The sequence below is a fragment of the Aquarana catesbeiana genome, linkage group LG08, assembly GCF_042186555.1.
Source record: "Aquarana catesbeiana isolate 2022-GZ linkage group LG08, ASM4218655v1, whole genome shotgun sequence".
In the NCBI taxonomy this organism is placed as follows: Eukaryota; Metazoa; Chordata; class Amphibia; order Anura; family Ranidae; genus Aquarana; species Aquarana catesbeiana.
This window is the reverse complement of record NC_133331.1, coordinates 233,231,076-233,514,773: the sequence shown is the minus strand read 5'-3', so window position 1 is coordinate 233,514,773 and position 283,698 is coordinate 233,231,076. Positions and strand designations below refer to the sequence as shown.

Sequence of the window (283,698 nt, the reverse complement as noted above, 5' to 3'; positions counted from 1 at the left end):
GACCAAAAATTTGACGACCGTATTGTCAAATCTGTGGTACAAACCGATATGACGGCCAATGGTAGTTAATTTCCCATTTTCCGAGTCATAAAGATGGTTGCTGATTCTTTGTCTAAATTCTCAGATCGTTTTCCTACATAAAATGCTTTTCATCTACAGATCATTAAGTAGATCACCCCTTTAGTGGCACAATAAGCAAATGTGCGGGGGACCAGAAGCTCCCCGTTGGGTAGGACAAAGTGTCTGCTCTCATGGACCCAAGGGCACCGGGGGCAATCCCTGCATTGGAAGGTGCCGTTTGGTCCAGTTCTGAGGTTTTTTGGAAATACAATGACTGGAGGTCAATTTATCCCGCAAGGATCGGGCCCTGCGGAAAACCACTTCTGGGGTGGATCGTACATATTTGGCCAGCGTATAATGCTCAGCCAAAAGGTGCCAATTTTTGGTTAAAATGTTACGAAGCAGGTTATGATGTGAGGAATAAGTCGTAATAAACCTCACAGTGTCCTTGGGAGGGGAAGGTTCCTTATGTTTGAAGAGAAGGGAAGACCGAGAACGTGACGCTGCTTTGTTATAAGCTTTACGAAGATTGGTGGGGGAATAACCACACAACAATAGACGTTCGCGCAGTGCCCTAGCTTGAAGTCTAAAGTCGGTGTCTCGTGTACAATTTCTGCGTAAGCGCAGGTACTGGGCATATGGAATGCTCCGTACCAAAGCGCTCGGGTGCGCACTGGTAGCAAACAGGAGCGTATTGCCAGCAGTCGGCTTTCTGTAAAGGTCAGTGCCCAAAGTCCCGTCTGGTTGTTTCATAATATTTAAGTCTAGAAAGGAGATCTGCTCTGGGTCAATCTTAAAGGCAAACTTTAGATTTAGATCATTGGTGTCTAGTTCACGGAGAAATTGTAATAGTTTGTCCCTTGAACCTGTCCAGACCAATAGTAGGTCATCAATGAAAAGATACCACAAAAGGATATCGTCTAGAAATTCAGAGTATTTACCGTTAGCATGGATATATCTCTCCCAGCCACCCAGATATAAGTTTGCATAGGCTGGGGCGCATGACGTCCCCATTGCAACTCCCTGTAGTTGCAAAAATAATTGGTTGTTGAAAGTAAAATAATTTTTTGTTAGTATGAAATACAATAATGCAAGTATGAAGTGATTGAGGGGCCATGTAGTTGTATCTTGTTCGAACAAGAAGGAACCAGCCGTCCGTACGCCCTGTTCGTGGGGGATACTCGAGTAGAGAGCCTCGATATCAACAGCCACGAGCAGGGCGTCCTGAGGGATCTGGATTCCCTCGAGGCGTTGTAGTAAATCGGTAGTGTCTTTGATGTAGGATGGAAGACTATGGTCGTGGGGCATCAAGAATGCATCAACAAATTTACTGACATTATTAGTTAAGGAGCCTATCCCCGAAACAATAGGTCTTCCCGGAGGGGTTTGCAAATTTTTGTGTGTCTTGGGTAGGGAATAAAAGGTCGGGGTACGGGGAAATTTGGGGACCAGGAACTCCAAGGTGTCTTGGTCAATGAGGCCCGAAAAATAGGCCTCAGTGCAAAGAGCCTGGAGTTCCTGTGCAAAGGATGACACATGGGATTGGGTGATGGGTGTGTACCAATTTCTATTATTAAGGATGGCAAGGCACATTGATTGATATTGGTAGTGTGTCATAAGGACAATATTCCCGCCCTTGTCCGATTGTTTAATAACCACGTCTGGGCGTCTCTGTAGGGACTGGAGAGCTCGGATTTGGTTAGGATTAAGGTTAGAATGAAAGTCAGACATGAAAGTCATTTTTGTTTTTTGAGATCGCTAATAGTCGCTCGAAGAAAGGCCCAGATCTCGGGACACATATTTAGGTCAGGGAACCTTTGAGAACGTAAACGAAAGGATTTAGTAGGTAGCATTTGCTTACGGGTAGTCAGGCTAGAAGCATTAGTTTGAGAAGTAGCAGACGGGGGGAGCGCCCCCCTCTGAGATTCACTTGGAGAGATATCATCAGGGGACCCGTCATTTTGAGACAGGACAGGGTCCCCGGTGTCACCTTCGTCAAACAGGAGCATGAAACTCCTCCATAGAGAAGCCTCTGGTGCGCTCCGTGAGCTCACGCTCCAGACCGAGGTTAACACGATCCTTATCGTACATGAATCTAAAATTTAAGTTATGTGCAAACAAGTATAGATCCTTGATTGTCTCCGTAACTTTTAGCACATCCAGAGGACAAAAGCCAAGTCCTAATTGTAACAATGAAATTTCTTTGTCATTAAGTGTATATAGAGTGAGGTTAATTACGTTAAGGTTGGTGTGGTGTGAGGAAGGGGATTCTGTTGGGGTTGTGGAGGTTTCAAAATATAGATGTCTAGGTTGCTCTGTTGTTTCTTCAGGTCTAAAAAAATCACATCCTCATTGATTTTGGTGTATTTGTTGGTCATAGTGGTTGAATTTAGAATTTTAGGGATCGTGCCGTGTAATGTAGAGTGACCAACTGCCCCTTCTAAAGGGGTAGTGGTATCATTAGGGGTTTGTGTTGAAGGTGTCCGTGTAGATCTAGGGCCTTTGGGGCCTTTCTTGTCTTTTTTAGGGTTCGTTGGGGGAGTATTGCCTCCAAAACGAAGTCTCTTGCGTGAAGAATTAAGTGCAGATGGGGCATTGGGTTGAATAGTGCTTAAGGAGGACAAGGTGGAAGATAAGGAAGAGTCTGATTCAATGTCTGTAGTGGAGTTCCTGTTACTGTTGGTGCGAGGTGGACCCCGTCTACCCTGGTTCCTACTGGGCCAGCGGTAGGCTAGGCCCTCAGCAAAGGCTAATTTATCTTTCCCAAATTTTATTTTGTTTCTTGACTATAATATCTCTATTTATGCTTTCCAATCGTTCTTTGAGTTCTTTCCATTTGTCCTTAAATACCACATTGTCGTTTAGATGAGAGTACTCAACATTGAGTCGCTCAATGTCACTATCGAGAACGGTCATATCACGAACATACTGAGTGACAAGAATTCCTATCAAATCAAGACTGCTCCTTGTTAATATATCTTCCCATGCTTTCTTAAAGTCAGCTGAAGGGTCTTTTAAGGTGGGGAATATCTGGCCCCTTAACCCGAGGGGGCAGATATTCTCACTAACGTAAAGTTTAAAGTATTCAATGTGCCAATGTAAGTGTGACGTTTCGACATTCGGGCAAAGAAAGCCTGGATGTCATCATCAATTTTGTGTTCATTCAAGCAGGCGGTCTTAAGATTTGACATAAATCCTACCCAATCCGTGCCTAGGACGTCCATGTTGTATTTGGCTGTAACCTAAGACCCCTAGATTATGTTGGGGTGACAAGGGATACAGAAACTAATAAGTGAATAACTGAATCATAAAGGAAAAATAAAGGCACAAGCAAGGACGAAGTATCGAATGGTGTTGCTGTCCACCAAGGGATACTTAAACAAAAACAAAAGTGGGTGTATTATCCACCCTATGTATACTAGAAAAATATATCGCGGCCTAAGTTACAAAATAGTTAATAGTAGATAAAGGTACCATCATCCCAAAACGTCATGATTAAAGAAAGTGAGAGTGTGAAGACGCAGTTGCAGTTGCTGCTACTGACGACTCCTGTCTTGACCCCCCTAATAAATAGAAAAAGTGGGACTATTCCGGTACCCAAATATTGGTGTATCGTAATTGATGTAAGGATAAGTTAAAAAAACCTTATAAAAATATATAAATTTTAATCAAAACAACAGAATAAAATTACATTTACAATTACAATTGCAATTATAGACAACATCACTCCATATCATCATAAAAGGGAAATACCACACAAACAAAATAGGTGGATTCCGCAAGATTTGGATGAGAAGTGTATGTGGAGCTTTAAATCTCGACCGGTTTCACGGTTAAACACCACTTCCTCAGGAGAAGTAATCTAGAACATGATGTAACATAGTTTTAGCATATACAGGCAAATACAAAAAATACAGAAAATCATTGCAGCAACATTGTTTACCAAGAATAATCAAATACATCATACACGTATAATAAAAATAAGGACAAGCTCACCCAGTCAGGTGGTTTCCGTAAGTATGCAGAACCCAATAAAAATCCCCCCGCGGCGGACACAGATGCTGTAAGCATCTCAGTGCCAGTGGGATCCTAAAGGGGTGTGCCATAGCCGTAAGATTATAAAGAGCCTTCAGTGGTTGTATAGAGGATAAATCTAAAAAATTTGTGAATTTGGGTTTCCCTTTTCTTCTTCCTTCCCCTCCCCCCCCCCCAATTTTTAAATTGGGATGGCTCTATGTTGTATATATCCTAGTATCCAATATTGACCTGTGACCTCCCCTGGTGCTGTTGGGACATTACTGTCCTGGGTGACATTGTAATTGTTATCATCATATGTAAAATATAATCCATGTTGCTTTATTTTTGTAAATGTTTGTTCTTGCATATGTTTAATCAATTGCTGTACAAGGACAACCTCTCCTTCCCCTTTCCTTTCCCTTCTTTCCTCCCCCTTCGTCCCCCACACCCTTCCCCATCCCCTCCCTCCCTCCCCTTCCCCTCCCTGTTTCTTCCCCCCCCTCTCCCCTCCCCCCCTTCCTCAGGTGTTGTTTAGTGGTTTGCTGGATTCATGCTTTTCCCCTGCGGCGGACGCATGTTTGCCCTGGCAGCCCTCTTTTGGCTGCTTGTGTCTCCTGGTCTGGGAACGCGATTCCCTTCGACCGGAGCGCGCGCATGCGCAGTAGCACAACAAGGTGCACCTGCGCTGTGCGGGCAAACTGACCCAGTGACGTCAGAGGCCGCTCACTTTGGCGTGCCCTGACTTCCGGGTTGGGGAGCTCAAATGGCGGCCACTCCGGCCGCTATTCGAGCCTGACAGCCTCCTGACACAGAGCTGTGTTTTGCTTCGTTCCCTAACAGGTCAGTTTACCACTCCTCTTATTTGACTGCTATACTCTTGTCCACTGTGTACTGTCTTTCTCCATACATCCAAATCTTGCTTCTTTCATGTTACTATTATGCTTACCCAGTACACTGGTTTGGTTTCAATGTCAGACTAAACTGATATTGCCCTGTGTCTTTGCCCCTGTAGATTTAGCTGGGCTGTATTATTATCATCTTTACTGCCTGTTATTGCACTTTTCACTCCTTACATATATCCTAGCAGGCTTGTTAGCTATGGGATCTATGTGTGCAACACTCTTTGCCCTACATTCCAATTACTAGCCTTTACTCATATATCTTTATATATATATATATATATATATATATATATATATATATATATATATATATATATATATATACTAGTAGTTCATTTAGACGTTTACAATTTTATCCCTAGTTGGATTGGCTTTAATGTGATGCGCCCACTAGCCTGCTAATTTGGGTGTCTGAAGCAGTACCTTTGATGGCTTTATATGATCACCTCTACCTACAATTTCTATAAGTGGAACTTTTGCAACCTATCTAGCTCATGCGTCCTACAGTAATCAAGTTGGTGAGTGCTAGCGCCTGTTACCAGTGTGTAGCCCTGTCTTTAACTATCATTTTGAGCCCTTAGTATCCCCTCCTTCCTTTGGTGGTGGTCTGGTTAGTCTATCTCTTGTCCTTCCCTCGTCCCCTTCCCCTCCCCCCCTTATCCCCCCCCGCCCTTTATCCTCCCCCCCCCTCCCCCCCTCTTCCTTCCCTCCTTTCCCTCCTCCCCTTTCCCCTCTCCCCCCTTTTTCCTCCCTGCTCCCCCTTTCCCCTCCCCCCTTTTCTCCCCCCCTCTTTCCCCCCCCTTCCCCCCTCCCCTCACCCTTTCCTCCTCCTCCTTTCCCTACCCCTCTCTTTCCCCCCTCCTCCTCTTTTTCCTACCCCTCTCCTCCCCCCTTTCCCCCCTCCCCCCTCATTTCCTTGGATCTTAGATTTATCCTCTATACAACCACTGAAGGCTCTTTATAATCTTACGGCTATGGCACACCCCTTTAGGATCCCACTGGCACTGAGATGCTTACAGTTTGGTTAATTATACTCTTATCCATCAGAGGCTGTCTGTCATCCCCTGTGTCCGCCGCAGGGGGATTTTTATTGGGTTCTGCATACTTACGGAAACCGCCTGACTGGGTGAGCTTGTCCTTATTTTTATTATATGTGTATGATGTATTTGATTATTCTTGGTAAACAATGTTGCTGCAATGATTTTCTGTATTTTTTGTATTTGCCTGTATATGCTAAAACTATGTTACATCATGTTCTAGATTACTTCTCCTGAGGAAGCGGTGTTTAACCGCGAAACCGGTCGAGATTTAAAGCTCCACATACACTTCTCATCCAAATCTTGCGGAATCCACCTATTTTGTTTGTGTGGTATTTCCCTTTTATGATGATATGGAATGATGTTGTCTATAATTGCAATTGTAATTGTAAATGTAATTTTATTCTGTTGTTTTGATTAAAATTTATATATTTTTATAAGGTTTTTAACTTATCCTTACATCAATTACGATACACCAATATTTGCGTACCGGAATAGTCCCACTTTTTCTATTTATTAGGGGGGTCAAGACAGGAGTCGTCAGTAGCAGCAACTGCGACTGCGTCTTCACACTCTCACTTTCTTTAATCATGACGTTTTGGGATGATGGTACCTTTATCTACTATTAACTATTTTGTAACTTAGGCCGCGATATATTTTTTTATGGTTTACTTCTAGTTCTGGGCATGATGTCATGTGGCCCCACTCTGACACGTTTCATCACGTGATTAATAACTTTCTCAAAGGAAAACTTTTTTTTGTTTTTTTTCTACAGAGTGGGTGCACTCTAATACAGGACACGTGTTTCTTGCCAGATACTTGCTAGATCAGCAGGTAAAAACAGAGGGAAAAAACTTTAAAAAATAAAACTTTTGCAGCCATCACATATAATGTGTAAAAATACAAGTTATTGTCTAAAAGACAGTTACTTAACCTCCCTGGCGGTATTCCCGAGTCTGGCTCGGGGTGGAATTTCAGAACTAAAAGCGGTAACCCCGAGCTCAGGATCTCATCGCAGGATCCAGGAAGAGCTTACTTACCTTGTCCCCTGGATCCTGCGATGTCTCCCTGCAGTGTGAGCGGCTCATCCTCCGCTCAATTCATCACAGAGTGAAACACACACTATACATACAGTACACTGTAATCTTACAGATTACATTACTGTATGAAATTATTTCACCTCCCTTTTGTCCCTAGTGGTTTCTCCAGTGCCCTGCATGCAGTTTTATATTGTAAAAACTGTTCTTTCTGCCTGGAAACTGGAGATTGTCCATAGCAACCAAAACCGTCCCTTTACATCAAAAGTGGTTTTAGTCAGCTAGAAAACAGCGATAATAAATTAGAATCACTCGCAGAATTGAGCAATACTGATTTGTGGGGAGATCTGTCATCAAACACTGAAAAGTAATGACAGCAACAATTCTGCAACTGAGCAAATTTCAGTGTTTTTGATTTGATTACATTATTGAATAATTTTTATTATTATTATTATTTTATAATTATTTGGTATAATTATTTATAGTTATTTTATTATATTATCATTTATGATTTCGTGTTTAAAACTTTATCATACCCAGGATGTCTACTAGACTCTTGTTTGGATAGATTTAAGTGAGTTGTTCCTAAGAATTACAGGCCTACAATATAAAACGCCAAATTTCCATGCAAAATAATTGTACCGCTTTCAGCATCAAAAATATGAAATAATCATACCCCCAAGGAGGTTAATAACAATCATTGTATGTTAGTTTCTTACATAGTTACATAGTAGGTGAGGTTGAAAAAAGACACAAGTCCATCAAGTCCAACCTATGTGTGTGATTATGTGTCAGTATTACATTACATATCCCTGTATATTGCGGTCATTCAGGTGATTATCTAATAGTTTCTTGAAGCTATCAATGCTCCCCGCTGAGACCACCGCCTGTGGAAGGGAATTCCACATCCTTGCCGCTCTTACAGTAAAGAACCCTCTACGTAGTTTAAGGTTAAACCTCTTTTCCTCTAATTGCAATGAGTGGCCACGAGTCTTATTAAACTCTCTTCTGCGAAAAAGTTTTATCCCTATTGTGGGGTCACCAGTACAGTATTTGTAAATTGAAATCATATCCCCTCTCAAGCGTCTCTTCTCCAGAGAGAATAAGTTCAGTGCTCTCAACCTTTCCTCATAACTAAGATCCTCCAGACCCTTTATTAGCTTTGTTGCCCTTCTTTGTACTCGCTCCATTTCCAGTACGTCCCTCCTGAGGACTGGTGCCCAGAACTGGACGGCATACTCCAGGTGCGGGCGGACCAGAGTCTTGTAGAGCGGGAGAATTATCGTTTTATCTCTGCAGTTGATCCCCCTTTTAATGCATGCCAATATTCTGTTTGCTTTATTAGCAGCAGCTTGGCATTGCATGCCGTTGCTGAGCCTATCATCCACTAGGACCCCCAAGTCCTTTTCCATCCTAGATTCCCCCAGAGGTTCTCCCCCCAGTGTATAGATTGCATTCATATTTTTGCCACCCAAATGCATTATTTTACATTTTTCTACATTGAACCTCATTTGCCATGTAGTCGCCCACCCCATTAATTTGTTCAGGTCTTTTTGCAAGATTTCCACATCCTGCGGAGAAGTTATTGCCCTGCTTAGCTTAGTATCGTCTGCAAATACAGAGATGGAACTGTTTATCCCATCCTCCAGGTCATTTATGAACAAATTAAATAGGATTGGTCCCAGCACAGAACCCTGGGGGACCCCACTACCCACCCCTGACCATTCTGAGTACTCCCCATTTATCACCACCCTCTGAACACGCCCTTGTAGCCAGTTTTCAATCCATGTACTCACCCTATGGTCCATGCCAACGCACCTTATTTTGTACAGTAAACGTTTATGGGGAACTGTGTCAAATGCTTTTGCAAAATCCAGATACACCACGTCTACGGGCCTTCCTTTATCTAGATGGCAACTCACCTCCTCATAGAAGGTTAATAGATTGGTTTGGCAAGAACGATTCTTCATGAATCCATGCTGATTACTGCTAATGATATCATTCTTATTACTAAAATCTTGTATATAGTCCCTTATCATCCCCTCCAAGAGTTTACATACTATTGATGTTAGGCTAACTGGTCTGTAATTCCCAGGGATGTTTTTTGGGCCCTTTTTAAATATTGGTGCTACATTGGCTTTTCTCCAATCAGCTGGCACCATTCCAGTCAATAGACTGTCTGTAAAAATTAGGAACAACGGTCTGGCAATCACCTGACTGAGTTCCCTAAGTACCCTCGGATGCAAGCCATCTGGTCCCGGTGATTTATTAATGTTAAGTTTCTCAAGTCTAATTTTAATTCCGTCCTCTGTTAACCATGTAGGTGCTTCCTGTGTTGTGTCATGAGGATAAACACTGCAGTTTTGGTTACTGAAGCCCCCCGATTCACTCGTGAATACTGAGGAGAAGAATAAATTCAATACCTCTGCCATCTCCCCATCCTTTGTAACCAGATGTCCTTCCTCATTCTTTATGGGGCCAATATGGTCTGTCCTCCCTTTTTTACTGTTTACATACTTAAAGAATTTCTTGGGATTTTTTTTGCTCTCCTCCGCTATGTGTCTTTCATGTTCTATCTTAGCCATCCTAATTGCACCCTTACATTTCTTATTGCATTCTTTATAAATTCTGAATGCTGTGGATGATCCCTCAACCTTGTATTTTTTGAAGGCCTTCTCCTTTGCTTTTATATGCATTTTTACATTGGAGTTAAGCCATCCAGGATGTTTGTTCGCTCTTTTAAATTTATTACCCAATGGGATACATTGTCTAATGCCCTTATTTAATATGCTCTTAAAGCAAACCCATCTCTCCTCTGTATTCTTTGTTCCTAATATTTTATCCCAATTTATGCCTTTTAGCAAGGTTTGTAGTTTAGGGAAGTTGGCTCTTTTGAAATTCAGTGTCTTTGTGTTCCCTTCATGTCTCCTATTTGTGTGATTTATACTGAAACTAATTGACCTGTGATCGCTGTTACCTAAATTGCCCCGTATTTCCACATCTGTTATCAGGTCTGTATTGTTGGTAATCAGTAGATCTAGTAATGTTTTATTTCTAGTTGGTGCGTCTACCATCTGACCCATAAAATTGTCCTGCAAGACATTAAGGAACTGGCGAGCCTTAAATGAATGCGGTTCCCTCCGCCCAGTCTATGTCTGGATAATTAAAATCCCCCATTATGATAACACTTCCCATCCTTGCTGCTAATCCAATTTGTGATAGGAGATCCGTCTCCACTTCCTCCCTCAGGTTAGGGGGCCTATAGCATACTCCCAGTATTATTTTCCCCTTAGCTTCATCCCTTTGGAGCTCTACCCATAAAGATTCCACCTCCTCCCTAGCCCCCTCAGTGATGTCATCTCTCACATTCACTTGTACATTATTCTTGATATATAGGCATACCCCTCCCCCTTTTTTACCCTCTCTATCCTTGCGGTATAGGGTATACCCTTGAATGTTTGCCAGCCAATCATGAGAGCTGTTGAACCAGGTCTCTGAAATTCCCACAAAATCCAAATCCTCCTTGTACAACAGTATCTCTAGTTCACCCATCTTGTCCGCCAGGCTCCTGGCATTGGTGAACATGCCACATAGTTTAGACCGGTCGCATATTGTCCTCGTATTGGGTGTTTCAAGATTGCAACTTGGACTTGCTACTATACTCACCTTGTGTTTTTGCGCTTTGGTTAACCTACCACTAATGCCCCCAATACTACCCTCTGGAATATCTTCTGCGCTGGCTATCACTGTCTCTGGACCCTCCCCCCCATCGCCTAGTTTAAAAACCCCTCTAACTTTTTGGCCATCTTCATTCCCAGCAGATCTGCACCCTCCTCATTTAGGTGCAGTCCGTCCCTTCTATAGTACCGGTTACCGACTGAGAAGTCGGCCCAGTCCTCCAGGAACCCAAACCCCTCCTTACTACACTAGCTCTTCAGCCACTTGTTTACTTCCCTAATCTCCCTCTGCCTCTCTGGTGTGGCTCGATGTACCGGTAGTATTCCTGAGAACACTACCTTGGAGGTCCTTTTCCTCAATTTAGCTCCTAAGTCCCTAAAATCGTTCTTTAGGACACTCCATCTGCCTCTGACTTTGTCATTGGTGCCAACGTGCACCATGACAGCCGGGTCTTCCCCAGCCCCTGCCAGTAATCTGTCCACAAGATCCGTGATGTGCCGAACCCGAGCGCCCGGTAGACAACATACTGTTCGGCGCTTCAGGTCTTGGTTACAGATTGCCCTCTCTGTCCTTCTAAGAATTGAGTCCCCTACCACCAGAATCTGTCTTTCCTTTCCCTTTGCTGCCCCCCCACTCTCACTGGAGGAGTTCTTCCCCTGGCAGCTAGGAGAGTCCCTCAACTCCAGCAGTGCTGGTCCCTGACTGGTTACACCAATGTCACTCAATGGAGCGTACTTATTGGGATGCTCCAGTCCTGGATCGGCCTCCCTGGCACTTCCCCCTCTACCCCTCCTGACTGTCACCCATCTACTCTTTGCTAGTGCCTGCACCTCTTTGTCTCCACCCGCCTCTGTGCTGGCCCCTGCCGGCACCTGCCGTGTACGTTCCTGGCTCACCTTTAGTATGGAGGGACTTCTCAGTGCTGACAGTTGCTTCCCCAGATTCAGAACCTGGGCTTCCAGGGAAACAATGTGCTTACATTTTGCACAGCAGTATTCGCCCTCGATCGGATGATCAAGGAACGCATACATGCGGCAAGATGTACAAAGAGTCGCCTCTCCACACCCGCCGGGCATCGTACCTATTAAATTTAGTGAGGATTTGGGGATTTTACCCTGTCCAAATTACCTAACAACTAGCTTCCTGGCACTAATACTCAAGACAATACACAGGTACACAATACACAAGTACTAACGATCCACACACACACTACTCAGACAACACTCAGATACTCACACTACACAGGTACTATGACCCCTGTTATAACCTCCTGTTTTAAACTCTTGTTTATAACTCCCACTTAAAAAAGCTCCACTTACACCAAGCTCCACAGCTTCAAACTGAGCACGCTCAACTGAGTCCTACAACAAGTTAAATAGTCACCTGGGAGCAATTAACCACACCCTTAATTGATAGACTGATGAAACAAAAAAAAAAAAAAAAAAAAAGAAAAGCTATTTAAAAAGTGACAGCAAAAGGCAAGATAAAAACTAAAAGGAAAAGTCCCCAAAATGCAACCCAGCAAACACCAACAGACAGCAGCAATACACACACCAACAGACAGCAGCAATACACACACCAACAGACAGCAGCAATACACACACCAACAGACAGCAGCAATACACACACCAGCAGACAGCAGCAATACACACACCAACAGACAGCAAGACTTGTATACTCTAACTCTTGTTTATAACTCCCACTTAAAAAAGCTCCACTTACACCAAGCTCCACAGCTTCAAACTGATAAATTTAATTATTTATTTATTTTTTATTTATTTTTTTACTTCACATTATGTAAAACTTTATGATTGAATATTTTCTTAAGTGGTAATTGTCAGCATGACCAACCAGAAGTTAAATGTAGACCTTTTTTAGGGAATGAAATTTGTAATAAGATAACATTCCTGGTCACAAGAGGATTATTCAATATGAAAGATATGTATGTTTGTATGTGCAAATTTAAACATGAACATGAAAATTTAAACACGTTAGTTTATACATCTATACATAAAGATATCATATTTCCTTGCATGTGTGCAGTGCCTGCAACAATAAGTTCATTTGGTGTCTTTGAAATGCTAGGCAAAAGCTGTTTCATGTGCTAACAGGAATTTGCCTGCTCAAACTTAGTTTATTTACATAGCTAATACAACTTGGAAAGATATTTCCTGACTGGGGAAGGTTTTTCAGCACCATATTCGTTCTCTTTGTGAAAACAGAGTATCCCAACACAGATGTGTAGGCCATAACACAAACCATTGTTTTTTAATATGACATTTATTGAGTTGAATCTTTATTAGTTGCAGTAATCAGACAATAAAGATGCAAACTATATCTGGCAGCACTTGATCTTAATTTAGTATCTTAATTTCCAGTTCTGGTTTAGTACATTCAATTTTGTAAAGTGTTTGTACCAGTATGCATAATTTTTATATGATCCTGTTACTGTCATAGAGTTAGTATTTACTAAAGAAAAATCGTTTTTCTTCTACCTTACCTTAATTTTGGATCTGACTTACTAATGTGTAAAGGAAAAGAGGTTAAAACATTTGAAAGTGTAGTAAACTAGGCCTCATTTACTAAAGCGTGAAGTGAGGTGACATGAACACTTTATCTAAGGTTGCGTTATTTCATCTCACATCCAATTTCATCTCACGTCCCACTTTGCTGAGTTGGATCCTATATGTTGCTGTCATACTTGTGTGGATTTTCTCTGATAGCTTGTTTTTACAGAAAATAATCCTAGTTGGTTAAGCCTCTTGTGAGAGACATATACATTTGTGTGAAAAAGTATTTGCCCCTTCCTGATTTTTCAATTTTTTTGCATATTTGTCACACTTAAATGATTTAGATCATTAAACTAATTTTCATTTCTTTACCGTACATCACGGGACACAGATCACCATAGTAATAACTATATGGGTTATAGGCCACCTTTAGGTGAATGGACACTGGTATAACCAAAAAGAAAACAGGAAGTCCCCCTCCCTATATAACCCCTCCCATACAGGTAGTACCTCAGTTTTTTTGCCAATGTCTAAGGTTTTGGTCACGGAGGATGGAGTGCTAAGAGAACTCCACTAAGTAATCCCTGACGGGATCAAAGGGCTGTGCAAACGGATCCATCTAAAGTGCTTGAAAGCCAAATGGATGGTACCCGGGCCTCGTGCAAGAAGAAACAAGGTTTTTGCCTGTAATGCTTCTGTTTTGAGAGCTGGACCCTGGGACCCGGCACCTTGGTCATGTTAATACAGCCAGAGAGTTTTCTGGCAGGGTGCTGTACAGGACCAGGGGAGTGGACCCATGAAAGGGGACCCAGTCCTTGAAGGTCTGGCATGACACGGCCCGCCATGATGGGTGAAAGCTGTATTTGTCTGTGATAAGTTCCAGCAGTCCTGCGGCGGGATCAGGTAAGTCAGAAAGACAGGGAATGTATATATATAAATGATTCACTTGGTGTGAGTATGCGATGCCTTGCCTGTGTTTTGCCACTAGAGGGTGTAAAAGCTACTTACCTGGCTTCCAGCATTCCATGCTTCCCCTGTGATGTGCTCAAGTGTCAGCAAAGGCTTCCTGTGACAGCATTGCTATTTCTCCTGCTCTGCCATCCACCATCAGAGAGGTCAGGTTCCCCCCTGCTGAAGACCCCCTGCCTCCCCCTTGATCCGCCCTCACTACAGGGCCGGCTATCTCCGCGCGGGAAAGGGATCCTTTTGAAAAATAAAAATAAAAGGGGTGGAGCCTAAGTCCATGGGGGTGTGGCTTAAATACCGCCAGCGTGCACGTGGAGCGGCGAACACACAAGACACGGCACAGGCGCAAGGCTCACTGCTTAAAAGCTTTACACTCTGGGAGTGTCTAGTTGGCTGACGGAGAGACACAGAGTGCACAAGGGCATGCAAGCTGTATGGGTGTCTGGATACAGGCATTTCCAAGGGGTACGTTTACTCAGCATTGAGACTGAGCATTTATAGCAACATATTATGTAAATTGCTATACTAAAGCTCAGCAGTAGATGCATTTTGTTTAGTACCTCTGCTTTTTTTGTGCTTAAGACTATGCCTGCCCGTAGGAGAGGTAATTCATCAGGGGGAGTGCAAAGTCACTGCGGTCAGAGCCGGAGGCTCCTAGTCACACACCCACAGTTCCATCCTCCCCTGAAGGACCTGGAGCATCTGGCAATTCTGAGCCATCTTGTCTCACAGGCATGGTGGCTATCCCAACATGTCAGCTTCTGCATTAGTCACTAAGGACGATTTAGCTGTAGCTCTGGCTGGTTTAGAGGGAAAAATAGCCGATTTGTTTGCATCATCCTCCCAGGAGGTGAGAAAACGCAGCAGGTCCCCTTCTCCTACCCTTGACCTTCCCATTTTGGAATAACAATGGGCAGATGATAGTGGGGTACCTTTGAGGGAAGGAGGTTCAGGTGACTCCTCTTCTGAGGATTCAGCATCTGAAGAACCTTTCTCAACTTTGCAATCTCAGAAATTGCTAATTCAATCCCTTTCGGACTTGGCCCGCTCTGGATATGTTTCCTCCTGGAGAGGTGGATGAGGTTTCCTTCTCCTCTCTGGGTTCGCTAAAACCCCCACAGGGTTCTCAAGCTTTCCCTATGCGCCGTTACTGGAGCAACTGATTTATGCACCCGGATAAGCAGTTTTCTCCCCCTAAGAGATTTTAATTTCTTTACCCTATGGAGAAAAAGTTCTCAAAGAGATGGGATTTGCCAGCAGTGGATGCTGCTATCTCCTCTTTGAACAGGAGTTTAACTTGTCCAGTGGACAATGTACAAGTATTTAGAGATCCAGCTGAAAAAAAGTTGAAATCTCTACTAAAAGCCTCATTTGCTGTAGCCGGTACAGCCTGCAGTAGCAGCAATAGGCATCTGTCAATCCCTTCGGGATGAACTCAAGCAGGTTATTAAAAAAGTTCCTGCTCAAGCTGATGAGGCCCAAAGTTTAGTAGAGCTACCTAGGGCCCTATACTTTGCAGTGGACGCTATCAAGGATTTCATCCATCAGGCGTCTCGCCTTGCGCTTATGTTGATACATATGCTCAGGACTCTGTGGCTTAAAAATTGGTCAGCCGAGTTACCATGCAAGAAGCTCTTGGCTGGGTTTCCCTTTCATGGAGAAAGGTTGTTTGGGGAAGATTTGGATAAGTGTATCCAAAAGATTTCTGGGGGTAAGAGTACCCTTCTGCCGGTTAAGAAAAAGAATAGACGGCCTCCTTTCAAGACTTCCCCTCCTATGCCTGGGGCAACAGCCTCCAGGCAGTATCGATGGCCTCTACCGTCAGGGGCAAAGGGTAAGCCTCATAACCAGACACAGAGCTACAAAAAGCCCTGCGGTCAGAAGTCCACAAAACAGAGTCCCAAGGCTTCCTTGTGAAGGGGTGCCCCCCGCTCGATCGAGTGGGGGGAAGACTGTGGTGGTTTTCAGAAACTTGGCAAAAGGAAATCCAAGACAAGTGGGTCCTCTCTGTAGTAGCCCTAGGGTACAAACTAGAGTACCAAGAGTTTCCAGCATCGCGTTTTCAAAAATCAAACGTTCCCAAGGACCCAGTAAAGAAAAAGTCCTTATTTCTGGCACTGGACTGATTACTGTGTCAGGGAGTGATAATAGAAGTTCCCTCAGAAGAGAGGGACATGGGATTTTATTCAAATCTCTTTATGGTACCAAAACCAAATGGAGATGTCAGACCCATATTAGATCTCAAGAATCTGAATCACTTCCTAAACATCCGCTCCTTTCGAATGGAGTCGATTCGGTCAGTTGTTTCCACCCTACGGCGAGGAGAGGTTCTAGCATCCATAGATATCAAGGATGCGTATCTACATGTGCCAATATTTCCCGCTCACCAAAAGTTTCTGCAGTTTGTGGTAGAACAGCGCCACTTACTAGCATACCTAGACTACATGCTACTGGTAGATCAGTCAGTAGCAGGGTTAAATCAAGAGGTGTGCAGAACAGTCAGTTATCTGGGACACCTGGGTTGGATTCTCAATCTAGAGAAATCATCCTTACAGCCGGTAAGAAGGCTGCAGTATTTGGGCCTGGTCATAGACACAACCCAGGAAAGGGTGTTCTTACCTCAGGCCCCAGGCAAAGGTCAACGCTCTAAGAGAGCTGGTCCAGGCTGTCAAGGCAAAGAAGGGTCCTTCCATTCACCTTTGCATGACATTACTAGGGAAGATGGTAGCGTCCTTTGAAGTGATTCCCTATGCCCAGTTTCATTCAAGACTGTTGCAACACAGCATTCTGTCTGCTTGGAACAAACGGATCCAAGCCTTGGATTATCCAATGAATCTGGCTCCAAAGGTACGCCAGAGTCTCAACTGGTGGTTGATAACCAGGAATTTACAGAAGGGGGAATCCTTCATTCCAGTTTCCTGGAAAGTAGTAACAATGGATGCCAGCCCACTGTTCAAGGGAAGTAGTCAGAGTCTGAGAAGACCTTGCCCATCAATATCCTAGAGATTTGGGCAGTACGTCTGGCTTTAATAGCCTGGACGTCCAGGTTGCGGAATGCTCCTGTCAGGATACATTCTGACAATGCCACAGCAGTGGCCTAGATCAATCACCAAGGGGGCACCAGAAGCCACGATGCCCAAAGTGGACCATATTCTGTCTTGGGTAGAGAAACATGTTCCTTGCCTATCTGCAGTTTACATTCCAGGAGTGAAAAATTGGCAGGCAGATTTTCTGAGCTGTCAACAGTTGTTGCCGGGAGAATGGTCTCTACATCGCAATGTCTTTTTGGTCATATGCTAAAGATGGGGTACGCCGGACGTAGATCTATTGGCGTCCAGGTTCAACAAGAAGTTGGACAACTTTTTGGCAAGAACAAGGGATCCACTTGCACTCGGAGTGAATGCATTAGTGATTCCGTGGAATCAGTTTTCACTGATTTATGCATTTCCTCCAGTTCAGCTGTTACCACGGCTGCTTCACAGGATCAGGGAAGAAGGGAAGCTGGTAATCCTAGTGGCCCCGGCATGGCCCAGAAGACCCTGGTATGCATGGATCATGAGAATGGCAGTAGGGGAGTCTTTGACTCTTCCAACTCGTCCAGCTATTGAAGCCCACATTCTAAAAAATTGGGGGCTTTCAGGTTCGGTAGTAACCACCCTGATTAATGCCAGAAAGCCGGCCTCCAGGACCATTTATTACAGGTTCTGGAAGGCCTACGTCACTTGGTGTGAAACCAGGGAAGAAGGGAAGCTGGTAATCCTAGTGGCCCCGGCATGGCCCAGAAGACCCTGGTATGCAGGAATCATGAGAATGGCAGTAGGGGAGTCTTTGACTCTTCCAACTCATCCGGCTATTGAAACCCACATTCTAAAAAATCGGGGGTTTTCAGGTTCGGTAGTAACCACCCTGATTAATGCCAGAAAGCCGGCCTCCAGGACCATTTATTATAGGGTCTGGAAGGCCTATGTCACTTGGTGTGAAACCAAGGGTTGGCATCATCGTAAGTATGTCATAGGAAGAATTCTGACCTTTCTACATTTAGGAGTAGAAATGAAGCTGGCCTTGAGTACAATCAAGGGTCAGATTTCAGCCTTGGCAGTGTTTTTCCAAAGGCCGCTTGCTTCAGACTCTTTAGTCTGGGCATTTATACAAGGGGTAACTCAGATAACTCCGCCAATTAGAATACCCTTGTGCCCATGGGATTTGAATCTGGTTTTGTCGGTGTTGCAAAGACAACCCTTTGAACCTATACGCAATATTCCTTTGATCCTTTTGACAAGGAAATTGGTATTCCTAGTTGCGATAACCTCTGCAAAAAGAGTATCAGAATTGGCTGCTTTCTCCTGTAAAGAGCCATATTTAATCATTCAAAAGGATAAGGTTGTGCTGCGTCTGCACCCAACCTTTTTGCCAAAGGTAGTGTCTGGTTTTCATCTGAATCACGATGTTTCCTTACCTTCCTTTTTCCCAGAACCTCATTCTGCAGAAGAAAAATGAGGACATTCTCTCGATGTAGTGAGAGCAATTAAAGCCTGAAAGCGATTGCTCAGATATGGAAAACTGATGTTTTGTTTGTGTTGCCGGAAGGCCCTAGAAAGGGTCAGGCAGCATTGAAATCTACTGTTGCTAAGTGGATTCATCAGGTGATTAGTCAGGTTTATGGCCTGAAAAGAAGGGTTCCTCCCTTTAAGATTAAAGCCTACTCTACCAGGGCAGTCTGTGCTTCATGGGCAGTACATCACCAAGCCTCTGTGGCTCAGATTTGCAAGGCCGCTACTTGGTCGTCAGTACATACATTCACAAGATTTTATCAAATGGATGTAAGATGGCAGGAGGACACCTCCTTCAAGCCCAGTGTGCTGCAAGCAGCAGTAGAGGTCCTCATGCCTGGTGGCGGCTATTTTCTTTGTGTCTCCCTCCCCTCAGGTGGCATTGCTTTGGGACATCCCATACAGTTATTACTATGGTGCTCTGTGTCTCATGATGTACGATAAAGATTATAGGAATTTTATAACAGCTTACCTGTAAAATCCTTTTCTTGGAGTACATCACGGGACACAGAGGTCCCTCCCCTCTTATTGGGATATGTATATATTGCTTTGCTACAAAAACTGAGGTACTCCCTGTATGGGAGGGGTTATATAGGGAGGGGGACTTCCTGTTTCCTTTTTGGTTATACCAGTGTCCATTCACCTAAAGGTGGCCTATAACCCACAGTTATTACTATGGTGATCTGTGTCCCGTGATGTACTCCAAGAAAAGGATTTTACAGGTAAGCTGTTATAAAAATCCTATTATTACACATAGATAACCCAAGTAAATACAAAATGCAGTTTTTACATGATAATTTAATTTATTAAGGGAAAAAAGCTGCCCAAACCTGCCTGGCCAAATGTAAAAAAAAGTAATTGCCCCCCCTTGCTAAATCATGAATGAACTGTGATTAATCAAATTTTTTGGAAAGCTGAGTTAAATTTCACTTGCCATACCCAGGCCTGATTACTGCCAGACCTGTAGAATCAAGAAATCACTTAAATAGAAGCTGTCTGACAAAGTGGAACATGCTAAAAGATCTAAAAAAGCAACACCTAATGCCGCAATCTAAAGAAATTCAAGAACAGATAACAAACAAATTAGTTGACAGGTATCAGTCTGGAAAGGGTTACAAAGCCATTTTTAAGGCTTTGGAACTCCAGCTAACTACAGTGAGAGCCATTATCCACAAATGGAGAAAACTTGGAACAGTGGTGAACCTTCCCAGGAGTGGCCGGCCAACCAAAATTACTCCAAGAGCACAACAACGACTCATCCAGGAGGTCATAAAAGAACCCAAAACAACATTTAAAAAACTGCAGGTCTCACTTGCCTCAGGTAAAGTCAGTGTTCATGATGTAACAATAAGAAAGAGTCTGGGCAAAAATGGCGTCCATGGTAGAGTTCCAAGGCCAAAGCCACTGCTGACCAAAAAGAACACGTAGGCTTCTCTCACATTTGCCAAAAAAATCTTGATTATCCCCAAGACTTTTGGACAAATATTCTGTGGACTGATGACAAAAGTTAAACTTTTTTGGAAGGTGTGCATTCTGTTACATCTGATGTAAAACTAACACAGCATTTTATAAAAAACATCTTACCAACAGTCACACATGGTGGTGGTAGTGTGATGGTCTGGGGCTGATTTCAGGACCTGGGCAACTTCATTGATGGAACCATGAATTCTGAGCTCTACCAGAAAATCCTGAAGGAGAATGTCCGACCATCAGTTCCAGACATGAAGCTCAAGCACACTTAGGTTATGCAGCAGGACAGTGATCTGAAAACACACGAGCAAGGCCACCTCTGAATGGCTCGAAAAAAACAAAATTAAGGTTTTGGAGTGGCTTAGTCAAAGTCAGGACTTAAATCCAATTGAGATTCTGAGGCATGACCTTAAACAGACCGTTCATGCTGGAAAACCCTGCAATGTGGCTGAATGAAAACAATTCTGCAACGAAGAGTTGGCCAAAATTTCTCCACAGCAATGTGAAAGACTCATTACCAGTTATTGCAAATGCTTGATTGTGTCATGGTTATGCAGTAATCTTTCTCTGTCAGCTTACCTTCTCCTCATGTGTTCAGACTAAGAGGCCAGCCACTCACACCTGGCTGGTTTTATAACCTCTCTTCTAAGCCTGGCCCACCCCAGGCCCTATCAGGGAACCCTATTGTAACGAGCCCCTTGATCGCTCGGTTCCACTCTCCCGACACTCCTCTGCAGCTATTGAATCAGATTGCAGATCGCAACGCCTGATGGTTCGGTCATACAATGCTCCGGGATTAGAACTTCAGCTATGTGCCGTTCTAACCCAGTTGTGATAGCTCAGAACAAACACCAGGCAGGCTGCATGTAAGTTCAAACAGGAATCTCTTTTATTGCAATATACAGGCTCTTTTATACACTAAAAGAGGAGGTGCAGACCTCCTGCTCATATTACTCTAACAATACAGCTGGAACCTAATTAACCTAATTAACACGAGCTAATTAACGAATCCCTTTAGACAGCCTAGATGACTCAGACATGGCCTTTAGGCCAGACTGGCCGTCTTGTAGTTCAGAAAATCCAATCAACATTATAACAATAGCAGAGTTAATTAAACACAAACAACAATGGGGATCTAATGACTCTTAGATCCCATACTAGAGACTTATTTACAATACACATTTTAGCAGACAACAGAGAGGTAGCTGGAATTGATGACATTAGCATTTAACAGTAGGAGTCCCAACGGTATGAATCAGTCACTATTCCAATATGGCAAATCCAGGGTCCCCAGAGTCTGTGTGTCCTGGGGGACCAGGACCCAAATCCACAGTAATAACGTCTCAAGGGTCCCCAGGCATACAGCTCACAAAGAGCACCATTCCCCCAAATGCCAGGGCCCACGATCGATTGGCAAGAGGCTAGCATACAGTCCCCTTCAAAAGTCTCTCTTCCGGCTAGGTCTGTCACACCTATATTAACCTGTGCACTGCAAGCCAGCAGTGCTGATCAACCATTGTGTGTTAGTTTTCGTGTGTACTTGCTGTGTTTCCTATGTCTGATTCCAGTTACCGACTTTGGCCTGTTCTCAACTATTCCTGTCTGCTCGTAACCCTGACCTTTGGCGTGTCCCCGACCATCCCTTTTTGCCTGTGACCCTGAACCTTGGCGTGAACTCTGTTGTCCTTGTCTGCTTGTGGCCCAAACTTTGGCTTATCCCTTACTTTCCTTGTTGTTCCAGCCTGTTGCCTCCTTCCTCTTCTCCTGTAGTCTACCGTGAGCGTGAGCTGTGAGACCCTGGAGGTCGTGACCTGGAGCCAGACTACAGCGCAGTCCATCCTCACCACTAGAGGCTCTGGTGAACACCTGCTTGCTCTTAGACTCCGTGCCCTGGGGAATCTATGCTCTAGCTCCCAGTGGGATCTGTGTTAGTGATCCAGTAGACCTGCTTCCTGAACCTCCCAGGGTTCAATCTGCAGCAGTCAGTCCTAGGGTCCACTACCTAGCGGTGCACTTCCGACTCCTACAGAGTGCATCTGTCACCTAGCCTCAAGGTGACCTGACAGTTTGCAGTTATTGCCGCCAAGGGTGGCACATCCAGTTGTTGGGTTTAAGGGGCAATTACTTTTTCACATAAGGCCAGGCAGGTTTGGACAGCTTATTTCCCTTAATAAATTAAATTATCATTTAAAACTGCATTTTGTAGTTACTCAGGTTATCTTTGTGTAATATTAACATTTATTTGATGATCTGAATCATTTAAGTGTAACAAATATGCAAAAAAAATATAAAAAAAATCAGGAAGGGGCAAATACTTTTTCACAGCACTGTATGTATGTAGCACTGTTTTTTTGGTTCCTTTAAGCAGCGGGAGCTGCATAGCCCAGTTATTTTTTCAGCTGTGCTGCAGGTTAATCCCCTTTTTTGTTGGTGATTGGCAGGCCTGTTTGAGGGAGCAGAGAAGAAGGGAGCAAAGTCATTGGCAACAGCAGTCTCTTTTAAAGGGGACACTAGTTCTTGTGATCCTGGTGACACACTGGGATTCCCTCATTTTGGAGGGTTTTCCTCACACTACCTGTTTTGGCTATAGGAGAGGAGGTGAAGAAAAATCTCTCCAACGGCAAAAAAAAAAACTGATGGGGGTTATAACGCACCATAACTTTATCCAGACAAAAGAAACCAGTTTTGCCTTTAGTTAAATGTTATTCAATCTAAATTTATTAAAGATATTAATATAAACATGATAAAGAATAGAAACAAAATCCTGAGCAAACCAATAACAAATGTTACAATGTCACATATGTGAGCTGGGCAAGCCTAACCCATATCATAAGAAGTAGATTCCAGTCTATTCCCAGCACATTACAAATAATTATCACCAGAAGTCCTATGGACCCTGCCTAATTCTATTTCCATAATAGCAGGTTTCCCCAAATAGGTATTAATAATAACAGTCACTTTGGCTTTCAGATTTCTATTTGAGACCAATTCAGGGATAGCCCTAATGTTCACTTTATTACCCAGCTATAATTTTCCAGTGTCGGTTACTGAGTGGTAAAGCTCTGCTCCAAAAAAGACTGTAACTCTGCAAGTATGTCTATGTGGCATGCCATAGATGAGTTAGCTTGTTCCAACCCATTGACTCTTGATCTAGTATGGTTAAGATCTGAACTTTTTGAAGAATAATACATTAAGTTTACGTTTATCAACTGTTTAGTGCCTGGTTTTCAAGATGACCCTAGCATTGGGTATCAGGATTAATTTGCTGTGTTTTATTGTGCTTGCTTGTATTCTCTCAACCTGGTATGTCAGAGGGGCTGAGACTCTTGAGGAGGTCAAGCCTAAGAACAGAGGACCCATCTTAATTAGCGGCTTCTTTGGGGGTGATGCATTTTCAGTTTGTGGTGCTCAGATACAGTTTAGTTCCAATTTAAAATGCATGTGCAAAAAGTTAGTAACCCTTGTAGCAGAGAGAAAGCAATGCACTAGTGGTACCAGGGCTTTTTTTCTCAGACAATAGGTGCAGGAACTCCCCCTTTCCAAGTCAAACCTTTTCTCCACCCCTACCCACTTTCCAGTACCGTCCCTTTTAGACAATACAGAACCAAGTATCATTTTGTGGTGCTAAGTAATTTGTATGGAATTTGGTAATGATATCAAGAAAAGCAGTAAAATAGATCCCCTGCATCCAGCAACAATAGATCCCCCTAACAATGGACCAACCACAACAAAATGTCCCCGCCAGCAACAATAGACTTTCGGCAGCATCAACAGATCTCCGCACAGCCAGCATTAATAGTCTGTCTGGCTGCCATCCACAATAGACCCTTCCCCCAACAGTAGATCTCTTTCAACTGACCCCCAGCAACATAAGACCCCCCCCAGCAACAATAGGTCCCCCACCAGCAACAATAGACATCCTCAGCAACAATAGACCCCCCCTTGCAAAAATAGATCCCCAGCAGTGAGCATTAATACCCTGCAGCACACCCCAGTACCCCTTGCCATTACATACAGTCAGTCCAAGAGGTGCCGGAACTGCATTCCCCTGCATTCCCGCTGAAAAAAGCCCTAAGTGGTACTAATGTGCAACAAATATTGGTGCAGATCTGATACTGGACATGGAGCACAAAATAGCCTACAATATGCTACAAGGCAAGAGGCCAACAGATGTACAGGCTCCTGTATTGATTATTCTGATGTCCCTGTACACTGAGTTTCTCTCCATGTGCTTTAAAAGCTGCAACAAGCCAAATAGAGCCCACCTCATTCTCTGACTGGAAGATGTCAGGCATAATTTAGATTTTTCCACCGCAGCCTGACTGTCCCTGGCCTGCCCCTTTCATTAAGTCGATTTTAGCCCTTTCAGTCAGACTGGAGACTCAACATCACATGCCGGAGTTATCTAGGGCATCTGCATGCAAATGCAGCCTGCCTAGAAATGCCCACTCCTCCAAGCTGGCATCCTCCCATCAAGGCATTTCGATATTTGCATAGCTCCTCTCAAGAGCCAATCCACTGCTTGCATAAATGCTGAGGACTTTTGGGAGGATTACTGTGATGTTTTTAGGAAACTAGGCAAAGCACCCTGAAGGCCCTACGGGCCCAAAGAGGTACTTCTTGCATTAGATAAAGATGCACAAAGGCCTCACCTACATGGTACATGGTAGGTGAGGTTGAAAAAAGACAGGTCCATCAAGTCCAAGGGGGTGTATCAGGTAATGGAATTATCCTCATAGATTAGAGATCCTCTACTAGACTGTGCAACTAGTAGAGGATCTCTAATATATGAGGATAATTCCATTACCAGATACACCCCTTGGGAATAAACCTACGACTTATTGTATACTGTAAGGTTTGACTCCCCATTTTTATTGATATTGTTTTTCTGTATGTTTTTTATATGTAATAAATGAGAATTTTTACTGAAGTTGATCGTTTGTTTATCAGTACCGGGATAGTCAACAGACTCCTCCTCCTGGTTTGAGTGTGTCAGAGGACAGCCTCAGCAACTGTCTGCACCCTCTTTCCTTCCCCTATTTTCTATTTCCTATGTGGCTGGTTCATATCTATATGCTACAGTGTATTGTGTTTTTAAAGGGAAACTAAAAACGCCCATTCACACAGATGCATGTGTGTTACCACTAACTAAGATATCAGTATTGCCCCTGACAATTCCGTCATCTGCTTTTCTCTTCAGAAGAATGTCACCTTTGTTCAGGTATCATCCAGGGTCTGCATCGACATCTCTGACTGAGATGCTGGATCAGAGATTACACAATCATGTAAACTCTGGTGTCAATGCAGTTTTGGCTGTGCTCACAAATGTTTGCCGTAGAACACCCTGCTGCAGTCTCTCAATATTGCAACTCCAGAGTTACACTGGTGCACTCTGGAAAAGATACTGAGGAAATGTTTCCTCTTACTTCAGTACCACTGTAGACTAATTAAATTAACTCAGCCTAGGAAAAGTAACTTCCTTAAAGCTCTAAGCCTGCTTAGCCTAGGTTCACATTAATACATACCTGTAGGGTTCAATATTGAGTTGGCCTTTGCAGCTATAACAGCTTCAACTCTTCTTAGAAGGCTGTCCACAAGGTTTAGGAGTGTGTCTATGGGAATGTTTCACCATGCTTCCAGAATCACATTTGTGAGGTCAGGCACTGATGTTGGACAAGAAGGCCTGGCTCGCAGTCTCTGCTCTAATTCATCCCAAAGGTGTTCTGGTTGAGGTCAAGAGCAATGTCCATAAAGACATGGATGAGCAAGTGTGGGGTGCAGGAACTTGACTGGCCTGCACAGAGCCCTGACCTCAACCTGATAGAACACTTTGGGATGAATTAGAGCAGAGTCTCTCCTCTCCTCTTCCAACATCAGTGCCTGACCTCACAAATGTGCCTCTGGAAGAATAGTCAAACATTCCCATAGACACACTCCTAAACCTTGTGGACAGCCTTCCTAGAAGAGTTAGAGGTGTTATAGCTGCAAATGGTGGGCCAACTCAATATTGAACCCTACGGACGAAGATGGGGATGCCATTAAAGTTCATGTGCATATAAAGGCAGGTGTCGCAATACTTTTGACAATATAGTGTATAAATATATATACACATATAGATACACAGTGGGGGTCATTTACTATAGCGCCAAAAATTATCCTGCAGTGCCAAAAAATAGCACTCAAAAAAGGCCAGAAAGACTTCAACTCTCAGAAACTGAGCGCTAATGAAAAAGGAAAGCAGGGCTATTGCCGGCAATAATGCCTGTCAGATCACATATGCTGGAATAGTGGAAGTCAATGGGGCTTGAACCTGCAAAATCCAGAGTTCTCACTGAAGGCTTATATGCAAGTTTTTTATTATTTTATTTATTTATTTCAGGTACTTATATAGCGCCGTCAATTTACGCAGCACTTTACATATACATTGTACATTCACATCAGTCCCTACCCTCAAGGGGCTTACAATCTAAGGTCCCTAACTCACATTCATACATACTAGGGACAATTTAGACAGGATCCAATTAACCTACCAGCATGTCTTTGGAGTGTGGGAGGAAACCGGAGTACCCGGAGGAAACCCACGCAGGCACAGGGAGAACATGCAAACTCCAAGCAGGTAGTGTCGTGGTTGGGATTCGAACCAATGACCCTTCTTACTGCTAGGCGAGAGTGCTACCACTGCACCACTGTGCCGCCCATAAAAAGTGTTTGGAGACCCGGGTCCTGCCCCAGGGGACATATATCAATGCAAAAAAAGTTTTAAAAACTGACATTTTTTCGGCAGCAGTGATTTTAATAATGCTAAAAGTGAAATATTCCTTTAAATTTCGTACCTGGGGGGTGTCTATAGTATGCCTGTAAAGTGGCGCATGTTTCCCATTTAGAACAGTCTGACAGCAAAATTACATTTCTAAAAGGAAAAAAAAGTCATTTAAAAATGCTAGCGCTAGTAATGAATTGTCGGTCCCGACAATACACATAAAAGTTAATTGATAAAAACGCCCTGGGATCCCCCACAGTGCATTATCAGGCCCTTTGGGTCTGGTATGAATATTAAGGGGAACCCTGTGCCAAAATTTTTAAAAAATGGTGTGAGGGTCCCCCTAAAAATCCATGTGGGGGTCCCCCTAAAAATCCACATGCGCCACTTTACAGGCATACTATAGACACCACCCGGGTCTGGTATGGATTTTTAGGGGGACCCCTACACCATTTTTTTTTATTTTGCCGCGGGGGTTACCAGTGACATGTACAGGTGACCCCGCCCCCCTCTGATGCCACGGAAACCACCGTAGCATTAGAGGGGGGCGGGGTCACCTGTACATGTCACTGGGTAAACCCGCGGTGTTTCCCTGTTGCGTCAGAGGGGGCAGGGTCACCCGTGCATGTCACGGGTGGCCCCGCCCTCAGCTATTTAAGAACTGTCACGGCAGGTCTAGCGTCATTCAGCGGGCTCCTCCTATAGAGGCAGATCGAGTCGTGGTGGCATCTTTCTCCGTATCCTGGGATGAGGAAAGATTACATCGCTGGAATTTTTTTTTTCTTTTTTAATAAAGGACTTGTCCCATGTTGTGTCTGTGTTTTTTACAATTTTTGACACTTTTTTTGTGAAATGGTAGGAGTACAATGTACCCGTTACCATTTCACACAGGGGGGGCTGGGATCAGGGGGTCCCCTTGCCCGCAGACCCCCACAACCACCGGGCAAGGGTTGTGGGGATGAGGCCCTTGTCCCCATCAACATGGGGACATCCTCCCAACGTTGAGGGCATGTGGCCTGGTACGGTTCAGGAGGAGGGGCCGCTCTCCCCCCCCCCTTTTTTCCTGCAGCCTGCCAGGTTGCGTGCTGGCATAAGGGTCTGGTATGCATTTTGAGGGGGACCCCCGCGTCATTTTTTTATTTATTTTGGCGCGGGGTTCCCCTTAATATCCATACTAGACCTGAAGGGCCTGGTATGGAATTTGGGGGGACCCCCACGCATTTTTTTTTTTCATTTTAGTTCAGGATTTCCCTTAATATTCATACCAGACCTAAAGGGCCTGGTAATGGACTGTGGGGGAATCCCAGGCCATTTTTATCAATTAACTTTTATGTGTATTGTTGGGACCGACAATTCATTATTAGCCTGCACTAGCGCTAGCACTTTTAAATGACTTTTTTCTTCCTTTAGAAATGTCATTTTGCTCTTGGACTGTTCTAAACACGGGAAACATGCGCCACTTTACAAGTATACTATAGACACCCCCCAGGTACGAAATTTAAAGGAATATTACACTTTTATTATTTCACTAATTAATAAAATCACTACTCTCGAAAAAACTGTTGTTTTTAAAACTTTTTTTGCATGGATACATGTCCCCTGGGGCAGGACCCGGGTCCCCCGGGGCAGGACCTGGGTCCCCAAACACTTTTTATGACAATAACTTGCATATTAACTTTTAAAATTAGCACTTTTGATTATTCCTGTTCATGTCCAATAGTCTTTAATGGAGTTTGCGTGTTCAAACAAATTTTTTGCCTGTTCGCATGCCCTGCTGCGAACTGAACAGGGGGGTGTTCGGCCCATCCCTAGTTATCATTAAGAATCATGGGGTACAACTTATCAAGCAACTCGGAGGTCCAAAGTCGCCCAACTGTGAAACAAGCCATATATATTTTAATAGAAAGGAGCTCTAATTTATACTTGCATTCACAACAGCAGAACAAATGCAGGAAGTGATGTGTGCACATGGGCCAGAAGCAAATGTGTGGGGATGCCAAACAAATCAATGAACCCCACCCACACCAAATCTAACTACCACATCCACCCCCACATTGATTAAGGACAAGTACATATCATACCCTTATCCGGAAAATGAGCAGCACCTCCTCTTTGCTAAAGAGCGACCTCGTCATGTCTAGGGATGAGCCGAACACCCCCCGGTTCGGTTCGCACCAGAACCCGCGAACGGACCGAAAGTTCGCACGAACGTTAGAACCCCATTGACGTCTATGGGACTCGAACGTTCGAAATCAAAAGTGCTCATTTTAAAGGCTAATTTGCATGGTATTGTCCTAAAAAGGGTTTGGGGACCCGGGTCCTACCCCAGGGGACATGTATCAATGCAAAAAAAACTTTTAAAAACGGCCGTTTTTTCGGGAGCAGTGATTTTAATGATGCTTAAAGTAAAAAAAAAAAAAAGTGAAATATTCCTTTAAATATCGTACCTGGGGGGTGTCTATAGTATGCCTGTAAAGTGACGCGTGTTTCCCATGTTTAGAACAGTCCCTGCACCAAATGTCATTTTTAAAGGAAAAAATCTCATTTAAAACTGCTTGCGGGTTTAATGTCATGTCGGGTCATGGCAATATGGATGAAAATCAGTGAGACAAACGGCATGGGTACCCCCCAGTCCATTACCAGGCCCTTTGGGTCTTGTATGGATATTAAGGGGAACCCCGCACCCAAATTAAAATAAGGAAAGGTGTGGGGCCACCAGGCCCTATATACTCTGAACAGCAGTATACAGGCGGTGCAAACAAGACAGGGACTGTAGGTTTGTTGTTAAGTAGAATCTGTTTGTAATTTTGAACATTTTTAACGTGTTTAGCTCCAGCCAAAAAATCTTTTCTAAGCTTTTTGGAAAACATAGGAAAGGGTTATCACCCCTGTGACATTTGTTTTGCTGTCTTTCCTCCTCTTCAGAAGATTTCACCTCACTTTTTTGTCCCAATGAAAAATGTTTTTTGAAAATTTGGGTTTTTTTGTGGAACAAGGATTGGAAAGCATCAGTGGAAAGGAGAAATTGTTTTCCCATATTAACTCTTACAGGAGAGAATTTCCCTTCCTAGGGGTAGATTTCATCTCACTTCCTGTTGTCTCCTTCCGTTTGCAAGTAGGAGTCGTTTGTAAGTTAGATGTTTGAAAGTAGGGTCCTGCCCTATATACTCAGCAGAAATTTGGGCCTTAGGTGTTGCTGTGGCCACAACACTGTAAGCCCTCACAGGGCCCTGCTGTGAAATATTAGATCAAGAATTGTAATTACATGCCCCTGTTGAACAGGAGCTGAAAAATTAGGCCTTAGGCACTGGTGCTGGTGCCACAACACTGCAACCCCTCACAGACACTCTAGTTGGAACGCAGGAACGAGCCCTGCTGCAAATTATTGCTTCAAAAATTGTAATTACACGCCCCTGTTAGACAGGGGCAGAAAAATTGGGCCTTAGGCACTGGTGCTGGTGCCACAACACTGCAACCCCTCACAGACACTCTAGTTGGAACGCAGGAACGAGCCCTGCTGCAAAGTATTGCATCAAAAATTGTAATTACACGCCCCTGTTAGACAGGGGCAGAAAAATTGGGCCTTAGGCACTGGTGCTGGTGCCACAACACTGCAACCCCTCACAGACACTCTAGTTGGAACGCAGGAACGAGCCCTGCTGCAAAGTATTGCATCAAAAATTGTAATTACATGCCCCTGTTAGACAGGGGCAGAAAAATTGGGCCCTAGGCACTGGTGCTGGTGCCACAACACTGCAACCCCTCACAGACACTCTAGTTGGAATGCAGGAACGAGCCCTGCTGCAAAGTATTACATCAAAAATTGTAATTACACGCCCCTGTTAAACAGGGGCTGAAAAATTGTGCCTTAGGCACTGGTGGTGGCGCCCAGAACCAAAAATGTTCTTACAAGCTATCAGCGTGATGATTGAGGAGGAAGAGGATAATTACTCAGGGATAGTCACTCAGCATCAGCATAGGCAGTCTTTGAAGGGATCTGAGATTTCAAAAAAAATTATTCGGTTACATCAGCATCAGGTGCTTGGTAGCTGGTGGTGATCCAAGACTCATTCATTTTTATGAAGGTCAGCCGATCGACCGAGTCGGTGGACAGACGCACCCTGTGATCGGTTACCACGCCTCCAGCAGCACTGAATGTGCGTTCCGAAAGAACGCTGGATGCAGGACAGGCCAGTAGCTCAATTGCATACTGTGCAAGCTCTGGCCAGTGATCCATCCTCAAGACCCAGTAACCCAGAGGATTTTCGGTGGGAAAGGTGTCCAAGTCTGATCTTGCCCCTAGGTATTCCTGCACCATGTAAAACAGACGCTGGCGATGGTTGCTGGAACCGATCATACCTTGGGGCTGCGGACCAAAAAATTGTCTGAACGCATCGGTCAGACGGCCACCTTCTCCACCGCTCCTTCTTTGACTGACCGAAGCCTCAGCAACACGTTGTCCAGAAACAGGAGTTTGTAACCTCCCAGTCTCTGGGAACGCGTTGCACAGACCTTTCTGCAAGGCCTCCCGAAGATGTTTCATCCTCTGCTCCCTCTGCGATGGCAAGATAAGGTCCGCAACCTTACCCTTGTAACGTGGATCAAGGAGGGTTGCCAGCCAGTATTGGTCCTTCTCCTTGATACCACGAATACGAGGATCCTTACGCAGGCTTTGCAGGATCAGGGAGGCCATGCAGCGTAGGTTTGCTGAGGCATTCGGTCCGGAGTCCTCTGGGTCACTAAGAACGACATGGTCCGCAGCCACCTCCTCCCAGCCACGTACAAGTCCATGTGTTTCTTGGGACTGATCCCTTAAAGACTGCTGCTGATGCTGAGTGCCAGGCTCCACCTCCATACTGACACAATCTTCCTCCTCCTCCTCTTCCTCCTCGTCCTCTTCCTGTGTGATCGGCGGGCACGCAGGAACACTGTCTGGATAAAGGGGGCCTTGAGAGCTAAGGAAGTCCTCCTCTTCCTGCCTCTGTTCTGCCTCAAGTGCCCTGTCCATTATTCCACGCAGCGTGTGCTCCAACAGGTGGACAAGGGGGACAGTGTCACTGATGCATGCACTGTCACTGCTCACCATCCTCGTGGCCTCCTCGAATGGTGACAGGACAGTGCATGCATCCCTGATCATGGCCCACTGGCGTGGGGAAAAAAAACCAAGCTCCCCTGACCCTGTCCTGGTGCCATAGTCGCACAGGTACTCATTGATGGCCCTCTGCTGCGTGTGCAGCCGCTGCAGCATGGCCAACGTTGAGTTCCACCTGGTGGGCATGTCACAGATTAGGCGGTTCTTGGGCAGGTTAAACTCCTTTTGGAGGTCCGTCAGCCGAGCACTGGCATTATATGACCGGCGGAAATGCACACAGACTTTCCTGGCCTGCCTCAGGACATCCTGTAAGCCCGGGTACCTGCCCAAGAACCGCTGCACCACCAAGTTAAGGACGTGAGCCAAACAGGGCACATGGGTCATTTGTCCCTGTCGGAGGGCAGAGAGGAGGTTGGTGCCATTGTCGCAAACCACCATTCCTGCCTTAAGTTGGCGTGGCGTCAACCACCTCTGAACCTGCCCCTGCAGAGCTGACAGAACCTCTGCCCCAGTGTGGCTCCTGTCCCCCAAGCACACCAGCTCAAGCACCGCATGGCATCTTTTGGCCTGCGTACTTGCGTAGCCCCTTGAACGCCTACGGAGCACCGCTGGTTCCGAGGAAGAGGCCATGGAGGAAGAAGAAGAGGAGGGGGTGGAGGAGAGAGGTGTGTCACAATCAGCATTTTGGAGGCGTGGTGGCGGAACAACCTCCAACACTACTGCACCTTGTCCTGCATCCTTCCCAGCTGCCAGCAGAGTCACCCAATGCGCCGTGAAACTTAGGTAACGTCCCTGTCCATGCCTGCTGGACCATGAGTCAGCGGTAATATGCACCTTACCGCTGACCGCCCTGTCCAGCGAGGCATGGACATTGCCTTCCACATGCCGGTAGAGAGCCGGAATCGCCTTCCGTGAGAAAAAGTGGCGTTTGGGTACCTGCCACTGAGGAACCGCACATTCCACAAACTCACGGAAGGGGGCAGAGTCTACCAACTGAAAAGGCAGCAGTTGAAGTGCTAGCAATTTTGCCAAGCTAGCATTCAACCGCTGGGCATGTGGATGGCTGGGAGCAAACTTCTTTCGGCGGTGCAGCAGCTGGGGCAGGGAAATTTGCCTGGTACAATCTGACGTCGGTGTACCAAAAGCAGATTGCCCACAAGTACTTGGCTGTGACACACCTAATTCTACACCTTCATTTCTCTCACTGCAGGTCTCAGAGAGGACTGAAGGTCTAGTGGGGTTGGAAATCTCAGCTGATGAGGAGCAAGGAGAGATCCTCTTTGTTCTTTGGTGTGGGTCTTTTAGATACGCTTGCCAACGAACTGCATGGCAGGTCAACATATGTCTGGTCAAGCATGTGGTACCCAAGCGGGAGATATTTTGGCCACGCGTGATACGCTTGAGACATATGTTGCAAATAGCAGCGGTGCGATCTGATGCACTCGTCTCAAAAAAGGCCCACACCAAAGAACTTTTTGAATAACGCGCAGAGACTGCAGCGCCCTGCACATGTGGAGCTTTGGGGTGTGATGCAGTCAATGTGCTGCCCTTAGGCTGGCCCCTGGAGGGCATCCTGCCTCGTTGGTGATGTGCTGCCGCCTCCTCCTCCTCCTCCTCCTCCTCCTCTCTCCTATCAGGCACCCACGTTGAGTCAGTGACCTCATCATCCCCTCCCTCCTCATCACTGGAGCAAACCTGGCAGTATGCTGCAGCAGGGGGAGCATGACTGCCAGATTGCTGTCCTTCTTGGGCACCCCCTCTGTCCGCGCTCATGTTACTGCCTTCATCGAGCTCAGTATCGTCATCAGAGCCTTCCAAACGCTGGGCATCCTCCTGGAGCATGTACCCAACACTGTGGTCAAACAGTTCGAGGGAATCCTCATGAGGACATGGTGGAGCTAGGGAAGGAGTCACTGATGACATTGAGCTGAGGGAAGAGGCCGCTGCTTTGCCAGACAAAGCACCCTGGGCATGGGTGAGAGAGGATGAGGAGGATGAGGACGGCTTGGTCATCCACTCGACCAAGTCTTCCGCATGTTGCGGCTCAACATGGCCAGCTGCCGAAAAAAAGGCCAAGCGTGTCCCATGGCCACGTGCTGATGAGGATGCACCGTCTCCACGACCAGCACTAGACACAGAGCCTGCTTGCCCTCTCTTATTGGCTTGTGACTGTCTGCCTCTCCTTCTTGGCCTTCCAGACATACTAATGGCCTGTAGCTGCACTAAGCTGGGATAGAACACCTGTAATTTTCTTCAAGTAGCTTTATATACTGTAACCAGACAAGCCTGCCTGTCAGTAGGAAGATAACAGGAACGGATCTAGCTGAACACTGTGAGCAGGACACACTGTACTAAATGTAAATAGTCTAGCTGCCTGACCGTGGTACTAATAGGATCAAATAGAACACCTGTAATTTTCTTCAGGTAGCTTTATATACTGTAACCAGACAAGCCTGCCGGTCAGTAGGAATTTAACAGGAACGGATCTAGCTGAACACTGTGAGCAGGACGCACTGCACTAAATGTAAATAGCAGGAACGGATCTAGCTGAACACTGTGAGCAGGACGCACTGCACTAAATGTAAATAGTCTAGAAGATAACAGGAACGGATCTAGCTGAACACTGTGAGCAGGACGCACTGCACTAAATGTAAATAGTCTAGAAGATAACAGGAACGGATCTAGCTGAACACTGTGAGCAGGACGCACTGCACTAAATGTAAATAGCAGGAACGGATCTAGCTGAACACTGTGAGCAGGACGCACTGCACTAAATGTAAATAGTCTAGAAGATAACAGGAACGGATCTAGCTGAACACTGTGAGCAGGACGCACTGCACTAAATGTAAATAGCAGGAACGGCTCTAGCTGAACACTGTGCGCAGGACGCACTGCACTAAATGTAAATAGCAGGAACGGATCTAGCTGAACACTGTGAGCAGGACGTACTGCACTAAATGTAAATAGCAGGAACGGATCTAGCTGAACACTGTGAGCAGGACGCACTGCACTAAATGTAAATAGCAGGAACGGATCTAGCTGAACACTGTGAGCAGGACGCACTGCACTAAATGTAAATAGCAGGAACGGATCTAGCTGAACACTGTGAGCAGGACGCACTGCACTAAATGTAAATTGCAGGAACGGATCTAGCTGAACACTGTGAGCAGGACGCACTGCACTAAATGTAAATAGTCTAGAAGATAACAGGAACGGATCTAGCTGAACACTGTGAGCAGGACGCACTGCACTAAATGTAAATAGCAGGAACGGATCTAGCTGAACACTGTGAGCAGGACGCACTGCACTAAATGTAAATAGCAGGAACGGATCTAGCTGAACACTGTGAGCAGGACGCACTGCACTAAATGTAAATAGCAGGAACGGATCTAGCTGAACACTGTGAGCAGGACGCACTGCACTAAATGTAAATTGCAGGAACGGATCTAGCTGAACACTGTGAGCAGGACGCACTGCACTAAATGTAAATAGTCTAGAAGATAACAGGAACGGATCTAGCTGAACACTGTGAGCAGGACGCACTGCACTAAATGTAAATAGCAGGAACGGATCTAGCTGAACACTGTGAGCAGGACGCACTGCATTAAATGTAAATAGTCTAGATAGAAGATAACAGGAACGGATCTAGCTAAACTGAATACAGTGTATATATATATATGCAACACCTGGGATGCATATATATACACAATACACTGTAAGTGCAGCTAACTGACTGACTGTTCTGCCTAATCTATCTAACTCAAATCAAATGACACTGTCTCTCTCTCTCTCTATCTCTCAGCACACCGGAACACACACTACACAGGGCCGCCGTGCAGGCGGCCTTATATAGTGTGGGGTGTGTACTAAATCCCCTGAGCCATAATTGGCCAAAGCCACCCTGGCTTTGGCCAATTACAGCTCTCTCTACTGACGGCGCTGTGATTGGCCAAGCATGCGGGTCATAGTGCATGCTTGGCCAATCATCAGCCAGCAATGCACTGCGATGCCGCAGTGAATTATGGGCCGTGACGCGCCACACGAATTTAGCGCGAACGGCCCATAACGTTCGCAATTCGGCGAACGATCGAACAGCCGATGTTCGAGTCGAACATGGGTTCGACTCGAACACGAAGCTCATCCCTAGTCATGTCCACCTAGATGGAGATCCTGACCAGCACAGGAACTTCCGGGTGATTACAATGACTTATTTCTGGGTCAGAAGGTGAAACCACACTCTTTTGATTGCTGCTGCGAATATTTGATCGCAACCACGATTAGAATTTTATTATTTTTGTTTATTTGCAGATATGCAAATTTGTATTTCTACTCATGATATTTCAAGGCGTTCGATGAGAAAACGTGTCCCTGGGATAGCAGCAGGTGAATGACAAAAACAAAAGGCCCGGTTTGAGCCCTGGTTCACACTGACAGAGGGAGGAAATCATTCAGCTGAACTCACACAATTTCATTCCCGCATGTCAGTCCCGAATGCAGGGGGAATTTCAGAGACATCTGTGCAGGTTTCTGCACTGATATCAATACAAATTGCACCCCAAAGTTGCACCAATTAAAACGGTGCAACTGCCACCGATTTGACATGTCAAATCGCACCAATGTGAACTAAAGCTGACACATACAATACTGCCTATCCACAAGCTGAATTCATTACCTGCAGTTCTCCACAGCTGTTATATATAAAGATTCCACCTTTATCATTTACTTGCAGGTGTGCAGAAGCCTAGGTTTACATTGTAGCGAATTGTCATGCGACGTGAAAGATCAAATCACATGACTATTGGCAGCAATGGTACTGTTCCAATTGATGCAACACCAATTTTGTGGCACCGCACCAATTCGTTAAAGTAGTTCCTGCACTACTTTTGCCAATTTCAGGTGCAACTTCAATAGACATCTGTGCATGAAGCCACACTGCTGTCTATCAAGTAGCACCTGAAATCGCGCTGACCTTGCTACGTTGAAATTGTGCTACTTCAAGTGAATTCAAAGTAGCATCAATGTGAACCAGGGCGAAGAGATTCGTTTTTTTGGTGCACAAATACATATAGAAATAAGATAAGAGATATTGCACTTTCCCAAAACCACCACCATCAAAAAAACTAAAGAGAAAGAAAAAAAAGGAAGAAAAAAAAAACACCACAACAAAGCTCAATAATGTACTTTTATTTTACCAGCAGAAAAAAAAAATGTACATCCATTTATTAGCTTAAAAAATTATACAGGATATATGGTGCTACATTTAGCAATTGGATTTTAAGGGCCCTGCTCATAGGAGCTCATAGGAGCTTACAATCTAAAATTTGACAAAACATTAGAGTGGACACAGCTTTACTTTCAGGCAACACATCACATGTTTATCTGCAAGATTATAGAAACATACTTAACAGTCATTATTCTTACAAAGCACTCCAACATAATATTAAAAAAGACTTATTCAAAACACCCACCACCAGCCCACAATCCACACATACATACATTGGTGACCATGTTCTGCTGGACGCTGCATTTCGGTGTACACGATTAAGCAACGAGATCAAAAAGAGTAGGTCAGCAGATGCTTCCAAATGATGTTTGCATGGTCAGACAGGAACAATACACACACAACATTTACAGCATGGCCACATAAACCCACTTTTGATTGAAAAAATGCACAAGAATTTCAGCATATATCCCTAGTTGGGCAATTGTCAATAGGCACAATATCATTCCTTCTGCCCCCACAAATCACAGGAAAAAACGTGACCTTCTCAGGCCAAACAACCCCCCCCTACTGCAGGCCTTTATATAAGAGAGGTTGTATTGTTAGCACATTGACACACGCCCAATAAAAGTACACACCCACCAGTATCTTTTAATCTGTCTCTTCGTGTATGTCTAAAGTGATTGCACCTGATGAGCAGGAACACATAATACTATTCGCAACTGTGTTAGCCCTTGGCTATGTGCATCAAATCTCCAACTACAGGCCAAATATCGAAGTCCATTTGCATCCACATAAACAAAGCAACAGTTTTCTAAGCATATGTACCTGTGCAGTGTAAACCCTAAAATTTTAAATGTCCAAGTCCCTGGGCATGATTAGTGCTAACAAACATTAACATCAGTCCCTGGCTTCAATGAGCTTCCAATCTTAAGTCCAAAAGTAACTTTCTTACATTAGAACCTATTTCGACAGGAGACAAATAAAATGCCAGCATGTCCTTTGGATTGTGGTGAGAAACCAACACAGGGAGAACATATAAACTTCAACACAAGCATTAGCATGTTGGGGAATTGAACCAGCACTGCTAGACAGAACTGCTACCCACTTAGCCACCAGGCAGCCTCACACATGTTCTCTGCATCTCTGTGGAGTGAACCAGCCCTAAGTCCATAGCCATGCTCAGTGTCACAAGCAATATACAATATATTGGCCTAAGTATTAGGACGCCTGCCTTTATACACACATGAACTCTAATGGCATCCTAGTATTAGTCCGTAGGGTTCAATATTGAGTTGGCCCACCCTTTGCAGCTATAATAGCTTCAACTCTTCTGGGAAGACTGTCCACAAGGTTTAGGAGTGTGTCTATGAGAATGTTTGACCATTCTTTCAAGTGCATTTGTGAGGTCAGGCACTGATGTTGGACGAGAAGGCCTGACCTACAGTCTCTGCTCTAATTCATCCCCAAGGTGTTCTGTTGTGTTGAGGTCAGGACTCTGTCCAGGCCAGTCAAGTTCCTCCACCCCAAAATCACTCATCCATGTCTTTATGGTCCTTGCTTTGTGCACTGGTCCAAATGATTTGGTGGAGGGGGGATTATGATGTGGGGTTGTTTTTCAGGGGTTGGGCTTGGCCTCTTAGTTCCAGTGAAGGGAACTTCTAAGGCGTCAGCATACCAAGACATTTTGGACAATTTCATGCTCCCAACTTTGTGGGAACAGTTTGGGAAAAACCCCTTCCTGTTCCAACATGACTGCACACCAATGCACAAAGCAAGGTCCATAAAGACATGGATGAGCAAGTTTGGGGTGGAGAAACTTGACTGGCCTGCACAGAGTCCTGACCTCAACCCGATAGAACAACCTTTGGCTGAATTAGAGCAGAGACTGCGAACCAGGCCTTCTCATCCAACATCAGTGCCTGACCTCACAAATGCACTTCTGGAAGAATGATCAAACATTCCCATAGACACACTAAACCTTGTGGACAGCCTTCCCAGAAGCTGTTCTAGCTGCAAAGGGTGGGCCAAATCAAATTTTAACCCTACGGACTAAGACTGGGCTGCCATTAAAGTTCATGTGTGTGTAAAGGCAGGCGTCCCAATACTTTTGGCTAAATAGTTTATCTGGAAAAAATTTGCAATGGTGGTGGAACCCTCCTACACATAAATACTACATTTAGACATAGTTATAGGACCCGGAAGATGAAACAACTTCTCTACGTGAAGCAGCATGTTTGGGATTTGAACCCAGACGCTCAGGGATACTAAGCAGAAGTTCTAACCTCTAAGCCACAGAGCTGCTACATGTGAGAACCTCCTACACATAACTACACATAAATACACATAAAAACACATAAATACTGCATTTCCTTGGACATACAGGTGATGGAATTACATTACTCAAGAGTTATTCTTCTTGATTTATTCTGTGATATTTGGTGTTTTTTTGTGGGTGAGAGTAGAATATTACCCTCAAATTTTTGGGAATTACATTTTGATTTCTGATGTTGGTACACATATCACATTTTTTGGGCTCAAATTATGAATATTTGGAAATGATAAAAAGCACAAAAAATTGTGATTCATTTTAAATTTGCATCAGCAATGGTATTGTTTGTGGATTGTAAAGACACCTGTGTGAGTTTGGGTAAAGATTGTTGTGATTGTTTTTAAACTAGGCGATGGGCGGGAGGGTCCAGAGACAGTGATAGCCAGCGCGGAAGATATTCCAGAGGGTAGTATTGGGGGCATTAGTGGCAGGTTAACCAAAGCACAAAAACACAAGGTGAGTATAGTAGCAAGTCCTAGTTGCAATCTTGAAACACCCAATACGAGGACAATATGCGACCGGTCTAAACTATGTGGCATGTTCACCAATGCCAGCAGCATGGCGGACAAGATGGGTGAACTAGAGATACTGTTGTACAAGGAGGATTTGGATTTTGTGGGAATTTCAGAGACCTGGTTCAACAGCTCTCATGATTGGCTGGCAAACATTCAAGGGTATACCCTACACCGCAAGGATAGAGAGGGTAAAAAAGGGGGAGGAGTATGCCTATATATCAAGAATAATGTACAAGCGAATGTGAGAGATGACATCACTGAGGGAGCTAGAGAGGAGGTGGAATCCTTATGGGTAGAGCTCCAAAGGGATGAAGCTAAGGGGAAAATAATACTGGGAGTATGCTATAGGCCCCCTAACCTGAGGGAGGAAGGGGAGACGGATCTCCTATCACAAATTGGATTAGCAGCAAGGATGGGAAGTGTTATCATAATGGGGGATTTTAATTATCCAGACATAGACTGGGCGGAGGGAACCGCGCATTCATTTAAGGCTCGCCAGTTCCTTAATGTCTTGCAGGACAATTTTATGGGTCAAATGGTAGACGCACCAACTAGAAATAAAACATTACTGGATCTACTCATTACCAACAATACAGACCTGATCACAGATGTGGAAATACGGGGCAATTTAGGTAACAGAGATCACAGGTCAATTAGTTTCAGTATAAATCACACAAATAGGAAACATGAAGGGAACACAAAGACATTGAATTTCAAAAGAGCCAACTTCCCTAAACTACAAACCTTGCTAAAAGGCATAAATTGGGATAAAATATTAGGAACAAAGAATACGGAGGAGAGATGGGTTTGCTTTAAGAGCATATTAAATAAGGGCATTAGCCAATGTATCCCATTGGGTAATAAATTTAAGAGAGCGAACAAAAATCCTGGATGGCTTAACTCCAATGTAAAAAGGCATATAAAAGCAAAGGAGAAGGCCTTCAAAAAATACAAGGTTGAGGGATCATCCTCAGCATTCAGACTTTATAAAGAATGCAATAAGAAATGTAAGGGTGCAATTAGGACGGCTAAGATAGAACATGAAAGACACAGTCTCAGTCTTCACGAGTGAATCGGGGGGCTTCAGTAACCAAAACTGCAGTGTTTATCCTCATGACACAACACAGGAAACACCTCCATGGTTAACAGAGGATGGAATTAAAATTAGACTTGAGTAACTTAACATTAATAAATCACCGGGACCAGATGGCTTGCATTCGAGAGTACTTAGGGAACTCAGTCAGGTGATTGCCAGACCGTTGTTCCTAATTTTTACAGGCAGTCTATTAACTGGAATGGTACCAGCTGATTGGAGAAAAGCCAATGTAGCACCAATATTTAAAAAGGGCCCAAAAAACATCCCTGGGAATTACAGACCAGTTAGCCTAACATCAATAGTATGTAAACTCTTGGAGGGGATGATAAGGGATTATATACAAGATTTTAGTAATAAGAACAATATCATTAGCAGTAATCAGCATGGATTCATGAAGAATCGTTCTTGCCAAACCAATCTATTAACCTTCTATGAGGAGGTGAGTTGCCATCTAGATAAAGGAAGGCCCGTAGATGTGATGTATCTGGATTTTGCAAAAGCATTTGACACAGTTCCCCATAAACGTTTACTGTACAAAATAAGGTCCGTTGGCATGGACCATAGGGTGAGTACATGGATTGAAAACTGGCTACAAGGGCATGTTCAGAGGGTGGTGATAAATAGGGAGTACTCAGAATGGTCAGGGGTGGGTAGTGGGGTTCCCCAGGGTTCTGTGCTGGGACCAATCCTATTTAATTTGTTTATAAATGACCTGGAGGATGGGATAAACAGTTCAATCTCTGTATTTGCAGACGATACTAAGCTAAGCAGGGCAATAACTTCTCTGCAGGATGTGGAAACCTTGAAAAAAGACCTGAACAAATTAATGGGGTGGGCGACTACATGGCAAATGAGGTTCAATGTAGAAAAATGTAAAATAATGCATTTGGGTGGCAAAAATATGAATGCAATCTATACACTGGGGGGAGAACCTCTGGGGGAATCTAGGATGGAAAAGGACCTGGGGGTCCTTGTAGATGATAGGCTCAGCAATGGCATGCAATGTCAAGCTGCTGCTAATAAAGCAAACAGAATATTGGCATGCATTAAAAGGGGGATCAACTCCAGAGATAAAATGATATTTCTCCCACTCTACAAGACTCTGGTCCGGCCGCACCTGGAGTATGCTGTCCAGTTCTGGGCACCAGTCCTCAGGAGGGATGTACTGGAAATGGAGCGAGTACAAAGAAGGGCAACAAAGCTAATAAAGGGTCTGGAGGATCTTAGTTAGGAGGAAAGGTTGCGAGCGCTGAACTTATTCTCTCTGGAGAAGAGACGCTTGAGAGGGGATATGATTTCAATTTACAAATACTTTACTTTTGACCCCACAATAGGGATAAAACTTTTTCGCAGAAGAGAGTTTAATAAGATTCGTGGCCACTCATTACAATTAGAAGAAAAGAGGTTTAACCTTAAACTACATAGAGGGTTTTTTACTGTAAGAGTGGCAAGGATGTGGAATTCCCTTCCACAGGCGGTGGTCTTAGCGGGGATAATCACCTGAATGACCGCAACATACAGGGATATGTAATGTAATACTGACACATAATCACACACATAGGTTGGACTTGATGGACTTGTGTCTTTTTTCAACCTCACCTACTATGTAACTATGTAACTATGTGAGATGTAGTGTAACAAGTGAAAGTGACAGAGAAAAATATATTTTACCAAAACATCAAATTATTCCACATTCTAGTATTCTTTAACACAAAATATTTTAAGTAGAAGCAACAATGTTGCAAAGGAACATTTATTTCAGAGAAAGATACATTTCATCTCAACATTAAAAGGTTTTTTTTGTGAAAGTTACAATTGTTCCATTAGAATCAATGGCTAAAACTTGCATTGGACTATAATAGAGCAGATTTTCACTTCCAAAAAATGCTCTTTAATCAGCTCTCATTTTGGTATTTACTATAGCGCCGGGTAAAAAAGACACTGGAGCTAAAATGAGAGCTATTTTCAGGTCTGAGCATGCTCAGTTGTGTTGGCACCTAGTTGTCCAAAACGGGGAATTTTTCACTTCTCAGACTTTTAAGGATATTTCAGTGTAGAAATAACTTTTTCACACAGTTTAAAAGCAGATTATCTTTAAATAATATGCCGCATATTTCAGTACCATTTAGGCAATTATACCATGCTGTAAACATTATTTCCATGTGCAATTCTCCAGGCTTTAGCAGAGTAAGGGTTTGGGCGCTATTTGGTTTCAGGAAACTATAGTAAATTCGATTTTGGGAGTATTTTCTCACCAGCGCTATAGTGAATACTGTTTAAGCACTAATTAGTGCAATTAGCGCTAAATTGCTGTGAATTAGCGCTAATTTGCGGCAATTAGCGCTAATTAGCGCTGCGGCACTATAGTAAATGACCGCCAGTATGTGTATATATATATATATATATATATATATATATTGTGACATTTTAGTCTTTTAAAGATATTGAAGGGTCCCTTATAGGATTCTGCACTCCCTAAATGCTGCAATCAATCTCTTCTTGAAAACAGGAATGCTTGGTTTGCAGATATTGCAATACATGCTTTTCTCACACAATATATACATTACCACAACACTTTTTTAACTTACTTTAAGCCTTTTTCAGACAAAAATGACCATAAGATCGTAGGTTACAAAACACTATTTTATTGGCATAATGTTAATACACATGTATAACTGTGCAGAAAAAAATATAAAAATATATATTTGTAGTAAATGGTAAATAATTTTAAGACAGGCTACAAAAAAAAAGAAAATATGCAGAACAGACATGCATAAATGGGAGCTGCCTTCATGTTACCCGGGATTTAGTTCACATTATGTGGGAAATCTAATGCATGAAAGAATTCAGCAACAAAGCAGGCAAAATGATTTTTTGCCTGTGATTTCTTTGCAGCAATGTAAGCAGGAACATAAAGAGCAATGCCTGATTGCAATTACACATGTCTATGCTTACATGCTTGTGTACAAGTATAGACTACGCAATGTGCGACAGGATGGGTTTACTTTTATGATGGGAAATGTAACACATTCAGAGAGAATAACCATGTGAAGATCAGCTGGAGTCAGTCAGCAGGTTATTTAAAGGAACACTCCAGCCAACATCTAAGAACACATTTGAAATGCATACATTCATACATACATACATACCGTACATAAGAGCTATTTTGCCATCACAAGAAAAAACAAAAAAGGACTGAGAGCTATACAGCCTGATTAGACAGCCAGCCTGGTGACCTTACTTATCCCAGCCTGTGATTGGACAGTGAAGGAACAGAAACTGAATAAAATAAAATTCAAGCTTTATCCTAACTACTCTTAAAACTATCCCCTTAGGGGAGGGTTAGGGTTAGTCGGAATTCCACTTTAATATTTTGAACTTGTTACATCTAGTGTAAATGGGTGGGTATGCAAACACACTTGAATACGTCTGAAATAAACAGCCAAGGAAATTGTCGCTGGCCCAGTAAAATTAAAGGTTGCAGTCCAGTAATTCTATAAAAGTTCTAAGTGTCTTTTTACAATATTGGACTTAGGTGCAATTATATTTTGGCCATTAGAAAAGTGATTCAAATCTCTGATATACTTAATTTAAGAACAAAATGTTGATGAATTTCCACCAGGAGAATGAACAAAATGAATAGGCAATTACTGATATTTACACTGTGGAAGCAAGGTCTAAAATTTTCCTTGTGGAAAACAAATAAGACAAATATTTTTATAATTGTCTACAGAATGGTCAAGTGTCAGATTGTTCAAATTATGGGAAATATAACTTCACGCACACGCACATGAGAGCAACGACTAAGTAACATATATTAGGTATCCCTGCACATGCTGGAATAAGAGGTATAATTTTGGGGCCATCCTTATGATTAACTTTACAGTAAATTGATGCACTCATTTGACTCTTATCGGTAATGTAATTTGTTGCTGTTGAAGTTTGACATATCTGGGTTTTTTTTGTCAGGTACTTATATAGTGGGAATGTTTTTCTGCTTACATTATTTTCTACCTGAATACCATTTACTGGGTTCTTGTTTCAACAGTAAAGAGGGTGAAAATATAGCAGTGGATCAATTAAATTTCTTTCAGAAATCATATCCTAAATTATGTTCAGTATAGTTTTTGGCAAATGGTACATAGTGTGGCGTTGTTAAATAGTACCTGGATCTTTTATGAATTGATCTGATGCTATCTGTCAGAGAATGAGATGCTGTGTTTAATTTTGCAGCCAGCAATAACTGTTAAGGGAATTCTAAGGCCAAAGTAAATATTTCTGTGAAAGTATATTTTTATTCTACACAGCACATTTCCCTCTCATAATGAGAACCTTTACTACTTGATTTTCAAATTATGGGAAAAAAAGCTTTAGATTTGGCTTTGAAAACCCCTGACCTGCTATTGATTTGTATAAGAATGATCATTGTGTAATATGTGCTGAATTCTGCCAAGAAGCACTCAGAGGGGTTTGAAAAGGAAAGGCTTGCCGTATACTGTATGTAATCCGGGTTATAAGGACCACTAACATGTGCTAACAGTGTAACTGTTTAAAACAAATAATTGACAAAAAACAAGATTCTGCCCACATTGTTTCCTCACATTCATGGATATTAAATGAAGCTATTTAAGGGTGCTTTTGTATACAGCTCTGCATCCAGCAAGAATGATTTGGTGACCACGCATGTCTAGATTTCAAATGTATGCAGGAAAAGCAGGCAAAAAGGTATACATCCTGCAGTGTTAGTTGTAATAGGCACTGTGGGCACCTTTTATTTTTAAGAGATAAAATGTTTAGAGAAGTGGTAGCTTCACTTGGAATTTGTATTTATTGAGCCATTGATCTTATTCAGTTTCTGGGAAAAGGGAAGGGGGTGCTTGGGGAAGGGACTAGAGCACATAATGAGTGTCCCTTTTGGACATCTATTTATATGGAGCTTAAGATGTCCTTACATCAAACTATAATGTATTGGTAAGTATGCTGTGGTGGTAAAAACTAAAATAAAATGTACATTGCTTTAGGTATATTAGATCATTTTGGATATGGATATCCACAAAACACCACCTGGTCATCCAACATCTGGACAGTAAGTGAAGGGATCTAATGGAGGCTAATAAGGCTCTAATGGAGCTCTGGCTAAAATTAAAAAATATTAGAGGTTATAAACTTTTCCCATTCTATCCAAAACAACAAAAAAATGTTTTAAATATCCAGGATGATTCTTCTCACTGGATTGGGTGAGAATGCTGTCTCAGGTAGTACTTTCTAAGCTCAGAATGAAACACGATCCTCACCTTGGCTTACCAATTACCTTCTGCAGTCAAGGTACTGAGATAAGGTATTGACATATCAAAATATGCATTATTTTAGTCTTTCCTCAGTGTCTACAGTGGAAGGAATTCTGAGAGGTAAGGGTAATAATGAGGCGGGAAATTTGTAGCACTAACTGGTAGAACTTTCATAAGCTGCCTTGTGCACCCCATAAGAAGAACCATTTTTAAAACTGCACATGTCTGGTGTAAAGCGGAAACTACAAAATCACAGTGTTCACTTGTGCATTGGTAACAGCTTGTAAAGTCATTGTTAGGCTCTCCTTCCTTCATTGCAAGAGAGGCCAAAAATAATACAACTGTACCTCAGTAGAGAAGGGTTAGAATTTCAGGACAAAATTTAGCATTTACCATATTTTAACCTCGTCTATCCCAAAAACTATATATTTTTTTTTAATCTGGCAAAAATAGTTTTACTAATCACAGTATTGATTCATTGGAATACAATTCCAATAAATTACCTTGTTGCACAGGTTATTGAAAACTTATATTAAAACTCCTGATTGTAAAACGCTATATAATGTGTATCTTTCTGGCAAATTTAGTGTTGTAAGGAATATAAATAGGTCAATAAGTTTCCTCTCATTTCAAATTGTTCAGAGTAGCTTGCAGTCTGCCTAGGGCTAGCTCCAAAGAAACACCTGGAAAGGCAGGAAATATTTTTAGATATGCTGTGTGAATGGGAACACATAACTAACGTATCATGGATTTTTCTCAAATTTGACTGCAAATGGAGAAATTCCCTATAAACTGCCTTAACTTTTTCTTCCCAATTAACTTCAATGCATTTTTCCTATATACACAATTTGGCTGAAAAATTTGTCAATGTTATAGAAATCTGGGCGACGTAAAATCAGTTAAGTTTGCTCATGTCTACCACTGCCTTGATCAAGCTGTACTGAATAGATTGCAGTGAAATCTAGAATAAAACTAGCTGAACAGATTTGACAGGCAAAACAGTTCATATGTATGTATTTTCATATGTGTCTTGTACAGTTTGCCTACACTTACATTTTAAGTTTAAATAGTTTAAAATAATGCCACTGCTAATGTTATGTGCATCCTAGTTGCACAAATCTTTTATAGATTTTTTTATTTTACTTTTAATACTTAAGCATTTGATTAGTATGTGTCACTATTATTGTACACATGTGAAAAGGAGGACAGTCAGGCATGTGTTTTGCATTGTGAATTTTTAATGGGGAGAACAATATAAGAAGGATAAATAATATATAATTTAAACATCATACAGGGTTGTGGCTTTATTTCCAACCAAAACTGCATCCACAGTTGTGGGTAGAAGCTGACTTTTAAAATGTCTTCTTCCCTCTCCTCACATCCATGGCACAGGTTGATTCACACTCCTATTTAGAAGCCAGCAAGGGGTATGGTGAGAACACAGTGAGCCATGTTCAAAGCCCGTGTGTTCGGACTTTAAACTTGTGTCGTTAAAAAACGTGGCGTGCTTTCACGTGCATTCAGCTTGCATTTGGGAAAGGATTAAAATGCTTCTGAGATCAATAATGCATTCTAAAATCACTTGAGTTGATGTGTATTGAAATTTGTTTTTTTTTAACACATTGCAGTAATTTGTACTTTTTAACATATTGCCTTGATATACAGGTTCACACCAGGAGCCAAAATACATTATTTTCCTTCCATAACATACATTGTGGTGTGTTGTAATGCATTGCAGCATGATGCAGTGAACTTAAATGCAACATGTTCCATTTCTATCCAGCTCCCAGAAACAATTGAGTACTGTCCGTGATATTTTTTTTATTTGCACTAACATACAATTTTTCAGGACAAGCTTTCGGGGCACTTATTCCCAAAATGCACCTTAAGCATGATGGAAGATATCCAGCTCACACAAATCCAACATAACTGAGCATAATGGTAACAATGAATTTTGGCTTGTTTCTTGCATTGGGCCTATGTTGAGCAACACAGCTCAATACATATGATGTGTAAAGATTTCTACTTTAGAGTCCCTTAGAACTTTCAATAATCTAGCAGCTGATCAAACAGAATACAGTTTTAGGTGAACATGCCTTTAACCTGGAATTATTTTTGGAAGAAACACATCATTTGTGAAATGTCCTTATTTCTAAGATAAAAAAAGCCAGATTTAACTTAGGTCTGTGTTTGACATTACTGACATAATAAAATGAGCAGAAAAAAACTACTGAAAAATTGTTCTGTAGAACAATTGTGAAGTAAACCAGTATACAGTAATTGCAGTAGTTGAATGAACATATTGAAACCCTGTGCAGTCTTATCTGTAAGGAATAACAGGAATACCCAGGAAAATACATCCTGAACAATCTATTTTTTCTCTGCAGTGCACTCAGGGGTCTCCACATTGGTGTGTGGTGATCTGTTTTGGATAGATTGAGTTAGTTTATGCCTGCATGTCTGTGTGTAGCTTAGTAATGATTGTGATTTTGCAAAGCCAAATGTAGGTACTGTGCATTTGGCGTTAGAGACAGGGTGCGAAAATGCATACGTGACTTTCTAAAGACCAGATTTAGACCTTTGTGTGTTACTATACTCATGATAACGTGATATTATGCAATAATGTGTTTTGAGATAAGGCAAAGCATTTATTTTGATTGGAATGTCAATGCACTTGCCCTTTATTTTTCTAGCACACCACAATGCACAGATGCTTTGCACATGTGCATTATGGTGTGCCAAATGCAGGTCTGCTATGGTGACTAGGGGTGTCATTTAAAAGTTTTTTTCACGTTTTGTGCGTTACCATATGTTGCAGTAATACAGAATAAAATCAGGGTTTTACCAAATGTTGCAACAACACAAAGGGGTTGATTAACTAAAACTGGAGAGTGCAAATCAGCTTCTAAATTCGGCTTGTTCAGTTAAGCTTTGACAAAAAAACCTGGAAGCTGATTGGTTTCTATGTAGAGCTGCACTAGATTTTGCACTCTCCAGTGTAAATCAACCACAAAGGTGTCAGTTTGGACTTAACGTTAAATACTATTATTGCAAAGAATATTGTATTGTGGCCACTGTGATGGGTTAATACATGTAAAAAAAGCAATCACTATATAAACAGACTTTTTTTAAATGTTGCATTCCTCTTTTTAGTTTACTATAATAATATGGCTACCTTTTAATATCAATGTTTACATTTTGTTGGCAGTGTATAGTTTGTCCGGACAGCTGTCACACTCAACGTTTGCTGGACAGCTTGGTTCTGCAAGTAAATAAATTCATGTGAAAAATTAAGTATATCACTATTGATGACTTTTTTAGTATACATGAACACAAGCAAACATTAGATCTGTATTTAGTGTCTATAGATAAAGGTGAAAAACTTGAATAAGATCACAAGAAAAATGTTTTACTCAACAAAAATATCAATAAATGTAATAGTGTACTGTGGAAAAAATATATACACCCTTGGCTTCGGAAGCTGGTTTTGCCCTCTTTAGCAGAAATACTTTTGTGTAAGCATTTGTATAACTGCCTCTGAGATCAACATTTTTGATCACTTCTTCATAAAAATTCCTTTATCTGCAAGATGTTTGTGGGTTTCTTTGCATGATCTGGTTTAATTTATTTGAATTGGTGGTAAATGTAGGGCTGTAATTATTTTCTACATATGACAAATCTGAATTTTTGTTAATTTAGATCATGAAAATTAATACACGTGTCAATTTTATGCGGAACTTGTTTAAGTATATCATCTTTATCTGCAGGTACTATTTGAGTCAAGATTCAATGCTTGCCTATTCAAATATGTTCATTGTTTCATATGACTGTATGAAGAAATTATTATAAATGAAATAATGTAAAATGTAATAAAGAAATTTATAGATACATAATAATATCATTAATTCAATAAAGTTATGCGACTACAAACTTTTTTTTCTAAAAGTGGCTTACTGCAACATTTGACATTTTATTAGTTAACAATATCCTGTAAAAATCACTAATCCAGATGTAATAAATCTTTTTCATGAAGTAATCTTTTGCCATGTAATAATAAATAAGAAGAAATTTATCATTTGCATACATATCACTATTAGGAATTGCTTTAAAGGTAAATGTCATTAATAAATGAGTGCATAGAGTCACAGCAATTCACAGATTAATGCAACATGTTACTGCCAACTGTGTCAGAGTCAAGAATAATGTTGTCTAGAACAATCAATTTCACATGGTTTCATAATTTTCATCAGTGCCCAGACATAAAGCAGTGTGAAGTGTGGGACTCTTTGAAGACTTAAAGACTAAAACTGGCCATAGACACTAAAGAGCGCTAAAAATACAGGCACAACTGTCAGATATTTAGTGCCATTTAGTGTATTTCTAAACATGAATGGTTGCTTAATGCCACCTTTTATGTATATGCCTATGAGGATGAACATGGGGAGAGCACTGCAGTTACCTTGGTCATCAAATTATCTGGGGAAAACAAAAGCGTTCAGACAAGATTCTCTAAGATTAGATTTTTTGGCCATATTTGAAGACCATTTCCTAATATCTGTAGAGAACATTTGTCAGCTAATGTTTATCTAAAATTATCTAAACCTGTTTCTGGATTATCTGAGTGTACTCTAAAACATTTAACAAAATAACTTTAAGTATATGAGCATGTTGTGTGCAAATTTAACTTTCCCTTTATATTGACAACAGTAAAACAATGTTTATTTCAATACCAGTGTGTGACTTTATAATTATTTTTGACATTTTGATTCTGTATGTGATAGTAGTCTGTGGCTGCTTAAAGGAGTTGTAAAGGCAGAAGGTTTTTTATCTTAATGCATTCTATGCATTAAGATATAAAAAACCTTTAGTGTTTAGCAGCCTCCCCAGCACCTCCCTAATTACCTACCTGAGCCCCTTCTCTCTCCAGCGATGTACACGATCCCCTCAGCCATCCAGGACACTGCTCGCGATTGGCTGAGACAGAGCAATGACGCCATTGGCTTCTGCGGCTGTCAATCAAAGTCAGTCAGCCAATCGGGGGAGAGAGGGGGTGGGGCAAGGTCAGGGCTCTGTGTCTGGATGCACGGAGTTCTGACTCGGCTTGGGTGCCCACTGTGGCAAGCTGCTGGCTGAGGGGCACTCAAAGGAGGGAGGGGCTAGGAGCAGAGGGACCTGAGAAGAGGAGGATCGGGGTTGCAATGTGCTCTTTTTTTTTTTTTTTTAAACGAGCCTTTACAATTACTTTAAGGTGATTGTAGTGAATTTGCAACAACACAGTTGGGTATTGTCCATTTTACTTTTTATTTGCAGGGAGATCTGGCCCCTTCTTCTAAGTTCAAGCAGTACTGATACACAAAGGGTAGACTACCCTGCAAGCTTGCTTTGAAAATGTAAAAAAGTTTCACAGACAGTACTCAACTAGTTTGTGATTGCTATGACATTGTGGTATTATAATTAAAACCGGCCATAATCCTGAAAAGTAAAATAATAGCTTAAAAATAACACAGTTTAGAAGTGTAATATTGTCCTCAGCAGTGAACAAAGGTAATCTTTCTACCGCATACCTTAATTTCAGTGGGTAGAAGCAGGGGATACATGATAAAAACCAAGTCAAATTGCATTTGTCACTTGTAAGTATTCATTGGTATTGATGTGATACCTGCCAAAGTCTGCCTCCTACAATAAACCTCTATAGAAGGCATAAGTGCATTGGTGAAAAACACCCCACTGCAGCTGTCCATTTTGCCATCAGTGCCATAACTATAACAAGCATAATGTTTCTTTTTCTACACAGAAACACATTATGGTTTGGAATACATTTTGCATTCAGAATACTGTGGATGAGTCGCTAGTAGTGATCACCACCAGAAAGCCAGTTTCATTATGCATTCTTTTTTCCAACATCTGAACTGAAAAGTTAGTGTTTCCGTTTCCTGTTGATAAAGAGAGATATTTGATCAGAAACATATTGTCTTACACTCATCTATAACCTAAATCCTTAAACATGTGCCAAACTTACTATTTTTAAACCACAGATTTAAATTTGTGAAGGAAAACTGTCAGGTACTGATGAGTCACTGGGTTTATCTAAACCTAGAATCAGGCCTATCAGATCATTTATTTGCTGTTGACTAATTGGCTGGTAATGGAAACCAACTTGCTCATGGAACTGGTAAAGGGTTTTTTACATGTCTTACCAACATAGGTGTGCATAACCTATTACATTAGGGTGTGCACCTAAAGGTTAAACACGCACACGTGTGTGTGTGTGTGTGTGTGTGTGTGTGTGTGTGTGTGTGTGTGTGTGTGTGTGTGTATATATATATATATATATATATATATATATATATATATATATATATATATATATATATTGTATATACACACACTCTTATACATGTAAACAAACATTTTATGTTTTATGTATGTATTAAAACATGGAGTACAGCAGTGGACGGTGTCAGTAGGGCAGAGGTTGGTGTCAGTGAGGAGTAGATGGTGTCAGTTGGGCAGAGATTGGTGGCAGTAGATAGTGTCAGTGTTTTTATTTTTTATTTATTTATTATTATTATTATTATTTTTACCATTTTATTTATTTGGGGGTGGGGCTTTGATGAAATATCAGGGGTCCAAGGAGACCCATGACATCTCACTTTTGAGACAGAGAAAGAGACTAAGAACAGAGTTACCCCAGTCACTTTCTCTGCAACCTCTGCAGAGTGCTCTGTGCTGAGTGCCTTCCTGGTCATTCACAACGGAAGCATAGTAAACCCAGTTTACTATGCTTCTGTTATGAATGAACAGAGTGTGTTGATTCAGAAAAGGAATGGGCTGGTAAATGACATCTTGAAACTCCCCATTCTGAAATGATCCACCCCAGCAGCAAGTGGGAGAGAAGGAGAGGGATCCCAGACAGCAGGGTGAATCTGCACCGCACAAGGTGATTACGGTATGCCAAGGCACACCTGGCACACCCCATGCGCATGCCTGTGCCTACCAATAAACTTTCACAGTGCAGAGTCCCCCTCCAATCCATGCTGTTTTCTTCACTATGAGCAACTTTGACAACGAGTTAATGGGCCAGTATGTAATTCCATTTTATAGTGATGGAGATGTGCTCAGCCAAACTAGTATTGAACATACAATGTTATAGACACTTTCTAATACAGTTATAACCATTCAGGCACCATAACTGCTTTTTTTTAGTTTCAGAAATGATCTTTGTTGCCTTTTTTTACAAGGTTAACATGTTCTGTCATATGACCATTCATTTTATCTTCCTGATAGTGAGGGGTGGAGTTACAGGACACAATGTGCCTGTATTCCATAGTCTGCTCAACCTGAGGCAAGATGCAGGCTGTGCTTGAGCAAGGAGCATGTTCATGAGGCAGACTGTGATTGGGAGGGAGTGTGTGCCAGAGAAAGGATGTGATTGGCTGGGGTGTGTGGTGGCTGAACAAACTACCCAATACAGGCATGCTGTGTGTCTGCACAGTGTCCTGTACATCTGAATGGCCAGAGGATGAAAGTTGACCACACTAACACAGATTAACTTCTTCTTTTAAAATATGCAAGTTGTATGTGAACATACTCTTAGATAAAAAAAAATTAGGGTAAAGCTCACTTTATTCCATAAGGGCGTATATATTATATTATATATTATAATGTACACATATACTGTAGTACGTGATCAGCTATTGGCCTTTTCACTTACAAACCATATACTGTATATCAACAAACACTATTGTGGCAGCACCAGAAAACAGCAGTATGCTAATTGCAAATCCAAAAAGTGCGCTCCTAGGAGAAGTGCAGAGTCACTCAAGATCCTCAAAAATAATCCTGTTTCACGGATTTTGTTGTATACTGCCACTCATGTCACTGCGGTCTCCTCTACTATCTGTACAGTTTGGGTATGTTTTGGTGAACACAAGAGACTCAATGAGGAAGGCAGCACTGATCATGGTGTTCCCTGTCATTTCTAATACATGATTGCTCCACCAGTGGCCTTACGGTTTGGGTTTTGGAACAAATTCCCCCCTGTGAATCTGCAGCAAAGAGGTTTCATATCTTCTGCCACAAAGAAACTTTTTGATTTATCATCCTAAAACTCTGTCACCAGGAGGTCTTTATGAAGAACTTAAGGTGTGTACTATTTTGTAGTGAGCACCTGGTTCCCTTGTTTGTTCTTATACATTTTTCAATTTTGGTAAATAATTCCAGCTGCTGTTATGCATTTTTTTCTTTTTTCCTGTTTACATAAGTGCATATATTTTCTAGACATATTGATTTTTATCCTGCACTGTTTTTATTATATATTTGTCTTATATACAGGGTACATCAGTATTCCTAATATACAGTATACCCATTTTTAAGTCTATATCAATATATTTTCTAGTAATATTAATGGTAATATAATTTGCATTGCATATATCTTTTTATCCAAGTCTTTTATTTTGATGTAATATTTTATCCATGTATATTCAAGTCTTTCATCTGGTGTAATACTTGATCCTTGTATTTACAGTGTAGCAATTTTGTTTTATGCGTTTTGTATTTTTATCTCTCACTCCCTGTCTCCAATAGTGACATAAAATTTCCTGATATTGGCAGTTTGCAAAGCCGGGGGTTAACGGCTCAGCTATGTCTTCTGTGATTTTCTCACACTTTCCTTCCTCTCCCAACCTTCTGGCTCTATGCAGCAGCTCGGCTTTCTCCTTCCTTCCCCTCCCATATTCCTCCCCTTCCTTGCCTTTTAGCTTTATAAGTCCATCACTTCCCTTCACTGTCCATGCATTTGAAAAAGAGGGTGAAGTCCCTGGAAGTGTGCCATGCACACCCCCTCTCCCGATGTCCACCAGGCATTTTGACAGCTGTCATCCTCATGTGCGGCTGAGAACACCGCCACTACTATCCATGCCTTGAGCTGTAAATATTAGTACCCAGTTATATTATGTAGGTCAAGGAAAGAGTCCAGGCTACTGAGCTTGCCAGAACCACCTCTGGAGCGCATCTATTCCACATTTTCACAGCTCTCATTGTGAAGAAACCTTTCCATATTTGAAGATTAAACCTTTTTTCCTCTAGATGTAAAGAGTGCCCCCTTGTCCTCTGTGATGACCTTAAAGTGAATAACTCAACACAAGTTATATGGACCACTTATGTATTTATACATGTTGATCATATGCCCCCTAATATTCTCTTCTCAAGAGAGAATAAATTCAGTTCCTCTAATCTTTCCTCATAGCTGAGCTCCTCCATGCCTCTTATCAGTGTGGTTGCCCTTCTCTGCACTTTCTCCAGTTTTCCGTTATCCTTTTTGAGAACTGGTGCCCAAAACTGAACTGCATATTACATATGAGGTCTTACTAATAATTTGTACAGGGGCAAAATTATATCTCTTTCTCTCTGGAGTCCATACCTCTCCTAATACAAAAAAGGACTTTGCTTGCTTTGGAAACCACAGCTTGGCATTGCATGCTATTATTAAGCTTATGATCTACCAAAACCCCCAGATCATTCTCCACTATGGATTCCCCCAGTTGTACTCCCCCCTAGCAGGTATGATGCATGCATATTCTTAGCCCCAAGTGCATAACTTTACATTTATCAACATTAAACCTCATTTGCTACACAGTTGCCCAATTAAACAGTGCATTGAGGTCGGCTTGTAAAACAGTGAACAGCTAATTTTCACACCTACATATAGAAAGCAATCCATAGTTCATAATTCCTGCCAGAAAGGGGGTTTATATTTTAGGTAAAATGGTAAAAGTTTTGTTGCATCTATTGGATAATAAGAACATAATATGTAGGTATGGTTGCATCTGCCATATGATTTAAAATTGAGAATTGGACTTGGACTCTAAAGTAAGTGCCCATCTCTGGGTTAAAAACATTGAATAAAGAAGGGCAGGAGGTGCAGCTGCCCCTGTGTGTGCGTCAGAGGCCACCAGGACCGCAAATGGTTTGTGAAAAAAAACCCTAGTTACTCCCACCCAAAACAGACGTTAGCTGTCAATAAAAATGTAAGCAGCGCTGGCAAGTTTTACAGTTCCCTTTTAAGAAAGGGGCATGTGCAGCTAAAGGAGTAACAGGAATGCTTAATCCCACAGTTTATTGACAGCCCCAGCCCAGCACCTTTCTTGGTCACATAGCTAAAATGATGCAAGGGAAATATCTCTGTCTATGGCCCCAGCCCAGCCCCTTTCTCAGCAGAAAAAACCTGAAAAGGCAGCAAGTCCTGGCAAGTTTGACTGTATTCCTCATGCTCTGCATGTGCAGGGATGCTGTGGTATATTGGACAGTCATGTGCTGTATCCGGCAAAGTAAACAAGTACCACTGTCTGCTGTGCAGTAATACAGTATCTCACAAAAGTGAGTACACCCCTCACATTTTTGTAAATATTGTATTATATCTTTTCGTGTGACGACACTGAAGAAATGACACTTTACTACAATGTAAAGTAGATGGTGTACAGCTTGTATAACAGTGTAAATTTGCTGCCCCCTCAAAATAACTCAAACACACAGCCATTAATGTCTAAACTGCTGGCAACAAAAGTGAGTACACCCCTAAGTGAAAATGTCCAAATTAGGCCCAAAGTGTCAATAGTTTTTGTGGCCACCATTATTTTTCTTAACGCTCTTGGGCATGGAGTTCACCAGAGCTTCACAGGTTGCCACTGGAGTCCTCTTCCACTAATCCATGACGACATCACGGAGCGGGTGGATGTTAGAGACCTTGCTCTCTTCCACCTTCCGTTTGAGGATGCCTCACAGATGCTCAATAGGGTTTAGGTCTGGAGACATGCTTGGCCAGTCCATCACCTTTATCCTCATCTTCTTTAGCAAGGCAGTGGTTGTCTTAGAGGTGTGTTTAGGGTTGTTATCCTGTTGGAATACTGCCCTGCAGCGCAGTCTCCAAAGGGAGGGGATCATGCTCTGCTTCAGTATGTCACAGTACATGTTGGCATTCATGGTTCCCTCAATGAACTGTAGCTCCCCAGTCCCGACAGCACTCATGCAGCCCTAGACCATGACACTCTCACCACCATGCTTGACTGTAGGCAAGACACACTTGTCTTTGTACTTCTCACCTGGTTGCCACCACACACGCTTGACACCATCTGAACCAAATAAGTTTATCTTGGTCTCATCGGACCACAGGGCATGGTTTCAGTAATTCATGTCCTTATTCTGCTTGTCTTCAGCAAACTTTTTGCGGGCTTTCTTGTGCATCATTATTAGAAGAGGCTTCCTTCTGAGATGACAGCCATGCAGACAAAATTGATACAGTGTGCGGCATATGGTCTGAGCACTGACAGGCTGACCTTCCACCTCTGCAGCAATGCTGGCAGCATTCATATGTCTATTTTCCAAAGACAACCTCTGGATATGACGCTGAGCATGTGCACTCAACTTCTTTGGTCGACGATGGCGAGGCCTGTTCAGAGAGGAACCTGTCTTGTTAAACCATTGTGTGGTCTCGGCTACCATACTGCAGCTCAGTTTCAGGGTCCTGGCAATCTTCTTATAGCCTAAGCCATCTTTATGTAGAGTAACAATTCTTTTTTTCAGATGCTCAGAGAGTTTTGTGCCATGAGGTGCTATGTTGAACTTCCAGTGACCAGTATGAGGGAGAGCAATAACACCAAATTTAACACATCTGCTCCCCATTCACACCTGAGACCTTGTAACACTAACTAGTCACATAACACCGGGGAGGTAAAATGGCTAATTGGGCCCAATTTGGATATTTTCACTTAGGGGTATATTCACTTTTACTGCCAGTGGTTTAGACATTAATGGCTGTGTGTTGAGTTAATTTGAGGGGACAACAAATTTACACTGTTATACAAGCTGTACACTTACTACTTTACATTGTAGCAAAGTGTCATTTCTTCAGTGTTGTCACATGAAAAGATATAATAAAATATTTACAAAAATGTGAGGGGTGCACTCACTTTTGTGAGATACTGTATGTGCTCCAGAGACTAAAGATGACATTTAATTCTTCTTGAGGCACCCCTCATGGTGGAGGAAATAAAGATTGCTATTGCAGACTTTGCTAGGTCCAAATCCCCGGGGTCTGATGGTTTGCCCATTGAATTTTATGCACACTTTTCTGAGATACTTACACCCAAACTGCTGACTCTGTATAACAATATGTTCGAAACCTCAACACTATCTGCATCCATGAGAGAGGCCACGATAGTACTTATACCCAAACCAGGGAAAGATTTAGGATACCCTGAGTCGTACCGCCCCATATCTTTACTCCAAGTAGATGTCAAAATATTAGCCAAAGTACTCTCCAAACGTCTAAATCAAGTAATACTATCCCTTATACATGTGGATCAGTCATGGTTTATGCCTGGCCGTAACACTTCCTTTAATTTAAGGAAGTTATTTATTAATCTCCAGGCCAAGTATGATAATGTGGGCACAAGAGTGATAGTAACATTAGATACAGCCAAGGCATTTGATTCGGTTGAATAGAGATATCTATGGAGATGCATGGAGGGATACGGATTTGGGCCCAAATTTATCAGATGGGTGCAACTGTTATATCAGCAACCAACTGCCCGAGTGGTGGCCAATGGATGCCCCTCTCGGGAATTTGGCCTAAGCAGAGGTACGAGGCAGGGATGCTCGCTCTCGCCTTTGCTCTATGCTCTGGCATTGGAACCCCTCGCCGTGTCCTTCCGTACTAACCAGGAGATAATAGGTTTGACATTTCGGATCCCTTACCGAGAAAATTAGCCTCTATGCAGATGACACTCTCCTCTACCTAGCAGACCCTGGCCTATCTCTACACACAGCTCTTAACGTAATTGAGCAATTTGGGAAATTCTCAGGCTTGAGGATTAATTGGGGAAAGTCACAGATATTACCAATTGATAGTTTTCCACCTACAGAATCACAGTCTAATTTACCCCTTCAACGGGTAGATATAATAAAATACCTTGGCCTTAAAATATCCAAGAATCCAGTAGACTATATTTCCTTGAATATCGAACCATTATTCTCCCTAATTAAATCTAAGATCCAGGTCTGGTCCCGCCTCCCTTTGGGAATATGGGGTCGGGTCAATTTAATGAAGATGGTACTACTGCATAAGGTACTGTATGTCTTATGGCATACTCCAGTATATCTACCCCTCAAGTATTTTAAACTGTTAGAAACACTACTTAAACCATTTATATGGGGAAAATCTAGACACAAACTTTCATGGCAAACACTTAAAAATTCAACGGACATGGGTGGAACAGCACTACCTGATTTTAACCATTATTATATTGCGTCACAGCTATCCCAACTATTTCACATTGACAAAACTGACAAGGAACGCTTTCTTATTCTGCTGAGCCCCCGTTGGGTTCAGTATACTGGGGATCCAATAAACGGGATAGCAGTGGGTGTAGGGAACACAGTCAAAAGATTATAGACATTCTTTGCTATATCATTATAGATGCATATGGGAATTGGCTTCTTCTAAATTAGAGACACCACCATTTAATGACTATACACCACTTTGGCATAATAACAAGCTGCAGGAACTTAACGGAATCCAGAACTCAGATTTATGGGCAGCCAAGGGCATATACTATTTACACCATCTGTTCACAAACGGAACTTTTAAAACGTTTGAGGCACTTAAGATGGAGTTCCAGATTCCGAATCAAATGTTTTTTGTTATCGCCAGATCCGTCATGCGATCCAAACGCAGTTTTCACAGGGTCTTCCACAGCCCACCCCTAACTCCATTATAGCCATAGTCAAGGATACAGACTCAAAAAAACTCATTTCCTGTTTTTACAACATGTTATCCGCCCCTACCTCTGCAAAATTAGCTTACACGTTGAAACCAAGATGGGAGAGGGAGGTTGGGGGGATGGAGGATGAAGAGTGGGAGGAGGCCTTGGAAACATGCAAGTTGGTTTCACACAAACTTTCAGACAGACTGTCCCAGATCTTTATACTTCATCGTGCATACCTCACTCCTGTTAGGGTAGCTAGATATAAAAGAAGTCAATCCACCACATGTCCAATGTGTGGAACTGAAACAGGCACATTCTTTCACCTTATATGGTCTTGTCATAAGATACAAGACTACTGGAAGCAAATAGTTACCTTCTTGCATGATAGCATGGGGTCCCCTTTGACCCTTGACCCAAAGCAATGCCTATGGGGATTTTTCCAGATGTACTAGATAAATTCACACTAATATTCCTACATGAAACTGTATTCTCTGCTAGGAAAATTATTGCCAGACAATGGATGAGATCCGAACCCCCTCAATTGGTGGACTGGAAAAGAGACATTAACACAACCCTTCCATATAAAAAATTCCTTTATATTAACAGAGCTTGTCCAAATAAATATAACAGAATATGGGATAGATGGTTACAAGAGTCTACGATATGCACATAAATGGTGTTTATCCTGATACTTACTAGGTATGGGTGTGTTAGTGTACGGATTATATCAGAACCTAAAGAACTAACTATATGATTGAAATATATGTGTATTATGTTCTTTGTGTACGGAATGTCTTCTGCATGATGCTAAACATGTGTACCAATGCTTTCCATGTATTATGTACAATCCTGCAAATAAAAAGTCTGTTATAACGTAAAAAAAAAGATGACATTTAATTAAATAAATAGAGTGATTCCTGGCATTGCAGAATGTAAATGACACAAATTACAGAACTTCATGATCGCTGTCCTGTGTGATGCATTGGTTATAACGCTTTGGCAGTGCTATACTCCTAATGAACTAACATATGCCACCCATACTGCTATTTGAAATAATATTTTGTAATCATGTAATAGCTCAACCTATGTATGCGCCCTGGTTATTTTGGAAAGCAGCTACAGATATGACTCTTACCAGTCAGATGGTGCTGGACATTTGGCTGAGTACTTAATAATAATTTTTTTTTTTTTTTTTTTTACATCCTGTCAGCAGTTAGTATCCCTGATCACCACCACACCAGTCATATGATGATGCTATAGTGTACTGGTGACAGTATATATGTAACCACTTCAATACCTGCTTAATAGTAATATGACGTCCGCAGATGGGATCTCCCATCCTGGGTGGGTGTCATATGACGTCCTTGACTTCCCGGCGGTATAGGGGGCTCGCATGAGCCGCCGCGTCACTGAGGAGCTGATGCGCTTGTGACAAAGCAGAAACGTGGATCTGTGTGTGTAAACACACAGACCCATGTCCTGTCAGGGGAGGGGAGACAGATCGTGTGTTCCTAGTATATAGGAACACCGATTGGTCTCCTCCCCCAGTCAGCCCCATCTCCAACAGTTAGAATCATTCCCTAGGTAACACATCTAACCCCTGGATCGCCCCCTAGTGTTAACTCCTTCCCTGCCAGTGACATTTATACAGTAACCAGTGCATATTTATAGCACTGATCACTGTATAGATGTCAATGGTCCCAAAATAGTGTCAAAAGTATCCGATCTGTCTGCCGCCATGTCATGATCACAGATCACCGCCATTGCTAGTAAAAAAAAAAAATAATAATAAAAACTCCATAAATCAATAACCTATTTTGTAGGCACTATAACTTTTGCGCAAACCAATCAATATACGCTTATTGCGTTTTTTTTTACCAAAAATATATGGAAGAATACATATCGGCCTAAACTGAGGAAAAAATGCGTTTTGTTTTTTTTTAACAATTGGGATATTTATTATAGCAAAAAGTAAAAAATATTGTGTTTTTTTCAAAATTGTCTCTCTTTTTTGTTTATAGCGCAAAAAATAAAAACTGCTGAGGTGATTAAATACCACCAAAAGAAAGCTCTATTTGTGGGAAAAAAAATTGGGTACAGAGTTGCATGACCACGCAATTGTCATTCAAAATGTTACAGTGCTGAAAGCTGAAAATTGGCCTGGGCAGAAAGGGGATGAAAATACCCTGTATTGAAGTGGTTAAAAAAAAACATAAAAAAACAAACAAATGTTTCTTCATTTTCCCCAAAATTTTGACAAAAAATTACAGCTTCAAAAAACTCGCCATGCCTCTTATTAAATGCCTCAGACTGTCTGATTTTCAAAAGGAGTCATTTGTGGAGTATTTGTGCTGCTCTGGAATTTTGGGGCCTTAAGAAATGAGGTCATCAATACATCAGGCCTGATCAATATATATATATATATATATATATATATATATATATATATATATATACACCATCGCTTGTTGTAGACAAATCAGGCCTGATCAATATATATATATATATATATATATATATATATATATATATATATATATATATACACCATCGCTTGTTGTAGACAAACCAATTAATATACCAAACCAATTAATACACACTTATTGGGATTTTTTACCAAAGACATGTAGCAGAATACATTTTGGCCTAAATGTATGAAGAAATTTGATTTTGAATATATTTTATAACAGAAAATAGAAAATATCATTTTTTTTTCAACATTTTCTGTCTTTTTTCATTTTTATAATAATAAATAAAAAACCCTGTGGTAATCACTTACCACCAAAAGAAAGCTATATTTGCGTGAAAAAATTATCTAAATTTATTTGCGTACAGTGTTGCATGACTAGGCAAATGACAGTTAAAGTAGCTCAGTGTTACAAAAATGCTCTGGTCATGAAAGGGGTAAAACCTCTCCTCCCTCTTTTTCCTTTCTTTTCTCTTCTAACCTCTATAGGTGTACCCAGTCAGACAACCCTAGATATTTTTGGGATACAGTACTAACTACATAACATATACAGTGGGTAAAATAAGTAATGAACATGTCACCATTTTTCTAGATAAATATATTTCTAAAGGTGCTATTGACATGAAATTTTTAACACATGTTGATAACAACCAATGCAATTCATACATACAAAGAAACCAAAACAAATAAGTTCAGAAATTAAGTTATGTGTAATAAAATGGAATGATACATGGAAAAAGATCTGAACACGTGAAGAAAGGGAGGTGCAAAAAGGCATGGAAAGGGAAGACAGAAGCTAAAATATATTGGTAATTAGAAACCAATCTACTTGTCAGTGCAAATTAATATCAGCTAGTTCAGTCTCAACTGATGGGCTATAAAAAAGGTGTCTAATTACCAAGGTGTCACACAAGAAACATCTCATGATGGGTAAAAGCAAAGAGCTCTCTCAAGACCTTCACAACCTTATTGTTGCAAAACATATTGATGGTATTGGTTACAGAGATTTCTAAACTTCTGAAAGCTCCAGTGAGCACTTTTGGAGCCATAATCCAGAAGTGGAAAGAACATAATTTCTGACAGAGGAGTGAAAAGAATTATCAGAAGAGTTTTCCAAGAGCAAAGGGCCACTTGTGGAGAGCTTCAGAAAGACCTAGAATTAGCAGGTACAATTGTTTCAAAGAAAACAGTAAGTACTGTACTCAACCATCATGGCCTGTATGCACACTCACCAAGCAAGACTTCATTGCTGAAGAAAAAGTATGTTTAAAGTTTGCTGCACAACATTTAGACAAGCCTGTGTAATACTGGGAGAATATAGTCTGGTCAGATGAGATGAAAATTGAACTCTTTTGGATGCCATAATACACATAATGTTTGGAGGTCAAGTGGCACCGTGCATCACCCCAAAAACACCATACTAACAGTGAAGTTTGGAGGTGGGAAATCAAGGTGTGGGGCTGTTTTTCAGCATACGGTTCTGGCAAACTTCATGTCATTGAAGGAAGGATGAATGGAAAATGTACATTCATTATAAAAATCTGCTGGCATCTACCAGGATGATGAAGCTGAAATGAGGGTGGACAACTCAGCAAGACAATGATCCCAAACACAAAGCCAAAGAAACTCAATTGGTTTCAAAGAAATAAAATAAAGCTGCTAGAATGGCCCAGCCAATCATCTGACTTGAATCCAATAGAAAATCTATGGAAAGAACTTAAAGTGATATTAAAGTCTCCTTTTTTTTAAATGTAAAAATAACAAACATGTTATACTTACCTGCTCTGTGCAGTGGTTTTGCACAAAGCAGCCCAGATCCTCCTCTTCCCGGGTCCCTCTTCAGTGCTCCTGGCCCCTCCTTCCTGTTAAATGTCCCCACAGAAAGCAGCTTGCTATGGAGCACTGAGCTGAGCCACAGCTTCCTACGTCCATTCAGACATGGAGCCATAGCCTGACCCCGCCCTCTTTCTCTTATCATTGGCTGACTGACTTTGATTGACAGCGCGGGAGCCAATGGCGCAGCGCTTCTGTCTCAGCCAATGAGGAGGGGAGCCCCGCACAGCCAGGACACCATTGCAACATTGCTGGATCTAGATGGGCTCAGGTAAGTATTAGGGGGGCTGAGGGGCGCTGCTGTACAAAGAAGGCTTTTTATCTTAATGCGTGGAATGCATTAAGACAAAAAACCTTCTGCCTTTACAAACCATTTAAGATCAGAGTTCATAGAAGAGGACCACGGAACCTTCAAGATTTGAAGACTGTTTGTGTAGAAGAATGGCCAAAACCACATGCATGCGACTAGTTTCTCCAGACAGGAGGCATCTTGAAACTGTCATTCCCAACAAATGATTTTGTATCAAGTATTAAATACATTTCAGTAAGCATGTTTAATACTTTTCCCCTGTGTCATTCCATTTTATTACACATAACCTAAATTGTTAACTTATTTGTTTTGATTTCTTTGTATGTATGGATTGCATTGGCTGGTGCTGATGTGTGGTGAAATTTTCATGTCAATAGCACCTTTAGAAATACATTTACCTAGAAAAATGGTGATGTGTTCAATACTTATTTTACCCACTGTATATACATTCTATACCATGATCCATCTATCCTATGACATGCACATAGCTAACACGCTGCATTAATGAGCCTTACAAAAATCCCTAAGATTTAAATCATTCAAAATACTTGTCTCTCACACTCAGCTCATAATGGCATCTCTACACTGTTGTTATTAATGAGTATGCTATGTACAAAATAGCTACCAACATTCTAGCTAATGTTTACTTGTGCACAGTCATTTGTGCGCTATGCAATTGATATGTAAAAATTATGAAGGCATATTTGATAGTAAAGAATTAAGAGTTATTAAAAACCAAGGGATACATTTAAAACATTACATATTATATTGTAAAAAAAAAAATTGTATAGCTAGACACAGCTTATAGAAACAATTCTATTTTTACAATCACTAATGCCCCATACACACGATCCGAAAATCGTACGAAAAATGCCGCATTCGAATTGATCGTACGATAATCGGATCGTTAGTACAGAGCTTTTGAGAGCCGATCAGGACGGTTCATCTGATATTATTCTATCGGAAATGCACGGAAAATTTTTTCATACGATGCCAGATCGTACGACTTTCGTTTAATCGGTACTGCTATCGTTCGAAAATGCAATACAAATGCATTAAAACACATGACATCACATCCGAATTTTTATTCTGTCGTACAGGAATTTTCGGGACTTTAGTAAACTAATCAGATTCGACGTGAGATTAGCATGCAAACAAAAACGGACGATCATTCGTCCGATAATCAGATCGTGTGTATGGGGCTTATGTCATATATGAAACATTTCTTCATGTTTATAGAGGATACATTTTATCTGCATGTCGATTTATACAGATGCTACAGACATATGCATTCTGCTGATAGGTACTGTATGTCTGTTGACACTACGTGTGATTCTCTGATTTAAAATATAAGTGAACCAGTCGGTAGGGTTGATTCACTTAAGCAGTAGAGACTTCATTTCATAGAGTGAATATTCTTTGAGCTTAGTAAACAACATGAAGCTGTGTTTACTTCAGTCATTCAAATAAACAGCTTGTGTTTTAATTTCCTTTGCATACATAGGTTACTCAAAGTAAACCCAGCTTCACCTAATTTTCTAAGTCCGGTGAACTTAAATTTTGCTACGTGGACAGTCTCTACTCTGTGCAGCAGCTACAACCTTCTCTGTGCAGCAGCCCCCCTTAATACTTACTTGAGCCCCATCGCGATCCAGCAATGTGCAAGAGAACCTCGGCTCTCTGGGGGCTCTCCCTTCTCATTGGCTGATACAGCAGTGAGAGCCAATGGCTCCTGCTGCTGTCAATCACGGGCAGTGAGACAATTAGGAGAGAGAGGGGGTGGGGTCGAGCTGCGGCTTTGTGTGTAAATGAACATGCAGAGCCGTGGCTTGGGAGCGAGCCTGCTTGGGTGCCGCCATTGCAAGTTGCTTGCTCTGGGTGCAGGAGGGAGGAGCCAGAAGCACCGGCGAGGGACAATTTGGGCCAGTTTTCCTTTGATAATAATAGAAAAATCAGGAGATATCCATAACCATTTACTACCAAATGAAAGCCCAATTTGGCCTGAAAAAGAACAAGGTACGGTATTTTTTGCTCCATAAGACTCACTTTTTTCTCCCCAAAAAATGGGGGGAAATGCCTGTGCGTCTTATGGAGCGAATACAGACCAGAACCACGTGACATCACCATGTTAGAATACTGGGCAGCCGTCTCACACAAGCGCCCGGCAATCTCCCGGCTGAGCCTGTCACCTGTCACAGACAGAAGACAGAGCAGGCCGAATGGAGTGCGGCCACAGCGCCAGCTTGGGCTGCTCTGATGACGTCCTCACCAGGCACGGTTAGGCTGCATTGTATGGTACAGATCAGGCTGCAAAGTATGACTCAGGTTAGGCTGCATTGTATGACACAGGTCAGGCTGCATTGTATGACACAGGTCAGGCTGCATTTTATGGCACAGGTCAGGCTGCATTTAATTTGAACTGGTCAGGCTGCATTTAATTGGCAAGGGTCAGGCTGCATTTAATTGGCACTGGTCAGGTTGCATTTAATTGGCACTGGCAAGGCTGCATTTCATGGGCAGTGGTAAATATAGTAGACCATTTGGTTCAGAATATTTTTTTTTTCTTGTTTTCCTCCTCTAAAACCTAAGTGCGTCTTATGGTCAGGTGCGTCTTATGGAGCGAAAAATATGGTATAATCCACCTGGATGTACAAAGAAGTTGTGATGATATGTACGGTTTTACTAACACATGTCAAAGTTGCAAAATTGTGCTTAGGTATTAATATTTGCTTTACCCTTAGCCGTGAAGGTTATTAAAACTATGTGCCAAACTTACTGCACTATGATGGTTCCCTCTGTATTTTAAACCCTTGTATGGAGCATGTGCATCCAGGACTGGATGAATGATGATTCTTAAGGAGACCATAACAGGAGTGGCTGCTGAACAGCAAGGTCCTTACTGGTTCCTGTGTGGGATTTCCCCTTCTGCATATGTACCCACGACTGAATGGATGATCATTCCCAAGGAGATCATAACATGAGTAGCTGCTGAGCACCAAGGAGCTTACTGATCCCTGTGTGGAATCTCTCCCTCTGGTAAGGAGCCTCTTAAATCTTTCTGGTGGAAGGTCTTGTGACATGCTGTCATCCTCAGTGGCATATCTCTTTCTCTCTGTTTCTCCAGATGCAGAGCACTTTTGAGGATTATTTTCTCTTTGGATTTGTGTTACTTTGGACTTTTATGTCACTGGGACATTTTTTTTGTGGCTAATTATGCACAGGAGTCAATATGAATGATGTACACATACAGTCATGAACAAATGCTGCGCCTCTTTTACAATATAAGGGATTAGATGTAATAACCAAAATTAAAACCAAATAAAGGTGCAATGTCCCTTTAACTTACAAACTTCAGTTATAAAAACAATCACAATTTCAACTTCATATAAACATATGACCATTTCATGCCACACTTACAGTGCCTTGCAAAAGTATTCACCCCCTTGGCATTTTTCGTGTTTTGTTGCCTCACAACCTGGAATTAACATTGGATTGTTTGAGGATTTGCAGCATTTAATTTACAGAACATGCCCACAACTTTGAAGATTTTCTTTTTATTATTGTGAAGCAAACAACAAATAGGATAAAATAACAGAAACTGTCAATGTGCATAACTATTCACCCCCCTAAAGTCAATACTTTGTAGAGCCAACTTTTGCGGCTATCACAGCTCCAAGTCGCTTTGGATAAGTCTCTATGAGCTTGCGACATCTTACCACTGGGATGTTTGCCCATTCCTCCTTGAAAAACTGCTCCAGCTCCTTCAAGTTGGATGGTTTGTGCTTGTGAACAGCAATCTTTAAGTCTGACCACAGATTTTCTATTGGATTGAGGTCTGGGCTTTGACTAGGCCATTCCAACACATTTACATGTTTCCACTTAAACCACTCAAGTGTTGCTTTAGCAGTGTGTTTGGGGTCATTGTCCTGCTTGTAGGTGAACCTCTGTCCTAGCCTCAAATCACAAACAGAGTGGTACAGATTTTGCTCAACAATATCCCTGTATTTAGCACCAACTCTGACCAATTTCCCAGTCCCGACTGCTGAAAAACATCCCCACAGCATGATGCTGTCACCATGTTTCACTGTTCTTTGGGTGATGTGTTGGGTTTGTGCCAGACATAGCGTTTTCTTTGATGGCCAAAAAGTTAAATTTTAGTCTCATCAGACCAGAGCACCTTCCTCCATACATTTTGGGAGTCTCCCACATGCCTTTTCGCAAACTCCGAATGTGCCATTTTGTTTTTTGCTGAAAGTAATGGCTTTCTTCTGGCCACTCTACCACAAAGCCCAACTCTATGGAGCGTACGGCTTATTGTCGTCCTATGTACAGATATTCATTGGAATCTTAGCATCCGCTTTTTCTTTGTTCTTTTATCGATTGTCATGTCCTTTTTAACTTTTTGATAAATAAAATATGTAATTATTATCCATACCTTGTTGATACATTGTTTTGAGACTCCTGCCCTTCAAAGTCCCACCAAGAGGAAATTTCCCATTGTGTATCTATATACAGGGATGTGGGCAAGGTGTCTCTTTCCATTAAGTCCCAGTCACTAACCCATGGTTATGTACAGATACTTCAGTTTTTGCTGTGGAACTCTGCAACTCTTTTGGTGTGTGGCCGTCTCTTGGCAGGTTTGCTGTTGTGCCATGTTCTTTCCATTTGGTTATGATAGATTTGATGGTGCTCCTAGGGATCATCAAAGATTTGGATATTTTTTTATAACCTAACCCTGACTTGTACTTTTCAACAACATTGTCCCTTACTTGTTTGGAGAGTTCCTTGGTCTTCGTGGCAGTGTTTGGTTAGTGGTGCCTCTTGCTTAGGTATTGCAGCCTCTGGGGCCTTTCAAAAAGGTGTGCATATGTAATGACAGATCATGTGACACTTAGATTGCACACAGGTGGACATCATTTCACTAATTATGTGACTTCTGAAGGTAATTGGTTGCACCAGAGCTTTTTATGGGCTTCCTAACAAAGGGGGTGAATACATACGCACATGCCAATAGTCAGTTTTTTATTTCTGAAAAATAGTTTTATGTATATATTTTTCTAATTTTACTTCACCAACTTAGACTATTGTGTTCTGATCCATCACATATATATCAGATTAAAAAACATTGAACTAAAGGCTGTAATGTAACAAAATAGGTAAAAAGCCAAGGGGGGTGAATACCTTTGCAAGGCAATGTATATTAAATGATTATAATACTTAATAGGTATGAATACATACAGGCATGGCCAAAAATATATATTTCTGTCGGATAATGCACCACTTCGCTCAGAAAATTGTTGCAATTACAAATGTTTAGGCATTCTTATGTTTACTTCTTTTGTTTGTATTGGTATGGCACTATGACACGAAAAAGTGAAGAAACAAAAATTAAAATCTGACACATTCCATGCAAAACTCCAAAAATGGATTGGCTAAAATTATTGGCACCTTCTCAAAATTGTAAGAAATTTTGCATTCCAAGTTTGTGATGCTCCTGTAATTTGTAATTAAACTCACCTGTATCAATTAACAGGTGCTGACAATATAGAAATCATACCGGCAACCAGTTAAAATGGTGAAAAATTTTTCTTGCATTCCAAGTTTGTGATGCTCCTGTAATTTGTAATTAAACTCACCTGTATCAATTAACAGGTGCTGACAATATAGAAATCATACCGGCAACCAGTTAAAATGGTGAAAAATTTTCTGTTGTGTGTTACTGTGTGTCACACAGGGGATTGAGAAGAGAAACAGCAGCAAAGAATTGTCTTAGGATTTGAGAACAAAAATTGTTGAAAAGCATGGACAATCTTAAAGTACAACTAAAGGCACCATACACATTTTAGTAAATCCTCATATAAATACCTGAAAGTTATACATAGTAATAAACAAAATAACTGAAATGATTATTTTCCTACCATATAGCTGTGATTGGGGTCTCTAATCCCCTCCGCCAGTCCTCCTTTGCTGTATAATGCTAGTGATGGTAGGAGAAGTTCAGCAGAGCTAGCATGTCATTTCCTTCCACTGTGCTAGAATCTGCATCTCCCACATGGAACTACAATTCCCATGAGTCCTTGTGCCTTCTATCATGCTCAGTCTAACACACGCCCATCTGCCAATCAATAGCTGGGTTTGTGCTATGTAAAACAGTACAAGTCATCACAAGGTATGTGCTGCTGTAAAAATGCTGTTTTTAAAGTTTTTAACTGCAGGTTAGTTTGCAGACAGATTTTTCTATTCTTTTCTATTCTAATCTGTGTGCTTATCTGCCTGTTCTCATCTTGACAGAAGAAAGGCCAAGCAGAAGGGACAAGCCTGCATAGACACAGATCAGTGGGCGGGTATAGGGGAGGCAAAGGCGGGACCTAGGTGGTGTGGGTGGGGCTTCACGGGCCAATCATGAGGGGGAGTGGGCGGAGTCATGTCGGGACATCTGTGAAGATTGCAATGCCTGAGCTTTCTATGAAGTGTAGGAGCACCTCCCCCAGTGATGTCAGGATGGCACGCTGTAGTCTTTTCAGTGAGGCAGCACGCAAAAGGGGACAACATAGACTGCTGACACAAAAACATAAAAAAGCCAGTTTGGAGTTTGCCAAAACTTACCTGAGGAAGTCAAAATCCTTTCGGGAGAATGTGCTGTGGACAAATGAAATAAAATGACAGCTTTTTGGTAAAGCTCATCAGTCTACTGTTTTCAGAAAAAGAAATGTGGCCTTTAGAGAAAAGAATACAGTCCCTTCAGTCAAACATTGTGGATATTCACTGATGTTTTGAGGTTGCTTTGCTGCATCAGGCACTGGATGTCTTCACTGTGTGCATGGTATTATAAAATCTGAATATTGCCAAAGAATTCTAGGATGCAGTGTAGGGCCCAATGTTAGAAAGTTGGGTCTCCTAACTTGGAGATTTTCTAACTTGATGGTTTTCTGGAAGTTAAAGTAAGTTGGGTACTAGTTATTCAACAAAAATTATTTTTATAGGAAAGATAGCAATAGTTTCCTTGTTTTACATTGCAGGTTCTTCGTTCTGAGGCCTTTTGGGGGGGGGGGCAGTATCCCAGTTGGAGGTTTCTCTTCCCATTCAGATTCCACTGAATGAAGGACACTCTGGGGGGGGTGGGGCTTGGAGGGGGAATTTATCATATCCTCACAGTAACCTTTAACTCCCTAAAGAAGGGTCCTCCCCCTAAATTGAGCTGGGCCAGAGCAGACGTAGTGCTCCTTCCTCTGCCTCTAAACTTTGAATGTTGGTTCATGTAGTGGTAGATGCTAGTCTGCCACACAGGTGGATGTTTTTGTTGAAACGTGTTAGAGTGGGAACAGGCATAACTGTTCCCATGGGTGTGTGGCACAGGGGTACTGGCCCCTCTCCTACACGGTTTTGGTCATTCTTGGCTGAGTGCATCTGGTGGAAGGTAGGTCTCTGCTCAGTGACACTTTTACTATCCTCTCTGATCCATGGCCCCAATCGAAGGAAACTCTGCACCTATCGCTTCTAACAAGGTACAGGGTCTAAATTCTCTATTAAAATGCCGTACATTTTTCCAACACTCACATTCCCAACAGATAGAGGTGCTCCTCTTACAAGAAACTCCCTTCCCTAAACATTATAACTCTAAATTTAGTCACCCTAAATTTCTCCAATTCTACTTAGTCAATGCGGAGGACTAGACTAAAGGGGTGGAGATATTCTTCTCTAAAAAGACCACCTTCTCACCAAAGCAGGAAATCAAGGGCCCCAATGGCAGATACATACTCCTATCAGGGTCTTTGGTTGGGATCCTGTTTACATTTGTCTCATTATGCCCCAAATCACGGCCAAGCACTTTTTTTCTCTTCCACGATTGCCTCCCTTTGCCCTAATTTAGTGAGCATGGTTATAATGGGGGGGGCTCAATGTTGCACTGGGTGAGGTGCAAGATAAATCAGGGCAAGATCTAAGCAAAGTTTGAAGATTACTAAACTTTTACACTCCCATTGGTTGGTGGATATTTGGAGGGAATTTAAGCCCCTCCAAAATCCCTTACCAAACTTTCGTGAGAATAGACCACATCTTTAATGTGGCCACCACCATTCCCTTTGTTACTAAGTTGTTCATCAGGGACTCCCCATTGTCTGACCATTCGATGGTTGTATGACCCTAAAGCCATGTTTAGTTGGCATTTAAATCAATGTCTATTAAGTGACCCTGTCCAATGCACCATGCTGAATAAATAAATTGGGGAATACTTTCAAGTTAATGACAATGGGGAGGTCTCATCTGAAACTCTCTGGGCTGCTCATAAAGCAGTAATTAGGGGAAAGATTATTCAAATATCCCCAAACTTAAATGTGAACGACGAGCTGACATAGAGAAGTTGGAATGAGAATTCCACAAACTTTCTAAAAATCATAACCTAACCCCACTCCTAGGTCACGATCCCTATTGGAATCGAGTCAGAATTTCCCTAAATTTAGCCCTGACCACTAAAGCGAAAAAACCTATGGTGGTCAAGTGCTCGTTTTTACCTTCAAAAAGACAATATAGGTCCCAAATTGGTTGCGAAGTTGACACGCCGTCCCCGATTTTTCTCCTTTTCTAAATTACACAATTCCACGGGAACACTTACGCAGAACCCGCAAGGAATCGTGGCAGTGTTTCATGATTTCAGAAGTCTTGGAGGTTATTAAGAATCTCAAGAAGGGTTCGGCTCCGGGCCCTGATGGGTTTGCGCCCTGTTATCACCAAACCTTCACTTCCACTCTCGCCCCGCAATTTGATGCATTTTTTCAACTCCCTTGGGGGGGGGGGTGCACTCTGGATAGTGCCGCAAATCAGGCATATATTTCTGTAATCCCCAAACCGGAAAAGACCACACATATGTAAGCAATTACAGGCCAATCTCTTTGATGTTTCAATGATTTCAATGATCTAAAAATGTTAACCAAAATCATGGCCAATAGACTGTCAGCATTCAAAAACATAGAACAGTGGATGTTATATTCCAGGAAGGGTTTTTAATCTCGGTAGATATACAAAAGCCTTTGATATGGTAGATTGGTCTTGTCTGTTTGAAGTTTTGGACAGATGGGGGTTTGGACCCCATTTTTTTAAGATCCTACAAGCTTTGTACTCTAACCCGAGTGCCCAGGTTAAACTGTAAGGCCACTATTCGGATCTCCTACCTATATACAAAGGTACCAGACAGGGATACCCCCTATCCCCTATAATTTTTGCTATTGTAATTGAAACTCTGGCCATAACAATCAGAAATCCCCCTGTTATACATGGGGTAAAATGTGGTCCCTGCATTCATAAATGTGCCTTTGCAGATGATCTGCTCCTATTTGTCACATAGTTATATAGTTATATAGTAGGTGAGGTTGAAAAAAGACAGAAGTCCATCAAGTCCACCCTATGTGTGATTATGTGTCAGTATTACATTGTATATCCCTGTATGTTGCGGTCATTCAGGTGCTTATCTAATAGTTTCTTGAAGCTATCGATGCTCTCCTCCCATCCGCATCTCCTCTCATCTCTACTCTGAATAGCTTTAAACATTTGCAGGATTTTGGGAGGGTTTCAGGTCTATAAGTTAACATGGCCAAATCTAGTGCATTAAATATCAATACCCCGGCCCCTTGGTCAAACGGCTTAAAAAACACTTTTCATTCACTTGGAGTACCACCTCTATCTCCAACTTGGGTGTCAACCTGGCAGCCTGCATTGATCAACTTTATAATGTTAACTGTCCCCCCCTGTATAAAAGATTGGGTGCGGACTTATCTAACTGAGCACGTGGGGGCCTCTCCTGGCTGGGAAGGTTTAATCATGTCAAAATGACCCTCCTACATCAGATTCTATACCTGTTTCGTTCCCTTCTGACTCCAATCCAGAAACCCCACCATAAGTTCCAATCTTAGATAATATGATTTATCTGGGGCAATAAAGGATTCCATGTCCTAGAAGCATCTTATTCAGAAGACGTAATCAAGGGGGACTGAAGTTACCCATCCTCTGGAGGTATTTCCAAGCAGCTCAACTAGCACAGTTTTCAGTCATTTACTCACAGGGAAGTACAGGCATACCCCACTTTTAAGTACACAATGGGGTTTATTTACTAAAGCTAGAAAGTGCAAAATCAGGCTCACTTCTGTATAGAAACCAATGAGCTTCTAACCCCAGCTTGTTCAATTAAGCTTTGGTAATAAAACCTGGAATCTCATTGGTTTCTATGCAGAAGTGAGCCTGATTTTGCACATTCTAGCTTTAGTAAATAAACCCCATTGCGTACTTAAAAGTGGGGTATGCCTGTATACCACACTGGGTAGACATTGAGACAAGCTGTACCTATTCATACCATAGATTACTTGGTTTGGCTCCCCTCTAAAAATAGGCCCCCGGTTCTAGCCCCCACACTCTCATTCGATGCACATCTCTTTCATAATCTCCGATTTCCCCCTGGCCAGGATATACAGGTGTTTCAATGGTGGATGAATAAGGGTCTGTTCAGGATCTGTCATTTCCTATCCTCTATGGGACCCTTGACAGCAAGCCATTGCATCAGTAAACTTGACATGCTTCCATCTGAGATATTCAGACTACACCAAATCCAACATTTTATTCTCTCTCTCTCTTTGGAAATCAAAACCAGACCCACCAAGAACCACTGTATATGAACAGTGGTGCTTAGGGATCATGGATAAGAGGGGAGGAATATATTTGATCTATGCCTCACTGGCAGAAAACTCTAAGAAACCCTGTTATGCACTGAGCTGGGAATGTGGAGGTCAAATGGGAGGCTGACACTTGGTTCACACCCTTCCAGAAACCCTTTAAGGGGATTGTAAATGTGTGTCTCACTGAGGTAAGTGTCAAATTATTCACACGTTGGTACCATGTGCCCACCCATCTGGCTAAGATTTTTCTGGGCTTGTCCCCTTTATGTTTCAGAGGGTGTGGTCTCATGGGCTCCTTTTTCCACACTTGGTGGGAAAGGGAATACCCCCGCATTTGGGGCTTCTGGAACAGGATCTTTCAGGGTAACGGGTCTTGCTCTGACAAAAACACCCAAGAACGCCTTACTGAATAGTAAGCCGGATGGATGCTCCAAACCGCCTCCAGAAACTCATTCACTTTATTTTGCTGGGTGCTAAGATTACTGTAGCCAGATCGTAAACCGGTCAAGTCAAGTAAGGAGGCGCTCTAAACGCCGTTCCAGCTGTACTCGCTTGTTTTTAAAGTTTTATATGTAAGAGACCACCCTGAAGCCCCCTAATAAAATATCATTTTATCACCTAACGTACTACACTATTGGAGGCTTTCTTTTTCTCCCTCTCTCCCCCACCGGGCTGTTGTGCCTTGGTGGCACATTCTATACCAGGTTAGTGTGCTGTATTAAGAGTGGAGAGGAATGTATTAAAGCCGGGATGAGCGGATGAGAATGTTTTGGAGAATACAGTGATGCGATATACAGATCCAGAAACAGATACTCTATCATGATGCCTATTCTAATTATTATTAAGGTGAGAGTTCTGAGAGCCTAAAGTTATTTGAAAATTTCCCATGAGGACCTGTATGAACTTTGGCCAATCTGTTTATTTATTCCCACACTGAGTCACCTTATCATCCTGCATGGCCAGGACAGAGCCAGTCATCTGTTTACTTCATGAACTTGTACCCTTATTGCACTTATATTGAGCACTTGATTTTTTGATTATTTATATATCATTGATCTATGTGATTATTCACTTATTTATTTCATTTATTTGATAGTTATGATTCATGTAATCTTATTTGTTATTTTACACTATGTGTGATTAGATTTAAATGCGCAAGATCACTTTTTTCTAATATAAATATTAACAATATCAATAATCTGTGCATACCGTGATAAATTAAACATCAATGTCCAATAATGTTTAAAATAATAACATGCACAATGGAAAAATAATTATTGACGTGCACAATGAAACATGCAAAAAACAAAAAAAAAACAAAAACAAAATAATGTCCAAAAAACAAAGTGAAAATCTCCTCTGTTGACACACGAAGAGATGCAGAGTATTTCTCTACTTCACACAGCCTCTAAGTGAAAAAGTGCTCCCGCCACCACATACAGTAGTCGCTCACCTCCTTGCAAGACCCTGAGGGGGTCAAACACATCTTGCACAATGTGCAACAATCCTTCCAACCCAAAGGGAACTCCACTGCTCCTTGCTGGTTTTAAGTTAGACCTTCATGAACCCAGAGAATGGTATATGACTGATAGAGATACCTCCCACTGTGTTAATTCCAACTCAGATCCAAAGAAAGATCCACAGTGACCAACGATGGTTTCAATAATACATGAAAAGAAAAAAGTGCCTCCAATAGTGTAATATTCCTCATTCCTCCAGATGAAGCCACGTGTAGAGGCTGTGTGGAGTAGAGAAATACTCTGCATCTCTTCGTGTGTCAACAGAGGAGATTTTCACTTTGTTTTTTGAACTTTATTTTTTTTTTGCATGTTTCATTGTACACATCATTATTTATTATTCCATTGTGCACGTTATTATTTTCAACATTATTGGACATTTATGTTCAATTTATCACGGTACGCACAGGATTATTGATATTGTCAGTATTTACATTTATTAATCAGTTGATGCAGCGCTGTCACATTTTTCATTTTAATATTATCATGCACTATAATGCTGTCTGGTGCCTAATTCTCATTCTCCCATGCATTTCTCCTTTTCTCCTCTGTTTCATTCTTCCATTTTCTGCTTTGATTTCTCTTTATTGGTTATAATGCTCTATGATACTCTTTGATCTGGACATATTTGAGCATTGCAAGTATACTCCACTTATGTGACTGTTTAGCTGGAACCTGCATTCTTTACCAAGATACAGTAAATTCAACTTGCTAATAGTAATTTTCACTTGTTAAAGGAACTAGTTTCTTTACCTGATAAACGCATGTTCATCTATATTGATTGTTCCTTAGAAGACTTTGGTGTATGTTTTCATTATATTGTCTGCTTTTGTGATATTTTCTGAATACTTTAATAAAAAACATTGAAGGAAAGTTGGGTCTCCTTCAAATGTCATGGGTCTTACAGCAGGGCAATGACCCAAAGCACATGTCAAAAAGCACCCCGAAATGGTTTAAGACACTGCACTGGAGAGTATTGAACTGGCCAGCAGTGAGTCCAGATCTAAATCCCATAGAGCATCTGTGGAGAGATGTCAAAACAGCAGTTGGGAAAAGGAGCCCTTCCAATCTGAGAGACCTGGGGCAGTTGACGAAAGAAGAGTGGTTCAAAATTCCAGTGTCCAGAGGTGTAAGAAACTCATGGATAGTTACAGGAAGCCATTGATTTCAGTTATTATTTCCAAGGGATGTGCAACCAAATAGGGTGGCCAATAGCATGACTACACATGCAACCCCAGATTGTAACCCCATGATACTTTATTGTTGTTGTTTATTATTTTTCAGCAACCCTTTGACAGGCATAATTCTTACCATCGCTCCCAAAAACTGATTTAAAAGAGAAGTATGGCTAAAGTTTTTTGGCCATACTTCTCCTCTGGGTCAAAGGAATACACTTATTTCTGCACTCCTGTGACCCAGATTCAGCTGACAATGGGCTAAAGCCCGCTATCGGCTGATGTCATAGAGCCGCTCAAGTCTTTGGATGTATCCCGACAGTAATGTCAGGATCCACCCAGATGCTGGACTTGTAGCTGGCTGAGCCTCTCAGTGTGCCGCTGAGAGCCTGAGCCAGCCGCTCCCATGGAAGCAGGAATGAAGACTTGTCCTGCGAGAAGAGATTTGGCGTGAGAGGTTGGGGGGAGATGAAGACTTGTACTGTTAGGAGAGAATTTTTTTGAGGGAATAAAGACTTCTACTGGAAGGAGAGATTTTTAGGGAGGTGGAGACTTGTTCAGGGTGAAGAGATTTTGTGGGGGTGAATACTTGCGTTGGGGGGACTTGTCCAGGGCAAAGTCATTTCAGCAGAGAAGGGATTTGTACTGGGAGGTATTTCTGCAATTTATTTATTGGGGAGAGTTTTGTCTTGCAGAGGAAATTTGTGTTTGGGGACAAGTGTACAGATTCATACTGGATTTAGTTTAGGGTGGAGGTAGGATTTTTGCTGAGAGGGTAATACCCTCCTAAAGTAGGAAAGAGTATTGCTTGTGGGGGGGGGGGATTTTGCACATCCCTGACTCCTGAACTCTGTGTTACATGTCCTTGACCACTCCACTGGGAGTGTTATATACTTCTGACCTCTGCAATCTTTACATTACAAACCCTGGCACTTTGTGCAATATATACTCCTTGCCCTGCACTCTGCAGATTACACAGTTCTGACCCTTGCACTTTTTGCATTGTATACCCCGACTCATGCACTTTGTGCAATATGGACCACTGACCCTACCTATTATTGCTGTACACATTCTTGGCTTTGCACTTGTGTATTACAAACTCCTAATCCTGCATTATATACTCTTACTCTCTGCACTCTGTGTGTAACACAACCCTGACCCTCCTCTTACACACTCCTGAGAAGGAGGGCACAAGCATATGGGCACAACAACATGGGCATGCGGTTGCCCTCCCTTTCATAATTTAAATAAATAAAAAAAAATATATATATATATATATATATATATATATATATATATATATATTCACATCATTTATAGGGTAATACCACTTTAAATATGCAAAAATTGAAATAGGTTTAAAACGTGATTCAGGAGACTGGGATATACGTGATGCAATTAGAAAATTCTAGAAGCGGGGCTTATTATAAATAGGACCCCACTCTGAAGTAACCGCCAGTGGGTCTGTCACAGCTGAAGGAGCCCCTAGTGAGGCAAGTGCTGGAGCGGGCAGGTAGCAGTGGGGGAGAAGAATGGCTACAGCGGTGCCTTCAATTGGCTGAAGAAGAAGAGACACGACGGGGACAGAGAGCGGAAGAAATAGCAGAAGGAAATGAAAGTTCTCCCGTTCATCACCTGAGGAGAGGGAGATCGCCACTCAAGAGCTTTAAACAGTGCAGTTAGAGCCGCAGGGGTCAGCCAACCCGGCCGCCCCCACCTCTGGGTATTACAGAGCTGCAGCAGACATTACTGGTAGATGCGGCTGCAGAGGCTGGTCACATACGAACAAGCCAGAGGAAGAAGAAGAAGTGGAGGGTCCTATCACCATCGCCACCCAGAAGAGGCAGAGGTAGATCCACTCAAATCATTCATAGTGGGGAACATGAGGAGATTCCAGTCACAGGAGTGATTGCTGGACAACAGGCTAGTCACAGCTCCAGGCAAGTAAACAGTGAAAGCAGCCTGTCAGAACATAGGCAGCCAATACCCTCGTTGACCAGCGGAGGAAACAGCGAGTAGCATTTAGCTGTTCCTATTTACAACAGTGCACCAACACCACTTAAAGTTCACGGAGAGTTATACAGCATACTAAATAATAATAATGAATCCATTGCAAACTTATCTAATAAAATGGCTGCAAATGTGAATGAGAGTCCTAATTATGCAGCAATATGGTCTAGTAATACAAGTAATATGAATACAGTGGAAGAAGCAATAATTATGTGGCAAACTCTAATTGTTTAAATTCTGTAGTAGAAATCCCTGTTTCCTCTAGCATTTCTCGGTCTGTTCCATCAGTTCCTGAAACATGTATGAAAGAAGTACTACTGTGTGAGATCTCGCCACTGGGATATCATCTTTCCAATTAAACAAAAGAAAAAATCTGGAAGGGTGAGTTTGTAGACATATTGTCACTATTGCCATTTTCCAAACATTTTATAGCAAAATCTGAAAGAAAGCTTGAAGAAAAAAGTAAAGATGATAGGCATAGACTAGAAGCAAGATCTTTTCATAACTGGCTTCTGTCATTCACAATTTATGCAAACGTTCTGGGTGAAAAGCACCCAGAATTCTGTTGCAGACTTTTTCATCACCTAGAACATGTATTGGAGGCATACAAGAATTTTGGAGGATTAGGATGGTATAATTACGACGAATCATTCAGACAAAAACTGTCTATTTATCCATCTTTAAAGTGGGGTATGAAAGACGTGGGGGCTGTGGCTTAGTTTAATATTGCCACAAAAATGAACTTTTTTCAAGCCAGCACCAACGTCTTTTATCTCTCCATACAAAAAAGGTTTCTGCTATGCAACTAATGAGACATAATGCAGATGGGGTAATGCCTGTAAATATAGGCATGAATGTTCACAATGTTCAGGTACACACCCATTAGCTAAGTGTTTCAAAAGGGGTAATTTTCAAGGACAGAGAGAACATACTGCAAAAAGCACGCACACCAGTGAGATTAGCAAGAATGCTTCAATGGTTGTAAATTTATCCAGACCAGGAGACAACCAAAATTTAAATTAATGGATTTTTACATGGTTTCCCATTGCCCATATTCAGTGGTAGTGGTTGTAATATGGTTGAAAATTTAAAGTCGGGTAATCTATTGCCTCTTATCGTGAAATAAAAATTAAATAAAGAGGTCTCGGAAGGCCATATAGAGGGTCCTTTTAAAAATCCTCCATTTATCAACTTTAGGATCTTGCCGGTATTATCCCAAAAAAGGAACACAACTCGTACAGGCTTATACACCTCCTGTCATACCCAAAAGGGGCATCTTTAAATGATGAGATGGAAGAAAGTTTGTCTTCAGTTTCATATTACACATTTGAAGAAGCAGTTTTTAAAATCAGAAAAATCAGTAAGGCAGCTTTGTTAGCCAAGATGGATATAAAGACGGCTTTACCAATTACCAATCGTTCCAGAAGCATATAATTCGTTAGGTGTTCATTTTGAAAATAACTTTTATTATGATATGTGCCTACCTATAGGCTGCTCAATATCTTGTGCCTATTTCGAAAAATTTGCTACGTTTTTTTGGAATGGGTAGTAACATTTGAGTCTGGATATGAAGGAATCCTATCCTATGTTATCTCATGCTTCAGCTTTTTTTTGGTAAGATTGCTGAATACTTTGGTTTTCCTTGGCAGCTGAAAAAACAGTGCTTCCCACATCTTCAATTAATTTTTTAGGTATTAGTATTGACACAGTTAATTTAGAATTTAGATTACCTTTTTACAAAACAGATTAATTAAAATTCATAATATCTGGGTTTTTTTAAAAAGAAAGTTTTATTAAAAGAACTACAGTCATTATTAGGTTTATTAGCCTTTGCATCTCGCATAATGCCAGTGGGCAGGGCCTTTTCATGTCTACTTTATCTGGCCATCTCAGACATCACATCCCCGTTTGTGTTAGGCCAGCTTCTCAGCTAAAAGAAGATTTAGTAGTGTGGTTAAAGTTTTTTGACAGCTATAATGGTCGCTCTTTTTTCCAAGACAATTTCATATTTTCTGCAGATTTTGAGTTTTTTACAAATGCGACGGGGTCTTGTGGCTTCTCAGCAGTATGGAAGACGCATTGGTGCTTCGGTAAGTGGCCTTCTAGATGGGTAAAATTAAATGCTACTAAGAACATTCTTTTAGAGTTATTTCCATTAGTAGTGGCTCTTGAAATTTGGAGTAAGCAATTTGCCAATAAAAGGATTCTAATACAAACTGATAATAAAGGTATATTGTACACAGTGAATTGCTTATCGTCAAAATCGTTATTAGTGATTACATTACTTAGACATTTGGTATGTTGACATCATAACATATGGTTAAAAGCTAAACATCTGCCGGGAAAGGAGAATCAAATAAAGGATACTCTAGCTCGATTTCAGATTTCAAGATTCCGTCAGTTACTACCCAACGCTGACTTGGAGGGGATAACATGCCAGGAGTACCTTTGGGATTTAATCTAGAAATCATTACAGACTATATAAAAAAGTCAGTCGCAAATAGCACATGGGCAGAATATACTGCTGCATGGAACAAATGGGTTAATTTTGCTAGATTTTAATTTCCGTTTTGATTCTCCTTCAGAACAGGTAATATTAGCATTCTTATGTTCCTTAATGCATAAAGAGGTGTCTTACCGTCTTATTGCTAACACTCTGGAAGGAGTATAATTTTTTCTAAAAATGCAAGGTCTGCCTAGTTGTACATCTTTTTTCTCTATACAACAAGCTCTGAAAGGTTACAGGAAGAGCCATTATACCACTGATAATAGGAGACCTATTTCAATTTAGTTATTGAAAAAGATTTGTATGATTACTTCAGAAGTTTGTTTCTCAAAATTTGAATTTAAGTTATTTAAGGTGTGTTTGTATTAGCCTTTTTTGGAGCATTAGGAACCTCAGAACTGCTTCCAAATAATAAATTAGCTCATGCTGGTCTTTTGCTACAGCATGTGGAAGTCTTGGATGCAGGGATTAAATTGTTTATCCCATTGCCTAAGACATACAGTAAAACCTTGGTTTTCAAGCATAATTCGTTCCAGAAACATGCTTGTAATCCAAAGCACTTGTATATCAAAGCATTATTTTACAGGGTGTAAAAGAGAAGAGAGGCACCTCTAAGTGTAGCAATAAGTCGCTAAATGTTGTACCTTCATTAAATGTAACCATATTGCCACACTTAGAGGCTCCTCTCTTCTTTTTTATACTCAGTTGTGACATGACGCTATTCTTATATCAAGACATTGCTTGTATATCAAGGCAAAATTTATTAAAACATTTTGCTTGTCTTGCAAAACGCTCTCAAACCAAGTTACTCTAAAACCAAGGTTTTACTGTATAGGATCGGTAGATGTAAGTGGATTAGTCTACATACATGTGGTGAAAAATGATATGCCCATTAGTCCTGGTAAAGAATTACATTCAATTTAGGCCTCAGGCGGGTGATCAATTTCTTCTTCATGCATATAGTTCTCTTATGACCAGGTACCAGTTTAATTTTGCTTTGAAAGGTTGCATGAAGGGGTTAGGATTAATACACTTGAGAGTTATGTCCAATTCTTTTCATATCGGGGCAGCTACCGAGGCTGCAAGAATGGGACTTGACGACTCCATTATACAAAGGTTGGGCAGATGGGAATCTCAATGTTTTAAAATTTATGTGAGACCTGACCTTTCTTTTTAAATTCCAGGTGATAGAAGAAATTTTTGGATCCTAGGACACTCATTTATTTACTGGGCGTTTAAAAGATCCCTACTACGTTGCTACACTTCCATTCTGTCCTTGGATTATGCTAATTTTCAAGTATTCTGGAAAGGCATCCGGGGTCTCCTCTGAACTAATTTGTCTTTTTATATTTGCAGGTTGTTTGAAGTTTGGCCAACTCCTGATATTGTAATCATCCACTTTGGGGGGAATCATGTGGGTAAATTCAGTACCCTGGATCTCATGTATAAAATGAAGCAGGATTTACACAGTTTCAATATGTCATCCCCAAATACTAGAGTCATTTTTTCAGAAAATTTTCCTTGACTTTTGTCGTTAAATAATCCTAACCTTAAAAATTTGAAAAAAAATAGACGTAGAATAAAACAATGGAAAAATGTATGCCTAATATAGGTGGATTTTCATACAGACACCTAGATCTTGAAGGAGGCTTTACTGGCTTATACAGATCAGATGGAGTGCACTTATTTGAGGTAGGGCTGGATATCTTTAATTTAGGATTACAGACTAGTATTGAGTTGGCCGCGGTTTTTGGGTGGGGCCGGACTTGAAGATGCAAGTCCGGTGGTTGGGGACTGGTATTTATGATTTGTGAGATTTGTGCTCGAGTCGTTTTATGGCTGAGCAAAGTTATATTTTGCAGATGAATAAAGTTTAAGGAAATCTATAAATAAAAAATATATTTATATGAAGTTGTTATTCATTGAAAAATGTATTTAAAACCAATAAATGTGCCGCGGCCATAATTTTGCCACTCAATGGTGTCTGTGTTATTTATTTGGTAAATTTAAGCTAGATTACAAAGGGAGAAAGTGCAATCTGCAATCCCATGAGAAGGAGGGCATAAGCATATGGGCATGACAACATGGGCATGCGGTTGCCCTCCCTTTCATAATTTTTAAAAAATATATATACATGTATATGTTCACATAATTTATATGGTAATACCACTTTAACCACCTGGCGCCCGCACTATAGCCGAAAGACAGCTACAGCGCGGCGCTCAATTGCCGGGAGGGCGTGGACGTCCTCCTGTTTACATCCCCCCTGTGCACCGCTGCGGGCCCGCATCAGGGGAAATCTGTGTTGGCCATGTCCCTTGGACAAGGCCAATCACAGATCATGCTAAATGGCCAAACACAGCGGCCATTTAGCACTCGATCGGAGTGTCCAATGGGAGATGGTCTCATATGTAAACATATGAGTTCATCTCTCATTGCCGACTCTCCCTCTCACACAGAGACCGCAGAGATCTACAGCTGCAGCGTGAACTGTGCGTGTGAACACAAACACACACATGCCCACAGTGCCATCTGTCCCCAGTGCCACCTGTCCCCAGTGCCACCTATCAGTGCCATCTGTCCCCAGTGCCACCTGTCAGTGCCATCTGTCCCCAGTGCCACCTATCAGTGCCATCTGTCCCCAGTGCCGCCTGTCAGTGCCACCTGTCCCCAGTGCCACCTGTCAGTGTCACGTGTCACCTGTTATTAGTGTCATGTGTCATCAGTGCCACGTATCAGTGCCATCTGTCATCAGTGCCACCTGTCAGTGTCACGTGCCCTCTGTTATCAGTGTCACTTGTCATCAGTGCCACGTATCAGTGCCATCTGTCATCAGTGTCACGTGTGATCAGTGCCATCTGTCATCAGTGCCACATCAGTGTCACATGTCATCAGTGCCACATATTAGTGTCATCTGTCATCAGTGCCACGTATTAGTGTCATCTGTCATCAGTACCATGTATTAGTGCCATCTGTCATCAGTGCCACATCAGTGTCACGTGTCATCAGTGCCACATATTGGTGCCATCTGTCATCAGTGTCACGTGTCATCAGTGGCACATATTAGTGCCATCTGTCATCAGTGCCACATCAGTGTCACGTGTCATCAGTGCCAAGTATTAGTGCCATCTGTCATCAGTGCCACGTATTAGTGCCATCTGTCATCAGTGCCACGTATTAGTGTCATCTGTCATCAGTGCCACGTATTAGTGCCATCTGTCATCAGTGCCACATCAGTGTCACGTGTCATCAGTGCCACATATTGGTGCCATCTGTCATCAGTTTCACGTGTCATCAGTGCCTCGTATTAGTGTCATGTGCCATCAGTGCCACGTATCAGTGCCACATCAGTGTCACATGTCATTGTCCTGGTGCTCCAGGGCCTTCAAAAGTGTAATAGGTAGTCAACAAGTTAGATGTGTAATTTATGCTACTAGAACAGATGATGGCGCTCCCTGCATGTTTGGCCTCTCCATGTGGCTAGGCTGTGAAAAAGTCCCACACATGTGGTATCGTAATACTCAGGAGGAGTAGCAGAATGTATTTTGGGGTGTCGTTTGTGGTATACACATGTCAAGTGAGAGAAATAACCTATTACAATGACAATTTTGTGGGGAAAAAAAATCTTAATTTTGCAAAGAATTGTGGGAAAAAAATGACAACATCAAAAACCTCACCATGCATCTTACTAAACACCTTGGAATGTCTACTTTCAAAAAAGGGGTCATTTGGGGGTATTTGTACTTTCCTGGCTTGTTAGGGTTGCAAGAAATGAGATAGGCCACCAGTACATCAGGTGTGATCAATTTTTTATGATTTGCACCACAGCTTGTAAACTCTCTAACTTTCACAAAGACCAAATAATATCCACTAATTTTGGTTATTTTTACCAAAGATATGCAACAGTATAAATTGTGGCCAAAATTTCTGAAGAAAAATGTATAATTTGCAAAATTTTATCACAGAAACAAAGAAAAATGCGTTTTTTTTCAAAATTTCCGGTCTTTTTTCATTTATAGCGCAAAAAATAAAAAACTCAGAGGTGATCAAATACCACCAAAAGATAGTTCTATTTGTATGAAAAAAAGGACAAAAAATTAATTTGGGTACAGTATTACATAACTGAGTAATTCTCATTCAAAGTGTGAGAGCACTGAAAGCTGAAAATTGGTCTGGTCAGGAGGAGGTTTTAAAGAGGAAGCTGTAGAGACAGCGGTGCCTGCTTTTTGCAAATATCTCCTAAAACATGTTAGGTTTAGGGGATATTTCTTGTACCTACAGGTAAGCCTTAATTTAGGCTTACCTGTAGGTCAAAGTGATCTGTAAGGGTTTACAACCACTTTAAATGCCCAGTAGGCAAGTGGCTAAATATGCAAAAATTGAAATAGGTTTAAAACGGGATTCAGGAGATTGGGATATGCATCACGTGACCTCTGGGAAATTCCCAGAAGGTCACGTGATGCAATTGGAAAATTCTAGAGGCGGGGCTTATTATAAATAGGACCCCGCTCTGAGGTAACCGCCAGTGGGTCTGTCACAGCTGAAGGAGCTCCCCATTGCACGCACACATTCTGCATATGCGCAATTGGATTATAAACTGACCTGTATGTCCATTTTTCCTTGCAAGGACTATTACAGCAATTTTTATATATTTGCCTTGGAGTTTTTGTACTGCAACTCCTATCTTTTAACCACTTGCCGACCGCCTAACGCAGATATACTGCGGCAGAATGGCACGGGCAGGCAAAATCACATACCTGGTACGTGATCTGCCTCCCGCGGGCGGGGGGGCGCATCGCGCCCCCCCCGGTGCCCGAGGTGGTCAGCTTCGTTAGGGAAGTGATCCGGGCTTAGGGGGAGACCCCTTATTCGTGGCCACCCCCTCGCGATCGCTCCCAATGAATGAGAATCTTCCTCTGCTGCTATATAGTAAACAGCGGCAGAGGAAGTGATGTCATCGCTCCTTGGCTCGGTATTTCCCGTACCGGCGCCGAGGAGAGAAGACATCCGAGTAAGTGCACAACACAACACATCACAGTAAAACACACCAGGCATACTTTACACCCCCATCACCCCCGATCACCCCCTGATCACCCCCTAATCACCCCCCCTGTCACAGTGACACCAAGCAGATTTTTTTTCTGATTACTGCATTGGTGTCAGTTTGTGACAGGAATGCCCCGTACACGCAGTCGGATTTTCCGTTGGAAAATGTCCGATCGGAGCGTGTTGTCGGAAATTCCGACCGTGTGTGGGCTCCATCGGACATTTTCCATTGGATTTTCCGACACACAAAGTTGGAGAGCAGGAGATAAAATTTTCCGACAACAAAATCCGTTGTTGGAAATTCCGATCGTGTGTACACAAATCCGACGGACAAAGTGCCACGCATGCTCAGAATAAATAAAGAGATGAAAGCTATTGGCCACTGCCCTGTTTATAGTCCCGACGTACGTGTTTTACGTCACCGCGTTCAGAACGATCGGATTTTCCGACAACTTTGTGTGACCGTGTGTATGCAAGACAAGTTTGAGCCAACATCCGTCGGAAAAAATCCTAGGATTTTGTTGTCGGAATGTCCGACCAAAGTCCGACCGTGTGTACGGGGCATTAGTGTGGTAGGGCAGTTAGTGTTAGCCCCCTTTAGGTCTAATAAAGTTTTAACCCTGTGATCACCCCCCGTCACCAGTGTCACTAAGCGATCGTTTTTCTGATCGCTGTATTACAAACCCTGGCAAAAATTATGGAATCACCAGTCCCTGAGGATGTTCCTTCAGTTGTTTATTGTTGTAGAAAAAAAGCAGATCACAGACATGGCCAAAAACTAAAGGCATTTCAGATTGCAACTTTCTGTCTTTAAGAAACACTAAATCGTGAAAAATAATTGTGGTGGTCAGTAACAGTTAGATTTATAGAACAAGCACAGGGAATAAATTATGGAATCACTCAATTCTGAGGAAAAAATTATGGAATCACCCTGTAAATTTTCATTACAAACACTAACACCTGCATCAGATTAAATCTGCTTGTTAGTATGTAGGTAAAGAGGGTAAATCATCACGCAGTGTTGCACAAGATGTTGGTTGTTCACAGTCGGCTGTGTCTAAAACATGAACCAAATACAAACAACACGGGAAGGTGGTTAAAGGCAAGAATACTGGTAGACCAAGGAAGACATCAAAGCGTCAAGACAGAAAACTTAAAGCAATATGCCTTGAAAACAGAAAATGTACAACAAAACAAATGAGGAACAAATGGGAGGAAACTAGAGTCAACATCTGTGACCGAACTGCAAGAAACCGCCTAAAGGAAATGGGATTTACATACAGAAAAGCTAAAAGAAAGCCATCTCTAACAGCTAAACACAAAAAAACAAGGTTACAATGGGCTAAGGAAAGGTAATCGTGGACTGTGGATGATTGGATGAAAGTCATATTCAGTGATGAATCTCAAATCTGCATTGGGCAAGGTGATGATGCTGGAACTTTTGTTTGGTGTCATTCCAATGAGATTTATGCAGACGACTGTCTGAAGAAAACACGCAAATTTCCACAGTCAATTATGATATGGGGCTGCATGTCAGGTAAAGGCACTGGGGAGATGGCTGTCATGAAATCTTCAATAAATGCACAGGTTTACAAGGATGTTTGGGGATGATGAAATCATTTATCAAGATGATAATGCATCTTGCCATAGAGCAAAAACTGTGAAAAAATTCCTTGAAGAAAGACACATAAGGTCAATGTCATGGCCTGCAAACAGTCCGGATCTCAATCCAATTGAAAATCTGTGGTGGAAGTTAAAGAAAATGGTCCATGACAAGGCTCCAACTTGCAAAGATGATTTGGCAACAGCAATAAGAGAAGGCTGGAGCCAGATTGATAAAGAGTACTGTTTATCACTCATTAAGTCAATGCCTCAGAGACTGCAAGCAGTTATAAAAGCCAGGGGTGGTGCAACAAAGTACTAGTGATGTGTTGGAGTGTTATTTTGTTTGTTTGTTTTTCATGATTCCATCATTTTTTCCTCAGAATTGAGTGATTCCATAATTTATTCCCTGTGCTTGTTCTATAAATCTAACTGTTACTGGCCACCACAATTATTTTTCTTGATTTCTTTTAGTGTTTCTTAAAGCCAGAAAGTTGCCATTTGAAATGCCTTTAGTTTTTGACTATGTCTGTCATCTGCTGTTTTTTTACAACAATAAACAACTGAAGGAACATCCTCAGGGACTGGTGATTCCATCATTTTTGCCAGGGGTTGTAGTGTCACTGGTGACGCTAGTTAGAGAGGTAAATATATAGGTTCGCCGTCAGTTTTTTATAGCGTCAGGGACCCCCATATACTACCTAATAAAGGTTTTAACCCCTTGATTGCCCCCTAGTTAACCCTTTCACCAGTGATCACCGTATAACTGTTATGGGTGACACTGGTTAGTTAGTTTATTTTTTATAGTGTCAGGGCAACCGCCGTTTATTACCGAATAAAGGTTTAGCCCCCTGATTGCCAGGCGGTGATTTAACTTAGGTTTTAGGGTCAGATAGGGTCTGCGTCGCCCCAGGCAGCGTCAGGTTAGCGCCAGTACTGCTAACACCCATGCACGCAGCATACACCTCCCTTAGTGGTATAGTATCTGAACGGATCAATATCTAATCCGATCAGATCTATACTAGCGTCCCCAGCAGTTTAGGGTTCCCAAAAACGCAGTGTTAGCGGGATCAGCCCAGATATCTGCTAGCACCTGCGCTTTGCCCCTCTGCCCAGCCCAGCCCAGCCCAGCCCACCCAAGTGCAGTATTGATCAATCACTGTCACTTACAAAACACTAAACGCATAACTGCAGCGTTCGCAGAGTCAGGCCTGATACCTGCAAGCGCTAACAGTTTTTTTGGTAGCGTTTTGGTGAACTGGCAAGCACCAGCCCCAGGCAGCATCAGGTTAGTGCCAGTAGCGCCAACACCCACGCATGCACCGTACACCTCCCTTAGTGGTATAGTATCTGAACGGATCAATATCTGATCCGATCAGATCTATACTAGCGTCCCCAGCAGTTTAGGGTTCCCAAAAACGCAGTGTTTGCGGGATCAGCCCAGATACCTGCTAGCACCTGCGTTTTGCCCCTCCGCCCGGCCCAGCCCAGCCCAGCCCACCCAAGTGCAGTGTCAATCGATCACTGTCACTTACAAAACACTAAACGCATAACTGCAGCGTTCGCAGAGTCAGGCCTGATCCCTGCGATCACTAACAGTTTTTTTGGTAGCGTTTTGGTGAACTGGCAAGCACCAGCAGCATAGTACACCCCGGTCGTAGTCAAACCAGCACTGCAGTAACACTTGGTGACATGACGAGTCCCATAAGTGCAGTTCAAGCTGGTGAGGTGGCAAGCACAAGTAGTGTCCCGCTGCCACCAAGAAGAAGACAAACACAGGCCCGTTGTGCCCATAATGCCCTTCCTGCTGCATTCGCCAATCCTAATTGGGAACTCACCACTTTTGCAGCACCCGTACTTCCCTCATTCACATCCCCAACCAAATGCAGTCGGCTGCATGAGAGGCATTTTCTTTATGTCCTCCCGAGTACCCCTACCCAACGAACCCCCCCAAAAAGATGCCGTGTCTGCAGCAAGTGTGGATATAGGCGTGACACCTGCTATTATTGTCCCTCCTGTCCTGACAATCCTGGTCTTTGCATTGGTGAATGTTTTTAATGCTACCATACACTAGTTGAGTATTAGCTTAGGGTACAGCATTGCACAGACTAGGCACACTTTCACAGTCTCCCAAGATGCCATCGCATTTTGAGAGACCCGAACCTCGAACCGTTTACAGTTATAAAAGTTACAGTTACAAAAAAAAGTGTAAAAAAAAAAAATATATATAAAATAAAAAAAAAAAATAGTTATCGTTTTATTGTTCTCTCTCTCTCTATTCTCTCTCTATTGTTCTTCTCTTTTTTACTGTACTCTATTCTGCAATGTTTTATTGTTATTATGTTGTATCATGTTTGCTTTTCAGGTATGCAATTTTTTATACTTTACTGTTTACTGTGTTTTATTGTTAACCATTTTTTTGTTTTCAGGTACGCCATTCAGCTGCAGCGTGGATTTATTTATCTTGACAGCAACAGTGTTTGCTCCCACGATATATAAAGCCATGACTCCAGTGGAGGTGATATATGCTGAAGAATGGGGGCAGCAGGGGCGGAGGAGCGATTTGCTCCTAACTTTTGGCGCCGAAGCCCCCATGCTTCGGCATATATAAATGGTGCATGTATGCAGGGCCGTCTTTAGCGCAGGGCAAATGGGGCACTTGCCCTGGGCCCAATCTTTGTTGAGGGGCCCACGCTAGCCGTGAATTGGGGCCCCGATGACAGCTTTGCAGAGCGCACAGAGGACACGGGAGGATGTATTCTGCACTAGCCAGCTGAGAGGGGGCGGGGCCGGGGAGCTCCACTGACGCTCTGACCCCACCTACGTGCAGCCTGTGTACTCGGAAAAGAGCTTCTGTAGTGAGAGCCAGTGATCGGAGTGGGAGCGTCAGTGGAGCTCCCGGCCCCGCCCCCTCTATACTGGCTGGTGAATACAGAGGTCTGGGGGCGGGGAAGGGAGCTCCAATGACACTCCCACTCCGATCACTGGCTCTCACTACAGACGCTCTATTCCGAGTACACAGGCTGCACGTGGGCGGGGTCAGAGCGTCAGTGGAGCTCCTGGCCCCGCCCCTCTCAGCTGGCTAGCGCGGGAATACATCCTCCCGTGTCCTCTGTGCGCTCTGTGCAAAGCTGTCATCGGGGCCCCAAATCACAGGTGATGCGGGCCCCCCAACAAAGCATCAGTGGAGCTCCCGGCTGTTGTAGTGAGAGCAGAGAGTGGAAGCCCCGCCCACACACCTGAATGTATGTAGTGAGTTTGGCTGGCCAGGTATGTCCTTACACCCATAAAATGCCTGACTGCTGAAACCCTGAGCTGTGTTATTTAACTGTAAAGCTGTGCATTGCTGAAAGTTCTCTGACCATCTCCTGTATAATGTCTGTAGTCTCTGATTGTCTCCTGCAGTATGTCCGCAGTCTCTGATTGTCTCCTGCAGTATGTCCGCAGTCTCTGATTGTCTCCTGCAGTATGTCCGCAGTCTCTGATTGTCTCCTGCAGTATGTCCGCAGTCTCTGGTAATCTCCTGCAGTATGTCCGCAGCCTCTAATTGTCTCCTGCAGTATGTCCGCAGTCTCTGGTAATCTCCTGCAGTATGTCCGCAGTCTCTAATTGTCTCCTGCAGTATGTCCGCAGTCTCTGATTGTCTCCTGCAGTATGTCCGCAGCTTCTAATTGTCTCCTGCAGTATGTCCGCAGTCTCTGGTAATCTCCTGCAGTGTGTTCGCAGTCTCTGATTGTCTCCTGCAGTATGTCCGCAGTCTCTGATTGTCTCCTGCAGTATGTCCGCAGTCTCTGGTATTCTCCTGCAGTATGTCCGCAGTCTCCGATTGTCTCCTGCAGTATGTCCGCAGTCTCTGGTAATCTCCTGCAGTATGTCCGCAGTCTCTAATTGTCTCCTGCAGTATGTCCGCAGTCTGTAATTGTCTCCTGCAGTATGTCCGCAGTCTCTGATTGTCTCCTGCAGTATGTCCGCAGCTTCTAATTGTCTCCTGCAGTATGTCCGCAGTCTCTGGTAATCTCCTGCAGTGTGTTCGCAGTCTCTGATTGTCTCCTGCAGTATGTCCGCAGTCTCTGATTGTCTCCTGCAGTATGTCCGCAGTCTCTGGTATTCTCCTGCAGTATGTCCGCAGTCTCCGATTGTCTCCTGCAGTATGTCCGCAGTCTCTGGTAATCTCCTGCAGTATGTCCGCAGTCTATGATTGTCTCCTGCAGTATGTCCGCAGTCTCTGATTGTCTCCTGCAGTATGTCCGCATTCTCTGAACCTCTCCTTTAGTATGTCTGCACTCTCTGACACTCTCCTGTAGTATGTGTATTAATGTGCCCCTTTACTTGCTCAATTATTTGGGATTGCTTCACTGCTCAGTGAGAGGTAATGATGTGCATTAACCTCTAGCAACCAATCAGCGAACAGTAGTGATCTGCTTTAATCTCTAGCAACCAATCAGTAATTGGTAATGATGTGCTGTAACCCCTAGCAACCAATTAGTGAGCGCTAATAATGTACATTAACCTCTAGCAACCAATCGGCAAGCAGAAATTATGTGTTGTAACTTGTAAACTCTAGAAACCAGCCAGTGAGCAGTAAGGATAGGCTGTAACCTCTGGCAAACAATTTCAATCGCTGCGTGATCTGCTGCAGTAAACTGATTTTGAGTCTACCTGCTATTTTTTGTAGGTCTCAGAATGGAGGGGGGCCCCAAGAAAATGTATGCCCAGGGCCCAATCAAAATTAAAGACGGCCCTGCACGTATGCCCATCATTAGAAGTGGGTGGATGAAGGGAGATATTCTAATGGTGGGCATACCCACCAATCAATCTCTTTTTTTCGTTCAGCCCACAGGCTGCATGAAAAAAAAAAGATTACAATATATGCCCAACAAGGACCAGCAACACACTGGTATGTTGTTGGACTTTGAGTGGTTATACCAGAATGATGCCTGCAGGTTTAGGTATCATCTTGGTATCATTCTTTTCAGCCAGCGGTCGGCTTTCATGTAAAAGCAATCCTAGTGGCTAATTAGCCTCTAGGCTGCTTTTACAAGCAGTGGGAGAGAATGTCCCCCCCTCCCACTGTCTTCCATGTATTTCTCTAGCTCTCCTGTCCCAACAGGGAACCTGAGAATGCAGCCGGTGATTCAGCCAGCCGATCATAGAGCTGATCAGAGACCAGAATGGCTCCAATCATCTCTATAGCATTTCATGACTTAGATTTCGCCGGATGTAAACAGCACCATTGGGAAATTGGGAAAGCATGACCGCGCAATTAGCAGTTAAAGCGACGCAGTGCCAAATTGTAAAAAGTGCTCTGGTCAGGAAGGGGGTAAATCCTTCCCGGGCTGAAGTGATTAATGAGGTGACGGGAAACACGGTGATGAGCACCCAATCTACGTTTTATGCTGCACTGTGAAGTCACATATTGGATTTCAACAATCTATGAACAAATTTTTTTCATCCATATCGTTATGCACTTTTGTGCGTTTTTATGCGACTTTGGTTTCCTTCTGCATTGTGGCATGGGACTGCACTAAATTAAATATTTTTGTTGTATATAACACAATCCATCACATTTGCACTGTATAGTACTTTATTTGAATTTATGCTACTTAAGATTATGGTCACACTACACATTTACTATTGTGTTATATTTTCTTCACATATGTTCTCATGCACAGTCTTTTTGTGGCCAAACTTAGTGTTGCACTTTACAATTTGCATATTGTTTGCACTGTTGTGCGTTTTTTATGCGACTTTGTTTTCATCATGCATTTATCGCATGGCATCATACTAAAACTAAATATTTTCTTCACATATGTTCTCATGCATAGAGTCTTTTTTTGCCAAACTTAGTGTTGCACTTTACAATTTGCATATTGTTTGCACTTTTGTGCATTTTTTATGCAACTTTGTTTTCATCTTGCATTTGTCGCATGAGATTGCACTAAAACTAAATATTTTGGTTGTGTATAATCTAATTCATCATATGTGCACTGTATAGTTGCACTTTATTTGAATTTATGCTATTTAATCTTTATGGTCATATTGCACTTTAATATTATAGTGATATATTTACTTTTATATATGCTTTTTTGCACAGGATCATCTTGTGTTTATACCTAGCACTGCATTTTATTTTTGCACTTTTATTTTGTGCCCTGTATCTGGGTTATAGTGTTTAGTAGGGATGAGCTTTCTGATCGGGTCGAACATGTGTTCGACTCAAACATTGGCTGTTCGCCCGTTGATCGAAAACCGAACATTATGGGCCGTTCGCGCCAAATTTGAGCGGTGCATAACGGCCCATAATGCACTGCGAGAGCGCAGTGCATTGCTGTATGATGATTGGCCAAAGTATGCACCATGACATGCATGCTTTGCCCAATCCCTGCGCCCTCAGCTAAGAGAGTCATAGTAGGCCAAAGGTAGGGTGCCTTTTGCCAATTATGGCTCAGGAGGACTAAGTCTACGCCCCACACTATATAAGGCTGCCTGCATGTCGGCCCCGTGTAGTGTGTTGTTGGCATGGGCAGAGAGATAGTGTCATTTAGATTGAGCAGGCAGGCAGGTTATTCAGTTAGTTGCAGGGTATTTAATATATATATATATATATATACAGACAGTCTTGTATATATATATATATATATATATATCCACTGTATCCAGTTTAGCTATATCTGACTGCAGGCCGTTCCTGGTGTACTTTTTCTAATATACTTCAGGCGCTACACAGACACAGTACTGTGCACCCATAGTGCAGCTGCTACTACTTTTCTGGTGGTGTACACACTACACCCATAGTTGTTATTACACTTCTGTTGGTGCACACAGTACCGTGCACCCATAGTGCAGTTGCTACTACTTTTCTGGTGTAGTACACAATACAGTACACCCAAAGTTGTTTTTACACTTCTGTTGGTGCACTGTACTGTGCACCCCTAGTGCAGTTGCTACTACTTTTCTGGTGGTGTACACAGTGCACAATACATACATTGCACCCATAGTTGCTATTAGACTTCTGGTGGTGTACACAATACCGTTCACCCCTAGTGCAGTTGCTACTACTTTTCTGGTGGTGTACACAATACAGTACACCCATAGTTGTTATTACACTTCTTTTAGTGTACACTGTACCGTGCACCCCTAGTGCAGTTGCTACTACTTTTCTGGTGGTGTACACAGTACATAATACATACAGTACACCCATAGTTTTTATTACACTTCTGTTGTTGTACACAGTACTGTGAACCCCTAGTGCAGTTGCTACTACTTTTCTGGTGGTGTACACAATACATACAGTGCACCCATAGTTGTTATTACACTTCTGTTGGTGTACACACTAACATGCACACCTAGTGCAGTCGCTACTACTTTCCTGGTGGTGTACACAATACATACAGTGCACCCATAGTTGTTATTACACTTCTGTTAGTGTACACAGTACTGTGCATCGCTAGTGCAGATGCTACTACTTTTCTGGTGGTGTACACAGTACACAATACATACAGTACACCCATAGTTGTTATTACACTTCTGTTGGTGTACACAGTACCGTGCACACCTAGTGCAGTTGCTACTACTTTCCTGGTGGTGTACACAGTACATACAGTGCACCCATAGTTGTTATTACACTATTGTTGGTGTACACGGTACCGTGCACCCCTAGTGCAGTTGCTACTACTTTCCTGGTGGTGTACACAATACATACAGTGCGCCCATAGTTGTTATTACACTTCTGTTGGTGTACACAGTACCATGCACCCGTAGTGCAGTTTGCTAGTGCTACTACTTTTCTGGTGGTGTACACAGTACACAATACATACAGTACACCCATAGTTGTTATTAAACTTCTGTTGGTGTACACATTACCGTGCACCCCTAGTGCAGTTGCTACTACTTTCCTGGTGGTGTGCACAATACATACAGTGCACCCATAGTTGTTATTACAGTTCTGTTGGTGTACACAGTACCGTGCACCCCTAGTGCAGTTGCTACTACTTTTCTGGTGGTGTAAACAGTACACAATACAGTGTAGTGTGGTTTTGCTAAACAAAATTTACAGCATGTCCGGAAGGCCACCAAGGAGAGGCAGATGCTCACAGGCCACTAAAAGAGGGCAAGCAGGCTCTGTGTCTACAGTCGACAGTGCTACACCGTGCACACCTAGTGCAGTTGCTACTACTTTCCTGGTGGTGTACACAGTACATACAGTGCACCCATAGTTGTTATTATACTATTGTTGGTGTACACAGTACCGTGCACCCCTAGTGCAGTTGTTACTACTTTCCTGGTGGTGTACACAATACATACAGTGCGCCCATAGTTGTTATTACACTTCTGTTGGTGTACACAGTACCATGCACCCGTAGTGCAGTTTGCTAGTGCTACTACTTTTCTGGTGGTGTACACAGTACACAATACATACAGTACACCTATAGTTGTTATTACACTTCTGTTGGTGTACACAGTACAGTGCACTCCTAGTGCACCTGCTACTACTTTTCTGGTAGTGTACACAATACACAATACATACAGTACACCCATAGTTGTTATTATACTTCTGTTGGTGTACACAGTACCGTGCACCCCTAATGCAGTTGCTACTACTTTCCTGGTGGTGTACACAATAGATACAGTACACCCATAGTTGTTATTACACTTCTATTGGTGTACACAGTATCGTGTACCCCTAGTGCAATTGTTATTACTTTTCTGGTGGTGTACACAGTACACAATACATACAGTACACCCATAGTTGTTATTACACTTCTGTTGGTGTACACAGTACTGTGCACCCATAGTGCAGTTGCTAGTGCTACTACTTTTCTGGTGGTATACACAGTACACAATACATACAGTGCACCCATAGTTGTTGTAACGACACCCCGAGCATGAAAGGGGTTAAAGTTGTTTAGGACATTCTATACCCGAACACAAAGGCAGCTACTGAACACTTCAATCACCGAACAAGAAACCCATACGAATAATTCTCCCCAAGTACGAGACGAGGCTCTGTCTTGAGGGTCAAACAGGAATGACTCTTTATTAGAACCAAAATTACAAGCCTTTATATACAGGTAAAGAGGAGTTTTCTACCTCCTGCTCATATTACTTTAACAATACACTTGTAACCAGAAACCTAATTAACATGAGCTAATTTACTAAATCATTTACCCAGACTAGGTGACTCAGAGACATGACCTTTAGGACAGACTTGCTGTCTTTTAGTTCAGAAGACACAATCAACATTATCATAAGTATAACACAGGACCCCTTCACACAATAGCAGAAGCTAATTACAATTAACAATACAAACAGTGATCTCCTCCCCTCCTCAGCTTAGTAGGCAACAAACTATAGTATGAGTAGACTGTCCGGCTCCTACCCAGTTCTAGAGGCCAATGTGATCAGCTCGCTCAACTAACATGTTGAGTTCAGATTCAAACAAATCAAGAATAGTCTTTACATTTATCCTGGAAGATATTGTGGATAAATATTACTGTCCCATTTTAAGTAATCCAACATATATTTTCTCACTCACCCTGTGCCAGGATGGCACAGAGTGACTTAGACATAAGAGGTGCATGGGGAGCTGAAATATGGGTTTCCCATACTTTCCAAGGGATTCTGGGTTCCACGGACCCTCCCGTCACATCTCTCCCCTTTCGGCAGGAGACAAACACAGGAGGAGACTCCAGATGGGTTGACTCCGAAGTTAGTCCATAGTTCCAGTCCTCTAATGCTGGTATCCACACAGTACCCCAAACAAATTGTTCCAAACAGAGTATTACTCACCCAGCCAACCTCTGCCTCTCTCAGAGAACATATCCGCCGCTGGGGAGAGGCCTGGACTGGCCCTTTTCCCTTTTTTCCTTTCAGCCGCTGTAGAGAAGACAGGGTGACTGGGCTCACTCCGTCATGGTGTTAGGGAACTGGGCCCTCTTTCCAGCATCCCTGGGGTATACAGGTGGGGACTGAAGCCCCATCCACCTTTACAGGAAATTAGTCCTCTGTTATTTGAGGGCAGAGGCCAGCAGCACTCTGCCCTGTTGCCAGCTCTTCTGCTGGAAACCCCACACCATCTGCTCCGGCTAACTGTTGGGGAGGAAGGCCCTGGCTCCCTGGAACTCTACAGTTGTTGCCATTGCTGGGCAGAGTTTGGTAGCACTCTGCCCTGTTGCCAGCACTTCTGCTGCAGACTCCACATCATCTGCTTCAGCTAACCGTTGGGGCAGGAGGCTGAATTCCTCCCCTCCCAAACTGTGCAGCGGCCATTGGGGAGGTGAGCTGGCTGCTTCCTTTTTAATTCCCTCATCTGGCTCCTGGGAAGTGATTGCCACCTTCTCACCATGAGCCTCCTGGACTGCCAAAGGTGTGGGGCAGAGGTCTTGGACCCTCTGTCCAGTGACCAGCGCCTCAGCTGGGGACGTTCCTTGCAACTCCACAGATACTGCTGTTGGTGCTGGGCAGAGCACACTGAAATTTGGCCCGGATACCAGCTCTTCTGCTGGAGGCTCATTAGGTTGTTCTTCCTCAGCAGAAAAGTCTATCAAATCCCCTGTCTCTGCAACTGGTGTCTGTGGATAAAGGTTCACCATCTCCTGTCCGTGGAACACAGAAGATGCTATCAGTGCTGGGCAGAGGTTAGAAGAACTCTGCCCTGTTGTTGCACTTCAGCTTTGGGATAGCAATCTCCAGATTTTCCACTGCTGATTCTTCAGCCAGGATTTCAGAGTTGTCAACTAGTATTTCCTGATAGTCCCAGGCAAAGGGAGCCCCACCCTCCTGCTGAGCAGGGTCTAGCAGCTGTCTGTAGGCGATCTCCGGCTCCCATTCCTGAACGGCCAGAAACTCGAAATCTTCCTGTGCCCAGTGCCCTTCCGAGACATTCAGTCTTCGCTCTCTGTGCTCCATTATCTCCTCCAAACGCCACTCCCGGTCACTCCCAAAGTCAGGGTCCCTGGACAGCCTCCAATACAACAGTCCCAGGCCATCATAGTCAAAGCCCTCCGTGGGGCTGCCATCCGCTGACCACGGGCACTCTTGGGCTACATACCATCAGAGGGCTCTGTAGCTCTCAACCAACTGCATCTCTGCCTGGATCAGCCTGCTTAACTCAGCTGTCCACTCCTGCTTCGGTTGTTCCCCCAATAACAGCATTCGTACTTCATACTGCGACCAGTACCTTACATGGATGGAGGGGAGAACCTTTCCCTGGTGTTGCTGCTCGAGAGCTAGTGCTTTCTTCCAGAGTTTGCAGCGGATAGAATTAGACCATCCCAGCAGGACCTGCTCTGATACTGGCCCTCTATAATGTATCTGCATCTCTCGTAACCTCCTTCTGAATTCCTCTTCCATGGCAGCTAGTATCTGTACCTCTCCTCTCCTTTCAGTTGGTGCTGCTGTGACTTCTGCTACTGCAGCACCTCTTTGCTGTAGCCAATTTGCCTCCACAGACGCTATAACTAGGTCTATGATCTCTGCTGTAGGGTTAGGTCCATAATGCACCTGTCTTATGTTAACAGCCCGATCAAAACTTGCCTCTTCGGGTGTCCTCTCTGTTACGCTGGGCCTTTCAGTTTTGTTGGGTCTTTCGGCTCTATCCATTTCGACTAGTTCATTGATAATGTTCCTCTTCTTACGGTTGTTGGCCGGTCGGCCCCGGTTCTCCAGTAAGTCCTTGAGGGAAAGAGCGCTTTAGCCATTCATACTGTGCCTGTGTCCTCTTGTAGCTGTCCTTCTGGGCTGTGGGAATCATCCCACTGCTGCCACCAGTTGTATTAAACTTCTGTTGGTGTACACAGTACCGTGCACCCCTAGTGCAGTTGCTACTACTTTCCTGGTGGTGTACACAATACATACAGTGCACCCATAGTTGTTATTACACTTCTGTTGGTGTACACAGTACCGCGCACACCTAGTGCACTTGCTACTACTTTTCTGGTGGTGTAAACAGTACACAATACAGTGTAGTGTGGTTTTGCTAAACAAAATTTACAGCATGTCCGGAAGGCCACCAAGGAGAGGTAGATGCTCACAGGCCACTAAAAGAGGGCAAGCAGGCTCTGTGTCTACAGTCGACAGTGCTAGTCGTGGACACGGTGCATCCTCAGCATGTGGCCGTGGGGCACGCTTGTCCTTTTTTTCTGCAGCTGGCCATGTTATTGAGACACAACATGCAGCAGAGTTGGTGGAATGGATAACAAAGCCCTCCTCATCCTCCTTATCCTCTATCACCCAGGCTCAGAGTAGTTTGCCTGCCAATGCAGCTTCCAAAGCGGCCTATTCCATTGGCTCTATGTCAACAGTCACTCCTTCCCTAGCCCCACCATCATGCATGGAGGAGTCCCCCGAACTATTCAACCACAGTGTTGGGTACATTCTGCAGGAGTATGCGCAGTGATTTGAAGGGTCCAATGATGGTACCCAGGTTGAGGAAGGGAGTAACGTGAGCCTAGAGAGAGGGGGTACCAAAGAAGGTCAAGTAACTGGCAGTCATGTTCCTCGAGCTGCAGCATACTGCCAAGTTTGCTCCAGTGACAAGGAGGGAGGGGATGATGAGGTCACTGACTCTACTTGGGTGCCTGAAAGAAGAGAGGAGGAGGCACATCTCCAACAAGGCAGGATGCCCTCCAGGGGGCAGCTTAAGGGCAGCCAACCTATTGCATCACACCGCAGAGCTAAGCAGGTGCAGGGTACTGCAGACTCCCCACATATTTTGAAAAGTTCTTTGGTGTGGTCCTTTTTTGTTGTACGTAGCTGGGAGGAGGTGGTTGATGATCATGTGATCTTTAGTGACCCAGAGGACTCATGATTGAATGTCTCTGCAAACTTACACTGCATGGCCTCCCTGATCCTGCAAAGCCTGTGAAAGGACCCTAGGATTTGTGGTATCAAGGAGAGGGATCATTACTGCCTGGCAACCCTTCTTGATCCATATTACAAAGGTAAGGTTGCAGAACTTATCCAGTCTTCGCAGAGGGAGCAGAGGATGAAACATCTTCGGGAGGCCTTGCAGAAAGGTTTGTGCAAAGCGTTTCCAGAGCCTGGGAGGTCACAATTTCCTGTTGCTGGACGACGTGTTACTGAGTCTTCGTTCAGTCATAGAAAGAGCGGTGGAGAAGGTGGCCGGCTGACCGATGCGTTCAGACAATTCTTTAGTCCTCAGCGCCCATGTCTGATCGGTTCCAGCAACCATCACCAGCGTCTGAATTACATGGTATAGGAATATCTAACGGCAAGATCAGACTTGGAGACCTTTCCACCAGAACATCCACTGGGACCACTGGCCAGAGCTTGCTCAATATGCAATTGAGCTACTGGCCTGTCCTGCATCCAGCGTTACTTCTGAACGCACATTCAGTGCTGCTGGATGCTTTGTGACTGATCACAGAGTGCGCCTGTCCATAGACTCTGTTGATGGGCTCACATTAATAAAAAATGAATCAGGCTTGGATCACCAGCTACCAAGCACCTGATGCTGATGTAACCGATTGTTTTTTCTATGGATGTGTGATCCCTTGAAGACTGCATATGCTGAATGACTATCCTATTATTCTGAGTGACTATCCTATTCCTCCTCCATCTTCATGATGATAGCTTCTAGGAATATTTTTGGTTCAGGGCACCACCACCACTGCCTTAGGCCCAACTTTTCTGCCCCTGTTTAACAGGGGCGTGTAATTATAATTTTTTATCTAATATTTCACAGCAGGGCCTGTTCCTGCGCTCAACAAAGTATCTGTGAGGCTTTACAGTGTTGTGCCACCACCACCACCACTGCCTAAGGCCTAATTTTTATGCCCCTGTTTAACAGAGGTGCGTAATTACAATTTTTGATCTAATATTTCACAGCAAGGCCTGTTCCTGCGCTCAACAAAAGTATCTGTGAGGCTTTACAGTGTTGTGCCACCACCGCCTAAGGCCCAATTTTTATGCCTCTGTTTAACAGGGGCACGTAATTACAATTTTTAATCTAATATTTCACAGCAGGGCCTGTTCCTGCACTCAACAAAAGTATCTGTGAGGCTTTACAGTGTTGTGCCATCACCACCACCACCGCCTAAGGCCCAATTTTTATGCCCCTGTTTAACAGGGTTGGGTAATTACAATTTTTGATCTAATATTTCACAGCAGGGCCTGTTCCTGCACTCAACAAAAGTATCTGTGAGGCTTTACAGTGTTGTGTGATCACCACCACCACCACCGCCTAAGGCCCAACTTTTATGCCCCTGTTAAACAGGGGCGCGTAATTACAATTCTTGATCTAATATTTCACAGCAGGGCCTGTTCCAGCGCCCACCAAGAGTAACTGTGAGGGCTTACAGTGTTCTGGTACCACCAACACCTAAGGCCCAATTTTCTGCAGAGTATATAGGGCAGGCCATATAGTATATACAGGCAGACCCCCTACTTTCAAACATCCGACTTACAAACGACTCCTACTTACAAACGGAGGGAGACAACAGGAAGTGAGGGGAAATCTACCCCTAGGAAGGGAAATTCTTTCCTGTAAGAGTTATTATGGGAAAAAGGTGTCTCCACCAATGCTTTATCACCAATCCTTGTTTCCCTAATAACCCGAAATTTTCTAAATCCAGTTGTCATTGGGACAGAAAGTGAGGTGAAATCTTCTGAACAGGGGCACAGACAACAAAACAAATGTTATAGGGGTGATGATAACCCTTACCTATGTTATCCAAAAAGCTTAAAAATTGATTTTTTGGCTGGAGTTACACTTACAAAATGTACCTGTTCCAAATTACAAACAGATTCAACTTAAGAACAAACCTACAGTCCCTATCTTGTTTGTAACCCGGGGACCGCCTGTATACTGTTGCTGTTCAGAGTATATAGGGCCTAGGGGCCCCATGCCTTTTTTTCTTTTAAATTTGTGTGCGAGTTTCCCCTTAATATCCATACGAGACCCAAAGGGCCTGATAATGGGCTGGGGGGTGGGGGCAACATTACATTACAGCCGCAAGCAGTTTTAAATGACTTTTATTCCTTTAGAAATGTCATTTTGTGCAGGGACTGTTCTAAACATGGGAAAAATGTGCTACTTTACAGGCATACTATAGTCACCCCCCAGGCACGATATTTAAAGGAATATATTTAACTTTTATTGTTTCACTTTAAGCATTATTAAAATCACTGCTCCCGAAAAACTTTTTTTTGCATTGATACATGTCCCCTGGGGCAGGACCGGGGTCCCCAAACACTTTTTATAACTTGCATATTAGCTTTTAAAATTAGCACTTTAGATTTTTCACATTCGACTCCCATAGACTTTAACGGTGTTCGCACAAATTTTTTGTCTGTTCGCATGTTCTGCCTGCGAACCGAACCAGGGGGTGTTCGGCTCACCCCTAGTGCTTAGCTGCAGGTCATTAATTGACACATTTTTCACATTCATCTATGACTTAGCGCAGATATATAATTTTTATTTCTATGTCACAATACGTGTTGGCATTCTTGGTTCTCTCAAGGAACTGTAGCTCTCCAGTGCTGGCAGCACTCATGCAGCCCCAGACCATGATACTCCCACCACCATGCTTAACTGTAGGCAAGACACACTTGTCTGTTAAACTGCTGTATGGTCTTGGCAACTGTGCTGCAGCTCAGTTTCAGGGTCTTGGCAATCTTCTTATAGCCTAGGCCATCTTTATGTAGAGCAACAATTCTTTTTTTCTTTGCCATGAGGTGCCATGTTGAATTTCCAGTGACCAGTATGATAGAGTAAGAGAGATAACACCAAATTTAACACACCTGCTCCCCATTCCCACCTGAGACCTTGTAACACTAATGATTCACATGACATTGGGGAAGGAAAATTACTAATTGGGCCCAATTTGGACATTTTCACTTAGGGGTGTACTCACTTTAGTTGCCAGCGGTTTAGACATTAATGGCTGTGTGTTGAGTTATTTTGAGGGGACATCAAATTTACACTATTAGGCTCCTTTCACACGGGGCTGTCCATTTTCACTACTCGGCTTACTCAGCGGGGATTGCTCAGTTGATCCCCGCTGAGCCGGCAGATGACAAGTCCGTCTCTGACAGGTCCGTGCAGGGATGGACCTGTCAGAAAGTCCGCTCTCCCCTATGGGGGGATCGGATGATTATGGACCGTCTGTCTGTTTTCATCCGATCCGATCCACCAGACGGATGGAAAATAGGACATCCTTCCATCTGGATTTTGTGGAGCGGATCGGATCAGGGTGGATCGGATGTCAGCAGACATGTCACCACTGACATCTGATGCTCCATAGAGCTGTATGGAGCGACCGTTCAGATCCACCTGAAAAAACTGACAGGCAGATCTGAATGGTCTACATGTGTGAAAGGGGCCTTATACAAGCTGTACACACACTACTTTACATTGTAGCAAAGTGTCATTTCTTCAGTGTTGTCACATGAAAAGATATAATAAAATATTTACAAAAATGTTGAGGAGTGTACTAACTTTTGAAAGATACTGTATATATACATTTTACAGTACTGTGCAAATGTTTTAGGCAAGTGTGTTGAAATGCTTTCAAAATATATATTGTACTTTGTTCTTTTTATCAATTTACAAAATGCAAAGTGAGCAGACAGAAGAAACATCTAAATCAAATCAATATTTGGTGTGATTACATTTTGGCTTCAAATCAGCATACATTCTCACACATTTGCACACTATGTATTCTTGCACAAAGTAGGATTAGAGTCAAATGTATGATAATAACCAGTTATACCAAGCAAGTGCTGGTGACCATCAATTTCATATGAAATACAGTCATTAACTGAAACCAAAAAAAGCTGTGTAGAAGGCTTAAAACTGAGTGTGGAACAGCCAACTATGCTACTATGGGGAAGTTGTAGAAGACAGTTTCATGTCACATGTCATACACCATGGCAAGACTGAGCACAGTAACAAGACACTGCATCAGCAATGTCTCTTGAGGACCAGAGACGCAGTGGTTGGCCAAGGAAACCTAATGTAGCAGATGAAACACACATCAAGCCTACTTCCCTTTGATATCTGAAGATATCCAGCAGGACCATCAGCACATAACTGGTGGAAACCAGTGGGACCCAGGTACACCTATCTACTGTCTGGAGAAGGCTGGTCAGAAGTAGTCTTCATGGAAGAACTGTGGCCAAAAAGCCTTAGCTTCAATCTGGGAAAAGTGCTAAGCGACTCAACTATGCACAAAAACGTAGGAACTGGACTGCAGATAAATGGCAGCAGGTGCTCTGGACTAATAAGTCAAAATTGTAAGTATTTTATATGTTAAATATTTGTCATTAGCAGGAGGTAGTTTGTTTGCCAAAGGGCTGGAGAGCGATACAATAATGTGAGCTTGCAGGCAACAGTAAAACATGGTGGAGGTTCCTTGCAAGTTTGGAGCTGCATTTCTGCAAATGGAGTTGGTGATTTGGTCAGGATCAATACTTTTATCAATGCTGAGAAATACAGGCAGATGTCATGCCATCAGAAAGGCGTGTAATTGGCCCCAAATTTATTCTGCAGCAGGACAATAACCTCAAACCTACAGTCGATGTGATTATGAACTATCTTCAGCATAAAGAACAAGGAGTCCTGGAAGTCATGGTTTGGCTCTCACAGAGCCCTGGTCTAAACATCATCGAGTCTGTATGGAGACATGAAGAGATAGAAGGATTTGAGGCAGCCTACATCCACAGAAGATCTGTGGTTAGTTCCCCAAGATGTTTGGAGCAACCTACCTGCCGAAGTATTGATGCTGTTTTGAAGACAAAAGGTGGTCACATCAAATATTGATTTGATTTGTATTTGTCTTCTGTTCATTTACTTATTTTTCCTCATTTTGTTACTTGGCAAAGGTCTACAGGTGGAGAACAGAAGCTGAAGCCATCTTTTATCATCTCCATATCCATCTCATTCACATTTATGCAACAGGGAGTTGGTGTCTGTGTGTACAGTAGATGGTCATCAGTTTGTTAAAGTCTACTGGAGCCTGAGAAGCTGATTTTGTCTGTCTTGGACAAGTTTATTCACATGCTTATCTGACTAACACAGATTTGGGGGGTATATGAGCGTTACCTTTTTCATTGTTTTGGACTACATATCCAAATTAATTTGATTACTGTGATGGTGAAGTAAGTAAGCACTAGTTTTGAGCAAACTGGGCAAAGTTTGGTTTTCTGGACGTTCATCGAACAATTGAAAACATTTGTGAACCCTGAATATAGCGGCAAACCTCACTGAAGTCCATATGGTCATTACCATATTTGGTCAATATTTTAAGCAGCATGCATAACAACCAATAACTGTGTGCCAGCATCCTAGCAACCGGACGTCATCAGTTCCTGGGGAGGAGGTGGCCAGCATGAGAAGCATCCTTGGTCGCCAAGATGCAGGCGTGTGCCAACTTCCTAGCAACCAAGAAGCAGGGAGTAATTCTTTTAGTTGTGGTATTGCAGTAGCTGGAGGTTTGGCAGTCAGGCATATTGACCATTTAGTACTTCCGTTTGACAACCTGTGAACATGCAATGTTCGGCTGAAACTCTACTTGGCTAAAAACTTGAATTTTATCCCTAGTAAGTCCCACCTGAGTGGGCGGGTTCTAGTTTATTTAAGGGGACTATTGTTGAGCACAGAGGCAGAACGGTGATCTGCCTATGTAAACAAGTCCACCACAATATCATAGTCCTATTATAAGTCCCTGATCGCCGCCATTACTAGTAAAAAATAAATAAATGAAAATATTCCATAGTTTGTAGACACTATAACTTTTACACAAATCAATCAATATACAGTTATTGGGATTTTTTTTCTCCCACAAATATGTAGCAGAATACATATTGACCTAAACTGAAGAAGAAATTTGATTTTTTACATTTTTTATTGGATATGTTTTATAGCAGAGAGTAAAAAATATAGGTTTTTTTTCAAAACTGTCAATCTTTTTTAGTTTATAGCGCAAAAAATAAAAACCGCAGAGGTGATCGAATACTACCAAAAGAAAGCTCTATTTATGGGAAAAAAGGGAAATACATTTTATTTGGGTACAACATCGCACGACCATGCATTTGTTAGTTAAAGTAACGCAGTGCCATATCACAAAAAATGGCCTGGTGATGAAGGGTAAATCTCCTGGAGCTGAAGTGGTTAATAAATTAAACTGCAGTAACTACTGATAAGATTGTCCTCATTTTGTGACTGTTTTCAACTCTAGGAAACATGGATTAATGCATGTCACTGCTCTTGGGACTGCCTTATGATGTAAGCTTAGGAAGGATAGGAAGGATATTATGACGAAGCCATGATTTTAAAAACCCTAGAAAACACAGCTTTAACAAATGATATTTTATGCATAGTCACAGATGCTTGGCAATCTATCAGATGTTAACCGAATCATGAGGAAAATAGAACTTGCTATAGTTCTATTTCCATTGTCCATTTTGGGACTTTAATTTTTTTCCTCCATTTATTTAGTGCTAGTCTGCTTTCCTTGAAGAGGGGAATAGTCACAGCTGAGAAGTTCTATTCTCCAGCTTTCATTAACACCTTAGTACCCAGAATGCAATGAGTGCTCTACAACTCTGTAGACAAGCCACCCTTAGGCTCGATTCACACCTATGCATGTTGCTTTTGAGCGTTTTTGGAGGTTTTTTTTTCATGCTTGGCACGTTTTTGAGCAGCGTTTTTGTAGCGTTTTTGCGGCGTTTTTGCGGCGTTTTTGCCGCGATTTGCGTTTTGCGTTTTTTTTTTTTTTTTTTCTTTTTTTTTACAGTCTTAAAAAAAAATTACAAAAAAAAAAAAAAACGGCAAAAACGCACCAAAAACGCACCAAAAACGCTGCAAAAACGCTGCAAAAACGGTGCACTTGCGTTTTTGATGCTTGTCCATTGAAATCCATTACATGCAAAACGCTGCTTTTTGCATGAAAAAAAGTCCCCGACCCTTTCCAAAAACGCAGAGATACAAAAAAGCATTGATGTGAACATGTTCCATAGGAACCCATGTTAAAAAATTCCCATGCATTTCTGCAAAATGCAAAATGCATCAAAAAACGCACTAGTGTGAATGGAGCCTTACAGCTCAGCATGTGGCAAACAGATGTCATTTTATGTTGTTAAAAATTTTAGTTTTGCTCATAAGCAAGTAAATGTGAGTATAAAAGCAGGCAGTGACTAAACAATACTATTAAAAATATATATTTATTAATGGATTTAACTTGAGAACTTTTATGGCATATATGTCTCTTAGTCTGTTTTCAAAAGAAAACATTTGATTTATAATGCACATACTGTATTTTTCAAGTATTCAGTTAACTATAAAGTATGTACAACATTAATTTTAAATTAAAACTCTATAATGGTGTTCAGATAATATGCAGTGTAAAAATACAAATAAAAATTGGTTGCAAAGGGTAGTGTGGCTTGCTGTTGTTGCCACAGGCTGCTCCTTCTTCAAACCCTCCCATAATCACTTCTATAATGCCGCGTACACACGGTCGGACTTTTCGTCTACAAAAGTCCGACAGCCTGTCCGACAGACTTCCGACGTACCTTCGGCGGACTTGCGGCAGACTTTCTTACGAACGGACTTGCCTACACACGACCACACAAAAGTCCGACGGATTCGTACGTGATGACGTACACCGGACTAAAATAAGGAAGTTCATAGCCAGTAGCCAATAGCTGCCCTAGCATGGGTTTTTGTCCGTCGGACTAGCACACAGACGAGCGGATTTCGGGGTCCGTCGTACTTACGACGTAAAGATTTGAAGCATGTTTCAAATCTAAAGTCCGTCGGATTTGAGGCTAAAAAAGTCCGTTGAAAGTCCGGAGAAGCCCACACACGATCGGATTACCAGCCAGCTTTAGTCTGTCAGCGTCCGTTGGACTTTTGTAGACGAAAAGTCCGACCGTGTGTACGCGGCATAAGGCTCCATGCACAGGAGTTTTGTGTTTTGCCTGTAGAAGCAGCTCAATGTTATCCTATGTGGCCATGCACATTAGAATGATTACAGGCATATTTTGAGCTCAACTTTTAGCCTGGTTTCACACATGTGCGGTGCGAATTGAAGCTCAGGTTTCACTGGGGAGATAAAAATCTCCTGTTCAAAGGAATCACTGCGTTTTAGCTCAGGATCAGTGAGCAGGGAGAGGGGGGGGAGAGGGGGGGGTGTATTGAAGAGAAGGAGAAAATCCATGTTCAGAACGCAATGCATCTGTGAAGCAGATGCGTTCCCATAGAAGATAAGGGGCTCGTAATTCGCACCGCAATGCCTAGAAAACGCACACGTTTTTTGTGCAATGCGCAGTGCGAATGCAACTCACATATGTGAACCAGATGCATTCATATGAATGTATTTTAAAATGTCCTGTGAATTAGATGCGGTGTAAGCCGCATCTAATTCGCATAGGTGTGAACCCGGGCTTAGAGGCAGGAAAAAAAAAACTTCTGGTTTGCGTTTCTGATTGGAGCTTTCTGGTAGGAAAAATCACAAAACTCTCCTAAACTATATACAAAAAATGTTCTGCCAAAGGAACTGCCTTTTTTTTAAACCCAGTGTGCATGGAGTATTAATAAGCAAAAGAAAACTGCAACCAGACTCTACTTCTGCATTCAAGTTTCTTCTTCAGCTCTCAGCCATCCCACTTTTCCACAGTTTGCAACTCTAAGGTGATGTAAACTTAAGAATCTAGACTCAAGGCTCCTCCCCCTTCCCGCCCAAGACTCCCACTCCAGGGACCTCCTCAGAGTCCTACTCATTGACAATACTTGCATGAGTTAATGAAAGGGGCAACTTGATTCTACAATCAACCATTCTCTTAAGAAGAGTTATGCCGCGTACACACGAGCGGAAAGTGTCAGTCAGAAAAAGTGGGAGCTTTTCATCGTATATTCCGACCGTGTGTATGCCCCATCTGACTTTTTCCGTTGAAAATTCAGACGCACTTAGATAGAGAAAATGTTCTATATTTTTCCGACTAAACTAATTACTATCGGAAAAAACGCTTGTCTGTATGCTGTTCCAACGCACCAAAAACGACGCATGCTCTGAAGCAAGTACGAGACGGCGTACATGTTGTCTCGTCGTATGTGTTGTACGTCACCGCGTTCTTGAGGAACGCAAGGTCTCCAACATCCACCAGCTCTGTGATGTCATCATGGAGGAGTGGAAGAGGACTCTAGTGGCAACCTGTGAAGCTCTGGTGAACTCCATACCCAAGAAGGTTAAGACAGTGCTGGAAAATAATGGTGGCCATACAAAATATTGACACTTTGGGCCCAATTTGGACATTTTCACTTAGGGGTGTACTCACTTTTGTTGCCAGTGGTTCAGACATTAATGGCTGTGTGTTGAGTTATTTTGAGGGGACATCAAATTTACACTGTTAGGCCCCTTTCAAACGGGGCTGTCTGTTTTCACTACTCCACTTGCTCAGCGGGGATCGCTCAGTTGATCCCGCTGAGCCGGTGGATGACAAAGTCCGCTCTTCCCTATGGGGGGATCGGATGATTAGGGACCGCCTGTCCGTTTTCATCCGATCCAATCCACCAGACGGATGGAAAATAGGACATCCATCCTTTTTTGCGGATTTTGCGGAGCGGATCGGATTGGGGTGGATCGGATGTCAGCGGACATGTCACCACTGACATCTGACGCTCCATAGAGCTGTATGGAGCAACTGTTCAGATCCGCCTGAAAAAACTGACAGGCGGATCTGAATCTTCCGCATGTGTGAAAGGGGCCTTATACAAGCTATACATTTACTACTTTACATTGTAGCAAAGTGCCATTTCTTTAGTGTTGTCACATGAAAAGATATAATAAAATATTTACAAAAATGTGAGAGGTGTACTTACTTTTGTGAGATACTGAATAATCATATGCATAGTCCATCAGGATTCATAAAACCAAAGTCTTTTTTGAAAAAAGTGACAGGTGCTCTTCAATCATGTTTTTCCTTTATCTATGAACTCTGGAGCTTCTAGCGTCTTTGGGTCACTTCCGGTTTGAAGCAGTGGAACGCAAATCGTCCTAAGACTTCCTGATTTTAAATGCTTGTAGTTTACAGAGAAGATGTGAGTATGTTTATAACCGTGTACATCCAATACAACTTTTTGAAAGCGGTATCATGCTATAGGAGCATATTTTCTCTGCATGTGGATGACACGGAGGGGCTGAACTTTCAAAGGAGCAAAGAGAGGAGAGGTATCTAAAGACGTTGATCTGGGATCTGTTACACAGTGGCATATACTGTGAATGTGGAATACCATTTCAAAGGGGTGAATTTTTCTGGTGCAACACATATAGGGGAACACCATAAGAAGCACCAGCACAAATTCACAGATAAAGGAGAACACGATTGAAGAGCACCTGCCATTTTTTTCAAAAAAGACTTTGGTTTTATCATCTCTAAAGGATTGTGCATATGATTATATATCTTTATTTTTTCACCAGAGCACTAGTCACTTTATATAAGATTGCACATTCAATTGTCACCATATGATATATGAATTTACAAAAATGTTTACATTATTAATTGCTAGACCACTAGCCGGATTTAAAGCACCAGTCACTTTATATACAGTGCCTTGAAAAAGTATTCATACCCCTTGAAATTTTCTACATTTTGTCATGTTACAATCAGAAACGTAAATGTATTTTATTGGGATTTTATGTGATAGACCAACACAAAGTGGCACATAATTGTGAAGTAGAAGGAAAATGATAAATGGTTTTCAAAACTTTTTACAAATAAATATGCGAAACGTGTGTATTTGTATTCAGCCCCCCTGAGTCAATACTTTGTAGGACCACCTTTCGCTGCAATTACAGCTGGAAGTCTTTTTAGTGATGTCTCTACCAGCTTTGCACATCTAGAGAGTGATATTTTTGCCCATTCTTCTTTGAAAAATAGCTCAAGCTCTGTCAGAATGGAACAGTCTGTGAACAGCAATTTTCAAGTCTTGCCACAGATTCTCAATTGGATTTAGGTCTGGACTTTGACTGGGTCATTCTAAGACATGAAACACAATTGAAACCATTCTATTGTAGCTCTGGCTGTATGTTTAGAGTCGTTGTCCTGCTGAAAGGTGAACCTCCGCCCCAGTCTCAAGTCTTTTACAGACTCTAACAGGTTTTCTTCTTAAATTGCCCTGTATTTGCCTCCATCCATCTTCCCATCAACTCTGACCAGCTTCCCTGTCCCTGCTGAAAAAAAGCATACCTAAAACATGATGCTGCCGCCACCATGTTTCTCATTGGGCATGGTGTGTCCAGGGTGATGTGCAGTGTTAGTTTTACACCACACATAGCATTTGCTTTTAGCCCAAAAAGTTCAATTTTGGTCCCATCTAACCAGAGCATCTTCTTCCACATGTTTTCTGTGTCCCCTACATAGCTTTTTTAAACTGGACTTCTTATGGCTTCTTTCAACAATGGCTTTCTTCTTGCCACTCTACCATAAAGGCCAGATTTGTGGAGTGCACGACTAATGCCGCGTACACACGAGCAGACTTTCTCGTCGGACTGTACTCCGAAGGACTTTTCGACGGAGTTCCGACAGAGTTCCAATGAAACGGATTTGCCTACACACGATCACACCAAAGTCCAATCGTTTCAAATGTGATGACATACGACTAGAAAAGGAAGTTAAATAGCCAGTAGCCAATAGCAGCCCTTGTGGCGTTTTTGGTCTGTGTCGGACTAGCATAAAGACGAACGGTTTGTTTGATAGGAATTGAGTCCGTCGGAAAAATTTGAAACTTGTTCTATTTCTAAGGTCCATCATATTTTTCGATAGAAAAAGTCTGATGAAGCCCACACACGATAGAATTGTCTGACGGATTTGTTCCGTTGGACCTTTGATGCCGAAAAGTCCAGTCGTGTATACGCAGCATAATAGTTGTCCTGTGGACAGATTCTCCCACCTGAGCTGTAGATCTCTGCAGCTGCTCCAGAGTTACCATGGGCCTCTTGGCTCCTTCTCTGATTAATGCTCTCCTTGCGCGGCCTGTCAGTTTAGGTGGACAGCCCTGTCTCGGTAGGTTTTCAGTGCCATACTCTTTCCACGTTTATGTGATGGATTGAACAGTGCTCCGTGAGATGTTCAAAGCTTGGGATTTTTTTTACAATTTTATCTCTGACCTGTCTGGTGTGTTCCTTCATGATGCTGTTTGTTCACTAAGGTTCTCTAACAAACCTATGAGGGTTTCACAGAACAGCTGCATTTATACTGAGATTGAATTACACTCTGGACTCTATTTACTAATTAGATCACTTCTGAAGGCAATTGGTTCCACTAGATTTTAGTTAGGGGTATCAGAGTAAAGGGGGCTGAATACAAATGCATGCCACACTTTTCACATATTTATTTATGAAACATTTTGAAAATCATTTATCAGTTTCCTTCCACTTCACAATTATTTGCCACTTTGTTTTGGTCTATCACATAAAATCCCCAAAAAATACATTTATGTTTTTGGTTGTAACATGACAAAATGTGGAAAATTTGAAGGAGTATTTCAAGGCACTATATTTACCAAGGAAGGTTTATCCATTTATTCTATCAAGTTCATAACACTTGGGTTTAAGTCACTGGTTAGAGTGTGATATTGGAGCATTCAGATTCCTGTTTAAAGGATTTATTTCACTCTTAAGAACAGCGCCACACCTACTGCCTAACTCATTATCTCCCGATAGACCAGTGGTATCAGGTGTATCTGAGCCACTGTGGTGTTTGGCATTACAGGAATTCTTGATGCATTAGAATGTCATTGGGAAAGTTTGGCAGAGCTGCAATAAACTGCGACTGCATCACCCAGAACACGCCTGATCTTTAAGTCTAAGCAGGATCAAGCCTGGTTAGTACTTAGTTGGTTGCTGTTAGCTTTTTCCCTCTAGTGGAAGGGAGGAATCTGAGTGTTTTGAGAGTATCCCAGGCCAGAGGATCTTAGGACAGTCTCTGAGGTAGTTTACTCCGTCTGGGGGTTCGCTCAACTTGGAAGGTTGCCGCCACCCGCCACCGATCATCGGCCTTTTGCATTGTATTTGCTCTTGGAGCAGAAGTTATGGGCTCATTATTGTAAACACCCAACCGGTAGCGGCCCCAAAACCAAAAAGGCACTAGACAAATGTCTAAACCTCCTTCTGTTCAGATGGGGTCAGCCCAGTGATGACCACGCTGCAATTTTGGGTGTCCATAGTCATCGATAACGCATATTCCTCCTGTATTGAATTGTATTGTAATTGTACTGTCTGCCCTCATGTTGTAAAGCGCTGCGTAAACTGTCGGCACTATATAAATCCTGTATAATAATAATAATTTAATAATGTCTTTATTTAAGATTTTTTTAAATAAAAATATCTATATATCTCTATATTTTTTTTGCCCTTTGGGATGACTACAGCCCCCCCCCCCCCCCCCCGAGGGTTCACAAAGCTCCTAGCCCCGGTGCTGGACTTGCTGAAGACACAAGGGATATCAATCTCAGCAACCTCAATAATCTTTGCTCAGAGAGCAGTTGGTTCCAGATTTAAAGAGAAATATAAGAAGCAAGGGCTATCCTGTGATACGTTTCTGCATTTCTGCAATTATATCTTTTTGAAGCAGGTTCCCTACATGCAGTTCTACTCCAGGTCCTTTGTGGAGAAACATTCTCTCTATCTGGAACATGAAGGTCCAAGCATTGGATTGCTGTAAGGCTCTGTCCCTGGGATATTGCAGGGCTTGAATTGGTGGTTGATTCGGATGTGGAGAAGGGAAAATGTTTCCTTTCAGTGATATGGAAGATAATAATCTCTGATGCCAGTCTCTCCAGTTGATGTGGAGGTTTGAAGGTAGCTACAGTTCAGAGGACTTGGTTTCCACAGGAGAGAATACTGCCCATCAATCTCTTGAAACTTTGGGCAGTACACCTTGCTCTGGATTTTTGGATGAACCAGTTGCACAGGTTTATGGTCAGTGTTCAGTCTGATAATGCCAATGGCATATATCAACCACCAGCGTGGCACTCAAGAAGGTGAACCACATTCTGTCTAGGGCAAAACAGCATTTGCTGTTTCTGACGGCAGTACATATTCCAGGTATATAGGACTAGAAGGGTTTTTTTTTTTCCAGGTGTCAGCGACTAATACCGGGACAGTGGTCCCTGCATCCCAAAATGTTCTCTGCAACCGGACAGTGTTGTGGAACTCTGTAGATTAATCTACTGGATTCCAGGTTCTATAACAAATTGGACAGGTTGGGTCCGGGACAAGAGTCCCACTAACAGTAGGGGTAGATGCACTGGTAACACCTTAGGGACCAGTTCTCCCTAGTCTACACCTTCCCCCTGATTTAATTACTGCCGCTTCTTTTGCAAGGAATCTGGGAGGTGGTAATACTGACATAGTATATCTTGCAGGGATGCTTCTTGGACACTCCCAGTCCACCCAGACCTGTTAGACCTGTTAACAGACCTGTTCTACGCTGTTGAGCGCCAGGAAGCCAGCTTCAGGGAACTTCCATTACAGGACTTGGAAATCTTATATGCCTAGTCTGAATCCAGGAAGTGGCACCAGTGGAAATATGTGAGTGGGAGATGTTTTTCCTTTCTCCACTTGGGAGGGGAAATGAGATTGGCCTTGAGTTTCATTAAATTAGTCTTTGTCCAATTTTTTCCAGAGACTGTTGTTTCTCACTTTTATACTTCATACTTGCAGTGGGTAACGCAGACAGTCCTGCTTGTCAGGTCACCCTTGTATCCTTGGGACTTGAGCTTGGTCTAGACTGTCCTTGCAGAGGCCACCTTTTGAATCGATTCAAGAAACTCCGTTAGTCCTTTGACTCAGAAGGTGGCTTTGTTGGTTGCTATCACTTCGGCAAGAAGAGTATCAGAGCTGGCTGCTCTTTCAGGTGAGGAGACATTCTTGGTCTTGCATCATAAGGTGATGTTGCGTCCTCATTCATCTTTCTTGCCTAGAGTAGTTTCTAGTTTTCACTTGAATCAGGACAGTGTCATGCCTTTCTTTTTTTCCTAATCCACAGCCGGCAGGAGAAAGATCACTACATACTCTGGAGGTAGTTCAGGCGGTCAGGATTTACTTGAGTTGTTAGTGCAGGTCAAGAATCCTGGTTGTGCTGCTAGAAGAGCTCAGGAAGGGCAAGTGGCATCCAGGTCAACTATTTATCATTGGATCCATCAGGCAATCATTAAAGCCTATGGTTTGAAAGGGCAAAGTACCACCCTTTCTGGGAAGAGCTCTCTCTACCAGGTGTGTGGGCGCATCTTGGGCTCCAGGCATCAGGCAGCAGTGGCTCAGGTTTGCTACATGGTCTTTGGTTCAAACATTCACAAGGTTTTATCAGGTGAATGTCAGAGCCATGGAGGATACTGCCTTTGGCCACAGTATTTTACAAGCGGCAGAATAGGTCCTTCTTGGGTGACAGTTTCTGTAATTGTGTCTCCCTTCCCTCAAATGTCCCAAATAGTTATAACCGGCTCTGTGTCCTGGGATGTACTTTTCCTCGCAGGTGGTTGGGTATACTTTACAAAGTGAATTTTCACCACATACACTAAGCTAAGGGAAAATTACCTTGCAAAGTGTACAACCTATTTTGCCTTTAATAAATTAACCCCAAGGTACTTTGTTCCATGTTTATAGGAGGTATGACAAAGTCTAATCAATCCAGGAAAAAGTCTTCAGAGTTTACCACAGACTGCAAACTTCAGTTGGTTCTTCAGAATTTACCAGGCCCCTCTGCTAAATCTAAAAAGCTTACTGTATCTTTAGATAAGCTGTCCATACACAGTTAGATTTGTGTTCAAATGTTCATAGAAAAATCATTCACTAGAACATTCTTACTTGCCATCATTGAGTCAACTAATTCAGTTTAAAAGCCCTTAAAATTTCATCCAGAGCTGGTATTGGTATCCCAGACATATTAAACAGGTTTCATTACAGTATGTATGATTTTTCCTGAACAAAAAAAAACGCATTCACAGGTAGAAATTTTTTCATCCTGCGCCTTTGAATGTTCTCATCACTATCGTATAAAATGAAAGGCAATTTGACCCCATTAACCAACAAAAAATTAAACAAACAACCTGAAATTGAACATTGTTAGACTGTTTACTACTACTACCATCTGCTGTAATACTCACAGTGATTCACCACATCAATTGAACAATTATTTCCTTATAGTGAAGCGCTGCATGACATTTACATATTTATATATATAAAAAAAAAAAACTTTAAAAAAAAACTTATTAATCCACTTTTATATACTCAAAAGAATGATTGATATCCCAGTGAAACCAGTCCATATGTGTATAACATCTATTATTGACAAAAATAGTTAATTTATCACAGTGTATAAAACAATCCACAGCTGTTCTTATCTGTCCTAACTGAAATTAATACTTGTGTATCCTTCACCAGTCAAATTGCCTGCTCACCTCACAGATGAGTAAAAAAACTCATATAATGGTCACTCCTTTCCTCTCCTCCACGATCTCTCTCCTCCATGCCACAACAGCTGATCCACCAACGCTCTCCAAGCAGTGTGCTCACGCTGACAGCTTCACAGAGATTAAATCAAGGCAGTTTCTCCTTTCCTCACCGCTTGCAGCTCACCTCAGCTTCTCTCTCAAATCGATCATTAACATGTAATCACCGCTTACAGCTCAGCTCCCCTTCTCTCTTAAATCGATCGTTGACATGTAATAACAAACATAAACTCCATAGTTCTCTCTGCTTCTTACTTTATTAAAAACAACCCTAAAATTAGGCACACTTACAAGATCCAAGGATAAAAACAGCATAAGAATATACGTCTACTCATTCATCACTGCCATGGACTCACAGTGACTTATACGCTTGCTTGATAGTCATTTTGAGTACTTCATGACGATGAAGATATTCCCTGAAATTCATAAAGACTGGCACAGACAGATTTTGCAAAAGTGTCTTACATGTGTTCTAAAAGCGGCGCAGTGTGTGCCAAATGTATGTACCTGTCTAGGAATTGTACTTAAATTTAACGCATACTGAGCCACTTTTAGAATGCATGCAAGACACTTTCGCTAAATCTGTTCCTGTACGCCAAAAGAAAGTTGGTCTTAATTAGCTCCAATTTTGTAAGATACAAACTGTCAGTGTTTAATTCTGAATTTGGTGCAGGTGTTAGGCCACAATGTAGAAGTGGAGCTAATTGGAACTACCCTAATTTTATGCACAAGTCACTATCAGAACCCAAACTGTTCTGGATATTTTTAGAATTATGAAAAACACATAAGCAATTACTGCCAGAAAAATGGTGTAGCAATATTATTGAGTTCCCCCAGTTGTGAGTTCAGTCATATCCATTTCCCTGCAGTTTTATGGGTCAGCTCTCTGGGCATCATATCTGATATGCTTGAGGGTTGTTTCTATAGAATTTTCTTGGTGAGTTTTTTTATGAGGTCACCAAGTCTTTCCTCAAATCTCCCTTTTTTCATTGTCTTGGGACTGGCATGCAGGATGTGAGAACATATGTGCATAGCCAATTTGTACACACATACTAAAGCCATACAGGATCTATTATACCTATCCAGCATGTCTTTGGAGTGTGGGAGGAAAGCAGAGTACTCAAAGGAAACCTACGCAAGCACAGGGAAAATATGCAAACTCCATGCAAGTATAAAAATGACAAAATACTGTTTTTTGTGTGCATTGGGTCTTACAAGCTTCACTGTTTAGGGTATGCAGGAGGAATGGGGCAGGCATAGCTGACATTTTTCAGACAGGACCAGTGGCAACCTATTTTCTGGCAAATTAGCAATTTACCTTTCGAAGTTCACTTAGGACTGTCTGCTCATATACTATATATATATAAGAACTATATATACGAACGGTGGCCCTGAACAGATAGGAACTCAGATCTCTATGCAGTTCCCAGTTAATCAGGATGCTAGATATTGTTTTATTGTATTTAAGAGACATTATCTGAGAGATCTGAAATTACATTTGCAATGGGTTAATCTTTTTGGTGAATGACCAGGCTGAATGGGGTAGTAATACCACTAAATGTGATAGCTTCACACTCAGACTGGTTTTTAGGGAGGACCAGCATTCCCAAGTAATCCCTGCCTAGCCTAGGGACTCCGGCTGACAGGTGAATGTGAACAAAGGGGTGGGGGTGGCAGCTGGCACATAAAAAAAACAGCGTGCCCACCCCCCACCCCCCCCCCAAATCCCAATCAGACCCACACCTAGGCATTCAGCTTGCCTGGCCAGAAAACGGAGAAATAAGCATGTGTCCTCCTTCCCTTTGAACTGTACCAGGCCACATGACCTCATCATGGAGGGGACCCTCTGGCAAAGCACCTTGTCCCCATTTTGATGAGAACAAGGGTGTCTTCTCCATACCCTGGCCTAGTGGTTTTGGAAATCTGTCTTTAGGTGGCTTATCAGAATATGGAAGCCCTGTTTAAAAATATAAGGGTCTCAGATACTCCTCTCTTACATTAATCAGTAAGGGGTACATAATCCCACTCATTCACAAAAAAAAAAAATATATAATATAAACACACTGGTACACTTTGACAAGTCCTTTATCAAAACAAAAGAAAATGACCCATGATGAAAATCTGTTGTGAAAAATATCATCCAGTGATGCAGATCATCATCAATCATAATTAATTATGCCCACTGAAAGAAAAAATACACCAGTCCACTGAAACATACAATCCCAGGGACTGCCCACTGTGAATGACAGCTCCGCGCCTCACTGCTGAATGTAAACAAAGAGGTGGACTCACCCAGGTTATGGCCATGTCCATATTTGGTCAATGACCTTACCTGGACTAGGATACCCTTCCCTTTGTTTACATTTAGCTGGCAGTTAGAGAGGTGTCATTTGCTGTGAGCAGTTGTCGGGAGAAGATTGTGTCTTTTTTTTTTGGCAGGCATCATTCATCATAAATGACGTGGCTCTAAATTGCCATCATGGCATTTAAAATAAAGGACTTGTCAAAGTGTTTCAATGTGTTAATTTGCTTTGCTTTTTTGCATGAGAAGAAGTAATGTGTACCCCTTACTCATTCACATAGGGGGAGCCAGATATCTTGGGGAATCCTTATTTTAAAAGGGGCTTCCAGATTCAAATAAATCCCTGACAAAATACCCCTACAACCCCCAAGCCAGGGTGATGGTCAAAGAGGACCTTGTCCTCATCAACATGGGGACAGAGTGCTTTGGCAGGGGGCTCCCACCTGGCAAGGTACCCTCCTCATGTTGAGGGCATGTAGCCTGGTATATTCCAAAATATAACTAAAAAAATAAATTTGGTGTGTGTGTGTGTTCGTGTTCTACATAAAAGTCAGTCTGCCATAGCAAATTTCCCTTATAACTACTAACTAGTGTCTGTTCCAGATTGCGCAATGTTCGGGATTTTACAAACATTGTTAAAGAAGTGTCTTTGTTGTCGGTATGTGACGTACAGAAACCAAGAAATGTTTGGCCTAGGGACAATTACAACCAGGCTGTCATTTTATAGTAAGCACATATTTCTGTGGGCTAAAGGAAGTTTTAAATGATGCTTTAGTGATTAGTGATCCTGGTGAAAGGTGGGTGTTCCTAAATTGCATGGTTTATTGTGACATACCTATTCATTGATGTTTTCCAGCATCAGCATCCTTTGGAGCTCTTGTCATATGGTCGTGTGACAATGAAAAGGACAACAAACAGGGAGACTTTGAGTATGCTTACAGAGAATGTAAAGCTCCCAGTCTAGGGCATGGAGACCTGTCCTCAGCATTGGGAAATTTACTTTCTTAAAGTTATGTGTTTATATCTTTCCAGTATGTGCTTGTTGCTTGCAGCTAACATTAAAGGAAAATCATGTTATGGTCTACTCTACCCAGATGTTCTTTTTTATGAACATTAGTAATAAACTCTGCACGGTTTCAGATTACCAGGTTCGGCAGAGCATCATTTCTAGTTGGGACTTCTATCAACCGTACCATAAAATTGGTAATAGATTCCAGAAGGGTTTAGAATATTGCTAGAAATTCAAAGCATAAAGTGCTAAAGTTTATTAAAAAGAGAGATATATTTAATATAAAGGAGGCAGCAGGATTGCTTTCACTGTTATAGATTAAGTCTTAAAGCACGTATTTATTACTATTTATTATTGTTTGAGATTTAGGTAAAGTGATTGTAAAGTCTAATTTTTTTTTATATTAAAATAACAAACATGTTATACTAACCTGCCCTGTGCAATGGTTTTGCACAGGGCAGCCCAGATCCTTCTCTTCTCGAGTCCCTGGCTGGAGTTCCTAGCACTCCCTCCTGTTGAATGCCCCCACAGCAAGCAGCTTGCTATGGGGGCACCCAAACCAAGCTGCAGCTCCCTGTGTCCATTCAGACATAGAGCCCTGCCTCCTCTCTCTCCTCATTGGCTAATTGAGTTTGATGGACAGCAGCAGGAGCCAATGGCCCTGCTGCTGTATCTCAGCCAATCAGGAGGGAGAGTCCCGGACGGCTAATGCCCTCGTGGACATCGCTGGATAGAGATGAGGCTCAGGTAAGTATTAGGGGGGCTGCTGCACACAGAAGGCTTTTTATCTTAATGCATCAAATGCATTACGATAGAAAACCTTCTGCCTTTACAACCACTTTAATTTTTTACAGGGCTGTGTTATTAGAGGTGTATTACGTACCATAAAATTGTCTTGTAATAGGTTTATAAATGCCCTTTAAAGTGGTTGTAAAGTCAGAAGGTTTTTTTATCTGTGAGGTGTCTGTTGGGTGCTTTTGGGTGTAATACCACTTATACCCAGTAGGATATAATACCTAGCCTACAAAGCTCAATAGTAGTAGGTAGCCCATCCAGGCAATCCTGGAATGATCCTGAAAAAATATTGTGAATCCCTGAACAGGGTGGATGAAAATATGAACTGCAGTGTGAAACTGTAATCATTTTATTATTTTTGGGAAATACAGTGTATATGTGAAAATTATTAGCTTATTGCAAATGTTATCAATGCATGTTTAATGCTTAAAAAAGCAAGTTTCTGTAAATAGTTAGTACCTAGATATATTTGATCATTACATATGCATGCTCTGCTTCCTGGTTTCTGATGCTTCTCATTCTATTCTATTAGAGCAAGTTACAAGTCAGGTCTAACGGAGTTAAAGCAAAGCACTCTTATTATGGCTGAGACTCTACCTCAGCAATGGCTGATCTTAATTATTATAGTGAAATACAGATGGCTACTAGAGGAATAAAATCTATACAATGAAATAATACAATAATATGAGTATGGTACAGCAAGCATGTCGACTTGTTAGCTACATCAAAATTACTGTTGGTATACAGCACAGTATAACAAACACGTGTGGTGCAGTGGGAAATATATGGTTTTTATTATTGTCTGTAACCCAGTTCGGGGGTTTCCCCTTACTCACTCCCCCGATAATGTTCTAGTACTCCAGAAGCTCTATCATATACAGAGTTTCACTATGTAAAGTGAAGCAAAATATACACATCAATAAAAGCCAGAACTTCTAACTAATATTATTTTACTCAATTAATAAATGTGTTTTTAATGCCATTTTTGTCTGATTTCATCTCACTGCCTACATATCAACAACTTCAGGCCAGAAAGTGATGGCAAACCTGCCCAATAAACACAGAAACAACAATAAAAATCTGAATGAACTACAGAGGTCCTAACCCTTACCTGCATTGTCTAAAAGAAAATAAAACAGCAGTTTGTGCTGGATTTGACTTTTAAAATATAAATAAACTCAAAACCAACTGCGTAATATATATTGCAATTTATCAGGTCTAAGCTTTGGTGGCTACATTCTTTTGCATTTTTAAGGCTAAGAACATTTGATCCTGACCCTAAGAACATGTTGATCCTGACAGAAATCAATCATCAGAAACCACCTACAAGGTACTCTCACGCTGGTATTTGGTTCCTGCTACAATAGCTAAATTTGCGCCCGATTACTCAGGCCTCTGCTTTTGAGGCTGTTCAGAACAAGAACATACATACATGTGGTGGAATTGTTCTATTATTAAAAAAATCTGGAAAAAGGTTTTTTTACTCGCTTCAGAAATGTTTGAAATAACAATAATACCAGATCCAGAAATTGCACTTTTAAATATAAAGCCTGATTACATGACTCGTAAACAATTCAAGCTATTCGTACAACTTACGACGGCTGCGAAACAGACAATAACTAAAGCATGGAAAACTCTCTTACTAAACATAGCAGAAACCAGGCACAGAATGAATCGGTCATTGTTGCATGCAAAAATGGAAGCCCTAGATAAAGAAAATCTGAAAGGATATGAAGGTCTATGGAAACCATGGATCACACATTGTTTACATATAAACTTTGACCACCAGGTACTCCAGTCATGGTAACTAACATTTTTATATGCAACAATAATAAAGCTATAAGAATAGATTATGCCCCGGAAACACCCCATGCCCTCTGTCCCCCACCTTTCCTTACCCTTATTATTATTATTATTATTCAGGATTTATATAGCGCCAACAGTTTACGCAGCGCTTTACAATATAAAAGGGAGACAATACAGTTATAATATAATACAATACAATACAATAGGATTAAGAGGGCCCTGCTCAGAAGAGCTTACAATCTAATAGATTATTTTCTTTCTTTCTTTTTTCTTCTCTTCCTTATTTCTCTCTTATTATCATTTCATAAGGTACCTAACAGCAACAGGTGATATTGAGTATATTTAAAATATTACACTCAGTAGTTTTATACATATACTTTATTCAAATGTTTAACACACATAAGAACCCAGATACAAATAGACCTAATTTTCTTTCATTAACTGATAATGATCCTCTAAATATTAATGTAAGCTAATATTGAAACAGTCTGAAAACTCTATCAGTTTGATAAAATGGGAACTTATCTAACATTAAGTTTACCATCTGTGTATTATATTAATACAATGGCGTAACCTGCTTCTTTAATTGACATGTAACCACTAATATACCTTTAATTGATACATTATACTTGTTACCATATGTTGATCTTTCAATTAAAACCTTTGAATGAGTGAAATCAATCATCATATCAGACCCCATGTAGTGGACATCAACAAAGGCAGTCATGTCTGAAGTCCAACCTGGGTGGCAACCATGGCTTCATCCATAGATACTCTGGAGGAATGAGCGTAGCTATCCAGAGACAGGAAGTGTGTTATTTTTAGGATACCAAGATAAAAATAAAGAGAAAAAAGCCTAAAATGCAACCACAAAATCTAAGGACTAGTAAGCTGCAATATATACTGTCTATATTATATTTGTTCTTGAGTTTGGATATACTTTAAATTCTCACAAAAGAGTGAGAAGTGCAAAAAAAATCAAGTAGAGGGCAATTCAATTATTCTTTTAAACTTTGATCCACTGCTGTCAAAATGTTTTTACTGCATTATTAAAAACAAAGGAAGAAAATACCATATGCCCACTAGAGTGTAAACACTGCACCACAGATTAATAGTGCATATGTGGATGCAGTATCTCTAATAGTGCAGACTCGCCAATTAGGTGCGGTCTCTGTGACTCAAAATCTAAATGCAAAGAAAAAGAAATCAGGGAAATGAAATCCCTGAAAAAAGGAAGTCACAGGTGGACCAAGCAGCTTAAATAAGAAAAATCTTTATTGCACAATCATATGCATTATTACCACACATCTGTGAATGTTCTTATATCAGATAATAGTCTGACAAATCAGTACACTTGCTGGTATTTGTATTTCTGATGATTTTCCACTGAACTGCAGACATTGGCAGATATATTTGCATGTGTATCATTTGTGCAATGCAGTCTTCATCATCTTCTGGTTAGTGGCCATTGAACTGCTATAAGATGTTCCTGTTGGCAAATATTTTTAAAAAGAAGTTTGATCAGTTCTTCATTTCTGTCTTTATTTTGGCCAAACCTTTGTTCCTGGTAACAGGCTTGATGAATTCTTCTTGGCTTTCTTTTCCCACAGGGTTAGGAATTTTTGGATACAATGTACTTACTGAGTCAGCGCAGGCACTAAAATTGCAATGTCATCAAAGCTAATGATGATACCATATTTAGGAATTACGCTTTGGAAGATCACTTTATTCTGTTTCTTTATATTTAGCTTAATGGTAAATAAATTTGGACCAACATTTCAACATTTCATAAATATTTAACATTATCAAACACCAAGCAAGCATGTTTCACCGTTCAGCAATCTTTTCACTCTTTATACATAAAGGCAGATAGAGGCTACTAGTTGTCTTACTATCTTTGTCTTTATACCTTTCTGGCCAGTCTCATTTACTGAAGTCGGGGCACTTAAATGCCTTTTCACACAAGCATTCTTATCAGGTCCGCCTGTCAGTTTTTCAGTTGGACCTGATCAGAAGCTCTATGCAGCCCTGTGGATGTAAGTGGACTTGTGTCCATTTACACCTGCCTACCTCCAAATCCCTCTAGGTCTGGAAAAAAATCCAGAAGAGCACTGCATTCTTTTCCATTTTTCTGGACCTAAACCTGACGGATTGAGGGTAGCCTGATATAAACAGTCCATTTACATCCAGCCACCCATAGAGCTTTTGTGGGCCCGCTCATATCCACCAGGCACAAACATAAAGGGAATGGATGTTAAAAAAACTGCCATCCATTTCAGAGCTGATTCAGCAGGGGATCTGCTCATGGAAGTATCTGAAATTGATTTGGCATATGTTTCTTTTAACACCTTGTACAATGGTACTTAGAAAGAGAGAGGGAGGAACAACACTAGGAGTCAATCAGGAGAGCTACATTGTCTTGACAATGGACATCCTGACAGGAGTTAAAGCGTGAGTCCCACAATTTTTTTTTTTTTTTAAGTCAGCAGCTACAAATACTGCAGCTGCTGACTTTTAAAATTAGGACACTTACCTGTCCCAGGGTCCAGCGATGTCGGCACCCGAGGCCGAACCGTCCCTTGGTCCTCGGATGCTGCCGCCGCCATCTTCGGTAAGGGAATCAGGAAATTAAGCCTTGCGGCTTCACTTCCCGGTTCCCTACTGCGCATGCGCAAGTAGCGCTGCGCAATCCGAATGGCCCGTGCTGTCTCTGGGACCCGTGTGTGTCCCAGCAGACAGCGCGGGGGCACGGAAAGTGGCGTAGACTCCCGTGGGAGTCTATGCCCGGAGGTGGGTGCAAATACCTGTCTTAGACAGATATCTGCACCCCCCTCCCCCCGAAAGGTGCCAAATGTGACAACGGAGGGGGGGAGGGCTCCGAAAAGCGGAGGTTCAATTTTTGTGTGAACCTCCGCTTTAAGAGCGGTATGAACAGTGAATTGAACTGCTACTAATCATTCACTGTCCTTTAGCAGGCTAGGGTCAGGTAAGTGATATAGCTTTAATGGGTAACTGCAGCAGAGAAAAGTTAGGTCACCAACCTGGCTATACAGCCTAACCATCCATATTCCCATCGCACGCGTTCCTGGAGAAGGCTCTAGGGTACTGGGTGCTGCAACAATCACCAACTGGAGACCGAATCTTACATGACACAGGGAAGATATTTGCCAGCACACCACAGATCTTTAAGTTGTCCAAACCACTTTATGTAGTATGTGATCACATGCCTGACAAAGGGGATCTGAGTGACTTCGAAACATTGCATTCCCTGTCTTTGATGTGATTATACTTCAATAAAGCCATTAGGACAACCTAAAGTGGTAGTAAGTTCTCAGTTTATACTTTTTCCAACAGGTAAGCTTATAATAAAGCTTACCTCTAGGTTAATATCTCCTATATGTTAACCATTTAGGAGATATTCTAGTAAGCAACTCTGAGGGAATGGCATACCCATGCATTCCTTCAGAGCTCTGTGCCACAGCTGTGACTCTTGCATGCGTAAGGCTTGGCCATTCAAGTGGCCACAGCCCACAAACCCGGAAGGAAGATGGGGTGAACATGGAAGCCTCTGAAGCAGTGACATTTTGCCGCTGGAGGGCTTTGTTTCAAGGTAAGTCTTTCATAATGTGCTAGTGTGCAATGCATACTAGCACATTATGCCTTTACCTTGCAGAGAAGTTTTTTTTTCTTTGCACTACATTTACTACGCTCTAAAGATCCCTGGTATGCTGACAAATATCTACACTGTGACTGTACAGTCTGGCAGGGCTGAGTAAATCTCAGGATTTGATAGACAGCAATAAAGATTTGTCAGATAAAATGGCTTTAATATACTGTATATATTGAAACTGTGTATTTAGCTGTTTGCTTTTCAACTTTAATGTTGGCTTTAGAGAGGCTAATGTCTCCAGTAATCTTACAAGCAATGCTTAAATTTGTTGTGCCCTTTGCTTTCGTCTGGCAGTGTATTGCTAGCCTTAGTCAGATAATTCCTATATCTATATACTGTAGGCTCATGATAATACTTTTTTCTATTCGCATGTAGTATTGAAAGTGAAATTATTATTATTATTATTTTTACTTTCCAGGATTTATATAGTGTCAACAGTTTGTGCAGTACTTTTCAAAATCTATCACTACCAGGAAAAACTGAGAATTCCAAAAAGGGGGCATCTCTCTTCTAGGGTTGTACAAAGTTAGCATTGTTATTTTATGTTTACTAAGCTCATCTTGGTCTGTGTGTGCAGCCTGCCTGGCAGCCCACCCAAGCTCCATCCTCTTCTAGCTCCATTTGAAGAAAAAAGAGTGGAAGCTATAAATTATCATTATGTGCCATGTTGCCCATTATTTTTAGCAGTGAGGGCCAATGAAACTTTAAAATAAGTCACATAGCTAAAGATAATTACTGTCATGGTAAAAAACACAGGCATTATAGTTTACTGAAAGTGGTTTGTTCTTGTGAGTTAAAATAGCGCCTCACGAGGAAAAAAGGATTTTAACAGTTAAAATGTACTGTATGTAAAGGCAAACTTTGTTCTGGATAGAATAGGGAAGTGCTAGATCCTTTGTCAAGTTTTTATTGCTGGTTGTGTCCTTCCTAAAAGATTCGTCCTTTTATTTGTCCTGCTGTCCATTGTATCCAGAACAGGAGGTGGGGTCCTGATTATCTGTGCAGATCTCCCCTGTGAGGAAATGCCGCTGATCGGCTCTCCTCACCTCACATGCTGTCAGTGTGACGAAAGGAATGCTGATAACTGGCTTTTCCTTGTTTACATGATTGGTTGATTTACGTGATTGGACACAGCTGATCACATGGGTTGTTTACCTTGCCTTTGGCTCTTTACCAAGATTGGTGATAATCACTTATGTTCCGTGATTATCAGTGTAGCCCCAAAAGTGCCCAGCAGTGATGCCCATCAGTGCCCAGCAGTGATGCCTGTCAGTGCCCAGCAGTGATGCCAGTCAGTGCTGCCTTTCAGTGACCATCAGTGCCTGCTTATCAGTGCCACCGATCTGTGCCCATTAGCACCACTTATCAGTACCACCAATCAGTGCCCATCAGTGCCACCTATCCATGCCACCTATCAGCGCCCATAAGTGCCGGTCTATCAGTGCCCATCAGTGCCACCTATAAGTGCCCATCAATGCCGCCTATCAGTGCTCACCAGTGCTGCATATCAGTGTCGCCTATCAGTGCTGCATATCAGTGCCTCCTAATCAATTGTCTTCAGTGCCATCTCATCAGTGCCACCTCATCAGTGCCCATCAGTGTAGCCTCATCAGCGCAAATCAGTGAAGGAGAAAAAAACTTTTTTACATTTTCTGCCAGAAGCAAAGAACTTTTTTTTCTTTTCAAAATGTTCAGTCTTTTTTTTTTTTTTTTAGTAAAAAACAAAAAACTCAGTGGTGATTAAATACCACCAAAATAAAGCTCTATCTGTCTCAAAAAAATGATAAAAATGTTGTTTGGGTAGCGTTTGCATACCTGTGCAATTGTCATGCAACAGCACTGAAAGCTGAAAATTGGCCTGAGCAGGAAGTGAGTAAAAGTGTTCAGTAGGCAAATAGTTAATGACTGACATGTCACCTTGACTCATATGTGCGAACAGTGTTTATGGTTCATTTGTTGACAGCAGCAGCTTCTACAGCTGCTCTATTCATACAGCAACTCTTGGCTATAATTTTGACAGTTAGGAATTGCCAGCAAGAGGAAAGGGTGACAGTGGGGCAGAAGGACATGCATGACATACTACAGACACTGTGTACATGGAGCTTTAGTCAGAAAATTACATCCTGCTAGATCACTTCAGGCTGGCTCCGTTTGCAGGTATAGCTATGTAAAACATTAAAAATAAGCACCTATACTTTTTAAAATCCAGTAATACACTGTCTCGCCCTACACTGCACATGCTTAGTTGCTCTCTATTTTTCAGCACAGTGACAAAAATTAGAGCCACTTGAGGCTGATCTGCTGACAGCATAAACATTTACAACTGTTCAGGGGCTCTGGGCTTCAGCAAAATGACAGCCTCTTGCAAGAAGAAACAAAATTAGTGTGTGCTGTAAAGTACCTCCAGCATTATTTCAATGCTGGAGGCAATTTAAAGCACATACTCATTTTGGTAACATAATTATTAATGTGGAATGTACGGTATGTTCCTTGCTAAAGAACATTATATTCTATCAAGTTGTAGTGTGTTCCACTTTAATTACATTTTTTAGGTGTAGGTAGCATATCCATTATCCATATATGGTTAAGATGGGAATTATATTTACCTTGACAAGATTTCCCTTTATTTCCTGTTGCATCTTCAGGACAGGAAGTGAAAGGAAATCTCCCCAGTGGGACTGAAAAAAAAGATTAACCCTATCCCTCTCTATCCAAAACCAAAAATAAATGTTTTGCCCTTATGTACACTTTAAACAATTACTTCATCCAAAAACAAAAAATGGAACATCTGAATGATATTGAAGTTGTGAATCAAACATTTGCAGGAAAACATTATCATAACATAAAGTAAAAGGTTAAAATAACTGCTCTGTCTTAGTAAGTCAAACCTAATATGCCATGAAACATAAGCATTGCACAGTTCACTAGAGTAGCAAATTACATCAGCCAGCATACGCATTATACTATATCATGCTATTACAGCAAATTATGTAAGTTGTATCAACCAGAAACAGACCAGAACCATGCATTATATCACACAGGGAATTATATCGAACTGCAAATAGCATATTATATAATTCATCAAAGCCATATCATGCTGTAAAAGCAGTTTATATTAAAGCGGTATTAAACCCAACATAAAAAATCTAATATACACTATATTACCAAAAGTATTGGGATGCACATGAACTTTAATGGCATTCCAGTCTTATTCCACAAGGTTTAGGAATGTGTCTATGGGAATGTTTGACCAGTCTTCCAGAAGCGTATTTGTTTGGTCAGGCACTGATGTGGAAGAGAAGGCCTGGCTCGCAGTCTCCGCTCTAATTCATCCAAATGTGTTCTATCGGGTTGAGGTTAGGACTCTGTGCAGGCCAGTCAAGTTCCTCCACCCAAAACTTGCTCATCCATGTCTTTATGGACCTTGTTTTGTGAACTTGTGCGCAGTCATGTTGGAACAGGAAAGGGCAATCTCCAAACTGTTCCCACAAAGTTGGGAGCATGAAATTATTCAAAATGTCTTGATATGCCGATGCCTTAAGAGTTCCCTTCACTGGAACTAAGGGGACAAACCCAACCCTTGGAAAAAAACAACCCCACACCATAATCACCCTCCACCAAATGATTTGGACCAGTGCACAAAGCAAGGTCCATAAAGACCTTGCGGGTTTGAGCAATTTTGGGGTGGAGGAACTTGACTGGCCTGCACAGATTCCTGACCTCAACCCGATAGAACACCTTTGGGATGAATTAGAGCAGAGACTGCAAGCCAGGCCTTCTCGTCAACATCAGTGCCTGACCTCCCAAATGCACTTCTGGAAAAATGGTCAAACATTATAAAAGACACATTCCTAAACCTAGTGGACAGCCTTCCCAGAAGAGTTGAAGCTGTTATAGCTGCAAAGGGTGGGCCAACTCAATATTGAACCCTACGGACTAAGACTGGGATGCCATTAAAGTTCATGTGTGTGTAAAGGCAGGCATCCCAATACTTTTGGTAATATAGTGTATTTCAGCTTATGTGGTGGCTGCATTAGTTTTATTTTTTAGGCTTTTTCCTTTGGTTATTTCATTTATTATTTCATTTCATTTGGTGATCTGGCCAGTAACACACCTCCAACATTAAAGTGACCCCACTCTGGATGAAGGAGCACAAGCAACACACTCTGACAGCAGCATCGTCAGTCTTGGGGGAGGTGAGTGTTAGAGGTACTAGCAGATTAAGATACACTAACAAATGGAAGCAGAACTCCACCTCACATTGCAGTTACACACACAGTTTCAGCCAACAATTTTGTTTCTTTTGGGATAAAGATTTTACATAAGTAAATAAAATCTGACCATTGTAAGAAACTTTCAGTGGTAAGTGGTTTGCCTCAGCCCTCTAACTGTTAAAAGAAAATCAAACAAAAAAAAAACAAGAAAACAAATGCAGCCATTATATCTAAGAATTGGTAAACTGAACTATAATAAATGTTTGCTTTTGGGTTTAATATTGCATTAACTATCAACATCAAATGTTGTTACACAGCAGTACAAGGCAGCTCATCTTGAGCCTCCTCAAGAACAAACCCTCATTCTGCCACCCCCAGCATCCCTTTATGTGAAGACCGCTCATATTCAGACACCACTATCCTATTCATATTCAGTTACCACTGGCCCCCTCCCAATGTAAAGCACCTTAATATTAAAGGATCACTAAAGATACTTTTTTTTTTTTTTTTTTTTTAACAAACATGTTATACTTACCTCCACTGTGCAGCTCTTTTTGCACAGAGTGGCCCCAAATCTGGTCTTCTGGGGTCCCTCGGCAGCTGTCTCGGCTCCCCCCCGCAAGGACTCAACACTTTCACGCGAGCTCCCTCGCATGGTGTTGAGTGCTTGCGGGTGCGCTCCTGTGATACAGCCGGCGGCCATAGCTGCTCACTGTATCACTCGGCCCCGCCTCCCGGCGCGCGAGTCATTGGATGTGATTGACAGCAGCGCGAGCCAATGGCTGCGCTGCTTTCAATCCATCCACTCTAGCCAATCAACGGCCAGGCTGAGCAACAAAGAGGGGACTTTCGAGGGGTCAGGTAAGTAAAACTGGGGGGCTGGGGGGGCGGTATTGTCAGATGTTTTTTCACCTTAACCACTCAAGGACCAGCCTCGTTTTGGATTTTAGGTGTTTACATGTTTAAAACAGGTTTTTCTGCTAGAAAATTACTTAGAACCCCCAAACATTATATATGGTTTTTCTTCTAACACCCTAGAGAATACAATGGCGGTCATTGCAATACTTTTTTTCGCACCGTATTTGCGCAGCGGTCTTATAAGCGCACTTTTTTGGAAAAAATTCACTTTTTTGAATAAAAAAATAAAACAACAGTAAAGTTATCCCAATTTTTTTTAATATTGTGAAATATACGCCAAGTAAATTGATACCCAACATGTCATGCTTGAAAATTGCGCCCGCTCGTGGAATGGCGTCAAACTTTTACCCTCAAAAATCTCCATAGGCGACGTTTAAAAAATTCTACAGGTTGCATATTTTGTGCTACAGAGGAGGTCTAGGGCTAGAATTATTGCTCTCGCTCTACCGGTCGCTGTGATACCTCACATGTGTGGTTTGACCACCGTTTTCATATGCGGGCGCTACTCGCGTATGCGTTCGCTTCTGCGCGCGAGCTCGTCGGGACAGGGGGGGGTTTAAAAAATTTTTTTTTTATTTTTATTATTTATTTTAAAATATTTTATTTATTTTTACACTGTTTAAAAAAAAAAAAAAAATTGTGTCACTTTTATTCCTATTACAAGGAATGTAAACATCCCTTGTAATAGAAAAAAGCATGGCAGGACCTCTTAAATATGAGATCTGGGGTCAAAAAGACCTCAGATCTCATAAACGATCTACTAACAGCCAAAACCAATCAACACTATTCTGTACTCCTCCTCCTGGACCTCTCTGCTGCCTTTGATACGGTTGACCACCCCCTCCTCCTCAAAAAACTACACACCTTTGGTCTCCGTGACTGTACACTTCGCTGGTTCTCTTCCTACTTATCCAACCGCACCTTTAGCGTTTCTTATAACTCCACTTCCTCCTCTCCTCTTCCTTTCTCTGTTGGGGTCCCTCAGGGTTCTGTTCTTGGACCTCTACTATTTTCTATCTACACTGCCTCCCTGGGTCAACTGATAGCCTCCCATGGCTTCCAATACCACCTCTACGCTGATGACACCCAAATCTATTTCTCTACCCCTCAGCTCACTCCCTCTGTCTCCTCACGTATCAGTAATTTACTCTCAGATATATCAGTCTGGATGTCTCACCACTTCCTTAAACTCAATCTAGCCAAAACCGAACTTCTAATTTCCCCCCCCCCTATGCCTCTTCCCCTGATCTCTCTGTAAAAATCAATGGCACAACTATAAGCCCATCCCCACATGCCAAGGTTCTAGGTGTAGTCCTAGACTCTGAACTCTCCTTCAAGCAACACATCCAATCACTGTCCAAATCCTGCCGCCTCAACCTCCGCAACATCTCCAAAATACGCCCCTTTCTAACCAATGACACAACAAAGCTCTTAATTCACTCGCTGGTCATCTCTCGCCTTGACTACTGCAACTCCCTTCTCATTGGCTTACCTCTACATAGTCTATCACCTCTTCAATCCATTATGAATGCCGCTGCCAGACTCATCCACCTTACCAATCGCTCTGTGTCTGCCACTCCTCTCTGTCAATCCCTCCACTGGCTTCCGCTCGGCCAAAGAATTAAATTCAAAATTCTAACAACTACGTACAAAGCCATACACAATTTCGCCCCCAGCTACATCACTTGCTTAGTCTCTAAATACCAACCTACTCGCTCTCTTCGTTCCTCTCAAGACCTCCTGCTCTCTAGCTCCCTCATCACCTCCTCCCATGCTCGCCTCCAGGCCTTTTCCAAAGCCTCTCCAATCCTATGGAACTCCTTACCCCAATCTGTCCGCTTATCTCCTACGTTATTAGCTTTCAGAAGATCCCTGAAAACCCTTCTCTTCAGAGAAGCCTATCCTACCCACACCTAACAACTGTACTTTTTTTTTTTTTTTTTTCCCATCAGCTCATCCCCCACAGTTATTACCTTTTGTCTCCACTTGACCCTCCCTTCTAGATTGTAAGCTCTAACGAGCAGGGCCCTCTGATCCCTCCTGTATTGATTTGTATTGTAAGTGTACTGTCTGCCCCATGTTGTAAAGCGCTGCGCAAACTGTTGGTGCTATATAAATCCTGTATAATAATAATAATATTTACATTAAAATGCAATAAAAAAAAAAAAGTCATTTAGAAAAATGACATTTGAAAAAATATGCCTTTAAGAGGCGTGGACGGAAGTGACGTTTTGACGTCGCTTCCGCCCAGCAGTATCTTGGAGACGAGTGAGCGCCATCTTGGCCTCACTCATCTCCTGACACACAACGGCAGAGGACGCGATCGCCTCCGCCGCTACCGACGGCTCCGGTAAGCGGCGGAGGGCACCGGAACGCGGCGGGAGGGGGGGCCCTCTCCCGCCACCGATAAAAGTGATCTCGCGGCGAATCCACCGCAGGGACCACTTTTATCTGAAAGCCGGCCGCCGCACGAAAACGGGGATACCGGGGTTATGGCAGCTAGCTGCTGCCATAACAACGATATCCCCGTTCAAACTTAGGACGTATATAGTCGTGCGGCGGTCGGGAAGTGGTTAATGCATAGAATGCATTAAGGTGAAAAAACTTTTACCTTTACAACCCCTTTAAGCCACCACCAGCATCCCCAATGTGAAGCCTCCTCATAGTAAGATTGCTCCAGCCCTCCGCTCTTCCCCAATATGAAGCCCCTTTATAATGAAACAACATCAGTTCCCTATGACATATGCATATTCATCTTTCCCCTCCCCCAAGCCTCCTGAACATTGGTGGTTAGTGTAAATGCCCTTGTTACACTGACATTCAGTGTAAGTATTTGTGTTACATTGGTGGTCAGTGTAAAGCTGGCCATATACTAGCAGGTTTTTGAACAAATGAACATTTTTATGACAATTTTCAGTACATTCAATGAGTTGGAAAGTAGTTAAAAATCTTGTTTGCTTTTACATAGTTACATAGTAGGTGAGGTTGAAAAAAGACACAAGTCCATCAAGTCCAACCTATGTGTGTGATTATGTGTCAGTATTTCATTACATATCCCTGTATGTTGCGGTCATTCAGGTGATTATCTAATAGTTTCTTGAAGCTATCAATGCTCCCCGCTGAGACCACCGCCTGTGGAAGGGAATTTGAACAAATGAACATTTGTATGACAATTTTCAGTACATTCAATGAGTTGGAAAGTAGTTAAAAATCTTGTTTGCTTTTACATAGTTACATAGTAGGTGAGGTTGAAAAAAGACACAAGTCCATCAAGTCCAACCTATGTGTGTGATTATGTGTCAGTATTTCATTACATATCCCTGTATGTTGCGGTCATTCAGGTGATTATCTAATAGTTTCTTGAAGCTATCAATGCTCCCCGCTGAGACCACCGCCTGTGGAAGGGAATTCCACATCCTTGCCGCTCTTACAGTAAAGAACCCTCTACGTAGTTTAAGGTTAAACCTCTTTTCTTCTAATTGTAATGAGTGGCCACGAGTCTTATTAAACTCTCTTCTGCGAAAAAGTTTTATCCCTATTGTGGGGTCACCAGTACAGTATTTGTAAATTGAAATCATATCCCCTCTCAAGCGTCTCTTCTCCAGAGAGAATAAGTTCAGTGCTCGCAACCTTTCCTCATAACTAAGATCCTCCAGACCCTTTATTAGCTTTGTTGCCCTTCTTTGTACTCGCTCCATTTCCAGTACATCCCTCCTGAGGACTGGTGCCCAGAACTGGACAGCATACTCCAGGTGCGGCCGGACCAGAGTCTTGTAGAGCGGGAGAATTATCGTTTTATCTCTGGAGTTGATCCCCCTTTTAATACATGCCAATATTCTGTTTGCTTTATTAGCAGCAGCTTGGCATTGCATGCCATTGCTGAGCCTATCATCTACTAGGACTACCAGGTCCTTTTCCATCCTAGATTCCCCCAGAGGTTCTTCCCCCAGTGTATAGATTGCATTCATATTTTTGCCACCCAAATGCATTATTTTACATTTTTCTACATTGAACCTCATTTGCCATGTAGTCGCCCACCCCATTAATTTGTTCAGGGCTTTTTGCAAGGTTTCCACATCCTGCTGAGAAGTTATTGCCCTGCTTAGCTTAGTATCGTCTGCAAATACAGAGATTGAACTGTTTATCCCATCCTGACTTTAACATTCGATTTTTGAATGAATGGACTTCCCTGAACAAAAACACATATACTGTTAGAATTTTCCATTCTGGTCTTTTGAATTTTCTCATCACTTATGTTGATTTGACCCCACTAACGATTTGAAAATCAAACAAATGCTCAAATGAAATTATTCTAGTGTATGGCAATGTTTAAATGACTTTGTTGCATACATGGTCAGTCTAAATGTCCACCAATACATAGAATAGTATAGAATCCCCCATTACATTGGTGAACAGTGTAGAATCCATTTGGTAAATTGGTGGCTCCTGAAAATGTCCTACTGTATTGATGGTCAGTGAAGAATCCCCCATATTGGGTGGCATTTACAGTGAGCCCCAATATACTAAAATAGTAGCCCTACTGGGAATGGTAATTGAGCAGTGGCACATGAATTTTCAAGCCTTTGTAACCCAAACTTTCATAGCGACCAGACTTCTGAAATTGATGGCAACAACACGTCTCAAACAAGTTGGGACAAAGCAACAAAAAGCTGGCAAAGTACAACCTCAATTCCAAAAAGTTGGGGCAGGGGCATGTTTACCATGGTGTAGCATAGGGGATTTGTCTTTTAACAACATCTGGGAACCGAGAAGACCAGTTGCTGGAGTTTTAGGAGAGGAATGTTCTTTCATTCTTGCATGAGCATACTGTTCCAAAACATGGATATATCTTTTAGCATTGATGGTGCCTTTCTAGATGTGTAAGCTGCTCATTCCATACACACCAACGAACCCTCATACCAGCAGAGTTGCAGGCTTTTGAACTGATTGCTAATAACAAGCCAGAAAGTCCCTCTTCTCTTTAGTCTGGAAGATGCAAACAGAATGTCAAATTTTGGGTCGTCTGACTGCAGAACAGTTTTCCACATTGCAACAGATCCCCATTTCAAATGAGCTTTGGCCCAGAGACGATGGCGGTGTTTCTGGATCATGTTCAGATATGGCTTCTCCTTTGCATGATAGGTCTTTACCTTGCATTTTTGGATGGCACAGAAAACTGTCTTTACAGACAGTGATTTTTGGAAGTATTCCTGAGTCCATGCAGTGATTTGCATTACAGAATCATGCCTGTTTTAATGCAGTGTCATCTGATGGCCCGAAGATCATCACAGGCCTTAAATATTGCATTTCAACCTTGTCATTTATGCACAGAGATTTCTCCAGATTCTCTGAAACTTTTGATGATATTATGTACTGTTGATAAAGTTATATTTAAAATCTTTTGATATTTTACATTGAGGGACATTATTCTGAAATTGTTTGACAATTATTAGACACAGCTTTTCACAGATTGGTGAACCTCTGCCCAACTTTACTTCTGAGACACTCTAATGCCGCATACACGCAATCGGATTTTCCGACGGGAAATGTTGGATGTGAGCTTGTTGGAGGTAAGTCTGACCGTGTGTATGCTCCATTGGACATTTGTTGTCCGACTTTCCGCCAACAAATGTTGGCTAGCATACTCTCAAATTTTCCGCCAACAAATGTGTGTTGTCTGACTTTCCGATCATGTGTACACAAGTCCATCGGACAAAAGTCCAAAGTACAAACACGCATGCGCCGAAGCAGAAGCGATCGCTCTTGTAAACTAGCATTTATAATGGAGAATTAACATTCATGACTTGGCAAATTATGAAATCTCCAAATGCAGCGCACAATTCTCTTCTTCTTTAATGGGATAATAATGAAGCTGTTTTCCTGGTGATACTGATGAAGTTATTGCAAACAAATTTTCAAAGGCTTTTTTTTCTAGTGATATCAAGAATAATATTATTATGTTTTTTTTTTTTGTTTTTTGTTTTTTTTGTGCTAGTTACCACAACACCATTATCCCCTAGTTTTTAAGAACAAAGATACAACTGTTGGTGTTGGTATCCCTTGTCAATTTTACATTGTATTTGTTAAAATGTAACTGCCTACTCCCAAACTGTCATTTGAAGTAAAACACATAGCCAAGTATTATCCTCCCCCCTTTTTTTTATTGTGCATTAAAAAAAATAAAACAAATAAAATTAGACATGCTATCTGCCAATAGAACTTAACCAAAAAGTGCATTCTATGCATCCAAAAATATAGAAAACATACCAAATTAAATCATTATTCAACCAAAAAAACAATGTCAAAGCAATAACTCCAAGGCCAGTAATAAATAACACGTTATCTCCTCCGATTCCGAATCATGTCTGATTGATGAGCGGCCGTTCAGAAACGAACTGAAAAGCATGAATCAACACTCACCAAACTTCTACTAACATGAAATTAGCAGAAGGAGCCCAAAGTGTGGCGCTAAAGAGCTGAAAAAACACGTAGTACGTCTAGAACGTCACTACGTTCGTAATTGTCGGCCAACATTTGTTTGAGCCAACACCCTTCGAACAAAATTCCACGGTTTTGAAAGTCCGATCGTGTGTACGAGGCATAACTCTCTAAGATGTTTTTTTTTAATACGCAGTCATGTTACTGACCTGTTGCCAATTAACCTAATTAGTTGCCAAATATTCTTTCAGCTCTTCCTTGTTAGTGCCAGCTCTCTGTTACCCTGTCCCATTTTTATGAGACGTGTAGCTGCCGTCAATTTCAAAGTTACCTTATTTTTTTCTTAAAATAGTACATTTTCTCAGTATAAACTCAGTATAAGTCTTTGAGATTTGCAAAAATATTGCATTCTGTTTTTATGTAGATTTTACACAGCATCCCAACTTTTTTGGAATTGGGGTTGCAATTTGTTATTCAATGTTTCTACCGCATATAGGTATTTTGTTTTAATATGTTTTTTATTTGTAACTAGATACTCTTTTTTTCCTTCTCTTGACAAACCGCACTGAAAGGGAGTATGAATTATCCTGCTGGCTCTAATATTTTTTTTCTATTAGACCCAAGTGAACAATTGTAACAATGGCTTGAAACTTTTGACATACCAAACTATGTATTGTGTATAAGTCAAGTATATGTCAGGTCTTACCTTGTTTATTCTATTACATGATACCCTTTACTGAAATATTGTTATTCATGTACTTATTTCTATAACTAATAAAGAAATAAAGGTAAAATATAAGCACCGATGTAACAAAGAATTCAACACTCACTGCCAATGTCCCTATCATAATGATGGTCAGTGTAAATCACTTTACATTAGTGTTCAGTGGAAGAGAGACATTGGTTGTCTACTCTTATTTGCGAATGGAACCCTATCATTAATATCAGTAAGAGGAGTGCTCTCAATCATTGCTGTTTAGTGATTACTTACCTGAAGCAGGACTTGTAAAAGACATGCTAACGCCCACATTACCGGAGCTTCAAAGTGATATTGTCTGTAGGGGTAACTTACACCATCAACTAAAGGTCAGTCTTCCCATGGAGTAAGCCTGGACGCTTACTGAGGTACTTTTACTTGCTGCCCATCTGACATTCATCCGTTGAGGTTGTGGGGCCCAATCACAGAACAGGCAGTAAATCTGCCTGTGGTTCAGTGAGTAACAGGCAAAATACAATTTTCTGTAATGGTGTTTCAGTGTTTCCATTGCCTCCTGTGCTGTTAATTTATAAGTAGCAGTAACACAGAGCATTGTGTTAGATTATTAGTGAAACGATGGAGTGACACCAAGTGCAACTATACATTTTTTTATATAATTCATTTTAAATTGTTCTGTAAATATTCTTTTACAAATAGTGAGTGAAGTGAGGATGTTAATTCAATAGAAGTGCTAATACAGAGCATTGCATTGGAGCATTAGTCAAAGTATGGCAAAAATATGAGTTTAAATACCTATATATAAAATTGTATTCTTCTTATGATAAACCTTAGTTGAATTAAATGTATTTTAAAGGCAGAACAAGCTACCATCTGAAGTTCCCAGTTTTTATTTTTGGCACACTGTAGTTTAGGGACTAAAAATTGTGGAAATATATATAAGAAATTTTGACTTGACGGTTTCAATTTGGCACAATTATTAGATTATTGGTTCCACTACGATAACATACAGTACGTTTAACTGGATAATTTTATTTGAGCACTTTACTTAATTTTGCACTGTTCGTAAAGAACTCTTTCACTGTAATCATTTAGGCACTGTACATAAAGATGCATGTCCTAAAGCATGGCACTTGTGGAAGCAGTCACATGTTCATTAGGCCTTAGCAGCTGCACTCTGTATAATCCTCAACTTCATATTTAAAAGATGCTAATGCACACATTAATTAATATAGCAATTGGGAACAGTGTATTAAACAAGATCTGGTTAGGCTGATTTCTCGATTTTGTGCCCAGAGTTCAACATTCAAATTGATGTGTAGGCAAGCTGCTTAATACACAGTTGAAAAACAGATCTGTGAACTGTCTTACCTGCTAAAGTTTTTCTAGTTCTGTTTAGCGGGTTTTCAAATCCTGACATCCCTACCAGGCACTACTCATGTCCCCTTTCTTCACTGCAGTCAGTGCAGTACAGCTTGGTCAAGGCTGTGATTGGATAGTGAAGGAATAGCAGAGTACTAATGAGAAAAACGTATAAGATCTCCTCCAATCACCAAGCTCTATGTGTTAGATTCTCACCACTGTGCAATGTGGCTTGCAGTTCTGCCTTTCCTCTTCCAGTCTGAAGGCTGATGTACAGGAGATTACATGAGGCTACTACAATGACAGCCTGGGGTAATCTTTTAAATTAATTTCCATAGGATTAAAGAGTAGTCTTTGCCTACTTTTTCACTTAATGTTACCCTGTCATTCACTTAGAAAATAATAATAGAGGTTCCCTGCAATAAACAAGCATTTTTTTTTTAACCTCCTTGGTGGTTTGTGTCTACTGCCTTCATCCCATCTCTGCAGCCTCCATCATACTCATTAGCATTCCCCAATTTTTTGGAGTTGCGGATGCCTATGTTCCCTGCTGCGTTCTGTGGTTCCATTCTCCAACCCCTATATTAATAAAGAACACAACAGTGATGTAGAGGCCAGAGAATGACAGGCATCTGACACTTTGAGAAGTGTTGAATGCTGATATGTACAGCAGAAGTTGCAGTGCTGTAATGGAGGGAAGGTCACCAAAGAGTTGAGTTGTCAGAGAGCCTAGCCTCCATTTGGATTTTTTTTTTAGACAAATGGCGTCGCTTTAAAGGTCTATTTAGCAAGTAACTGCAAACAGTGGAAGAATAGTAAACCAAACCAACCATATGTGTCTTTTTTTCCTCCCATGATAAAAACTATTTTTTTTTTATTGTTTGGGAGGCAGTGATTTAATATGCTTACCATTTATGGGATTATATTGCATACCATCATTACTGTGTGTAATATCCTATGAAAAAGCCCAATCATTTCAAAAGTGTATACTTTACTTTGGATTTATTTATGTGATTAAAATTATGTATTTTGCATGCATAATCCTGATTTTTCTGACTTCAATTGGATGCAGTCCTTAGTCCAGGAAACTGATTGTACATCATTTCAACAATTTTCTCATCTTTGTATGTTATGTGTATGCGTATGCAGCAAATTATTATACAGGATTATACAGCAAATTATAACAGCCATTGTGTAGTGGTAAATAAAGTGAAAAGAGCTGAAACCTCTGTCAGGCTTTTAATACTGTGTGCATCACCAAATGGCCCCAATGGCCACATAGGCGTGCTTGCAACAGAGACATGGATAGCTATAAAAACCTGACAGGTTCTAATCCTTTCCGTTTTTTAAAATAATACTTTTTGCCGTCTGTAGCCTTAAAGTGAAACTGAACCCACAAAGTTGAGATCTGCTCTAAGACATGAAAATTGTTAAAATGTTAATTGTGGCTACGTGGTACGCTGTAGCTTTTGCATGGAATTCCTCCATAAAAATGGCAGTACAATTCCTAGTATGTGAGGGTATGTGATAGCTGTATATCTCCGGTCTAATATTAAGGCACTAATGCCTCTGACTGCTATTCTCAGGACCTTACGGGATGTCACCACCATTCTGCTCACTGTTCTTTCTGGGGATCTAACACGAGGAAGCAAAAGTGCCACCTCTATTAGGATAGCTGCCTCTATACTGTGACACAGAGTAGAAAAAGGTACACAGAGTCGGTTTTAGAGCAAGGTCTGCTGTAGGAAGACCATAAACAATGGTGGTGACTAATCCTTTACTCTATGCTTGCCTTTTTTGGGCACAGCTTTCACAGTTCAGTTCCACCTTAATGGAGATTTAAATTAATATGCAGGTCCCAATAACTCTCCCAGAAAATTGCAAGATATATAGATATAAAAGAAGGCACTTTCAAGGCACCAAGACACAAACAGTGGACCTATTTCTTTAAATACATACTTTGATTATAGACAATAGGTAAGAAAACATACATGTACCTTGTCTGATCTGAAGCAGAGATAAAAGACACCATATGAATCCAGGCTCGCGTTACATGACATATCACCACATGTATCATTATTACAAAATGTTAGCACGATGCATAGCAACCATGATGAATAATTCCATGAGCCATAAACTTATGTATTACATTCTCATGCATTACAAATCTACTTTTACATTCTCTGATAGTAGTTACAAAACAGTCATGTTTACCAGTGATCCCATATGTATGGTATAAGTACATCCCAATCACTAAAGACCAGGGGAAATCTGTAGAGGGTAATGGGGGGCACACTACCACATCCTGCTGATATGAATTACCAGTCAGAATATAGGGGGAATTTCTCATCTATCCAGTATTTTATATTTAACACTTCCCCACTGCCCAGAACATTTAGATACTCTGGAGATTACATCATATAGCTATGGATATAGTAGTACATAATTGGACAAAAAGGCTGACTATCTCCACAAAGCATGACATGGCACGAGCACACTGGTGTGTTATAGAGATAACCTGCCCCATGGGCAATGTGCAGACAGAGGAAATGAGCAATGGCAAATTGTCTTTTCTGGTTGGGAGGTTCTTCCATATGGGATCACTGGTTAGACTTGATTGATTTTATAAGTTCAATCAGAGAATGTGACAGTAGATTTATGCAGATATGTATCTATGCCTGTATGTTATATCTTTTTTACATGTTTTAGACTTATTACCTACCTAGTAGACCTGAGGAAGTCAAGCTCCTTTCAACAAAAGGCATTAAGGTGTTATGGCTCATGAAATCTCACACCATAGCTGCTAGCATCATGTTAACATTCTGTAATACTCATATGTGTAATATCATGAAAACATAGATAAAGGAAGGCCCGTAGACGTGGTGTATCTGGATTTTGCAAAAGCATTTGACACAGTTCCCCATAAATGTTTACTGTACAAGATAAGGTCCGTTGGCATGGACCATAGGGTGAGTACATGGATTGAAAACTGGCTACAAGGGCAAGTTCAGAGGGTGGTGATAAATAGGGAGTACTCGGAAAGGTCAGGGGTGCGTAGTGGGGTTCCCCAGGGTTCTGTGCTGGGACCAATCCTATTTAATTTGTTCATAAACGATCTGGAGGATGGAATAAACAGTTCAATCTCTGTATTTGCAGACGATACTAAGCTAAGCAGGGCAATAACTTCTCCGCAGGACGTGGAAACCTTGCAAAAAGACCTGAACAAATTAATAGGGTGGGCGACTACATGGCAAATGAGGTTCAATGTAGTAAAATGTAAAATAATGCATTTGGGTGGCAAGAATATGAATGCAATCTATACACTGGGGGGAGAACCTCTGGGGGAATCTAGGATGGAAAAGGACCTGGGGGTCCTAGTAGATGATAGGCTCAGCAATGGCATGCAATGCCAAGCTGCTGCTAACAAAGAAAACAGAATATTGGCATGCATTAAAAGGGGGATCAACTCCAGAGATAAAACGATAATTCTCCTAATTCTCCCGCTCTACAAGACTCTGGTCCGGCCACACCTAGAGTATGCGGTCCAGTTCTGGGCACCAGTCCTCAGGAAGGATGTACTGGAAATGGAGCGAGTACAAAGAAGGGCAACAAAGCTAATAAAGGGTCTGGAGGATCTTAGTTAGGAGGAAAGGTTGCGAGCACTGAACTTATTCTCTCTGGAGAAGAGACGCTTGAGAGGGGATATAATTTCAATTTACAAATACCGGACTGGTGGCCCCACAATAGGGATAAAACTTTTTCGCAGAAGAGAGTTTAACAAGACTCGTGGCCAGTCATTAAAATTAGAAGAAAAGAGGTTTAACCTTAAAGAGGTTGTAAAGGTAAAAATTTTTTCACCTTAATGCATTCTATGCATTAAGGTGAAAAAACTTTTGACAGTACCGCCGCCCCCAGCCCCCCCGTTTTACTTACCTGACGCCTCGAATCTTCGCTCCTCGTCCTCGTCAGCTTCATTGCAGCTCAGCCTGGTCGCTGATTGGCTGCAGTGGATGGATTGAAAGCAGCACAGCCATTGGCTCGCGCTGCTGTCAATCACATCCGATGACGCGGCGCGCCGGGGGGCGGGGCCGAGTGATACAGCGAGCGGCTATAGCCGCCGGCTGTATCACGGGAGCGCGCCCGCAAGCACTCACCACCGTGCGAGGGAGCTCGCATGAAGGTGGTAAATGCTTGCGGGGAGGAGCTGAAACAGCCGCCGAGGGACCCCAGAAGACCAGGTTCGGGGCCACTCTGTGCAGAACGAGCTGCACAGTGAAGGTAAGTATAACATGTTTGTTATTTTAAAAAAAAAAAAAAAAAAAAACTTTACAACCCCTTTAAACTACGTAGAGGGTTCTTTACTGTAAGAGCGGCAAGGATGTGGAATTCCCTTCCACAGGCGGTGGTCTCAGCGGGGAGCATTGATAGCTTCAAGAAACTATTAGATAAGCACCTGAATGACCACAACATACAGGGATATACAATGTAATACTGACATATAATCACACACATAGGTTGGACTTGATGGACTTGTGTCTTTTTTCAACCTCACCTACTATGTAACTATGTAACTATGTAACTACTATGTAACTATGTAACTATGCGACACCTTGAGATATGTTTTCTAATATGGTGATTTATGACATGTGAGCCTGGAGTAGTAGTGTTTGTTTAACTCTGTACTGGACCACACAAGCTATATACATTATATATGTTTTTCTTTAAACATAAGAAGGTCCAATTTTAAGAAATATGTCCACTGTTAATATATTGCTAGCTTGAAAGTCCCATCTATTATGTCTATTTATCTTGTTCCTCGAATTCTCTTTAATGGAGAGACTTTCCTTACTTTCTGACCTGTTGAGCATACCAGAAGTGACAGGACATTTCTTAATTGGGGTACAGAAAGTAGTAAAAATGTTACAGTGGTTCTAACCCTTAACCACTGAAAAAGAAACAGACCATTTGGTTGTAATTTGCATACTTTAGAAAAATGGTATTATATCTTTTATTAAAGTCAATGAAATGCCTTTTAAAAAAGTACCATGAAAAACATTTCAAAACCACTCTGTGAATTAGCTAAGGTCATAGCATATATTTGTGTGAATTAGTAAAGCTAAGTTTTTTTTTCTGTTAAATAAGCATAGAAGCCTGGAGAGAAAAGACTGAGACAACATTAACGCTATTGAAAGAAAGGAAGTTTTAAGGTTAAAAAGGCAGATGTCATTTAAAAAGCATGAGGCAAGGGTAAAAATAAAAAATAGCATTTTATTGCAGACATAAAGTATCAAAAAGAATAATGTGGTTTTCTCCAGTTTTATACAAATACAAAAATATATAACATATTATATAACATTGGTTGAATACTCTGATTAAAAGATTATAGCTATTTACAAAGAAAAAAGTTTTGTTGGGTCCACTCACTGCTCTAGTCAGCAGTCTCAGAGTTAAAGCACAACTTTCATTGTGACTATATGATATACGATACATAAAATGAGCATTCCTTCAATAAAATACAGTTGATGTCATATTGTTTAGACTGTGTTTCCCCGATCATCTATTATAGTGTGAAATGTGCCTCCCACTCTGAACTGTATAGACGTGTCGAGCTCACAGAGATATAAAGGAATTGCTATGTTTCTGGAACAGTGCTGGCCAACATACAAACAGCTGATGAATTTCTTGTTCCGATCACACTAATTGCCGATGGAAGTTTACAAAACATTTCAGGTTTTGGTTTACATGAATTTACATTCTTTCCACGTTAAAATGAATAACATGCGCAGAACTTTAAAATAGCATTGTTCATATACTGTATATTACTCCCAACCTCAAATACGCAACACATGCCTTTCAGGGTATAAAAGGCAAAAAGGGAGAGTTACTAAAAAGTATTTTTTTTTTCACTTTAGGGTCAATTCAATAAAGCATAATGTGCACAGTATTTTTATTTATTTTTGTCCATGTCTTATTTTGTAGTTTTAAGGACAATTTTTTTCACCTTAATCAAAGTTTTAATGCAAAAACAAAATTAAGCATGGAGACATGGATGGATAGGTGAATTTTCTTTGAACAATAACAATGAATTACATAGCGTTTTCAGATTGTGGTGCTCAAATAAAGTTTAGTTCTGCTTTAAAATAGCTCCTGCAGTTTAGTGAATTGACCCTTTAGTCCTGTGAATGTGCATGTGCTCCTGTATTTTTCTTTAGAGATGGATTCACAGGTCAAGTGAAACAAAAAAAAAAACTTATTTGATAACTCACCCCCCCCCCCCCCAGTATATTATTTTTTACTATTGTGAGTGGTATAATGTATTTATAAATTCTTCACAGTACAAAGTATAAATTTGCTGTAACTTCAGCCATATACTTTCTGTTACAGAGTATCAAGAACTATTCCACAGATCAGCAAACGTGTGTTCACTTGAGGCAGAGATAGGCAAATAATAAAAAAGTGATTTTGGACTTTGCATGCTAATAATATGGTCTAAAATTATAGTCATTTGTAGAACGCATGTCAGACATGCCTTCCAGTGAGTATTCTGATATTTCCACTGCTGCAAAATAAATGTGGATGTCTCAAAACAAAAATATAAGATATATGATTGTAATAAAACATCTGTTATAGATGCTTGCTACATAGTGTAATGCTTAATATTATGTTTAATATAAGCTCTATTTTAGCCCAATATTTTAGCCGGCTCAACTAAAACCATGTCACTATTATAATAAGAATGAAATTAAATTATGAGGTGAATAAAGCAACAACTACTCTGAACTGGAGTATAGTTTAGGAACATCTAGCTCACTATAATAGATGATTTTGTGGGTTTGGATCTAGCCTCTTACTGCCAGCATGTCTAACCGCACATTACTTGGCAATTAATGTGTTAAAAGGTCACAACTATTCTGGTTCCTGGCAGGCAAACCTCAGAAGCACTTCTGGGGCAGCTAATTTATGCACCTCTTTGAGTGTCTGTAATTAAAGCAAGGCCTTGCACACAGGAGCAACCATATCCTGTAGTGAGGTCAGGGGGCAGAGGAGAGACAAAAAACAGCTCGGGCACTCAGTGTGTGATAATAGCTGTATGATTCCACAGGACACCTCAGAATATATTAATTTGAGGGGCAGGGGGGTAAAGGGAGTAGCTAGGGTTGTGCCTCAGCTGAGGGAATCTAACCAGATGTTTTTGCTTCATTACTGCTGACCTCTTTTTATGTTGGTCTGTTAAACATAGTTACATTGCATACCCTTTACCAGGCTGTATGCAGGTGTTAGTTACAGATTTCCTCCACACAAGAAAACGACAAGCTTTTCTTATGTGAATTCGATACTCCTTTATTACAACCACATGTGCCAGATTTGACAAAACAAAATGATTTTATATGCAACAGGCAGTCCTATATGTTGCATATAAAGTTTTTTAATATCATTCAGATATTTATACAGCAGCTTGGGTTGAGAGGATTTTAAGAAATCTTTGTATTTGCTATACAACAAAATAACTTTTGGGAGGTACTGTAAGTTTAAAAGGACCATGTCACTTTTGGCTTAGATTAGTGAGTGAGTAAGGGTTACAATAAGGGTAAAATATCCCATGAAGCTGTCTGCTGTATTACAGGAGAGCAGTACACACACCAGTGGTCTATTTTTTAAGAACATATCACCTTAGTACATATTTATATTAAGTAACCAATTAGGTTTGCCAGAAATTAAAATAACAATTTGGCTTGGACCTGATTATGTATTTGAAGTGAAAATGAATCCCATAGTGTAAATGAGGGAAGAATTTGTAATGTATACTTTGTTTAGTTACCTAACGTCTAAAGTTGCATAAGTAATTTTTTAAAGCTTAAGAGACTATTGTGTGATTGTACTCAGACTCTTTTTTTTATTGCTAAAATACAAGTGCTATGTGGAGTTAGTTAATGAGGCAGTGCAAGAAAAACCATTATGATCTAAAAAAAGTCCATACACCAATGAATTAAAAAATCTGATTGATTGCTTTATGTTTCAACATGTTGTGCATTGATCTTTGCCTTATTAGAAAGTCCACTAATGTTCATTGGTGGTGTATATTTGTGTGTGTATAGGGCATATTTATTTTTTTTTTTTTTGGGGTGAGAGGTTTTTCTGAAGAGCAATGTGGAAGATGTTTTACTATCTATGCTCACTCATGGCTCCTTTGGTTTCTGTAATACAGCATTATCACAGGATCCTCCCCTAAAAGCAAAGATGCTCCATAGAGCATATCCTCTGCACTAAGAATTCCTTTCAAATGCAGGATGAGACAGAGGTATGTTTTCTTCTTATATTTCTAGAGAAAACATTTCTGATTCAGCATTACCATCATCTGTGTTAAACAGGCCCTCCATAGGACCTTTATAATTTTTCAGTTTATTTAATAAGGCAAAAAGCAATGTGCAAACTACAGTTACTCACAACAACCAATGAGAAGTAATCTTTCTTTGTTCAGACTGCTCCAAGGTGTAGCATTTAACTATTATGGATTTTCCAATAACCCTCAGCCTTTACATTGCTTTGTTAGTCTTGATTTTTACCAGACCTGTGAAAAGTATTCTGATAACACTGCCTTTTTAATTTAGAAGCAAGACGAATCTGTAGTTGGTTGTTAAGATTATGTTTCTCTATATTATAAATGTATCAGGGTGGGCATTTATGAAAAAATTAAGAAAATATTGAATCTTAGTCCCGTTTCATATCATTATCAAGACCATGCCATATATATGCAATGCATTAATGAATTCCATATTTTAGCCATTTAGAGCAAGAAAAAAGGTCAGTCTACCTGAAACAGGCGTTTCAGTTATTAGCAGATGCTTGATAGGTAATTAACCAGACAATTTCTTACATCACGAGGACTGTATTGTTGAATTGCCCTTCACTTCACAGTCTGCAACCTGCTTTGTCAATTTCAAGGGGACCTCACTCTCCCTGTTGGACTTTTTATTTTACATTATGGAATATATAATATAAGATGCAGGAACACGTGGGAAACAACCAAAATTCTCAGGAGGACAGGAACAGAGTTAGAAACTTTGACATAAAAAATGCAAGGAGCTACTTCAAACCCCCTGTTCTATCTACAACTAGAACAATACTTTTGGATGGACTGATCCTTTAATTCAAAAGTATATCTCATCATCTATCTTGTTTTATAATAATAATAAAGTTTGAAATTAAAGAGCATGGAAGTGCTGTGAGAGATGTTACACTTAGACATATCCAACTGTTGAGCGGGCCTTTCCTGTCTGTTAACAGAACACTTCAGTGACTACAAAGCAATGGTATGTCTTCCTATATTTGTATTATGGCACTTGCCTGTTAGGTTTTGGCATAAAAACAAACCCAATGTTTTGATGCAGGTTAAAAAAATATTCACAAAACCCCTGGAGGCAGCTGGAAAGGGGTTTTCTTTGTGTAGGCTGTGGAGAAATGGGAACAGATGGTGAATGCATTTCTGTGAACCTCAAAATTAAACATGGAGGCAGCTGAAAAACCGCTTTCACTTTAAAAAAGTAGCAAAAAAAGTTTGCTTTCTGAAACTATAATTGTGTTGTATTGTTACATGATAACATGTTAAACAGTGTTAACATATTATTTTTAAGGTTTTAGGCTTATTGCATAATAAAAAAGTCATATATATCTGTGCCTATCTTGACAGTACCATGTGCTTGTTGTACCAAAAAATAGCACCTGTAAAAAGTAAAGGTTTATTTTTTCCAGGAAAGCTGGTTATCTGCCCACACTCCACCTAGACAAACGCAGGGCCCTTATCTATATTTGATGAAACCTGTGACCCTTTCCCTAGAAAAGATAATATTTCAGTAAGTGCAAGGCATATCCCAACCTCCCTCCATCACAGCTCAATAAGTAGCGAAGGCTATATTAAATATATTTATATATATGTAAATATATATTTATATGTAGAGGCAGAAAAAGCAAGGGCAGGAATGATGAATGTATGGAATTTGGAAGGTTCAGATCTTGAACTACATTTTTAACTTTTGATAATATCTATCCTTCCAAATTCATAAATTTTACATTAAACTCACAGCATAAATGTCTGAACCTTGCAATGTATAGCTGAATGGGTTTCACCTATGGTTTTGATTGGCTTTGAAGGTACCTCTAGGACTCTGACTATGTCAGTTTCTGCTTATTAAGGATGTCCCGGCAATGTTAAGGAGTACCCTCAGGCCCTTGGCAGCATGGGGGTAATAAGGCTCAGCACAAGATACATTACAAGATTCTGGGTTGCAGGTGTGTAGGTGCCCATGGATGATGTGTCTTAACACATTTCATGCCGAGGTGGAAGCTGTACATCTGTTGTCTCCTGCTTACTTGTTCAAAGCTTTCTCCAGGTACTCCTGGATCCATTTAATCTTGGGGTCCAAGCAAATCTGTTTCCCATTATGCTTCAGACGAGCCCTATGGAGTAACAAGGTTGGAGTAAAAAAGGTTTAGGGAGAACTAGTACAGAAGGCAGAGAAACATCCATTATCAATGGGGACCAAATATGTAAATGCTATGATTTAAATGAACCTCTAATTTTCAGGACCTTGTCGCGTCCTACACTACAAACACAATAAAAAAATACTGATCACTTGAATGTTGACTAGCACTGAGATTATGGAGCTGACAAACGGTGGGAGCCTTCATCGGGACTGGACTTTTTTGGGGGTTTTTTCAGATCAGCGGTGGCGGCGGGCGGCGTGATTGACGATGGATCTACACTGGGGGAATTTAAAAAAAAATAAAGGGATTGTCAAAAACTGTCTTGTCTTTTTTTGCACTACACATTTTTTTGGGGGTGAATGAGTAGGGGTACCCTTACTCATTGTGAATGAGTAGGGGTACCCTTACTCATTCACATAGGGAGGCAGGATCTGGATCTTGTCAAAGGGGGCTTCTAGATTCCAATAATCCCCCCCGCTCGCAGACCCCCACAACAGTCCCCTGTCCCCATCAACATGGGAACCGTGTTATCGCATACGGTAATCTTTAGTGAATTGAACCCTTAATCATGACAGTCTTGTGTAAGCCTAGTTGTAATTTCTTCTGTAATAATTTTTGAATTAATACATAACCAGAAAAATGTGCTGGTTTTTTTACATTATTTGCCTTGAGTTTAGCTCTAAGGAATGTTTCAGACATGCCTTTATTTTGCCTTTCTAAAGTTTGTGCGATGTTTGTTTATACTTACACAATCTGCAGTGAGCAGTTGGTGGTGGAGAGGATCTTCAGGTGTTTGATATTGCTCTTGGCCACATTGGTTTCAAAGTATCTGCAGGGACATCGGTAAGTCAAGCTGACTGGTTTCTCTGTAGGATCAAAGGATAAACATTAGGAACGGGTTCCCCACAAGCAGCACATACATTTAACAACAATAAGTCAACACTGCATTCTTTACAGCAACTTCCTGGTAGAAACTGTTCATATTTTCTTTTGTCTGAGGTTATTATGTTGTTAAGCAATTACAGGAAAAACATAAAAACAAGGTATCTGAAAGAAAGCTTTTGGAATCAAGGGGATTTTAGTACTGTATTAAATACATGCGGAACTGGGTTTGCTTGACTATTTAAGAAGAGTCTGCTTGTAGAATAATAATTATGTTGATATGTGAGATTAAAGCCTTTATGAAAAATATAGCAACATGTACACCTATGGATGATGTTTTAAAATAACCAATGCTCCTTAACCTCCCTGGTGGTATGATTATTTCAGATTTTAAGTGCTGAAAGCGGTACAATTATTTTGCTTGGAAATTTGGCGTTTTATAATGTAGGCCTGTATTTCTTAGGAATGATTCACTTAAATCTGTCCAAACCAGAGTCTAGTAGACATCCCGGGTATGATAAAGTTTGAAAAATGAAATCATAAATTATAATATAATAAATCACTATAAATAATTATACCAAATAATAATAATATAATAATAATAAAAAATATTCAATAATGTAATCAAATCAAAAACACAGAAATTTGCTCAGTTGCAGAATTGTCGCTGTCATTACTTTTCAGTGTTTGATGACGGATCTCCCCACAAATCACTATCTCTCAATTCTGCGAGTGATTCTAATTTATTATCGCTGTTTTCTAGCTGGTCTAAAACCACTTTTGATGTAAAGGGACGGTTTTGGTTGCTATGGACAATCTCCAGTTTCCAGGCAGAAAGAACAGTTTTTATAATATAAAACTGCATGCATGGCACTGGGCAAACCACTAGGGACAAAGGGGGTGTGTAATTATTTGATACAGTACTGTAATCTGTAAGATTACATATACTGTATCTATACTATTTACTTTTTGAATTTGGCACTGAACTCCGTCCCTGTGCGTCGCAACGCTCGCAGGGAATGGAGCTCGGCACTGTGAATCGAGCGAGACACGGCGGCTCGCAGATCACAGCGGGGAGACATCGCAGGATCCAGGGGACAAGGTAAGTAACCTCTACATGGATCCTGCGATGCAATCCCGACTGGCTTGGGGTTATTGCTTTTGTTACTGAAAATCCACCCCGAGCCAGACTGGGGAAAACCGCCAGGGGGGTTAAAGTGATTGTAAAGGCTTGTTTTTTTTTTTTTTTTAAATAACAAACATATCATACTTACCTCCACTGTGCTGCTTTTTTTGTACAGAGTGGCCCCGAACATCCTCTTCTGGGGTCCCTCGGCGGCTCTCGCAGCTCCTCCCCACATCAGATAACCCCCTGGGAGAAGTGCTATCCCGAGGGGGTTACCTTACGGGCGCTTTCCTGAGTCCAGCATTCGGCGTCCATAGCCGCCAAATGTAAGACTCGGCCCTGGCGCCTGCATCATTGGATTTGATTGACAACAGTGGGAGCCAATGGCTGCACTGCTATCAATCTATCCAATCAAGAGCCGAGAACCCCGGGCAGAGAGACAGCACCTCCTCACCGGGTCAAGTTCCAGGGCTCAGGTAAGTAAAACGGGGGGGCTGGGGGGGCAGTCACTGCCAGGTGTTTTTTCACTTTAATGCATAGGATGTATTAAGGTGAAAAAAGACGAAGGTTTACAACTCCTTTAAGACTTTACAATAAAACAGCAGCAGTTTTTCTCTGTCTAGTATGCTGGCCATAAATTGATTGAAAATTGGCCAGCTCAGTAAGGACCAGGCGAATTTTGATCCATCTATGGTTGTTACTGCTCAAGAGAAGTTGGTCTAATGATTGGCTTCTCTCGAATGGGAATATTGGATAATTTTTGTTCGATCAGCACATGCAGCCAATCGGCTGCAGTGTTAATCAGTGTATTCTGATAGTGGAGGAGTCCCCACTGTCAGAATACAAAAGCATAATGGGAAGTATTACTCTATCCACCTCACTTGCCCGCTGGCTGATAAAAAAAAAAAAAAAGATCCATTTATGGCCAGCTTAACTCACAGAAATTGTGTTTTTTTGGTAGATACTATAACAGATACTTGAAAGATCACATCAAAATTAAAAACTTTTTACAGTAACCCCATTAAAGTTAAAAAAAAAGATTTATTGGTTGTGGAAATATATTACCAGTTCCTTTGGTCTGTATTTATTTCATACAGCCAGATTCAAATTTAGGTAAAATTAAGGAAAAAATATTGGTTAAAGCCAAAAATATTTTTTTTTAGTTTTGGATAGAGTAGGAAATGGATAAAACTCTTTATCAGGTTATTTTTGGTCACCTATGTCCCATTGCAGATTTCTCTTCACTTCCTATCATCTAGACCCCAAAGACAGTGAGAATAATGCCGCATACACACGATCGGAATTTCCGTCAGAAAAATCTTGGATGGTTTTTTCGACGGAATTCCGCTCAAGCTTGCCTTGCATACACACGGTCACACAAAAGTTCTCTGAACTTTCGGCCGTCAACAACTCGGTGACGTACAACACTACGACGAGCCGAGAAAATTAAGTTCAATGCTTCCGAGCATGCGTCAAATTGTTTCCGAACATGCGTGATTTTTTGCGCGTCTGAATTGCATATAGACTAACGCATTTTCGGATAGGAACTTTTTCCGACCGAAAAATAGAGAACATGCACCCAATCTTTTGCTGGCTGGAATTCCACCAGCAATAGACTGATGGAGCATACACACGGTCGCATTTTCCGACAAAAAGCTCTCATCTGAGTTTTGCTGGCGGCATTTCCAATCATGTGTACGTGGCAGAAGTCTTTTCTAACAAAGGAAACTCCCATGTACACAGTTGTCAGTAGAAAAACTGTTCTTCTCTATTTCTGTTTCAGTGACAAAATTTTGGATTTTCCCTCACTTCATGTTCAAATAGAGAGGGTACACATATGGACAGCAGGAAAACGTGACAGGGGTTCTACCCTTTATCTACTCTATCCACAACTAAGCAAAAAAGTTTTGTCTCTAGATACAATTTAATGTAGTCTAACTTGGCAGGATGTGACAAAAACACAGGGTATAGGTAGATTTGAGAACTGCTACTAAATGTGTGAAAATTTCAGTCATCCTCTTTCCTTTAACAGTAGAGCAGATTGTTTCCTGCCATGAATTTGCTGCATTTTGGTTGGTGAGAAATGTCACATTTGGTCCTAAAGTTTTTTAGATAAATCTTCCAATGTATGTGTTTTTGGCTGGATTGCTCAGTGATCTAATATCCACAAGGTACAAGGGCATAGTTGGGGAATGGCATTTGTAAAGGTTTGAAAACTTTATCTGATGAATTTTGTGTTTACACTAGGAAGCCAATGTCAGGGATATCTGCAAAACACCTCTCCCACCTTCATGGGCCTAGATATTAATAGTTGCCCAAAACTGTTTCCTACACATCCAGTTGCTCTCTAGGGCCTACGGTCAGCTTTAGCAGTGTCTAATGTACATCTGTTCATCTATTTTTCTTTCAATTTCAAATTATTATTATTAGTGTTATTATTATGATATGTATTATTATGTATTATTAGAATTACATTCATTATTATCTATTTTAGTTTTCTTACCATCTATTTTTGGTGAGAGATCTTATGTATGGCCGCCAGTAAACTGGCAAAAAACCCACCAGAATGTACAGTATAGAGACAAAGCACATAAAACTACTAAATAAAGTTTGAATTACCTAAGGCTACTTTCACACTGAGGCGCTTTACAGGCACTATAGCGCTAAAAATAGTGCATGCAAAGTGCCTGTAAAGCGCCTTTCCAGTCACTCCCGTGTGAATGCCTGAGGGCTTTCACACTGGAGCGGTGTGCTTGCAGGACAGAAAAAAAAGTCCTGCAAGCAGCATTTTCGAGGCATTGCGGGAGCGGTGAATACACCGCTCCTAAAACGCCACTGCCATTGAGATAAATAGTTAAAAGCGCCCCAAAAAGCGCTGCTAAAACTAAGGTAAACGCCGCTAAAAATAGTGAGTCCCTTTCACACTGAGGCGCTTCTAAACTGCCAGTAAAACACTGAGCGCTTTTGAAGAGCTTTTCAGGTGCTTTTAAAGAGCTTTCCATTCACTTCAATGGAGAGGGGCGTTTTTTGGCTACTTTCACACTGAGGCACTTTACAGGCGCTACAGCGCTAAAAATAGCACCTGCATAGCGCCTGTAAAGAGCCTCTCCTGTCTCTCCAGTGTGAAAGCCCGAGTGCTTTCACACTGGAAATCTTTGCAGCACTGTAGGAGCGGTTTATAAAAGCGCCGAGCTAGCGGCTGAATAGCACCGCTAAAACGACAGTAAAGCGCCGCTAAGAATAGCGGCACTTTACCGCCGAAGCCCGCTCACCCCAGTGTGAAAGTAGCCTTTCACCACCCTGCCAGCGCACTGCCTCAGTGTGAAAGCATTCATTGATTTTAATTGAAATAGGTTTTCGTGAGCTTTTTGGCGCTTTTTTCAGCGTGAAAGTGACTGAAAAGTGCCTCAGTGTGAAATGGGTCTAAATGTCTCTAGTCATTTCTTGGATGCATATTGATAAAGCAGTTAGTCCCCATTTTTCAGGCGCTTTTGGGCTAAAAATAGCGCCTGTTAAAAAAACCTCCCCTGCAGTCCCAGTGTGAAAGCCAGGGTGCTTTCACACTGGGGCGTTGCTCTGGCAGGACGTTAAAAAAAAGTCCTGCAAGCAGCATCTTTGGGGCGGTGAAGGAACGGCGTATACACGCTGTATTTAACCCTTTATTCGGCCGCTAGCGGGGGTTAAAAGTACCCCACTAGCGGTTGAGTAGCGCCACTAAAACGACAGTAAATCGCTGCTAAAACTAGCGGCGTTTTACCGTCAATGCCCGCCCCAGTGTGAAAGCAGCCTTAATGTGCTATTTACTATATGTTCATATCTTCCTAATGCATGTGTTAATAATAATATAATAATACATTTCAAACGTTTTACATTAGACATCTAACAAGGAACACAAGTTTGCTACTTCTTTTCTGGAAAAAGTAATGCAATATACAACACACATAACAACACCCTCCCCCACAAACACACACACAGATATGCCTACACAAGCTGTAGATAGTAAAGGATATAAGACCTTAGGGACTACATGGATAAAGAAAATACCAGAAAGATTAGGGTGGAACATTACTTAATTGCTTTATGTAGGCAGTGATTGCAATTAGACAAGATGAGGGAAAAGATAAGACAGCTCCCAGCTGTATTATGCCCTCCTTTATTGTTTTTAAACCTCAGGCTACAAAGAAATCTAAATTGGAAGTAGAGGAAACAAAACCCTGTGAGTCAAATTAAAGTTTACCTGCTAGAAAAAGAATAAACCCATTTTGTTAGATTGGGCATAAAAACAAAGCTAACCTTAGGTATTCATACCTGCGCATTCTGGGAACACATGCAGAGAGGCACATTTCCATGTTCATTCTGGGAACATACAAAAAAACCACTTGAAAACTGCAAATTAATTGTTAATGGCACTCCAAACGCAGCTAACAAACGTGTGTTTTGTCATTTGACAAAACGCGCAAAGCTCAATAGATCCCGGGCTGCTGAAAAAAAGTACTCAAATGAATAGGCTGCCCTGTGCTGTTGCAAAAAAAAAAAGTGTAAAAAAACTGTTGCCTTCGCTAGTAGATGCAGCAGCTGGGAGCACTGTATAAACTGCAGGTAGCCCCAGCCCCAGTATATAGCGATGTGTTCCGGCAGTGAGATGGGAACTTCCCTTCCCAAGATTGGCCGAGTGAGAGATTGGGATGTCATACACCTGCCTCTCCCCCTCAAGCTTTATATTTATTCGTAGAATACAAAGTTCACCGTAAAAGGATGAGCATCATCAAGCCTAACCTAAGTTTTTTTAGGTGTGGGACAGGAAGAATACAGTGCAGTATACTGTATGTAGCTAAAGCCTAGTACACACTATGAGTTTTTGAAACTGACAGCTCCGGTTGGTGCCACTGTACTAACAATCCAATGTTAGTACAGCCATCTCCCCCGCTGAGCTGTCGTGTTTTCACAATGGGACCACCCCCCCGCCAGAACACTCCGGTCAGCGCTCTCTGCCATTGGCTAAGAGCGATGATCGGGAGTCAGTCGGCTGCTGATTTTCCAGCATGCACGTCTGACAGAGGCCGGCCGAAAAACTGGCTTCTGTTGGACCAGCTGTTATACACACAGCCCAAATGTCAAACCATTTTTATTTAACTGGCCGGTGTCGCCAGACATTTGGCCCCTGTGTACTAGGCTTAACATAGTCTATAGAGTGCTCCCACCACTGCAACTCTTAGTGAAGGCAATGGTTTGTTGAGACCGGCTTGATCCAAACAAACTATTTGAACTTTGCTAAAAGCTGGAGATCAGCTTTAAGATAAAGCAAAAACATGGTTCATCTTAGAAGTACAATAGTTACTGTATGCCTATTAAAGTAAACCACTATCAGTAAATCATTATATAATTTGTTTTACATGGTGATATCCAATACCTGAGATTTCAGAAATTTTAGATAAGAATCAAAATGTCTCTGTAGTACCAAGCACCAAAGCAAGATGCCTCTGTCAAGAGGTAAAGAATTTTATGGCCAGCAGCTTGGGCACACCATAGATTAATTGATTTTCTTCCCTTCTACCATGGCAGGAAGCAAAGAAAATCGCTTGATTCCCCCATAAACACAGTCAGTGTTGATGAGGGAATGCCTACCGCATTCTGGGGGGGGGTTAGCAGTAATCAGTCATCGCATGCAGAAAAATCCGACAGGCTGGTTTTGCCCAAATCAATTGATGGATTGACTTGGGTACAATCAGCCTGATCATACATGAATCAAAATTTGGCTGGTCAATACGATTTCACTAAAATAAATCTATGCATCTAGTTATACAAACAATTTTGTTTACCTTATCTGCACTTATGTTATGAAACTTTCCGTGGCAGCATATTTCATATCAGAGATCTGTCTCACTATAAGAACTTGGGTATTGTTTTTGAACATCTATATTCTAAACTGTTACCAACAGCTGGGATTCAAATCTGTTCAGCAGAAATAGTCTTCTTCCCGGCAAGGTCTGGCAGCGTCTGCCGGACCTTCGGCCGGGCCTTCACAGCGCATGCGCCGCTGATGTCAGCGGTTGCATGCAAAGTGAATAACTCCTAAACCATACAGGTTTAGGAGATATTCATTTTACCTACAGGTAAGCCTTATTATAGGCTTACCTGTAGGTAAAAATAACAAAAAAGAGTATACAACCACTTTAAAATACAACTCTATTTAGAAAAGTTCATTTTAATTCCTGGAACCAACTTGTCTGTATACTTGCAGGAACTCATATGATATCCCAACTAGCTTTTGTACACAAAGCAGATATACAATATCTATTTGCTGCCTTACTAACAATTTTTGCTTCTGGCAAATTTTATTTGTGAGTAAATTAATCAAAAAAGTCCTTTTTTGCATTGTTGTTTATTCCAGCCTCCAGTGTGAATTGCCCTAAGGATGAAAAGAGTATATACAAATGACTGCAGTCCTTATTCAAAGCAATAGGACACAGTTTAAGGGCCAGTTCACATCACATGTAGTCCAGTGCGTTTTTTTAATGCATCAAAAATGCATGGAAAGTAGGTTATATGGTTTTTAATGGCATAGTTCACACTGGTGCTTGCAGTTCCAGTGCGTTCCAGTTCCAGAAAAAAAGTAGAACATGCTGCATTTTTCCTGCACTGGACTGTACTGGACCAACTAAAACGCAAAAAACGCCATGGAACGCACCTAAACGCACCAAAAATGCACTGGAACACACGTCCTTATTTAAGGTTATGAAAAAAAAAGGGGGTGTGCACTGGACTGCATCAAAAATGCACCAAAAACGCATCAAAAACACACTGGAACGCATCAAAAACGCGCCTGGAATGTATCCGGACTGCATTTCTATAGTGTGCACGGGCCCTTAAGCTAAAAGCTGAACTCTAAAAAACTATTTTTGGACAATTGCACAGCAAAAATATATTAGCACTAATGAAGCTTGTCCTGTATGTGGCAGCCATATACAACATTTTCTATTCTTTTCACCCAATACAAGGCATTCTGTGAATGTAGAAGGAGTATCACAATCTCATCTCCTCCAATCACAAAATGCCTTGTACCGAATGAAAAAAAATACAAAATGTTTATGAATGGCTGAATTGCCTAATGAGTGAACCGCTGTGAGAACTGTACTGGAGCTGTGAGTACTATATGGTCCCTGGAAATGCTTCAATGTAAGGATAATACTAAATATGTGCCCTATAAATACATATACTGATATATAAATAATACTGACACATAATCACACACATAGGTTGGACTTGATGGACGTGTGTCTTTTTTCAACCTCACCTACTATGTAACTATGTAATTATGTAAAGCATGGTTGAGATCATGTACATGTAGGCATCTGTTTAATTTAGGCACTCAATATTATAATGAGGGTTTACAAAATAGTACATTGATGCACATTTTGCAATATTTAACTAAAATTTTATATTTGTCATATTATTTTTATATATTAATATACTAATCTGTACAAGTTCTTCTACTTTTATGTATTCCACAGTTCTTCAAATATATAAAATTCATACACCTGGAGCTTATTGAGGACCATCACAGGCATAACGTGTGTGGATATGCCCAGCGGTGATTAGCATTTTTCTGAGGACTGATTTAGGTGTTATGGTTTTGTACAGCTACAATTTTTCACACATAATTTAAAGTTTCCTTCTTCCATCCAGGATAGTCTTTTGTGCCTCATTAACAATGTCACAGCATCCTTTTCAATGATAACATAGGAACTAGCATAGTCTTTGTTCATCTTTGAAGACCTATCATATTATCCCACTAATCCGTATCAATAACTAGCCACACTCCCTTACCTTTGTGTCCATCCTTCTCACATACATCATCCCTGTTTTACTAAGGTAAAAATGGCAGGCTGGAATGTCCTGAAATGATGTCTTAATGTGCCATTAGTGAGTGCCAGAACACACAAGACTGCACAACAGTCTCTGTTAAAATTAATTGCAGCTGCATTGTAAACTGAGCTGCCAACTAGTCAATGAAAACATTGACTTCAGTGGGAAGCTGTAAGGCCGTAATTTGCCAACTAGGAGAAATGTCAGCATGTGTAAATTATAATGAACATTGTGAGGCAAGCTCATTTCATTCCTGCTACCTCTACATTCTTTTTTTCTCTGAAATTGGTATTGTAACAAAAACATACACATTTCTTAAATCTAAGTCAGTTGGGTTGATTCACTTTACACTTAGCTTAGTGGATACTATGAAGCTGTGTTCACTGCAATTATCTGATCACATGCAACCAAAAAAAAAATTGTATTCATTTCATTTGATTGAGCATTCAGAGTGAATGTTGCTTCCCCCTATTTACTAAGCGATATTTAAAAAAAATGTTTTTTGCAAAGAGTACATACAAATATAAAAGTATTTGCTTAGTAAACAGTGTGTAATCTTTTAGCAGTTTAACTGCAAATAACTTTTCCCATTTTCTTTTTAAATAGCAATAACTAAACTTGACTTTTTTTTTTGCACCTGAACTTAAGTCTACTGCAGGTACTAAAGCTTACCACAGATGGATTGAAATATAGCTTTCGTGAGAAGTCGGTCACGAATAGGCCTGTTTGAAAATGTTTGTTTGATCAGTGTATTCTGACAGCGGAGTCCCCACTGTCAGAATTCAATAACAAAGCATGAAGGATTCCTCTATCCATCCATCTCAATTGTGTGACTGGAGGACCAGTTCAGTTTTTTCAATCAGCCTGCTGGCTGATTGAAAAAAACGAATCCACATATGGCCAGCTCAATGTTAAAATCCAAGTATGATATGCACATTTCTGTGTTCACTAAAGGTAAAAGCTGATTGCTCATGTCAGATGAAGAACATATGATGTTTTCATATTGTTGGGACTAACTTTGTCCCTATGTTGCTTTATTTAGGCAATTTTTTTGATGTAAAGTTTCATTTGGCTACAGTGGGAACTCATTCTACCTTATATTAAAGTGGAACTTTGCCCATAACAACTTGATAAAAAAATAATGTTCTTTAGCACGGAACATGCATTCCACAATAATTATGATACCAAAATTAGTGTGCTTTAAATTGTCTCCAGCATTGCTCGCTCCAGTTTATTGTTGCCAGAGGCTGCCATTTTGCTGAAGCACAGAGCCCCTGAGCAGCTGTCAGCAAATCGGCCTCTAGTGGCTCTGATTTTCAGCACAATGCCAAATATGGAGAGTAACTGAGCATGTGCAGAGCAGGGTGAGACAGTGTATTACTGGATTTCAAACAGCATAGGCACTTATCTTTAATGTTCTGCATAGCTATTCCTGCAAAAGGGGCCAGCAGGACTTAATTTTCCTAATAAAGTTCCACTTTAAATATGGCAAAAGTGAAAGTGACTAGTGCTGGAAAACAAGTCATACATTATTAAAAAACAATCCAGTTCTGTCCTGTGTCCTGTGTGCTCTGCATTGCTTTCTCAGTTTTATCATCCCTGCCCAGGTTACCTCTGAACTACAGAACACCTTTCCCTTCAGTTATGGAGATGAGAAGAGGGTAAGGTGTCCCGTAGTCCTAAACATAATTTTTGTCTTAAGGCGACAAGACAACAATGTTTTACGGACAGCACCACCTATGAAAATAATGGAAAATAAGCATGGAAAAGAAAGAATACTATGGCAGCCACCACATCTAAGGACCACTAAACTGCAACATATTGCATTTTTTGTTCTTGGGCTCAAACACAATTTAAGGAGTTATCTACGGGTGCCTGGCAGTCATTAACCTAGGGAACTGTCTGCTATTCAGACCTCCCATAAATAGAAAATTATTTCAAGTTGTACATTCCTGTCAGTATGATAACATAATTTCTAAAGGACAGTATTATTTATTTCCTTGTTTGAAACAACACATAAAAAAGTAAATTGTATTTTCCAAAAATATATATCCAAGCAAATACTTTCAACAAATATCAGTACAATGTACTAAATTTAGGCAACTTTAGCAATTTAACTTTCCCATACTGTGCATGTGTGAATGATCAGACCCCTAGGAATTATTTTTTCCCTTGACCTGTAAGCCCATGGTACAATGCATCTCAGTGTACTCTCCACAGACTGTGAACTGTAACCCTGACTTATTGCCACACAGAAAATATGGAAACTGATGACAAATTCCAACCTGACAGTTTTTGTTTGGCTTCACCAGTACACCAGGGCTGACTTTATAATCAAATTATTCTCAAGATGGTCTTGCAATAATAAAAAGTTATTAAACCATAATGTTTAATAGTCTAAAAGTAACTAAAAATGAAATAGTAATTAGAGAGTTCAAATTTGAATGTATTTCGCCTTTCCGATTTTCTACAGCCATACAAAGAAATAGTAAATGCAAATGGAATTCAACTAAGCCCACAAAATGTTTTATATGTTTCTTATACATGGTTTTATGTGCTAGTTGTATTTGGAAAAATAGCATTTTTATGAATGACATTCATTCCAATATTACAACAACTATATAAGGGCAGGAGTTTGTAGTCAATAGATCAAGAATTCCCTACAGACTAATTGCCCTTTATATACAGTGAATCGCCAGTATAAGCTTCATATTTGTTTTTTCTCCCCTTTGGCAGAATAATATGTATGTTCAGTAAGGCCAAACAGGATTTTCTAGAAGATATAAACAGAAAAGGAATGAATGATTGGAGCAATATGTCTGAGAGAGTCTTTGGATTGATCCAGTATAGGTTTAAATATGTTGGCTAATTTACAACATCCTAAACCCTTTATTTATGCATTTGAGGGCTGGGCAATAGTGATGAAACCCATCTCTGGATTTAATATTTTAATAAAGCTTAAAAAAAACAATGAAGTATATTTATATTATATATTCTGCACAAACATTTCATATTTGGCCCATTCAGCAGACAATTGATTTGTCTGGTATGGCTGCAGATTACTTGGACAGGACCATATTGTTTATGTATACTGTATGTACTGTAGTAACTGTTAAATATGACATAGCATCAAACCAGGTCCAAAGAGAAACTATAAAGTATTTTCTATGAACATGTATTTTGAGCTATCGTAATGTATGGTATCTAATGTATATCTTGGAATAATTGTTTTAAATGGCTTTAACATTGTTTATATGTCTAATGTACTTTAATAACAACACTGTTTCTTCATGTCCCACTGATGATTAGCTAGGTTTTACTGCAATCTCTTAGTCTGCCTTATCAACAACTGCTGAGATAAAATGACTGAAGTAAAAGCACTATTTACATTTAAAAGTGTTCTGTTCTTTAAGCTGGCCACTGTGCAAATTTTCCTGATAAACTGGCCAACATATACTTCAATGGGTGTCCTTGTTGGCTCCATCCCTGCCCCATTTTTCAATCGAAGGAGCTAGGTAGAAATTTGTTGGGTGAACGGCACACGTTTAAATGTCTGGGTATTCTGGCAGCTGCCACTGTCGGCTGTCAGAATGCAAAAGCCAAGCAGGGGGATTCATCCTTCCAAGCTTTGTAACATGGATGGAGGAACTTGCAGTCTCAATGAAAATAATTATGTATTTTTTTTTGTATGTGAGTAAATATCCCATACCCTTTTTGTTTATTGGTTATTGTATTAACCTCAATGTGAGATATATTAAATCTGCAATAAAGCATTGCTCTAGTAAGGCCACATCTAACATATGGGTCCATTTTTGTAAAATGGGCATGGGAAGGGCTCAAATGCAAGCAATTATATTAATAAAAGGAGAGAAAAAGTTACGTTCAGTGAAAGATTTGACAAACTGAGTATGTTAAGCTTGGAAAAATAATTTTTTTTAGGTAACTTAAGTAACACATTTAATATATCTAAGGTCAAGAGAACATAGATTAGGATTGTAAAAAGGATTAGGGGAAATGGAATGAATATGGAAGAAAGAACATTTTTCCATCTGTTTAGGAAGGGGTAATTTACAGTAAAAGTGGGTAAAGTGCGGGACATTTTACCCAATTAAGTGGAAATTATAAAAACAGTAATGGATTTGAAAGAAGGACTGGATAATTTTCCTGCATGTAATAAAATCTAAAGTTATAATATTGAAAGGCCAAAACTGGATAGATATCATTAAGAGGAGAGAGGAAACCACATTGCGATGTAAAATCCAGTGTTCCAAGTTGCACTCTGCAAATAAGTCCTTGGTTGGAATGAAATGCATTAGAAGACGGAGGTTCAGGTGGTTTGCCTGTGCATCAGATGCATTAAAAACATGTAATAGTGTTTTTTACTGGAGAGTGTGGCTTCCTCTCTCCTCTTTATGGCTTATGTTTCAAGAAGATGACAGAGCGCTGGATGAGGCAGGACTTATAGTTGAGACTGGGAGTGTGTGGACAGATGATTAGCAGTGGAGTGCTGGAGTACTTGATAGGTAACAGTCATTTCTGTTACCTAAGTAACTAAAACTGTAACTATTTAGAATGAAGAAGAAGCAGATTACCCACATATTCCCACTACTGTATTTCCCTGAAAATAATCCCTAACCTGAAAAAAAGACCTAGCATGATATTTCAGGATGCTTGTAATATAATCCCTACCTCAAAAATAAGCCCCAGTTAAAGATGTTGTAAAGTCAGAAGTAATCCGCTCTGTTACAGGATTATATAACGTGCAGTGTGTGTGTTTGTGTAAAATTATTATGCAAAATACTTTGTTTACAGCGCCAATGTACACTCACGTGACCTCCCGCTGCTCTCATCTTCTCCTCCCAGCTGACTTCAGTGGGGGATCTTGGCCCCTCCCTCTGCAGTGCTCGGAGTGTTGAAGAAAAAGTAAGGTATTTTACACAAACACACATACTGCACATTATATAATCCTGTAACAGAGCGGATTACAGTATTTCATAATGCTACAGACTCCTGAGCTGACAAGTAGGGAGATGCATCTTTTGTAGCCAGAATTAAAGCTCAAAAGTGGAACTTCCGCTCATTTGTTCCCCCCCCCCCCCATTGCCACATTTGGCACCTTTCAGGTGGGATTGTGGAATGGGTACCTGTATATGACAGATATCCTTCCCCACTTCCGGAGCCGGCTCCGTGGCGCTGTCGTTCGGAAGTTTGCCCCCCTCCTCCTTCCTCAGCCGCCAGGCCAATTAGAAAGTGCAGTGCTCTTTGCGCATGCGCAGTAGGGAACCGGCTGTGAAGCTGAAAGGCTTCACTTCTTGTTTCCCTTACCAGGAATGGCGGCGGCAGCACCTGACAGCCGATCTGAAAATAGGCTGGGGTGCTGACATTGAGGGAACCCCAGACAGGTAAGTGTCCTAATATTAAAAGTCAGCAGCTATAGTATTTGAAGCTGCTGACCTTTTCTTTTTTCATGAGAGGGGGAGAGAACCTCTTTAATACAAAACCTGGCTTTATTTTCGGGGGAAACACTGTACAACCACATATTGAAAAAACAAAAGCATTGGTTACAAAAATGCTCAAATTCAGGGACGTGTGAGAGACAAGTGAGATTTTCTCATTGTAATGTGTCTGTTTTGATTGCTAGTTTAAAAAGCACTTGTTCCTTTACACTCATGTTTTTCTCATCATAGTTATAGATATGATTTACAGATGGCACATATATTCATGGAGGTAATGATCATTAAATGGTAAACTTTTTGCCCTTACTGTATCTTACATCAAACACAGATGAATGCTTTTCTGGGGAAATAGAGAGGAAAAATAACTTTGTTGACAGAAAAGAATGTCAATATCAAAATGTCTAAATTGACAGAGCAGGATATAAAGAAATCCCAGATTGCCTTATAAATTATATACTCAGGCCAAGTGTAACTTGATTTTCTACAGCTGGGAATGTTTACAAAATTAGAAATTCTTAAAAATGTAGACATTTTAAAAGAGAAGAAACTATTGGTTCAGTATGAAGATGTGCTGCTTACCCATCAAAAGCATATATAAAAGGCAGGAAGCATTGAATTAAAAAATAAATTAGTATGGGCTAGTATTTGATCTTTCTGCCAATAACATCAGAGTGAGGCAACAAGGTACTAAAAAGGCTACATTCTAAACTAGCTTGGCTAGAGTATTTCTGATTCTACACTTTGTAGAATCTACACTTTGTTTGGTATAAAAATAAAGAAATGAATTATTTAGTAAAATCACTGTTAAGCTATTTATTACTATATTTTCTAGTTATTAACGCTTATATATGCTTATATGCTGAATGCTTATATGCATGAGCAAGCGAGCCTGCTCAAAGGCTGGCATGGAAAAATAAATGTTGGTGTATGTAAACTCACCTTTAGTAAACCATACCCAGTGTTTTTGATATAGATGTATCCATATTTCTTTTAAATACCTGTTTACAAGTATGACATCCACAGATCTAGACTACTGAATTGAATGCTTTAGTACCAGATAACGAAATTATTTTGTCTCTCTTTTATTCCCAGTGGTGGTCTTAGAGAGCATTTTGAGATGTACAGTAGCTTTGTGTTATATTTCAGCAACAGGAATTTGAAAATAAAAGACAGATTCAGGTTAGGTACCAGTTGATGTAGTCTCTCTTATTAGCTATAATTACCCAATTTATATGTCACGTCATCACTGGACTCCCTGCTGTTAATTTTTTTGATGTCAGTGAAGCTAAGATGGTGTGTAAAATTGAATCTTGTAACTCACGCATGTAAAACTTTGAAAGTTTATTGATGTACATAGAGGTCTATTGGGGTGGGGGGTGGTTAAGATTCTTCAGCTTTAATTTCTACCCTCATGGAGGTATTTGCAGCCAACCTTAACATTTTAGTTTTTAGAGGAATGTCAACTCCTCTTATCTTCAACAGATCTGCTACCATTACCCTACAAAGTGAACAAACACATATGACATGGAAAGCAAAAGACTTTCCAGTGGGGTCATTTTGAAAGTTAAGTGGTAAATAACTGTCCAAGATCAATTACTTTATTAGGTCACAGCAGATCATGAACTCCTTGACTTTTCTACTAGTGTATGATAATTCTATGTCAGCAGGAGGTCAGTAGCTGTTTTTATGGTCAAAGGCCAACCTGTCATTGACCCCAACAGTGACATTGTCATAACTCTATTGTATTATCAGTGATTGTTTTTGTTGCATATAGAATATATTTCATTTGCCTTTAACTGCCCCAAGCAAACATGCTACACTTAAATTATCTCAGTATAAGCACACTTGTAAAAACAGTCTTTTTTGGGTTGACCATTCTGCTTAAAAGTCATCGAGCTAAAAACACTGTATTAAAACTCAGACAAGGAAAGCATTAAAGTTAATCAAATATGCACTGTAAGCAAACAGATATTTTTGTGATTTGCGCATGTTAAATTGTGAATATACTGATATAATTACCATGGCAGCAGAAGATTTAGCTGCTTCCAGGCCAATAACGCCTGTAGTAGCCCCTAATGTTATTCTACCACTTTTTCTCTTGGTCATAAGAGTTGATTTTTTGAAGGACACCTATAGGCATGAGATAAATGGTGGTATCCTAGCCACTACAATAATGCCGCATACACACGTGCGGATTTTCCGTTGGAAAAAACTTGGATGGTTTTTCCGACGGAATTCCACTCCAGTTTGTATTGCATACACACGGCCACACAAAAGTTCTCTGAACTTTCGACCGTCAAGAACACGGTGATGTACAACACTACGACGAGCTGAGAAAATGAAGTTCAATGCTTCCAAGCATGCTTAGAATTGTTTCCGAGCATGCGTAGGAATTTTGCGCGTCGGAATTTGTACAGACAATCGCATTTTCGGATAGGAACTTTTTCAGACCGAAAAATTGAGAACCTGCTCTCAATCTTTAACTGGCGGTAACTCCGCCAGCAAAAGTCCGATGAAGCATACACACGGTCGCATTTTCCGACCAAAAGCTCTCATCAGTCTTTTGCTGGCCGAATTTCAGATTGTGTGTACGGGGCATTACAGTTAGATTATAAGACAAATGTTTTTTTCTTTTGGGCACTCTGCAGACATGCACTGACCAATTAGTGTAGGTATTACTGCCATGTTTTTTCAGTACATGGCAGAACAATCCAATCCTAAGGTCTACTGCAAATTTCCAACTGTGATTATGCTGTGCCTATGTTAGCCCAACAATCTCTTACGCTCCCAGGTTTCCTCCAGCAATACAAAAAAAATGTGTAGAATATTAATTTGCAGGACTTTATAATGGTTACATCCTTAAACAAAAAAAATTATGATTCTGACCACTTCTTGCAGTATCACAGAGGGGTATTTTATCACCTAAAACCCAACTACTACTGCTACTTTCTTTTTAAATGTCCCCCAGGTTATGATAACTACAAAAAAAAAAAAAATACTCACCTTCAACCTGGAGCCACCCAACTCTTCTTCACTACAAGAAGTCCTTAGTCATCTGGGTTGAATGATGCCCACTGCCATTCACTCTGGAAGACTGAGAAATTATTATAAATGAAGGACGTCATGAACTCATCCCTGAGCACAGCACCATGCACTCACATGTGGTGTAACTGCCATCTAGGACCACCCACCAGAGGACCACGGAGAAAGGAGATCCACCCAGTGAGTCCTGTGACTGGACAGAAGACATCTAAACAAAGCATAACTTAATGCCAGTAGAGGCCTTAAGGGGAGAATGGTGGCCACTGGGGGGTATAGGGCAGAGATGGGCTTTTAGTAGATGTTAAACCTATTAGAAATGCCATTTGGCTTGTCTAAGCATGGTGCATCATTGCCACTTTTTAAAAATAAAATATTTTCACTTTGTATTGATATTTTATTGCATCCCTGTGATGCTGATCTCATGTAGCTTCTATTCTGGCACTTTCTGCCTAAATGTATGTTTTATAGTGAGGGCTACATATAATTTCTCTGGGTGTATTTCTAATGCTTCCAACAGTAAATCTTGTTAGAGTAATGTGTGTTGAAATGGCTTGGATGACTGTGTAACAGGGTGACAATTAAGAGACAGGAACACAATATTGTCATCCTATAAGAGGAAGTGCTTGAATAAACATCCTCATGGCAGGATCGCCGAGTATTACAAAATACAAATTTAATGAAGGATGTTGATTTAAAAATATTATAAATGTTTTTTGAAATTATACTAGCAAGTTAAAGAGAAGACTTTAGTGATAGGGCTTACATATACTTTAATGATGGGATTTAAATATATTTTAATACTTGAGATTTTAGTGATGGGGTTTACATATATTTTAACACTATTCAGGGGTTTATTGTTAACTAACTATATCAATACCTTCTTTAAGGGGTCTACATATAAAAAATACACCATGCGAACATGTCAATCATTTGCACAGGCTCCATGAATCGTCACCATAATTTACCGAATGGGTTTATTTCCTACAATTGTCATCGCCATCTAGTGGCGATAATGCTGTATTTTTCTTGACTTGGGTATTTTTAAAAATACAGCAGTAATTCCACTAGATGGTGCTCACAATCCTAGTAATTTTTGTGTACAAAGGCCCCTAAGATGTAGAAGCTAATCAATAGTTACGAAAACCTTACCTAGTAATTAACCCACCTGAGAATGGCTGATCCAGTCCTCACACTTTTATCTATCCATATAAATGAATTCACCAAATGTTCTAAATTAAAAACTTTCTTTCCATAATAGGGCTGTACAGTAAACATTTAAACATTGATTGTTATCATTAGTCTTCCCAGAGGGTCGTTCTAAATGTTTTTCTAACAGATCCCTGTGAGCAGGGTAATGGTTTGTGGCATCTGCCTGCTGTTATTTGACTTATTTGGCCAGGACTCTCATTCCTAGGATGTTATGCACCTGTATATATTTTAAAGTTATTTTTATAGCCTTATACAGTATGTTCTTGTTTATTCAGCTCTGCAGAATAGGCTGGAACTACCTAAATCGGTTATAATTCCTCTTTATTTTGAATATCAAATCATATCACATGTCCATACTTTTTCCTATATGGAGAACTAAAGTGAATATTTACACCATGTTTTCGTGCAGATTTTCAACTCATTTTGGGTAAATAATGTGAGCAGCCAGGGAGCTGTAAAAATAGACAGTGGAGCCATGGTTTTACCACCCCCCAACTAGCCAGCTTCAAGTTGACATGGACAGGGGCTTGATGCAGCAGAAATCTATGCAGTAGGTTGCTATTGGCATATAGTTCCACCACCAAACCTGACCTATTGAGAGAACAGGTTGATTCCGTAACTGTGAGCCAAGCACTTGGCTTGCGGTTGCAGCATGGTATTCCAAATAAAAATCCCCTTTCAGTTGCAGTACGCAAACACTGTAAACCACAGGGCTGAACGAGAGAAATCACCTAATTCCCCCGTCCACACTAAACATCACGCATGATCGAATTTCCCTAGCTATTTCCCATGAATACCCAAACAGTAAATGCAACTGATTAGACAAAGACACTGCCAACAATTTTCTGCACAGCTCCTTTAAGCCCTTGTTCACATTGAATGCGGCTCTGCAATTGTGCTACATCTGAAATTGCACGATTTCAAAGCTGCATGTCGGTGCGACTTCGAAAGACATCTGTGTGGCTTCATCCATGGATTTTTATGCAAGTCGCACCTGAAATCGCCAAAAGTAGTGCAGGAACTACTTTTCAAGTCGGCGTTGCACCGATTTGAACAGTGCCATTGCCGACAATAAGGTGCGACATGTAATGCGATTTGACCTGTCAAATTGCATGACAAGTCACCCTGGTGTGTATAGGGGGTTATTTTCAGATTGAAGGATGTCAAGTGGAAGGATGCTGACACAGCAACCTATGGCTCAGATTTCAGATTTTTTTTTTAGGAAGTGAACAAAACTTTCTCTTTGTATGGCCAGGCTAAGTTCACACTGCTGCAATGATGTAATGCACACACCAGCGCAAAACACAAACATTTTAATAGCCCCCCCAAAGCACCTTGCCAATGCACATGCTTTGCAGCGCACCACAACACATGGTAACACACTATTGTGTCTTGTGCACTGCATTACAAAAAAAATCATATCTGCACCTTTTTATTGCATTTTGATGCATTAGGCTGCCAATTCAAATGAATGGACTGCCTCAGTGAAACACAAGTCAATGCGTGACTTTGTAGATAAGTTAACCCAGATGCTCACAGTAACTTTGGCGATGATTTAAAAGTGAAGAGTGCAAAATTTGGTGCAGCTCTGTATAGAAACCAATCAGCTTCCAGATTTTATTTTGTCAAAGCTTAATTGAACAAGCTTAAGTTAGTTTGGCTATACATTATACAATATTCTGTTTCAAGTTTTCTTTAGATTTACCAAAACCATATAATATGAGGTCTAACCTAAAAACTTTCAATTTGCATGCAATCAGGCAGGCCCTTGCACTACATAGTTAAAGGTAAATCTAAAGGTAATTGAGCAAGAAAATTGTATAATGTATGGCCAGCTTTAGAAGCTGATTGGCTACCATGCACAGCTGTACCAGATTTTGCAGTCTCCAGTTTTAGTAAATCAACCCCTTTATGACTTATGATGTGATAAAAATTTACTTTGCAAAACCGTGTTGAATAATTCTTAGGACCATCCAGGCACTGGAAGCTAAGACTCAATGAAGCCTCTAAGCAGTGTTTTGTTTTTCTTGTGTGTTTTTGTAGTCCTGTGCCTCACATGTTACAGATTTGTTCAAATACATTAATTATTATATTATTATTATACAGTATTTATATAGCGCCAACAGTTTACGTAGCGCTTTACAACTTGAGGGTAATAAGTGATGATGGTTAGTTTGCACAGTTGGTTTGAATAAATTCATGTATATATTTACTCATTTGATTCAAACTTTTCCTTACAGCATTAGCAACAGCTAACATGTCCCCTTTATTGATGTATTTTAATAGTGCTAGTTCTAACATGAAGTTGAGCTTGTGATTTTGCTCGAGGGCAGAAGGTCTTTTGTGGCACCTGAGGGCATGGTGGAACCATACTTAAGCAAACACAAATGTATTACCATATGTAGTGGAGAAAACAATAAAATGTACCTTAATGACCATTCATATGCATGAACTCTCAGATCTGTGGCAGATGACCTGAAATGTAGCTTTTTGTGTTTTTTAGGGTATAATATCATATGTATAGTTTGATTTTGTGCAGGTTTACTATAAGTGATGGGATCATGCGGGTCCCCCTCCCCACCCCAAACAACACATACACTTCTCACCTTTGTTGTGCAAACACCTTTCCAAACTTCACAATCTCGATAGAGCACAATTGACTCTGATTTCAAACTGTCAGTTCTTCAAACAAAATTCAGCTACTGCTCTACTGAATGCATGTAAAGCACCAACTGCTATCATAATTGCCGAGAGCTTTAATTTGATAATTATTCAGACACCCAATTCTGTCCCAGAGCTTTCTAGCTGGAAATACAGTAGCCTGTATTTATATTCTGTAGTCCAGTATGTACATTTTCTTATATATTTTTTTTTGCTTTCTAACTACAGTATGAAAGATTTTGAGAGTGCGTGGTAAAATGCTCATTTTATTTGTGTTTGTTTTATTGTCAGCACTAATGTTAGCAATTGGTGTCTGCATACATTTAGTATCTGAAATTTGTTTGAAGAGTAGAGAGCCAGGAATTAGAGTGAATGGTGCTCAGGGGAGCTGATGGAGGTAGAAGGGTGTTTGCACTACAAAGGACCCCCTTTCCTCAAGAACTTCTTTTATCTGCTGTAATGGTTCATCAGAGCCCTTCTCCACTTTCCCCTGTCTGTTTGTTCTTATCCATAGGAAAGCTTGTAAAATAGAATGGCAATTGAGTCTCATTAGGGGGATACTAAAACCGTGTTGGTTGAGCTTTGGACGTGCCTGTAAAAAAGCACCCAAGGTGCTCTTCTCCCACTGCTCCAGGTTGGCATAGCGGTGTGCTGCAAGAGACAACCTTTGGCAATGGCACTGCCATGTATGTGAGTGGCTAGTATGATTATTCTATGCCGTAATCCTGTTGTAAATGTCTGGATCTAGTCACAGGTCAGCAGCATTAGGATAGATGCTTCCATAGCAATCAACATAGAACACAGAACAGAGAGAAGGAGAAAAATCCATGTTCAATGCCTACACAATAATTGTTTGGAAACTGGTTTGTGTCACCCGACTTGCAAATGGATATATATATTTATATTTATATATATATTGTGTATGTAGCCAGCGTAAACCCATCCTAGTATAAAGTCTTCTGTGACATAGTCTAATCTCCTTAGTCCTCATGCACACTAGCGTCAAAAACATTTAAATGTGCTTTTCAAATTAAGAAATTTTTTTATTACTGGTCTGCTTAGCGTTGGTTTTGTGGAGAGGGAGGCCCACTCAAAATGAATGTTGCCACTCCAAAAATGTGCCACAAAATGCAGGAACATCGAAATGAGAGGAAAAATTACATTGGAAGCATAAAAGTTGCTTATGCTTTCCAGGAAACTTCTGCAATTTGAAAAGTTATATGCAAGTTTGTAAATGTGCATGAGACCCTAGACAAGGATTGTGTAGGGGAATGTTTACACAAGTGTGTGCAAAATAAATACGTGCTTCAAAATATGTAAAATGGACTTTTATGCATCTACTAATCTATCAATTGCATGTAAAAATGCATAAACAAAATACAAAGCACCTCAGATGTATAAATGTGAACATATCCTAAGCCTGCTATTACTAATAGTTGCTGGGTTTGTAAAGCGAATTGTGCTTTGTACATGTGGGGCAAGTCCTGAGCTACTAGCTAGGCCTCAAGGGTTACTCGCCACCAGTTGCCCCGCCCAACCCCTACCTTGCCCCACCCCTAATTCTGCCCCTAATCATGCCCTCATAAATTATCTCATGAAATGACACTTAAATATTTTATGCAGAATTAAGTTACAGAAATAAATATTAACAACAACTTTATCAGTTCCCCTCAGCACAGCCTCACCAGTGCCCATCGATGCAGGCTCACCTGTGCCCATCAATGCAGCGTGACCTGTGCCCATCATTGCAGCGTGACCTGTGCCCATCATTGCAGCCTCACCGTGCCCATGATTACAGCCTCACCGTGCCCACCATTGCAGCCTCACCATGCCCACCATTGCAGCTTCACTGTGCCCCCATTGAAGCCTCACTGTGCCCAACATTGCAGCCTCACTGTGTCCCCATTGCAGCCTCACTGTGCCCTCATTGCAGCCTCACTGTGCCAACATTGCAGCCTCACTGTGCCAACATTGCAGCCTCACCGTACCTAACATTGCAGCCTCACCGTGCCAACATTGCAGCCTCACTGTGCCCAACATTGCAGCCTCACTGTGCCCAAAATTTCAGCCTCACCGTGCCCAACATTGCAGCCTCACCGTGCCCAACATTGCAGCCTCACCGTGCCCAACATTGCAGCCTCACCATGCCAAACATTGCAGCCTCACCGTGCCCAACATTGCAGCACCACCGTGCCCAACATTTCAGCCTCACCGTGCCCCCCTTGCAGCCTCACCATGCCCACCATTGCAGCTTCACTGTGCCCCCATTGAAGCCTCACCATGCCCCCATTGCAGCCTCACTGTGCCCTCATTGCAGCCTCACTGTGCCCCCCTTGCAGCCTCACTGTGCCAACATTGCAGCCTCACTGTGCCAACATTGCAGCCTCACCGTGCCTAACATTGCAGCCTCACCGTGCCAACATTGCAGCCTCACCGTGCCAACATTGCAGCCTCACTGTGCCCAACATTGCAGCCTCACCGTGCCCAACATTGCAGCCTCACCATGCCCAACATTGCAGCCTCACCATGCCCAACATTTCAGCCTCACCGTGCCCTCATTGCAGCCTCACTGTGCCCAACATTGCAGTCTCACTGTGCCCAACATTGCAGTCTCACTGTGCCCAACATTGCAGCCTCACTGTGCCCCCATTGCAGCCTCATCGTGTCCCCATTGCAGCCTCACTGTGCCCCTTGCAGCCTCACACATCCCAGCATTGGACCCGCATTCTGTCTATCACAGGAGCAGGGTTAGGAGGAGGTGGGGCTGTGTGTGATGGCGAGCAGAGCAGAGGCAATTTCAATGTAAGCTGTAGCAGCGTGCTATACTGCTCGGTGATGCCGCGGCTCTCCTCTTCCTCCATGCTCTCATCCACTGGGGCAATCACGGAGAGAACCCAATCAACCCTGCCCGGTTGTTTGCCCCCCCACTCCCAGGCAGCCCAGCTCGCAAGCCCTCATTTTCCACTCGCAAAATGCAAGTAGGCAAGTGGAAAATGTGAGGGCTGCAATACATTATACAACTATGTAGTGCAAAGGCCTATCTGATTGCATACAGATTGAAAGTGTTTAGGTTTGGCCTCATATTATATGGTTTTGGTAAAACTAAAGGAAAATTTTATAAGAAAATTGTATAATGTATGGCTAGCTCTACTTTCCCACAACTCAATTGCCTGCAGGGAGCAAAAAGTAAAGCCTTGTGTATGTCACTTTTCACTTGGAGTTTACACAGAGCTCAGGACTCTTTCTTCGCCACCATATGACAGCATTGAGCCATCATCAAGAACCAGAACAGACATCTGGGAGAAATGGGAGTGAGTCATATACTCCCCCATACCTAGAAATATTTGGGTTTTCTCTTGGCTTCTGAGACTAAATGGAACAGGAGGGAACATAGGGAAGATGAATATGTACTGGTGGGGAGGAAGGAAATTGAAGCTATACACTAAGAATTAGGCAAAATATACCCTTTCAATGGGGCCTTTGTAAGTCTGGGGGGGCGGTGAAGTGGATCTATTACTTATCTTATTACCTGCTCCAGTAAGCTCCTGCACTCTCCTCCTCTCTCTCCCCAAACCTCCAGCCTGTGGGCGATCCCACAGCGTCATTATGTATAAAACAAGTCCATTAACTCTACATTGTACATGTAGGAAGCCGAAGTGTCCCACGGCCAGAAGTGCCTTTGATAGGAGGCAGCGAGAGGCCTGTCACATGGACCAAGAGAGCCCTACAGGAGCAGGTAATAAGATAAGTTTTTCTCCTTATACTAGCACTAGTAGGGTTGCCACCTCATCCCTTAATGATACAGTTTCTGTGGCTGAGGTGGTAATCAAACTCACTTAGTGCCTTATCTGCATTAAATTAGCCTCAGCAATTCATATGTGTTTGGGTTTAAAGGGTTGAGGTGGCAACCCTAAACCCTAGACTTAATAGGCAGTTAAGCCTTGCAATATGGGGGGGGTGTTGCAAGAGTACATTTTGAATAATTCTCAGAGATGAGATCAGCTTTAAAGTGCTTTAAAGTGTTACTAAACCCAGAACCCTGCATTCACTATATCTGGTCTCCCGCAGTACACAGAACATGGAAATTCAATTATTTTAGTAAACAAATATAAACTACTAAATACCTTTTCTCATTCACCTCTGACTGTCCTATGAGGCTGCATGACCCCTGACTTTCTTTCTGGAGAGTGCTGATCACATGTACCCTGAGCATGTGCAGAGTGCCTCCTAGGGCTCTGTTCTATCAGCAGATGGATTGGGGACTGTGGAAGAATGGGAAGATCAGAGAAGACAAGATCAAACAACCTTTTTACACAATACGGATGATTAAGCCCTTAGGTTCAACAGAGAGTATAACAAGCATGCTTTATTGCCTATACAGACTGATTTTACTGTTGTGAGTTTAGTAACACTTTTTAAGTGAGTGTTTTGCCCTGCATGGGCGCAACAAGGATTTCCTTTAAGACAATTAAAGGAATCATACAAAGAAAGAATACGATAAAAATCAGATCCCACAGTGGCTCTGCAGGAGCAATTAAGGCATAAACATGCCTATTTTGTTAAACAAGATGCACATTTATGTATTTAGAAAACTCCGGACACCTCCTCCTAGGTAGAGTTGGGCGAAAGGTTCAGCCGGAGCATGAGTTCAGGCCGAACATTGGCTGTTTGCCCCCTTTTGGGAACACCCAAATTTGCAGGGTGTTTGGTGGGTGTTGGCCCTGCCGAATGTCCTGCAATGCACTGCACTCTGCACAGTACATTCTGCGCCCTGATGGGGCAAAGCTTTGCCCTATCAGGGAGCAGTATAAGCTAGTTGTTAAGGAGCGGGGTTGGGAACAATCAAAGGGCTTTCCCGGTGACAGCTGAATTGAAAAAAAAAAACATTTGCAGGTAAAATAATAGTAAAAAAAAAATGCTGTGGGCCGTAGGAGAACTTCATGCCAGTTTGTTTTTTAAAAACGGCGTAGGAACCCCCCAAAATCCATACCAGACCCTTATCCAAGCATGCAGCCTGGCAGGTCAGGAAAGAGGGGGAATGAGGGAGCTCCCCCTCTGAACCCTGAACCATACCAGGCCACATGCCCTCAACATGGGGGGGTGAGTACTCTGCTCCCCCCCCCAAAGCACCTTGTCCCCATGTTGATGGGACAAGGGCCTCTTCCCCACAAGCCTGGGCTGAGGTTGTGAGGGTCTGCAGGCAGGGGGTTAATCGGAATCTGGAAGCCTGCTTTAAGAAGTTGGCCCCCAGATCACAGCCCCCTAGTGATAAAAACACAGAGAGTGTTTGACAATTCCTTTATTAAGGAGCCTTGTCCTCATCAACAGCCCCCCCCAGCCCCAAAGCACCCCTCCCATGTTGAGAGCATGTGGCCTGGTATGGTTCAGAAGGGGGTGTGCTCGCTCATCTCCCCTTTCCTGACTTTGCCAGGCTGCATGCTCAGATAAGGGACTGTTATGGATTTTGGGGGGCCATACACCATTGTTTTTTATTGGGGGAGGCACCACGCTGCGTTTTTCTTTGTTTTTTTAAATAGAAGGGTGACGCAATTGCAACCGCAAGTCAATTCAAATGTGATTTAACTATTTTTTTTTCTTTGGAAATGTCATTTTTGCTGCAGCATGATTTATGCATGCAACAGATGCGCCACTTTACATGCAGACTAAGGGGACCCCCAGGCACTATATTTAACCTCCCTGACGGTATTCCCGAGTGTGACTCGGGGTTAAATTTCAGCACCATTAGCGGTAACCCTGAGCCTCACTCGGGATTACATTGCAGGATCCTGGTGCGGTGTTACTTACCTTGTCCCCAGGATCCTGCGATGTCCCCCACTGTGTCTGCGGGTTGTGTCCTCCTCCGAAACCTCTCTGTGCCAGGCTCCGTTCCCTGTGAGCGTCGCAACGCACGGGGGAGGAGCCTCGCGGCAAATTTAAAAAAAAAAGTAAAAATCATAACACATACAGACAGTACTTACTCTTACAGCATACATTACTGTATGAAATTATTTCACATCCCTTTTGTCCCCAGTGCTTTGTCCAATGCCCTGCATGCAGTTTTATATTATATATACTGTTCTTTCTGCCTGGAAACTTGAGATTGTCCATAGCAACCAAAAAGTGTCTCTTTACGTCAAAAGTGGCTTTAGACCAGCTAGAAAACAGCGATAGTAAATAAGAATACTTGCAGAATTGAGCGATAGTGAATTGTGTTGAAATTTATTTTATTATTATTATATTATTTATTTTTTAATTATTTATATTTATTTATTATATTATAATTTATGTTTTTGTGTTTCAAACTTCATCATACCCGGGATATCTACTAGACTCTTGGTGGACAGATATAAGTGTGTTATTGTTAAGAATTACAGGCCTACAATATAAAACGTCAAATGTCCATGCAAAATAATTGTACCGCTTTCAGCACCTAAAATCCGAAATAATCATACCGCCAGGGAGGTTAAGGGCATTTTTCATTTTTATTCTTTCACTTTAGGCATCATTAAAATCACTGCTCCTGAAAAAACTATAGTTTAAAAAAAAATTTTGCAGTGATACATGTCCCCCAGGGCAGTACCTGGACCCCCATACCTTTTTTAAGGCCAATTACTTGCATATACGTCTTCAAAATGGGAACTTTCGATTTTTCTTGTTCAGCTCCCATAGACTTCAATGGGTTTTTCGCTGTTTGGGTCAGAGCTGTTCCCATGTTCGGAGTTCTGCTGTGAACTGAACAGGGGGGTGTTTGGCCCATCTCTACTACTAGGAAATCAATAATGTTCATTTGGGAAAACCCACTGTGGAATCATTTTTCCCCCAAGAGCAATCAGCTAGGAAATGTGTGCTTGGATCACAATCTGTGTGCTCAAGACACAGGATTCTATCTCAATCTGATTGTTTTGGACAGATCAGGTTATGGTCATCTCTTGTCTATGGGTGCAACACTTATGCATGCAATAGTTGAATCTCTATGATTATATATAATATGATTATACTTTTAGGGGAATGTTGTTTGCCTGGACTATCTTGTGGACACATTAGTGATTAAACCAGAATATCCCAGTGCAGGCTCGGGTAGGTAGTTCCCTCCAGGATCTACAAATTTATAAGCACATTTACTAATGTGACCATATTTTGTGGCACTTTTGGAGAAATACACATTAAAGATGAAGAGTTTAGGGTAGAAATTGGGTAAACAGTAAAGCTGGACATATACTTGTAGCATTTTGTTAAAAAAAAAAAAAAAATTCTTGAACATTTGTTTTATAATGGTTAGTGGGGTCAAATCGATGTTTTGTTTTTGACCATAGTCCTGAAAAAGATTTGATGAAACCAGATGTGTTTTAGTCCCCCCCCCCCCCCTTGCCCTAAACCAATTCTCGAGTTAACTGGGAAATATGGGTTCATTTGTGTTCGACTGGCAGACAGGGCTGCTGTGCTGTTAGAGATTACACTGTGTATACAGAGATGGCTCATGGCTGAGAGATAAGAGGCAGGGTGGCCAGTTAAACATCTAGCCAGACCAGATCTTGCACACCATGAGTTCTTTCTTTTTCCTTCTATACAGATTGAGAAGAAATCTATACAAAGTTGGAAAATTACATCCACAGCGATGCGCAATAAAAATATAATTCAGAGCAGATCCTGTGTGACTTATGGAGCCAGTATGTAGTAAACCTAAACTACGCTGCAGACGGGACACATTCCTATAGGATATGATATGCTTGGATCAATGTGGGATTAATGTCACAGACTGACTTTATCAGTAGAAGATGTACAATTATCAGTTCCTTTCGTTTTGCAATAATTCACTGATTGTACTTGCAGCCAGAGTCATGTTCCCATAAATGTACTGCAAGTAGTACAATAACTTGGCATATAACAACTACATTTTTACTAGTCATGGAATGACTTGGGAAAGGAGCATAACAGCGCCACCAGCTGGTGTTTGATGCAAACTGGAACTTGTAAGGCTGAGCAAACTAAAAACTGTTTATGGGCACAAAATTAGGAAACACAAAGGAACAATACAACTCTGCAACCATGCACAAAGAGCCAGATTAACAGGCAACAATAATCTTGTACTGTAAGGCATCCTTCTTCATATTTAATAAAACAAAGTAATCCATAACAGATAGAAAGATGGATTCAGGTAATTTTTCTCCTGGACTACATTTTCACAAATTATTTACTAAAAGCGTGCGATTATTTAGATAGCCAGACTTGTGTTCCTTTGACCACACAGTCATGTGCAATGGGATTTTAATATATAGGAATATTCTTGGGAATGCAGCTCCACTTACGTTGATGAAAATAAAGATATTTCCCCTGAAGCTGGTTAAAAAGTTTTTTTTTTTTGGGGGGGGGGGGGGGCTAAGCTATTAGTTCACGCACATAGAAACCAACTGATTAAAGAACCACATGCTGATTTGTGGAATTGTAAAAGGCAGAAGTATAGGCAAAATTGGATTTACATACTATATAATGGAGTAATTGTGGATTGTTACAGATTTACTAAAATAATACAATTTAATACAGAAAACAATCTTATTTTCTTGCAAATCCTTATCACGTTTTCAGAAAGTTTAATATTCCATTTTGAAGCAATAAAGAGTTATGTGCATTGCTTTAACACCAGGCATACTTTATTTTTATAACCCTGGACATTTAGACCAATATATGTGGCTGATCTTTGACAGATAAGCAAATCGGATAGCAACAATGGGACATTTTGGAAGACTAACAAATTCAGACACCTACGGCATACATCTAGTGGATAATCCCCATACATTGAGACTTGAGTTCTCTTCTATATGCGGTGTATTGAATTAAATTTACAAAAAGGAGAGTTTTTTTTTTTAATTTCTCTTGAACTGTGCTGGGTATTGCATGATTATTTCCTGAAAATTACTCTTTACTAACTAAATTAACAGGGAAACGAATGACAAAATGCAGTTGTGGAAGATAGAGACAAATCAGAAAGAATTCTTGCTTAAAATAAAACGTTTTGATTGTTTTGCGAAGAGCAATGACCCTGCTTTTGCCTTCCATAGATATAAGCAGTATATATCTGAGATATTTCTTAATACATAGGGATACTTAAAAGATCATACTATGTGTTTTGTATCATATGAATGCTTTTAGTAATCTTAGTACATACAAGCTTTTATAAACGCATACCTTGTGCGTCTAGCGATCTTTTTTGTTCATACCTTATTCTGTGTATTATATCAGATTTTAACACACTTTAGTAGTACATATGGACTATTATAAACTAATTTCTTGTTCTGTGTATCATACTACATTTTAGCCCTGTAGTACATAAGACTATTAATAAGCTTATACCCTGAGTTGTGTATCATATGAGAGTTTAGCACATTTTAATAGTATACAGACTATTATAACCTCATATCTTGTTCTGAGTATCATATTGTTTTTTAGCTCTATTCCTTGTACATACAGACTTTTAATAAGCTTATACCTTGAGTTGTGTATCATACCATTATCTATTTAGAAATATTTCTTAGTACACACAAACTTTTATAAGCTCATTCATTGTGTTGTGTATAAAACGGCAGTTCATTCAGTGTCGGTTCTACTTGTAATTAAAAGGAAATCTACTAGTTGTATATTTTTATTTGAGGGCTGACAGTGTGGGTGGAAGGACATTGCTCCATGGAAGAAGCGCTACAACACAGAGGCTGTCGGGGGGTGAGCAGGCTGGTACTGCTGTGCTGCCTCCTCTGACATTCCTCTTCTGCACCTCATCGCACACCTGAATATATATCATGCTATAAAAAGCCAGGCACTATTTATTGCCGACCTCATCTGTTCCAGATTTGATTTTGTCTGTGGCTTTGCAGATCAGCGGGGTTATCAGGGCGAAGAATCTGTTAACCTTTTAGGGGCTAGCCTTTATTGATTGAGCTGAACTGGCGGAGATAGTCTGTGTTCCAGATGTTGGTCACTGATACACTGACTTGTAGGATGACTACTAATCAGTGGAAGGGGGTCTGCTCTCCTCTGTTGTCCTGCTGGATCCCACACCCTCCCTGACTACTGCTTCCTTTATTCTGCTATGTTAATACTGTTGTGGCCTTCTCCCTTTATTCTTATGGAAAGTAATTTGATGGGCTGCTCCAGACCCCAAACAAATCACCGTGTGTCTTTTATACAAGAAACACAGGCTGGAGGTTACAAGGAGTCGGGCATCTGAATGCTCTTGATGAAAGGTGGTCTTGGCTTGACAAAGGTGACAATACTGGACTGAATAAGGTGGTGATGGAAATTTCAGGTATAGCTCCCCAGGACCCCTGGCCACTGCCATACAGTCTTCAGCCTGGGATAACGTGTGATCATAGTATAGCCCTCCAGGAGATGTTATGTCTGCATGTACGAGGATTAGTCATATTACAGAATCACACATTTGGTATGCCTATCAGGTCACATAGTAGACAAAACGGATAACTGATGCTATCAATCACCAGCAAAAGACAAACATTGTATCTCTTACATGAGATACATGTATTCACCAGAACCAACATTGTAAATTGAATTCTGTGTGTGTTGCAAAAATAAGCAACACAATCCGATATGTTATATAAATATATACAACAAGCATTAAAGATAACAAAGTTTTGAACGATATTGCTGCAAATATGTTGACTACACACTACACAATCTGACTGTACAAGTTTCTTTAGAGCTGCCATCATTAGGTAGTCCGAGGGTCTACCTGATTGGATACAGACTGATTGGATCGTTTAGTTAGGTCCGTATAACATACTTTTGTTACATCTAAAGTTGACTATACAAAAATTGTAGTCTGATTGTAAGGTGTTTGGTGACCCCAGCTTTAAACTCCTAGACCCAAATCATGGAAAATCTTCACTACCCAATCTTTAAACAGTTCAAGTTCTTTTTAATTTTATTGATGCAACAATTGCCGCAAAAATCAGTTACAATAGATAGCAAATTAACAGAATGTGGTTGATTTAGTCAAGGAATAAAGACAGTTCCTAGATTATAAACTCTAACGAGCAGGGCCCTCTGATTCCTCCTGTATTGATTGTATTGCAATCTGCCCTCATGTTGTAAAGCGCTGCACAAACTGTTGGCGCTATATAAATCCTATAATAATAATAATAATAATAATAAAGTTCACTAAATAAATGTTCATCGATCTTAGTAAATATGTTCAAGCAGTCTTCATTTAAGAAATGTTTCTGCTAGAATATGACTTACATTTTCCTGGTTATTCAGTATTTATCAGTTACTTTGCAAACACATTTTTATTGAAAGCTATTTTCATAAACAATACACAGGGATCCACATAAACTTCAAATACATAAAAGTACACATGTTGGCATAGTAGCATACACTTTTCACAGTAATCATTCGCTTATCTTTGCTTCTGTAGTAAATTAACCCCATGCACACAAAATCAAATAGAAGATGAATGACACAGACTCAGGGTGATAAAATATTGTTATATAGCAGGATAGGAAATTATGTGCCCTCTAGTGCCACAGAGACAGTGGGCTTCCCATTTGGATGAAGGATGTGATGGCAGCCACCATCAGCAGTACATAATAATGTAGCCTGGAGCTATAAGAAATGGTACTGGTGGACACCATTTGGATGAAGGGTGTTATGGCAACCACAGTAAGTGGGATCATTATTTGGGTGAAGGATGTGATGGCAGCCACAGTCAGTAAGCTCCCCATTTGGATGAGGGATGTGATGGCAGCCAGCAACATCAGCACATAATAATGTAGCCTGGAGCTATAAGAAATGGTGCTGGTGACACCATTTGGATGAAGGGTGTGATGGCAAACACAGTCAGTGGGCTCCCCATTTGGATGAAGGGTGTGATGGCAAACACAGTCAGTGGGCTCCCCATTTGGATGAAGGGTGTGATGTCAGCCACAGTAAGTGGGCTCCCCAGTTGGATGAAAGATGTGATGGCAGCCACCAGAAGCAGCAGCACATAATAATGTAGCCTGGAGCTATAAGAAATAGTGCTGGTAAAACTCATAGCTAGAGGGGAGGTCACTTTGTGGGAAACAGCACAGCCGAGCAACCATGCTTATGTCAGTACAAACACAACACATGGAACAGCTGTAATGGATTCATGACTGAGCAGGGAAACCAATACAAAGTAACCAGGTAAAGTAACACACCGAACCACTCCAACACCTGCACAGGGAGAAGCCACATTTCAACAGTCTGCACTTCTCATCACCGCAAAAACCAACCACACTTAGAGCAACTAGTGCACAAATAACGAATGTGCTTTGTAAAGCCTGACTCTGCTCAACACATGTTCTCCTCTCCCTTAACATTTATCTCGCCTTGTGCAAACACCGGAAAACTAATCACCAACCATCATCATCTACAGATCACACCGAACAGATGGGACTGCTAATGTAAAAAAATAACACTTTCTACACCAACTTATGATTGAATAAAACAAGCGATGGAGCCAACACAGAAATCCCATGTGTGGAAGTTGAACAATAATGTTGCCCTGTGTTAATAAACAGATGACACTTATATACTTTTTGTGGAAGGCTGCCCTGTGTACTTACCGTCGGAGAGGCAGATAGTCCCCAGCAGGAGGGTGAGGATTGCAAGGTTGCTCAGGTCCATGTTACTCCTGGATGGCTAGGCTCAGCTCTGGCTATGTTCTCTAGCAGAGTCAGTGTGAAGAATGAGCTGAACTCAAAGAGGAGAAGCCTGGAAGTGCAGAGCAGGGGGAGGAGAAAAGCTCCAGTGATTTATCACCTCTGGCATGTTATTACATCCTTCCTCTATTAAAGAGTTGGATGGAAATCAGCAGATCTCTATTTCAGCATAGGTAGGTTATCTGCTAATAGCACGTGAAATCAGAGTCCCTCTCATTTCTAATGCTATAGATTTTGTCCCTGGGATGTTTGCATGTTTTTTTTGTTTTTTTTTTCTGTTCTGGCATCGGGGATTCCCTGGGTGTTCTATAGTGTTAGCTGCATCAATTTCCATCTGTTACACATTACTTAGCAATGCGGACATGGATCTATTGGTTCTCCTGTTACCTGGCTGGACTCTCTAGGGATGGAGCAGATTTACAGAACAGAAGTGTTACTTGCAGAGGAGCAGAATGACAGGTTGAGTCAATTCTTATAGTCTTGGAAAGATGGAGTGTAGAACAGATAATGAATCTATAATATAACTGTATAATCTAAAGCTGGCCCATAGATGGATAGAAAATCGAATGGAAAATCACGTTAGCAGACTGATTGTTCGCTTTTCATATGGTTAATGTGCTTACTGCAACAGTTGGTTTACATTTCAAGATCGAAAATGAACGAACATGTTGGAAAATTGTTTTTTAACAAACAATTTTCTAATCATTTGTAGGTCAGTTGTTAAAAAAAAAATGTAAATGACATGCTCATGAGTATTAGGGGTAGTAGTAGAAATGGATCAGAGAAAAACAATGTTTAATGTTGAAAACGGTCGGAAAAAGTTCGATGACAAATTTCCCATACTATGATTGGGCTATCCAATGTTAGATTGATAGAAAGTTTAATTTTTGTTCCAATTTTTGTTCAGTCTACTCATTTATGGCCAAGGAACAAGGATAACTTTGCGCTTACTCAGTGGTGTAAGCGGCTAACACAACAAATAGAAATTTTGTAATAAACAATAGGTGTAACAAGGTGTAGCGCTAAACAAATAATATGAAACAAATAATAAAAATAATATTTTTAGAAAGTCTCTGGTGTCTTTTTAAAAGTCCATCATATGTAATAATGAATCACAGTCCATTTATACGTGAGACCATCTTGATCACCATATGTGAAAACGAGTAAAAAATGTGGAGAAACCGCCACCGAGGTGAATAGAGGCCTACCAAAAAGTTTGAACCCAAAACAGCATATGCTCAATGGGTCAAACCAGCTCGTATTGCCCACCGACAATAAGAAGAAATCCTTGATGACCAGTGAAAAATGGGATCCTGAGAGCCTTCACAAAAGGTGTTGCGTGCATATACATGTGAAGATACCACAACCAAAGTGAATGGAGGCTTACCGTAGGGTTTGAACCCAAAATAGCGTACGCTATATGGGTCAAACCAGCTTGTATTGCCCACCGGCAATACAGGGGAAGCCTTGGTAACCAGTGAGGGATAAGGTCCCAGGAGCCTTCATAAAGGTGTCTTCTCCATAAAAGTGGTTATACATCCAAGGACATGGCCCATAAAGAATAAAAAAGGGGCCACATAGTGTGATTCCATAAACAAAGTAAACTTTATTAAAAGAAATACACTTACATTTGAGTAGTTTAAAAAGCGCTTGTACATAAAAATGGCGGCAGTGGAGTCCTCCCGACGTGTTTCGTCTAACAAGACTTCTAACAAGACGAAAAAATTACTGACACATTAAATTATGTAAAAACTAATAAAAAACAAAATCATAAAAATGAAAAAATACTGACACTGTCCACTGCCCTACTGACACTAATCTCTCCCCTACTGACACCGCCAGTATATGTACACATGCACACACACACACGCATGTGTGTTTGAGCTTTGGGGTGCACCCTAATGCAATAGGCTATGCACACCAATACTGCTGTGTTGAGTTGTCATGCTGCAGCTCCTGTCATACTCACCCATTATTGTCAATAGGGCCATGCCACAGCCATGAGCCCAATGCTTGGCTCACAGTTATGGCACATTAGTGTAATTAGTGGGAATGCTTTAGCAGTCCCACTATTGTTATTCGATTTTATTTATTTTTATTTCTTTATTCCGTACGTTTTTTGGCTCTGCGTAACTTCTGCATACTTTCAGCTATTAAAACCATTCAACTATTAAAATGTTCGTCTCTTTCAGCTGATGATGAGACTTTTTCAACTTTTTTTTCTACTATTTATACTTTTTAAAATATTAAGCTTTTTAACACTTTTTTTTAACACTGAAGTCAATCGAAGCATGCTTCAGATCCTTAAAATCTTCTTCCGCTCCCAAAAGTTTCAGCTCCTTCATACTTTCATCTACAGATGCCAAACAAACTTTAAAATGTTCACAAAATATTCAGCTATCTGGCTATATCTTTTCAGTTTGATATCTTTTACAGTTTTTGTGAAAAAGCTTTTTGTTTAGAGGTCATTTCAGGAAATTTTAGCCATTAATCAGAGTGTACTGTGTTGCTTTTGTTGCCATGGTTACCAAAGCTTCTGTTATACACGGGGGGGAGGTGGCTGGAGCATCTCAGCTCTGATTACAGAGCCCGGGGGAGGGGACAGACACACCATGTACTGATTTATAATAGAGGAATATGATGGGGCAGTTTTGATGGGGCAATTATGATGGGGCAGGTTTGATGGGACAATTCTGATGGGGCAGTTTTGATGGTGGTAATATGATGGGGCAGTTTTGTAGGGACAATTCTGATGGGGCAGTTTTGATGGTGGCAATATGATGGGGCAGTTTTGATGGGGCAGTTTTGATGGTGGCAATATGATGGGGCAGTTTTGATGGGGCAATTCTGATGGGGCAGTTTTGATGGTGGCAATATGATGGGGTAGTTTTGATGGTGGCAATATGATGGGGCAGTTTTGATGGGGCAATTCTGATGGGGCAGTTTTGATGGTGGCAATATGATGGGGCAGTTTTGATGGGGCAATTCTGATGGGGCAGTTTTGATGGTGGCAATATGATGGGGCAGTTTTGATGGGGACAATTTTAATGGAGCAGTTTTAAAGGTGGCAATATGATGGGGCAGTTTTAATGGGGGCAGTTTTAATGGTGGCAATATGATGGGGCAGTTTTGAAGGGGCAATTCTGATGGGGCAGTTTTGATGGTGGCAATATGATAGGGCAGTTTTGATGGGGACAATTTTTATGGGGCAATTCTGATGGGGCAGTTTTGATGGCAATATAAATGGGGGCAGTTTTGATGACGGCCGTTTTAGCAATTCAGCTATTCAGCATTCCCACGCATTTTCCCCAGGAAGTGCATTTTCTAGTTGAAAATTGCCATTCGGCAAAAAAAATAAAAATAAAGACACTGACTGATGAGTGACAGCAACATCTATCTTAGCTGCACTCTGAAAATCCTGCCCACTGTCAATCACTGGTTGCCAGTACCAAGCCGACAGCGACCGTAACAACCAGAGACAGGTAGGGAGGAGTAGTGCTGGCACCTGATACACAGTGTACATAGATAGATACTGTCTCTGTATCCCAAGTTACATCTGGACTCAATTACCTTCAAGTGATTGTAAAGTCTCGTTGTTTTCAAACATGTTATACTTACCTGCTTTGTGCAGTGGTTGTGCACGGAGCATCCCAGATCCTTGCTTCTCGGGCACCTCTTCTGTGCTCCTGGCCCCTCCCTTCTGTTGAGAGCCCCATAGCAAGCAGCTTGCTATGAGGGCACCCAAGCCAAGCTGCAGCTCCGTGTCTCCATTCAGACATGCCCCTCTCTCACCTGATTGGCTAACTGACTTTGATTGACAGCAGCGGGAGCCAATAGCACCACTGCTGTGTCTCAGCCAATCCCAGATGGCTGAGACACTTGTGGACATCATAGAATCATAGAATGCATTAAGATAAAAATCCGTCTGACTTTACAACCTCTTTCAGTTTAGTTATTTATGAACTGGAGTTAATTTTTTTTAGTTTGGTGCAGTAATAGTGCTACTTTGCTAAAGTGATTCTGTTAAGAGTTACCTGAATCTGTTTCATGTTTCAGTAAAGCTACTAAAACAGATGACATAGCATTTTAAATTTGGCGTACGACCATTTAGGCCATAACACCAAAAAAAAAAAAGATATTAATATCTTACTGAATTCCTCTGACTGTATTTTTTCTTGCACCAGATTGGATGATAGAAGTCAGCAGAGCTTCTCTCATTCACTGACTAAGCTAAGGGAAAATATCCTTGCAAAGTAAAAAGTCCATTTATGTAAAATGCATAAGCTCCACGCTATAGAACCAAAAGAACTCCTCCACTGCTTCATATATCAAACACAAGTCACATAAAACCTGTTACCATAGATAAACTATAAACAATGTAGTGCTCTCAATACCCCTGATCACTTTGTATTATCACTTTGGTATCTTACATAGACTTTATTATGTGACTTTATTGTTTGTATTTTTCAAATGTAAATCTTACATGTTTGGAAAATACATCAGACATTCATGTGCCAAGAACAATGATGTAAAGAAGCATCCGTGGCCATTCACTTGTATGGCAGGCTGTATGCGGCATGCGCAGCTCCCTGAGTGTGAGAAGGCACCAGGAAATTGCTCTAGGCATATAGGGATATGCATGTGAAAGCCCCATGTGCATGAATGCTTAATGTGTACAATATATATATATATATATATATATATATATATATATATATATATATATATATATATATATATTCACAGCACACAATATATATACAGTGCCTTGCAAAAATATTCACCCCCCTGGCTTTTTTCCTATTTTGTTACAATGTAGTCTTTAGTTCAGTGTTTTTTTAATCTGAATTATATGTGATGGATCAGAACACAATAGTCTAAGTTGGTGAAATAAAATTAGAAAAATATATACATAAAACTATTTTTAAAATAAAAAAACTGTGTATGTATTCACCCCCTTTGTTATGAAGCCCATAAAAAGCTCTGGTGCAACCAATTACTTTCCGAAGTCACATAATTAGTGAAATGATGTCCACTTGAGTGCAATCTAAGTGTCTGTCATTACATATACACACCTTTTTGAAAGGCCCCAGAGGCTGCAACACCTAAGCAAGAGGCACCACTAACCAAACACTGCCATGAAGACCAAGGAACTCTCCAAACAAGTAAGGGACAATGTTGTTGAGAAGTACAAGTCAGGGTTGGGTTATAAAAAATATCCAAATCTTTGATGATCCCTAGGAGCACCATCAAATCTATCATAACCAACTGGACAGAACATGACACAACAGCAAACCTGCCAAGAAACGGCCGCACACCAAAACTCATGGACCGGGCAAGGAGGGCATTAATTAGAGAGGCAGCACAGAGACCTAAGGTGACCCTGGAGGAGGTGAAGAGTTCCACAGCAGAGACTGGAATATATATGTACATAGGACATCAATAAGCCGTGCGCTCCATAGAGTTGGGCTTTATGGCAGAGTGGCCAGAAGAAAACCACTGCTTTCAGCAAAAAACAAAATGGCACGTTTTAAGTTTGCGAAAACGCATGTGGGAGACTCCCAAAATGTATGGAGGAAGGTGCTCTGGTCTGATAATACTAAAATTGAACTTTTTGGCCATCAAAGAAAATGCTATGTCTTGCGCAAACCCAACACATCACATCACCCAAAGAACACCATCTCCACAGTGAAATATGGTGGTGGCGGCATCATGCTGTGGGGATGTTTTTCAGCAGTCGGGACTGGGAAACTGGTCAGACTTGAGGGAAAAATGGATGGTGCTAAATACAGGGATATTCTTGGGCAAACCCTGTACCACTCTGTATGTGATTTGAGGCTAGGACGGAGGTTCACCTTCCAGTAGGACAATGACCCCAAACACACTGCTAAAGCAACACTTGAGTGGTTTAAGGAGAAACATGTAAATGTGTTGTAATGGCCTAGTCAACGCCCAGACCTCAATCCAACAGAAAATCTGTGGTCAGACTTAAAGATTGCTGATTACAAGCGCAAACCATTCAACTCGAAGAAGCTGGAGCCATTTTGCAAGGAAGAATGGGCAAAAATCCCATTGGTAAGTTGTGGCAAGCTCATAGAGACTTATCCAAAGCGACTTGGAGCTGTGATAGCCGCAAAAGGTGGCTCTACAAAGTATTGACTTTAGAGGGGTGAATAGTTATGCACATTGACTTTTTCTGTTATTTTGTCCTATTTGTTGCTATCTTCACAATAGAAAAAAAAACATCTTCAAAGTTGTGGGCATGTTCTATAAATTGAATTATGCAAAAATGCCAGGGGGGGGGGGTGAATACTTTTGCAAGGCACTGTATGTATATAATTTTTTATTTTATTTTTTATTGTGGACAAGCAGGCCAGCACACTTGTGTATATATATCCACGTGTGTGTGTTGGATGGAGGTGTGTGTGTGTGTGTGTGTAGGATGGAGATGACTGTGTGTAGGATGAAGGTGTGTGTGTGTGTGTGTGTGTGTGTAGGATGGAGATGACTGTGTGTGGGATGAAGGTATGTGTGTGTGTAGGATGGAGGTGAAAGTATAGGAGACGAGTAGTGTGTGTGTGGAATGTAGATGACTATGTGTAGGATGAAGGAGTGTGTGTGTGTAGGATGGAGCTGACTGTGTGTAGGATGGAGGTGTGTACATGTGTGTGTAGGATGAAGGTGTGTGTGTGTGTGTGTGTGTAGGATGGAGATGACTGTATGTAGGATGAAGGTGTGTGTGTGTGTGTGTAGGATGGAGGTGGATGTATAGGATGGAGGAGTGTGTGTGTAGGATGTAGATGACTGTGTATAGGATGAAGGAGTGTGTGTGTGTAGGATGGAGGTGAATGTATAGGATGGAGGAGTGTGTGTGTGGGATGTAGATGACTGTGTGTAGGATGAAGGAGTGTGTGTGTAGGATGGAGATGACTGTGTGTAGGATGGAGGAGTGTGTGTGTGTGTGTAAGATGGAGATCACTGTGTCTATGTGTGTAGCATGGAGGTGTGTGTGTGTGTGTAGGATGGAGATGACTGTGTAGGATAGTGGTGTGTGTAGGGTGGAGACGACTGAAGCCATCCCCACCAGATAGAGACCTAAAATGGCTGCTGCCCCCCCTTTTCTCTCACAAATATAACAGAAGGAGAGAGCCTAGCCATCATGATCTGCCATCAGAGATGGAGATGCAGAGAGAGCCCAAATTGCAGCACTGAACATACCTATGCTCAGGTCCACTCCAACCACACACGTGTTGCAGTTCAAGGCTCAAGGCGGCTGGCATATTCATCTTTACCCCTCCAGGGCTGGCCATGCCCCCTGCCCGAGTCCCACCCAATCACTGAGAGGCAAACTCCACCTGACCTCCTCGCATGCTGACTTCATTGAAGCGGAGGAGGTAGGGGGAGGATCTGAGTCAGCCTATATGATTAACCTCTGTGTTACCCCGGCATCGCGGCAGTGTTGCAATGCTGAGTGAGCTAGGCTGCTGACTGTCGATGACAGAGCTTAATTTTCATGATTCTGCCCAGGACAAGGTCTGAGCGGGACATCAGTTGGTTTTCCATGAATTTTGCAGGCAACTATGGTAATGTTAAAAAAGGAAGGGGGTTTGGGACTTTGTATAGCGATTGATACGTGGTGAAATGTGAATCAAACAAAGAAAAAGTGAAATTTCTAAAAAAATGCTGGTATGGTGAAAAATGTGCTAGTATGGTGACTATACCATAAGTAAAGTGAGATAGAAATGAGGGTGTTAATGTTGAACAGAAACACATCAAATAAACAAGGATTAACACATAATGAATGTGAGTCCAAACTAGATGTGGAGTCCCGTTAGACATATGGGGGATTCCAATCACTGGTATGAACTGTGAAGGGAAAAACAGAAGTACCACCACTGTAAACAGGGGGAGGCTTACCAGATCTTATTGACTTGGCGGGGCTTACACCACCCAAGTCTACAGAGCTTATTAGGTTGAACACATCTGTTGGAAACAACTGGTCCTAGATCTGTATCAATCAATCGACCTTGGACTATCACTGAATAGTCCACCCATGGGTGGACCTCCTCCTTGTATCGCTCTTTGTTATATACATGCTTTTGTCTACTCTTCCAAACGTAAGTGTTTTATTCTATTTTAATAAATTGCCTTTTTTATATGGTATCACGCTATGTTAGCTCATCTTTTCATTGCATGATACATCCCTGCTGGCATTTACCTTCCACCCTCCTCACAATGATTGGAGTCTTAAAGTCACTATTCAGTGACAGTCCAAGGTCGATTGATTGATACAGATCTAGGACCAGTTGCACGACCCCATGTTTCAAGGATCTGTACACAATTTCTGGAAGCTGAAAACATCCCAGTTCTGGAATGGCCAGCATACTCACCAGACATGTCACCCATTGAGCATGTTTGGGATGCTCTGGATCGGTGTATACGACAGCGTGTTACACAGTTCCTGCCAATATCCAACAACTTCGCACAGTCATTGAAGAGGAATGGACCAACATTCCACAGGCCACAATCAACAACCTGATCTATGTGAAGGAGATGTGCTGCACTGCATGAGGCAAATAGTGGTCACACCAGATACTGACTGGTTTTCAAATCCACCCGACCCCCCCAATACAGTAAAACTGCAAGAGTAACCTTTTATTGTGGCCAGCCTAAGGCACACCTGTGCAATAATCATGCTGTCTAATCAGCATCTTGATATGCCACACCTGTGAGGTGGATGGATTATCTCGGCAAAGGAGAAGTGATCACTCACACAGATTTAGACAGATTTGTGAACAATATTTGAGAGAAATAGGCCTTTGGTGTACATAGAAAAAGTAATAGGTCTTTGAGTTTAGCTCATGATAAATAGGGTCAAACACAAAAGTGTTGCGTTTATAATTTTGCTCAATGTAGATGCTACTTGTTCACATTTTAAGAGTGTTACCAACATTATACATTGATCATGCTATACTGGATTGTACCAATTAAGTATGGTTTTATTTTATCTATTTCGTATGGAATAAAACTATTATATTTATTAATACTTTTTTGCTTATACCATGTTATGTTTCTACATATTTAGATACCACATTCGCCAGACATTTATTGTTCGTGTTTCCCCTTTTGGTTGTATGTTTCATTTAAAGTCCCAAACCCTCCCATATGTATTTCAACCATAGTAATGTATTTAGCTAATTTATACTGAAAGTTCAGTTAAAGTTGGGCTTTAAAGCAGCCATTTAACCACTTCAGCCCCGTCACGATTTAACCCCTTCCTGACCAGAGCACTTTTTTTGATACGGCACAGCGTTGCTTTAACTGACAATTGCGTGAGGTCGTGCGACATTGCACCCAAACAAAATTGACGTCCTTTTTTTCCCACAAATAGAGCTTTCTTTTGGTGGTATTTGATCACCTCTGCGGTTTTTATTCTTTGCGCTATAAACAAAAAAAGAGCGACAATTTTGAAAAAAAAAGCAATATTTTTTACTTTTTGCGATAATAAATATCCCCAAAAAATCTATAAAAAAAAACAATTTCTTTCTCAGTTTAGGTCGATATGCATTCTTCTACATAATTTTGGTAAAAAATCGCAATAAGCGTATATTGATTGGTTTGCACAAAAGTTATAGCGTCTACAAAATAGGGAATAGATTTATGGCATTTTTAATATTCTCTTTTTTATTTTTTATTATCAATGGCGATGATCTTCGATTTTTATCAAGACTGCAACATTATGGTGGACACATTGGACACTTTTGACACTATTTTGGGACCATTGTCTTTTATACAGAGATCAGTGCTATAAAAATTCATTGATTACTGTGTAAATGACACTGGCAGGGAAGGGGTTAAACACTAGGGGGCGATCAAGGGGTTAAGTGTGTCCCAGGGAGTGATTCTAACTGTGGGGGGGATTGTCTCACTAGAACATGACAGAGATCACTGCTCCCGATGACAGGGCAGAACAGGGAAATGCGTTGTTTACATCTCCTCGTTCTGCCGCTCCGTGACACAATCGCGGGCCCCCGGCGGACATCAGGTCCCGGAGTACGCAGCGGGTGCGCGCGCGCCCACAATGCCATGATTTAAAGGGGATGTACCTGTACGCCCATTTGCCCAGCCGTGCCATTGTGCCGACGTATATCGTTGTGCGCTGGTCAGCAAGGGGTTAACCTGCTCATATTTTGCCTTCCCTGGTTCCTTCCTTTCATCCTACATGAACATACTAATGACACTTTTAAATAAAACCGTTCTGTCTTTATTACATACTGTATTTTAGTTCCAGTGATTCCACCACTGTGTCTCTGTCCTTCTCTAAGCAATGCTGGCCAATCATGGCTGGTGAGAGAGATGAGCAAGGTGCTGTATATAGCTTCCAGAAAACACCACAGCATCCTGTCTCAGTACTCTTCCCTAGTGCCATCAGTCTTGATGCAGGCAGTAGGGTGGCATTTGGGAGGACTTATGCAAATCTCAAATTGCTTTGATGGTTGGGTATCAGTCTGGAGGAGTGGATTTGCTGAGCCTTCATGAATGAAAGAACTGAAATCCAGTGAATGAAAGGGGAGGGCTAGGGACAGTCAGGCTGGAGAGGAAAAGGCTAGGATGCTGAGTGTTCCTCCAGCCAGGAAATGAAGCAGGCTCTATTTAACTTGCTGCATCTCACGGTGTTCAGTGAAATAAAACTCAAGCCGCGTACACACGGGTGGACTTTTCGACCAGACTGGTCCGACGGACTTTCCGACAGACTTTCAACGGACTTTTGACAGACTTCCGATGAACTTTTTAACGAATGGACTTGCCTACACACAATCACACCAAAGTCCGATGGATTTGTACGTGATGACGTACAATGGACTAAAATAAGGAAGTTGATAGCCAATAGCCAATAGCTGCCCTAGCGTCGTTTTTTGTCCGTCGGACTAGCATACAGACGAGCGAATTTCTGGGTCCGGCGGAGTTACGACGTAAAGATTTGAAGCATGTTCCAAATCTAAAGTACGTCAGATTTTCGACTGAAAAAGTACGCTGAAGGTCCGATGAAGGCCACACATGATTGGATTGTCCGCCAGACTCGGTCCATCGGACCAGTCTGGTCGAAAAGTCCGACCGTGTGTACGCTGCATAAGATGTTTCAATATAGGAGAGAAGCCTGTACAACTGTGCATCAGTGAGCCTAGGTTCACATGCATGCGATTTGACATGCGATTTGACATGTTTCTGTACTACTTTTGGCAACTTCGGGTGCAATTTCAATAGACATCTGTGCAGGAATCTGCACAGATGTCTCTGAAATCGCCCCCCAAGTCGGACTGACATGCGGGCATGAAATAAAAGAGGGGGAACAATAAGTTGCCCATCAAATGGGAATGAGACAGAATGAGGAGTGAAGGAAGAGGAAAAAATAAAAACCTGCATCCAATTTGCACTATTGTGAACCCAGCCTTAGTGAATGTCTGCTTTCAGGGCTTGTTCACCCAGGTGGTTGTAGGGGAAATCATAAAACTGGGTGGCTGTTTTACCCAAACGCCCCCCTTAAGCTGCAAAGGCAGCCGAACATAATTATAAACATAAAATAGGGATGGAAGCAGCGCTAGCACAAAAAATTAATATATGATGAATAAATAATGGTGTTACAGCTGCTAGATACAAGTGCTACAACTTGATATATTTAAAACAAAAAAAACAGCGCTAGTAACTAAGGATATACAAAATATATAAAAAATGATGTTGTCACTAATATAAAGTATAAAAGTGAAATAGTTACATTGAAAACAAGTGACTAAACAATGTGAAAAGATGAATCTGTTTGAAAAACAGATGCCGCCAACAATGGGATTGGATCTCAGCGTATAGCGATAATTATACAAACACACATAAAATATTCAAGTTCAAAAATGGGTGTAGACGTTCCTCAAGAGGAACACACAATAGTATCAAACTGACAGCCCCTCGGTACAGGGGATCGTATACAGTCACCTAAGATGCTGCTGTTGAAACCTGGACTGTTGTTAATAGGATAACGCTTTGGGAACCACAGACATCATATCGCACCCAGAAAAAAATAAGGAGAAAAACATAGTGAAATACCATAGGGAATTGGTCAGGTGCGCATAATAGTGCTACTCACAGAACGAAGGTATAAACAGGTATTCAGAATGGATCTGTGGTCACCGCTGTAACAGCGTGCGTTCCACCGAAAACAGGAAATCGGCTTCGTGGAGAGAGCAGAGAGCCGAGGGGGTGAGGCCTGGCTGCGGCACTGCCTGGAGATGCCAGTGGAGGAGGAAGATGAGCTGCGCGGGGTGGTCGTGGAGGAGGATAGACAGCAGCATGATGGGCGCGGAGCAGAGCAGCCTTCCCCTAGACGGCCCACAGGAACGACAGGGGAACGTGGGCAGTGTATCTGCTACCAGTGCGGAGGTAGTCAGCGGGGTGGTGGAGCCCGGTCGGCGGTCTGGGCAGAAGAGGGGGCTCCAGTCACAATCCCCTGCGAAGAGGAGGGACGTGAACTCACAACCTCGGAGAGGAGGAATTGGAAGAATGGCGCCGCCTGTCTCTGTGGGCACCAGACATCAAGCGGCAGCTTCCTCTCAGTTGCTGGCTATGTAGAGCGGCCTGATTCCAGGCACACTACTCAGCATGGTGCAGACAGATCCTGCGGCATCAGCACATGCTGCAGCACCAGCTTGGGGGTCCAGCACTACCAACATCAGTTCCTGTCACAGCGCCAGCACCAGCTTCAGTGCCAGGTCCAGTATTGGTTACAGTACCAGCGCCAGTTCCAGGTCTGGTGCCAGCTCCAGTACCAGCTCCAGTGTCAGCTCTAGTTCCAGGTCCAGTATTGGCTTCAGCGCCTGCCCCGGTGGGGCAGGGTGAGTCTTTAATGCATAATGTGTTGCCTGATGTAATGGTTTACCTGTCTGGTATTTCTGCTGCACTTTCTTCTGCTGGTATACCTATTTCGGTGGGTTTACCTGCTTCTGCTGCTGCATCCTCCCTGGGCTCTACCTCCTGTTCTTCTCATCTTCTCATGCTGCTAATGCTCCTGTTTCTAATGTTGCTGCTCCCGTGTCACACAGTTTGTTAGGTAGCACTGTGCGCAGCCCTGATTTGCGCTCACCTAGGGAGACAACGAGATTGTCAGTCCCTGAGGTGAGTATGAAGGAAGTGTTGCCATGTGAGATGTCCCCTTTAGGTTATCATCTACCGGGGTCAGTGAAGGAAAACATTTGGGCTGGGGATTTTGTAGATATGCTATCCCTTCTTCCGGCATCAAAGGATTTTATTTTTAAAACGGAAAAAAAAGGGGAGGATAGGCAGGAGGAGGATAGGTGCAGGCCTATTGCTCGATCGTTTAATAATTGGTTGCAGGCATTTTTCGTTTTTTCCAGCGTACTGGTTGAAAAACAGCCTGAGCTGAGCGGAGGCCTTTTTCAGCATATGGATCATGTGCTAGAGGCCTATAAAAGTTTTGGCGGATTGGGCTGGTATTTTTATGACGAGTCCTTTCGCCAGAAACTGGCGGTGCATCCATCACTAAGGTGGGGGGTGAAGGATGTGGGCCTATGGCTGAATTTCCTCAGAGACCGACCATAAGTAAGTTGGGCCAGGCTAACCCTGTTAACGCAGGGTACCGCAGGGGTTGTCGCTTTGCATTTAATGAGAGTTCCTATCGGTTTAATGCAACATGCAAGTATAGGCACGAATGCTCGGTTTGTGTGGGGCCCCATCCGATGGTAAAATGCTTCCGGAAGACGGCTCCGCAGTCTTCGCGGGATATTTTCCTAAAAGCCTGCACACCAGTGAGGCTGGGAAGCATGCACCCCTGGTTGGACCTGTACCCAAACAGGGAGAAGGCGCTTTTATTGATTGAAGGTTTTTCGTGCAGTTTTCCCCTTCCGTTTTTTTCAGCCACAGGTTGTACGGTAGTGGAGAATTTAAAATCTGTGCAGAGTTTTCCGGAGGCAGTACGGGAGAAGGTGTTTAAGGAAATATTGGAAGAGCGAATGGCAGGGCCTTTTTCTTTGCCTCCATTCCACAATTCCCGTATTTCACCGATTGGGGTGGTGCCTAAAAGGAACCAAACACCTTCCGGTTGATTCAGCACCTCTCTTTCCCCAAGGGGGGTTCGTTGAATGACGACATTGATGGTGCTTCCTGTTGGGTGGTTTATGCCACCTTTGAGGAAGCTATCGTAAAGGTGAAGGCACATGGCTGTGGGGCTCTTTTGGCTAAAGCCGACATCAAGTTGGCCTTCCGGCTTTTGCCCATTGCCCCGGCAACATTCAGTTCATTGGGTTTCTGTTTTGAAGGTGCTTATTTTTTTGACAAATGCCTCCCAATGGGGTGTTCCTTGTCTTGCACTTATTTTGAGACTTTTTCCACTTTCCTACATTGGGTCTTGTTTTTCAAGTCTGGACAGGATGCGGCGGTGCATTATTTAGACGATTTTTTGTTTGTCGGCCCTGCAAATTCAGATCTCTGTTCCCGTTTGTTGCATTTGTTTACATTAATTGCAGGACATTTTGGTGTTCCCCTGGCGGGGGAAAAGACTTGACTGCCTACAATGCAGATGGAATTTTTGGTAATTCACATGAACACTGAGGCCATGGAGTTTAGTTTGCCTTTGGCCAAGGTTGCGAGGATGCGGAACCTTATCGCTTTCTTTTTGAGGAGGCGGAAGATTCTTTTGAAGGAAATGCAGTCATTGATGGGCCTTCTGGCTTTTGCATGCAAAATCATCACGTCGCGGCATCTTATGTGGTTGGGTCACCCCGGAATCCGGGGTGGACATATTTGGTGTTGATACAGTGAAGCTGCCCAAGTTCCAAAAACTGGGCAGAGATTATGTGATTTATGGTATTAGTATTAAAGTGTTTCAGTTATATTTGGTTATATAAATATGTTGTTAAAGCAATAAAGTGCTGTGGCCATTTCTGCCAAATAAACTGGTTTGGGTGTTTGTTTTATATGGTTGTATCTGGGGAATAGGTGGGGGCGGGTGTGGCCTACAGTCCCATTATTTTTTTCTGGGTGCGATATGATGTCTGTGGTTCCCAAAGCGTTATCCTATTAACAGCAGTCCAGGTTTCAACAGCAGGATCTTAGGTGACTGTATACAATCCCCTGTACCGAGGGGCTGTCAGTTTGATACCATTGTTTGTTTTGGATTACTCTTGAGGAACGTCTACACCCATTTTTGAACTTGAATATTTTATGTGTGTTTGTATAATTATCGCTATACGCTGAGATCCAATCCCATTGTTGGCGGCATCTGTTTTTCAAACAGATTCATCTTTTCACATTGTTTAGTCACTTGTTTTCAACGTAACTATTTCACTTTTATACTTTATATTAGTGACAACATCATTTTTTATATATTTTGTATATCCTTAGTTACTAGCGCTGTTTTTTTTGTTTTAAATAATTATAAACATGCCACAGCCGTTATGCTTTTCTTTTTAGATATGACAAGTTTGGTGGGCAGTACTGCCAAAGAACGTGCCCAATCCAAGTGAATGGGACTGTGTCCGTGGCAACCAGTGATTTTTTGAGGGGGGGGCGGCAGACAGTACCACCCCCCCATTGGGTGTGTCTGGTACACTTACCCCATCTATGCAGCACTTCACCGGCGGTTTCCCTTGCTCTGCGGCGGTGATCTCTTCCTCTGCTCTCCATGGGCATCAGCGGCTTCCATTTCCTCCCTCCTCCTCGGCAGCCAATCGGGAGTCTTCTCTTTTCGGCCAATCGAAAATCGGGTCACAGACCTGCTTCTGATTGGCCGAATTGAGGATCAGTGTTACAACAGAAAATATTCATTCACTATTGTAACACCTAGGTGGGCTCATGGGGCAATGCTCTGCACTCAGAGCCCACCCTATTTTGAAGCCTATTAGAGCCTATGGCTCTAATCAGGTGCTTCTAAAAAACACCCCCGCAGCTGTAATTCAGACGCCTGGCATCCTGAAAGGGGCTGGACGCAGGAATAGGGGGAGGCCATGCTGGCCGTGGATAGATTCATGCAATGCATGAATCTATACATTATTCATATAGGGTGTGGCATGGATAGAGGAGGCTGCGCCCGGTCGCCCCTAATGGGTGGGCCGCCACTGGACTGTGTCACACCTGCCCTGCAACTGCATTTAATGTATGCTGCTGAAGCATAGTGGTGCAAGCTTTTCAGAGTTAAAATGGGCATTGAGGTGGCAGCATATCACCTCTCCAGCTGCAGGTCAACCACCCTCTGAAAAGTGGTTTCAGCTTTTCAGAGGGTTGGCAGCGGCTGCTGCATGTGTGAACAAGCCCCTAAGGTGTTTATAAACCTTCCTCATGTTTCAAGGAATCCTTTTGTGTCTTTTTTTGTCTCTTTATTGAGTGCAGTCTTCTTGCATTTCATTTTGAAAACATAGCGTCATGTCTCTTGAAACTGGCGTTGAGAGGTAGGGTCAGATAAGGTCCAGCTGTTAAGGATTCTTTTCCTCCTAAGTGCAGATACAACAAGCATTAACTGCTTAGCACCTTTAAAGAATCTCTCACAATCCTGTCCAGCAATCCTTTAGATTGCTCATTCAGGAGTGTAAAATGGATACTTTACAAAGAGTGTGCAGAGCATTACTAAATATTTGGTGCCAGATTCATCAAACCCTTTCACTGCCACAGCCAGTTTTGCTGTTGTTTTGGACTCATGTTTAAAAAATAATTTTAGGCCTGAAGATTATGTAAAACCCCCAAACATTTTATATTTTCTAAAAGCAGACAAGCTAGAGAAAATAATAGTGGTAGTTCATTTTTTTTATGCTAGCACAATGGTTTATGAAACACTGAGTACAAAACAAACTGAAGTTAATTTTGGGAAACATAAATGCAACATATTACTCACTTTTTTGACAAAATATAAAAGATGAGGTTGCGCCAAGTACTATAAATAGCTACCCAGCATGTAAAACCTTAGAATTGCGTCCACACGTGAAGTAGCTAAAATTTCGGTACCTTGTATTTTCCACAGTCGATGTTTTAAATGCCCTTTAATGTCATCAATTTAAAGTTAACCATGAACAATGGGCCTAGAATTATTGCTCTCACTCTGGTGTGCGCGGTGATATGTAACATGTGTAGTACTATCAATGTTTTCATGCATAGGTGCCCCCAAAATGTGCATTTATGTTTTGTACAGGCATGTACAGTATATGGAATTGTAAGTCATTAGGTGTAGCTTTCATTTATCAATGATTTTTTTTTTTTACTAAACTTTTCTTTCATCACATAGGGCATGAAAATTCCCCTATGTGATGCATTTTTAGGGTGACAGGTTCTCTTTATTGAGACATCAGGGGTCTCAATACCCCTGATGTTTCACTTGCCCACCAATGAGACTAATGCAGTACTGCTGCTTTCCTTTTTGAGATAACACATACTTTGTGTTTTGTACCCTTAAAGTGGAAGTAAACTAGGGTTGCCACCTTTTCTTCAAGCCAAACCCAAACACTTTTGCGGCCTGGGACACCTTTGGGTGCCCCAAGGAGAGTAGTAATGCGGTGTGCATAGCATGCCGTAGTGAACAGTGGGTGTGGCAAAATTGCTCTTGCTGACAACATTGTGCTGCCCCCCCAGTGATGCCGAACCTGCACCCAGACAGCTGCCCACAGCTCCTGAACGGCAACAGATTTGTGTGTGACTTTCTTGATTACTTGGGGAGCCACAGTCCGCTCTGAATAATGCGTGCAGGTTTCAGTCAGCCTGAAACCTGGACACATGATTTAAAACCCGGACTGTTCGGATGAATCATGAACAGGTGGCAACCCTAAAGGAAGCTGCCATCTTAGCCTCTGTTTAATCTGCAACTGCCATGATTCTTCAAATGTGATACGTTATGACACCGGCCATTGGATGGTTTGACAGTTTGTTTGAGAGCACAACCAATGTGACAGCTAGCATTTCCAGCATGCCAGGAATGTTAACTGTTTTTTGAAACTATCAAATCAATGGGTTTACTTCCGCTTTAATCATTTATTTTTTGTCACAGTAAGGTGTGCCCAAAAGTTTTCAGCCCTGGACCCTTATGAGGTATTCTAAACCTGAGGAAATGTAAAACCTATCAGCTTTTTATTGTTGTCTGTGTTCCCACTGGGAGATTCAACCTGTACATTTGTCCTGGTGATAATTGTTCAGTGATGCAAAATCAAACATTTTAGAGCTGTCACAGAAACAAGAACAGACACAATGTGAACTATTACAGCCTATGCTATTATATTTAGGCTGATAAATGTCAGTAAAGGTTTCCAAAGTTTAAATCTAACCATCTATCTCACCATAGGTGTAAAGATGGGCACATTTTATTTACTGTATATATATATATATATATATATATACAGTGGGGAGAACAAGTATTTGATACACTGCCGATTTTGCAGGTTTTCCTACTTACAAAGCATGTAGAGGTCTGTAATCATAGGTACTCTTCAACTGTTAAGGACGGAATCTAAAACAAAAATCCATAAAACCACATTGTATGATTTTTAAGTAATTCATTTGCATTTTATTGCATGACATAAGTATTTGATACATCAGAAAAGCAGAACTTAAAATTTGGTACAGAAACTTTTGTTTGCAATTACAGAAATCATAGGTTTCCTGTAGTGCTTGACCAGGTTTGCACACACTGCAGCAGGGATTTTGGCCCACTACTCCATACAGACCTTCTCCTGATCCTTCAGGTTTCGGGGCTGTCGCTGGGCAATACAGACTTTCAGCTCCCTCCAAAGATTTTCTATTGGGTTTAGGTCTGGAGACTGGCTAGGCCACTCCAGGACCTTGAGATGCTTCTTACGGAGCCATTCCTTAGTTGCCCTGGCTGTGTGTTTTGGGTCCTTGTCATGCTGGAAGACCCAGACATGACCCATCTTCAATGCTCTTACTGAGTGAAGGAGGTTGTTGGCCAATATCTCGCGATACATGGCCCCATCCATCCTCCCCTCAATACGGTGCAGTCGTCCTGTCCCCTTTGCAGAAAAGCAGCCCCAAAGAATGATGTTTCCACCTCCATGCTTCACGGTTAGGATGATGTTCTTGGGGTTGTACTCATCCTTCTTCTTCCTCCAAACAGGGCGAGTGGAGTTTAACCAAAAAAGCTCTATTTTTGTCTCCTCAGACCTCATGACCTTCTCCCATTCCTCCTCTGGATCATCCAGATGGTCATTGGCAAACTTCAGACAGGCCTGGATATGCGCTGGCTTGAGCAGGGGGACCTTGCGTGCGCTGCATGATTTTAATCCATGACAGTGTAATGTGTTACTAATGGTTTTCTTTGAGACAGTGGTCCCAGCTCTCTTCAGGTCATTGACCAGATCCTGCTGTGTAGTTCTGGGTTGATCCCTCACCTTCTTCATGATCATTGCTGCCCCACGAGGTGAGATCTTGCATGGAGCCCCAGACCGAGGGAAATTGACTGTCATCTTGAACTTCTTCCAAATTCCTAATAATTGAACCAACAGTTGTTGCCTTCTCACCAAGCTGCTTGCCTATTGTCTTGTAGCCCATCCCAGCCTTGTGCAGGTATACAATTTTATCCCTGATGTCCTTACACAGCTCTCTGGTCTTGGCCATTGTGGAGAGGTTGGAGTCTGTTTGATTGAGTGTGTGGACAGATGTCTTTTATACAGGTAACTAGCTCAAACAGGTACAGTTAATACAGGTAATGAGTGGAGAACAGGAGAGATTATTAAAGAAAAAATAACAGGTCTGTGAGAGCCGGAATTCTTACTGGTTGGTGGGTGATCAAATACTTATGTCATGTAATAAAATGCAAATTAATTATTTATAATAATTATGGAATTCTGTTTTAGATTCCATCTCTCTCAGTTGAAGAGTACCTATGATACAAATTACAGACCTCTACATGCTTTGTAAGTAGGAAAACCTGCAAAATATATATACAGTATCTCACAAAAGTGAGTACACCCCTCACATTTTTGTAAATATTTTATTATATCTTTTCATGTGATAACACTGAAGAAATAACACTTTGCTATAATGTAAAGTAGTGAGTGTACAACTTGTACAACAGTGTAAATTTGCTGTCCCCTCAAAATAACTCAACACACAGCCATTATTGTCTAAACCGCTGGCGTATATATATATATATATATATATATATATATATATATATATATATATATATATATATATGTACAGTATCTCACAGAAGTGAGTACACCCCTCACATTGTGAAAGGTGAAAATGTCCAAATTGGGCCCAACTAGCCATTTTCCCTCCCCATTGTCATGTGACTCATTAATGTTACAAGGTCTCAGATGTGAATGGGGAGCAGGTGTGTTAAATTTGGTGTCATCGCTCTCACTCTCTCATACTGGTCACTGGAAGTTCAACATGGCACCTAATGGCAAAGTACTCTCTGAAGATCTGAAAAAAAGAATTGTTGTTCTACATAAAGATGGCCTAGGCTATAAGAAGATTGCAAAGACCCTGAAACTGAGCTGCAGCATGGTGGCCAAACCATTCCTTGGTTTAACAGGACAGGTTCCACTCAGAACAGGCCTCGCCATGGGCGACCAAAGAAGTTGAGTGCACATGCTCAGCGTCATATACAGAGATTGTCTTTGGGAAATAGATGTATGAGTGCTGCAGAGGTTGAAGGGGTGGGGGTCAGCTTGTCAGTGCTCAGACCATAAGCCGCACACTGCAGCAAATTGGTCTGCATGGCTGTTGTCCCAGAAGGAAGCCTTTTCTAAAGATGATGCACAAGAAAGCCTGCAAACAGTTTGCTGAAGACAAGCAGACTAAGGACATGGATTACTGGAACCATGTCCTGTGGTCTGATGAGACCAAGATAAACATTTTTGGTTCAGATGGTGTCAAACGTGTGTGGCAGCAACCAGGTGAGGAGTACAAAGACAAGTGTGTATTGCCTACAGTCAAGCATGATGATGGGAGTGTCATGGTCTGGGGCTGCATGAGTGCTGCCGGCACTGGGGAGCTACAGTTCATTGAGGGAACCATGAATGCCAACATGTACTGTGACATGAAAAAACAAAAAAGCAATCTTGTGTATTTTAGAAAACAATGGAATGTAAAAAATGAACAGGCTGCAACAGTGAAATGTGAGATATAAAACAGCAAAATAATTGAACAAAAGAAAAAGTTGTGCTAATTGTGTATTAAGAAATGAACAAAGTCCAACAAGTGATCTGAATGATCCAATTCGATTAACAATGGGTGATGCAATTCATAACAGATGGTATCCAGTGATATCCTCCACCAAGAGACATCACCAGTGTTTAGTCAAGGTGTACTCTTACCCACATGGTGGACCCTATAATTATGGAAGGTCAATCTCACTTATGATATATCTGCTAATAAAAAGGATATGATGCAGGCAGTCCACGTCTCTCCAGCCATTTCTCCCGCACTAGGAATGAACCATCATGGCAGCCCAGCAGTATCCAAAAATAATTAAAACAAGGGGCCTCCGATAGTGTAAAATCTATGAGGTATTGACACATCAACAAGAAGACTCTAAAGTGCATATGATAAAAAGTGCTGCAGCAAGCACAAAAGCTAAAAGCTCAGAAAGCTAAAAATAGCCTTGAAGTAGGTTGGTGTTTCCTTGCCCAACTGGTTTTCACGTTAAAACTTCTTCCGGAGCTTAGGAAACACTTCCTGTCACCGCAATATATACAGAGCATCCTAACCAAGCCTCGTTTTCACATGCGGGCTTATACAATAGAAGCCAAGCCTCATTTTCAGTGAGCAGTGGAAAAGCGTAGTTGGTTCAACACACCAGAAGTGACAGTTGAACCAAACCTCTATATCACATAAATAGTTCACCAAAAAAAGGGGGAAGTTTGCGCTTCCATCCGAAGTGATACAGGAAAGGAAATGTATGTGGTCAGAATCCTCCCACTACAAGAGAGGATCACAGCGACCAAGGTGTCCCCGAAAGTGAGAAATAACCAAAAGGACAATGCATATAATCTAATAAAAATATATAATAAAAAATATTTATTTAAAAATATTTTAACATATCAAAGAAAACAAGGCATAGCCTGTGAAGCTCTGGTGAACTCCATGCCCAAGTGAGCGCTGCAAAATAATGGTGGCCACACAAAATATTGACTCTTTAGTCCCAATTTGGACATTTTCACTTAGGGGTGTACTCACTTTTGTTGCCAGCATTTTAGACATTAATGGCTCTATGGAAAGATATAACAAAATGTGAGGGGTGTACTCACTTTTGTGAGATACTGTGTATACATATATTTATACAAAAAACAGTACTTGTAAGTATCATCAGTTATTAAAAAATTGCTACTAGTGTGAAAGTAGATGTACAATATATAAACACTGAGAGGTAATGCTCATCAAACAAGTGTTTATTTCTCATTGTGGTTATTCATGGGATCATACTTGAAAAGAAGCTGGCACTTATGTAAATGGAGATCTGGGATACTTAGGATACTAAGTTCTAGAACTGTCCCCCTAGATATCTAACATATCCCAATCAAATAAAGGCAAATGCAGATAAAAATGAAATGGCAAAATGTTGGTAATGTTGGGTTAGTATGTAAATTACAGTAATTTAAATATTGAAAATCATCATCAACTTGCTGGGCCTGTCAGTCTGAACCTACACTCAAATCTGCCTTCATTCATTATGGCTTAGTGGAATTGACCTTAAAGTATGGACTATACTTACCTTCAATCAAGTGATACACCGTCCTGGAACTTCTCGTCATCCGCTGACAACTTCAGTGGCTGGCTTCCGGATCTCGATCGCTGGTCACAGTCATTTGCAGGGGCCTAGATGACATCACTCCTATAATTGCGTGAGAACTCTGTCAGCTTTGGCATTGCCTAATTTGTGCAGTGAGCTGCGCTTGCACAGCTCACTGTACAAGGTCGAACAGGCAGGTAAGTAGCTTTAATGCAGAAGAGACAAAACATGTCTTTTTTGCATATAAAATCCTGCTGGTTCACCCATTTTCATTTCCTAGCATAAAGTTATACTTTAAAACATTTCTGAACCCAAAACTAAGACTTTAATATACTGCTGCATTTGTTCTATTTTTATGCTTTTTCCCTTTTATTTTCATCTGGTAAACCAGCTAATAACCCACATCCTGTCATAGGTTGGCTTTTCTCAACCTCTCCAGTGTCTCTATGGAGGAGGCCATGGCTATCACACCGGCTGTTATCCCAATTTGGAATACAAATATGCCTCCCTCTCATTATCATAGAGGGCAGGTGAGTTGTTGATTTCAGTTCACTTAACAAGAAGTGACAAGGACACTGGATTTTTGGCACAATCAACAAGATTTTTGGCACAATCAACAAGTGTTCTCTGTATTTGTTGAAACTGTTTGTAGCCATCAAATTTAAGGACTAGTAAGCTGCACTATATTAAACATTTGTTCTTGGGTTAAAATATCCTTTAGGAGTCAGCTTATGTGTCCTGTTTTTCCCACGACAGTTCCCCGTATTTCCCACAATATGTATTTTTCAATTCACAATCCTAATGAGCTAAAATTAGCTAAATAAATTGGCATAGATTTCTGAGAAACTTCATGTCACTTTCATATCTCCTTTTTTTTCTTAAAATGTTGGCATTCCACAACAGTATAGATTAAGTACAAAGTGACAGATTCCATGATAGATGCCATATACTACCCTTTATCCAAAAGTAGCTTATCTGAGGAAGAAATACATTTTTCCATTCCCAGTTTATAATCTTTTCTTTACAATGGGGAGTTGTTTAAGTCTCTTGCATGTGGCAGTAAAAAACGTCACATTTGTTACTGATCTAGATAAAGATGCATTGTAGTCTATGGAATCGTACACACAGCTGCGTAAAGATGAGTAATAGGCCTAATTCACACTGGCCGTTTTAACATTGCTGTTAGGGGCATCTGGCATTTTTTTACTGCCTCTAAATGCCCCTGCATGTTAGCCTATGTGTCCATGTACACATAGGAATTTAGAGACGGGGGCATTTAGAGGCAGAAAAAACTCCACACCCAGTGCATCCAGGAGAAGTGTTTTGGCAGAAAAAAAATGCTTGACGAGTGTAAATGCATGTAAAGGTGTCTAAACGCATGCTTAGCGCCTGAGCATTAATTCAATTCAATGGCCAGAATAAATGATTATTCTGGCCATTGAAATGAATTAACGCTCAAGTGCTTGACACGCCTAAACACATTACACGTGTTTACAAGCGTCAAGCATTATTTCTGCTAAATCGCCACTCCAAAGAGCAAAGGAGTCTAGCAGAGTTAGCAAAATGTCCAGTGTGCATGAAGTCATATAGAGGAAGGCTTTCTTTCATAGAATAATGTGTGTATGTGTCCAATAAGTATAATACACATGCTTGTATTTGAAAGCAAAGAGAAATATTTTAACATCTACTTATGACTACCATGTTTATGTGTTTTACAGCAAACATTTTATTTTAAAGTGACAGAAATTATTTAGTGCTACCTGTGCTATTTGTATAATCTTTTCTACAACATGTAAATACCTTGTGTTTACAGACAAGGGGTATGTATTGTTGAATGTGAAGCTTTTACTGTTAATATTCATATTGGTTTCTTTAGGGCCTCTTGCACACTACAGTTTGAAAAAGCTCAGTACAGCTTTTTTTTTTACTGAGCTAAAATACGGGCCATTAATTGCAATGTGCCTATGCACACAGGCGCGTAATTAAGTGCTGTGCATTCTTCAGTAAAAAAAAAAAAAAAAAAAGAGAAATATGCTTTTTTGGTCAGTAATTTATGCCTATTGTGCAGAAAGCGAAAGCGAGAATAAGTTTGCGCACATTTGCGCAAAATTCGCAAAGGCATATACGTGAAAAATACACGCAAATACATACCAAGATGAACCGTCTGAAAAAATATCATGTTCAAGAGGCCTAAATGATGAAAATATAATAATAATGTAATTTATACACAGAAAGATTGTGAATATGTGTTCTGAACAGTTAAACTGGGTTTGCTACACTACTACATTTGTGATGGCAATGCCATGTTATTATACCCTTTTGGCCAGACATCAGAGCTTAAATAATGGTAATACTTGGCTTGGATATCCCCTTCTCCCCGGTACACTTTTCTCTTCCATATACCTCCTATACTGATTAGACTAGACTAGATTAGTATAAGAGAAGGGTATTGCCACACCTCTTGAATGCGGCCAAACATCTGCTCCCAATTTATTGGAAGCGCACACATATCCCTAGCGCACACATATCCCAATGAGGAGTGGATAGGTAAGGTGAAAGAGATCAAGGAGACAGAGGAATAGGTAGCAACCTGTAAGGGCACAGGTGAGCGCAGGACATGTTTCGTCTAGCCTAGATGTCGCATTGCTGGAGTTAGTGGAGCCCACTCTCAGACAACGCCTTCAACCCCAGCACTCATGAGACTAGAGCTATTTTTAAGTCTCTGAACAGCCAACTTTCCTCTATTCTTACCCTACAGCAGTGATCATCGGTGTGAGCGATTGTATTATCAGTGAGAAACCATTTTCGTGCATGTTTTTTTTTTTTTTTCTTTTTGTTAGTAATGTGTTTTTTTTTTTTTTTAATTGGCTTTGTGTATTTCTCCAATTGTAACAGTCTGATGTACTGACCTACCAACCTGTATTGTAACTGCACATGTGGTCTCCTCCTGGGAGAATGCTACCAGTTTATATAATATCCAATAGAGGTTACTATCTCTGTGTAAGATACCATAGGTTGCCTACCTGCACTTATGCATGATCCCTCATGGTCCTTGGTGTGGCACCTTGTTGGAGGAGGTCTGATGGAGGCTTTTAAGGCCCTCCTCCTCTTCCATGGGCCAGTAGAACACATGTGTTTTTGAAAGCTTAAGTGGTAGTAAAGGCTGTTTTTTTCTTTCTTAAAATAACAAACATGTCACCTTTATAACATACACTATATTGTCAAAGGTATTGGGACACCTGCCTTTACACGCACATAAACTTTAATGTCATCCCAGTCTTAGTCCGTAGGGTTCAATAATGAGTTGGCCCACCCTTTGCAGCTATAACAGCTTTAACTCTTCTGGGAAGGCTGTCCACAAGGTTTAGGAATGTGTTTAAGGGAATATTTGACCTTTCTTCCAGAAGTGCATCTGTGAGGTCAAGCACTAATGTTGGACAAGAAGGCCTGGCTCGCAGTTTCCGCTCTAATTATTCCCAAATTTGTTCTATCGGGTTGAAGTCAGGACTCTGTGCAGGCCAGTCATGTTCCTCCACCCCAAACTCGCGCATCCATGTCTTTATTGACCTTGCTTTGTGCATTGGTCCGAATCATTTGGCGGAGAGGGGATTATGGTGTGGGGTTGTTTTTCAGGGGTTGGGTTTGGCCCCTTAGTTCCAGTGAAGGGAACTCTTAAGGCATCAGCATACCAAGACATTTTGGACAATTTCATTCTCCCAACTTTGACCAATGCACAAAGTAAGGTCCATGAAGACATGGATGAGCAAGTTTGAGGTGGAGGAACTTGACTGGCCTGCACAGAGTCCTGACCTCAACCCGATAGAACACCTTTGGGGAGAGCAGAGACTGTGAGTCAGGCCTTCTCGTCCACATCAGTGCCTTACTTCACTTCTGGAAGAATGGTCAAACATTCCCATAGACACAATCCTAAAACTTGTGGACAGCTTTCCCAGAAGAGTTGAAGCCGTTATAGTTGCAAAGGGTGGGCCAGCTCAATATTGAACCCTACGGACTAAGACTAGGATGCCATTTAAGTCCATGTGCGTGTAAAGGCAGGCATTCCAATACTTTTGACAATATAGTGTACATTAATCTCCTTAAAGTGTTTGTAAAGGCTATTTTGTTTTATAACAAACATGTCCTACATACCTGCTCTGTGCAATTGTTTTGCACAGAGCAGCCCCGGTCCTCCTCTTCTCAGGTCCCCTGCTGGTGCTCTAGGCCCCTCCCCCCTGCCGAGTGCCCCCATCTCAAGTACCTTGCTATGGAAGTACTCGTGCGTGCTTGCTCCTGAGCCCCGCTCTCTATGTCCATAAGACACAGAGACTGTGGCTGAGCCCCACCCCCTGCTCCTCCCTCACTGGCTGTGATTGACAACTATGGGAGCCAATGGCTCCTGCTGCTGAATCTCAGCCAATGAGAAGGGAAAGGCCCGGGAGAGCTGCTGCTCTCGTGCACATCGCTGGATCTGGATCAGGCTCAGGTAAGTGTTAGGGGGCTGAGGGGGGAGCTGCACACTGAAGGGTTTTTTTTACTTTCATGCATTCTATGCATGAAGGTAAAAAAAAACTTCAGCTTTTTCAGCCTTTAGAACCACTTGAAATGTAACTGATATCAGTAAACCCGCACATTAAACATTACCTAACACCTACTACCCCAACCCCTAAAGCTGGTAATACACATAGATTTCTTTGTCTAGGGTCTAGGTTAAACAGCATGGATGGATGAATCTCCCCTGCTGACGATTAGTATTTGACAGAGCTGTCAGAATATCAAACATTGACTGCAGCTTATTAGCAGCTCATTAGGTGCGATTTTTTTTTTGTATTAGATTAATAAACATGTTATACTTACCTGGTCTGTGAAACAGTATTGCACAGACAGCAGCCCTGATCCACCACTTTTTGGTCCCCTACTTATGTTTCTGGCTCTACCTCTTCCGTGAGTGCCAACACAGAAAGTCGCTTTCTATGGGGGCACTTGTGTGGGCTTTCTCCCGAGCTGCCTTGTCCCCCGCTCCGTCCCCCATCATAAAATTTGATTGATACAACAACATTGTAATAACAATACAAACAATAGTTATTTATGACAATCCAGCTTACTTGAAAAATATTCTTCATGTTGTGATTGCTGCCTGTCTTCTGGTCATCTCTTTTAGTAAATTCCCGGATTTCAGGTTTACTTTAGATTTGCAAGATTGAAGCAAATAGATGTCGATAATAAAATAGAATGAATCCAGAGAGGTCTGAAGTTTAAAATATATCAGGAGAAACTTCAGTAACTTAAAGTGATTGTAAAGGCTATTTTTTTAAATAACACATATGTAATATTTACCAGCTCTGTGCAAGCATCCCAGTACCTCCTCTTCTGGGGACCCTGTCAGCGCTCTTGGTTCCTCCTCTTTCGATGCTTTCTATGGGGGCTCTTGTGTGGCCTCGCTGCTGAGCCTGGCTATGTGTATCCATAGACCCACTTAACGTGGTTCGGCCCCACTCCTTGCTCTCTGCTCACAGGATTTGATTAACAGAAGCAGGAGCCAAACATGCTTGGGACAAACATAGATCAATAAACAGGCAAAAAAAAAAGGTTATTGAAAAAAAAAAGTATACGTTAAAGCGGACCTTCAGTCATTTTTTCAACTGTCCATCTATTAAATCTTCTGCCCTTGTTGTTTTAACTTTGGATAGTAAATTTGTTTTTTTCTGCCAGTAAATACCTTACACAGCCCACTTCCTGTTTCTTGTCTGGTCATTAGCCTAGGCTTATGACATCATGCACAGCTCTTCCTTGCCAGGAAGGGAGGGAGGATGAGTCATAAGAAGGCCAATGAGAGTTGCAGGGCTGGAGAGCTGGAGGTGTGCCTCTGTGTGTCTGAGTAAATCCAGGAAGTGAACAGGCAGCAGCTTCAGCTGCCCAAAGTTGGTTGCAGCCAGACTCAGTGGAGGGAGATTTCTGCAGCATACTTGGCAAGTACAGAATCACAGTGTATATAAAATAATATGCAAAGTGGTTGGAGGGAAGCTTCAGAATGGCAAAGATGTTTTTATTAAAAATTATGTAGCAGACTGCAGTTCCTCTTTAAAGAACAAAATGGAGCAGTTTCAATGGACCACTTAGACTTTTGGTCTTTTTTTGCCATATGCCAAGCTTTGGTCAAGTCTTTAATTTGTGCCAGCATCTCACTCCCTCCCATAAAAAGACCAATAACAGTTGTGGATTGTCTCAGATAAATTTAGGAGTAGCTTGTGGGACTGTCACTTCTGAGTTTTGGGAAAACAGCATAGTTTGTCATCCCTGATTTAAGCAAATTAAAAATCTGCCATTGTTTATGTGTCCTTTAATCAAACTGTGACTAAGAGGTAATAGAGTAGGAGTTCTGTAACCAGGGCCATAGATAATTGAAATAAGGGGAGGGTAAGCCTCCTCAAATGATTTAGACCTTTAGAGGCATAGTGAGAACCTACAGGAGAAACAAAGAGGCAACTGAAGTGAATTTTGGATGTGGCAAACGTTTGCTAACAATGTGCGGGGCTTAAAATGTGAGGCTTCATACAGAGTGCAGGGGTTAGAAATATGTAATGTACAAGGTTCAAGTGTCAGTATTTATGTATCTAATCTAAATATTGCAGAGGTAAGGTGTATGTAATGTACATAGTGTAGGGGTTAGGTGTATATAATGTACACAGTAAACATTTGCTTGTTTCGGTGCATAACACAAGCATCACACCCCTTAATAAATTGTGTATGAAAAAAAAGAAAAAGGAATGAGACTTTTATGACGGTGTTGCATTCTAAATAATAGCTAGAAAACACATGAATACTGATAAATACATTTACATTTTATCAGCAGAACCAGAAAAAATGTCAGATTTAAAATCATAAACACATAGTTTTGATGCTAGTTTTGAATCATGCTTTTATGATTGAGATTTTTGGTTATGCTAGTAAAATGGAAATGTTTTAGAAGTATTTATATGTTTTCTGGATATTATTTGAGAGGTAGCACCTTCATAAAAACCTCATTCTTTTCCTCCTGTTTTTATAGTGTACACATTGCAGAAGTCAGAAGTATATACAGTTCAGCAGCCTCTGTGATTCTTTTTGCTACTACCTCTTTATGCATTGCACAGCAGTATACCCTATTTACATACACCATGCACACATACATGGACACCGTTATACCCATACAGGCAGTCCCCGAGTTACAAACGGGTTAGGGACTGCCTGTTTGTTCTTAAGTCGGATTTGTTCGTAAGTCGGAAGCGCATGCGCAGAACGGCAGAAACGTTGTTTTCCGCTGTTTCCGACATTGTTTTCCAATGTTTTCTGCTGTTTTCCAATGTTTTCCTCCCGTTCGTATGTAGGAGTCGTTCGCAAGTCGGAGGTTCGTAACTCGGGGACCTCCTGTATACACACTGTACATACACTGTATATGTACATATATGCACTGGTATATACATACACAATGTATACACCTACATATATACAGTAAATACACTAATTTACCCCTCTGGTGATATGGCTGGCTGTCCCTTCAGCTACTCCTGCGAGCCAGTAAATACAGAGATGGCAGTGGAGTGGCTTGAAGGCTGTGCCTTGTTTAAGACCTTCCTTTCCATACCCGTATAGAAAAAATGTAAATGCCCAAAAGCAGCAAAGAGCAGTTTCCCCTTACAAAGATCAACTGTCTATTTGCTAAAAGTGTATTTTATATGAGAACTCAAATGCACATGGATAAAGAAATCCTGAACTGGCAAGAGCTGAGTCTTGTGCCTGGTTGCCCATAAAAAGATTGTACATAATAGCTACACTTTTAAATATGTCACACATAGAATTGTTCCCACAAATGTATCTCTCTATTTAGGGCACAGCATTTCTATACAATGCAGATATTTTTTAATGGAAATTAATATCAACAGCAGACACACTGTGTACATGGAGTTTGGGCTTTCTTTCTGTGTTTATGTTGATTTTCATCAGGTGTTTCCTCCAGCAATCCAAAATATAGTCGTTGGTTCATTAGTACCCAACCAAACTAGATCAAGTGGTGATCACATCAGATTTTTTAAATGTTTAATTATGATGTACTGTTTGGTTGTGTGCACTGTGGATACATTTGCATCCATAAGTTTACTCAAATAAAATAATAAAACACTTCACTTATTTGCCTGAATTACAAAACATATTTGATCATTTCTATGCATGTAACTGCTTATATATGTGGTAATTTTTAACAAGCTTTTTCCATTGTTTCTGCCAATTATAATTTAAGGTTTGCTTCTTCATTTCAGAAAATGACAGTTTTCTGCAGCCAGTTATAGAAAAATGTTCTAAGCCAGCTAACATGCTCTGCACCTGCCAATTCCCTAGAATTTAGAAATGATTCCCTTGAATCCAATAATAATTCTCAAAGAAATAATACAAACAATGCATTTTTTGCAAACCAACATCTTAATTGGGTATGACTGAACTTTTTTTTTTTTTTACTGAATTGTTTTACTAAACTGCTCTTTGATTGCAGATCTCCAGAGAACTTGAGTTTCTGGTATTGTTTAGCAACAACTGAGGAAACATCATGACCTGGGTAGTGGATCACATTGGGTGGTAATAGGAGGGAGAACATGGTTTGTGTACATCCGTTTGCTCCCTTCAGTGTGCAGGTGTCCATCTGCCTCTTTGTTTTCTCTTATGGGCCCCTCGCCTGCTAGGAAAAATGCACACACTGACTTTGAAATGCAAGTGACCTCTGTCAGAGGTTACTGTAGGGCTCCATGAAACAGACTATTAATGATTTTCTGGCAATGACATTGAACACAGCAGCAAAAAGAGAAATGTAATTTATGTAAATTTTTGCTCAATAACTGGTTTTAAAACATTATTATGACATCTGCTTTATGAAGTAAAAAAAAAAATTAAATAAAATGTAGAGATACACAGAAAAAAATACACAAAAGCAACAAATGAATAAAGATACATATAAGTTAATTGAACCATTTTTTGAGTAGCATTTTATTACCTATTAGATTTCATAACAATGAAAGGGATTGGGTGGTCTTTATAAGGTTTTAGTAGTGTTATATAAATGAAATGTTCATTTTACATTTGAGAAAAACCTAGGTAATTTGTTCTATAGTTGCTTGCAATATTACTGTGAGTTTGTGGAGTTAACTAGTGTTTTCAGTTTCATTTTTTTTAAGTGGGACTAAAATTACATAAAACATATACCTCAGTGAAGCTTATCCTGCTCTCTGAAAGTCATAAAAGCCAACAGATTTCTAAACATGGTTTATCACATGATAGGTATTTGGTTAAACAATTTCTGTTGAAGGGTAGGATCAACTAGTCTGAACTCTGATCCGGCAGAAATTTCCTAACTACATGGCAATATGTTTGGCCATACTATTGGCCAGCATTGGATTTCACAGTGTCTACAGCAGCCTCTGAAAACCGTTTTTACTTCTGAGGAACACTTACAATAATTTACATGTCTTAAGGAAACCCTGCTAAAATGAATTCATCAGAGGTCAATGGGAAGAAGGCTACATACATTGGTGGTGAGGGGGAAGAATGCCCTTCTTACAAGTGTGGTCACAAAAACACCCTTACATACAGCTAGATCACTGATCACTGGTGTACATCTGGTTCAGTGAATTGGTGCTGGAGCTGGAATTATGAAGGCATCATCAGATGAGAGGTCAGTCAGACACAGCTCAAGGACACCCTAGCCACATCTGGTGGAACCCTGTTTGCGAATGGCTGGTCTAGAGCAAAGGTAAATTTTCTGGGAAATCTGGCTTTCTCAGATTTCCAGCATGTGGAGGGTTGCAGAGAATGCCTTATACGAAGATGGGCCTGTCTTTAATCAACTGGTTGAACAAAAAAAACCTGAAAGATCCTCGTATCAACGCAAATTATGTGTGATGCAGTGATCTCTCCCACTGAGCTATTGTATTCTGACAGGGCGGGCTCATCTTCAGAATACACTGATTAGTACTGCAGCCATTGAAAGCACTGATCGAATGCTGGTTTTTCAGCATGACCATTCAACAGAAGCCAGTCGTTAGACTGGCTTCTGTTGAACTGTCATTTGTACACAGGGACCATGTATACCCTTTAGTTCCTGTAATGTATTAATCTGCCACTTTAAATTGTATCTATGGTAACATTTTTAAATCATACAGTATATTCATTTTGTTGGAATACAATGTTCATCTGTATTTTATTCAAGAACTGCTGCCCATCAGTGTTTGATAGAGATGTGTTCTTCAACCAGTAGATTTGTGAGGATAGGTAAAAGGAGCGCACAGTATCCAATCAGAAGTCAATATAAGGTGAACGGTCATTTTTTTTTTTTTGGAAATAGTAGAGCATGATAAAACCAGCGCGTTTCCGGGGAACAAAGACTCCCCCATTTTTCAGGGCTGCTGCTCTATGCTATGATGGATGGAGATGTGCCCAATTTGGTGTGTTTGTAAATCTGCGATTGGGACAATTGCAGTATTCTCTGGCGGTGCAGCATGGTGAGAGGTAGTTGGCCCCACTGGAGTTTGAATTAGACTTTGATCTCAACCAGTAGATGTCAGTGTTTATAATTTTGTATGTGCATCTATGGTGTGCTTTGTGTGTTTTCTCTGAATTAAGTTCCTGTTTCCTGTCTGCAGTTAAGGAGCAGGTAAACACATGTGGAGTGTGCACTGTCTGTTCTGTAGGACCTTATACAGAAATTCTAACTGGTTATGGACACAGATACAGTCCAAGCATTGCCCATCTACAGCAGATAAGATACAGCAACAGAAAGAAGACTGCAACAGAATAAAAGAAAATGGCCAGTAGCAGCTGCAACAAAGCTTTAATTTGCAAATATAACAAACCAGAACTACCAGTCTTGGAAATTCAGGTTGAAAATGCTGCTAATAAGAGGACATGTGGAAATGTATACATTTAGTCAGGCCAGAACACCCTTTAGATGAGTAAATAGAGAAGACCAAAAATCTCAGAGCATAATCTATCTTAGCATAGAAGATGATCAAATCATACATATACTGTATGTGAGTGTGAAACTGCTAAAGAAATGTGGGAAGGATTACAAAAGGTGCATGAAAGCGCTAATCTTGGCAATAAACTGTATTTGATTAGAAAGCTATACCAAACTAAACTGATGAAAGGCCAGAATATGCAGGATTACATAAGGCACACCTTGGAAATGTTTGAACGCCTGAGGGGTATAGGAGAAGAAATAAAAGATTTTCATGTTGCAGCATTATTACTAAGCGGCTTATCAGAAACGTTTGTCACAGCACTTCATGCACGTCCAAATGATGACCTGACATTGGAATATGTTAAAAGCAAGTCTGTGGAACTGAATATACAGGCGATAATACAAAGGCGATTCCCAGAAAGCATGGCATAATATTTTGAACCGCTGTACCATACAACTCAGAACAAAACGGGGTTGCAGAAAGAATTAACAATACTCTGAGAGTGGAAGAATCATGCTGTTTGATGCAGATATGCCAACGACATTCTGGGGAGAGGTAATTATGACTACATGCTATCTCCAAAATTGACTACCAGGAAAATCAACTGAGAAAAGTCCATATGAGCTGTGGAATGGAAAAGAATTTAATTTGAACCATATAGACATTTTTGGAAGCAAAGACTATGTGCACATCCCAAAAGAAAAACATACAAAATGGGATGCTCGTGCAAAGGAAGGTGTACTTGTGGGGTACAGTGAATCTCAAAAATAGGATTTTTAAAACAGCTTACCTGTAAAATCATTTTCTTGGAGTACATCATAGGACACAGAGCCTCAAGTAATTACTTAGCGGGTTATGGGCCTACCTTCAGGTGTTGACACTGGTATAACCAATACAGGAAGTTGACTCCCCTATATAACCCCTTCTCCTTCCAAGAGTCCTCAGTTTTTGTAGCCAAGCAATATAAGCAATATACTCTCACCCCATAAAACAGAGGGGCGGGAGCTCTGTGTCCTATGATGTACTCCAAAAAAAGGATTTTACAGGTAAGCTGTTTTAAAAATCCAATTTTCTTTATCGTACATCATAGGACACAGAGCCTCAAGTAATTACTTAGTGGGACGTCCCATAGCAATGCTACTTTAGGGTAGGGAGACACAACCCGTAGGGCAACCCCCAGACCTTGAGGACCTATACTGCTGCCTGCAGCACACTGCGCCCGAAGGCGATATCCTCATTCCATCTTACATCTACTTGATAAAATTTTGTAAGTGTATGTACTGAAGACCAAGTCGCGGCCTTGCAGATCTGAGACATGGAGGCCTGGTGACGCACTGCCCAAGAAGCACCAACCGCTCTGGTAGAGTGCGCCTTAACTTAAAAAGGGGGAATCTTTCCCTTTAAATCATAAGTTTGAATTATAACTTGCCGAATCCACTAAGCGACAGTGGATTTTGATGCTGCCTGTCCTTTCTTAGGACCCTCTGGCAGAATAAATAAGACATCAGTCTTACGAATCTGAGCAGTTTTCTTTAAATAGATTTTCACTGCTCTCACCACATCAAGACAATGTAGTGACTTTTCTTCCCTGGAACATGGTTTTGGGAAAAATGATGGCAGGACAATATCTTCATTCAGATGAAAGCCTGAAACCACTTTTGGCAAAAAGCCTGGATGAGGGCGTAACACCATTCTGTCCTCAAAAATAACCAAATATGGCTCTCTACAGGAAAGAGCAGCCAATTCTGAAACTCTCCTTGCTGAGGACATAGCTACCAAAAATACCAGCTTCCTTGTCAAAAGGACTAAAGGAATATGCTGTATCGGTTCAAATGGCTGTTTTTGTAACACCGACAAAACTAAATTCAAGTCCCAAGGACTTAAGGGTGATTTAACTGGCGGATTAATCTGCATCACTCCTTGCATGAAACCCCGGACTAAAGAATGCGTAGCAAGTGGTCTTTGAAATAAAATTAATAAGGCTGAGACTTGGCCCTTAATAGTACTCAGGGCCAACCTCATCTCTACTCCTACTTGTAGAAAGGCAAGAATTCTGCCTATAATATATCTCCGAGGGTGCCAACCCATGGATTCACACCAGGAAACATAAGCTTTCCAGACTCTATAATATATAGCTCTAGAAGCTGGTTTCCTAGCATTAATCAAAGTAGAAACAACTGACCTGCAAAGCCCACGTTTCTTCAGAATGTGGGTCTCAATAGCCAGGCCGTTAAATTTAGCGTTCGGAAAGTAGGATGGAATATCGGCCCCTGTGATAGCAGGTCTGGCCTTAGTGGGAGGAGCCATGGACCCTCCATTGCCATCTTTACGATCTCTGCATACCATGACCTTCTGGGCCATGCTGGTGCTACCAGTATTACTGACTTTCTTTCCAGCCTGATCCTGCAAAGAAGTTGAGGTAGCAACTAAATCGGGGGAAATGCATAGATCAGTGAGAACTGATCCCATGGGGTCACCAACGCATCTGTTCCATATGCGAGTGGATCCTTTGTTCTGGACACAAAGTTGACTAGCTTAGTGTTGAACCTGGATGCTAGAAGTACTTTTGTGAATACCCAGGGGGCTAGTGCTTTTGTGAATACCCGGGGTGCTGTAGCAAGCCCGAAGGGCAAGACTACAAACTGAAAGTGCTTTGTTCTACCTCGAACCGCAGAAACCTCTGGTGAGGAGGGAATATAGGGACATGCAGATATGCATCTCTGATGTCGATGGATGCCAGACGTTCTCCTCCTTGTAGGATGGAAACGACTGACTTGATTGACTCCATGCGAAAGGAGCAGATCTTCAGGAACTGATTTTTAGATTCCATAGATCTAGAATTGGTCTGATATCCCCATTTGGCTTTGGTACCGTAAACAGGTTTGAGTAAAACCCCAAACCTTGCTCCTATTTGGGAATCTGTATGATCACCCCTTGAGCCAATAATTGGTCTAATGCTTGCAACAAGAATTGCTTTTTCCCTGGATCTTTGGGAACGTTTGATCTCAGAAAACGAGACGGTGGAAACTCTCGAAACTCTAGCTTGTATCCTAGAGAGACTGTGGAGAGAGTCCATTTGTCCTGAATCTCCCTTTGCCAGACTTCTGAGAACCTCAGAAGTCTTCCCCCCACTTGCTGCCCCAGGTCTTTCTTTGTACCTGGGTTTGACCCTGAGGTCTTCCTCTAGAGTCTGACGGTGGAGGCCGTCGCCCCTGCCTAGAGGTGGCTGTACCTGGCGCGGGAAAACAAGTGCGTTTAAATGAAGGATGTTTATATTTTCTTTTGACTGGCAAAAGAGTACTCTTTCCGCTAGAAGTTGTTCGGATATATTTATCCAAACTCTCACCAAATAGTCATTCCCCATTAAAGGAAAAACTAGTTAAAAGGTTCTTACAAGGCGCTTCAGCTGACCAACCGTTTAACCAAAGGGTCCTTCACATGTGTACAAGTACAAGTGCAAGGCGAGAAGCCTGATGAATAGAATCCTTCATAGCATCTATGGCAAAGCCTAATGCTTTTGGTAGCTCTGCCAACTCCCGGGCCTGTTGTGCAGGGAGCTTGTTAAAAGCATCTGTGAACTGGTCCTTTAAGGACTGACAGATGCCTATAGCTGCAATTGCGGGCTGAGTCATGGTCCCTGCTAAGGAAAAAGAGGATTTTAACAGACCTTCCAACTTCTTATCTGTTGGATCTTTAGGCATATGCGCATTGTCCACTGGACAGTTAAATTTTTATTCACATTGGAAATCACAGCGTCAGCTGCTGGAACTTTCCATCTTTTTGTGAATTTTTCCTCCATAGGATAGAGAATTGAGAATCTCTTCGGAGGTGAAAAATGCTTATCCGGATGATCCCATTCCCATTCAAGCTTCTCTAGTAATGCGTGGATGGGAAATGCATGCAAAGGCTGTAAAGGTTTCAGGGAACCCAGGGAGGTGACCATACCTTCAGCTAACTCTGTTAATTTCAGTAAGGCTCTGTACTTCAGTTTGTGAAGCTGAAACATCAAGTATTGTTTCCTCTGCAGAGGAATAACCAGCTTGTCTTTCCTCTAGATTGTCTGAGGGTAATACCTCATCTTGTTCCCACAATTCCCTCCACTGTTTGTAAAGTGTTTAAGGTGGGGGAGGGGTCCTAGGACGTTTCCTATCCACCTTGATGGAGGATGCGATATAAAGCCGTTAATCTTCCTTCTAGGCCCTGCAGGGCTGAGGAAAATGCATCTTCAGTCACGTATACAGGGGCTGCAGTGTGTGAAGCAGTTGCACCACCGCTAGCTTCCAATGACTCACCCTGGCTTGCCATGTCTGGTATCTCCGGAGAGGATGGCAGTATGGTAGCATGACTGGGTTTCCCAGCACCTGGGGGTGGCATCTTAGGTACCTTTACAGTAGCTCTGGAAGTCATAGTGCAAAGTACAAAAGCAGAGGTAACAAAATATATAAATATCTTTTGCTTTGACAATAGTTTTCAAGAAAACAATGTCACCATAAGATCAGCAAAATGCTGATAACTATAGTGTTTCCTGTTGGAAATGTCTATTTTACACCCCTTACGTGCCCAGCGCTGCTGTGTCTCTTTAGTGTGATGTGGCCATAGGCTGTAACAGACTCTTTTATCAGTTTAGCTTTGCATACTGAGAGCGTTTGTGTTACAAGCATCAGGTGAAAAGCCTGATTGGCGTCCTCAGCGTCTTTCGCCCTTAGCACCATGTGTTTCCAGACTGTAAAGCTATGTGGACGTCTTTACGTCCTACACACAGTGCTGCCTGACTGTAGAAACACGCCCCTTAGCAAACCCGCCCCCTCCTCCTCAGCATAACATAGTCTGTGCGCGCCCTGTTTATCTAAAACACAGACACAAGGGGAGGACGTCGCCGACGAGAGCATGCAATGCCTGCAATGCCGCTGGACCTTTGAAAGCACTGCCTGTAACAACAGGCTGGCAAATCTTGAATAAAAAATACTCAGCAAAGCTAAGTACATGAGGGCAAGTTTTATATATAAAAAACTGGAAGTGGCCACCGTGCCTCCCGGTGGAGGGAGGTGGAGGGGAATATTATCAGCTATCTATTTATACATAACATAATTTATATGAAGCAAAACTCAATAGTTGAACTAGTGGCTTGTGGATAAAATCCCATGCCTGTCAGGAAGTCTCCTAAGGCTGCATTAGCTGCCAGAGTACTTTAACCTGTGAAATGCTGCTTCTGTAACTGCTGTATCCCCTTGATTCCTCTAGAAGAGTCCCTTGTTCACTAAGAACCACCCTCTGGCTGCTGGGACCACACATGGCTATTTATAGCCAGACACAGAGCTGCTTGAAGCATCACATTAAGGTATGTGTAACTTACTCCTTCTAGAGGAGACATTTTAAAGGCATACTTTTAAATATGGAAGCAAAGCATAGGCACCTTTTTACAGTACCTAGACTCTTCCTTTACCTTTTCCTCGCTGCGAATACTGCTGATTTAACAGACAGATCCAACTTTCACCCCTCACGGCGGGCAGCGTAGTTAAGCCTTCAAAGACTGGGGCCCTTTTAATAGGGGTTCAGCTCCTTTGGACCTGTATAGCACCCCTCAGGAACAGCTTTAGGTAATGTAGCAAGACCAAAAGAGTCCTGGTTCCTAGGGTCCAGCTCTCAAAGAGAAGCTTACAGGCAAAACTTCGTTCTTGAATCGAGGTCCAGGTACCATCCTATGGCCTCAGTGGCAAGGATGGATCTGGTTGTGGAGGTTTTTTAAGTCTAGCATGGATCCCTCCCTGGAGCTCCTCAGAGCACATCTTCACTCGTGACCAACACCTTAGACACTGGTGAAAAATCTGAGGACTCCTGGAAGAAGGAGGGGTTATATAGGGGAGTCAACTTCCTGTATTGGTTATACCAGTGTCAACACCTGAAGGTAGGCTCATAACCCACTAAGTAATTACTTGAGGCCCTGTGTCCTATGATGTACGATAAAGAAAGGGGACAGAATTATACACCAAGACACAAAGTAACCATTAGTAGAAGTGTAATTGTTGATCAAACTTCATTGTGTTCAAAATTTCAGAACTAACACAAACACTTCAAACTGAGGGAAATGTCACATCAGTGTCACATGAAGATAAAGCAACAAAGTGACACAGAAAGAGAAATTAACACAGACAATCCAAATGCAGTAAAAGAAGGAACCAGGCCACAAAAGCCTTCAATCAGAAAATCTACCAGAAACAATAAAAGCACCCCAGCCAAAGGTTTGTCCTATGTTGCGTGCTGTGACATTATGAAAGGCGAGGTGATTGATGGACGCTATGTATCACCTCGCATGCATTCATATGCAGGAAACTAAGGTGGAATCAGGGACTCAGGAAGCCAAACCTGAGAGAGCTAGTGATGTGAAGGATGTGAAGTTTGCTTTGTGAGAGAAAGAAAAAGGTTTGCATTATCCTTCTTTTGTAGGTGATTGGGAGAAACCCTTCACCTGTGAGTTAAGAACCTGAAGAATTAACCCCTGAAAGTCTGAAATCTTAAAGCAGAGTTCCAGCCACAAACATTTAAAAAAAAAAAGTCAGCAGCTACAAACACTGTAGAAAATGCTACTTTTAATAAGGACACTTACCTGTCCAGGGAGCCCGCGATGTCCCCCCCCCCCGAGGTCGATCCCTCCATTGGATCAGGTGCAGGTGCCGCCATTCTAACTAAGGGAAACCTTGCAGCTTCACTCCCGGTTTCCTACTGCGCAAGCACGAGTCGCACAGTGCTTTGTGAATGGCCAGCTTGTCTTCTGGGACACACACAGGTCCCAGAAGACAGTGGGGGGGGGCTTGCTGCACATGAGGACATGACATCCTGCACCGGGCCCAGCTGGAACGGAAGTACACTTAGTAATTCAGAAAAGGTGAGTTAGAAAAAAAAAAATAGTTAGCCAAAAACGAGTGGTGGAGGGGTTGTCTTTATTTTAAGACAAGGTTCTAAACGTGTGTAGAACTCCACTTGAAATATTAATATGGATAAGAAAGATGAACAACAATTACAAGAACAGTTTCTGTTCACATGGCAGAAAAAATTCAAATACGTAGGTATAAAATTAACAACATCTCCAAAGGATCTGTATCAAAATAATTACATACCATTATTAAACGAGATTAAAGAGGAAATAAAAAAAATATCAATGAGGCCACTAAAACAACTCACAGGTACAAACTAAAATTTCCAGGGAATTAGACACTATTTGGATTATGATTAAAGGATAAAAGTGCATGATTAAATGATATTATGAAAGAGGGAGAGATATACTGTACACAATCCAGGAATTAAGACACAAAAAGGAGTTACTAGTGATAGATGAACTAAGATACCATCAGTTAAGACATTTAATAAAGACACTGCCATATTCAATAAAATCAGGAGAACATTTATTACCATTTGAAAGATTGCTCAACTTAGAGGTAGCACCAAGGTACAGAATCTCCCAGATTTATAAGATTCTTACTCGAATGTCATAACCATTGGTACCTTTCTTGAATAGGTGGGAAGCAGAACTTGGGGGGTTATTTACGAAAGGCAAATCAACTTGCATTATATGTTCACTGCAAGTGCACTTGGAAGTGCAGTCGCTTTAAATCTGAGGGGTAGATCTAAAATGAGGGGAAGCTCTGCTGATTTTATCATTCAATCATGTGCAAGCCATTTTTTACATTCCTTGCATGTGCCCCTCGGATCTACAGCGACTGCACTTCCAAGTGCACTTTCAAGTGCACTTGTAGTGCAAAGTGGATTTGCCTTTAGTAAATAACCCCCTAGGCATAACTTGGAGTGAGCAAGAGAAAGAGAAAATGTTGAAATTAGCAGATAGAAAAGCAATAGATACAAACACGATAGAAACAAATTATAAATGTCTTTCAAAATGGTATATAACACCTATCAAAGCACACAAATATCAAAAAAAGAAAACACCGCTTTGCTGGAGAGAGTGTGGGAAAAGAGGAACAATGACACATATATGGTGGGAGTGTTTGAAAATCCAGAAATTTTGGCAAGAAGTGATACAACAGATCCAAGAAATTGCGGGACTAGATGTGCCTAAAAATCCAGAAACCTATTTATTACATAATACCGAACTTACAATAAAACAATATAAGAAAACGATAATAACATATTTAATAAATGCAGCAAAACACCTGATCCCAAAACATTGCCAAGCATAGGAAAGTCCATGGGCTCAAAGGGTAGAACTTATATATACCATGAAAGAATTGTGTCATTATGGAGAAGACAGAATAGAAACATTTTAAAATATTTGGAAAGGATGGAAAAGGTTTAAGAATGCAAAGAAATACTCTGTGATAATGTGAATCTGAAAAAAGAGAGGTAGAGCGAATAAATGAAGGAAGATTGTAACACGTTTAAGGAATGTGGGATAGGGAAAGCGAGGGGAGGGGGGATAGGGGAAAACTATATTTCCTGAAAGATTCCATGGCAGCATACTTGTGGGTTAGCCCCGCCTCCATAACTACCCTATAGGACGCATCTCCCATAAATCTTTACTCCGAACTATAGGCCGTGTTCCTTTTTAGTCCTCTTCCGTAGGACCAAGTCGATGGTTCTCCTACCTGAAGACAACTTCCCTGCGATCAGGATCGGCCGAGCGACCAGGAGTCACATCCCCCTGATAAACCTTGACTGTTAAGCAGGGTATGGAGTGTATGAGCAGAGTAGCACTGAAGAGCTTGAAGCCTGCCCATTGGAAGGTGAGCACACATGGGCCTGTTTGCCTAGCTGTCAGCAGGCAGCCATTATCTGCCACAAAAGTCCAGTGTGTGTGGGTGGTCCCCTTGGCCCAGGCAATCATACGGTGGAGTGGTAAGGTGGACAACGCTATCCACGGCAGCAGTGTTTGTTTTTGCATATTGTTTGTTTCTTGTTTGTTTCTTGTAGTCCTGTTCCCCTTATTTTTTCCTCTAGGTGTCTTTGCCCTGAGCATGGCGGCTGGTTCCTTCTGCGTTCCAGCCCCTCTCTCTCTTCCTGGTCCTGGCGTGCACTCTGCACATGCACTGACCCGGAACGGAAATGAGGCCTGGTTCGTGCATGCTAGTGAGCGTTTTGTCCCTGGCACTGGCGGGGACGTCAGGCAGTGCCATTTTTAAATCCTGGGGAAGCCAGAAGAGCTTCAGGAATGATTGTGAGCATGTGCGATTACTTCCCCAGCCCTCTGGCACGGCTTCCCCAGAAACAGGTCAGTTCTGTGGGGAATGGATGGTCCCCTTTCTGGCAGCTGACCTGTTCTCTACCTGCAGTGACCTACATTGGACATCATGGATCCTTTACTCCCTTCTGGTGGTCAGCCCTCTCACAGCAGGTATGCATTTGGGGACTATCCCTGTGTTTGCCTGCTGGGGGGGGGGAGGGGGTACAAGGGCACCAGTCTTAATGTATTACCTTTTTTCTCTTTCCATCTGTCTCTTCTTTCTTCTCCACAGCCCTTCTAGGTCTGATGAACAGCATGGTTCCCACAGAAGAAGCTGCTCTTCAAAATCACACCACCGGTACTCCTACTCCAGGTCCAGGCACCGCGGATCTCCCTCTGGTTCCAGACACCGCAGTAAAGATCCTCCTCACCCCCCCCTCATGTCACCCCAGCAGTGGGATGGAGAAATTATGTTGGGGGTGTAGGGCCCAAGTCCCTGCCTGCAAGTGCCTCTGTGACCACTGTTTTTCCAAAGCAGCAGTAAAGAGGGAGGGTGCAGACCAGCACCTTGAATCCTTAGTTAAGTGGGTCATGAGAGAATCCCTGCCACTATGCTCTCCAACGGTAGAATGGCAGGTTCACGATACATGGGAATCTTCCCAGCCAAGCCGCCCATCTGCCCCTCCCTCGGACAGCAAGTCGGAAGTAGAGGATCCTGGGATGGGCTTTGAGTACACCCTGGTTCCCTCTTTAGTGAAAGCAGTGAGGGAAGCCCTAAATTGGGAAGATCCTGTAACTTCTCCTCTGAAGCAGAGGATATTCTTCAAGCAGCTCCATAAGGAGCGGCAATATTTTCCATTTCTCACTGAGTTGGGCAACATCATCTCCGATGAGTGGGGCAAAATGGACAAGAAGAGTTCCATGCAATCTAACATCCTAAAACTGTACACCTTCATGGAGGAAGAGGTTAAACATCTCGAGTCGGCTCCCTTGGTGGAAGCAGCGTGATGGGGCTGGTCAGATATATGACACTTATTTTGGAAGACACGGTCTCCCTCAAAGATCCCTTGGAAAGGCAGATCGATTCCGTTTTGAAGCATATCTACCTAATGGCGGGTATGGCCTGCAAGCTGGTCCAAGCCTTAGCCGCAGTATCTAAAGCCATGGAAACTTGGTCGGACAGCGTTGCCAAGACTCTCAGAGGCATCTCCAGTGAAGTGGCCAGAACTCACCTATCCAGGAACTCAGGCTGGCCTCCGCCTTTCTGGGGGTAGCTTCCATAAATGTCATCAGCCTGGTAGCTCGGGTTATGCTGTTGGCGGTTACAGCCCGACATGCCTTGTGGCTCTGACCATGGTTGGCTGATCCAGCTTCCAAGCATGTTTGGTGCCGAATTCCGATTAAGGGTACTTCCCTCTTCGGCAACAAGCTAGTCAGTGCCATATCCCGTGGCAAGTCGAGGTACCCCCCCAGGATCAGCACTTACAGAGCCAGAGACGGGCCTTTCTGAGGAAACAGAATATCGAGCCAGACAGTCTTCATGCAAGAAACCCACAGATTGAGCCTGCTCAGACATGCCAAGTGGGGGCTCGTCTTCTCCACTTTCGGCATGTTGGGACATCCTCAATCCAGGAATTCTGGACAAGCAAAACGGTCTCCTCAGGAGAACACGCCCTGCAGCACCCCAAGGCTCAGATTCATTCCTACGTCCCTTCCACATTCAGAAGAAAAAAATCAGATCCTATTAGCCTACGTAAACAAACGGCGAGCAAGGCCAGGGCATGTATTCTCCTCTGTTCATGGTACAGAAAATGAAGCACGTGGAGGCCGGTCATAGATTTCGCCCACCTTAAGCGCTTTATCAGGAAAGCAAAATTCAGAATGGAATCTTTATACACTATCCAGCAGTCGATCCAACCAGGCAACTGGTTAGGTTTGATCGAACTGAAAGACGCCTATTTCCACGTCCCAGTGGCAGTGGACTTTCAACAATTCCTCCATTTTGCTGTGGGCAAGGTCTTGTTGGCTGTTGCGGCGCTGCACTGAGTGAACGGGATTCATCTTCATTACTACCTAGATGACCTCCTTCTCCTGGCACACGACAAAAGTTAACTTCTAGAACACAGGAGCCTGGTCATCTCCACCCTTCAAGAGTTCGGGTGGCTCCTGAATCTAGAGAAGAGTCACCTGGAACCCTTACAGTCCCTCGTGTTTCTCAGAGCCCACTTCAACAGAGTAGAGGGCGCCATCTGAAGAGAAAATTGCATTGGTCCAAGACAGAATCCGCATAGCCCTCACTTCATCTCATCTCTCGGCCCTCCAGTGTCTGAAAGTGATTGGCACCATGGCGGCCACAATTCCCATAGTGAAGTGGGCACACTGGCGGTCACGACCCTTCCAGAAAGGTTTCCTACAGCAATGGAGATCATACAACAAGAACCAACGTATCTACCTTACTCCATTGATGAGGCTGTCTCTCCTTTGGTGGCTTCGGCAGGAAAACCTTTACAGTTGCCACTTGATCGTTCCCATCACATGGGTCACAATAACTTCAAATGCCAGCAACAAAGGCTGAGGCGCTCATTGCCTATCGGAGGTAGCACAGGACAGATGGGGCTCCCCCTCTCGGGGGATAGTGTCCAACATTCTGAAACTCTGGGTGATGCTCAGGTTGTACAACACAACCGCAGTGGCCTAAATAAGGAAGCAAGGAGGAACCCGAAGCTGGTCCCTGCTCCTGGAAGTAGAGCCAATTTTGAGCTGGGTGCAGAAGAATTTGTCCAATATTTCAGCGGTCTACATACCCGGGATCCAGAATGTTCAGGCAGATTTCCTGTTTCATGTTCAGATGAACAACAACGAATGTTCGAGTGGCTTTTGACCCTGGGAGTGTCACCAGGAGTCAACGTTTTTGCCTCCCCATGCATCAACATGTTGGCCAAGTACTTCTCAAAGTTCCAAGACCCTCAGGCCTATGGGATAGATGCCCGCACGGACCAGTAGAGTTTCTGTAAGGCTTATGCCTTTCCTCTGGTGCCTGTGATACTCCAATTCCTCCGGAGACTCAGAACAGAGAAGGTGGAGGTGATAGCAATAATTCCTTATTGGCCCAACAGGCCACGGTTTCCTCTCTTGTCACTCCTCAGCTATCGGGACTCAGTTCCCCTGCCACTCAGGCTGACCTATTGTCTCAGGGCACAACCTTGCACCCGTGTCCTTCTCACCTGCACCTCAGGGCTTGGTTCTTGAGAGGGAAAGGCTTGAAGCTCTAGGCTGCCCAGAAGAGGTCATTCCTACCCTCCTGAACCCTAGGAGAAAGAGCACCAACAGGGTTAATGAACAAATATGGGCCAGGTTCACGTGCCCTCCAGGCTTAACTCGTGCAGTGCTCCGGCAGTCCAGGACATTTTCAGCTTCCTGCAATCAGGTCTAGACCTATCCCTATCAGTGAGCTCACTTAATGTACAGGTATCGGCCATCTCAGCATTCACTGGAGTTTCATGGGCCAAACACTCCCTAGTTCGCCAGTTCTTCAGAGCTATCAGGCTTAGGCCCCAGAGGAAGCCAAGGTTCCCCAAGTGGGACCTTCCGCTTGTACTGGATTTCCTTTCCCAGCTCGGTTCAGATCCCGACAAGCCTCTCTCAATGAAGGAACTTACTCTCAAGGCTGCATTCCTGGTGGCTGTTACTTTGGCTAAAAGAGTATCTGAAATCACAAACCTGGGTTCAAAAGAGCCTTTTCTAACTTTCTTTCCAGACAGAGCAGTGTTAATCCCCATGCTGGGGTCGAATCCTAAAGTGACCACAATTTTTCATGAAAATCAAGAAATTGTGCTCCCCACTTTTAGATCAACAGAAAATCAAGGTGTCCATCCCCTTGATGTGGGGCACACACTAAAACAATATCTGGATGCCACATCTCCCTTTTGTTAATCGGATTTTCTCTTCATCCTTCTCCAGGGAAAAAACAGAGAAATGCGCGCCTCGGTTAGATCCATTGCTGCATGGATCATTCAGACCATTCCATGGGCTTATAAAGTGAGGGGTTTGGCTCTTCCAGAGACAGTTACAGTGCATTCAACCCGGAGTATTTCGACATCTTGGGCAGCTTCGCACCACGTCGCTCCCGAAGTGATCTGTAGGTCGGCTTCCTGGTCTTCTATCAACACATTTGTGTCTCACTATTGTATTGAACCAGCTGCCCTATTGTCTGTCAATTTTGATTTACAAGTACTGTCGGTTGACGGTGTTAAGTAAAAATTTTCTTTGCTTTTCCCACCCGGGTGTGTATGGTGAGTTATTTCCCACACATATACTGCCATGCAGTCTGTCAGGATAACTAAAAATTTCCTATCAAATACCTACCATAATTTTCCTTTCCTGATAGACTCCATGGCAGCAGGAGTCCCCTCCCAATGCCTGGAGTAGGCAAGCTACGTAACACGGCCTATAGTCCGGAGCAAAGATTTATGGGAGAGGTGTCCTATAGGGTAGTTATGGAGGTGGGGCTAACCACACCTATGCTGCCATGGAGTCTATCAGGAAAGGAAAATCACGGTAAGTATTTGATAGGAAATTGAAATGTTTAGTTAATGTCTGGATGGCAAGGATTCATTTTCTGATTTGTTTGATTTTCATGCAACTGTAGCACACCTCCTCAGGAGCCACATGTAACTGGGATTCCCCACCATGCACAGCCAGGCATACATAATTTTCACAGGCACACTTAAGACAGGGAACAGTCCGTGACTTTGTTTTTTTTTTGTTTATTAAGGGTCTATAACATGGATGGAAGGTTATGGGATGCCCACTTAACTTTAGCAAAACTTCAGGGTCATTCTTCCTATATACATTCTCTATATTCAGCTCTATATAAAGCTCCACTTCTTCCTCCAGCACTCAATTGCTTGCAGAACCCAGCTGGATCACTGAGTTAAGATCTGACAGTCACTCAGTCAGATTAAAAGCACTGGCCCAATACAGGCAGGAACCCGAGGCCCCTAGTTTGTGTAGCAGAATTTCAGTGTTCAGCTTGTGTGACTACTGAACCAAGCCCAACCTATTCAGGCACTGTCAACTCACTTGGCTGCAGCTGCCCCTTTCCCAGCGCTCCAGGCTAACTTCTCCAGCACAGTCTTCCAGACTGACACTCACCAGCCCATCCGGCTGACCCCTAGGAGATCTCTCAGTTGTGCTGACCTGCTTCTGCTGTCCTCTCTCCTTGCTCCCGTGCCTCTAAGAAGGGCTTCCTTCGTGTGTTTTGGCAGGATCCTTCCAGCACCCGAGCCCTGGCCTGAGTTCACCCCCCAGAGTAGGTGGCACTATCAAGGGCCACCCACAGCCTCCTCAGCACTCCATATCCATCTTCCACCGCATGATTCATGCCTGTATATGAGGTGGCCTGCCCCCTGCCAGCTCTTCACTGGGGATTGTCTGAGGACTTCATAAATATGCCAAGCAGCTCCTCCTAACATTCACCCACTATATCTGGAACATTCTCCAATGTCCCAGAAAACAGGGGGAGGCACCAAAGAGGCTGTTAGGATAAGTAATCCAGCCCTGAGTCACTGAACCCTGACCCAGATTCATAGCTCAGGCTTAGCCCTGAGCTAAAACTATTTTTTACCTACACTAACAAAAAAAAATCTACATCTAGCACACATACTAAAGGGTGCTACACAACCTTTTTAAATAAAACTGGCTACAAAGTCAGATTTTAAGAAAAAACTGCCGTCTGGACTACCTTTTCCCCAGGGTAGGTGATCCCCATTTTAACTAACCCCCCAAACATGGTGGATTTGGGTGGGCAACTTTCTGAGCAAGTTGAAAGAGGATAGAGGATGTAATAAGAGCCTTGCTGCTGACCACTGCAACCCAGCAGGAAACCAATCGCCAGTTCGCAGAGGCCACTGCAGCGCAGCAGGAGGCAAATCACCAGAGGTCCTGGTTGAATTAAAGAAAGGTTCTTTGCCGGTGGAACAGAAAATGACATGTGCCAGCTATTACCTGCAGAAGATGGCACCTACAAATGATGTGGAAGCTTACAACTTTTGAAAGAGTTGCTGTTCTGGAAGGATGGCAAAAAGAGCAAGAGCAATGGGTGGGACTGCTAGTGCTATTTCTGACAGGTGAACCCCAAAAGGCCTATAATGACCTGGAACCAGAACTGCCCAGGACTATGAGAAACTGAAAGCTGAAGTTCTTGCACACCAGCGGGCATCACCATTGCAGTCTGGGCTCAGCTGGTGCTTCGGTGGTCATATAGTTCTGACAAGCCACCCCGCTCCCAGATGTTTGATCTGATACATCTTACCAGCTGCAGCCTGAGACTTTGTCAGCACCTACGATTGTGGAGCATGTGGTCATGGACAGCTAACTGTATACACTCCCTGCCACTTAAAGTAAATGGGTCAGCCATGGAGCCCCTAAGACTGCAGACCAGCTAGTGGATCTGGTGGAGAGGTATACTGCTGCTAAGGACTTGCTGAACTCATCCGTGCCCCACCCTAACATCTCTAGAGGTGAAAAACCACCCAGAGGATCCAGTAAGACTGTTCCAGGGTTCAAGGGCTCTGGGAAAAGTTGCAAGACTGTTGCTACAGATATTAAGACTGTGGGCTTGGGACCAAGAGACTGGACAAATAGGTCAGTAAGGTCCCTGAAGCTATTTAGAAGACTGGGTACAGAACACATAAAATGTTATTGTTATATTATTAAATGCCAAGTGACGAATGCTGGCAACAAGGTCTGCAAGAAATTTTAGAAATACTAAGCATGATGTCTGTAGTATATTAATTCTGTTTAAATTAGAAAAAATAAACTTTATTTTTTTTTTTTTTATCAGGAAAAATGGGAAATTGAGGCAACCTTGGACTTTCATGCTACAGTATACACTTACAATGCTGAAACAGCTTTTTATAAAAATACAAATTACCCAAAGGCAGGGGTATCTACCTGCCCAATGGTCAATCATGACAGTATGCTGGCTGCTCTACTCATGGTGTAATCTATTTGATGACATGCCTTTAACAGAAAAACCATATGAGAATTAATCGATAGGATTAGGGACCATGTGTACTATTTCGGTAACTGTAAAATCATTACTCCCGTTACCAGGAACATAGGTCTTCATCACAAATTTGACAATACCTCAGTTTCTTTTTTTGTGTTAGAGATAATTCTTCCCAATCCCAGAGGAGGCGATTGGGACAATTTAATTTTGAGATACGATACTCTCTGGATCAAAAGATTATCAGCCCTAAACCCCACCCGTTTTTATAGGTTATCCAATACCTACCATCGATCCCCTGAGAACAGTATGGCCCATCTTTTGGTTCCCCTTCCCCCCCGTAGATAGCGTAGATAGAGACACTGTCCTCATGGCCATTGAGGTGCTGTTTGACCCTTTTGGTTTTGTAGCTTGCAAAGTTGGACTATGTATTTTATTTTTCATTGTTTTATGTTTTATTGGCACTATGCTATTGATTGATATTATATGTATATATGTTTTAATCTATATGTTATGTATTAGGTGTTTCTATGGTTTTCTTTTTCATTCATTTGCCCTCTCTGCTTTTTGGTTTACCAGGCATGGGCATTTTTCTCCGTTGCTGGTTTGTCCAGCCTCTGGGTGTCTAGGTTTTTTCCAGGCAAGTGTGCGATTTCTTATCCCGATGGCTGTTTCTGGTCCGTCCACTAGGTGGGGCCGATATGTGCCTTTCTTTGTTGGCATGGGCGGGCGGCGTCATTTCAGAGACCTTTTTCTGGGATGCGCCATTCTGCGGTACTGCACATGTGCGGCTCCGAGACCTTGTTCAGTGACGTCATTCATATGCACCTCGGCGCAGCATTGAAGTCATTAACTGGACAGAAGCCAGATGAATTTAATGGGAAAATGTTTCCTATTGTTTGTGAGTGGCGATGCTCATGGCGACGGGGATTATCTTTGGAGTTGGCGTCCTGGTGAGTGCTTTATCCACTTAACTCACAAACTGATTGTGTGATCTTATAGGGTCAATGGTGATCATGTCTCCTGTTGATTACAGTTTATGTGCTCTGCCTTTTCAGGGATTTCCAGCTGGTTACATGCAAGGCTGTATTTAACCTGTAGCCATGGGATCACCTGTGTCTTAATTCACTATCCCGCTGTTTGATCCTTAACCGAACTCATGTTCTTAGGACCTGATGTTCTGTGGTCTTAGTGGGTTGATTAATATCCTAAATGATTAATTCTCCTTGTTAGGCAAGTGTATTCTTGGCCATTTTGAGGCTTATTTTTGGTTCTCCTGTGTATACATGATGACTGGTAAGTTACTGTATTTTTGTATTTCCCTATATATTTTATAGAGTCTTCCAAATACAGTTGGAAAACAGTCCATTATCAGCCCTGAGCCCTCCGTTTGAGGATTATATCTCTTCCTCAGCCCCGCCTTGTCGCATGCGACTATATGAAGATTATTATGGGGGGGGGGGTATTGCCATATATTTATTGTATATCTATTTGGCTTTGTTTTATGGATTGGGTCCAGTGGAATGGGATAAATTCCCTACCCCTGTTATAGACCCTATTTAAAACACCTATGAGGGTGTTTTTGCTTTATTATATTTTTTTCTTCTATTAAACTGCTTCTTTTCCATTTTACCTTCATCTGGTGACCACACTTGCCCAGGAAACTGCCATTTTTGGCCTTGAGATGCCTGGTGTGTTGGTGCTGGCCCTGCTGGTGAGTATTCTTGCCTATGGTATGGTGGCCATAAGTAGTCAGGGATTGATGAATGTATTTATTATTTATGGTATTTTTTATTGTGGCTGTGGAGCATTCCACTACTATGGCAGTTACCTGGTGGTCTGCTCCACATCCCACAGTGCCACCATATTATTACATTATTATTACATTATTACCATATTACCAAGATTCTTTATATTTATGTATTTGTTTTCCCCTAGAAAAAAAGATTTTCTCTGAATTATACTCCTGAAGAAGCAGATCACCATGAAACATGTAGAGTTTTCAACTGAATAAAGACGTACATGTGATTCTCCGTTGTGGGTGGATACATCTCTCCTTTTCCAGTTTACATCAGAGGAATATGTTTACTTAAGGGTGTTTCCTGTCATGGAATACTGTGCACTGGGTATATGTTATATGTCTGCCCATGTGGGTATTTTTTTTTTTATTAATGATTTTCAATAAATTTGTATTTTTATAAAAAGCTGTTTCAGCATTGTAAGTCTATACCGTACCATGAAAATCCAAGGTTGCCTCAATTACCCATTTTGCCCGATAGCATTTTGTGAGAGTGAGAGCCCCTGTTTTAGGGAAAATGAGTGTCACACACAGGACTCTCAAAGAGGCAGTTTGAGAAGTGCCAGTAGAAGATTTGTGAGCAGAGAAAACTATGCTTTAAGTTTTCTCTGGTTTTTGTAAGTCTGGATTGGGGCTGGAAACTTGAAGACTTCAAAGAGCATTGGGAGGAATGGAGTCTTCAGTCTTTTGTCTGGGTTTTCCAGAAGTTCTGCAGGTTGTGTGTGTCCAGGTGCACACACCCATTATAAGGCAGATCTGAGCATAGTTCATGGGAGTTGGTGTGGGAGCATTTGCTGCAGCCAGGCAATATCCTTGAGATGGCACTCCATGTGGGAGAGGTTCCAGGTCAGTGAACTGAGAGAGTTGGGCCAGCTAAGAGAGTCAGGAGATCCTGGGGACCAGAGGGGACTGTGAGTCTTGGAGGAGTGTGAAAGCCTGGAGTGTCAGGATAACCCCTTCCTAGAAGCCAGGAGTGGACCTGCGCAGCTTTGTACTGTGACCAAGGCTGAGTGAGCCAGGTGACTTGGCATTTTTGTTTGTGTTTTAATTTTTGGGAGAAGAACTCCTGTGTGGGCAACCCATGCATGCATGAACTTTAATTTTTGTTACTTTCAATAAAAGTGGGCTAAGGTGTTCGAATGAATCTCTCGCGCTAATCAGGAAAATTAAACAAAACTAATAAAAATAAGAAAATGCAATCACAGTGCAGCAAAATCTCTAAGTGTATCACATGACACTAAAACGGTAAAGGTGAATAAGATGATTTTGCGCAAATTGCTGTACATAAATACATAAATAATACATAAATAATGCATAAAATGCAATAAATAAATAAGTAAACATGTCTAAAACATCTACATGAATGACAATATTCAATATGTAATATTGCATACATATATCATATAATTAATAGTAATGAATTGTGCAGTGAATACTAAAGAGGCGTCCTGATAAAAAATCATGTGAAAAGAGCATAAAAATGGCGTGTAACACCTTCCGTGAAAAATAGGATAAAACTGTAAGGTAAAGGAATATTAGAGAATCAAAAACTAAAAACTAAAATATTAACATGTTGATAAATGTTAAAGTCCTCTTTAAGTGGACAAATAGGTGGGTATAGTTCTGTGGTTATCAGGGTTGTTAGAGAAGAGTGTCCATAAGTTGTCCTGCTGTGGTTTCTTTAGTATTATAGTCTCCCAAAACTCTCACCTCAATGCTATGGAAACAAGCAGTCACCATCTGAGATCTCCACTGTCCTCCATGGGTGGGCAGATCTTTCGGTGCTCCTCTTATGGGCACAACGATTCGCTCCAAAATCACAATAGTAAAGAAGTACCTCAGTGTGAGATGGGGGTTAAAATAGAGAAACCTCCAATAGTGCAATATGTCGGGACTAAAATATATTTATTAAAATAAAGCAAAGTGGACTCTTACACAGAAGCATTAAAAACAACACAGGGAACAAATTTGGCGTTGTTCCTCGCCTTCTCACGTCACTTCCAGGTGTGAGAGATGAAGTTGCGAGAGGCAACGTAACGCGCAGGGATTGGCCAGGATAGCTGCAACCGGAAGTGACGTGAAAAGGCGAGGAACAACGCCAAATTTGTTCCCTGTGTTGTTTTTAATGCTTCTGTGTAAGAGTCCACTTTGCTTTATTTTAATAAATATATTTTAGCCCCGACATATTGCACTATTGGAGGTTTCTCTATTTTGTCCCCCATCTCACACTGAGGTACCTCTTTACTGTTGCAATTTTGGAGCGAATCGCTGCGTCCATAGGAGGAGCACCGAAAGATCTGCCCACCCATGGAGGACTGTGGAGATCTCAGATGGTGACTGCTTGTTTCCATAACATTGAGGTGAGAGTTTTGGGAGACTATAATACTAAAGAAACCACAGCAGGACAACTTATGGACACTCTTCTCTATCAACCCTGATAACCACAGAACTATACCCACCTATTTGTCCACTTAAAGAGGACTTGAACATTTATCAACACGTTAATATTTTATTTTTTAGTTTTTGATTCTCTAATATTCCTTTACCCTACAGTTTTATCCTATTTTTCACGCAAGGTGTTACACGCCATTTTTATAGGCATCTTTTCACATGATTTTTTATCAGGACACCTCTTTAGTATTCACTGCAAGATTCATTACTATTAATTATATGATATATGTATGCAATATTACATATTGAATATTGTCAGTTATGTAGATGTTTTAGACATGTTTACTTATTTATTTTTATTGCATTTTATGCATTATTTATTTAGTGTATTTATGTACAGCAATTTGCGCGAAATCACCTTATTCACCAATAAAATGCCCTTAAACTGAAGTTCCTGTTGGCTGTGAACTCACTGAAAATGCATCTACCACTGAGCTAGACATCCCCCAATATACAAATTTATAGGACGAAGGTACCTTATTTCCTGTTTGCTGCAGTAGCACAAAATCATTTTTTATTTTTTTTCTTGACCTGTGACGTTTGAAGCTGTAGTTTAGCCAATAAGGTCTACTATCAATGTTAAAAAAATACCTATGCTGTTAAAAAAAATCCTTTCCTTTTTTATATTGTAAAAAAATACACGTCATAGTGAATATTTGGCCTAAACAGCTGCATCCGTTATGTTAATTTTAAAATGCGGCCTACTTCAAGGTTAGAAATTATGTCAATGAAGTCTGTACAATGTTTCTTCATTTTCTATGAGACATGTATACACTTGGATGTCGATTTTCTGGATGAAACACAGCATGCTTTGTGTCCCTTTCAAAATACATTCTACTTTAACTGCTTCAATGCTTACTAGGGAGTCTTTACAATATTTCTGGCCTCTGTCTCATAAAAATACATTCTAAAATGTATTTCATGCTAAAACTTGCCACATCACTCATGATGTTCGGCATGTCTGTGCAATATTTCGGGCTCTTGTCTCTAGGATAATACACTGTAATTTTTATCTCTTGATGAAAACTGCTTTGTCTATCCTCCCTCCATTACGGCTTAGTAAAACAGCTCACATAATGCTCTTTTTTTTCTGACGTATTTTTTTTTCACAATAAAAACTGCTTGCTTCTACTTCCCCGTTGTGGCTTTGTAAAACTGTAATACTATAATGTTTTATGAAAGAAGATGACATGCTGTAAAACATATTTTGACACTGTATGGCAACTGGTAAGAAGTCAAGGGCTTTATTTTTAAATTTTTTTTCCATAAATGTTTTATTGAAAATACAAATTGCAGTTTACAAAGAAAGAAAAATTAGTTCAATTGAACTTTCTTTTGATACAATCCAAAATGTAACAAGGAAAACAGCATACATGTTGCAAAAACAAAAAGGTTCAACATTTATCATTTGCCATAAACTTCTACAAGGCGAGCCTCTAATGCCCTGTACATGCGACCGGTTTGCCCGTCGGAATAAACTCTGAAGGTTTTTCCGATGGAATTCCGCTCAAACTGTCTTGCATACACATGGTCATACCAAATTCCGACCGTCAAGAACACGGTGACGTACAACACGTATGACATCTCATACTTGCTTCAGAGCATGCATCATTTTTGGTACGTCGGAACAGCATACAGACGAGCGGTTTTCCCGATAGGAATTAGTTCCGTCGGAAAAATATAGAACATGTTCTCTATCTAAGTCCGTCTGAATTTTTGACATAAAAAATCAGATGGGGCATACACACGGTTGGAATATACAATGAAAAGCTCCCATCAGACTTTTTCTGTCGGAAATTCCGACCGTGTGTACGGGGCATAACTTCCCTTTCGGTCACACTAAGTTAGAAATGCAATTTTTAGATTGTAATGTGTAAAGGGAAAAGAACAGATGTAGTAAAGTGGCATTGAGGCGTATTTCTAGTATTTCTAGTGCATAAAGTTTTGAAATGCGTAAGCGGTCTTGTTGACCATGAGGCCATCAGCGAAGAACCCAGAAAGTGTTTGATTTGTCTATATGTCCACCAGGGAAAGGTACCTGTAGTGGAAACAGATTCTAATTGGGATAGTGAGAGGGCTTTCCCCTTAGTGAAGAAGTGGTGTGCTAATACATCGTTATGGGGCCATTTCCTTATCAGGAATGTATATGTCAGGCCAGGGAGGTAATCTGGATTGCCGCATGCTGTAGTTTAAGGGCCTGGTGAGGAAGAAAAGGCCACCGATTTGCATGTGATTCGAAAGCATAGTAATGATGGGCCTATAAGTGGATGTTATTTAAGTTGTTTTGGAAGGTGTTGAAGTGGAAGCCAAGGTCTGTGGAGGAATAAGAAAGCCTGGAAACCACCACAAGGGAAGTGGCAGGTGGCTGTAGTGGGTGGGTTGGGGGGCCCTTCTCACTACTGTATAAGTGAAAGCACAAAGATTTGGCAGCTGCAGAGCCACCCAGATGACTTTTACTGAACAGAAAATATAATGGTGCCCCGCGCAGTGGAAATGGTTATTTGCAATAAACTTCAGGTAAACTGGAACTGCTGCCCCCCAGAATGCAGTCACCACATGAGGTGGAAAAAACTAAATTAAAAAATAAATAAAGGTGTGGTGCTGTTCCTTTTTGTATCTTAAGTGATCTGTGATGTCTTGCTATATTCACCTCTATTTGGGTGGGTAGTGATGGTGATTCAAAGGTAAGTACAAAACCCTGACGTGATATGAAATAACCAAATAAAAAAATATAAAAAATAAAAAAATAAATAAATAAAAATGAAATAAAAATAAATATGAGGTCAGGCAAAGTCACATTGGCTTGCGGCTATTCTGACCCTATATAGGATGGTTAAAGTGCTTATGTGATGATCATATTCAAAAAGTGCTTGTATAGTTCACAACCTAATTGAATAGGCAGGGGTGGGGGGGTGGGGGATAGGGTGTAGGTAAAAGGATGAACAGATGAAACAGAATTAATTTTAAGACCTTTCAGTAAAAGTACGCATGTGCATTTGCTAAGAAAATTAATTAACGTGAAAGTCATAGGTGTGCGCAGCCTATTGCATTAGGGTGTGCACCCCAAAACACAAACACACGTGTGTATATATATATATACACAGACAGACACACACTTTAAATATATGTAAACATTTTAAAATGTAGTAGGGTAGTGGATGGTGTCAGTAGGGCAGAGGTTGGTGTCAGTAGTTTTTTTTTATTTTTATTATTTTATTTTTGTATTATTTTTTACAATTTTATTTATGTTTTTTACAATTTTTTAGAAGCTTTGGTGAAATATCAGCAGGGGGAATCTGCGCTACACAGGATGATTAGGGTGTGCCCAGGCACACCCGGCACACCCCCTGCGCACGCCTATGGTGAAAGTCCTCTCATCCCGCAATTATATTCAGTGCAATAATCCTTATTCTTGTTTCCTTGATGGCAATGTTCTTAGTTTCATTGGTGCCAGTGCTATTAGGATCTTGTGCTCTTAATGTGCAAACACTCACCAGCTGTCTTCACCCCTGCTGGGGTATCAGGCAGTCACAGTCTGTGCCACTGTGCGACAGCTCCTGGCAATCTCAGGATCGTGGTAGTATTTCACATAAAAAGAGAAGGGATGCCCATAGTGTGAAACCGTTTAAAAGAATTATATATCAAAAATAAACAGAGCGGTACTCACATTTTAAAAGTTCATATGTGCAAAAAAGTGAAAACCAGTTCGTCTGCTAGCAATCTATGGTGCTTACAGAAACTTTTATTTCTTTCTTGCTCAATGTTTGTTTAATTTCTTGTCAATCAAATGCAGAAATGAGATGTGACCAATTACACTTCACTAGTATCCATGAGCTGGACTTTTACTGAACAGCCAATCACCAGATGAAAAAAAGGTGCCGTTTTGACATTAAAAGTGCCATACATGGATTGAAATGTATGGCCAATTTCGAGCCATGTATGGGCAGGCTAGTAGGGTGGTTAGACAGAAGTTGACCTACTGATTGCCTTCTGTCCAACCGGCCTGTCAGGTTTTTTCTGAACAATGAATGCTGCTAGCTATAGCCAGCAACACTGATCAGTGTTTTCTGACGACAGGAAGGCAACTGTCAGAGCACAATAGCACAGTGGGAATGATTCTCCCATCTACCTCAAATGTGTGGATTGGGAAATCTGGTCTTTTTTGTTGTTGTTTGTGTAACCCACTGGTTGAACGGAAAAAAAAAAATTGTAACATTCGGCCAGCTTAACTTCATAACTGCAGCTACAGCCATGTCAATGTTTTAAAGGAGCTGTAAAGGCAGAAGTCTTTTTATCTTAATGCATTCTATGCATTAAGATAAAAAGCCTTCTGTGTGTAGCATAGATATATACTGTATATAGATAGATATATATATATATATATATATATATATATATATATATATATACACAGGGCTTTTTTTTCTCAGAGAATAAGTGCATAAACTCACCTGCCCACCCCCTCCATGCCCCCTGTCTGTGTGCATTTATGCAGAGAGTGCAGGGTTAAGGATTGTGTTATGCACAGGATGCAGGGTTCTGGAGTATGTTTATGTAGAGTGTACAGGGTTCAGGAGTGCATTATGCAGAAAGTGCAGTGTTCAGGAGTGCGTTATGCACAAAATGCTGGGTTCAGAAGTGCATTTATGCAGAGAGTGCACAGTACAGGAGTGTTTTATGCACAAAATGCAGGGTTCAGGAGTGCGTTATGCAGAAAGTGCAGGGTTCAGGAGTGTGTTATGCACAGAATGCAGGGTTCAGGAGTGTGCTTATGCAGAGAGTGCAGGGTTTAGGAGTACGTTATGCAGCCAGTGTAGGGTTCACCAGTGTGCTACGCTCATAATGCAGGGTTAAGGAGTGCGTTGCACTCAGAATGCAGGGTTCAAGAGTGTGTTACAGAATGTAGGATTAAAGAGTGCGTTATGCACAGAATGCAGGGTTCAGGAGTGTCTTACACTCAGAATACAGGGTTCAGGAATGTGTTATGCAGAGAGTGCAGGGTTCAGGAGTGTGTTATACTCAGAACCCCTTCTCAACAGTTAAGCTCTGTAGCCATCTTCTTCAGCTCTGGTCTCTGCACCAGCACAGCCCTCACCTTTGCATGTGTAACTCTCTCTAGTGTGCTAGATTACATAGTTGTTAGTGTCGGTAAATTGGCCTGGCTGAGAGCCAGGACTGGGCTGAATCTGGGTCAGGAATGAGTGACACAGGGAGGCTGGATGACTCATCAAGCAGCACCTCTGGTAACTCCCCCTGCTCTCTGGAACCTTGGAGAAGCTTCCAGAAATAGAGGGTCGAGTCTGGGAGGAGCTGCTTGGAGTATTGATGAGGGCCCCAGCCGATCCTCAGCAGGTGGGCTGGTGAGAGGGGGGCACCTCTTCAATACTCTAGGGTCATTCCAGCATGGGAGTTGAGTGGAAATGGAGTGCTGGGGAGGCTGTCGGTGGCCACTGAGGGTGCCCTCTTGTCTGGAGGGGGTGACCTCGGGCCTGGGGCTCAGGTGCTTGAGGGACCCTCTACAACACATCAAGGAATCCTTTCTGGAGGCACGGGAGCAGGTGTGAGAACAGCGGGAGAGAGTCAGTATGTCCTGGAGATCTCCAGAAGTCAGCCAGGTGGGCTGGTGAGTGTGCAGTCTGGGAGGACTGTGGGAAGAGTGTCAGTCTGGGAGGACTGTGGAGAGGTAGCCCGGAAGGCTGGTGAAGGGGGCAGCTGCAGCTAGGCAGGCTGGCAGTGCCTTAGGAGGTGTTGTTGGGATCAGTGGCCACAGGGATGTCAGCTGGACACTGGACCTTGCTACACAACCAAAGGAGCTCGGGGTCCCTGCATGTAATGGGATCTTACTCTAATCTGGCTGAGTGCTTTGACAGAATTATTAGTGTCCTAGCTGAGTCTGTTTTTTTTTCTGCAAGCAAGTGAAGTGCTGGAGGAAGCAGAGGAATATATATAGGCTGTATATATGAAAGTTGTCCCTGAAGAGTTGTCTGAAGTGAAGTGGGCATCCCATAATACCTCTACTCCCCATCCAGGTTTAATGCCCTCAATAAATACAAAAAAACTAAGTACTGGACTGTTTTCTGACTCTGGTAGACTGTGAACAATTGGTGTGCCTGGCTGTGCAGGGTAGGGAAACCCAGTTCTAATTGTGGCTCCTATGTAAGCTGAGCTACATTTGGGGGCTCATCCGGAATATAGCCCACGGTAACCTACACAGTCATTGATCCTAGTAACCGGGGAACTGTGCTTTGTTCTGGGACCACTGAAGGTTAAAACCAAGGAAAAGGACTTAAGTGCTCTGCCATTTTGTGACTGTATGCCTAAAGCCAGATGCCGTTGTCCTTGGTGACCACCAGGAGCTGCTGCTGAAGCCTGGTTCCACCTGCATGCCCAGTTGCCCAACCATGGCTGGGACAAACACTTATGTTAAAACATGAGAACTGTTATGTGCTGTCATCTGTGGCAACCACGGTGGGTGACCGTGCCCACAGATTACAAAATGTCCAGCAGTCTGCTTGAGGCTGGAAAAAGTGACTGTATGCTGAAATGTCCTGATGAGAACAGTAAAGAGTACACCAAAATGTCTGCTGTTGCCCATGGTGATCGGGGTAAGCTGGGTGTATCAGTTGCTCAACCACAGCTAATGTTAATTACTATCCAACCCTGCTAACTACAGTGTGACTTGTGTTACAGACTTTGCTGTTGCTCCTGGCAACCACAGTAAATGCTTGCTGCCACCTGCTTCCAGTTCCTTCGTCCTGATCGGCATGTCCTGACAAGTTCTGCAAGTGTCAGTGTGTGCATGATCAGTGTGCCTGCAAACTTCAGTACAGGTAACAAGGAGTTACAGCAGAAAAGGCCTGATTTTTAGAGCTGTGGGCACCAGCCAGTCTGGAAGCTTGGGTAGAGCCACACCTCAGAGGAGACCCAGCATGCCCTGCTAGCAGCAAGAGAGAGGAGCAAGATGGTGGAAACTGCATGTGTATACCCAGACCTGGTTGCCTGATATGCAGGAACTGACATCGGTCAACACCAGGGGCAGGCTGGAGCATAGAGTGGGATTCATCCTTGGGATGACCAAGGGGACGGAGAGGCTATGTCTACTGTGTCCTGGTTGCAGATGGTCCGTGTCTGGACTCACACCTGGCTCACACCGAGCGAACAGGAGCCACTCAACTACACTGTAGACGTGCAGTCAGGTCTCTGCACGGAACAGCCACGGAAGTCCCGGAAGGCCGGTGCAGGCCTTGAAACCTCTACAAAAGGCAGGGTTGAATCTGAGACTGATGACCCCCCTGCGAAGATAAGTGACATTGGGAAAGAAGTCAGAAGTTTGCCTTGGCCTGCAGCCAGATTGGGGAGCTAGTACCTGCCAGTACTGCCCAGCAGGAGCCAGATGCTGTCCCTGAGATGCTGGCCGCACCCGTAACCCTGCCATCCGGACGTGGAAGAAGCCATTGTTGGAAGACAGTCTGTCTTTAGGTGTATCAGTGGGGAGTGGTAGTGGTGGGTGCATGGACTGGGGGTCGCCCAGACTGCAGGCAGACACTTTGGGCCCATGTATGATGAGTTCACTCACTGGTCATCTCACAGTAGCTCGGAGAAGGAGTGGGATTGGGGACCCATTTAGGAGCAGGAGGAAGTGCTGTCCAAACTGAATGATGAGCCAGGGTCTTCCGAAGGGACAGAACAAGCTGAGCAGATCCCAGTTAGTGTGAGGCTAAGTTCTTCAACAGACCCTCTACCACCAAGACCAGAGCAGCTGAGTACAGCCAGTGGGTTGTGAGGTCGCCCAAAGCCTGTGTCCTTCCTGGGAACGGAAAACCAAGAGAACTGCCATGGTTTTCCACATTGCAGTGGGAGGTGCAGCAGAGAACGGCTCTGGAGCTGGGTCTAGACTACCCCATGTTCCTCTCAGCATGATGGATATCATCAAGGACTCCCCGGGAGAGTAGGAGGATGATATGTTGTGGGAGTATACATGCACGTCCCCAAGCCATTGTGGGGACCGCATTGTGATCAAGCTTGGAACCAGTTCCAGGACATTCATCAGAAATGGTGGCTGGAGAGAGCTATTTACAGAGACAGGGTGGTGGTTGTGAAAGCAGGACAGCCCACCAAGAGCCACTTTGTTGTGGTTAGAGGAGTTGATGGCAACCTGAAGAGATTGCTAAATCCTCACTATTACCTGTGAAGGTCTGATGTGGAGAGTTCAGCTGTGAAGATTGCTGCCTGTGTTCTTTGCTGTTCATGGATTAGGCCGGCCAAACACCCTGACCTGTTCCAGATGGATGTTCCATTCTCAACTGGAGAATTTTTGGTGAGACCTAGTGCTGTTTGCTAAATTTGGAGGGACTGGCTCTGGGAGACTGTGAAAATTTGGTGTGCCTGGCTATGCAGGGTGTGGAATCCCAGTTCTACTTGCGGTTCCTATGTGGGGTGCACTACACACACACATCCTCCCCACGCCTCCACTGTCCCCATCTGCTCACCTCTCAGCAGCTGCCCTGTGCTATATTTTGTCTCTGCCTCTTCCCCAGTGGCCAGCACCTTTTGAACAGCAGCAAGATCATCCAGCAGGGGGTGTCGGTATCTAGACACAAGGCTGAAGCTTAGCATGGGATACCCTGCCCTGCAGCCCATATAACACTGTGAGCCACCAGCTGTCCTTCTCATATTCCCGCTCTGAGTGCCAGGTAGAGAGTGTTCTGTTTAGAACTGCCGGAAGATGAGCACTGTCTCTTGTAACACAGAAATTGGGCTTCTGTGTTACATGTAAGAGTAAATAGCAGTGCATATAGGGCTACTGCCAGAGGTAGTGGGAACTCAGTTGCCCCCCCACCCTCAAGTTGGTCTCCCACAAGGTGGCTCAGGCTGTGGCAGCTAGCAGCCATTGTTTCAAATCTGCTACCCAGCTATCCACATAACCTTTTTCACAGCACAGTGCATGCATTACATGCAATACAGATAAAAGTCATTGAAAAAAATGGCATGGGATCCTCCCAGTCCATTACCAGGCCCTTTGGGTCTGGTATGAATATTAAGGGGAACCCCGAACCAAAATTTAAAAAAAAATTGCGTGGGGTCCCCCCAAATTTCATACCAGGCCCTTCAAGTCTGGTATGGATGTTAAGGGCAACCCTGCGCCAAATTTTTTTTAACCACTTCAGCCCCGGACTATTATGCTGCCTAAGGACCAGAGGACTTTTTCCAATTTGGCACTGCGCCGCTTTAACTGCTAATTGTGCGGTCATGCAATGCTGTACCCAAACGAAATTTGCGTCCTTTTCTTCCCACAAATAGAGCTTTCTTTTGATGGTATTTGATCACCTCTGCGGTTTTTATTTTTTGCGCTATAAACGGAAAAAGACCAAAAATTTTGAAAAAAAATGATATTTTCTAATTTTTGTTATAAAAAAAAACGAATAAACTCAATTTTAGTCATACATTTAGGCCAAAATGTATTCGGCCACATGTCTTTGGTAAAAAAAATGTCAACAAGCGTATATTTATAGGTTTGCGCAAAAGTTATAGCGTCTACAAACTAGGGTACATTTTCTGGAATTTACACAGCTTTTAGTTTATGACTGCCTATGTAATTTCTTGAGGTGCCAAAATGGCAGGGCAGTACAAAACCCCCCCAAATGACCCCATTTTGGAAAGTAGACACCCCAAGGAAATTGCTGAGAGGCATGTTGAGCCCATTGAATATTAATTTTTTTTGTCCCAAGTGATTGAATAATGACAAAAAAAAAAAAAATTACAAAAAGTTGTCACTAAATGATATATTGCTCACACAGGCCATGGGCATATGTGGAATTTCACCCCAAAATACATTCAGCTGCTTCTCCTGAGTACGGGGATACCACATGTGTGGGACTTTTTGGGAGCCTAGCTGCGTATGGGGCCCCAAAAACCAATCACCGCCTTCAGGATTTCTAAGGGTGTAAATTTTTGATTTCACTCCTCACTACCTATCACAGTTTTGAAAGCCATACAATGCCCAGATGGCACAACCCCCCCCCCAAATGACCCCATTTTGGAAAGTAGACACCCCAAGCTATTTGCTGAGAGGCATGTTGAGTCCATGAAATATTTTATATTTTGACACAAGTTGCGGGAAAGTGACAAATTTTTTTTTTTTTGCACAAAGTTGTCACTAAATGATATATTGCTCACACAGGCCATGGGCATATGTGGAATTGCACCCCAAAATACATTTAGCTGCTTCTCCTGAGTATGGGGATACCACATGTGTGGGACTTTTTGGGAGCCTAGCTGCGTACGGGGCCCCGAAAACCAATCACCGCCTTCAGGATTTCTAAGGGTGTAAATTTTTGATTTCACTCTTCACTGCCTATCACAGTTTCGGAGGCCATGGAATGCCCAGGTCGCACAAAACCCCCCAAAATGACCCCATTTTGGAAAGTAGACACCCCAAGCTATTTGCTGAGAGGCATGGTGAGTATTTTGCAGCTCTCATTTGTTTTTGAAAATGAAGAAAGACAAGAAAAAACTTTTTTTTTTCCTTTTTTCAATTTTCAAAACTTTGTGACAAAAATTGAGGTCTGCAAAATACTCACTATACCTCTCAGCAAATAGCTTAGGGTGTCTACTTTCCAAAATGGGGTCATTTGGGGGGGGTTTGTGCCACCTGGGCATTCCATGGCCTCCGAAACTGTGATAGGCAGTGAGGAGTGAAATCAAAAATTTACGCCCTTAGAAAGCCTGAAGGCAGTGCTTGGTTTTCGGGGTCCCGTACACGGCTAGGCTCCCAAAAAGTCTCAAACATGTAGGAATCTCCGTACTCAGGAGAAGCAACAGAATGTATTTTGGGGTGTAATTTCACATATTCCCATGGCATGTTTGAGCAATATATCCTTTAGTGACAACTTTGTGCAAAAAAAAAAAAAAAATTTGTCTCTTTCCCGCAACTTGTGTCACAATATAAAATATTCCATGGACTCGACATGACTCTCAGCAAATAGCTTGGGGTATCTACTTTCCAAAATGAGGTCATTTGGGGGGTTTTGAACTGTCCTGGCATTTTATGCACAACATTTAGAAGCTTATGTCACACATCACCCACTCTTCTAACCACTTGAAGACAAAGCCCTTTCTGACACTTTTTTTTACATGAAAAAATTATTTTTTTTTGCAAGAAAATTACTTTGAACCCCCAAACATTATATATTTTTTTAAAGCAAATGCCCTACAGATTAAAATGGTGGGTGTTTCATTTTTTTTTTCACACAGTATTTGCGCAGCGATTTTTCAAACGCATTTTTTGGGGAAAAAACACACTTTTTTAAATTTTAATGCACTAAAACACACTATATTGCCCAAATGTTTGATGAAATAAAAAAGATGATCTTAGGCTGAGTACATGGATACCAAACATGACATGCTTTAAAATTGCGCACAAATGTGCAGTGGCGACAAACTAAATACATTTTTAAAAGCCTTTAAAAGCCTTTACAGGTTACCACTTTATATTTACAGAGGAGGTCTACTGCTAAAATTACTGCCCTCGATCTGACATTCTCGGTGACACCTCACATGCATGGTGCAATTGCTGTTTACATTTGACGCCAGACCGACGCTTGCGTTCGCCTTTGCGCGAGAGCAGGGGGGGACAGGGGTTCTTTTTTTTTTTTTTTTTTTCTTTATTATTTTTTTGCTTTTTTATCTTATTTTTAAACTGTTCCTTTCATTTTTTTTTAATCATTTTTATTGTTATCTCAGGGAATGTAAATATCCCCCATGATAGCAATAGGTAGTGACAGGTACTCTTTTTTGAAAAAATTGGGGTCTATTAGACCCTAGATCTCTCCTTTGCCCTCAAAGCATCTGACCACACCAAGATCGGTGTGATAAAATGCTTTCCCAAGTTCCCAATGGCGCTGTTTACATCCGGCAAAATCTAAGTCATGAAATGCTCGTAGCTTCTGGTTTCTTAGGCCATAGAGATGTTTGGAGCCACTCTGGTCTCTGATCAGCTCTATGGTCAGCTGGCTGAATCACCGACTGCATTCTCAGGTTCCCTGTTGGGACAGCAGAGCCAGAGAAAACACGGAAGACGGTGGTGGGGGGTCATTCCCTCCCACTGCTTGTAAAAGCAGTCTAGAGGCTAATTAGCCGCTAGGATTGCTTTTACATGAAAGCTGACCGCTGGCTGAAAAGAATGATACCAAGATGATACCTAAACCTGCAGGCATCATTCTGGTATAACCACTCAAAGTCGTGAATGGCGTACCTGAAGACAAAAAAATGGTTAACAATAAAACACAGTAAACGGTAAAGTATAAAAAATTGCATACCTGAAAAGCAAACATGATAAAACATAATAACAATAAAACATTGCAGAATAGAATACAATAAAAAAGAGCAGAACAATAGAGAGAGAATAGAGAGAGAGAGAACAATAAAACGACAACTATTTTTTTTAAATTTTATATATATATATATATATATATATATATATATATATATATATATATATATATATATATATATATATATTTTTTTACACTTTTTTTTGTAACTAACTTTTATAACTGTAACCGGTTCCAGGTTCGGGTCTCACAAAATGCGATGGCATCTTGGGAGACCCTGTGAAAGTGTGCCTAGTCTGTGCAGTGCTGTACCCTACGCTAATACTCAACTAGTGAATGGTAGCGTTCAAAACATTCGCCAATGCAAAGACCAGGATTGTCAGGACAGGAGGGACAATAATAGTGGGTGTCACGCCTATATCCGCACTTGCTGCAGACACAACATCTTTTTTGGGGGGGTTCACTGGGTAGGGGTACTCGGGAGGACATAAAGAAAATGTCTCTCATGCAGCCGACTGCATTTGGTTGGGGATGTGAATGGGGGGAAGTACGGGCGCTGCAGAAGTGGTGGGTTCCCAATTAGGATTGGCGAATGCAGCAGGAAGGGCATTATGAGCATGACGGACCTGTGTTTGTCTTCTTCTTGGTGGCAGCGGGACACTACTTGTGCTTGCCACCTCACCAGCTTGAACTGCACTTATGGGACTCGCCACGTCACCAAGTGTTACTGCAGTGCTGGTTTGACTACGACCAGGGTGTACTAGGCCGCTGGTGCTTGCCAGTTCACCAAAACGCTACCAAAAAAACTGTTAGTGATCGCAGGGATCAGGCCTGACTCTGCAAATGCTGCAGTTATGCGTTTAGTGTTTTGTAAGTGACAGTGATCGATCGATACTGCACTTGAGCAAAGAAATTGTTTCCACTGCTCAGGCTGACACTGACCCAGGTGTAAGCAGAAGTTTCAGAGCAGAAGAGCTCCAGGTGCTGGCTGAATGCTAGGCAAAGCAGGCTTGAATGGAGGAGAAGATTTGGATGCCGCACACCGGATGTAGTCAAGAACTTCACTTTATTGAAAAAATGGGATCATCAAAATAACAAGACTGTCATGCAGAAAGTACAGGTAAGCTGACGCGTTTCGCACTCAGGACTGAGTGCTTACTCATAGCTAACAAATATTAAAAAGACAAACTCTTATATAGCTCAATGGGGTATCACATGATTGCCCAATTAGATGGTCATTAAGTCTCAGCTGGGAGCCGATTTAATGAGGTCTCGGCATCTGCTGGCTATTTGGTGTGTTGACTGATTGAGAAATGTTTTCAAAACCGTGACATGTAAATAGATGACAAAGAATGTGAAAAAAGATGTGTATATGTACATGTGTAGGCAAAAAATATATATGTGTGTATATATATATGGTGAATCCTATCAATAAACGTGTATATAATAATGAATATACTTCTATAACGTGTATATATGAAAGGTGATAAGTATCAAAAAAGGGATTACTATTAGGTGAAAGGAAAAAATGTGTAAAAAATATTTCTCATTAAAAAAAAGAGAAAATATATTGATAAAAATATTCAGACAACGTGCAAAGCAAATGTGAAGAATGAATGTAATAAAACTATATGTGAACAAAATATATAAATATGATGAAGCTCTCTATAATGTGCCGGTGAAGTGGATGAAGCTTTCTATAATAAGCCGGAATAATTTAAGTGAAATATAGAGCAATGTGACCTGAAAATAATGCGTGATATGCCCGCGGTGGATAACAAGGTACATATAGGGCCCTATAATATTAGAAATAAACTGTGGGATCCAAAAACATAAAATCACGTTGATAAGGGTTGCCCTGATCTGGTCAAATGGCAGTGATATATGCAGGGTCCCAGTAGACTGACTTGTAACGTAATGATTCTAAATGATGAGCCTGGCCGAGAGCAGGGTGTGTGTGGAATTTCAGGAATGAAGCAGCGGTGTTCAAGGTAATAGAACGCCGCTAATCTGTGTCACACTAAATGTCTAGATGGAATTATAATGATGGTAATAAAGTTGGTAGAGGTCTCGGCCAGTCACTCAAGTTTAAGGGATCACAAAAAGGGACAAATAAAAAACAAGTAAGGTGCTATAGGCTGGGATACAAAGACAAAAATCACGCTGATCAGGGTTGCCCTGATCTGGTCAAATGGCAGTGATATATGCAGGGTCCCAGTAGACTGACTTGTAACGTAATGATTCTAAATGATGAGCCTAGCCGAGAGCAGGGTGTGTGTGGAATTTCAGGAATGAAGCAGCGGTGTTCAAGATAATAGAGCGCCGCTAATCTATGTCACACAAAGCATGTCTCAGTATATGTATGTCAGCAAATGCCAAGACCTCCAAACAAAACATATTAGAATAATACATCTTATGGGTCCACTAATACAATGCTCATATATTGACACCGGCAAGTGAAACAGATGAAAACAGGCATATAATGATCGGCGTGAATCCAATCTATAAAGACGATGAGAAGAAATGTTATAATGCTGCATTCTAAAGAGAAACAACTACATATTCATATTGCAACATTGCACTCGCAAAATAAGCACTGAACACAAACGATACAATGTATGTCAGCTTATATACATATAAATAAGCTTAATATATCTGAATTATGATCCCAAGGTGTCCAAAAAAATATATATATGGACAACAAGGTGTACAAAATGTGAATGAATGAAAATGAATAAAATAAATAAAATAAAATAAAGTAAAAAAATGTGAAAACATATTGCGTAAAAACCTAATACATATATCAGGTGTTTCCTACACAACTAGAAAGATGTATAGGACAATGAAAATTTCCATATATATCTATGTGATGAAGAATGAGCTGGAATAAAAGTAATAATAATGGAATAAAATTGTGAAACCTCATGATACAAATCATGAATAATTATCAAAAGAAAACGAGGAAAAAGGTAGATACAATAACACAAAAATGTGTGGAGAACGAAATAGAGTAAAACTATTTATCTCAATATTGTCGCGATATGCATCCTCAGGTAAAATTAGCTTGTACTTTAGTCAGGTATATAAAACACCCGAACATGATGGATATCGCAAAACAATAAAAGATATTGTATATTGCTATTGTTAATATAACCTTTTGCAAACATCTATTATTGGCCATGGTTCCCTGGGAATTCCTGCTCTGCCATCGTTACTATACTGAGTATGCAGAGTAGGGGAACTTGTCGGGCGTATATACCAATCAAGGTGGTAAATATTATATATTCATGTATAAGATTGGGTATGTTTGTACATGGGCCCCAATGGTCAATAGATGGAAAAAACTCCTATTTTGGCACCATCTGACCGGAACAAAAAACAAGAGGAAATAGAAAATGGCTGACAAAACGTGAAAATGTAAAAAATGAACATGAAATGTTCTTTATAAGGACTCATGATAGTGTAGGTGTTATGACCATGTTCAAGCAGTATAGGAAAGTTACTCATAAAAATAGGAAACATCCCATTCAAAGTTGAGGCCCAAAGGAATTCTCGTATTTAAAGAGAATATCCAATAAACTTCGCGTTTGCAAAGCAGTTGGAACCTGTCTCCTCCCCTAGTGGGGGTGACAATTTTCTCTATACCTTGGATATGGAGACTTGGAACGTCTTTCTGGTGTACAAAAATCCAATGTTTTGCCACGTTAGTTAATCTGTCCTTTTCAATATCGTATAAATGGTCATATAGACGGTCCCTGAGGCGGCGTGTTGTCCGCCCGACATACTGAATTTGGCAAATATCACAAGTAATCACATATATTATAAACTGGGTGTTGCAGTTTATGAATGAGGCGATATTAAAAACTTTGCCATTTGTACAAGATTGAACCTGCTTGCCCTTTTTTATGTGACTACAGTAATTAAATCCTTTTTTGCCACATTTGTAGTTACCCTTAAAATTTAACCAGTTGGCCTTCCTTTGTTCAGATACTACTAGGCTGGGTGAAAGTGAATTTCCCAGGGTGGGAGCCCTGCGGGAGACCACTTTAATCCCTTTGGACAGTATATTGTTAAATGCAGCATCGTTGTATAAGATGGGAAGGTATTTGGTGACAATTCTCCTAATTTGGTTAAATTCTGCACTGTATGGTGTAGAAAATACTGGGATGTTAATGGAAGGGGGGCTAATGTGAAGTTTATCTTGTAATAATGTGTGTCTAGGGATGGTACTAGCTCTGTCAAGTGCTCTATTAACTAGAGCTGTGCCATACCCCCGGTTTCTAAAACGCTGGGCCATACTATGTGCCTCTCTGTGAAAACTTTCAGGGGTGCTACACAAGCGTTTGAGCCTCAAAAATTGTCCATACGGAACACCTCGTATGGTATGTTTGGGATGTGCTGAATCTGCTCTAAGAAGGGCATTCCCAGCAGTGGGCTTCCTATATAAGGTGGTATGGATGGAATTGCCTGTACCAGTGAGCTTAACGTCCAAGAATTCGATGCTGTGAGGTTGTAAGGTGCCTGTGAAGTTCAAGTTAAGATCATTGTTGTTGAAATATGAAAGCCAGGTTCCTAGATCAGCATCTGCATCTGATGTAATAAACAGGAGGTCATCAATGAAACGGCAATAAAAAACCGTATCTAGTCTGCGGGGGCTATCACTTCCAAAGATGCGAGACCTCTCCCACCAACCCATAAAGATGTTGGCGAGGGAGGGCGAAAATTTGGCGCCCATAGAGGCCCCGCATCTCTGGAGATAATAGCCCCCATCGAACATGAAGAAATTGTGTGTGAGTAAATAATCTAATGCCTGTAAAATAAAATCTTGTAAAATGAGAGAAAATCTGCCTGATTCTTTGAGAGCCCAAGCAACTGCCTGTATACCCAGATTGTGTGGGATGCTAGAGTAGAGACTGGTGACATCACAACTGATCCACCTATATCCACTCTCCCATCGTAAATGGTGTAATTTACTAAGCAACTGCTTGGTATCTCTCAGGTAGCCAGGCAGGCTGGTGGCCAAGGGCTGTAACTGGGAGTCCACCCATTCGCCCAGGCGTTCGTTAAGTGAACCGATGCCTGCTACAATGGGCCGGCCTGCATTACATTCATTCTTCACATTTGCTTTGCACGTTGTCTGAATATTTTTATCAATATATTTTCTCTTTTTTTTAATGAGAAATATTTTTTACACATTTTTTCCTTTCACCTAATAGTAATCCCTTTTTTGATACTTATCACCTTTCATATATACACGTTATAGAAGTATATTCATTATTATATACACGTTTATTGATAGGATTCACCATATATATATACACACATATATATTTTTTGCCTACACATGTACATATACACATCTTTTTTCACATTCTTTGTCATCTATTTACATGTCACGGTTTTGAAAACATTTCTCAATCAGTCAACACACCAAATAGCCAGCAGATGCCGAGACCTCATTAAATCGGCTCCCAGCTGAGACTTAATGACCATCTAATTGGGCAATCATGTGATACCCCATTGAGCTATATAAGAGTTTGTCTTTTTAATATTTGTTAGCTATGAGTAAGCACTCAGTCCTGAGTGCGAAACGCGTCAGCTTACCTGTACTTTCTGCATGACAGTCTTGTTATTTTGATGATCCCATTTTTTCAATAAAGTGAAGTTTTTTGACTACATCCGGTGTGCGGCATCCAAATCTTCTCCTCCATTCAAGCCCGATACTGCACTTGGGTGGGCTGGGCTGGGCCGGGCGGAGGGGCAAAACACAGGTGCTAGCAGGTATCTGGGCTGATTCCGCTAACATTGCGTTTTTAGGAACCCTAAACTGCTGGGGACGCTAGTATAGATCTGATCGGATCAGATATTGATCCGTTCTAATACTATACCACTAAGGGAGGTGTATGGTGCGTGCTTGGGTGTTAGCGGTACTGGCGCTAACCTGACGCTGCCTGGAGCTGGTGCTTGCCAGTTCACCAAAATGCTACCAAAAAAACTGTTAGCGATCGCAGGGATCAGGCCTGACTCTGCGAACGCTGCAGTTATGCGTTTTGTAAGTGACAGTGATCGATCGATACTGCACGTGGGTGGGCTGGGCCGGGCAGAGGGGCAAAACGCAGGTGCTAGCAGGTATCTGGGCTGATCCCACTAACACTGCGTTTTTGGGAACCCTAAACTGCTGGGGACGCTAGTATAGATCTAATCGGATCAGATATTGATCCGTACAGATACTATACCACTAAGGGAGGCGTATGCTGCGTGCGTGGGTGTTAGCAGTACTGGCGCTAACCTGACGCTGCTTGGGACTGGTGCTTGCCAGTTCACCAAAACGCTACCAAAAAAACTGTTAGCGATTGCAGGGATCAGGCCTGACTCTGCGAATGCTGCAGTTATGCGTTTAGTGTTTTGTAAGTGACAGTGATCGATCGATACTGCACGTGGGTGGGCTGGGCTGGGCCGGGCGGAGGGGCAAAATGCAGGTGCTAGCAGGTATCTGGGCTGATCCCGCTAACACTGCATTTTTGGGAACCCTAAACTGCTGGGGATGCTAGTATAGATCTAATCGGATCAGATATTGATCCGTACAGATACTATACCACTAAGGGAGGCGTATGCTGCGTGCGTGTTAGCGGTACTGGTGCTAATCTGACGCTGCCTGGGGTGATGCATATCACCGCCGGGCGATCAGGGGGCTAAACCTTTATACGGTAATAAACGGCGGGTGCCCTGTCACTATAAAAAATAAACGAACTAACCAGCGTCACCCGTAACACTTATACGGTGATCAGTGGTGAAAGGGTTAACTAGGGGGCAATCAAGGGGTTAAAACATTTATTAGGTAGTATATGGGGGTCCCTGTCGCTATAAAGCGCTGACGGCAAACCTAAATATTTACGTCCCTAACTAGCGTCACCAGTGACACTAATACAGCGATCAGAAAAATGATCGCTTAGCGACACTGGCGATAGGGGGTGATCAAGGGGTTAAAACTTTATTAGGGGGGGTTAGGGGGGTACCCTAGACCTAAAGGGGGCTAACCCTAACTGCCCTACCACAGTAACTGTCACAAACTGACACCATGCAGTAATCAGAAAAAAAAAAAAAACTGCTTGGTGTCAGTGTGACGGGGGGGGGGGGGGAGGGGTGATTGGGGGGTGATCGGGGGGCGATCGTGGGTGTTTTGTGTGCCTGGCATGTTCTACTGAGTGTGTGTGTGTTTATGCACTCACATTGATGTCTTCTCTCCTCGGCGCCGGAACGGAAAATACCGAGCCGAGGAGAGATGACATCATTTCCTGATTGGCCGGCGGCGATCGCGAGGGGGGGGGCCACGAATGGATGGCCTCCCCCTCACCTCTGATCGCCGGGGGACAAAAGAGGACCGCCTCTTCTTACTGACAGGCAGGCTTGTCTTGTTACAGTATTTACAGCTACCTGAAGAAAATTGCTGGTGTTCTTTTGATCATATTAGTACCACAGTCAGGCAGCTAGACTATTTACAGTTAGTTCAGTGCGTCCTGCTCACAGTGTTCAGCTAAAACTACAAGTTAGTGGGGTGCGTCCTGCTCACAGTGTTCAGCTAAACCTACAAGTTAGTGGGGTGCGTCCTGCTCACAGTGTTCAGCTAAAACTACAAGTTAGTGTGGTGCGTCCACCTCACAGTGTTCAGCTAAACCTACAAGTTAGTGCGGTGCGTCCTGCTCACAGTGTTCAACTAAAACTACAAGTTAGTGCTGTGCGTCCTGCTCACAGTGTTCAGCTAAAACTACAAGTTAGTGTGGTGTGTCCACCTCACAGTGTTCAGCTAAAACTACAAGTTAGTGTGGTGCGTCCACCTCACAGTGTTCAGCTAAACCTACAAGTTAGTGCGGTGCGTCCTGCTCACAGTGTTCAGCTAAAACTACAAGTTAGTGTGGTGCGTCCTCCTCACAGTGTCCAGCTAAACCTACAAGTTATTTTTTTGCGAGCTCTGCACAGTGTTCAGCTAAAGCTACCTGTAGAAGGTTGGTGGTGTTTTCCTGATCCTATCACTACCGCAGGCAGCTAAAAAAGCTAGAAGGTTGGTGGTGTTCTCATACTACAGGCAGGCAGTTGATTTTGCTAGCTGCAGTATCAGTACATATATATATGTATATATATCCCAGCTTAGTGCAGCTACAGGCCATTAGTATGTCTGGAAGGCCAAGAAGGAGAGGCAGACAGTCACAAGCCAATAAGAGAGGGCAAGCAGGCTCTGTGTCTAGTGCTGGTCGTGGAGACGGTGCATCCTCATCAGCACGTGGCCGTGGGACACACTTGGCCTTTTTTTTGGCAGCTGGCCGTGTTGAGCCGCAACATGCGGAAGACTTGGTCGAGTGGATGACCAAACCGTCCTCATCCTCCTCATCCTCTCTCACCCATGCCCAGGGTACTTTGTCTGGCAAAGCAGCGGCCTCTTCCCTTGGCTCAATGTCATCAGTGACTCTTTCCCTAGCCCCACCATGTCATCCTGAGGAGTCCCTCAACTGTTTGACCACAGTGTTGGGTACATGCTCCAGGAGGATGCCCAGCGTTTGGAAGGCTCTGATGATGATACTGAGCTCGATGAAGGCAGTAACATGAGCACGGACAGAGGGGGTGCCCAAGAAGGACAGCAATCTGGCAGTCATGCTCCCCCTGCTGCAGCATACTGCCAGGTTTGCTCCGGTGATGTGGAGGGAGGGGATGATGAGGTCACTGACTCAACGTGGGTGCCTGATAGGAGAGAGGAGAGAGGAGGAGGATGAGGAGGCGGCACATCACCAACGAGGCAGGATGCCCTCCAGGGGCCAGCCTAAGGGCAGCACATTGACTGCATCACACCCCAAAGCTCCACATGTGCAGGGCGCTGCAGTCTCTGCGCGTTATTCAAAAAGTTCTTTGGTGTGGGCCTTTTTTGAGAAGAGTGCATCAGATCGCACCGCTGCTATTTGCAACATATGTCTCAAGCGTATCTCGCGTGGCCAAAACATCTCCCGCTTGGGTACCACATGCTTGACCAGACATATGTTGACCTGCCATGCAGTTCGTTGGCAAGCGTATATAACAGACCCACACCAAAGAACAAAGAGGACCTCTCCTTGCTCCTCATCAGATGAGATCTCCAACCCCACTATACCTTCAGTCCTCTCTGAGACCTGCACTGAGAGGAATCAAGGTGTAGAATTAGGTGTGTCACAGCCAAGTACTTGTGGGCAATCTGCTTTTGGTACACCGACGTCAGATTGTACCAGGCAAATTTCCCTGCCCCAGCTGCTGCACTGCCAAAAGAAGTTTGCTCCCAGCCATCCACATGCCCAGCGGTTGAATGCTAGCTTGGCAAAATTGCTAGCACTTCAACTGTTGCCTTTTCAGTTGGTAGACTCTGCCCTTTCCGTGAGTTTGTAGAATGTGCGGTTCCTCAGTGGCAGGTACCCAAACGCCGACAGGCTCATTTCTGCGTTCCAACTAGAGTATCTGTGAGGGGTTGCAGTGTTGTGGCACCAGTGCCTAAGGCCTAATTTTTCAGCCCCTGTTCAACAGGGGCATGTAATTACAATTCTTGATCTAATATTTCACAGTAGGGCCCATTTCTACACCCACCAAGAGCGACTGAGGACTTACAGTGTTGTGGCACCACCACCACCACCACCAAAGGTCCAATTTTTCTGCCCTTGTTCAACAGGGGCATGTAATTACAATTCTTGATCTAATATTTCACAGCAGGGCCCTGTGAGGGCTTACAGTGTTGTGGCCACAACAACACCTAAGGCCCAAATTTCTGCTGAGTATATAGGGCAGGCCCCTACTTTCAAACATCTAACTTACAAACGACGCCTACTTGCAAACGGAAGGAGACAACAGGAAGTGAGATGAAATCTACCCCTAGGAAGGGAAATTCTCTCCTGTAAGAGTTAATATGGGAAAAACATTTCTCCTTTCCACTGATGCTTTCCAATCCTTGTTCCACAAAAAAAAACAAATTTTCAAAAAAACATTTGTCATTGGGACAAAAAGTGAGGTGAAATCTTCTGAAGAGGAGGAAAGACAGCAAAACAAATGTCACAGGGGTAATAACCCTTCCCTCTGTTTTCCAAAAAGCTTAAAAAAGATTTTTTGGCTGGAGCTAAACATGTTAAAAATGTACCCGTTAAAAATTACAAACAGATTCTACTTAACAACAAACCTACAGTCCCTGTCTTGTTTGCACTGCCTGTATACTGTTGTTCAGAGTATATAGGGCCTGGTGGCCCCACACCTTTCCTTATTTTAATTTGGGTGCGGGGTTCCCCTTTATATCCATACAAGACCCAAAGGGCCTGGTAATGGACTGGGGGGTACCCATGCCGTTTGTCTCACTGATTTTCATCCATATTGCCAGGACCCGACATTACATTAAACCCGCAAGCAGTTTTAAATGAGATTTTTTCCTTTAAAAATGACATTTTGTGCAGGGACTGTTCTAAACACGGGAAACACGCGCCACTTTATAGGCATACTATAGACACACCCCAGGTACGATATTTAAAGGAATATTTCACTTTTTTTTTTTTTTACGCATCATTAAAATCACTGCTCCCGAAAAAACGGCCGTTTTTAAAAGTTTTTTTTGCATTGATACATGTCCCCTGGGGTAGGACCCGGGTCCCCAAACCCTTTTTAGGACAATACCATGCAAATTAGCCTTTAAAATGAGCACTTTTGATTTTGAACGTTCGAGTCCCATAGACGTCAATGGGGTTCTAACGTTCGTGCAACCGTAGCCTCTGGCTTTTTACAGACACTACATGGTTGGCAACCTTGGTGATGGCACACCTCCTGCGCACGCCTATGATGGTATGAATGATGGACACTGTTGCTACTTGCAATCACTGCTATTACTGCTACTAATAAATATTACAATAAAGTAAATCTGTCACCTCTGAAAAACGTAACAGAACACTACTAATATTTATCTATCCTACTCATGCTATCACTCTTTTTGTTGAGCTGTACCGTCAAGGATTGTCTGTGTCGGACATACTTCCGGGTCAGATGCTTGTTCCCCCGTATAGTGATTTGATTCCACCCACCAATTGCTACATGACTATAGAACACAGCAGATTCTATATACGACATAGTTATTCAAAAGGGCAAAGATTTACCCTCACCTACTAACAACTCATTGATAATGGTCACCAGGACAAATAAAGGGGTAAAGCTGGCCATACATGGTTCTACATGGTTCTGTTCTTTTTTCGTTCAGCCAGCTGGCTGAACGAAAGAAAGCAATGGCGATTACCCCATCCACACATTCGTGGTGCAATGCGGGAATTCTGCCCGCTGTGTCATTGTATTCTGACAGCAGGAACTTTTTCTCTATCAGAATACTCTGATCAATGTGATGACTCATGACTAAAATACGACTAAAACAAAAATGGCATTTTGGTCAGAAGACTATGACTAAAACTAAATCGAAATTTGATATCAAAATTAATACTGCACTACCACATAAGAAGGGAGAATCTATAAGCCGCTGAAAGAAAAAAAAATAAGAAAAAGGCTTTTCTTGTTTGTTTTTATTATTTACCGTATATATACGAGAGTATGAGTCGACCTGAATATAAGTCGAGGCCCCTAATTTACCACAAAAAAATGGGAAAAACTTATTGACCCGAGTATAAAACGAGGATGAGAAATGCAGCAGCTACTGTACGTGGAAAAAGAGGGTCAACAATGCCCATCTGCAGCTGCATGCCTCCATGTGTCCTGTGCATGTGTCCTGTGCATGTGTCCTGTGCAGCCTACCTGTATCCTGTGCATGTGCATGTGTCCTGTGTCCCTGTGTCCTGTACATGTGCATGTGCAAGTGTCCTGTGTCCCTGTGTCCCTGTGTCCCTGTGTCCTGTGTCCTGTACATGTGCATGTGTCCTGTGTCCCTGTACAGCCTACCTGTGTCCTGTGCAACCTCCGTGTGGCGATCTCCATCCTCCCTCTGGCGATCTCCATCCTCCCTGTGGTGATCTCCATCCTCCGATCAGCGTGTGATAATACCATTTGGCAGCCATTCCACTGTTCAAAAGCCGCGCCTCCTCCTCGTCTGTGATAGCCAGAACACTCAGCAGTCAGCGGTCAGCCTATCACGGAAATTCTCTCATTTTCATACCATGGACGAGGATGAGAGAATGTCCGTGATAGGCTGTACACTGACTGCTGGGAAAAGGAGTGTTTAGCCTATCACAGACGAGGAGGAGGCGCGGCTTTTGAAAGCTGGAATAGCCTCAGAACTGTATTGTCACATGCTGGCTGCCATCTGCCTGCATGACACGCTGATCATGTAGGCAGACGACGGTGACTCGAGTATAAGTCGAGGGGGGCACTTTCAGCCTAATAAAAAGGCTGAAAATCTCGACTTATACTTGAGTATATACGGTAATACTAGTAATATATTCAACTAATATGTGCAATGGTATTACAGCCAATAGAGTATAGTTTTTTGGAGGTTTTTATATTTTAACCACTTGACCATGGGGCACTTAAACCCCTTCCTAACTAGAACAATTTTCAGCTTTCGGTGCTCTCACATTTGGAATGAGAATTACTCAGTCATACAACACTGTACCCATATGAAATTTTTGTCCTTTTTTTCACACAAATAGAGCTTTCTTTTTGTGGTATTTAATCACTGTTGGGTTTTTTTATTTTTTGCGCTATAAAAGAAAAAAATTCTGTAAAAAAATGAATTTTTCTTTGTTTCTGTTATAAAATTTAGCAAATTTGTAATTTTTCTTCATAAATTTTAGCCAAAATTTATACTGCTACATATCTTTGGTAAAAATAAGTACAAATTGGTGTCTATTATTTGGTCTTTGTGAAAGTTATATAGAGTCCACAAGCTATGGTGCTAAAATCTGAAAATTGATCACACCTGAAGTACTGACGGCCTATCTAATTTCTTAAGACCCTAACATGCCAGAAAAGTACAAATGCCCCCAAAATGACCCCTTTTTGGAAAGAAGACATTCCAAGGTATTTAGAAAGATGCATGTTTTTTGAAGTTGTCATTTTTTCCCACAATTCTTTGCAAAATCAAGATTTTTTTCTTCTTTTTTTTGACAAAATTGTCATATTAGCAGGTTATTTCTCACACACAGCATATGCATACCACAAATTACACCCCAAAACACATTCTGCTATTACTCCTGAATATGGCGATACCACATGTGTGAGACTTTTACACAGCGTGGCCACATACAGAGGCCCAACATGCAGCGAGCACCTTCAGGCCAATTCTGACATTTATCTCCTACATGTAAAAATCATAATTTATTTGCTAGAAAATTACATAGAACCCCAAAACATTATATATGTTTTTTTTAGCAAAGACCCTAGAGAATACAATGGCAGTCATTGCAACTTTTTATCTTACACGGTATTTGCGCAGCAATTTTTCGAACGCGTTTTTTTGGAAAAAAAAAACAGTTTTGTGCTTTAAAAAAAACAAAACAGTAGAGTTAGCCCAATGTTTTTGCATAACGTGAAAGATGAAGTTACGTTGAGTAAATAGATACCTAACATGTCAACCTTCAAAATTGTACACGCTCGTGGAATGGCGTCAAACTTTGCTACTTAAAAATCCCCATAGGGGATTACATGTTTTGAGTTACAGAGGAGGTCTGGGGCCAAAATTATTGCTCTCGCTCTAACGATCGCAGCAATACCTCATATGTGGGCGGGACTTACATATGCGTTCGCTTCTGCATGCGAGCACACAGGGACAGGGGCGCTTTAAAAAATTTTTTTTTTTATTGTTTATTTTACTTTTTTCCAAAAAATACATTTTTTGATCACTTTTATTCCTATTACAAGGAATGTAAACATCCCTTGTAATAGGAATATGGCATGACAGGTCTCATCTCACCTCTAGGCTAAAAAAAAACATCCTTTAAGCCTGAAAAAAAAAAAAAGACCCTGGCTTTGATCGTAGCGGTGAGTCGGTAGAAGCACCGGAGGGCGGCGGGAGGGGGGGTGTCCCCTCTCGCCTCCCGTAAGAGCGATCAAGTAGCGGAACAGCCGCTATGATCATTCTTATGGTGTAGGGAATCACCGGATGAAAAAGCTGTAGCTGCAGGCATCATTCAGATATCCCCACACAAAGTCATATGACGGCAGGCGGGAAGTGGTTAAAACGTATTTTTTTTAACATAAAGTTGATTTATACAATATTTCTAACACATAGCATGTACATACCAAAAATGATACCCCAAGATTCTCCTACTCCTCCTGAGTACGGCGATACCACATGTGTGAGACTTCCACAGCCTGGCCACATACAGAGGCCGAGAACAGCCGAGTATGGCCGAGCATGGCCGAGTATGGCTAAGCATGGCTGAGCATGGCTGGGTATGGCTGAGTATGGCAGGGTATTGCAGGGTATCGCAGAGTATGACTGGGTATGGCAAAGTATGGCTGGGTATCACCGAGTATTGCAGAGTATGGCTGGGTATTGCAAAGTATGGCTGGGTATGGCAGAGTATGGCTGGGTATGGCTGGGTATTGCAGAGTATGGCTCGTATTGCAGAGTATGGCTGGGTATTGCAGAGTATGGCAGGGTATTGCAGGGTATGGCAGGGTATGGCAGAGTATTGCAGGGTATGGCAGAGTATTGCAGGGTATTGCAGAGTATGGAAGGGTATTGCAGAGTATTGCAGTGTATGGCAGGGTATGGCAAAGTATGGCAGAGTATGGCAGTGTATTGCAGAGTACTGCAGAGTACTGAAGGGTATTGCAGGGTATTGCAGAGTATTGCAGGGTATTGCGGGGTACTGGGGGGTCTTTCGGGGTATTGCGAGGTATAGCAGGGTATGGCAGGGTAATGCAGAGTATGGCAGGGTATTGCAGAGTATGGCAGGGTATTGCAGAGTATTGCAGAGTATTGCAGGGTATTGCAGAGTATTGCAGAGTATTGCAGGGTATGGCAGGGTATGGCAGGGTATTGCAGAGTATTGCAGGGTATTACTGAGTTTGGCTGAGCATGGAGGGATGGCTGAGCATGGATGGCTGGATGTGACTGCAATTGTCACAGAGCAGCGCTGTGGGCACTACAGATCCAGCCCACAGCGCTGCTGCCATCCAATCTCTCCCCTCTCCTCTTACACTGTACTAATTGGTACACAGAGGGGAGAGAGGAACCGGCATCATGACATGACGCTGGTTTGTTTACAAGTGATCGCTTCGTCATTTGATGCAGCGATCATGTGGTAAATGGCCAATATTAGCTGCAATTTACTGTGATCCGTGATGCGCTGGGTCCATCACGGATGTTCTCAGGTGCGCAACCCAGGGGGCGCGCGAGAGCGGAATTCTGGGAGGACATCACTGTACGCCCTCCCAGAGTTATGCAACTGCCCTTTAGCTGTCATTCGGCTATGGGCCGGTTGGCAAGTAGTTAAAGTTGCACCTCTGTTTGTCAAAAAATAATATTTTTGTTTGTTTATGAAACTTGGTTTTATTTAAAAAGATGTTATATCACAACAGCTAAATCTGTGTCTGTAGTACATGTTCAAACCTTAAAGAGGTTGTAAACCTTCAAGGTTTTTCACCTTAATGCATTCTATTTGATGTTTAGCCCCCCAGAGCCCCCCTTTTACTTACCTGAACCTGGTCTTTCCAGTGACGGGGACAAGCACACCAGCTCCAGCCAGTGTCTCAGGTCCTGATTGGATAGATCGATAGCAGCACAGCCATTGGCTCCCACTGCTGTCAATCAAATCCAATGACGTGGGAACCGGGGGGCAGGGCCGAGTCCTGCTGTCTGTGTAAATAGAGCAGGACATGGGAGCGTGCCCACACGAGTGCCCTGAGGAAAGCAGCTCTCCAATGGGGCACTCGAGAAGAGCCAGGAGTGCCGCTGAAGGACCCCAGTAGAGGGGGATTGGGGCCACTCTGTGCAAAACCAACTGCACAGAGGAGGTAAGTATGACATGTTTGTTTTTTTGTTTTTTAAAAATAAACCTTTATATATCCTTTAATACCATAAATTATTATTATTATTATTATTATTATTATACAGGTTTTATATAGTGCCAACAATTTGCGCAGCGCTTTACAGCATGAGGGCAGACATTACAGTTACATTACAATTTGGTACAAGTAAATCAGAGGGCTCTGCTTTTTAGAGCTTACAATCTAAAAAGGAAAGGTCAATTGATACAAAAGGTAATAGCTGTGGAGGGGATGAGCTGATGGAGAAAGTAAAACAGTGTTAGTTAGAACAGGATAGGCTTCTTTGAAGAGAAGGGTTTTCAGGGATCGCCTAAAGATGGATAGATTAGGGGACAGTCAAACAGATTGGGGTAGGGAGTTCCAAAGGACTGGAGAAGCTCTGGAGAAATCCTGGAGGCAAGCATGGGAGGAGGTGACAAGGGAGCTAGAGAGCAGGAGGTCTTGGGATGACCAAAGAGAGCGGCTTGGTTGGTATTTTGGGACTAGGTTAGTGATGTAGCTGGGGGCAGAGTTATGGATGGCTTTGTAAGTTATTGTTAGTACTTAGAATTTTATTCGTTGGGTGAGTGGAAGCCAGTGGAGGGATTGGCAGAGAGGGGTGGAGGACACTGAATGGTTGGTAAGGTGGATGAGTCTTGCAGCGGCATTCATTATGGACTGAAGGGGGTAGTCTATGTAAAGGTAATCCAATGAGGAGGGGGTTGCAGTATATAATAACATAATAATAACATACTGTAAATAATAACATGTTATTAGATTTTTATTCCAGGAGTATATAATGAGTTTGGCAATTCTAGAGAAATGCTTAAATAATATATTACAATTTAACTAAATCCATTAGATTTTAGTTGACTAAAATGTACTGGATATTTTAGTTAACTAAAATTTACTGGAGATTTAGTCAACTAAAATATGACTAAAACTAAAACAATTCAGATGACAAAATACGACTAAAACTAAAATGGCATTTTAGTCAAAAGATTATGACTAAAACTCAATCGAAATTTGATGTCAACGTTAACACTTATTGGCTGCATGCACAGTTCAAAGCAAAAATTTCTAACAAGCCAGTTCATGAGATAGATCGACTTCTCATGAACAGAAATGGCCATAGATGGATCCAAATTCAGCCAGTTGCTGCTGAACCTGCCGAATTTCGATCCATCTATGACCACTTTTAATCTCTTCAGCAGGGACCCAGACAGCAATAAAAAGTTGATGGAGGGTCTAAAGCTAAGTACACACTTAGCTTTAAAAGAATTTCTTTTAACATTCTTCATTGTAAGAACGCTTGTTAACTTTTCTAATCATTAGTGGGGTCAAAATTGTGGTTTTCAAACATATTGATTCAAAATTTCAGAAGAGTAGATTGTAACATTTGTTCTCAAATGTACACATTTCTAACAGTGTGTGTGATTTCTTTTGGTAAGTTCCAAAAATCAAATGTTAAAAGCAAGTGAAATATTGAACTTTGGAACGACATTCGATTGTTCTCAGAATTTTTCTACAAATTTTCATTAGAAATTCTACTAGTGTATACCCAGCTTAACCCTTCCCGGGTCTAGCTAAGACAAAAAAAGCATACGTAAACTTTAATTCAAATGTTTTATTGTCTTGTTTTATTAAGGGTCAGTGACAGGTTTCAAACAGAATGTGTTATGATATAAAACATATTCAGAAAATATTTTTATATTTTAAACACATTTATTTTCAGTTTTTTTTATATCTCTCTTGAAATCTTTTACATTTGTAGCTAGCACAGCCACGCACATCTACTTGTGTGAAAAGACAGTGCAGTGTATGTGGGTTGAATAGTCTGTACAAGAAAATGAGACAGTCAGGTTAAGGGCAGACAGCAATGCGTGTGGCTGAGCATCATAATGATATACAGTAGCTGCTGGAGCTATGAACACTATCCTTGCCAAGTATGGTTGTGCATATATGACCCTAGAGCACAACTTGTTTCAGCAGGTGACGGATGCTATTGGATAGAACACTTGTAGCTGGTATAGATAAGCTGTGTTACCTGAGGGGAAGATGAGACCTGCTTTGGCCCTTCCTGGTATGCTTAAGCCATAAAATAACTTTGGCGTTAGGTGGGGGAGGCTTCACACCTGGGCAGCCACAGGGCAGGCTGAAGACAGCCAGGAGTGATGTTGTCGCAAGGTTTATGGAGACATTTTTATGGGGTCAACTCCCCATTATGTAGACATTATAATGCTGTCTGAAGTCATATATTGCCATGTGTGTTCTTCAGAATAGAACACTAATTCTTTTAATAGTTTTTTTTTGCAAATGGGAATTTCCTAAAACACCCTTTCATTATGTTTTTATTAGTATATTTGTTTATTGTTGGTTAAATCAGGTAAATTATATGCAGGTTTGTAAACACCTCAGTAAGTATAAGGCTTCTTGCACATGATATTACTGTTTGAGCATCTACTTTTTCTGACGTAATTTCAGACTTTTTTTGGTATTTGCACGTATTTTTTGTGTATATGCGTTTGCACATTTTCGCACGTGCTCGTGCAATTTCGCGCAAATTTATTTTCAAGTTCTCGTTCTGTACAGTATGCAAATAGACATTTGTGCACTTTTGCATGCATGAGGCGTAAATTACTGACCAAAAATGCAGATTTTTCCATTTTTTTTTTTACGAAACAATGCACAGTGCTTGTTTGTGCACCTGTGTGCATAGAGACACATTACAATTAATGGGCTGTATTTTAGCTCCGTAAAAAAAAAAAATCTGTACTGAGCTTTTTCAAGCTGCAGTGTATAAGAGTCCTAATGCCCCGTACACATGATCGGACAATCCAACAACAAAATGCATGGATTTTTTCCGACGGATGATGGCTCAAATTTGTCTTGTACACACACGGTCACACAAATCTTGTTGGAAATTCCGGACATCAAGAATGCGGTAACGTACAACACGTACGACAAGCCGAGAAAAATGAAGTTCAATAGCCAGTGCGCTTACTGCAATAGCCAGCTATAGATGAGGGTGGTGGCAAGCTTTTGCTATTATGTGTGTGTTTGTATTAGTCCAGCAATGCACCAACACCTTTGCAGCCATTGTGCTATTGCTGGGTGTTTGGTGTGCTCCTGTACCTTTAAGGAGGTGTGGGCTCCCCTTCAGTCCACCTGCTTTCATATATCCATCAGAATGTATGTGCCTCCACTGTGGGGACACTCATATTTTAGTGTTAGGACCACAGATACCGGGGTGCCGTGACGTGGCTCTGTGGCTCACGCATGTGTTTGAAAATGTGTGCGGTCTAAACCCCTGTTTTTAATGCATACTGTTAGACAGGTCAATTTGGTTGTCTGCGAGCTGGTGGTAAGCAGGCTTTGCTTTTTTCCTGGGCATTCCCCAGACTTTGTTGTTACCAATAGCCAGTGTGGCTCTTCTGCTTGATTCCGAGCATGCGTGGAACTTTGTGCGTCGGAATTGTGTACACACGATCGGAATTTACGACATTGGATTTTGTTGTCGGAAAATTTGAGATCCAGATCTCAAATTTTGTGTGATGGAAATTCCCATGGAAAATGTCCCATGGAGCCTACACACGGTCGGAATTTCTGACAACAAGCTCCCATCTAACATTTTCCGTCAGAAAATCCGACCGTGTGTATGGGGTATTTTCTTTCTCGTACATCACGGGATACAGAGCCTCAGTAATTACTGATGGGTTATATAGGGTATCACTAGGTGATTGGACACTGGCACACCCTAAACAGGAAGTTCAACCCCTATATAATCCCTCCCCTTACAGGGATACCTCAGTTTTTTCGCCAGTGTCTTAGGTGTTGGTCACGTGTAAAGATGTCCTGTGCTGAGCTCCAAAGGGAATATCCTATATCCTATACTGGGGCAAGCCAGGCGAACCGGATCCATTTCAAAGTGTCCTTTCTAGGCTGAATTGGATGGTACCCGGGCCTCGTGTCCGAAGAAACAAGGTTTTACCTGTAACGCTTCTCTTTTTAGAGAGCTGGACCCCGCGTTTCAGAATTTGGTTTTTCTAGCCTTATTCTTGGCAGGGTGCTTTACAGGCCCAGAACTGCGGATCCCCCTATCCATAGGGGGCCCCAGTCTCTGAAGGTTTTCCAAACGGAGCCCATCGTGAGAGGTGAAGATTGGGTTTGTATAACAGAACCCTGCAGCTGAATAAGGTAAGGGAGATTCCACATAATTTTTTTAATTCTAGTGGGTTTCTCCTTTTGTCCTCCTATTGTCGCCACCGGGGGCTGCCAAGAGCACATACCTTCACATGCTTGATTGTCTGTCTCAGTGTTCACGCTGCACAGCTCCTGCAGCCGAGCTCCAGGTAGGATGGGATGGGGGGCTCTTCCTCAGGGATATTCCACCCAAGATTAGGGGGGCCGCGGTGGTCTGAAAGGCGGTAGTATACCGCACTGATACCGCCGCCATTACTATTGGCAGATCCCATCATCTGCTGGCCTCTCTCCTTCCTCCTCCACTACAGCTCCCCTCCACACTTGTCCCAGAGGGTCGGCTCGCGTGGGAAAGCGCACGTTTTTTGAAAAAAAAAAAAAAAAACGAGGAGGGGGGTGGGAGGGGTGGTCAGAGGAGGGGGGGCGGAGCGTTAGCGCGATGTCCGGCGTGCTTAGACACCCACATCGCCGGCTGCACAGGCTATAAGAAGCACACTCTTTCAGGTGCACTCAGCCTATGGAGGGACACAGAGCTGACGGTCGCATGTTAGGTGGGACACAGGCATTCTCCTAGGCAGCATTTACTTTGAAACATTTGACTGGGCATTGGTAGCAGCAACAGTTGCTGTACTACATCACTCAGCAGTGTTTTATTTGTGTGATACCTTCACCTTGTTTGCTTTGCACTATGGGTAGAAGAGGTACAAATACCCCAAAAACCAGAGGCTCTAGGGGATCTCCCTCAGGCTCTGAGGACCCCCCTTCTGCAGCGCCTTCCCCCCCGAAGGACCTGGGATGGCCGGCCAGGGACAGCCGTCGGGGTCAGGGGCTGCATCTGCATCTGGCACTTCAGCCCCTGTATATATTACGCAGGAGGTTTTTTCCTCAACCTTTAATGGACTAGAGGAAAGATTATCGCATCTTCACTCAGTGGAAGAAAACGCACTAGGTCTTCCTCTGTTACCCAGGACCCTCAGGCAAAGGAACTCTGGGAAAAGGGAGAAGAATCCCTTTCAGAGGATCGGGATGGCACTGATGATTCCTCCTCTGAGAAATTAAGTGGAGAAGGGCCCTCTTCAGCTTCTCAGGATGAGAATGTGTTAGTGCAAATTCTTGCTGGATTGGTCCGCTCCACATTTAAATTACCCGTATCTGAGTCAGTTAAAGAACCCTCTTCTTCCTTGGGTTCACTGAAGCCTCCTCAAACAATACATGTTTTTCCTGTTCATAATTTACTAGAAAAGCTCATTTATTCTGAGTGGGATCACCCAGATAAACATTTTTTCCTGTCTAAAATGTTTTCAACACTTTATCCTATGGAAGAAAAGTTTATAAAGATGTGGGGGATACCGGCTGTCGACGCCCCCATTTCCTCCGTAAATAAAAGTCTGACTTGTCCTGTAGACAATGCTCAGATGCTCAGGGATCCTGTTGATAAAAAAATGGAATCCCTGTTGAAGGATATTTTCTCCTTAGTAGGTTCAGTAGCTCAACCTGAAGTGGCAGCGATCGGAGTCTGTCAATACTTAAGAGACCATGTTAAGCAGGTCCTCAGAGTTCTACCTGAACAACAGGCCCAGGGGTTGGCTAACCTTCCAGCAGCCTTATGTTTTGCTGTTGACGCTATCAGAGATTCTATCATCCAAACCTCTCGTCTTTCACTTGGGTTGGTGCATATGCGTAGAATCTTATGGTTGAAAAATTGGTCAGCCGAAGCACCATGTAAGAAGCTTCTGGCTGGATTTCCATTTCATGGTGCAAGGCTGTTTGGAGAGGATTTGGACAATTATATCCAAAAGATCTCTAGTGGGAAAAGCACTCTCTTACCTGTTAAGAAAAGGAGTAAGCGTCCCTCTTTCAAACAGACTCTTTCCCTAGTGCCAGGGGCATCAGCCTCCAGGCAGTCGCGACGGCCTCCTCCGTCAGAGTCCAGAAATAAATTTCAGCAGAGTCGACCCCAGGGACAAAAGAAGTCCTGGGGGAAGAAGCCAACTAGACAAGACGCTAAAGCCTCTTTATGAAGGGGCGCCCCTGCTTGCTCGGGTGGGGGAAGACTGCTACGGTTCTCAAAGCTCTGGCAGGAGCATTTCCAGGACAGTTGGGTAATCTCCACGGTAACTCTAGGTTACAAACTGGAGTTCCAAGAATTCCCCTCTCCTCATTTCCTCAGATCAAATGTCCCCAGAGATCCAGAGAAAAAGCAGTCGCTCCTTCTAGCATTAGAGCGGCTATTGTCGCAAAAAGTCATCATGGTGGTTCCCACGAAAGAACAAGGATTGGGATTTTATTCCCACCTTTTTACGGTTCAAAAACCAAATGGGGATGTCAGACCCATCCTGGATCTAAAGGATCTAAATCGATTCCTAAGGATTCGATCCTTTCGCATGGAATCAATCCAGTCAGTAGTCTCCATCCTACAAGGAGGAGAATTTCTGGCATCAATAGACATCAGAGGTGTGTATCTGCATGTACCCATTTTTCCTGCTCATCAAAGGTACTTGCGCTTCGAAATAGAAGGACGCCATTTTCAGTTTGTGGCCCTGCCTTTCGGGCTAGCCACTGCACCTCGAGTGTTTACAAAGATCTTGGCTCCTCCTCTGGCCAGATTAAGGGCTCAAGGTATAACTGTCATAGCATACCTAGACGACCTGCTCTTGATAGACCGGTCGGTAGCCTGCCTGAGCGGGAACTTGATGACCACAGTCAACTACTTGGAACACCTAGGTTGGATTCTCAACCTAGAAAAGTCTTTCTTAAAACCAGTAAGAAGACTAGAGTATTTGGGCCTGGTCATAGATACAAGCCAAGAGAAGGTATTTTTACCTCAGGCAAAGATCAGTGCCTTAAGAGAGCTGATTCAGGTAGTCAGGACCAAAAAGGGTCCTTCTGTCCGTCTTTGTATGAGGCTGCTGGGAAAGATGGTGGCTTCATTTGAAGCAGTTCCCTATGCTCAGTTTCATTCAAGACTGCTGCAGAACAGTTTCCTGTCTGCTTGGAACAAGAAGGTACAGGCATTAGATGTTCCGATGCACCTGTCTCCTACAGTGCGTCAGAGCCTAAGTTGGTGGTTAATACCCGAAAGCCTGCAGAAAGGGAAATCCTTTTTACCGGTTACCTGGACAGTGGTAACAACGGATGCCAGTCTTTCGGGTTGGGGAGCAGTTCTGGAGCAGTCTGCAGTCCAGGGGGAAAGGTCCGAAATCGAGAGGACCTTACCCATCAACATTCTGGAGATCCGTGCAGCGTATCTAGCCCTAAGGGCCTGGACTCTCAGGCTACAGGGTTGCCCTGTCAGGATCCAGTCCAACAATGTCACAGCAGTAGCTTATATCAATCATCAGGGAGGCACCAGGAGTCGTGCAGCTCAGAAAGAGGTGAACCAGATTTTAGTCTGGGCAGAAAAGCATGTGCCATGCATATCGGTAGTTTTCATTCCAGGGATAGAGAACTGGCAGGCGGACTATTTGAGTCGCCAGCGGTTATTCCCAGGGGAATGGTCTCTTCACCCTGATGTCTTTTGGGTCATATGCCAAAGATGGGGGATACCAGATGTAGATCTCTTTTACGTCCAGGATCAACAACAAGGTCAACAAGTTTGTGGCAAGAACAAGAGGTCCTCTTGCATATGGGACAGATGCGTTGGTGATTCCGTGGCATCAGTTCTCACTGATCTATGCGTTTCCTCCAATTATGCTACTGCCACGGCTCCTTCGCCGGATCCGGCAGGAAAAAAAATTGGTACTTCTGGTGGCCCCAGCGTGGCCCAGAAGAGCTTGGTATGCAGAGATAGTAAGAATGACAGTGGGTTCCCCGTGGACCCTACCGTCATGTCCAGACCTATTATCTCAAGGTCCAGTATTCCATCCTGCCTTACAAACACTAAATTTGACAGTTTGGCTGTTGAGACCCACGTTCTGAGGAGTCGTGGGCTTTCAGGTCCTGTGATCTCTACTTTAATCAATGCTAGGAAGCCAGCTTCCAGAGTGATTTATCATAGAATTTGGAGGACTTATGTATCCTGGTGTGAAGCCAGGGGTTGGCATCCCAGAAAATATGTCATTGGTAGAATTCTTGACTTTCTACAAATGGGATTAGAGATGAAGCTGGCCTTGAGTACCATCAAGGGCCAAGTCTCGGCCTTTCCAGTGTTATTTCAACGACCACTTGCTTCTCATTCCTTGGTCCGAAGCTTTATGCAAGGGGTGACGCGTCTTAATCCTCCAGTTAAAGCGCCCCTAAACCCCTGGGACTTCAATCTGGTTCTGTCGGTTTTACAGAAACAGCCTTTTGAGCCCATACGTCAGATTCCCTTGGTCTTATTAACAAGGAAGTTAATTTTCCTGGTAGCCATTTCTTCTGCTAGAAGAGTATCAGAGTTAGCAGCCCTTTCCTGTAAAGAGCCTTATTTGGTCATGCAAAAGGATAGAGTGGTATTGCGCCCTCATCCTAGCTTTCTACCAAAGGTGGTTTCAGATTTCCATCTAAACCCAGATATTGTTCTGCCTTCCTTTTTTCCAGATCCCTGTTCCACGGAAGAAAAGTCACTACATTCTTTGGATGTAGTTAGGGCAGTCAAGGCCTATCTGGAAGCAACTGCTCAAGTTTGCAAAACGGATGTTTTGTTCATACTACCAGAAAGTCCCAATAGAGGGCAGGCAGCATCAAAGTCTACCCTTTCGAAGTGGATTTGACAAATGATTATTCAGGCTTACGGTTTGAAACAAAAGATTCCACCTTTTCAAATCAGGGCACACTCCACAAGGGCAATTAGTGCCTCTTGGGTGGTGCATCACCAGGCCTCCATGGCTCAAATCTGCAAGGCTGCAACCTGGTCTTCAGTCCATACATTCACCAAGTTGTATCAGGTGGATGTGGGAAGGCATGAGGATATCGCCTTTGGGTGTAGTGTGCTGCAGGCAGCAGTTCGAGGTCTTCAGGTTTGATTACACCCTACTTGTGTGGTCCCCTCCCCTCAAATAGCATTGCTCTGGGACGTCCCATCAGTAATTACTGAGGCTCTGTGTCCTGTGATGCACGAGAAAGAAAATAGGATTTTTTATAACAGCTTACCTGTAAAATCTTTTTCTTTTGATGTACATCATGGGACACAGAGGTCCCACCCCTCTTCTAATACACTTACCGTATTTATCGGCGTATAACACGTACTTTTTTCCCCTTAAAGTCAGGGGAAAATCGTGGGTGCTTGTTATACTCCGATCCCCGCTAATTGTGATCTATCGGCGGCGATCGCCGCCGACATTCACATAGCGTGTATTTTTAAATATAGCGCCGCGGAGTTCGGAGGGACTCGGCGGAGCTGAACGAGCGCCGCCGAAATCACAGTGACTGGGCGGAGCCGAGAAACACATAGTCAAGTGTTCTCGGCTCTTTCTGGCACCGGCTCACAGTCATGCCCAGTCCCGCCATTGAACCTGTGTTATGTCCATCATAGGGCAGGACGGGGCGGGACTGTGAGCGGCGCCTGAAAGAGCCGAGTACACTCGACTATGTGTATCTCGGCGGCGTTCGTTCAGCTCCGCCAAGACCCTCCGAACTCCGCGGTGCCATATTTAAAACTACATGCTATGTGTATGTCGGTGGCGATCTGTCCAAGCATGGACACTGGGGGCAAGGCTGCACTGACCACTGGGGCAAAGCTGCACTGACCACTGGGGCAAAGCTGCACTGACAAGGCTGCACTGACAAGGCTGCACTGACCACTGGGGCAAGGCTGCACTGACCACTGGGGCAAAGCTGCACTGACATGGCTGCACTGACAAGGCTGCACTGGGGCAAAGCTGCACTGACAAGACTGCACTGGGGCAAAGCTGCACTGACAAGGCTGCAATGGACACTGGGGCAAGGCTGCACTGACACTGAAAAGGCTGCAATGACACTAACAAGGCTGCAGATGGACACGATAAGGCTGCATTGATGGGCATTTTAATGTAAGTTTTTTTTTTCCTTAAACTTCCCTCCTAAAAGTTTTTTTCCTTAAAATTCTCTCCTAAACTTGGGGTGCGTGTTATACGATGGCGCGTGTTATACGCCGATAAATACGGTATATTACTTTGCTACAAAACTGAGGTATCCCTGTAAGGGGAGGGATTATATAGGGGGTTGAACTTCCTGTTTAGGGTGTGCCAGTGTCCAATCACCTAGTGATACCCTATATAACCCATCAGTAATTACTGAGGCTCTGTGTCCCGTGATGTAACTCAAAGGAAAAGGATTTTACAGCTAAGCTGTTATAAAAAATCCTATTTTTTCTGTAATTAACCTGCTTTTTGTTGTACTGTGCAGCAGCATGTGTGCATGGAATTTGCTTTTGAATCAAATACAAAAGTTAAAATCTGCCTATTTTTCATCTGTTACGTAATATTTAACCACTTGACCACTGGGCACTTAAACCCCCTTCCTAACCAGACCAATTTTCAGCTTTTGGTGCTCTCACATTTTGAATGACAATTACTCAGTCATGCAACACTGTATCTATATGAAATTTTTGTCCTTTTTTTCACACAAATGGAGCTTTCTTTTGGTGGTATTTAATCACCGCTGGGTTCTTTATTTTTTGCGCCGTAAAAGAAAAAAGACCGAAAAATCTGTAAAAAAATACATTTTTCTTTATTTCTGTTATAATATTTTGCAAATTAGTAATTTTTCTTCATATATTTTGGCCAAAATTTATACCGCTACATATCTTTGGTAAAATTAACCCAAATCGGTGGATATTATTTGGTCTTTGTGAAAGTTATAGAGTCCAAAAGCTATGGTGCGAATATCTGAAAATTGATCACACCTGAAGTACTGACGGCCTATCTAATTTCTTGAGATCCTAACATTCCAGAAAAGTATAAATACCCCCCAAATGACCCCTTTTTGGAAAGAAGACATTCCAAGGTATTTAGAAAGATGCATGGTGAGTTTTTTGAAGTTGTCATTTTTTCCCACAATTCTTTGCAAAATCAAGGTTTTTTTTTTACTTTTTTTTTTCCCACAAAATTGTCATATTAGCAGGTTATTTCTCACACACCGCATATGCATACCACAAATTACACCCCAAAACACATTTTGCTATTACTCCCGAGTACGGCGATACCACATGTGTGAGACTTTTACACAGCGTGGCCACATACAGAGGCCCAACATGCAGGGGAGCACCTTCAGGCGTTCTGGAGCACCCAGGCCAATTCTGACATTTCTCTCCTACATGTAAAAATCATCATTTATTAGCTAGAAAATTACATAGAACCCCAAAACATTATATATGTTTTTTTAGCAAAGACCCTAGAGAATACAATGGGGGTCAACTTTTTATCTCGCACGGTATTTGCGCAGCAATTTTTTAAACGCGTTTTTTTTGGAAAAAAAACTGTTTTGTGCTTTACAAAAACCAAAACAGTAAAGTTAGCCTAATGTTTTTGCATAATGTAAAAGATTAAGTTACGCCGAGTAAATAGATACCCAACATGTCACCTTTCAAAATTGCACGCGCTTGTGGAATGGCGCCAAACTTTGCTACTCAAAAATCCCCATAGGCGACGCTTTAAAATTTTTTACTGGTTACATGTTTTGAGCTACAGAGGAGGTCTAGGGCCAAAATTATTGCTCTCGCTCTACCGATCGCAGCGATACCTCACATGTGTGGTTTGAACACCGTTTTCATATGTGGGCGGGACTTACATATGCGTTCGCTTCTGCATGCGAGCACACAGGGACAGGGGCGCTTTAAAAATTTTTTTTTTTTTTTTATTGTTCATTTTACTTTATTTATTTTAGTTTGATGCTTTTTTCCCAAAAAAAAAATTTTTTGACCACTTTTATTCCTATTACAAGGAATATAACCATCCTTGTAATAGCAATATGGCATGACAGGTCCTCTTTACAGTGAGATATGGGGTCAATAAGACCCCACATCTCACCTCTAGGCTGGGAAGCCTGAAATAAAAAAAAAAAAAAAAAACGATCCTGGCTTCGATCGTAGCAGTGAGTCGGTAGAAGCGTGGGAGGGGGGGGACATCCCCTCTCGCCTCCCGTAAGAACGATCAAGCAGTGGAACAGCCGCTATGATCATTCCTATGGTGTAGGGAATCGCCGGCTGAAAAAGCTGATATCTGAATGATGCCTGTAGCTGCACCCATCATTCAGATATCCCCGCACAAAGTCAAGGACATTGTATGACGGCCGGCGGGCGGGAAGTGGTTAAAACGCTTTTTTTTTTTTTAACACAAAGTTGTCAATTTATACAATATTTCTACCACATAACATGTACATACCAAAAATGACACCCCAAAATAGATTCTCCTGCTCCTCCTGAGTACGGCGATACCACATGTGTGAGACTTCCACAGCCTGGCCACATACAGAGGGCGAGTACAGCTGAGCATGGCTCAGCATGGCAGGGTATGGCGGGGTATTGCGGAGTATGGCGGGGTATTGTGGGATATGGCGGAGTATGGCGGGGTATGGCGGGGTATGGCGGGGTATGGCGGGGTATGGCGGAGTATGGCAGAGTATGGCGGGGTACCGATCGGTACACAGGAGGGGAGGAGAGGAACCGGCGTCATCAGATGACGCCGGTCTGTTTACATGTGATCGCACCGTCATTTGACGGCGCGATCACATGGTAAACGGCCGCGATCAGCGGCCATTTACCGGGATCCGTGATGCGCCGGGTCCTCTGGACCCGGCGGTCACGGATGTGTTCGGGTGCGCGCCCTAGGGGGCGCGCGAGAGGGGAATTCCGGGAGGACGTCATATGACGTCCTCCCAGAGTTATCCAACCGCCCTGCAGCCGTCATTCGGCTATGGGCCGGTTGGTAAGTGGTTAAGTAAGGCAATTGCACAATTTTCATATTGGTAGGATGTTTGAGGGAGATTTGAGGGAGATTTGTTGCATTATTTATTTATTTAAAGCACTCGGTTTTAGGGAGAAATTAGCCATTTATAAAACACCACATATATAGTGAGTATATATTTTTTTAGCTTTAAGTGGTAAAACTTATCTCTGAAAGCCTGCCCTATGTTCTCCCCTTCATAACCAGAATCCCTACCCTCCTCTTCCTACTGCTGCTGTGCCTCCAAGTATCTTGTCTGCTCATTACAGTATGCAGTGTGTGCTCCAGCAGAAACAGCTGGAATTTTGTTGCTGATGCCCACTCTCATGGATCATCATTCTGGTCACCTTTGAGGCTGTTGACTAAACAGTACACACATCCTGAATAAGGAACCACTGATGTGATGAAAATAACCCAGATCCCCAGCATCTATCCTTGTCCCATACTCTCACAAATACTCATTAGCCAGACCAGTGCAGCCAGGGCAGCCTTGCCAATGTCAAGTTGCAGTATATTCCAGCTTATTGCATCTCAGGCATTTGGCAGGCAGTTATTGCTGCGTAACTATGCCCAGTTGTACACAAGCTGGGTATTACCAATTGAGGTGGCCACACATTCATCTGGCCTGCCACAGGACATCATGAAAACCAGGCTACCCAACTAGTAGCTGCTGCACCACCAGT

The 283,698-nt window shown here is 41.9% G+C and overlaps 1 protein-coding gene across 3 annotated transcripts; it reads right to left on the bottom strand.

Annotated features, from left to right (window-relative positions):
• Positions 1-43,868: 43,868 nt before the first annotated feature.
• On the bottom strand, positions 43,869-187,594 carry CXCL12 (C-X-C motif chemokine ligand 12). Of its 3 annotated transcripts, none has more exons than XM_073596957.1 (4): positions 187,441-187,594; positions 153,354-153,471; positions 152,492-152,578; positions 43,869-52,464 (listed from the first exon to the last, which is right to left on the bottom strand). In XM_073596957.1, the coding sequence occupies exons 1-4, from the start codon at positions 187,499-187,501 to the stop codon at positions 52,449-52,451; spliced, it is 282 nt and encodes a 93-aa protein (XP_073453058.1). In that variant the 5' UTR covers positions 187,502-187,594; the 3' UTR covers positions 43,869-52,448. The 3 variants fall into 3 exon arrangements, with proteins under 3 accessions (XP_073453058.1, XP_073453056.1, XP_073453059.1); XM_073596955.1 differs by lacking the exon at positions 43,869-52,464 and adding an exon at positions 82,231-82,369; XM_073596958.1 differs by lacking the exon at positions 43,869-52,464 and adding an exon at positions 125,089-125,119.
• Between the last annotated feature and the right edge of the window lie 96,104 nt (positions 187,595-283,698).

What these genes read in the sequence shown, in the direction of transcription:
- CXCL12 (XM_073596955.1), bottom strand. Translation starts at nt 187,501, where the DNA reads ATGGACCTGAGCAACCTTGCAATCCTCACCCTCCTGCTGGGGACTATC. An exon ending in GACTATCTGCCTCTCCGACG is followed by an intron (nt 153,472 to 187,440) that starts GTAAGTACACAG and finishes TTGATCCTACAG; the next exon opens with AGAAACCAGTCAGCTTGACT. An exon ending in CTGGAGAAAGCTTTGAACAA is followed by an intron (nt 82,370 to 152,491) that starts GTAAGCAGGAGA and finishes TTACCCATCTAG; the next exon opens with AAGGCCACTTACCGAAGCAC.